The sequence below is a fragment of the Saccopteryx bilineata genome, chromosome 1, assembly GCF_036850765.1.
Source record: "Saccopteryx bilineata isolate mSacBil1 chromosome 1, mSacBil1_pri_phased_curated, whole genome shotgun sequence".
Lineage (NCBI taxonomy): Eukaryota > Metazoa > Chordata > Mammalia > Chiroptera > Emballonuridae > Saccopteryx > Saccopteryx bilineata.
The window spans coordinates 393,637,923-393,888,526 of record NC_089490.1 but is presented as its reverse complement, the minus strand read 5'-3'; the positions used below and the strand labels follow the sequence as shown (position 1 = coordinate 393,888,526).

General features: G+C 43.5%; 7 protein-coding genes and 2 pseudogenes across 19 annotated transcripts; 2 read left to right on the top strand and 7 right to left on the bottom strand.

Moving 5' to 3' along the window:
- Positions 1 to 16,753: 16,753 nt before the first annotated feature.
- On the top strand, positions 16,754 to 17,716 carry LOC136320862 (olfactory receptor 5A1-like). Its single transcript, XM_066254000.1, is given in 1 exon segment — positions 16,754 to 17,716. A coding segment is annotated over 1 exon segment (963 nt).
- Positions 17,717 to 32,637: 14,921 nt separating this feature from the next.
- On the top strand, positions 32,638 to 35,208 carry MPEG1 (macrophage expressed 1). Its single transcript, XM_066251607.1, has one exon. It carries the CDS (start codon positions 32,969 to 32,971, stop codon positions 35,120 to 35,122), a length of 2,154 nt encoding a protein of 717 aa, XP_066107704.1. The 5' UTR covers positions 32,638 to 32,968; the 3' UTR covers positions 35,123 to 35,208.
- Positions 35,209 to 39,722: 4,514 nt separating this feature from the next.
- On the bottom strand, positions 39,723 to 68,814 carry DTX4 (deltex E3 ubiquitin ligase 4). The gene is made up of 9 exons (XM_066251606.1): positions 68,582 to 68,814; positions 59,870 to 60,593; positions 53,668 to 53,729; positions 53,051 to 53,212; positions 51,149 to 51,210; positions 50,064 to 50,216; positions 47,735 to 47,896; positions 43,595 to 43,684; positions 39,723 to 41,927 (listed from the first exon to the last, which is right to left on the bottom strand). The coding sequence occupies exons 1-9, from the start codon at positions 68,790 to 68,792 to the stop codon at positions 41,694 to 41,696; spliced, it is 1,860 nt and encodes a 619-aa protein (XP_066107703.1). The 5' UTR covers positions 68,793 to 68,814; the 3' UTR covers positions 39,723 to 41,693.
- Positions 68,815 to 94,106: 25,292 nt separating this feature from the next.
- LOC136318756 (serine protease FAM111A-like) lies at positions 94,107 to 106,163 on the bottom strand. 8 transcript variants are annotated; one of them, XM_066251600.1, is made up of 8 exons: positions 105,802 to 106,163; positions 104,387 to 104,520; positions 102,932 to 103,094; positions 102,649 to 102,840; positions 101,373 to 101,430; positions 100,365 to 100,490; positions 99,882 to 99,999; positions 94,107 to 97,139 (listed from the first exon to the last, which is right to left on the bottom strand). In XM_066251600.1, the coding sequence occupies exons 7-8, from the start codon at positions 99,960 to 99,962 to the stop codon at positions 95,409 to 95,411; spliced, it is 1,812 nt and encodes a 603-aa protein (XP_066107697.1). In that variant the 5' UTR covers positions 99,963 to 99,999; positions 100,365 to 100,490; positions 101,373 to 101,430; positions 102,649 to 102,840; positions 102,932 to 103,094; positions 104,387 to 104,520; positions 105,802 to 106,163; the 3' UTR covers positions 94,107 to 95,408. The 8 variants fall into 8 exon arrangements, with proteins under 8 accessions (XP_066107697.1, XP_066107698.1, XP_066107695.1 ...); XM_066251601.1 differs by having other exon boundaries at positions 104,387 to 104,505; XM_066251598.1 differs by having other exon boundaries at positions 104,387 to 104,448.
- A 2,815-nt stretch (positions 106,164 to 108,978) lies between these two features.
- On the bottom strand, positions 108,979 to 118,917 carry LOC136318755 (serine protease FAM111A-like). 3 transcript variants are annotated; one of them, XM_066251594.1, is made up of 5 exons: positions 118,768 to 118,917; positions 117,831 to 117,860; positions 114,904 to 115,034; positions 114,423 to 114,540; positions 108,980 to 111,836 (listed from the first exon to the last, which is right to left on the bottom strand). In XM_066251594.1, exons 4-5 carry the CDS (start codon positions 114,501 to 114,503, stop codon positions 109,983 to 109,985), a joined length of 1,935 nt encoding a protein of 644 aa, XP_066107691.1. In that variant the 5' UTR covers positions 114,504 to 114,540; positions 114,904 to 115,034; positions 117,831 to 117,860; positions 118,768 to 118,917; the 3' UTR covers positions 108,980 to 109,982. The 3 variants fall into 3 exon arrangements, with proteins under 3 accessions (XP_066107693.1, XP_066107691.1, XP_066107692.1); XM_066251595.1 differs by having other exon boundaries at positions 118,794 to 118,913; XM_066251596.1 differs by lacking the exons at positions 114,904 to 115,034; positions 118,768 to 118,917 and having other exon boundaries at positions 108,979 to 111,836; positions 117,831 to 117,842.
- A 2,447-nt stretch (positions 118,918 to 121,364) lies between these two features.
- LOC136318753 (serine protease FAM111B-like) lies at positions 121,365 to 190,427 on the bottom strand. 3 transcript variants are annotated; one of them, XM_066251590.1, is made up of 5 exons: positions 190,323 to 190,427; positions 189,694 to 189,851; positions 188,836 to 188,885; positions 126,137 to 126,293; positions 121,365 to 124,638 (listed from the first exon to the last, which is right to left on the bottom strand). In XM_066251590.1, exons 4-5 carry the CDS (start codon positions 126,215 to 126,217, stop codon positions 122,509 to 122,511), a joined length of 2,211 nt encoding a protein of 736 aa, XP_066107687.1. In that variant the 5' UTR covers positions 126,218 to 126,293; positions 188,836 to 188,885; positions 189,694 to 189,851; positions 190,323 to 190,427; the 3' UTR covers positions 121,365 to 122,508. The 3 variants fall into 3 exon arrangements, 2 of the variants coding, with proteins under 2 accessions (XP_066107687.1, XP_066107688.1); XR_010728117.1 differs by lacking the exons at positions 121,365 to 124,638; positions 126,137 to 126,293 and adding exons at positions 186,150 to 186,306; positions 187,802 to 187,958; XM_066251591.1 differs by lacking the exons at positions 188,836 to 188,885; positions 189,694 to 189,851; positions 190,323 to 190,427 and having other exon boundaries at positions 126,137 to 126,331.
- LOC136318754 (serine protease FAM111A-like) lies at positions 169,175 to 219,658 on the bottom strand. Of its 2 annotated transcripts, none has more exons than XM_066251592.1 (5): positions 180,369 to 180,499; positions 179,412 to 179,441; positions 176,488 to 176,618; positions 176,007 to 176,124; positions 169,175 to 173,079 (listed from the first exon to the last, which is right to left on the bottom strand). In XM_066251592.1, exons 4-5 carry the CDS (start codon positions 176,085 to 176,087, stop codon positions 171,202 to 171,204), a joined length of 1,959 nt encoding a protein of 652 aa, XP_066107689.1. In that variant the 5' UTR covers positions 176,088 to 176,124; positions 176,488 to 176,618; positions 179,412 to 179,441; positions 180,369 to 180,499; the 3' UTR covers positions 169,175 to 171,201. The 2 variants fall into 2 exon arrangements, with proteins under 2 accessions (XP_066107689.1, XP_066107690.1); XM_066251593.1 differs by lacking the exons at positions 169,175 to 173,079; positions 176,007 to 176,124; positions 176,488 to 176,618; positions 179,412 to 179,441; positions 180,369 to 180,499 and adding exons at positions 199,498 to 203,954; positions 207,121 to 207,235; positions 207,602 to 207,732; positions 218,302 to 218,331; positions 219,362 to 219,658.
- LOC136327289 (serine protease FAM111B-like) lies at positions 184,117 to 186,152 on the bottom strand (annotated as a pseudogene).
- A 5,605-nt stretch (positions 219,659 to 225,263) lies between the features above and the next one.
- LOC136320861 (serine protease FAM111B-like) lies at positions 225,264 to 231,057 on the bottom strand (annotated as a pseudogene).
- Positions 231,058 to 250,604: the final 19,547 nt, after the last annotated feature.

Sequence of the window (250,604 nt, the reverse complement as noted above, 5' to 3'; positions counted from 1 at the left end):
ACAGAAATAGTAAATGATAATGAATAGTAGAGTGGATAAGTTGTCATATAATGGAATAATACACAAGAAAAAACAAATGAGAAAAGATGCACACATAGCAACATGAAAGAAGAAAAGATAATATTTAGGTAAAAAAGGCAGACACAAAGAAATAATACATACTAAAGACTTCCATTTATATGATTTCATTTATTTATATTTTTAATGCTGTTATTTAGCTTACTTTATTTTTTATTTTTTGATTACAGTTGATATTCAGTATTAATTTATATTAGTTTTAGGTGTACAGCATAGAGGTTAGACAATTATATCATTTATGAAGTGATCTCCCTGATAATTAAGATTCCATTTATTTAATATACATAATGAAAAATTTGTGTTGAGTATAAATATGTAGTAAAATTAAGAAAAACAAGAACATGATTTTTAACAAAGTCATGATAGCAGTTTTCTTTCAATGGAGGGGAGTATGATAAGGAAGAGGCTCATTGTCAATGTTCCGTTTCTTGACTTGGGTGTTTGCTTTAAAAATATTTTTTAAAAAATTACAAAGTAATATCAGAGGAATGGCAGTGTCAGTGATCTCCTTGGTCTCTTCCCTTGAAATTTTAACAATTTTAGTAGCTATAACTCAACAAAGGATTCCCAGTTCAACATACAAGTATGCCTGTGGGATCTACACATCAAAACAATTAAAGGTAGGCAAGAGAGAACAAATAGGGGAGGTGGAAAAAAGGGAGTAGAACTGGGATGAGCCAAAGACACAATCCTGAAGCTGAGAGGTCACAGCAGGGTTCAGCCCAAAGAGGGGAGAAACCCGGTTGTGACTAGGTTTCCCCTCTGCCTGGAGGAGCAGACAGATTCATTGAGCACTTCTACAGATGTGAACAACAGGAGGAGCAGCTGAGTGTAGGGACCTGGGCAGAATACAGCACTGAACACTGCTGTGGCTGTCCTTTGGCTAGCATTCCAGGTGGAGAAACAAAGTCCCACAGTGACCTAGCTTCCAAGACCGAACCTCCCTTCACCATTGGCTGCTGGTTGAGGAGTGCAGCAGCCATATTCTTGAGAACTAATTCTACAGAATCACTATTTTCTTCAGCAAAACTGGTGGTACTCTGTGACTGGTCTCTAGTCAGGGCAAAGGGGAGACCATACAGAGGTACAGGGTCACCATTACTGGGAGAACAAATCAAAGGCAGTGGCCAGTTCCCCTAACAGTGGTGGGCAAACTCATTAGTCAACAGAACCCAATATCAACAGTACAACAATTGAAATATCTTTTGAGAGCCAAAATTTTTAAACTTAAACTATATAGATAGGTACATTCCTTACTGAGGTAGCGCCCACACGTGGTATTATATGGAAGAGCCACACTCAAGGGGCCAAAGAGCCACAGTTTGCCAACCAGGGCCCTAGCAAACCCCACACCCCAGCGTCCTGGTGGGGGTTAGCACAGAAATTTCACAGAGCTAAAAACCTGTGATTCAGAATCACCAACTGGAAAATAATAGACATATTAATAGCAGTTTTCTAGAAAAGAGCCACTCATACAGATCCCTAGACAAAGGAGAATAGAATTACATGAATAACCAAAGTAGCAAGGCAGCTTAGAAAGAAAATGAAAAATCGAGTGATGTCACAGAAATGGCGCCGTGAGCAGCGCGTCCGACAGATCTCCCCAAAATCACAACAAATTTATCAACTAGAAACAGAAAAATTTATCCTCGGAGCATTCCGGAGTTCCACACAAACTGAAAGCGAAAGGATTGTTATCACTTGAATCTGAGAGACGAGGGTGTGGAGGAAGCTAACTACCACAGGGACGTTCATTCAAGCCGCGGAGGGAGTGCGCCTGTGGTGAGTCGGCCCACACTCGGGAGCGGCGAGCAGCCGCTGGGGCGCGGTTGCAGAGCGAGCACCGCCCACACTCGGGAGCAGCAAGCAGCCGCCGGCGCGCGCCCGGTCCGGTTGCAGAGCGAGCACTGCTAACGTTCCCAGCGGCCCGCGCACTGCGAGTGAGAGTCCCCAGCCACCTGTGCCCGGAGCACCCCATTCGCGCGCGTGCCCTGGGAATCCCACACGCCCAGAGTGCCCTACTGGCCCGCACACCCAGGGTGCCCCATTATCCTGCGCCCGGTGCGCCCCAGCCGCCAGCGGCGGGGCAAGCGGGAGAGGCGCCAGAGCGGTCTTCCCTACTTGGGAGATCCTCTCCGTGGGCGGGGCACCTCACCCAGCCATTCAAGCTAACAATCAAGCGTTGGGGAAGGGGCGCGCAGGCAGCCTGAAATACCTTCGGGAGCACAGCTGTGGACCCAATCACTGAAATTAGCTTAACCCATGAAATCTGCGCACCCATGGGGCTCTAATTGATAAGATCTCTCTCAGTTCAGCAATCCAAGACAAGAGGCGTGATATTTTTTAGTGCCTCTCGCTAAAGGGGCGGGGGCAACTTCTGATTGATAGAGCCTCCATATTCAGGGATAAATGCTAACAAAAGGGACTTGGCAGATAATAAGATCTATACTACACTAGTCGCAAGCAGAGACTAGTGCCTCTTCTACCCAGCCAAAACAGGCTACAAAGTGTGGAAAGCCTGGGTTGAGTGGTTCAACTGAATGCTAGGAGCTGAACAGTCACCTTGACAACAATTGACTCCCACCCCCGCCTGATTACACTGGAGGCTCTGACTGCCAGAGCCTTTCCCAAAGCCTTGCGCTGAGTGGGGATAGAGTGGGGATTTCCTAGCTCTTTGAGCCTCTTACTCCCCAGGCAGAAGCAGTAGCAGCCTTATAGCTGGATTACCAGGCTGCTAATTCAGGAAGGGGGGACTAGGAAAGAGACTCCAGGAAAGCAAACTCTCTCATCGTTGGACCCTGCAAACGCCAACAAGCCTTGACTACCAGCAAGACTAAAGCCAATTATATGACATTGCCATAGAATCCCATCAACTGCAAATCCCTACCTAAGTGTGACACAGGGGCAGTGCCTGGGGTACAGAGTCACCGACCAGGAAGAGGGAGAGAAAAGAAAAAGGAAGAAGTTAGCCTCTCAAAATCAAGAAAAATCCACAGACTTTACAACTTGTTCCACTAATTTTTTTTTTGTTGTTGTTTGTTTCTTCTATCTTATTGCCTTTATTATTATTATTTCTATTTCCTCCACCTCGGTCCTTTTATTCTCTGCCCATCTTATGCTTCCCTTTTCTTGAACTACACTACCCATGAGTGTTACATTTTATTTCTTTTCTTCATCCTCACCCTCCTTTAAGGTTATACTCCAAAACACTTAACTCTCATTCTCTCCTCTTTTGTTTTTTTTTTTTTTGCTTTATTTTGTTTTTTTCTCTTCCTTTTTTTCCTTCCTTCGTTTTTCTCTTTTTCTTATTTTTTCCTTTATATTCATTTTTTCTTTTCTCGTTTTACTTTTCCTCCCATTTAATCCTCAATCATGAACAAATTAGTTAATTTGGGACTCAAGGGTTTTTTTTGGTTTTATTTTTCTTTTTTGCTTTTGTTTTTGTTTTTTGTTTGTTTGTTTTTGTGGCATTTTGGGTACTTTTTACATTGATTTTTAACTCATTAGCATTCCTCCCAACCCAAGGTCTCCATTGTATTTAGTCTTCACTCCACTTAATACAACAGATTTTTACTTATTATTTTTATTTTTTTCTTCTTTATTATTCTTTTTTTCTCCTTTTTTCTGGTTCCCTCTTATCCCTCTCATTATATCTCTTAGTCGACCATCACTTACAAGCAAATCATCTTATGCTTGTCTAAGATTTTCTTCCTTTTTTTTTTTTTTTTGCATTTAGTAGGTCTCTACTCCCTTTTTTTGCCCCTTGAACTCTTCACCCCAAATCAGGCCCTCCATTATAGGCAGTTTTTGTTCCATTTAGCATAATATAATTCACAGGTCATCACGATATTTCCCTGAGGAGGGGAGAGGAGGGAAAAAGAAGAAAGAAAAAAGGTGGAAATAATAAATTATTACTGTTTTTTTTGTGGGGTGTTTTACCTTTTTTTTTTTTTTACTTTTTACTCTTTATTAATTCTAATTAGTGCTATCAACAAGATCACCCTCAGATGCCAATAAGAAAGAGGAAATCGAATATTATGGATACAAAAGAAAGAGAGGTAACACAAATAGATGTGGAAAAATCTATGGAGAAAAGACTTAACATATTGGAAGCCTTGGAGCTAAATGACAGAGAATTTAAAATAGAAATCTTAAAAATACTCAGAGATATACAAGAAAACACAGAAAGGCAATTTAAGGAGATCAGAAAACAACTCAATGAACACAAAGAATATATTACCAAGGAAATTGAAACTATAAAAACAAATCAAACAGAAGTGAAAAACTCAATTCATGAGCTGAAAAATGAGGTAACAAACTTAGCTAACAGAACAGCCCAGATAGAAGATAGGATTAGTGAAATAGAAGACAAACAACTTGAGGCACAACAGAGAGAAGAAGAAAGAGACTCAAAAATAATAAAAAACAAGAAAGCCCTACAGGAATTGTCTGACTCCATCAGAAAGAATAACATAAGAATAATAGGTATATCAGAGGGAGAAGAGAGAGAAAATGGAATGGAGAATATACTCAAACAAATAATAGATGAGAACTTCCCAAGCCTGTGGAAGGAACTAAAGCCTCAAATTCAAGAAGCAAACAGAACACCGAGTTTTCTTAACCCCAACAAACCCACTCCAAGGCACATCATAATAAAGATGACACAAACCAATGACAAAGAAAAAATTCTCAAGGCAGCCAGGGAAAAGAAGAGTACAACATATAAAGGAAGGCCTATTAGATTATCATCAGATTTCTCAACAGAAACTCTACAAGCTAGAAGAGAGTGGACCCCAATATTTAAAGCCCTGAAAGAGAGGAACTTTCAGCCAAGAATACTATACCCATCAAAGCTATCCTTCAAGTATGAAGGAGATATAAAAACATTCACAAATACAGAAAAGATGAGAGAATTTATCAGCAGAAAGCCCCCACTCCAGGAAATACTAAAGGGGGTTTTCCAACCAGATTCAAAGAACAAAAGAAAACAACACCACAAGTAACAGCTCCACCAAGAACACAATAAAACCAAACTTAAACTGTGACAACAAAGGAAAAAAAGGGGGGAGAGGATGGAGATTAATGGTAGCAAAGGATGATGAAGTGCAGAAATACTCATAAGATAGGGTACTACAATGAATATGGTAGGTACCCTTTTCATTACTTAATGGTAACCACCCTTGAAAAAACCACCACAAAAACACTTGACTTAAAAAAGGTAGCAAGAGAGGAAAGAAGTATGGAACACAAACAAACAAAAACAAATGATAGAAAAACAAAAGAGAAGAATCAAACAAGATACAAAACTAACAGAAAGCAATTTATAAAATGGCAGTAGGGAACCCACAAGTGTCAATAATTACACTAAATGTAAATGGATTAAACTTACCAATAAAAAGACACAGAGTAGCAGAATGGATTAAAAAAGAAAATCCAACTATATGCTGCCTACAAGAAACACATCTAAGCAACAAGGATAAAAACAAATTCAAAGTGAAAGGCTGGAAAACAATACTCCAAGAAAACAACACCCAAAAAAAAGCAGGCATAAGAATACTCATATCTAATAATGCTGACTACAAGACAGAAAAAGTACTCAGAGACAAAAATAGTCATTTCATAATGATTAAGGGGAAGTTGAATCAAGAAGACATAACAATCCTTAATATATATGCACCAAACCAAGGAGCACCAAAATATATAAGACAGCTACTTATTGACCTTAAAAGAAAAACTAACAAAAATACAATCATACTTGGAGACCTCAATACACCGCTGACGGCTCTAGATCAGTCATCCAAACAGAGAATCAATAAAGATATAGTGGCCTTAAATGAAATACTAGAACACCTGGATATGATAGACATCTACAGGACACTTCATCCCAAAGCGACAGAGTATACATTTTTCTCTAGTGTACATGAAACATTCTCAAGAATTGACCATATGTTGGGCCACAAAGACAATATCAGCAAATTTAGAAAAATTGAAATTGTACCAAGCATATTTTCTGATCATAAAGCCTTGAAACTAGAATTCAACTGCAAAAAAGAGGGGGGAAAACCCACAAAAATGTGGAAACTAAACAACATACTTCTAAAAAATCTTTATAAAACAACTTACTATAGTTAAATCCATCTCTTTATTTATACTTTGGTTGCTCCACTACCGCACACCATGAAAGCTGGAACACCCACTAGTAGGCGGTAGGGACCAGGTTGACTACCACTGATCTAGAGAGGGTTCATAACTTGTCAGTCCCTTTTATTTTTGGATGAAGTTAAGAGAAGTCTGAGAAAATTCCTCTTTGAACTAAGCAACATGTTCTTTCCAACTAACTTCAACCTATTACTTCTCATCTGCAAAAGAGACGTTACAGCCTCCTCCCTCTCTACCTCATAAGATGCAAAATAAAGGTGACATTTTGGTTGAAGACGTGGGTAGGGCTAAAGGACTCCAGTCTCCTCCCTTATCCTGTTCAGGAGGAAGACAGTAAGCAGAGAACTCAGTTACGTGTGTGCGGACTTCTGACCTACAGAACTGTGAGATGCTATGTCTGTTGCTTGATGCTGCTAAATATGTGCTTATTTGTTAGGAAGCAACCGGAAACTAATAGTCTCAGGGAATGTTTTAATTTGCTTCTCTGTGAAATGACCCACTTCTGAGCTCTTGCGGTTGATATCCTGATAAAGCTATTATTTTTTTAAAGTTCTATTGTAGAAGAGTTGTCCTGTTTGATTCAGGGAACAGTTACTAGCATCTGTTTGATGCCAGGCATTGGGATAAAGATGGATAAGAAATTAAAACCCTATAAGATCTCAAAAGGAAATAATACAAATAGATACATAACTATCGTTTGAGTCACAAAGTTATGGAAGCCATGAGGGAATAACAAATGTAAACTATGAGAGTTCAGAAGAAGGAGAAATCACATTCAGTTGAGGGTGTCAAGAAAGGTTATGTTGGGGTAGCTGTGAGGAATATGATAGGGAATCACCAGGAGGCTCAGGAAGGATTTTATGCCGCAGTAAATGTCTTTGTAGAGACCACATTTATATAGCTGATTCCATCAGCAACCTAAGTCTGGGAATTGCACTGGAAAAAGATGAAAACAGTGAGGGATGGTAGGAACATTTCAAGCCAGGGTGATGGATCATGAGCTTGGGAGGGCCTGAGGAGCAAGAAGTCACCAAGAATAGATGCATTGGGTTGCACAGTAAGAAACCAGAAAGTTATAGTAAAGGTAAATTTTAGAGTTTGGGATTTTATTTTATTTATTTAATTTTTTGTGACAGAGACAGAGTCAGAGAGAGGGACAGATAGGGACAGACAGGAAGGGGGAGAGATGAGAAGCATCTATTCTTCGTTGCAGCACCTTAGTTGTTCATTGACTACTTTCTCACATATGCCTTGATGGTGAGGGGGGGGGACTACAGCAGACTGAGTGACCCCTTTCTTGAGCCAGCAACCTTGGGCTCAAGCTGGTGAGCCTTGCTCAAACCAGATGAGCTCGTGCTCAAGCTGGCAGCTTGGGGTCTCAAACCTGGCTTCTCTGCATCCCAGTCCGATGCTCTATCCACTGTGCCACCGCCTAGTCAGGTATAGTGTTTGAGATTTTAAAATTAAAGTTTCCCATTATAGTGAGATCTGGGTGGGCTGACAAATCATGTGACTGGGTGGCAGAGGTTTAAAGTTAGTGGAGCTATAGAGGTCAAGACATTGTGCCACTAGGAGATTTGGAGGGGCATGAACCCTGAAACCATTTGATTTATCTTTCTGGTTGCTCCTAAACATTCAGGACTAAATATATGTTGACTTTGGAAGCATAGAGAAGAGTGAAATAATCACAATGAGGTGAAGTTCATCCAGAAATATTTCCTGTATTATTGAGCTTGGAACCTGGTCTTGAAGAGAGGAAATACCATTCCCAGCCATGTGTGGTTTCTCTTAAGCAGATTGCCCCAAGTCACTGGTGAACAACTTGAGAAGAGTGATGTCTTGAGACCTTTAAACAAGATATAATATGGACAGTGCGCAGAGGGAATCCGTTGGCTCCTCACTCATCTTTCCATCTGCCACATCTGATAGAATTTCAAGACAAATTTTATATTTTCAAGATGAGTTAATAATTCAGTAAAATAAACAGATACTTGATAATCCATAGTTGTCTTCTCTTTTCTTCCTCTCTTCCTTCCTCACACTATCAACATCCACATGGAATGTTGTGTCTCCTCTTCATCTGGCTTTTTATAGCCTCTCATAGACAAGGCCTTTTCCACCATCTGGGATCCAGCTGGATAGCCCTCTCCAGTGAATATTTATCACTCTAACTTCCTGCCTCCAACCACAGCTGTCTCTTCTCCTTGGAACTGAGCCCTGCTGACAAAAAGCTACTCTTAAGATCAAGCAAGTTGAGGGTAGTTGTACATTTCCCAAGTCACATCAGCTCTGGATCATTTTCGGGTCTGTTTTTTTTTCTTTTCTTTTTTTTTTGGGGGGGGGTCTGTTTTAAAGGACAACTTAGTGTTGCACATGAGTTAATTTGATGCAGGATTCCCAATGGCTCCATGCTTGTTAGTGTTCTTGGTCACAGAAGGGCTTCTGTAGGAAAGGCTTGGAGAAGGCTCTCTCAGCAGGGCAGCAGTGAGGTCTCCCTGAAGAGGTTCTATTTGCCTTTCCCATCACCCCAAACAGGATGGAAGGAATTGTCTCTTTAAAGAATAAACAATGGGAACTCTATGTGGAGCGTCACCTCTGCCCAGCACATGTGGTTTGAGCAACTCTTTTCTAGGTTTTATCATGCTGGTTTATAAATCTAATCTAAGACTGAATAAATTTCAGGGAACACCATCTTCATTTCCCCTGGATTCAGAAAAATCAACTTTTATTAAGACATTTTCAATGAACTAAAAACAATAATTTACAATACAAAGACAGACAAGGACAACTTTAAGCAATAATATGAAGTCCTCTAACTTTGTCCTCTCTGCCACCCCTTCCCATTTATGCCCCTCCCTTCCTGATCTGGGTTCCTGTGTTCCCTGTTACCACTTGCCTCTGTGTTCTCATGCAGCCTTCCTTTGTCTCTGGTGATTGGAGGCCAAGGCTTACTTAAACTCTGGTTCTGCCAATGACTAGTAGTGATCTGGTGAACGCCATGACCGATAACCTCTGCTTCAGAGCATCCCCTCCATGGCCTTGACTTCAGTCTCCAAACCTGTTCCAATTTTCCCAGTCTTGAGAATTCTTTCACCTGACATTGCCCAGATGCTATACGTACTTGTCCATTTCCTTCTCTTCCTTCACTGCTAAACTGGCATCTCACTTTCTTCAGTAGCCCCCACTGGGTACCACCCCAAATACCCTATCTGGGATTAATGGGGTATTGAAACTGTGCTGGGAAGATTACACTTTCCTTCCTTCTTGCCACATGCAGTGGCCTTTTGTTCATGTCTTTTTTCTTTTCTTCTTTGATTTCCATGCCATGTTCATCAAGTATCACTGGGTGGTGATGGCTTTAAGGATCAAGATAAGGAATTTGGATGTCATCAGGCTATTAATGAACAAAAAGAAACAAATGAGTATTCTTGAGCCAGGAACAGTGTAATTGGATCTATGCCTTAGGGAAGTTCATCTACATGTTAAGGAGGAAGGATTGAACTGGAGAGACTCTGAAGGCATGAACAATTAAGTTAGAACTGCCTAACAAAAAGGAGCTAGGGTGGAGATGTAGGAGGCCTCACTGATTCTACTGATGATGTTTTATATTCTGTAAATATGAAAGGAATAGAGAGTCCTTGCTGAAATTTTGTTTTGAGGAGAAGGGAGGGAGAGAGGGAGGAAAGGAGAGGGACAGGAATTAAAAAAACACACCACAGTCTTCCAGCAGTCTATGCTTACATTCTTCACCCTACAATAAGGAACAAGAAATGAGAGGTTTGTCTTGTTTTTGTTATTTTTTTAAAATCTCTCAAAGACTAATTACATGCAAATGATGGCACTGGCCATGGTGACCTTTTCTCCAATACCAAACCTTAGAGAGACCTAAGAGTACAGGCATAAGGCCAAGAGCTGGTAATTTGGGGAAGAGGTATAATACTAGCTTCACAGTGGGAGATTATGGCCCTGGTAGAAGAGAAGTTGGTGGGGTTTGGAAATGAAAAAGGAAAACTGCAGATTTTTCTCATGTGGAGACAAGTTGGAGAGCAGCCAACATCAACAGGGTGTGGCCGCCATCTTTCTCAAATCCTTGAAAGAAGCCACAGTGTCCTGTGGGTTTGCACAGTGCCCACTCTCTTCTGTTCCTTGCATGTCCCTCCCTAAGACACACAAATAGACTTCAAGTCTTTCCAAGTTGGATATTTGATAAATCATAAACAACATACGTATATGAAAGAAATCTGGCCTTGATCAAACAGCAAAGGATTTTCTTTTAAACTCCCTGCACATTGATCTTTTGAAAAATAAGGTCTGTCAAGTGATTCTCCTCCTCCCCCCATTGCAACCCATTTTTAATATCCTTATGAGTGGCAGTCTCTTCTCTTCTCTTCTCTTTGCCTTTATTTCACAGAATCATAGAATTTTAGCATTTTAAGGAACCTATAAGGTCAACTAATTCAGACGCTTTTTGTTAGTCTATTTCTTTTACCCCCCCTCCCATTTTATTGAGCTATAAATGACATATAACATTGGGCTGGTTTCAGGTATACCAAATAATGATTTGATATATGTATATATTGTGAAGTAATCCCCACAATAGTTTTAGTTAACATCCATCACCTCACATAGATACAATTTTTTTCTTGTGATGACAATTTTTAAGATCTACTTTTTAGGCAACCTTAAAATATTCAATACATTATCATTAACTATAGTCATCATGCTGTACATTACTTCCTCAGGATTAGTTATCTTATAGCTGCAAGTTTGTACCTTTTGATCAGCATCATCCATTTCCCCCGCTCTCCACCGCCTGCCCCTGGCAACCTCCAATCTATTTTCCATTTCTGTGAGTTATTTTATTTAGTATTTGTGGATTCTACATATGAGTGAGATCATCACTGTCAAGTGGACTATCTTCTCCTTACTGCCAGTGATGAAGAATTTACTCCTTTCCAGAACATTCATTCTACCTTTAGACTGTTCTATTGTTTTCCTACAATAATCTCCTTCTGTCCCTCTATTCTTCTTTCTCTCCCTCTCTTTTCCTCTCTCTTTTACACCTTTAGTCTTAGTTTCAACTCATGGAGTCATTCAGAAGATATTCTTACACTGAAGAGATTCTGTAAGTATCCAGTGATTTACAAAAGCAATTGCTGTTAATAAAAAAATAAATAAGCAAAGGTAATTGCTGATGATGAAATGGTTACATATTTTATAGCTAAAAGTAACTCTTGGCTTTCACTGCCTTTAGGGATATCTTATTGGAAACAGACCAGGGACCAATAATGTTGTGGAAGCATGGCCAAGGGAAATCAACTCCACCCAACCAAAGCTGGCATCTTCTTCACCACCGAGCCCAGGCATCAAGCCAAGTTGGCAGTTGGTGCTCCCTGGGACATGTCATACCCCACAACCTAAAGAGACCCAATGATACCTAAAAGAGAACTAACCTTCCTTTAAAGTCTCATTAAGTCCTTCCCTTAGTGGTAAATTAAAAATCACTACATCCAAATTTTATTTCTCTCCTTGGCTAAGACCAGTGCTCCAGGTGCCAAAGAGGTGAGCTTTGCTCCAAGCTTCAGGTATTAGCCATTTGACTGAGACCCAGAGCTTAAGGAGTTGTAGGTGAGTCTGCTCTTTGTCCTCCCTTAGAAATGGTTACTGGTGAACTCTAGAATCATATAATGGGTGAGTTAAACCCTTGCAGGAGGGGATGGTTTAACAGAAAAGACACTGACATTCTCTCTCCCAACTGCTCAGTTTTAACCAGAAGATCTGGACTCAACTTGATATTCTGGATTCTGCAAAAGATTAAACAAAATATTCCATTATTTACAAATGGAAAGAAAGAAGGAGGGACTGTGGATTAGAAAGCACTAACCTAAGCTAATCTATTGTATAGACAGAAGATGAGAGTGGTAAGATTCAGAAAGGCAAATAATTTTTCCCAAGGTCACACAGTGAAAGGTATGAGGAACAGGGGTTAGACTAACATTTTTATTTCAGCTTTCAGGCTTATGCTTTGCATGCTATTCTAGACCTAGGAATGTGTGCATGTGTGAGTATGTCTGCAATTTAAAAAAGAATTACTAGTCTCCTTAGTTCCTTTCTAGTTGCCGTTGAGATTCCACATTTTAGAGCAGGGTAAAGCAGAAGGAGCTACTCCTGGAGAATGAGATACAGGTCCTGATTTCACCTCTTGTCCCAACCAAATGTACAAACCTTCACTCTCTCTTGTTTGGCTTTAGTTTTATTATCTATAATGGGGGAAAGTCTAGGTTAACTGGTTTCTACCTCTGGTATCCTATTTCATTATTTTAAGTATATCTTAGAATTTCCTGAATGTCCTTGCAGTATTTAAAATAGAGAATGTCTGGTGGTCTTGGGATTAGGGCAAACATATAGTGTCTATATAGTAAATATTTTATAATGCTATATTTATCCAGTCACCAAATAATGACTGGGCACCTATAATATACCTAGCATTGTAACAGATGAGGAGAAAGAATGGATGAAAGAGGAAAACACCTATTTTTTCCTACAGACTAGTCCTCCTAAGTTTTCTTTATTGTACCCTACAAAGACATCTGAACAGCAATTATCCCCTGTAGATCAAACAGATCATTTGAGAACTACCATATTAAAACTTCATCCCTTTTCGCCTTGGTGGATAGCTTTGTTAAAATGTAAATGGAGCTGCCCAGGTTGCGAAGAAGGAAACTCTTTGCACAGTGATTTTAAGCATTTAGGTTCCAGTCTCATCCAGTCCATTGGGATGCAGAGTCATATCTATTGCAGTCACACCTAGAATACAGGCTTGTGGATTGCCCAGCCCTATGGCCACATTTTTTTCTAGCATTCAAGAAAGAGAGCAGGCTCTGATATCAAAGAATCGAGGGTTATTTAAATTTTGGCTTAGTCACTTAATAACTCCTTGAGTTGTCATGACTTCAGTGAGCTGCTGTTCTGACATATGTGTCTTTTGGAATTGTAAACTGAACTTATTCAGCAAATATTATGCGATGTCTACTATGTGCCGGACACTGAAGTTATCATGCTTTCCCTTACTTTATAGTCAAGAATACAGACAGAACAAGTCAGCAAACAAAAGAAAATACAGAGTTTGGTGTTATGAAATAAACCAACGTGTTGCTATAAATATTGGAGATAACGTAAGTAAGGGATATTGTTATCATGTACAAGTACACGCCTCCTGCGTTTAGGCAGCCGGTGCAATGGAGAGCAGACCTTGGATTAAGGATGAAGAAACCTGGGTTCAAATCCTGACAGTGCTGATTATTTAAGTAATAAAATATTTCTTTTTTCACTTCAAAATTTGATGCAAGTTATTTGGCTTAATTCTCATAAACTTGGAAGTAGTCTTATTATTGTTTCTTTTTTTTTTCAGTTGAGGGAAATCAGAAAAAACTTAAGAGTGATGTGAAAGCTTGACCAAGGCCACACAGCTAGTGAGTAGCAGTGTACTGATTAGAGGTGGGCTCTGTCTGACTTCAGAGCCCTGCTTTGGATGACTGCAAGTAAGCTAATGAATGTGAGATCCTGCAAAAATGCTGTGAAATTAAGTGATGAGAGTTCTCAGACCATACACACACACACACACACACACACTACATTCATATACTCTATATCAGGCGTCCCCAAACTATGGCCCACAGGCTGCATGAGATCCCCTGAGGCCATTTATCCAGCCCTCTGCAGCACTTCCGGAAGGGGCACCTCTTTCACTGGTGGTCAGTGAGAGGAGCACTGTATGCGGCGACCCTCCAATGGTTTGAGGGACAGTGAACTGGCCCCCTCTGTAAAAAGTTTGGGGACCCCTGCTATATCAACATATGTAATTTCTGTATACTCTATTTCTATATATATAGAAACTATATATGGAAACAGTGTATGACATACATTACATTTATGAATTCATATATTACATCTTTATCAACAGGTAATTAAGGTTAAAATAACCAGGTTATCAATAATCATAAAATAAATGATAATCAGCTTTTTATCACATTCTTCAAATATAATAGACTAGCTATAACAGACTCTTGGGGTAGCAAGAGAAAAGAATTATGATGTATCTTGCTAAAATATGCCTTGGATGATAACTGTACATGTGAACAGTGAAGTGGGGTGAGGGGTCTGGCCATGTATACTGTAGTTTTTCTTCTGAATGACTGGTGCTGTGACATCTTAGGGGAACAATTGTTTCTAAGTTGACCTGTCTCAATGAAATAATCAAAGGTTTTTTTCTTGGCCTTTGCAGCAACTTTCTAACCTTCCTTCTCAGTCCTTGCTCTCCCATCCATCTTTTACACGGCTTCTACACTGCCACATTGCTTTCCGTTATATTGTTAAACCCATGTTTACAAAGATGCAAATAAAATTTAAAAAACAAAAACAAAACTTACATGTTTCCACTCTTGTCCACAGGAGAAAGGTAAACTCTCTAACATGATAATCATTTAACAAATATTTATTGAGCACCTACAATGTGCCAGACACTGGTCAAGGTGCATGGGATACTTTAATAAACAAAGGAGACAAAAATTCCTACTGATCCTGGTCTTCATTGAACTCACATCCTCATGGAGGGAGACAGATAATCAATAATCAATACACCAGTTTTTATATGCAATGGTAGAAGGTGATAAGCACTATCAAAAGAACAGGGCAGGGTAAATGGGGGTCAAAGTCTAGAAGTGGAGAGAAGGTTAAAATTAAATATGAATAAGCACACACACATATGTAATTGTGTATACAGCAAGTGCAATTATATACATATAAACAGTTAAACAAATGTTCTTGTCATCTCTGCTTTTGGAGATTTTTTATAATTTGCCCAACCTCCCACGGTCTCTCAAAGTTGGATTTCTGTTATCTTCTCTTAACACTGTTTACCCTGTGCTCCCACCATAATGACATGTTTGAGGTTCCTCAAACACTATGCTCTCCTAAGCTTTTTACACCTTAATCTAAAGCTCTCTCAACTAACCACCTTCCAACCCTCTCACACACCAAACTTTCACCTTGGTTCCCCCCTGCTCATTGTTGGGATCCTCTTCTAACACCTTTTCTTGGAAGCCTCTATCGGCTACGTCCAGGATCCAAGGTGCCCTATCTGCTGTGCTGTGATGTCTCTCCTTCCTGTCTGGCCTGTGCATTATGAAGAATATCTTGAACTTAACAGTAATGTTTTGTTACTTTTGACATCATTCACATGTAGTTCTATAAATACATGCTGTAAGGTGTTTGATCAGTTGATAATATTTGTGCAAATTGAGCATTAGCATTCCACAGTGTTGATTTTTTCTACTTCTTTCTTTAATCTTTAAAGGGGATGCCAGTCTCTAACACTCTGAGTGCTTCACTCTACTGCTTTTAAAAGAAAGAATATCTTGACCCCATACAGAATAAACTATGATGATAAGAAACACAAAATTGTCTCTTTGGGCATTTAAATTCTTGACATATATATTTTTTTAATTTTGTAATCTCACCTTCTTTTTTTTTTTTTTTTAGATCTCATTTATTATTTTAGAGAAGGAAAGAGAAAGAAAGAAGGGGGAGGAGCAGGAAGCATCAACTCCCATATGTGCCTTGCCTGTTCAAAGCCCAGGGCTTTGAACAGGTGACCTCACTGTTCCAGGTCGATGGTTTATCCACTGCGCCACCCCCTGTCAGGCACATATTTATTTTCTTAAAGAAACAACAGCATACCTAGGGTAAATCCAAGAGGCTCGATAAGTTCATCTCAATACCTGGAGCAACCGAAAAGAAAAGGCAGGAGTATTTAGTCCATGTACTATTACGAGCTTCCTTTGGTAAAGTAGTGACATTGGCAGTGAAGGTAAGGATCTTGATAATGCATATATGGCAGTCTATTCCTTGGCGTGTCACCTTTCCATAAAGAAATGCAGGCCCTGGCCGGTTGGCTCAGTGGTAGAGCGTCGGCCTGGCATGCAGGAGTCCCGGGTTCGATTCCTGGCCAGGGTACACAGGGGAAGCGCCCATCTGCTTCTTCTCCACCCCTCCCCCTCTCCTTCCTTTCTGTCTCTCTCTTCCCCTCCTGCAGCCAAGGCTCCATTGGAAAAAAGTTGGCCCGGGTGCTGAGGATGGCTCTGTGGCCTCTGCCTCAGGCGCTAGAATGGCTCTGGTTGTAGCAGAGCAATGCCCAGATGGGCAGAGCATCACCCCCTGGTGGGCATGCTGGGTGGGTCCTGGTCGGGCGCATGCGGGAGTCTGTCTGACTGCCTCCCCATTTCCAACTTCAGAAAAATACAAAAAAAAAAAAAAAAAAAGAAAAAGAAAAAGGAAATGCATCCGGTAAGGGTGACCACAGACTCCAAGAAAGACCCATAAATGTTGGAGAAGGAATTGTGCTTCAGATAGAGGTAGGACATTTACCTTCCAGTCTGTTCTGCCTCAGGGAGCTCAGGATTCCATGACAGAATGACATGGTTTCTTCCCCTGGATTTTCACAGCAGAAAGAAGATATATGGCCATGGGAAGGAATGGCAGCGTGATGACCAGTTTCATTCTCTTGGGCTTTTCAGAGCATCCAGAGCTGCAGGTTTTCCTCTTTGTGTTGTTCCTGGAGATCTACTTCATGATTCTGGCTTTGAACCTGGGTCTCATTGTCCTGATCAGGATGGAGCCGCACCTCCACACCCCCATGTATTTCTTCCTTGGGAACTTGTCCTTTGTTGATATCTCGCACACCACCTCTGTAACCCCTAAGATGCTCTGTGACTTCTTCAAGAAGCAGAAGACCATCTCCTTTGTGGGTTGTGCTGCTCAGTTTTTCTTTTTCATTGGGATGGGAGCCACTCAGTGCTGTCTCCTGGCAGCCATGGCATATGACCGGTATGCTGCCATTGCCAAACCTCTGCTCTACTCAACCCTCATGTCACCCATCGTCTGTGTGGGGATGGCCACTGCAGCGTACACTGGAGGACTTCTCACTGGATTGGTTGAAACCAGTTCCATATTCCAGCTCCGTTTCTGTGGGCCGCAAGTCATTAACCACTTTTTCTGTGACCTGCCATCCCTGCTGGTCTTGTCTTGTTCTAGTCACTTCCTTAGCCAGGTAGTGAACTTTATTGTTGTGTGTGCAGTTGGTGGGACATCAGCTCTTATTGTTCTGGTATCCTATGGCTACATCACTACTGCTGTTATGAAGATCCATTCAACCTGAGGGCGGAAGAAGGCTTTCAACACCTGTGCCTCTCATCTGACCACAGTGATTCTCTTCTATGGCTCTGGTCTCTTCTCATATCTCCATTCTAGTGCTGGATACTCATGGGACCAAGATAAAATGCTGTCCATGTTCTATACAGTTGTGATTCCCATGCTGAACCCTTTCATATATAGTTTGCGAAACAAGGAGATCAAAGATGCATTGAAAAAACTTAAGGAGAGGAAGAAGCAGATGTCTTTTATGTGCTTATTAGTTCCTTGAGTTAAAAAAATATCAAGTTTTGCTATATATAAATAGGCATAATAAGTGACTCATCAAATCTGAATAACAAGTTAAAGAAGCTATTTCAATTAAGACCCCCAACCTACATGTCTACTGTATAATAAGGCTCAACAGAAGTTTGTTTTCTTCCCTTTACTTTTCTTGTCGTGAATTTTATTTTTAGATTTGGTCATCTGTAACAGAAAATAAATCTTCTTTTCCATGACATCCCTTAGCTTGATGGCATCAGGCGGTGGGTCCAGGATACCATGCCTTAGAGCCAACTGGGGCATGGCGCTAGCACCACAGCATTCGATAGAAACCTTTTTACAATATAACAGTGCTCATATCAGTGTATTCACTACGTGAGACAAACGGTATGTTTTCCTTGTCACGAATTCCTACTTATTCAAGGGTTGATACTGCAGGAAGGCTGACTGGATTAAAAACCTGAAAACCCTAACTGAATTGGGTTCAGTAATGGTTACTCAGAGCCAGGAGAGAATGCAGTACACGTAAACCATGTCGGAAAAGAGCCAAGGATCATACCTCTGGGACCATAAAATCCCCGGGGGCCAGAAACAGGAGCCAAACCCAGCAGATCCAAAGTTGTAAAGTCACAGAGAGCAAAGAGCTGAGGTAAAAGCAAGTGAGAGACCTAGAATATAGAGGACTAAAAGGTTAGTTGTCATGACTGAACCCCCCAGTGACTGAGTGGGACCACCTGGCTTAAGGAACAGGGTAAAGAAAGAGATGTTTTCCCCTCGAAGCTCTGATTCCATATCTTCTTTCCAGGCCAGTTCTCACTCTTGGCCTTGTAGGATTACTGGACTCACTTATTCTCTTCAGCCCATCCCCAACATACTTCCACTTCATGTGCTAGAGTTGGATTCTGCCTCCTGTATCCCTGGGATTTGAGCCCCATCTGTTCCATGATTCCGACATCCTTTCTTTCATCTTCTTGCATTATCTCAGAGGGCCATGAGCTGAGAAAAGGGCGTGATCTGAGACAGGACGACCAAGCTGTTAGAGTTCACAGCAGAGTTGAATGTGAATTTTAAAATGTCTAACTCTTGTATAAGATGGCTTTTGAGTAAAGGACACACATTTCTGAAGTTCTGCTCCTTTAATGTGTAACATAAATCCCGGTGATGGTGACAGCCATCCCTAAGTCATGTCAACGTTGGCTACCACTGTTCTGCCTCAGTCCTTCAATTCACGCTGTTACTTGGTTTATGCTCTGACCACTTGGCTAAGAGTTACTGCAGTGTGTTCCCATGACATCCTCTATGTCATCTATCAGCCCTTATGAAACTTTATACTGGACATTTTTTTCTTGTATAATTATCTGTCTTCTCCCCAAGTTGTTAACCTTCTTGTCTGTATTCAGAATAAAGAAATCATCAGGTGTGCTGTAGTCTCTGGTGAAGGAAAACAGTCAGGAATGGCAGTGTATCAAGATATTGGCATCAGGGAGATACAAGAAGGGGGATGGTGTGTTAAAGCCTGGACTGAGCCAGATAAGAGGATTTAGCACACAACATTGTATCATCAGCTTTCACAGCGAATTCTTTGTGCTGGGGAACTCAGCTCTGGAACAACTGCCTTCTTATCAACAGTTCTTCCATATTTGTTCCACTGACCTTGTGATTGCATCACTGAACATGGCAACATAAGTCTTTCTACGTTGGCTGCTGAGAACTTTTGAGTACAATTTGTGACCCATCTGTGGCGAGAATTTAGGTCACTCTGGCATGTGCTTTGGTCTCATTCCTGGCTCTAGTTCGTATCTCTACTTTTTTCTTTTCAGCATTCTTTGAGTCTTTTATCTTGTACTTGTTAAATATATCTTTGCAAGCAGCTTGCTCCAGCATTTTGGAGCAAAGTAGAATATACAGAGGACTAAGAGTTTGCTTTACCTGCCAAGTTGGTGCATGAGAAAGGGAATTTGTCATGATTTCTTTTAGTCATCCAGGTCTTTTGGGTCACACCCATCTCCTAATCTGGAGACATCCTAAACTTCTTCCTCATTGTTCTCCCAATTCCCTCTCAATCTCTTCCTCTGTCTCTTTCTCTCTCAGGGAGAACTGCCCTGACCCCTGGTCCAAGCTGAGACCCACCCGTATGATCTCTTAGCACCCTGTACTTCCCTCTCCATGCAGTGCCTCATTGGTCAGTGTCCACCCATTAGACTCTGACCTCCTTGACAAACCAGGTGGTGCCTGACACGTAGTATTTCCACAGCAAATTTATGTGAGAACATTAACCATCTGACTATACTTCAGAAAGTATTTAGAGTTATCAGGGACCTCCTAGTGACGAGTCTGTTCCACTCCCCTCTTCTCACAAAGACTAGAAGCTCTGAGCGGTGACACAATTTGCTAATGACTCACAACTGCTTAATGGAGGCACCCCTCTCCAGACCAGCAATCTTTCTGTGTAGTACACAACCGCTGGCCGGTGGCCTGTCAACGAATTATCCAAAAGGAGGTGAAAGGCTCCATGAGGCTGAATGCCGCGTGGTCTTCACAGATTAGCAAATGTGACTTCCTGTTTTCAGGGAAATCGGGCTGAGTTAGCTCTGTCTCATGACTTGAACGGCGAGGGAAAGATTCACCTTCTCATCATAATTGCAAGGCTTCAATGGGAAGAAACTAGATTTTGGGTTGTGTTCTGGGGGGACCCAGGGGTCCACACAGGCCTCCTCCAAGGGCCAAACCAGGGCAGCTCCTTTTTGTGTTTTTATATCTTAGTTTCCAATGCAAGCTTGCATTTGAAAATAAAGGTTCCACTGCTAAAATTAGGTTTATGATCTATACATTTGTTGGCCAGAAAAAATATATTATGCTCACTTTGTTAAAGATGGCGCTGCCCACATGGAAGCTTGTCACCCAGGTGATGATATTAGTTGCCCTTCTTGCTTGGGATGGGCGTGATTATGTAAATATGTGTTGGGGGAGGGCTTTCACACCAAAAGTTTTTAAAAGGAGAGATCACATTGTTCCAGTGAAGAGTGATTACGTTCTAGGAGGGGCCCATGCTGTAGGAGAGCAGAGAAAGGCCACGTGGAGGGGAGGAGAGGCAGCCAAGATGGCGAATGCTGAAGGAGAAGCCAGTTTGTGAAGAGAAAAGGAGATGGAGAACAAAGGAGAATGAGGCTAGTGAGCTAGAAACTTTGATTCTAGGAAACTCGGATAAGTCAGTAGCTTTGTGAGCACTGAATGAGTGGATTTTGGAGCCCAGTGTGTGTTTTTACTTGCCCACCAGGTGCAAGCTAGGATTAAAGCTAATGGCTCACCAGTTCTTGGCTCCATTGTTTTATTACCATCTGTCCGAATCAAATGCGAACCTGCATTAGCCAGGTGGCTGTGATGGTGGCCGTGGCTACTGGCTTTACAACATTTAATAAAATCCTCTAATTTTGTGAATGAGAAAATGAAAAGTCCAGAGAAAAGAAGCAGTTTTGCGGGAAAGTGATGAGGTCAGGACTCAGACTCTGTCTTCACTGTGCAACTTTTTCTCCACACTCACACATATACATATATACACACACAAAAAGACATGCAGAGTACACACACACACACACACACACACCATAGATGTGAAGGGGAAAGAGTGAACTGCTTCTTGGTCACTTCCTACTGCGAGTCCAGCCAATCTGGACCTTTCTGCACCCAGGACCTCGGCTCTCTTCATCTTGCCTTCTCTCCATCTCTGCGCCCTGACCAGCTAGCTGCTCCCTCCCTCTCCTTGCTCTCAGGAGAAGTCCTGTTCTCCACCTTTTCCTGGAGTGCAAGGGGAGAGAAAGGCAGGCCCACTGGAGCCTGAGCGCCCCCTGTGGGAAGAAAGCTGTTACCTCTGGAAGAAGGCTTCCAGACTTCAGCGAAGGTGTTCTTTCCCTGGGGGAGAGGGTGTGACCGGAGGAAAGAGTGGTTCTCAAGGTCCTGATACCACAGGACACATGCAGATGCTCACTCTGGCTACGAAAATGTTAACTGTGAGAAATAACCAGAACAAGAGACAACTTGGCTGGTTGAGGGGACGCACGGAAGACACTCCTCCCCTGTAGAGATGGACAGACACAGATTTCTCTGAGCACATAGATTCGAGCTCAAAACCAAGAAAGGGGCCTCTTTGTGTGCCAGAGAGCGAGCGAGCTCAGAACCAGCACAGTGAGCAGGAGCTGAAGCCCCATGGCTAAGAGGCTTTCTGAGCCAGACATCGACTCCATCATAATGTACCAGAGCTTCAGGGGCTTTGGCAGGTGATCCAGGCCACCAGTCATGTCCGGTGCTCACGGGGGGCTGGGACTGTCCTGGGAGACAAGAGGGGCTGTCTCAGTCACCATATACAGGTGAGAAAAACTCCACTCGCTCACTTGTGGAAAATGGCTAGGAGGAGGTTTGCCATCTTCCAAGGGCTCTCAGAAGCCCAGTCCTGTGTTCACACGGGTGTGAGGTTTTAATTGACGTGGATGCCAAAGCAAGAATCAGCATCAACACTGGTCCTGTAGCAGCACACGGCCTCAGCAGAGACAAATTGAGGATTACTTTGGAACAATAACTGCACAAACCAGAGCAAAGCAGCTTCCCACAGCCAGCCCCAGTGAAAAGGGAACCCAGGAGTCATAAATTACAAACCACTCAGGGTCACCGAGAGGAAGTAGCAGCAGGCGCAGCAGCGGGGAAACAGGCATGCCTTGTGACCCATGTACAATAGAATAGAATAGTCTTCAATTTTTTCAGTAAGAGACCCCAGCCATAAGTTTCTAGGTTGCAGTTGGATTGAGGACACACGGAACATGCATTATGCAGATGTTGGAAAGGATCCCAGCGAAGCCTCTTATCTTACAGATGGGGAAACAGAGACTCAGAGAGGGGAAGTGATTTGTCTGAGGTCACCTGCAGGTTAATGGCAGAATGAGGAATAGAATCCAAGTTTCCAGAATTCTAGCCCTGTGCTACCGTTACTGTCCTGGGCTGCCCTCATTTCCCGAAGTAGAAATTAAAGCCTGGTTTCCAGAGAGGACCAGGATGAGAGGGACAATAAGGCCAACTCAGGACCCGGGAAATCCCAGAACCAAGGCCTTGGTTCTCATTAGCGAAGCTCAGCTTTGGCTCTCTGTTAACAAGGATTTTTTAAAAAAACCCTTCCTATTTTCTTTTTACATTATGCTGACCTATTTCTCTTTTCTAGTCTTCCCCTACTTTCCTTTGTCCTTCTCTTGGCAGTCAGCATGATGGAAATATCATCAGAATCCAGTTCTGATTGGATGGAGAAACAATTTGTCAGACAGTGACAAGGCAGTTTAGGTGTGTGATAGTCCCTCCTTCCTCCCAGTCAAGCCCCGCCTGCACGCCCTGTAGGAGGATTAAGAGGGACAGCGACTGGGCACCTGAGGTCAGCCTCACTAACTGCAGGTCATTGGCAGGGATGGGGACCAAGGTGGGTCTGGAATGGGTATACCAGGTCAAAAGGGATTAAGGCAGAAGCTCTTTGGCACAGAGGAGAGGTCCTCTGGGCTCTTACCAGTTAAGTCATTTATAATGGAAGACACAAGGCTCTCACCATCTCAGATTCACCCAGGATGCAACGTAGTTCAGAAAACCAAACTAGTTTATAATACGAAGTACAGAGGGCGCAAGCTGGACCCAGAGTAAGTGCTCAAAAATGTTGAAACAAGATTTCTATAATATTGTTGTTTCGGCCTGAGTGATCATTCCCAACCAGTCATGGCCTGATTTTCTAGGGACATGTCTGAGAAGTATTGTCAGCCTTGTCTGCTTTATTCAAGAACAACAAGTATTGATTGAGCATTTGCTATGTACCAGCTCCTGCACTAGACTCTGATAATACAATGATGAACCAAAAGACACACTCTCTTCCCATCAGGAGCTTACAGTGTAAGAGGGAGGAGAACCAAATAAAAAGTCCATTAAAGTGGCGAGGGACGCCCCTGAGCACATAAGAGGGACTTTATAGTATTAATGCTCCCCATCAGTTCATGTTTCATCGGGAGGCACGCCGCCAGGGTGAGAAATGTAAGGCAGATAAGGCAGGGAAGGAGACCAGACACATGCAGGGGGTAGCTACTGAGCAGGTGGCAGCTTAAGGAGGATCACAGGCAGTTGTCTGGTCATGCAGATGTCTTCAGACGGACCACAGGAACCCTCTGGTCCTCAAAGCAGTTCACTGCAGGGAGAAAGGAAGAGCCAGTGTCGCCAGATCCCTCATTCTCTCTCCTCTTTAACCCATCCACGTTCACGGGAGTGTGGAATTGAGCCCTCTGTGCGTCTGGGTTGCGTTGTCCAGCTCCTCCGACCAGCTACTGGAGAAGCCATTTCCCACCGGGGGCCCAATGCTTCCTCTGAGCTCAGAGGTGAGGGAGGAGCTGGAGTCTCCCTGTGTTCAACACTGCTTAGGCTTTTCAGATAAAATATAAGACACTCAGTTAAATCTGAGTTGTTTTTTTTTTTTTTCATTTTTCTGAAGCTGGAAACAGGGAGAGACAGTCAGACAGACTCCCGCATGCGCCCGACCGGGATCCACCCGGCACGCCCACCAGGGGCGACGCTCTGCCCACCAGGGGGCGATGCTCTGCCCATCCTGGGTGTCGCCATGTTGCGACCAGAGCCACTCTAGCGCCTGAGGCAGAGGCCACAGAGCCATCCCCAGCGCCCGGGCCATCTTTGCTTCAATGGAGCCTTGGCTGCAGGAGGGGAAGAGAGAGACAGAGAGGAAAGCACGGCGGAGGGGTGGAGAAGCAAATGGGCGCTTCTCCTGTGTGCCCTGGCCGGGAATCGAACCCGGGTCCTCCGCACGCTAGGCCGATGCTCTACAGCTGAGCCAACCGGCCAGGGCAAATCTGAGTTTTTGATAACCAGTGACTGCTCTTCTTAGTACAAGTATGCCCCAAATCCAGAGGTGGGAAAAAGTAGACTTATGGTTGTGAGTACATAAAACACAGAGTTTATTCTTTTATTATTATTTATTTGTGTTTTTTCATACAAATAACTGTAGACCTACTTTTGCCCACCCCTGTATTGCTTGGGATATATATATATATATATATATATATATATACACACACACACACACTAAAAATTATTTGTTTTAACAAAAACTCACAGATACTGACAACAGTGTGGTGGTTTCCAGAGGGAAGGGTAGGTGGGTGCAGTAAAGGGTAAAGGGTAGCAAATTATGGTGACAGATGATTTGACTTTGGATAGTGGGCACACAGTGCAATATATGGAGAATGAATCATAGATTTGTACACTTGAAACCTGTATAATCTGCCTGACCTGTGGTGGCGCAGTGAATAAAGCGTTGACCTGGAAATGCTGAGGTCGCCGGTTCAAAACCCTGGGCTTGCCTGGTCAAGGCACATATGGGAGTTGATGCTTCCAGCTTCTCCCCCCTCCTCTCTTTCTCCCTCTCTCTCTCCTCTCTAAAAATGAATAAATAAAATAAAATATTAAAAAAAAGAATCCTGTATAATCTTATTAACCAATGTCACTCCAATAAGTGTAATTTAAAAAATATGAGAAAAAAAAAAAGAACCAGGAAAAAATTTTGTTGTTTATATGAAATTTGAGTTGACTCGGACATCCTGTATCGGTATTTGCGGAATCTAGCAGCCTTCCTCTGGTTGAGCCTGGGCACGGAGCTTTGGGGCAGGTGGAGACTGTGAACCCAGATCTCTTCTTTGGGGAGGCCAAGTGGTCTGAGAAGTGAGGGGATGGGGGATGACTGGTAAACCCTCATTTCTCTCTTTCCCAACCCCTTGTAAATGCTACGCTGCTATTCCACCTTTTGTCTCTATAAATTTGCTTATTCTATGTACCACTTATAAGTGGAATCATATAATATTTGTCCTTTTGTATGTGTCCAGCTCCAATTTGACAAGCCTCAGATAGCTGACACAAAATGATTTCTGGTACGTGTATTCTTGTCCACTTCAAGTATAAACTGGGTGCTCCTTCTAAAGGTAATGTCTGGTCCTGTTGTTCCCATCACCTTGGGATCTGGAGGTCTCTGCCAGTGACTCTTCCAGAATCTTAGTAATAGAGTTCTAAGATTGTAAGTTTCTTACATTTATTTATTTAATCTTTTCAAAAAATAGTTATTGACCATCTAAGTTTTCTAAGAATCAGAACTGACCATAGAGAGGAGGTAGGGAGCCACCCTGCCCTGGAGGAATCCAGGCGCAGGTTGGATGAGCGCTTTGTAAGACTGTATGGGAGGCCCCGGCTGGTTGGCTCAGTGCTAGAGTGTTGGCCTGGCGTGTGGATGTCCCGGGTTCAATTCCCAGCTGGGGCACACAGGAGAAGCACCCATCTGCTTCTTCACCATTCCCCCTCTCCTTTCTCTCTATCTCTCTCTTCCCCTCCCGCAGTCAAGGTTCCATGAGAGCAAAGTTAGCCCGAGCGCTGAGGACAGCTCCATGGCTTCTGCCTCAGGTGCTAGAATGGATCCAGTTGCAGTGCAGCAATGCTTCAGATGGACAGAGCATCGCCCCCTAGTGGGTATGCCAAGTGGATCCAGGTCGGGCGCATGCGGGAGTCTGTTTGTCTGCCACTCCCAACCCCATCCCCGTTTCTCACTTTGGAAAAAAAAAGACTGTATTGAAGCAGGCTCAAATGTGAGCTGAGAGGGTCCTTTCCAGTCATGGGATTCTATAATTCTATGAATCTAACTTGGGGATCAGTGAACTATATATCCTGGACAAGATCAAGTCCTGATATTTTTATAAACAAATATTTATTGGAACAGAGCTATACCCACATGTTTAAATATCATTGACTTTTGTACTACAGTGGCAGAGCTGAGTGGTTACAATAGACACCATACAGTTTCAAAACCTAAAATATTGATTAGCTAGGCATTTAAAGAAAAAGTTTTCAACCTCATTCTAGAAAGACTCCTAGGATGGATTCTTTGATGAAGCAACCAGCCACTTCTAATTTACCTGTGTCATTAACCCAGATGGTAGGTATTTCTATCAGATTGCTTTCTTTAAAGAGATGTGTGTCTTTGTTTAGGACATCACCAAAATATATTCAGGCGGTCTCTCTCAATCCCTGTGGCTTCCCATGCTGTCGAGTGGATGACCAGGGGAAAGCCAAGCTCCTGAGCTGCGCTAGCACGCCTTTGCTCACATTCTCATTCTGTAAGGACTGAACCACAGTCAGCCTGAAGACGGCAGCAACAAGCTCAGCAAAGCTGCGAGCAGACACATACGCTGATCTCCTTCCTGGTTGTATAGAGCTCTACTTGGATGATGTCAGTCGGTCCTCTTAACAGCTTCATCGATAACATCGAGGCCGATGCTGCTGTTTGTGTGTCACAGTTGCGAACATGGAGACTTAAGGAGACTCCAGAACTTGCCCAGCGTCACTGGTGGAGCCCGGATGTTGCCTGTATTTAAATTCTGAAACCTCTATTTTACATTCATGTTTATCGGTCTCATTGTTGAAACATTTTGTGTGACAATACAAAACAGAACAAATTCTAGAAACCAGACAGACCCATAACTCAATCCATGTTCTTAATTTCATATTCTAATCACAGACAAAATAGTACAAACAATAAGAATATTTCTGTGGAGAACCCAAAGTTCCCAGTTACTCATAATTCTCAAAGATTCATCTCATCTAACTTCTTTCTTTCTTTCTTTCTTTCTTTCTTTCTTTCTTTCTTTCTTTCTTTCTTTCTTTCTTTCTTCCCTCCCTCCCTCCCTCCCTCCCTCCCTCCCTCCCTCCCTCCCTTCCTTCCTTCCTTCCTTCCTTCCTTCCTTCCTTCCTTCCTTCCACCTATTTATAATTATTTCAGGTAGAAATAAAAATGGTGATACATTTTACTTTGTCTCTGCTCAAAGTCCATCTGAAGATCCTGTGGTAAAAGAGGAAAAAACTGTTAGTTTGGTTTTGTGTTACTCAATAATGAAACAAATATAGAAATATGTAATATGCCAGCAGTTAGCCCAGAGAAGTCAGATGCCACCCAGTTGCTTCTTTTGCTCAAATCATCTTCCAAGAGGAAGTTTCATAACAGGAAAGACAGAGAGAGACTGAGCAGCGAAGACATCAGAGAAATCTCAGCACGTGCCCAGCCCTGTTGTGTGTGGAGCCCCCACGACAAGCTGCTTTCAGCGGAAGGAAAGCACAAGAGGCGCTCTCCATACTGGGCTGGTGTCATTACGAAATCCAAAGGCAGACAGGGAGGAGGTTGGTCCTAACTGAACAGTCTCTATGGGGCTCGGTGTGGGTGTAGGGGTCTCTCTGAGAGCTTACTCAGACAACCAGACTCTTAAAGGAGCATTAAATTTGACACTGGGTACTTCAAAATGGCACTTACTAGGGGTGCCTGACAAATAACAGATGCCCAGTAAGTATTTATTGAGTGGGTGGATGAAATAGACTTCCACTAGGATGTCCAGGAGAACTGTGCTGAGCATACCAAGGCAGCACAGAGCTCAGTGGAAATGGAAGGTGTGATTGATTAGTGATGTCTGCCATGATGTAGAAGTGGTGTCCTAAAGGAAGGAGACTTGACTTTGGATGGTGGGCACACAACGCCATATACAGATGATATAGCATAGAACTGTACATTCAAACCTATGTAATCTTATAGCCGATGCTACCTCAAGAAATTTAATTTAAAAATTAAAAAAGAAATTAAATTTGAACCCTGGTGGGGGTGGGGCGGGGGGAGATTACGTCTTTGTCACATCAGAATTTCCTTCTTTGGTACAGTGAAAGTATCACTTCCAATCTCAGCCTTATATCCTCTAAACCTAAATATGGAAATCGCCAAGAGAAAAGAGAGCAGAAGGAAAGAGTTGATGAAGAGAAAAGAACTTAAAAAATTGGGAGGGCAAAGTGTTAGTAGAGAAAAAATAAATAAAGCCAATGGCTGAAGGCTGCCAAATTCTGGTTTTAGCTTTAATGGGCATATGCAGAATTTCACATGGGCCTTCTGTTTTTACCCACAAGATTAATTGGAGTCAAGAAACCACTCTGTTCTTATTCATGTGGTCAGGACACAAACAATTCTGATGGGAAGAGCAGTCTTTGAAGGGAAGAAGCTGACAAAGCAACTCTGAAAACATTGGAATAGGAATCATCAGTTCAGAAAAGAAAACATTGTCACTCTGTTGACGGATACACCTCCTAGATTTTCTGGAAGCAAGCTTATTCCAGAATCTATAAAAGAGTTCTGTGATCCACTTAGCAATCATTTGTCAGTTTTCAGACTAGTTTCCTAGATTCCTGCTAAAACATAGCCAGGACCCCCCTCCCCCCAGCCTTCCCCCACACAGCATTTCAGACCGCAGGTGAAATACAGAAGTAGGAAACATCTGGACCAGCGCCAAGCCCCCACAGGACTGAACCTCAGACCTAAATCATGGCACGGCTCTGCATGAGAGGGTGCTGGAAGGTTGCACGCGCTCAAACTAAGAAAGAAAGCAGACATGGGACTTCCCTCTGGCCTCCTGTTGGAGGAAGTGAAATTGCTCTTCTGAAACACAGATGGATACCTTTTGTAGAAATGTTGGCTTTTTCTTTTAGAGACCAAAGTCTGCTTTTTAGACAGGGGCCCTTGAGTGTGGCCATCTGGAGAGTTTGTGGGATTGCACGTGCACTTCAGTACAAGGAGAAAGTAGAGGAATTTGCTGGTGAGCAGAATAAAGCTAGAAAGAAGTGGGTGTGACACAGCGGTCAAACTCGTGGTTGCTTCCTCACCCTTGACCATTGTGAGCAGCAGTGCCCGCTGCTGGCATGCAAATTTCAGTTGAACTGAAATTCGCATTATTTGTACTTCTCTTTTCATTGTTTCCCTGGGGACTGAAAAGAGAACTTTCGTGAGCACCACAATCAAGGAGTCATATAGGCTCTGGCCCATTTCAGGTAAATGGAAATTCCAGAAATAAGTTCTTTCATTTTTTAAATTTCATTTTTATTTGTTGGTTATTTTACTGAGTACAAAAGTAATGATGGCTCAGTACCCATCCCTGAGTTTGGTATTTGGTAGGTGCTCAATAAAAAATTGTCAAATGATCAAAGACATGCTCATTGTTGAAAACTCATAAAATACAGAAAAGTAAGAGGAAAACATTTAAATAATAGAACTATAAGTCAAAATTAATTTTGGACTCTAATGAAGAATAAAAAGCATATTTTTGAAGGAGTTGCAGCCTGGGAGACACCGATTCAGATAGCAATCTAAATTGTGTTCCACTGAGACAAAGGAGAGGCAAAGGTCCTGTGGTTGTTGATTATGTCATTTTATGTAAATGAGGTATCCAAATCACACAGTTTTGATTGGTCTAAATTGTGCAGTTTTGATTAGTCAGTATAGATGCAAATGACTTGCATAGTTCTGATTGGATGAGGCATGTCTCAGTCTATTGATAGAGAGGTAAAATCAACGCTTCACTGCAGTGGTTGACTCAGATAGTGTAAACAAACAGGGTATAGTGTGGGAGGCCAAAGGTCCAGTCTGAGGTTCTTCCTGGTATACACAGTGATGAGCCCCTGTCAGTAAATGGCCCCTAGACTCCATTATGCATAAAATTGGAACCCTTGGTTGACCATGGGGAGTCCACCTCAGCAGATAAATCTGGCCTTGAGGGTCACATAAAATGATTCTTTCTTCTCAGGGGCCACAAAAACCTACAAACTATATATAACACTGTCAACAGGTTATTGTATATCCTTCTAGTTTTCTTTATTTATATATAGTTGAAAGCATGTTGAATGTGTATCATGCTTTTTTTCACTGCATATTACAGCATAAGAATTTCTTCTGTTTTTAAAATTGTTTGAATATTAACTATGATGGTTATGGAATATTTTGTCATATAGATGCAAAGTAATTTTACTCTTATTGGTTCTTTTAGCTATTTTCAATTTTTCGATATTCATCTTACTTATATTCTTTTTGCAGAAGACTGAAGTCTCAACAGGATTTATTAAAGGGAAAATAAAGAGCAGGAAATTGTTAGCATGTCTTCAAAACTGTATAACTGAGCGTTTTCTGGTTCTGATGAATTAACCCCGAAACAGTTTGAAGAAAACGTATGGATATTCAACAGAATTATTGGAAGTACTAAAGCGTATTTAACTCTAACTTTTCTAATACTTGGATTATTCTACTCAGCTATAAAGTCAGAACTGCTTTGTAAGTTAACCAGGACATTGTGTGCAGAGGCTTGCTTCTCTAGCCAGATATGTACTGAACACAGGGTCACAAATTAACCATTCTTGGGTGTAAGTGAGTTTCCTGAGGCATGGTAACTCAGGCATGAATAGACCCAGAATGTCTATTTCTGGTTTTCAGAACACAATACATTCATTATTTTAATAAAATCTAGTGAAGCTCATCTTGTGAAAGTCAGCAACTGGCCCCGTACTTTCTGAGAACTATCAGTTGCATCCGTGGCAATCTGAGGCAGTTTGATTCCTGGAAACAGTCTTCCCAGGATGCACCCAGGTGACAGTGTAGCCAATACTTACAAATGGAAACATCACCTTTTTCAACCTCAGCACTGCATCCGGTTCATGGACTGATTTGGGGAGCCATGAGAGTGCACTGGGAAGTCTGTTCACTCCTCTGGTTTCCATGGCTACCACTCAGTATACTAAGATGTGCCCTAGTTGTCCCAAAGAGTCGACAGAGCTGGGCTTGTTAGTTAATCCTGGTACTAGATCAGTGAGGCTGGAAACACTATTCTAAATTATGGGGTCTAATGTCCTAGCATTAGTACACTAAAGAAAATTTGTGAAGTTAGCTTCTAATGATATAACAAGTGAATTGTTGCTTTTATTTAAAACAATAAGTAATGAAGAGCCACATTCTTTTTTTTTTTTTTGTATTTTTCTGAAGCTGGAAACGGGGAGGTAGTCAGACAGACTGCCGCATGCGCCCGACCGGGATCCACCCGGCACGCCCACCAGGGGGCGATGCTCTGCCCACCCAGGGCATCGCTCTGTCATGACCAGAGCCACTCTAGCGCCTGGGGCAGAGGCCAAGGAGCCATCCCCAGTGCCCAGGCCATTTTTTGCTCCAATGGAGCCTCGGCTGCGGGAGGGGAAGAGAGAGACAGAGAGAAAGGAGAGGGAGAGGGGTGGAGAAGCAAATGGGCACCTCTCCTATGTGCCCTGGCTGGGAATCGAACCCGGGACTTCCGCACGCCAGGCCGACGCTCTACCACTGAGCCAACCGGCCAGGGCCAAGAGCCACATTCTTTATTGTGCACCTATACTGATTACACTGCTCTTGACAGTGGAATGACAGTTATAACAGCAGGTACCAGGTTATTGCCAGCTACACACACACACACACACACACACTGTGTAAGTATGTATACACATATATTCTTTGGCCACTGTTTTCTTTTGCTAAATCAAACTCTAGATTCTAGTGTGGATTTTCTCTTTGTTCCAACATTTCTGTCTGAAAAGAAACAAATACAGTATGGGAACCCATCACCTTCACTTTGAATGCTGAGGACAATATGGACTGGAGTTCCCAGTGTATAGCAAGTGGAATCCTCTTTGGATCCCTTCAATGCCCCCCCGCCCCCCCAAGATAACATGATTCCCAAAGCTGGGACTATTCAGGCTTAGCACCAGGAAACTCTACAGAACTTGTGGCCAAGATTTTCACTCCTTTCTTCTGTGGGACAGCCTTCACCCTCATGTGAACAGGAAACCCGGGCCTTGGCCTGGACCCACCTCTAGCCTAGGAACGGTGGAGGCAGGCTGTCTCAGCCAGAGTGATGCCGCCATTCACCTCTGCATTTACAGTGTGAAGAAGCTAGTATTGGCCTTCCAGAAGGAACAACCAGGAAATATTTACTACGTCAAGAGAGTGAATAGAAAGCAAAACCAATGCAGACCGTGCGTGTGGAGGAAACCGTAAGGCAGGTGGTGGCACGTCTTCTGAGTGCCCTGCTGTGGCAGCGAGCCCAGCAAGGGGCAGCAGGAGGCAGGTAAGACAGTGCACTGTTCGGGATATCTAGCACACCGAGATTGCTGCAAAGTCCCAATGAACCACGGTGTTCCAGTAGACTCTCGTTTCCCTACTTTGCAGTTAGACTCGCCTAAAGAGGAACTGGTGGCTTTAGGAGAACTGTTGATTTTTTTTTTATTGTTTCAGCAACTGCTTTCTTTGCCGTCGGTTCAGTTTGCACTGAGCTCGCTGGCTGCTGTGTAGGGCTGGGTTGTGGCCGGGGCTGTCTGAACCATGAGCCGCTTAGGGGTTTCGCTCCTCCTCTGGGCAGTGGCGGCCTGGGCTAAAGTGGACAGGCCTCTGGGAGAGACACACGAGGCTGGGTTTCAGAAGTGCAAGGATGCCTTGAAACTCCCTGTTCTGGAAGTCTTGCCTGGAGGGGGCTGGGATAATCTGCGGAATGTGGACATGGGGCGGGTGATGGACTTGACTTACAGCAACTGCAGGACCACGGAGGACGGGCAGTACATCCTTCCCGATGAAATCTTCACCATCCCCCAGAAACAGAGCAACCTGGAGATGAACTCGGAGATCCTGGAGTCCTGGGCGAACTACCAGAGCAGCACCTCCTTCTCCATCAACACGGAGCTCTCCCTTTTCTCCAAAGTCAATGGCAAGTTCTCCGCGGAGTTCCAGAGGATGAAGACCCTTCAAGTGAAGGACCAGGCTGTGACCACTCAGGTTCAGGTTAGAAACTTGATCTACACAGTCAAAATCAACCCCGTCTCAGAACTAAACTTGGGGTTTAGGAAGTTGCTCCTGGACATCTCTGACCGTCTGGAGAACAACCAGACACGGATGGCCACCTACTTGGCCGAGCTCCTGGTCCTCAACTACGGCACCCATGTCATCACCAGCGTGGACGCGGGGGCTGTCCTCATCCAGGAGGACCACATCCGGTCCTCCTTCCTCCAGGACAGCCAGAGCAGCCGCAGCGCCGTGACCGCCTCTGCCGGAGCTGCCTTCCTCAACATCGTGAACTTCAAGTTGGAGGAGAACTACACCTCCCAGAATGCCTTCGCCAAGGCCTACCTCTCAAACCGGACCAACTCCAGGGTGCAAAGCATGGGCGGGGTTCCTTTTTACCCAGGCATCACGCTCCAGACCTGGCAGCAGGGCATCGGCAACCACCTGGTGGCCATAGACCGCGCTGGCCTGCCCCTGCACTTCTTCATCAACCCTGACATGCTGCCCGACTTGCCGGGGCCGTTGGTGAAGAAGTTGTCCAAGACGGTGGAAGCTGCTGTGAGACGCTACTATGCCTTCAACACCTACCCCGGATGCACGGATCTCAACTCGCCCAACTTCAACTTTCAGGCCAACACCGACGACGGCTCTTGCGAGGGGAAAATGACCAACTTCACCTTTGGTGGGGTTTATCAGGAGTGCACCCAGCTGTCAGGGAGCGAGGCTGTCCTCGTCTGCCAACACTTGGAGCAGAAGAATCCTCTCACTGGCGATTTCTCCTGCCCCTCTGGCTACTCCCCCATCCACCTGCTCACCCAGACCCACGAGGAAGGTTACAATGGCCTGGAGTGTGCAAGGAAGTGCACCCTCTTTGTCTTCTGCAAGACGGTGTGTGAAGATGTGTTCCGAGTGGCAAAGGCTGAATTTAAGGCTTTTTGGTGTGTGGCCAGTGACCAAGTACCAGAAAACTCAGGACTGCTCTTCGGGGGCCTGTTCAGTGGTAAAAGCATTAACCCTCTGACAAATGCACAGTCGTGCCCCGCGGGCTATTTCCAGTTACGACTCTTTGAAAGCCTCAAGGTATGTGCCTCTCAGGACTATGAGTTGGGATATAGGTTTTCGGTCCCCTTCGGTGGGTTCTTTAGCTGTGCAGTTGGGAACCCCTTGGTGGATTCTGCCATATCCAGAGACTTAGGGGCACCTGCCCTGAAAAAATGTCCCGGGGGCTTCAGCCAACACCTAGCCGTCATCAGTGACGGGTGCCAAGTGTCCTACTGTGTCAAGTCAGGGCTCTTTACAGGGGGGTCTCTGCCCCCTGCCAGGCTCCCGCCTTATACCCGGCCACCCCTCATGAGTCAGGCTGCCACCAACACTGTCATAGTGACTAATACGGAGACTTCAAGTTCCTGGATCAAAGACTTCCAGACCAACCAGTGGAGGCTGGGCGAGCCGCTGGAGCTGCGCAGGACCATGAAGGTCATCCGTGGGAACCGCAGCGGTCTGTCGGGGGGAGAAGCTGCCGGGGTCACGGTGGGGGTCACCACTGTGCTGGCAGTGCTCATCGCCCTGGTCATCTATCGCACCCGGAGGTACAAGAGGAGCGGATACCAGAAAATGGAGGGCGAGAGGCAGAGTCTGGCTCCCGGCACAGTGGAGACCAGAGACCCCCCTGACCAAGAGCAGGAGCAGTGCTCAGCCTAAATCTCTCCCGGGAAACTCTTTCATTTCCGGGCAGAGCATCCAGCCTGTGTTTCCTTCTTTCTATTAAAGTGGCAAATGCAACCGAACACAGGTATAACTTTGTGACTTCTTTAGTTCTTTGGGCCAGGAAATTAATAGAGTTACATAGATGAGTTTGGGGTGGGGGCTGGGGAGAAGTTGTGTGACTTTTTAAGCAAAAGTCATCCTACGTATTAAAACATAAAGTGGCTTTCTTTTTCCTGCGTGCACCGTTCATTATTTTCACCTGAATGCATAAGGGTAAAAAGAGAGGCGAAAGAAATGTTGACACTTGAATTTGGACATGATGCATTTAATCTGAGGTTGGCTGTGGTTTCCAATTTATGAGCTATAAGAATTTCTGCCTTGAAAATAATGAAGAAAAAAAGAAATCTGCCTTTAAGTTGGTTACCCTCCAACTATTTTGTTTTATAAAAGCTGCCTCCGTTCCCGGAGGCTGACGGAGCCCCCAGAAGACACAGAGCCCCGTTTGGCCACAGCTGTTCAGCTTTGGGGGTTCCGTGTCATCTCTTCTGAGTCATTTCAACACCATCCGAACAGGAAAATGTTGCTTAAGCCAAACCCAGGTTTTCCAACTTCCCCACAGTTTTAGACTTCCTTAGACCAGACCACCCTTGGTCTTTGGACTAGTTCACAGTCCTCAGAAAAATATTTTAACTTATAAACCTCTATTAGGATGGCAAGGGGGATGCACACTTTGTAGAAAAAGAGTAGGTGAAACAAGGATAATAACTGGAAAAGAGCCTGGTGCTGAGGGGAAATTGGAATTCTTATCCACAACTACCTCCCTGGATTCCTTCTCTTAGCTCGTCATGAACGGGGCAAAGAAAAGAGCACAGGTTTGGGTAAATCACGTATTATAGTTTCCTGGTCTGTGTTACCGAAGTGCAACCCCTTCCTCTCCCATGAGGGGCCCTTCCCCTTCCTGACTCCTGTCACACACACCCCCCCCCCACCCCACGCACAGCATATTCTAACAGGAAGTCTGCATTTTTCTGGGGATGGGAGCCAAGGAATAAAGCAAGACAATGTAAGCCTACACTTCAGTTTTACATCCTCCTGGAAACCCAAACAGAACAGACACCACCTATGTACCCTACCTTAATTTTTCCAGCAGAAAGGGGGCTCGCGTGATCAAATGCATGCTTTCAAATGAAACAAAAAACACATCCAACACCTTTTGTGACATATTGCTTTCAGCTCCTGGTTGACTTGGCAGGGGCACCTGACAGGATGCATGACTGTCACCCAGCACTTGAAGTTTCACCCAGTTTTAATATCAATCACTAGCCCTGGCCGGTTGCTCAGTGGTTAGAACATCAGCCCAGCATATGGACATCCCTGGTTGGATTTCCTGTCAGGGCACACAGGAGAAGCAACCAACTGTTTTTCTCCCTTTCTCCCATTTCTCACTCTCTTGCCCTCCCACAGCTAGTGGCTCGATTGGTTCAAGTGTGGTTCTAGGTGCTGAGGATAGATCCATTAGAACGCTCCAGACCCAGGCTTTAAAAATAGCTCAATACTCGAGCATTGGCCCTAGACAGGGTTGCTGGGTGGATCCTAGTCAGGGCACTTGTGGGAGTCTGCCTCACTATCTCCTTAAACAAAAAACACAAAAAACCAATCTCGCCTAATTGTAATAATCAGGGTAAACCTATGAATGTCCTTCTTAAACATTTATTTATTTGTTTGTTTGTTTATTTATTTGTTTTTCTGAAGCAAGAAGCGGGGAGGCAGAGAGACAGACTTCCGCTTGCATCCGACAAGGATCCACCCAGCAAGTCCACTAGGGGGGCAATGTTCTGTCCATTTAGGGTGTTGCTCTGTTGCAACCGGAGTCATTCTAGTGCCTGAGGTGGAAGCAGTGGAGCCATCCTTGGCACCTGGGTCAACTTTGCTCCAATGGAGCCTTGGCTGCGGGAGGGGAAGAGAGAGATAGAGAGGAAGGAGAGGGGGAGGGGTGGAGAAGCAGATGGGCGCTTCTCCTGTGTGCCCTGACCAGGAATTGAACCCTGGACTTTCACACGCTAGGCTGACACTTTACCACTGAGCCAACCAGCCAGGGCCCTTCCCTAAACATTTAAAAAAGTTATATATTTCTCACCAAATCAATTGTCATTAGTGAGTGATGTTCTCTGAGGGATAATTTGTCTTTCCCTGGTTCACATTCACAATCAAGAGTTTAGGTTCACAATAGGTCCTCCTTCTGAGGAGCTGGGAGTGTCCCAGCCTGTGGGACAGCTGGAAGGAGGGGCTTCCCTCTCCTCCCTCTGTGAGGAGGAGAAGGGAATGAAGGAGGTGGAGCCCCACTTTCCCGACTGCTCAGCTGGGGACACCAGTTTCTACCACCCCCTTCACTTAACCCTGCCTCTTAGGCATGAAAATGTTCCTCTAAACCTCGGGGTGTTTTGTGGGGTAAGTTTCAGCTGAGCTAACCACCGTTCTGCAAATACGGACTTTCCCATGAATTCTTAGAATATTACTGAGTCAGAGTGAGAGCAGAGCAGTAGGCTTCCAGGTTTTTAATGCACTGGCTACCCGTGGACATGAAAAACCTCACCAACTTGTATTTTGGCTAACAACACTGCACATGAATATGCATTAAAATATGTACTTAAGGATCACTGTCCAACTGTTCACCTGGAGGAAACGGGAATAGGGGACTTCATGGTGTATTATACTTTCCTCAAGTTCTTGCCCAGGGTCGGAGCCCCCCAGGGAGGGCTCCCAGCCCTGCTCTCCTGGCTGGTGAGCTCAGGCTGGGTCTGTGGGAAGGCCAGTCCAGCTGTCGAGAAAAGCATAGTCCGTGGACTCTCAGAATTGGAGACACAGTTGGGGAACAAAGGTTGCTTTCCACTTGCATTTTATTTTTTGTGTCCTCATTCACATCAGGATGATTGATACTAAACATTTACTTGAGAAAAGAACAGTTTGTGAACTATTGAAACACACACTTTAGTGCGGCCAGGCAAAGGGAACTTTAAAAGAAGTGGACATTCATGGTTTTTAAGATCTTTTCCCCACAGGTTCATTTACTTGTTTCCCCTGTCATGTGGTCTGTTTTCTTTAGAGGAACCAAAAGTCAAGCCAGGTCTTTTGGTCAAATGTGTGGGTGGAAAAGATGTGAAAAGCAAATAGAGGAAAGGGACGCCCTCCCACCCCACTCACTGGAAGGGACTGTAGTTGCTTCTAGGTTCAGGGAAGTACCCCAACTCGTTCGTGGATAGGTGCCCTGAGCTACAGAAAGCAGAAGGTCGACAAGGATTTGTGGTTGTTCACTTGCCATTTATTATTCTGCACATACACCTCATGAGCACCAGGTGGCGATGTCCCCTCACAGAGCAATACCGACAACTTCAAAACACACCAGTCACAAAGATTTACAGGAGGACATTCACCTGCCCTCTCCCAGAAACCCACCCCCACTCAAATGCCAGTGATCACAGACAAGGAAAGGGGACAGGGCCCTTTCATGTACCACATGGGGCCTCCTCCCAATCTTCTCATGCACACAACAGTGCAATACCAAGACGAGTACTTTTGACCAAGTCTAAAACCACAGAGGAAAGTGATGAAAACATGAAGACACACACAATCACATATACACAATTAATCTTTAAGGGATGAGCATCTGGCAGGGTGTGTCACCCCCGGAGACTCAGGAAGGGAGGAAGCGGGCTGCTGGTGTGAGGACGAGGAGAGGAAAGGCGTGGGAGTGCCTGCATGGGCCAGGGGGCTCAGCAGGGCTCCGGTGGGGAAACTCCCGTGTCAGAGTGGTGGACGCGCAGGGCCATTCCTGGCAGGGTTCTCACTGAACCCAGGGCTGTACCTTTCCAAGTTGGCTCAAGAGAAAGGGCAAAGGAATGCCACCCGCCTTGCTTGGCACAGTGTTAGAAGGAAAATTTACGATTCCTTAGGCCCAGAATGTCCCACAAAAAGATGAGAATGAGGTAGCCCCTACTGAGCATCCTCAGAGAGGAAAAGAAATGGGGCACAGACACAGTCAGCACCCCGGGTGGTGGGGGGAAAGCTCGAAGGTATGAAGACTTACTCTTAAAGTGGTATTGCCCCTGGCATACAGCCTGCCTGGTACACTCTCTGGGTCCCCTTTCCCACCCACACCGTCCTCTGCCTGATGCAGGAAGCCCATTTCTCCCCACTTCCCATTGCCAGTTGTCAAAGCATGCCTTATTTCTTCCCCGCCTCCACTGCACAGTTGTGCTTCTCCCCACGGACCCTCTGTCTAACTCCTCATCGCTGTGGGTGACAAGCCCAGCAAATACTGGGCAAGGGTGCCACAGGCGGAGATGGCAGTGGCCTACGATGAGGTCTCGAGGGAATTCTGGGGTGTGGTAGCCTGGCTAGGGTGTGGGCGTGGCATTAAACACTGCAGGGATGTCTCTTCTGTTGAGTTCGGATGTTGCTTTCCCGAACAACAGGACATTGCTCTGTGGTGTGGTCAACTCAGGACCGGCCTCCTGGTTTGCTGGTGAGATAAATGGCTGCCGGCTGATGGGAGAGACTGGAACCAAGATGGCGGACGCAATTTTTCCTGTCAGAGCTCCCTCTTCTGGAGCCGGTTAATGTCCTTTCAGCCATTTGGAAAATGCGTAAAGGCACAGCACCAGCATGTCCCCAGGAACTGGGTGATACTCAGGTAAATCCACTGGTCACACAAACATCAAAACAGCTGCAGGCTTAACAGCAAACAGCGCCAAAGCCGACTCTCAGGAAAGCCTGGTTTCTGGTTCTAATTTAAGTACCATTTTTGAAGGTTCTTTAGTTTTGATTTTTCTAGCATCAAAACCTTCCCAATATTATGAAATATATATGCATATATATACGTCAAACCCCCAAAACATGAGGTATATAAATTCAAATTAGTATCCAGAGGAACTTCCCCCAAACATATAGTTCAAAGAACCCACTTTCAGAGGGGGAATTGGGTTTCCCTTCATGATCCCCCTTCTCCCCTCCGTGACCCCCATGACCCCTAGTTCATTCCTTAACAGGAGCCAAAGGCAAGAGGAATGTTGGGGAGGACGTCAGCAGGGCCTTGGAGCACAACCCAGACGCAGGTTGGACTAGACCGTAAGACGGTTCTAAGCCTGTAATAGACGAGGGAGACGAAGGACCCAGCACCACCCCTGGGCTCCAGGGAACAAATCTGCATGGACACGGATTGAAGCCCTCAGAGAAACAAGGCTGGATGGAGACTGGGTCAGATCCAATCGCAGAAGAGCTAGCAGAAGGAGTCAGCCCAGCCCTCACGTCACACATCTCCCCACACAGTTCTGACACTCCAGCAGGGCCCACGTTTACAGTGGGATGAGTTGGCACAGGGTGAGAGAAGTGAAGGGGTCACAGTCTGGCTGGCTGGTCCCCATCAGAACTGGGGCTGGACATCTTGCAGAACAAACTGTGAGGACGTGATGGGACTCTCCGCCAACTTGGCCCAGTGGTGTGCACACGTGCGCGCGCACACACGCACACACACGCACACACGCGCGCACACACATGCGCACACGCGCGCACACGCGCACACACGCACGCACACGCACACACGCACGCACACACATGCGCACACACGCGCACACGCGCACACACACGCACACACACGCGCACACACACACGCACGCACGCAGATGGCACAGAGCCCAGCACAGGCCCTACTTACAGTGACCTGATGAAACTCATGGAACCTTTTGAGCTGGTCTGGGATGAGTTGGGAACAAGGCTATGGGCTGCTCTCCCTGAGCACAGTTCAGATGCTAAATGGGATACAAGCTCTGGTCTGATCAGAGAGTGGCCGGAAACATCTTGGGGTGCCACCCAGAGGAATCCCAGAGCCCATCCATCTGCATGAGAGAAGCAGATGCCTCTTTGGACAGGTCAGTGGTGTGAGGAGGAAGGAGGGCCCAGAGAAGCTGAGGGCTCTTCTGAGAGCTGAGTGTGCTCCCAGAGGCCTTTGCCTCCCTGACCCTCTTGGCAAGAAGTGCTTCCTCGCTCTCTACCAAGGCATTGATTTTTGATGTCACAGCGGTTTAGCGGTTCACCCCTGTGTCCCCCAACCTTGCACAGTGAGAGCTCCTCGCCTCCAGGGGAGGAAGGAAAAGCGAAAATTCCACTTTTAGAAGTGGAAGCAGCAAGAAGCCAGCTGAGGCAATGAACCTCAGGCTTCACAAGGCCAGGATATGGAGTGCTCAGGCACCGTCCGTATCCTAAGTGTGCTGACCGTGCCCCCACTTAAGGGGGTGAGGGGCGGTGTCCTTGCCTACCCAGCACCAAAAACTCCATGGGAACAGAGCAGGGATGGCCCTCATCCCATGTCTCTTTTGTGATGGATGAGGTTTATGAATGATGTCCCCTTATTCAATCTGGCTCCCCCTTGTGGCTGGGAGGTATGGGAAAGGACACAGGACAGGAGAAGAGATAAGGGAGTTGGGAGGGCATGGTACCAACCTCTACCTGGACTCTCTCCAATTCCTGACCTGTGGCCCCCACAACTCCTTTCCTCAAAGCCCCTTCCAGCTCAGTCCTTCTCCTGGGCAGTGCTGTCCTCAGAAATGCCCTGGGCAGCCAGCTCAGCCAGCACATTATCCAGGTAATTGGCATCTGGGTAGCCGTGGCCGGTGAGATTGGAGCCAAACTCTGTCTTGTGGTGGACCTCGTTCCAGATGACGGTGTCCGACTCACCCGTCGTGCTGGAGGTACCGATGGCAAAAATGAGGCGGCGATCCCAGGCCACCAGCAGCAGCTTCAGAACCTACCCGAGGAAAGGCAGGAGGAGACCACAGTCAGACATTCAGTGTGGGCCAGAGGCGATCCTGGGGATGGCAGAGAGTCCAGCCAAGGGCCCTCCCCTTCCTGCATCAGGACGCCTTCAGGGGCACAGGGAAGGGAAACTTGGGATGTGGAGCCAGGCACCTGCAGGTAAGTCCTGGCTCTTTCACTGCCCAACTGTGTGACCTTGGACAAGGTAGATCACCTCGCTGAGACTTAATTTCCTGATTTATAAAATGGCACTGATATGATCTGCTTCTAAAGGCTGTGAGCCGTTTAGCAGGTGCTACGTGAAAAGTATTTTAACAGTAGTGCCCGGAACACACTATTCCACAGATGTTAGCTGCAACATCATAACTACACTTTAAAGGTTAGGACCTAGGAGTTCGAGGCCCTTCTCATCTGAGATCTTCTGAAGTCCGCCAACACCACTGCCACCGGAATGTGCTCGTAATTTACCCACAGCTAAAGTTGGGGAATATCTCTCCAACGACACGATTGAAGCGCTTTGACTTCTGCAAGGCCGTTTCATATGTATTTGTTCATCTGGCCCTCACAACCTCACTCTGAGTGAGGCCTGGCAGGGGCTATTATAGTCTCTATTTTACAGGTGAGGCCCAGAGAGGTGTTAGGGCTTGTGGAATGTTCTGATTCAGCTAAAATTTTAAAAATAAATCTTTGTTGTTGAGCAAGGCAAATGCCTAAAGCCCTGTCCTGCGTGAAGAAGGCACCTGAAAAAAGGCATTGGGTTCAAAACCAAGTGACCGTAAACATGGTACGGGCCGGAGGTAGGGAATCACAACAGCTGTGAGGATAGCAGCAGACGTTACAACTCGGGCTCTCACCCGCCTCCAAGCAGTGCTTCTCAGGCTTGGCTGCGCTCCCGGGCCACCTGGGGTCTTGTCAAAATGAAGTAGGTCCTAAGGTTCTGAATTTCTATCAAGCTTATAGACCAGGGGTCCCCAAACTATGGCTCGCTGGCTGCATGCGGCCCCCTGAGGCCATTTATCCGGCCTCCGCCGCACGTCCGGAAGGGGCACCTCTTTCACTGATGGTCAGTGAGAGGAACATAGTTCCCATTGAAATACTGGTCAGTTTGTTGATTTAAATTTACTTATTCTTTATTTTAAATATTGTATTTGTTCCCGTTTTGTTTTTTTACTTTAAAATAAGATATGTGCAGTGTGCATAGGGATTTGTTCATAGTTTTTTTTTTTTTCTAGTCCGGCCTTCCAACGGTCTGAGGGACAGTGAACTGGCCCCCTGTGTAAAAAGTTTGGGGACCCCTGTTATAGACACTGCCACTGGAGTCGCTACCAGGACCAGCTCTTAAGCAGCAAAGTCCTAAGGGAAGGGTTCTAAACAGAGGAAATGGTGCCAGGCATTTCCAGGAGAGGGAAAAGCCAAACCCTGGCCACCATCATACAAAAAAACCCCAAAATCCTAATCATAGCCACCCTTCCCTGTGGTTGACTCAGCCACGACCTCCTAATCATAGCCACCCTTCCCTGTGGTTGACTCAGCCACGACCTTGTTACCACATGCACCTGGAGCTGAGAGAGACCCAGTTCTCTTTCCCTCTTTGCAGCATAGGAAGTGAAACTTGGGTCCCTAACACAGGAGTTAGTAACCTGACACCCCTGCTCTTACTTTTCTCCCTTTCTCGCTGTCTGGAAGGTAACAGTGTCGCGGGAAGCCACGGGCGCTGAAACTCTTCCCAGGATTCGGGTGTTCTGGCCCCTGAAAGCAAAGAAAGAGAACAAAGGGCGTTTTTCAACACGGCTCTGTTGAGGGGATGCAGGCTCTGACGAAAGGAAATAACGAAGACAATACGGATGGCCGCAGAGTCTAACCAGGGAACAGACCCCAAATGCAGCAGGAGGGGAGCCCGCAGGCCTGGTCTGGGATCCGAGCAGCAGCCTCCCAGCTGGGTCAGCCGGAGCCCCCTCTTGGGGCCTTGGCTTTCCACCCACTCAACAGGACGGATGTAGAATTCTCATCTCGGGCGTCTGTCATGAATGCTAAGTGCGCGTGGCGCCCGCTTGCACACTAATAGCTGAGTGAATGTTAGCGTCACCACCATCATCCACTCTGCCCAAGGTCTGTTTGACGAAAGGGGAATACCGCAGCCCTCGGAGGTGAAACGGCGTCCACAGTGTTAATGGCCTCGTCCAAGCGTGAGCTCGGGGTTTCTGAGGCACACTCCGGGCCTCTGCCCTGCACACCACTCGGAGTAAGCCAGGCCCTCTGAGCCCGGAGCCGGGGCCCCGTGCTTAGAGCTCTCTGAATGAGTCGTGTGGATGTTCTCCTCTGTCCTCAGGGTTTTCTTGTTTAACAGTACAGCTTGGGAAATTCACGACTAGAAATCGAACATTTCAACTGTTGTCGCCACTATTAAGCAGTCTCAGGCCAGTGGGTGGGAAAGAAATGGAAGCAGAATTTAGCCAGAAACCAGGCTTCCCAGGCAGGGTCCAGAATGGGTCCACATATCCCTTTGAGAAATTCCTGAAAAGTGACGGATTTTTGCCGGGTGACATTTTTTTTCCCCCTATGTACAAAAGTTTGTCTATCGTTTCTGAGTATCAGTGACCATCTCAGCACCTGTAAAACCTGTTTTAAAATCCCTTCTTGATGAACAGAATACAACGTTAAGGCTCCATGCCCGTCCTGGCATCAGCCCCCGCCCCCGCACAGATGATTGGGAAATGCGTCCTGGCTGAATAAATGAATGAACGAGTGAACATAGGGAAGAAAGACAAAACTGCAAAAAACCAAATTTTTCCTTTAATTATGGACAATGATTCCAGATGATTTAAAATTTTGGGGCTCTGGCTGGTTGGCTCAGTGGTAGAGCATTGGTACGTAGTGTGGATGTCCCAGGTTGACTCCTGGTCAGGGCACTCAGGAGAAGTGACTATCTGCTTCTCTACCCCTCCCCTCCACCTCTTTCTTTCTCTCTTTCCCTCCTGCAGCCATGGTTCAGTTGGTTCAAGGACACCATCTCTGATGCTGTGGCCTCTGTCTCAGGCACTAAAAATAGCTTGGTTAGAAGCATGGGCCCCAGATGGGCAGAGCATTGGCCCTAGACAGGGGTTGCTGGGTAGATCACTGCTTGGGGTGCATGTGGGAGTCTGTCTCTCTATCTCCCTCCTCTCACTTGGAAAAGAAGAAAAAACAATTCTGGGATTAATTCATTTTTTTCAATAGCGTGGTTCAAGATCACCTGTGACTTTGTAGACAGAATGGCATGTAACTGTAGCGGGGTCACAGGGACGGGAATGCTCCTGCCCAGCCAGAAGCGCAGCAGTGTCTTCCCGGAGATGCAGGCCAGAATGTCCCGAATTTCATATTCACATGAAATCACGCCACATTCACGACATGCCCATGGCCACAGCTGTGTCTAAGCCAGGTTGTCTTAGTGAAGGGCCTGTTCCCACCACATCTCTGCCTGCCCCTCTCCTGCTTGGGACCTTCCCCGTTTGTGCTGGTGGCACAGACGGCCGCCTGGCGCTGACCCAGAAAGGCTGCGTGCTCCTGGCGCACTGCTAAGTGAAGCAGTCACGACTCAGCCTCAGAGTGTCTCCCGGGGGAGGGGACTGTTCTCTGCAGTGAAGGCCGAGCTTAAAGGTCTCGGCTTCTTACAGAGGCTCCAGCTTCCACGAGCTGAGAAAGAGCAATGAAATCATGACCTTAACCGGGGAAGGCCCCGAATGAGACACTTCCCTTCAACACCCCCACCTTCTCCTCTGCGACTCTGCTGTCTCCTCTTACTGAAATCTCTCTTCCCTGTGTCTTCATCTCTTTCCAGACCCCTGGCAACTGAACTGCCCTGCACAAGAACGCCTCCCCCTCCCGGTCAGCCAGACACAAGCCCTCCTCCTACCTCAGTGAGGATGGTGACCAGGCGGTGAGCCTCGGGCTGCTGTGTCCAATGCCACAATATGCACACACGGACGCCAGGTCCCAACCTCACAAAACCTTTGCATATTAGGTCCCTGGATGCACAGCTCAGGGAACTGACTCAGGAAGGTCAAGTGGGTGGTCAAAGTCCCCAGCTCGTGAGGACCAACCAGGAACGGAAGCTGCCCCCAGCATGTTCTTGCTCTGGGGCTTAGTGGTGTTACGGTTACTTTTCTCGCTGACAAGTAGGTAAGTCTCTTGAAGAAGGAACCATGTTTTTTTATTCAATTCACAACAGGCTATCCCATCTCCCCATCTTATTTCTTCCATGTCACTTATCACTATTTGGAAGTCCCTTGTTTATCTATCTGTTTACTTTATTGTCTCCTTTCTCCTACTAGAATAGGGACTGCAGGGGAGCAAGGACTGTGTCCGTCTTGCTCACCATTGTGTCTCTTAGTATCAAACATGCCAGGTCCACAATCCACATGCAAACGTTTGCTAAATGAAAGAAAAGAAAATGCTAAGGGAAAGGAGGAGAGGGAAAGAGAGGGTGAACTGATAAATATTTACTAAAGAAATGAATCCAGTAAGCACCCGAGAGCATTTAGAAAACGTTTTGATGTGTGATGAAGGAAGGCGTCCGTATTTGGTGCCAGTTAAATTCAATTTGTTCTTTAGGACTGTCTTTCAAAGAATCAAAAGAGGAAAGAAAATGCTCGCAAAAATCAGAGCCAAGGAATAGCTATCAAATTACAAATGCTAATACCATTTGACAAGGAAATTCCACTTCTAGAAAATTATTCTACAGGCACACTCACATGCATACAAGGTTATTCATTACAGCATTATTTGTTGTAGCAAAAGATTGGACGCAATCCATGTGCCCATCAAGTGGGAGACAGCTGAATATGAATTACGGTAGCTTTATACAATGGATTATTACGCAGAGCTAAGAAAGAAAATGAGGAAGCTCTCTCCAGGCGGACATGGAAAGATATACAGGCTATATTGTTAATTGAAAAATGCAGAGTGCATGCAGAACAATATGTCTAATATGTCACACTTTGTGTAAAGATGGGAGGAGTGGCTGCGGCCTTTGTTGCGTGGGCACAAAGAATCTGGGAAAGAGACAAAAGAAGTAAAGAACAATGGTGGACAGTGGGGGAGGGGAGGCTGGGTGGATAGGCGGGGGCGAGTGTGGGAAGGAGACTTTTCAGGGCATAACATTGTTGTTGGCAGCCTGGGCCCCTGTAACAAAATGCCACAAACCGGGTTGGCTTTTAAACAACAGAAATTCATTTCTCACAGCTCTGGAGGCTGGGGAGTCCAAGATCAAGGTGCTGGCAGATTCAGTGTCTGGGTGAGGCTCTGCCACCCGACTTGTTTGGTTTCTTCACAAGTTCACAGCTGGACGAGAATTCGCTTCAGGACGAATCAATCGTACCTTGAGTCTCACCTGTCTCTGACCGAGGTGATGCTTAGAGGAGACTTTGGACTTACACTTCAAAGTTGATGCTGGAATGAGTTAGGTCTTCTGGGTTTGTTGGGATGGATTAAATGTATTCAAGAAGGACATGGCTTTTGGGAGGGCAGGTATAGAATGCTATAGACTAAAAGTCTGTGTCCCCTCAAAACTGATATGTTGAAACCTAATCTCCCACACAACGGTATTAGGAGGTGGGGGGTCTTTGGTAAGTGATTAGATTAGGAGAGTGAAGTTCTCATGAATGTGATTAGTGGTCTTATGAGAAAGACCCAGAGAGCTCCCTCTCCCCTTCCATCATGTGAGGACACAGCCAGACGGCCGTCTCTGAACCGGGGAGCGGGCAGCACCTTGGTCTCGGACTTCCCAGCGACAGGCCAGGCCGCAGTGGAGGGCGGGCTCACCTGAATGCCCGGTGGGATGCTGTAGATGATCCGGATGGTTTTGCAGTCCGGATGGCCAGGCAGGGAGTGCGGGATGAGGTGGTACTCCATCTTCCCCGGAGGCTGGGTGCCTGTTTTCACCCCGTAAATGGTCTTACAGGTTGGACACTGTAAGCTGCCGTCCTGAGGAGAAGAGTGCAGAACAACCAGATTGGGAAGCAGTTCTGGTGATGACGTCCCCACCCAATTCCAAAAGATACCGGAGATACAGGGTCTGGGGGGAGGGAGAAAATGCACCCAAATGAGCAACAGCCTGTAGCCGCCCTCCCCTGCCCCCGTACTGGGCCCTTTCTGCTTTCCGCACGGTAACAGGAGGTAAATGACACAAACAGCCCCGCACTCCATGCTGAGCGACATGTACGGGCCCTGTGCCTGAGCTGCCGACCAGGCTGAGCACCACCCCTCGGGGCTCTGCAGGGGGTGCCGCGGGGGGGGGGGGGCACTCTGGCTGCAGTGATGGGTGGGGTCACTGTTCACAGCCGGGCCTGGTGAGGGGTGGCCGAGACGGGAGGGAGAAGAGCCTGGACAGTGAGTTCTATTCCCAGCCTCTCAAGAAGAGAGGGGATGGGAAGAAGGAAGGCGTGTGTGCCCAGGGAGCAACGTGTGTAAAAATGCTGTCGCACAGCTGGGACCAAAGCTCTCCGGGACACCCGTGCCTCCTCCGGAAAGCGGGGATCCTCTGCAAAGCTATTTCGGGACATTTCAGTTCAAGCTCTACTCATTTAAAGGCGCAGCTTGTATTCGGGGCAGTTGCTCCATGTGACTGAGGAATGGGAACCCTAGGCCCGGGGTCAGGAAGCCAGGGTTCCACTCTCTGCTGTGGCCCCAGCCTGCTTCAGGACCTGGGCTGATCACTCCGTTCCCTCTGGGCCCTCTTCTCTTCTCTTTTGTGTGAAGAAGATTAATTAAAGAAATGCTTCAACGTATCCATGCCAAGGAGAATACAGGATAGTGTCTAAAGAAACATTTTTAAAATACCAACCATGGAAATAAATATGAAGAGGTACTAGAGTATTCTTCAATACAGTCATCAAAAAAGGAACGAATGAGAAACCCCTTTAAACCCAAAGCCACCTCTGAAAATGTAACGTCCCACTGCAACCATTTACTTCAGGGTCAGGAAGCTGAGTGTGGGATTTGGATACACAATGTCCCCCCGAAGAGTGAGCAGCGTTTCCTAAGACACTACAAAGACCCCCAGCACTTTGGAGAATTCAACCATGGCATTACATAAAGATGAAAGGAAAAGATTATAGCCTTAATAATACAAAGGAGGTGTCCGTTTGAACGATAATGGTAACAGCACCCTACAAAGTAGCTATTGTTTTGTCTCCATCTTCCAGATGGAAAATGAAATCTCCGAGTTGAAAATCTCGCCAGGTCAGTCAGCTGCAGAGCCAGGGTTCACTCCTGGGGCAGCTGCCTCTCTTGCCTTCTCCTTTTTTTCTACAGCAAGAGAAGCACACAGCAGCACCCCCAAAGCCAGGAAAGGCTTTGGACGAGGAAGAGGCTGGAGGAGATGAGGGAAATTTTAGATTCTGATGCAATCCAAGCTGAACCCGGAGAAATGAGTACAGTTTGAATTCATGGTGGGGGTGGGAGATAAAGGTTATTCCAGATGCAGGAAGGAACATAAGAAAAGCTGGGATATTGTAAGGAGAGAGTTATCCTCCAAGGACATTCCCAGAGTCCCGGAGGCCAGCGCTAACGGGGACTACCACACCACGTCAGTAACGGACGAGAGGAACGTCCCAGCCTCCCCCCTCTGGCAGGGGGGTCTTACGGGATTACTAGGTAGACCTTGGAAACAGCCCCAAGGCCTTTGAAGGGGCTAGCAAGGGTGTTTTGAAAATGTCCACAGAAAATGAACTGTGACTGAAAATCACCAGTCTTAGAGAAGGAAGGATGATTGGGAAGCCCACCTATGTCAGTATGAATGAACGCTCACCATGGGCCCAGTGCGGTGATGAGAACTCCTTCTCCCTCATCGAGGGAGCCCACTTCACCCAGCAATGGGCCATGATAATGGACCACTCCCTTCAATACCCTCAGGGACAGACGTCTATACCTCTCTGACCACTGTGCCTAGTGCAGAGGCTGGGGGACTGGGTAACATAACCCAAAGGGAAGATAAAGGTAGATTTTGCCACATGGTAATTTTGTGTAATTTATTCCCCGGGATACCTTTATGACCCTACGTCACCCGGGCGCAACTCCCATGGGGACGCCAGGCTCTTGCTCGGTCAGGGCCCTGGGTGGGAGGTGGTGGCAGCCCCACACCGGCACTCACCTTATTGCCGTTGTTGTACATGGCGACCAGGCAGTAGATGTGGTAGATATGGCCGCACCGGGCCAGCCTTCCCACCAGGTCAGGCTTGACTGTCGGCTGTGGGCCCTTGTAACCCGAGGGGGCCGTGAGGCGCTCCATACAGATGGTGCAGTCCTGGGGCGGCAGGGGACAGAGCAGAGAGGCCGTCAGGGCCACCCTGCGCGGGAGGTTGGCATATCTCCATGCCGGTCCCGAATGGTCGGCGGTCAGGGGAGCTGTCACTGCTCCTCTGCTAGCAAGCCCACAAACCAGGGTGTCCGTGCCTCTGGGACTCTTAATATAGTTCTGTCTTGCTTTCTACAACAGAAGATTTCCTGAAATAATTCCTGGTGTCAGCACATGTAAACTTGGTCTGGCGAACAAAATTACAGTCTTCCTCAGGGCTGTGACAAGGCACCACCCTTCCTCGGTGTCCTTCAGGGGCCTGTGAACGAGGCACGCACTTGCTGACAGACCCACTGATAAGCTCTGGTTAAGCCGAACTTTTGTAAAGGAATTAAAATTCTAGTATACCAGAGGGACTGCTATCGAAACGGACCCACAACTGGATTGCTGCATCTCGGCCCTGTTGCCGTTAGCGCCTGGGTAGCTCTTTGCTGCAGGAGCTGTCCCGGTCATCGAGCGCTGGAGGGTGTTTAACAGCAGCCCTGACCTCCACCGTCTACATGCCAGTAACATGCCCGCTGCCCCCAGAGTTGGCCAAAGCCGCCTCCGGTGGAGAACCCCTGATCTGCCTCCAGCCCGTTTTAAGGTCAGTTCCCACTGTTTGTCATTCTGTTTTTCTTCAAGTCAGACAGCCATGTTCAGGTAAGTTTAGAGTCGATCAGCTCTTTGCTGATGGTGGGAGGTGAGCGAGGTTAGCCACATTGGGGGACCCCCAACCTTGGAGCCCAGGTGGGCACCTGCTCCGACCAGCCCTGTACCTGTCAGGACTTAGAAAGCAGCCCGGGGCCGCAGGCATTGTGGGAATCTCCGGCAGAGGAAGGGCTGGTGGGTGTCGGTGGGCGGGGAGATGGCGAGTCCCGCCCCGCACCCCCGGCACTCACCTCATCGGGCGGGTGCCGCACTTTCTGCAGGTACTTCTTCAGCACTTCTTCTGGGGTTTTCCCTGTGAAGACAGGATGATCAGTGTGCCACTGAGACTGAGCCGAGGGACCTCACAGCCTGGCCCAGCTGGGCGTACCAGAGAGGAGCCTTATCAGCCAGGCCTAAAGCAAGAAAGGGGAGGGATTCATTCTGCAATAGGATGTAAAGAACTTGAAAGGGACTCAGGGGAGAGAAGAGGCAGAGAGGTGGTCTGAGGAGGTGGGAGGTGGTCCCGCCTGCCTTTACCTCCTGTATCACCTCCTGACATCTCCCTGTCTATCTGCAACAAACGCACGTTTTAATGAGAAAGACGGAGTGGGTTTCTCTCCCACACAACCCAAGAGCCTGGACCTGCGCAGATGATGTGATCAGATAGCAGAAATTAAAGCGCCCTGTATAATGTTGCAGGCTTGAAAACAACAACAACAAAACATTAGGTAAGGCTTATCACATCTATTTTACAGTGTGCCAAGTACTGTCTCCATCGATCGTGTGGCGTCAAAGTGCTATTATTTTCATGGGAAACCCGGAAGTTATGATCCCGGCTCCGGGGCCGCCTTCCCTGGCTGTCAACAGTGCGGTCACCGCCAGCAGAGGCGGCCCCTCCGCGGGGAAAGGCTGCGGTTCGGAGAAGCATCCTGACTGGTGCGGTGGTTCCGGAATGTCTCGGGGGACTGGACGCCTTGGAGGCAGCCTCGCCTGAAGGCAGGGAATGAGATGCTGCGGCCTCACAAGCAGGCACGGAAGGAATAAAGGATCAGTGTCTCCTCGGGGGGACTCTTTTAACATCTCTGAGCTTCCGTTTCTTACTTATAAAACGGGGGAGAGCAATAGCACCTACTCTAAGAGGAGTGTGGACGATTAGATGAGCTAACGGAGGTGCGGTCCTCTTAGCACGTTGCCAGCTAGGGATCCGGCATGAGCTATTAATAATTACAGGAAGAGTGGGAAAGTGCAAAATCCTGTCAGTTCCCATCAGATTATGAGCAAGGCATTCGAGTTCATTTAAGCAGAGAAATTCTAATAGATGGGAAAAGTAGGACAAAGGTTTGAGGAAGTGGATCAGGCAACAGCCCGAAGCTGGACGCTGGCCCTTCCTTCCCACTGTCTTGCTTCTCTTACAACAATTCAACTTCCATTAACGGAGAGCCCGTGACTCGCCGGGCCCCGGGCAAAGCGCAACGTACATTTGATCAAACTGAAATTTCAAAACATGTTTGCAAGGTGGGGGCTTCAGGGTGACGGTCGACACATTTAGCTACCAGTGCCGGTGACCAGGAAGACCGTCCACAGGGCTGAGTCAGGGCCCTTGGGGCAAGCAAAGTACTGAGCCCTTAGTTGTGGGCTTGTGGGATCCTGAAAAGGGTTCAAGGGGCCAGAGAGCATCTGGATGCCTAAGAAGGACAGCAAACAGGCTTCTTGCCAGTTGCCACGGGTGCATCCCAGGGCGCGCCTGCTGGACGCTGGTTGTGATTGCTCTCACCCCCTGGTAAAGGTGGGGAAACCAAGACCCTCTGAGGTTACGACTTGCCAGTGACAAAGTTGGGAGGTGACCCCAGTCTGTTTTGATTCCAATGCCAAGGTGACCTTTCACTCTACCATACTTGATTTGTGTCACGCTTCATGTTTTTATGTGTTTCTATAATTTTGCACTGCACTGTTATATTTCTTAAGGATGTCTCCGTCCGAGCCCTGCACCGCGCACTGTGGTATAATCAGCAGAACAGGTGCGAGGTAGGCCCGCTTAGCCGACACAGAAATTAAGGCACAGAGTGGGCAACCCTCAGTGATGGAGGCAGAGCCAGGGCCGGGAGCCAAATCTTTGGAGTCTCAGTCCCCCCATAAGATAAGGAGGCGGATACCTTTCTTGGCTTGTTTTTTGGTGGTCTTGCGGCTTGTGTTGGAAACCCCTGGGATGGATTTTATTTCGCTCTTGCTGACCGGGGGTGGGTGGAGGACCAGCTTCGGTGGCCTGGTGAGACATACAGGCAGCCCCGCGGCGCTCATCAGGATCCCGGTGATGCCTGGAAGGGCAGAGTGTGCGCCAGGGAGGACTGGAGTGTTGGCTCCCCCACACCCCTCCACGCCTCCCTGCCAGGCAACCTCCTCTCCTCTCCTCTCCTCTCCTCTCCTCTCCTCTCCTCTCCTCTCCTCTCCTCTCCTCTCCTCTCCTCTCCTCTCCTCTCCTCTCCTCTCCTCTCCTTCCCTCCCCTCCCCTCCCCTCCCCTCTCCACAGAGTTCCCAGAACTCAGGGATTCTCCACCCGCCCCCTGCTTTCCCCAGAAACCCACCCATTCTCCCATCTTCAAGGGCACGTGTTGCTTTTAGCAATCAGTTCTCCCCACGCTCTTTGTGCTCCTCCAACCCCGACCCCTACAGTCCCCGTTTGTTCTAATGAACATCCGAGTTTCCTCTCTTTTATGAATAAGTGCTCACTGGACTTTCTACCTTCAGCAAGGCCGTCCACAGTTTCTCTTACCGGCCAGGGCAGGGTTGACAGGACTAGACCCATTCAGGTTCTTCACTGGGACAGTGGGGACCCTGTGGAAGGAAAGAGCAAGTGGATTATGGTTCTGACAAGTGGGACAAAATGAGCCAGGGTTGGAACCTCAACATTTCACCTGCTGAACGAAGTGATCCCCTTTCCTACAGAAATGAATCACCCCTGCTAAAGGCGCAGCCGAGTTCTTAGCACCCCAGCCGCAGCTGGAGGGAAGGTTTCTGAAACTAAGACCGCGTCATTCCTGCATGCAGAGCCTCACGTCCCACAGTGGTTCCTCAGTTCACACGAAGTCACAGCCAGGCCTGCACAGCCCTGTTCTGCCCACGCTCTCCACCCCAATCCTCCCCTCTCTGTTCTCCCCGTATCATTCACCTCTTAGTTCTAGCTGCTCTTCCTACACGGGCGTGCACCAGGCACATCCTGCCTCGGAGCCTTTGCGTGTCTGTTCCCTGTGCCTGAAATGCTCTTCCACCAGATATATTCCTGATTCCTTCCTTCAACTTTCTTACTTTCTCAGGGAGGTTACGGAGACCGTCTTATATAATTCTCTACCCACATACCTCTCCTACCTTGGGACCCCCAAAGCCTCTTACATTCTTATATTTTTTTCTTTTTCTTACCCGTGGAACTTAGAATCTTTTAAAGTAAGTTAGTGCATATTATCTCCCATTCTAGAATCTAAGCTCTCCAAGAGCAAACATTTTTTGTCCATTTTGTCAGAAGCCTGACACGAGTAGGCCCTCCATGAATATTTTCTGAAGGAATGACAATCGGAAAAACAAGGTCGCCCCGGGCCGGACCTCAGAGTCACCCAAGAAGCTTTGAAGGAGCCAGAGCTCGGGCACGCGCCGGGGCGCAAGGACTTGGTCCCTCCGCGCGCCCGCGGAGAGGGTGCGGATGCAGCCAAGCCCAGGCCGACATTTGGAAACCATTGCTCCCACAGCTGTCACTTCTCCTCTTCCCTGAGAAATATAAATATCAGGCAAAGCCTCCTCCTCTCTCGGTCCCTCTCCCAGCAGCTCAGGCCAAGCTGGAGAGGAGACGGCACAGCTGCCTGGGAAAGACGAGGCCTCCCACAGCGGCCTCTCGAAAACTAGAGGACACATGGGGCTGGCTCTTGCGCCATCACCGCCCCCAGGCTTCCACAGCTGGGCTTGGAGGGTGATGTGGGCCCGGAGATGCCACCGGCCTGGGTCACAGCTGGCGGCAGGAGCCAGGCAGCCTGAGAAGCCTGCAGTTCTGCTCTGGGGGTAGGTGGTGTTGGGAAAGCAGGAGGAGGAGGAAGTGCATGTTGGTTGGTGTGCTAATTTTGTTTATTATTTCTTTGTCTATTCGTATTGGGCCAGGGACACCGCAGTGAACAAAACAGCCCCTGAGCCTTCATCCATGTGTTATAATCACTAACGTGCACAGAGCCCGCCTCCTACCCAGCACATCCTCACCACTCATGATATACAAATCATCCAACCCTCCCAGCAACCTCTGCAAGAGGTGCTATTACTATCAGCCCTGCTTTTACTGGGCAGGGAAGCTGAGGCACAGAGAGGTTAAGCAAGCTTGATGAAGATCACACAGCTAAGGATTTGAACGCAGGGAATCGGGCTCCAGCGCCCCCTGGTTTAGCCGCTCACGATGCTGTGCACTTACCCTGTGTCACCCTGTCACCCCACGCTGCAGTCAGAGAACATGAAGCTCAGAGAGTGAAGGAATAAACTCACATCGAAGAGGCCGCAGGACTGGGATGGACCTCAAGGCTGAGCAGTGGATCTGTCTGTCCCCCACGTGCTTCCGGGGTGCTTCCCCAGCTATGCTGAGTCTTCCAGGGGCCCTGTCTCTTCCCAGGGACCATGACACGTGTACCAGGGTTGTGAGAAGGATGTGGAAACAACAGATGTGGGAGTGTTTGTGTCTCAGCAGGCCACCAAAGGCTACTTTCCTCTGAAATTGTCCCCAAGATAAATCAAACCCAGATGGGGGGGGGGAGGGGAATTAAAAACAAGGAAAAGTAGTCCAAGAAAGAGGCACGGAGTAGATTCTGGGCTCTGTGACGCGCCCCACGGGGCCAGGCATGTATGGTAGACGGAGAATCAGGAAAACTGTGTTCGAATCCCAATCCTGCCAGTAGCACCTCACAAAGTCAGTTACCTTTTCTGAGCCTCAGTTTCCTTCTCTGTAAACCAGGGAGGGTCCGGGGTGAGAAGATGTTAGGGAGACTTCTTGACAATTTCCCACTCCAGCCACTAAGAACCAGGTGGCAGGCCTGACCTGTGGTGGCGCGGTGGATAAAGCGTCGACCCAGAAATGCTGAGGTCGCCGGTTCGAAACCCTGGGCTTGCCTGGTCAACGCACATATAGGAGTTGATGCTTCCTGCTCCTCCCCTCTTCTCTCTCTATCTCTCTCTCTCCCTCTCTCTCTCCTTTCTAAAATGAATAAACAAAATAAAAATAAAATTTTATATATATAAAAAAAAGAACCAGGTGGCAGCTTGAGCCGGGGTGCTCCACCCACAGCTCAGACGCCTCCTGAGGGAGCTCCACCTGGAGGACGGGCCTCCTGCTCTCCGCCAGGGGGCAGCCTGCCTCTCAGCCCTTTACCTGCCTGACCCCTTAACCACTCCAAGGCTCCCCCACTCCCACTGATAAGCAGCTGTGATCTGGGTGACAAAAGCCACTTTTGTTCCCACAAACCGGACTGGCAGGTTTCCACACCCAATCTGCTTCACCAGGAACTATTCCAACCTGCAGGGCACACCCTCATGGCAGCACAAGAACTCGGGGGTGGGGCAAGGTCTGCAGAGAGGAAGGGTCCGCAGGTGGCGCTGGGTGCTCCTGTGGAGACTACACGGGAGGTGGGCATCCCTGCTACGCCAGGAAAGGGACAGCATGGCGGAAGAGCTTGTCACTAGGTTCTGGGTGTCACTGGGGCTTGGGAAAAAAGGGGATATTTGTTTATGAAACACAGAAAGGTGTGGAGGAAAGAGCCCCTTCTCCCTAACAAGGGGACAGGAAGTCCGCCTCCCAGTCCAGCTGTGCAGAGACATGTGACTTGTGGAGGGCCACGCAGCCTCTTTGCATTTGTTGACTGCATCCGAGTTAACCAGGCACCCTCCCTACATCTCTGTCCTGTGGGCTCCCAGTGAGCATGGAGGATCTAGAGCAAATACTTTGTAAATAGCCGAGCCCTACGCAATTTACATTTTTGTTTCCCAACTGTAAGAGGAAGCTGGGTTTGATACAGTCTTCTGCTGTAATAGCCCAATTTTCTCAGATTCTTGAAGACATCAAGTGTTGAAGTGTCAAGCCCGGTGCTAGACAGTACTTAGGATTGCTGAGTCAGCAACAACTGGCCACCCCTCCCCCACTGGTTAAAATGAGAACCACAGAGACTGGCCATGTAGTCCACACCCGTCACTTGGGGCCCCAGCCCCGTGAGCCTGAGCCCTCCTTGTAGAAACCAGCAGCTGGAATGACAGGTGTACTTCCACACCCTCCAAGCCATTCAGCTCAGCCAAAGCTGTCGGTCTAACCACTTGTTGGCCAGTCAGAAGACACCCACTCTATCCCTACTGTGTTGGGCTGATCTCAGTTATGGAAAGTACAAGTTTTAATTTCTGTCATTAAAATATAGAACTAAGAAGAGAGAACAGCTGGCAAGGTGGCCGGGGAGGAGCGTCGCAGGTGGGAGAACAGCTGTGCAGATACCATGGTGAGAAGCAGTGTTTTCCTTGGGAGTCATGAACCAACCCAGGAACCCCTGGGCAGAACAATGGTCTTGTCTCTCTGGCAACCGTGGCCTCACTGGAGATAGAGAAGCCTCCATTCTGGAGAATCGGGCCAGAGGAGCCACTCGTGCCCTCCCCTGTCCAGCCCCCCTCTCTCTTCTCTTTAGAAGCCCCCTGCTTGTGTCTCTGAATAATTCACAGGGTCTTTTGTTCCCCCCAGACCCTTCTCCCTGTCCCACCTCTCCCACCCTCCCTGGTCTTCCTTTTCTCCGTGGGAAAGTTGCCTGAAGAGGTCATGGGCAGCGGGAGGAGGGGGCGGGGCCGTGGACGACAGAAGGTCGATGGCAATGCCAGACAAAGGGAATAAACACGCCAATTAAATGGCCAAGAAAGACGGGAGCAGAAGATGGTAGTGGGGGTGAGGGAGGTGGTAAGAGGTGAAAAGAAAAGGGCTGGAAGACAGGGAGGGGCCGCCCTCGTCAGGAAAACAGAGCAGAGCAAAAACAACTTGTTTCTATAGCCTTTTGCAAGCCTCACTGCCGGCCCGCCAGCCTGTTCTCTTGCTCCACTCGACTGGCTGGCAGAGGGAATGAAGCTCAGAGATAAAGGGCTGCCGATCCCCTCGTTGGGATTTAAAGCGATCTGGGGCTCCCTTTCCCTCCTTACGGCATGGGGTCACTTGGCATTTGTCTAGGCCGCTCGGCTTTGACTTCCGCGGGACAACTACATAGCGCATATTCAGTAGATGCCTGTGAAGAACTGTAACAACAATAGCAGCTAATTCTGACCGAACTCTTATTATATATCAAATATTGTGCTAAATCGATACAACAGATTATTTCATTTAATGCTCCTGACAATCCTATAAGGAAGGAGTTATTCGTACCCCCATTTTATAGACCAGCAAGTTGAAGACAGAGCCAGGAACTTGGGTTCAAGCCTAGGCAGTCGGGTTCTTACACATACCAGTAACCCTGCCGACCTCCGCCAGAGGCCCCGGATGCTGCTGTGCGACAGTGTAGAGAGATGGAGCAGAGGCACAGTTTAGGGGCCCAGTCCCCTCTCCCAAACACTTCTGCCCACTCAGAGGGACCCGTGTGAAAATCCCCTGCATCTGACCAGCACAGGCCCATTTGTAAATTGCTTTCACATCAATGAGAAGCTGTCCTGGAGCAAAAAAGCAGTGGACTGGGAGACCAGAACCGAGGCTCACCCACCTCCCCACTCCGGAGCACACAAGCTGCGTGGGTTCCGTGGGGAGTCAGTTCTGAGCTAAGTGCCATGCCTGACAGCTGCATCAGAGGGCGAGGGGCTGGGGTAGTGCTGGGGAGTGCACCTGCTCACCTGTTCAGGGGTGCACCCCCTCACAGGAGGTCTTCAGCGTAACCCCCATTTCATACCGAGGAGACTGGACCTTGCAAAGCTTCTAATCTCTATGAGCAGGGACCACCCTCTGGCAGCCTGAATTTCACACCCAGGTGTCCAACCTAACTCTAAACCCTCCCCTCCCCACTGTCCAGGACTCCTGGGTTGCAGGCAGGGGAGGGGACCTCTGGAGAAAAGGAAGACTGGGTGGCTCTGAGGGGCCAGTCTTAGAGGAAACCAGGAGCTGGCAGGTGAAGCTTCAGGCACCGCGTGGACCCAGGTCTCCCCCATTTCTGAGCGAGCAGACCAAGTTCATAAAAGGCAATCATCACAGAACATGCAACATCACCAGCTTGTCACAGGAGTAACTGAGACAATGCGGGAAATGTGTCCAGCACGTGGTGAGTACTCGCTAATACGGGCTGTTATTGCAATCTGAAGGGACCCTTCCAGTTGCCAGAGAGACCAGAGGGACGGAACAGACCCTCATTTGGCTCCTACTGTATGCCAGGCACCGTGGTGCGTGCTGGACAGGGAGGGGCACCTCAGAATCAGAACGAGTCTGGCTCTGACGTCAGGCATCAAGAGTGCAAATCCTGGTCTTTGCCGAGGATTAGCTATGTGCCCTTGAGCACATGAACTTGTAGTTTCTGCATGTGTAAGATGGGATCATATGCCTACTTCACAGAGTTGCTCTGAAGGATTAAAGAAAAGCCCCCAAACTGGAATGTGCTGGGAGTGTAATTAAGGCCCACTGTCACTGGGCTTGTTGGTGGCCCTTAGCCCTCACACAGCCCTGCCCTGAGTAGGACTGCCAGCATTTCCCGAGCAGGGAGTTAGGGCTCTGATGTTGGGACTGCCCCATCACAGGGCTGGGAAGAGGCCACGTCTCAGTCAGAAGCCAGAGCTCAGCCCCTAAAGGCTGAAGCCCCTTCATCCACCGCAGTGTCCTGCCTCCCACCTGCAGCCAGGAGGTGGGACAGGATGACAGGGAGCTTCAGTCCTGGCAGCCCCTCCTCCAGCTCTGAGGGATGGCCGTCACGTGCCAGGTCTGATGCTCAAGGCTCAGGGGCGACCATGCGAACACCTACCCAGAGGCGATGAGCACCCGGGACTGGGCGATGGCCAGCCGCTGCAGGTTGGTCCGATTCAAGGTCGCCAGGGCCACCCTTCCCGTCTTGCTGTTGGCTCCCGGGGGGCTGGCAGGAGAGCCCGCCATCACCCTTGCCGGCATGCCAGGGGCCTGGCGCTGGACCGGCTGCGACGGGGCGGCCTTCACCGGGCCTCGGATGCTGCCCATGCTGTCCAGTGGCTTGGCCCCCGGGCCTGGTGCTGGGGGCACCTTGACCGCTCCGGATGGGGCCACGTTCTTGCGGGCGGCAGGGGGCTGCAGGGGACCAGTGCTTCCGCTGACCACGGCCGCCTTGACGCTCATCACCAGGACGCACTGCGGGCAGGAGCAGGGCGGGCCGGGGGGCGAGGCGGCCGACCCGGGGCTGGCCGGCCAGGACTGGGCCTTGGGCAGGGTGCCGGTGACCATGGGGTAGATGAGATCCAGGCGCCGGCGCACGCGGCGCTGGCGCTGGGTCTGCCGGTTGATCTGGCCCATGGTGCTGAAGTCAATGACGTAGCTGAAGCCGATGGAAGTGAGGTCGATCCAGGGCTGCTGCTTCTCGTAGGCGTGCTGGATGGTGATGCCCACTTCCATGTCGTAGGGCGTCCAAGAGCCGTTGTCGTTCTCCCACTCCCACACCACGCCCTTCCCGGGGGCGGAGGACGGGTCATAGTAGTTACGGCGGACTGGGCGGAGGGTCCCTGCCACAGGGGGATGGAAGAGACAGTCGGGGTCAGCAAGCAATGAATCTGAGTTGTGTTTCGTTAATAGGCAAACATTAAATGAGTCCTACTGTGTGCCAGGCACTAGGCTGCCTGTTGGGGTGTCAGCTTGAGTGAGACTCATCCCTGACTTTTAGGGGTCTGCAGTCACACACTGGTGAAAATAGGCAAGCCACAAGGGAAAGACGTGGGAGGCGGTGCTGGTTACCAGCAGGAGCGCCTCCTGGCGTGCAGTGGGGACACTTTGGTCTGCAGCCAAGTGTGTGCACTTACTAGCTAAAACAGACCCCCCCCCTTCCACCCAGCCTCCTTTCCTCCTGGGAGAAACAGGATGTTAACTCCTTGACTGAATTTTTGTGAAAGTTAATTGTGACTCATTCACTCAACAGAGACACATTTGTAATCTGCCAGGTTCTGGGTTTCTTTTTGCCCTAAGGCAGATAGGGCCCTTGGCACACAGTAGGTGCTCATAAATATATCATATCCCATCTCTCCTCCTCCTCTAAGGTTAGGAAGGAAAAGAACACAGGGCCATGGAAATGCAGAGGGGGCTCTGCCTCCAGCTAGGAAGGAGGCCCAGACGGTGGCCCCTTAGCTGGCTGGTGACTGTGGGAAGAGAAAGGAAGATCATGTGGACGGCACTCTCTCAAATTTCCCAGCACTAAATCTTGTGTCAACATCAACAATAATGGCCATAAGAACAATTTTCTATTTATCCCAGGTCTCTTGTTCAAGAAGCTCAAACCCTCCTAAAAATGTCATCTTAACTGTTACAATCTTGCTGGGAGTGGGAAGTAGGGCCTAGGCCAGGGTCATTGCCGGGGACAGACCAGCACAAATGAGCCTGTAGGACCAGAAGGGAATACTAAGCCTGTAACTGTTGCCTCTCTCTCCCCTACTCACCCCAAACCTGAATTCAGATCCAACTAGGGCTCATTTTATGGGTAGCATCATCCAGGCTGAAGGTGCCCAGCTCGGGGCAGCATGGGGAAGCTGGGGAGAGCTTTGGGGTGGCTGGAATTGCCAAATCTGTCATCTTGAGTCCTAGCCACCAAAGTGGTGGGAAAAGGCTCCCCTTCTCCGGCCTCTTGACCCAGCCTTCCTCCAACCCAGAGGGAGACACCAGGACTGGGGACAGAATCCCATTCAGGAGGGGGGGGAGAAGAAAAGGAACAATGGCTATTCAAGACTTTGCCAGGGTCATAACCCGTCCCCCACCCCATCTCCAAGCCCCTTAATGACCCAAAACATCAACATTCAGAAGCAGAAGGGAGAGGCAGAACAATCCCCTATTCAGCAGCAGCAGGACCTCTGTAGAGGGAGTGTGGGGGGGAGCTAGCAGGACAGGAGGAAGGGGCCAGCAGTAGCCCCTGGTTTGCCTCCATTTCCTTCCTGAGCCGCCAGCTCCCTGCGGAACAAAGAGCACAGGCTTTGCATCCAATAGCAGAGGTCCCGCCCCTTCCAGCTGTGTGATTAAACCTCAGTTTACTCATCTATTTGGGACCCAGGGAAGCTACTTCAGAAGGTGAATTTGAAATGAAGGAATGAATATTAAGCACTGAAATAACACCTGTTACATGGCAAGCACACCATAACAGCTGGTGATTGTCATCGTAATTTCTTTTCTATTATGTGTCTAAGCAGGGTGGAGGAGTGGAGGGGAGAGTTTAGTTCAGGTGAGCGCTGTGTGTGTGTGTGGGGGGGGGGAGTAGGAGAAAGAGAAGGTTTATATATAAGCCATATTTGTGCAATCTTTATTGTTTAGAAAGCACCGTCACTTATCCCAGCCCATGTAATCTTCGTGGTAACTTTATGAAACATCTTTCAGAGATGCGGAAATCAAGTTTAGGAGACTTAAAGGGCACTACTTTCTGTTTTCTCCAGGGTAGAGGGACAATGTACTTGACCAGTTCACACCGATGTGTTTACGAGGCGTTTCTGACAGCCGTGCTGCCCGTCCCAGAACTGCTGGAGACCAGGCCCCGGCTCTCACACATCTTTCCGGGTCTGTCCTCCTCTGGGCTTTATTTCCTCCGTTCCTGACATACGGATGCCCCTTTCATCCTCACGGGTTCCCTCCGAGGTGCGGGACTTCCTCCTCTACTGTTCATCGGTTCCTTCTACTGAAATGACCTCCTTTGCCTTTTTTGTCCTATTGAAATTCTCCTGACCGTTCAAGTCCTATGCCATCTGCCATCTATTTCTTAAAAGGCTCTCCCAGTGCAGGCCCCACCCTCGGGAAGTCTGGGTGCCCAGGATCTGGGCACTTTTCATGCTGGCACCTTAAGTGGAAGCATAGACGTCACACGGGAGGTCTGTGCTTTCTAGTGCCTGCTGTAGTGTCTGGCCACAGAGTGCTGTACTGATTGACGACTTCTGGCTACATCGGCATTTCATCATTTATTTCAGATGCTGAGTACCCACGAGCTGCTGTGAGGAATGCCAAGACGTAGGCACTCCTCAGGTAGCTCACAGTCTCACACCATGACTATTCAAGAGGCGGGAGAGCCACAGGAAGGGTGCCAACCAAATGCATGCTGGCAGAACGTCTGACCACATCCCCACTGTGCTGAAATCCTTTCCACGACCTCTCCTGAGATTGCGGTCCCCTCCACCCACCAACGTCACACTAAGACACTCTACTCCGCCCCGATTTCTGCCACCTCAGCCTCCTTCAGTCTCTGTCCGCTGCCACACTCCTCCAGGCCCTTTCACAGTTGCTGGTCCCCAGCCCCCTCAACTCTCTGGCAACCCTCTTCACTGTTCATCCTTCAGCTCTCCTCTGGGCTGCCCAGACCGGGTCAAGTTCCCATTCCTACTTTCCTTATAGCATTTATCTCCATGTGCAACTACACAGACATTTTTGTGATTAAGTTGATGAATGTCTGTCTCCCTCCATAAGACTTCCAACCTCATAAGAATGGGCACCCCAGCCTTTGCTCAGGGCTGTATCTCCCGTGCCGGCAATGTCCCGGGGGCTTGATAATATCAGTTAAATATTAAATAAGGTTATCATCATTTGGAGAACATTTCATGAAATGGATGACAGCATAAGACCTGAATGATCAGGAGAATTTAAGTCAAAATGACAAAGGAGGGCATTTCAGTAGAAGAGGCCTTGCCAATAGCCGAGGGGGTGTGTCAGAGAACTCCGAGGGGGCTTCTGAGGGTAAAAGGGTGTCTGGTTGTCGGGTATAGAGGAAAATACAAGGCACAGAGAAAGAGAAACCTGGAAAGGCATGTGCAAGCCAGGGCGTAGGTGCTGGGGACCACCAGGCTGCAACGGGTTTTACTGTAGGCAATGAGGGGCCAGTGAAGTTTGTGACACAGAGAAGTGACAAGATGGAGCTCCTCTGTTCATCAGTTCTAAGTGAGAAATAATGAGGATGCTGGCGGTGAAAATGAAAAGGTGACAGGCTGGAGGGACCCTACAGAGAGGAAATGGGAGGGACTTGATCATGAGGACAAGCATGCTTTTCAAGAGAGGTCACAAGATCACCTGCTTCAGCATCTCCCGGGGTACAATGCCCTCCAGCCCTGGGGGTCAGTGTCCAGGGGCCAGGCCTGGGAATCTGCATGTGAACAAGCAGCCTGAGTTTTCATCATGCACACTGAAGTTTCAACTGCTGGGCCCATGGTCTACGTGCCTGTGTGTGCCGGGCACCCGAATAAGACTCTGAAGGTCAGAGTGCACCAGAGAACCCTGAGGCTCTGAGCATGGACAAGGGGTACAATGGTGGCACTAGTAGCAGGCAGAGGGGTGTCAAGAGGAAGAGCTGGGTGCGGAAGGGAAAAATACTGAGTTCAGTTCAGTCTTAGCAGGTAAATGACAGGCAGGAGGCAGACCTCAGAACCCAAGTCTGGAACAAGAGAGATGGTGGGATTCAGTTCTCTGATCATTGTCGGAGTCCACTCTGTCTGAAATGGGCTAATCCTGGACCTCTCTGTAATCACGACCAGGAACTAGACGATCTGAGGAAATCTACCTGATCCTAAGGTGCAGTGACCCAAGAGAAAGGCTCTAATGGAATAGTGATCACGGATGTTCCCAGACAAAGGAGGAAGAAAGAGAAAGAAAATCAGTTTTTCTTGGCAACTCAGACACCTGCACCCCAGAGCACCTGAGATTTTTCTGCTTCCGGGAAATGGGAGACAACATTTTCTAAGAATGGCCTGAGGTCTCTCAGACATTTCACCCACATCCATGTAACACTGTGTTATAGCCTCTGCTGTGTCCCCAAATCCCAGCAACACTCACCCTTACTAGAATGTTCCACGAGGACAAAAACTTAGGTGTGTGTTATTGCTACACCCCACATGCTTGGGACAGTGCCTACAGGAAGCAGATGCTCCACACGTGTTCGCTGCATGAAGGCGTAGAGCACGGAGCCTGTGATTTGGAACCTTAGTTCCAAATCTTAGCTGCTGTGGACCAACTGTAAACCTTTGAACAACTTAATCTCTTTCAACTTGCTTTCTCTGCTGTAAATTTGAACAAGTCTTTCATAAGGTTTCTGAGAGAATTAAACAAGATAACGATACAATGCGCATGGGGCATCCTCTATATTGTAACTGTCATGTGGTCGTCATGACCTCTGCCCCCTCCATTCCTGTGCTCACAGAGGATGGAGGGTATGGGGGGGTGGCTATAAATCAGGTCTGCCAAACCCTTAAGCTCTCTCCATCTGACCCTCTCACCACATTAAAGACATAAAAGATGCCACAGTTGCATAGAACACTCTGAGCTAGAAGGATCCCTCCCTCACACCATGCCGCTTCTAAGTAGCATCATCAATGGAAGGGGCCAAGCCCATTCACATGCTCATCTGCATGATCACGAGAAGGGAGCCAGAGGGAATCTCAAGGCTGTTCTTTATTTTGCAGAGGAAAGTGAGGCCTGAGCAGTTAAGGCACTTGCTCAAGGTCACATTTTAAGCCAGTGAGCCTGGGGTGAGGACTTGAGTCACGTCTACCCCCCCCCCCCCAGCTGGGTCTTCCCTCCTTCTGCTGCCTGGACCCTGGAGACAGCAGCAACTAGGTGCACTGGAAGACCCCCTGGGAAAGTAATGCTGAAGTACAGAGCTCCAGTCACTGTCCTACAACAAGAGAGAGGCATCACATGGCAAGGTGAATGACTGCGGGTGGAGAGGACCCAAATGACGCTTTTGGAAGCCAACAGCCAGTTGCCTCTCTCTCGCCCCATCTCTTCCCTTCTTCCAGGTTCCCTAGCCCCAAATGCTTAGAGGAGCCCAGCATAGAATGCAGATAAGCTCAGACTCTGAGGCTGTCTGGGGAGGAAGGGTCCAGGGCCAACACAGGCCGCAGAGGGTGTCGGCAACCTCCTAGCCATCTCCCTGGAGACGGGCTGGATGAGGCTGGAGCCCAGAGAAGCTGAGAGTGAGCACTCCCTTGGCAGCAGGGCAGGCTACTTCTGAAAAACACAAAACAGAAAACACAAAAACAAAAACAAAACTAAAAACAAAGCTTCCATGTCAGGAAATGTCCCCACATAGAGAGGCCAACGAGAAAAGAGAGGACTCGCCTCTACACAGGGGACTTCCAGCTCTCCTTTGTTTATGGGGGTGTTTCTGGTTCCCAGCTTCAAGCTCTGGCTATGGGGATGGTGAGGAATTTAATTAAACATTGCCAGGGCTTGGCCGAGGTTGCCTGGGAGCCAGTGGCTTAAAGTTCTCCGCTGTGAGAGCCTTATCAATGAGCATTACTGAGAGGAACTGTGTGTGTGTGTGTGTGTGTGTGTGTGTGTGTGTGTGTTGGTGGAGAATGGAGAGGAGGGAGCTCCAAGTCCAGAAACCCAGAGATCCTATTCTACTTTGACAAGTTCTCAGCAGACCCAGCATTCCTGGGAATTCAGCCCAGCGCCTCCAGCACCCGGAGCAGGGCCTGGCACTGAGGAGCCAGACAATGTGAAACACACCCTGAGGCAGTTTTTAAAATGATCAAAACCCAGCTCTCTGCCTCGGGTCTAAAGTCTGCTGGTCCCCAGCCACTCTTCCCTGATGACAGGCTGCACAGCCTTGGGCTAAACTGACCAGAGTGTAGTGGTCAGCCGTCCTCAGGGAAGAGTGACCAGACCGTCCGTGGGAGGTAGCTCTGTCCTTCCGCCCAACATTCCCCAGAGCTTCACTTCTGTAGGCAGGGCCCTTCAGGCCACGACCCTTCCTAGGTGCCATGTCCCTAAACACTCATTAAACTTTCTCCTTTCCCAAATGGGGAACAAGGGCTGGGACCTTTATGTCACCAAGGTGGTTCTCCATATGCTGCAGAGATTTAGTTTCAAACAGAAAAGCCCGCACCCGCCTGCCTATTTGTTTAGAGCAGGACTGGCATTCCCTGTCAGGTGTCTGACGCTGGTCTTCCAGGTCCCATCTCCATGGCTCAGGGGTCCCCTCCTCTAGGCACACATCCCTGCCTCCAATCGGATTCCTCTGTCCTGACCTCCACGACCTCTATCCACATTGCACAATTCTGTTCTCTCCCTCTTCCTCACTTATTCCTCTTTCTCAGTCTCCCAACACCCTTACTCCCCCCCCCCTCTCAGCCCTCTGGGTCCACCTCTCTTCCTTTCCCACCAGGGTTTATAGACCCCCCCTACGCCTGCAGATGGGGGCACTTCTGGAAGCCGTTCCCCAGAAAACTTGCCTCACTCAGCTAGTGTCTGCAAAGTCTTTGGCAAAGAGGTTTTTGGGAGTCACGACTAAAAAAGGGGACAGGGGTGGAAAGATACCCCTTTCCCATGACAATCCTAATTAGCACACAGGATATGGAGGCTTTCCAAGGAAGCTGCGATGCCCCGCACCAACAGCTGTTCCCTAGCCTTCTGGGACTGTCCCAGCCATTCTCTCCAGCCCTCCTCCCCACACCTGCCTCTCCAGGCTCCTCTTCGCACTCTTGGGAAATCCTGACCAGAATTCCAGAAACAGACTTGGCCCCAAGTCATCAGTAAGCCTGGCCACTCTGCGCCAAGCAGAGCTCTGACCTGCCCCTCCCGCCAAGGACCCGCCACCCTGCCCGCCCCGTTGCCTCTGTTTCTGGCTCTGACGTGGGAGGGCTGGTCAGCTGGCAAGTGGGATTGTGGTGGCCGCCGTGGCAACCAGCTTCTTATGAGAAGATAGGAGTTTAGTGGAGAGGGAGGCCAGAGTGTCCCTCATAGGTGACCGTCTCAGGAGGAGGTTCGGGGGGCAGTTTCTCCTCAGGAATCCGCCTCCTCCCGCTAGGCGGACAAAGGGAGCGGAGCGGCGTCGCTGCCCGGCATTCCAGAGCCCGGGCCCTCCCCCCGCGCTCCAGCTGCTCCGGCCTGTTGCTTCGGCACTCGGAGTGCACGCGCCGCCGCGCCCGTCAGCGCCGCAGCATCCAGGGCGCTCCGTGCCCCGGAATCCCCAACTCCGGTCTCGCCTCCCACGGAGCCCAGCCCTTCGCGTTCGAGACTCCCGCTTAGAGCCTCGGGGAATCCCTGCTCCCTTCCCCCAGTTCCCACACCCAGCACCCCGCGGTGGGAAGTCACCCCACACGGGAGGGGCAGGGGCAGCAGGGTGGGCGATGAGGAGGCATGTGGCAGGCCCAGGGGTGCCTGGGGCAAAGCAGGGTCAGCCCCTGCGTGAGCGAGAGGAGTAGGGGCCCTTGGCGAGAGGCTGGGATTGCTGGTGGGCGGGCTGGCACGAGAACTTAACCTGGCCCACCAAGCGCTTAAAATGGGGCGTGAAAGAGGAGTTGTTAGGGGCTAGGGTGCAGCTAGGTTTGCAAACCAGAACACTGACTCATGGCATGGGGGTTTACTGCAGAGGGACCTTAAGAGGATCACGGGGAGGAAGCGCCCCCTCCACGACCGTCTCTGGGTGACACGACAACACGGAGGTGCCGGGGGGATAGGCCCCGGTGGGCGCACGCGGCGGGAGATCTCGGGCCAGGGAGGGAGGTGGGCGCGGGCCGGGCAGGGGCGGCTGGCTTACCGGTGTCCTGGCGGAACTGGTTCATGGACTGCAGGTCGATGATGTAGGGCGCGAGCCGGCTGTCCACCTGGCCCAACACCACGCTGCCCCCGGCGCGGGGGCCGGCGCGGACCACCGCCTCGATGTGGTGGCTCACGGCGGGGCTGTAGGGACGCCAGCGGCCGTGCTCGTTCAGCCATTCCCAGACGACCACCGCCGAGGCCAGGAGCATGGCGAGCCCGGGGCTGCGGCGGCGGCGGCGCTGCGCCGTCCCTCTCCCGGGCTCGGCGCGGCCGCTCTCCTCCGCTTCCTCCTGCGCCGCAGCCTCGCGGCCTCGACCGCGCCCCCCGCTCCGCGCCCCGCCGCCCCGGGCAGCCTCAGCTCCGGCCCATGGGCCGCTCCCCAGCGGCGCATCCACCGGGGCCCGGACACCAGGGCCGCCCGGCTCCGACCGCGCGCTGCCACAGGGGCCCGCCGCTGCCGCCGCTGCTGCCGCTGCTCCCCGGGGTTGGGTGGCTTCATGCAAATGTCCGGCTCGCTGCGAACAGGCCCCCGCCTCGCAAAGCCACCCGGCGGGCGCGCCGCCGGAGCCCCGGCAGCGGCGAGCTGGACCTGACAGCGAGGCGATGACCGAGCTCCTGCACCAGTTGCGCCTCGGGCTCTGCAGTCGCCCGGGTGGGATCTCGCGGCGCGCTGGCGCTCGGATGGCACGCTGCGCCCCCTCCCGCTCCCCCCTTTGGCCGCACGATGTGCTGTCGCCGCCTGGGCTAGAGCTCCCCCTCCCTGTGGCTCAGCTCAGTTGCTTCCAGAATGAATCGCTCCTCCCAGGCCCGGCACTAAGGCAAATCTGCGCCTGCGGGGGTTACCCCAGTCCCTAGACGCCGAAAACCGACCCGCCATGACACGGCCCTGGGACTGCAGCTGTCGCCCGGTTGCAACTTTGCTGCCTCGTTCCCAGGAATGGAATTTTCTTCTTTTCTCTCTTTTTTAATGCAACGTGATTGCTGTCCAGAGTGCGAGCTCTGAGACACGAAGTATCTCGGGTCTCACGCACACCCCCGCACACTCGCAGTCGCACACACGCGCGCTCACACCCCCACGCCCTTCTTGTTCGGGGTGGTATTACCTCATCTTCGCTCGCATCCTCAGCTGTCCGTCAAGGATGCAGAGGCACGCCCCCTGGCTACTCAAGCGGGTGCCTTGGAGCTCACTCGCCCCCTGCTGGATCAAGGCGATGCTTGCCGGCCAATGGTCACACACAAGTTGTGGCTCAAATCAGAACTCTGCTAAGACTCAGTCCAAAGGGATGCAGCAGTTTGGTGAACTGTAGATTTACATGCTTTTAATAGGACTGATACCATGTACCTTCCCCTCCACCCCGTCTATGGTAACATCTTACAAAACTGTAACTACAAAACTGTATTACATCACTACCAATATTGACACAACCAAGATACAGAGTAGTTACAATATTGCTGCTTTATTGAAATAATATAATTGGATCATATAGTATACCCTATATGTTATTAAATTATTTATATATAATATGTTATATACTATATCTTATGCATTATGTAATATAAGAAATGTATATTATACAATATACTTTTTGTACAAATGTGTATGCAATATAGTTTCTATCACCACAAGCACCCATAATGTTGCTTTTTATAACCACAGCCAATCCTCCCTACTACCGTCCTGTCCTGTCCGTAACCCCTGGCCATCACTAGTACGTATGTTCTGCATGTCTGTACTTTTGTCAATTCAAGAATGTTGTGTGAATGGAATCATAGTGTATGTAATCTCCTGTGCTGGTACATTTGCCACAGTTGAGAAACCAATATTGCCTGACCTGTGGTGGCACAGTGGATAAAGCATTGACCTGAAACACTGAGGTCCCCTGTTCAAAATCCCAGGCTTGCCTGCTCAAGACACATATGGGAGTTGATGCTTCCTGCTCCTCCCTCTCTTCTTTCTCTCTCCTCTCTCTAAAATGAATAAATAAATTTAAAAAGAAGCCAAGATAGACACATTATCATTAACTAAAGTCCATATTTTACATTAGGATTTACTCTTGGCATTGTACTTTCTATGGGTTTTGACACGGACTCCACAAAACTCAGGTCATGGTATCTCATTGCTTCTTTAAACTTGTGGTTTTCTAATGACATATGACATCGAGCATTTTTTCACCTGGTTATTTGCTATCTGTCTTCAAAGAAATATCTGTTAAGGTCTTTGGGCCATCTTTTTAGCGAGAAAAAAATACACACGGACAGGGACAGAAATGAAATGCAGCATCATAGTTGTTCATTGACTGCTTTCTCTTATGTGCCTTGTCCAGGGGGCTACAGCAGAGCGAGTGACCTCTTACTTATGCCAGCAACCTTGGACTGAAGCCAGGGACCTTGGGCTTCAAGCCAGCCACCCTTGGGTTCAAGCCAGCAGCCATGGGGTCATGTCTATGATCCCACACTCAAGCTGCTCAAGCTGGCAACCCTGCACTCAAACTGGCAACCTCGGGGTTTTGAAAGTGGGTCTTCAGCACCCCAGGTCAATGCTCTATCCATTGAGCCATGGCATGGCCCATCTTTTTAATTGGAGTGTTTGTTTTTTTACTGTTGAATCTTAAAATTTCTTTGTATATTTTATTTTTTATTTATTTATTTTTAAATTTTTTATTTATTCATTTTAGAGAGGAGAGGGAGAGACAGAGAGAGAGAGAGAGAGAGAGAGAGAGGAGAGACAGAGAGAGAGAGAAGGGGGGAGGAGCTGGAAGCATCAACTCCCACATGTGCCTTGACCAGGCAAGCCCAGGGTTTTGAACTGGCGACCTCAGCATTTCCAGGTCGACGCTTTATCCACTGCGCCACCACAGGTCAGGCTCTTTGTATGTTTTAAATAACAGTCTTTGGTCATATGTCTTTCACAAACATTTTATCTCAATCTATGGCTTATCTCTTTATTTATCCCCCCCCCAAGAATGGGTGCTTGCCCCATCTGGCTTGCTGCAGATGTCATAGGGCCCAGGGGTGGTAAGAAGTGCCTCAGAGTCCCAGTGCTCGACTCCCAGGGACTTCCTTCAGCCTGCTGGACTTCCCAGCACTCACCTCCGCACCATGTGGTGATGAGTCTTCTCCCCCTTAACAGTGTCTTTCACAGAGCAGACATTTTAATTATAAGTACAACATAACAATTTTTTATTTCATGGATTAAATAATTCTGTGTTGGATCTAAGAAGACATCACCAAATCCAAGGTTACCTACATTTTCCTTTGCTAGCTTCTAGCAGTTTTATAGTTTTGTGTTTTACATTTAGGTCTACAATCTATTTTGAGTTGATTTTTGTGAAAGGTGTAAAGTCTGTGTCTAGATTCATTTTGGAGATGTTCGGTTGTTGTAGCCACATTTGTGGAAAAGACTGTTTTTGCTTTGGCTGTATTGTTTTGTTCCTTTGTCAAAGGCCATTTGAGTACATTAATAAGGAGCTTTATTTCTGGGTGCTGTCTTCTGTTCCGCTGGTTTACTAGTCTATTCTTTCACCAACACCACACAGTCTTGATTACTGCAGAGTTACTGTAACCCTTGAAATTCAATAATGGCAGTTCTTTAACTTCTTTCTTCTCCTTCAATATTATCTTGGAAATTCTGGGTCTTTTGCCTTTCCTTTATAAACTTTAGTATTAGTTTGTCAATATCCACAAGATTTATTGTTGGGATTTTGATTGACATTATGTTGTTTATAGATCAAGTTGGGAAGAACTGACCACATGACAACATTGACTTTTCCTCTATTTGTACATAGACTGTCTCCCCATTTATTTAGATTTTTCTCTCATTCTTTTCATCAGCATTTTCACCATATATGTCTTCTATTTATTTTGTTAGATTTATGTCTAAATATTTTTCTTTGGGTGGTGGTAAAGTAAATGGTATTGTGTTTTAAATTTCAAACTCTAATTGTCCATTGCTGGTATATAAAAAAGCAATGAACTTTTGTATAGTAACTCTGTATCTTGCAAATTTTTTATAGTTGATTATTAGTTCCAGGAGGTTTTTTTGTTGATTCTTTGAGATTTCCTTCATAATACAGAGACCATCATGTCATCTGTGAACAAAAATAGTTTTCTTTCTTTCCAATTAATATATCTTTTATTTCCTTTTTTTATGATACTCTCTAGGACTTCCAGTATGATGTTACATATGAGTGATGACAGCAGACATCCTTGCCTTGTTTCTGATTTTACCAAGAGAGCACTTAGTTTCTCGCCATGAAGTATGATATTAGCTGTAGAGTTTTTTTGATGATGTTCTTTGTCTACTTGAGAAAATTCACTTCCTAGTTTGCTGGAAGTTTTTATAAACAGGTGTTGGATTCTTGTCAAATGCTTTTCCTGCATCTACTGATATGATCATATGGCTTTTTTTTTCTTTTGCCTGTTGATATGTTGGATTGTATCAACACATTTTTAAATGTTGAATCAGCATTGTGTACCTGAAATAAATCCTCCTTCTATGCTGATTTTCATCTGTATCCTTTTATCATAATAAACCAGAACCATGACTATAACAGTCTTATGAGTTCTATGACTTTTGTTTTAATCAATTATTGAACCTGGAGGCTGTCTTAGGGACTTTCTCAACTTCTACCCTGTAACTGTCTTAGCCAGCAGGGAGCTCAGGAGTTAAAATGGCCAATCAGAGATGCCGCACGTTTTCTCTTTTCCATGTAACCTAACAGAGTCTCAGGTTTGAGGAAGAAGGATGGGAACGCCTTTGCAGGGATGCACCCCACACATTCCTATGACTCAGTTGTGATCTTTTGTTCTTCCTGTACTCAATCTGGGTGCATCACCTCCATATTACAAAAGACAGTTTTTGACCACATCTGATGTTATGACTTGGTAAATCCTTTCTGTTTTTTTCTTTCAAAATTTTATTTATTGATTTTAGAGAGAGAGGAAGAGAAAGAGAATGAGACAGAAACATCAATCTGTTCCTGTATGTGCCCTGACAGGGGATCAAAACCACAACCTTTATGTGACAGGACGATGCTCTAATAAACTGAGCTAGCCAGCAGGGCTGACTTGACAAATCTAATAGAACCCACCACATACTGGGGAGTTCTGGATGCAAAGTCATTTGAAGTCTCAAGGTCAGGTCCTCCATATTTACTGGGCCAATAACACACCAGAAGCTGTCATTCAAAAAGCATGCATTTCCACTGCAGATGGGATAGTCATACTTCAGAACCCCAGTAGACTGCACTGTGATTCTTCTGCTTGGGCTTGCCATAAACTCCACATGGTACCTTTTCCCCCATCCGATGCATCTAAAACGGTAAGGTCACTTAGCCTGCATGTCCAAGAAGCAGCACTGTTTTCACCGTAGCCAGGATCTTCTTCAGATTCCTTTCTAAAGCAAAACTTCATTTACAGCTGGAAGCCTACTGGGTTACCCTATAAATGGGCCGAAGCAGTATATCCAGGTGTGGAATATATTATCTACAGAAACCAAAGAGGCAATGTGCTTTCTTCTTCATAGTGGGGTATGCAAGATTCAATGCTTTAGCTTTCACTTTGGATGAGAAGTCTTGGTCATATTCCTGATTTAGTAGGACTCTGATTCTTCAGAGGGTTTATTTCCCATTACACTGGGAAGCAAAAATTTTTGTTGCATCCACAAAAACACTTGTTTGTACTTGAGTGTGCTGATCTCAAATCTGACATTAGTTTTTCTCTGTAAGCTACAGATGTTTTGCAATTCAAGATATTAGGTTTTCATCTTGTAAAATTTTCAACATTTAGTTTAACATAATGAAGTAGAATGTCTTCTTGGGCATCATCTTTGTATTTATATAATGCAGTAAATCAGTAAATACACTAATACACAAAAAATATGATCACATCAGAATTTGTCTACAATTTTGAAATAGAACATATTAAAACACTTATTTTAATCATAAAATTTGCGCAAAACTTATTTAAATTCTATTCAGGCAAAAAATTGCGTTTGTAGCTCTTACATTTGTGTACTTCTTGAGGACAATCTCGTTTGATGCTCCAGCAGAAGTCTGCCATCATATTTCTGTCCCCATCGCCCCTGATAATGCTCTTTCATCGTGTTCAGATCATGATGAAAGTGTTTTCCCTGCTCATCACTAACAGCTCCAAGATTTTCAGGAAACTTATCAAGGTGACTGTTCAGGAAGTGAATCTTTTTTTTTAATCTCATTTTTATTAATTTTAATGCAGTGACATTGATAAATCAGGGTACATATGTTACGAGAAAACATCTCCAGATTATTTTGACATTTGATTATGCTGCATACCCCTCACCAAAAGTCAAATTGTATTCTATCACCTTCTGTCTGGTTTTCTTTGTGTCCCTCCCCTCCCCCTACCCCCTCCCTCTCCTTCCTCGCCCCCTCCCCACCCCTCCACCACACCCCTTGTTACCATCACATTCTTGTCCATGTCTCTGAGTCTCATTTTTATGTCCCATCTATGTATGGGTTCATATAGTTCTTACTTTTTTCTGATTTACTTATTTCACTCTATATAATATTATCAAGGTCCATCCATGTTATTGTAAATGTTACAATGTCATCATTTCTTATGGCTGAGTAGTATTCCATAGTGTGTGTGTGTGTGTGTGTGTGTGTGTGTATACACTCGTCCTCTGACGGACACTTGGGCTGTTTCCAGATCTTCACTATTGTGAACAATTCTGCCATAAACATGGGGGTGCATTTCTCCTTCTGGAATAGTTCTATGGTGTTCTTGGGGTATATTCCTAAAAGTGGGATAGCTGGGTCAAAAGGCAGTTCAATTTTCAATTTTTTGAGGAATTCCATACTGTTTTCCACAGAGGCTGCACCAGACTGCATTCCCACAAGCAGTGCAGAGGGTTCCCTTTTCTCCACATCCTCTCCAGCACTTATTCTGTGTTGTTTTGTTGATGAGCGCCATTCTGACTGGTGTGAGGTGATATCTCATTGTGGTTTTAATTTGCATTTCTCTAATGATTAGTGACGTTGAGCATTTTTTCATATGCCTATTGGCCATCTGTATGTCCTCTTTGGAGAAGTGTCTATTCATTTCTTTTGCCCATTTTTTGATTGGATTGTTTGTCTTTCTGGTGTTAAGATTTACAAGTTCTTTATAAATTTTGGTTATTAACCCCTTATCAGACGTACTGTCAACTATGTTCTCCCATTGTGTGATTTGTCTTTTTATTCTGTTCTTATTGTCTTTAGCTGTGCAAAAGCTTTTTAGTTTGATATAGTCCCATTTGTTTATCCTGTCTTTTATTTCACTTGCCTGTGGAGATAAATCAGCAAATCAGCCCGTGGAGATAAAAATCAGCTGTGAGAGATGTCAGAGAGCTTACTGCCCATGTTTTCTGCTAAGATGCTTATGGTTTCACACCTTACATTTAAGTCTTTTATCCATTTTGAGTTTATTTTCGTGAATGCTGTAAGTTGGTGGTCCAGTTTCATTTTTTTTGCAGGTTGCTGTCCAATTTTCCCAACACCATTTATTAAAGAGGCTGTCTTTACTCCATTGTATGCTCTTACCTCCTTTGTCAAATATCAGTTGTCCATAGAGCTGTGGGTTTATTTCTGAGTTCTCCGTTCTATTTCATTGATGGATGTGCCTGTTCTTATGCCAGTACGAGGCTGTTTGAATACAATGGCCTTGTACTATAGCTTGATATCAGGAAGTGTGATACCTCCCCTTTATTCTTCTTTTTTAAGATTGCTGAGGCGATTTGTGTTCTCTTTTGGTTCCATATAAATTTTTGGAATATGTGATCTATATCTTTAAAGTATGTCATTGGTATTTTAATTGGTATTGCATTGAATTTATAAACTGCTTTGGGTAATATAGACATTTTAATGATGTTTATTATTCCTAACCATGAGCATGGTATATGCCTCCACTTGTTTGTATATTCCTTGATTTCTTTTATCAATGTTTTATAATATTCTGAGTACAAGTCTTTAGTCTCCTTGGTTAAATGTACTGCTAGGTACTTTCTTTTTTGGTTGTAATTGTGAAGGAGATTGTTTCCTTAATTTCTCTTTCTGACTGTTCATTGTTGGTGTATAAAAATGCCTCTGATTTCTGAGTATTAATTTTATATCCTGCCACTTTTCTAAATTCATTTATCAAGTCCAGTAGTTTTTTGACTGAGACTTTAGGGCTTTCTATCTACAATATCATATCATCTGCAAATAATAACAGCTTTACTTCTTCTTTTCCAACTTGAATGCCTTCATTTCTTCTTCTTGTCTGATAGCTGTGGCTAGGACTTCCAGGACTATGTTGAATAAGAGTGGTGAAAGGGGGCAAACCTGCTTTGCTCCTGATCTTAAGGGGATTGCTTTTAATTTTTGCCCATTGAGTATGATGTTGGCTGTGGGTTTGTCATGGATGGCTTTTATCATGTTGAAGTATGTTCCCTGTATTCTCACTTTGTTGAGAGTTTGTATCATGAATGGGTGCTGGATTTTATCAAATGCTTTTTCTGCATCTATTGAAATTATCATGTGGTTTTTCTCCTTCCTTTTGTTTATGTGATGAATCATATTGATTGATTTGCAAATATTGTACCAGCCTTGCCTCCCCAGAATAAATTCCACTTGATCATGGTATATGATTTTTTGCATATATTGTTAGATCCGGTTTGCTAATATTTTGTTGAGGATTTTAGCATCTGTATTCATCAGGGATATTGGCCTGTAGTTTTCTTTCTTTGTGCTGTCTTTTCCTGGTTTTGGAATAAGAATTATGCTCGCCTCATAAAAGGAGTTTGGAAGTCTTCCTTCCTCTTGAATTTTTTGAAATAGCTTGAGAAGGATAGGACTTAGTTCTTTTTTGAATATTTGGTAGAATTCACTTGTGAAGCCATCTGGCCCAGGGCTTTTCTTTGTTGGGAGGTTTTTGATAACTGTTTTGATCTCATTTGGTGTAATCGGTCTGTTTAGGTTTTCTGATTCTTCCAGATTGATTTTAGGAATATTGTATGTTTCAAGGAATTTGTCCATTTCATCTAGGTTGTCTAGTTTTTTGGCATACAGTTCTTCATAGTATTTTCTTACAATATTTTGTATTTCTGTTGTGTCAGTTGTTATTTCTCCACTCTCATTTCTAATTTATTTGAGTCCTCTTTCTTTTTTTCTTGGTGAGTCTAGTTAACGTCTCATCTATCTTGTTTACCTTTTCAAAGAATCAGCTCTTAGTTTCATTGATCCTCTGTATTGTTCCTTTAGCCTCTATGTCATTTATTTCTGCTTTGATCTTTATTATTTCCGTCCTTCTATTACATATGGGCTTTACTTGCAGTTCTTTTTCTAGTTCTTTTAGATGTAAGGTTCAGTTGTTTATTTGAGCTTTTTCTAGCTTGTGCTTTAGTGCTATGAACTTCCGTCTCAGTACTGCTTTCGCTGTGTCCCATAAATTTTGAGTTGTTGTATGCTTATTATAATTCGTTTCTAGAATTTTTTTTATTTCTTTTTTGATCTCATTTTTAATCCATTTGTTATTTAACCACATTCTATTTAATTTCCATGTGTTTGAGAATTTTTGAGTTTTTCTGTTGTGGTGAATTTCTAGTTTAATGTCATTGTAATCAGGGAAAGTGCTTGCTATTATTTCAATTTTTTAAATTTGTTGAGACCACTTTTGTGCCCTAACATGTGGTCTATCCTAGAGAATGTAGCATGAGCACTTGAAAAGAATGTATATTCTGCTGCTTTAGGGTGAAAGGGTCTGAAGATGTCTATTAAATTGAGTTGATATAGTGTGTTCTTTAAGTCTGCTGTTTCTTTGTTAATTTTCTTTCTTGAGGATCTATCTAGTGATGTTAGTGGGGTATTAAAATCTCCTACTATTATAGTATTGCTGTTGATCTCACCCTTTATATCCATCAAAGTCTGCTTTATATATTTAGGTGCTCCTATATTAGGTGTGTAGACATTTATAATAGTGATATCTTCCTGTTGGATTGCTCCCTTTATCATTATGTAGTGGCCTTCTTTATCTCTTACTACATTCTTTGTTTTAAAGTCCAATTTGTTTGATATAAGTATTGCCACCTAGCTTTTTTTTTCATTTCCATTTGCATGAAATGTTTTTTTCCTATCCTTTTACCTTCAGTCTATGTGCATCTTTTGTTTTAAGGTATGTCTCCTTTAGACAGCACATTTATGGGTCCTGTTTTCTAATTCATTCAGCTACCCTATGTCTTTTGATTGGATCATTTAATCCATTTACATTTAAGGTTATTATTGATATGTAGTTGTTTATTGCCATTTTATTCTTTAAAGCTGTATTCCTTTTGCTATATTCTTTTCCCACTTTGATCTTTTATACCATGCCCTTTAACATTTCCTGAAGCATAGGTTTGGTTGTAATAAATTCCTTGAGTTCTTTTTGTCTGAAAAGCTTCTTATTTCTTCTTCAATTTTAAATGATAGCCTTGCTGGATAAAGAAGTCTTGGTTGTAGGTTCTTGTTCTGCATTACTTTGAATATTTCTTGCCATTCCCTTCTGGCCTCAAGTGTTTCTGTTGAGAAGTCTGATGCCATCCTTATGGGGGCTCCTTTGTAGGTGATAACCTCTATTTCTCTAGCAGCTTTTAATATTTTCTCTTTATCACTTAGCTTTGGTATTTTAATTATGATGTGTCTTGGTGTAGGTTTCATTTGGTTTCTCTTTAGTGGAGTTCTCTGTGGTTCTTGAACTTGTGAGAGTTTCTATTGCATTAATTTAGGGAAGTTTTCAGCTATGATATAGTTGAACAAAGTCTCTATTCCTTGTTCTTTCTCTTCTTCTTCAGGAACCCCTATGATGCGGATGTTATTTCTCTTTATGTTGTCACAGAGCTCTCTAAGAGTTTCCTCAGACTTTTTGAGTCTCTTCTTTTTTCTTCTCTGCTTTCTTGCCTTTGTTTCAGTTGTCTTCCAATTCACTGATTCGATCCTCAGCTCTATCCATCCTGTTTTTAATTCCTTTTATTGTGGTCTCATTTCTGATATTGTATTTGTCATCTCCGACTGATGCTTTTTTAATATTTCAATATCCTTTTTTATACTTGCTATTTCTTTTTTTAGGTGTTCGTGATGACCATCCATTGTTGTTCTAAGATCCCTAAGCATCCTTACAATCTTTATTTTGAACTCTGCACCTGGAAGTTTGATTATTTCCATATCACTAAGTTCATCTCCTGAAGGTTGCTCTTGTGGTTTCATTTGGATTGCACTTTTTTGTCTTCTCATTAAGTCTGTGTGTTTTGTTTGTAGAGCTGGTTGAGTCTAGGCTTGGTGTTGTCTGCCTCTAGTTTTCACTTGTGTTATTTCTAGGTCTTCTTGGGTTGGTGTCAGCTATTATTTGTAGTCCACTTTCAGATTTGGGCTGCTTTGAAGTCTTGATTTGTTTGTTTTCTTAACAGGTGATTGTCTTGTTTGCTGATCTCAGCAAGGGGCTTATTTGAAACTGTATCCAGGAATGCAGTGGGTGTGACCTGAGGCTCTGAAGTCCTCTTCTCCCAGCTAATCTCTCTGGGGGCAGATTGCTTTCTCAGCTTCAGTAGGAGGAGGTGTATCTCAGATCTCCATGGAGACCTGATTTACTGCTCCTCCTACCCACTTCTTGTTTTCAGCTGTGTCTTATTGTACTGATTGGAGCTGGAGAGATGTCTGGAGATCTGTGACCTGGAAGTACTATTGTGTTTTGCTTTGTGGGAGGATCAGCCCCTCCCCTAGTTATGGCTGCTTCTAGCACTGAATGTGTCAGCTTTTCAGGTCCTCCCCTGCATTCCTCTCCCCCTCACCATTTGACTCTCTCTCTCTCCTTTGTTTTTGGAAGACAAGTGGGCCTCTTCAACACACCTCATTCCCTGGTCACCAGGCAAGTGGTTGTGAGCTGTATTTACTGCTCTTTTCCTTGGAGTAAGATCCCTTCTGGGCTCCCAGCCTAACCCCCCCTTCTGTTACTGTAAGCAGGGGCAATTCAGGCTCTGCCTACCAGGTTTGTTGTGGCTTCTTCTTTGCTACCTGGTTTTTGAGAGCTTTTCTTGTAATCCAGAGTTGGTTTTTCACACTGATTGTTCATAAATTGGTTTATAATCCAGTTTGGCTGGTGTGAGCTGGGAGTCTGTATGTCTGCCTACTCCGCTGCCATCTTCAAGTCCCAGGAAGTGAATCTTAAGGCTCATGTTACATCCAATGTTGTGGAAAGCCAAGAGCATCCTTTGAACAAGAAGTTCTTAGTATTCTGCTTTTTTTTGTTGCCAAGGAAGTTCTTTGTAACTGCTATAATAGACTGCCATGCTGCTTTCTCCTCCTTTTCATCTTCCTGGCAAATTCTTCATTACATAAGAGGGTTCGAATTTGAGGTCCATCAAATACACCTGCTTTTATCTTCTCAAAAGACAAGGCAGAAAAAACAGAAATAATATGTGGAAAGCATTCACTTTCTCTATTTAGAGCCTGAACAAAGTGCTTCATTAATCCAAGTTTGATGTGAATTGGGGAAAAAAATTATCCTGTCTCAGTTAACTAGTTTGCATCCCCACCTCCAGAGCTTCATGTTTCGGCCACTCCTTCTGTGTCCAGTGTTTCTCCCGAGCTTGGCTGTCCCACAAACATAGAAAACAAAGATACTTCATGAAACCTCTCTGTTGTCCTAGCAGGTAATTTACCATTTTAAGATCCACACAAATGATCCAGTTATGCTCCTCATCCTTCAGAAAGTCGAGGACAATTTTTATATCATTATTAATCTTCTCGCAGATTAGTTGAATAACCAATTGGAACCACTGCATAAATAATACCATTGGGTAGGAGAACACATTTCAGACTCCATTTAGAGCTGTCAAGAAATAGCCGCCAAAACCTGAAGATGGCAGTAGAGTAGGGAGACACACAGACTCCCAACTCACACCACCAAACTGAATTACAAACTAATTTATGAACAATCAGCGTGAAAAACCAACTATGGACTACAAGAACAGCTCTCAAAAACCAGGGAGCAAAGAAGAAGCCGCAAAAAACCTGGTAGGCAGAGCCTGAATCGCCCCTACTTACAGGAACAGAAGGGGAGGGTGAGGCTGAGAGCCCAGAAGGAATCCCACTCCAAGGAAAAGAGCAGTAAATACAGCTCACAGCCACTTGCCTGGTGACTAGGGAATGAGGTGTGTTGAAAGGGCCCACTTTCCTTTTCCCAAAAGGAAAGGGGGGGGGATAGAGACAGATGATGAGAAGGAGAGCAATGCAGGGGACAACCTGAAAAGCTGACTCATTCAGTGCTGGAGGCGGCCATAGCTGGGGGAGGGGCTGATCCTTCCACAAAACAAAAGTCAAAATACTTCCAGGTCACAGATCTCCAGACATCTCTCCAGCTCCAATCAGCGCAACAAGACACAGCTGAAAACAAGAAGTGGGTAGGAGGAGCAGTAAATCAGGTCTCCATGGAGATCTGAGATACACCTCCTCCTACTGAAGCTGAGAAAGCAATCTGCCCCCAGAGAGATTAGCTGGGAGAAGAGGACTTCAGAGCCTCAGGTCACACCCACTGTATTCCTGGATACAGTTTCAAATAAGCCCCTTGCTGAGATCAGCAAACAAGACAATCACCTGTTAAGAAAACAAACAAATCAAGACTTCAAAGCAGCCCAAATCTGAAAGTGGACTACAAATAATAGCTGACACCAACCCAAGAAGACCTAGAAATAACACAAGTGAAAACTAGAGGCAGACAACACCAAGCCTAGACTCAACCAGCTCTACAAACAAAACACCCAAACAGACAGATATATTGAGAAGAAAGAGAAGTGCAGTCCAATTGAAATCACAAGAGAAACATCCAGGAAATGAACTGAGTGATATGGAATAACCAAACTTCCAGATGCTGAGTTCAAAATAAAGATTGTAAGGATGCTTAGGGATCTTAGAACAACAATGGATGGTCATCATGAACACCTAAATAAAGAAATAGCAAGTATAAAAAAGGATATTGAAATATTAAAAAAGCATCAGTCGGAGATGACAAATACAATATCAGAAATGAGACCACAATGGAAGGAATTAAAAACAGGATGGATAGAGCTGAGGATCAAATCAGTGAGTTGGAGGACAACTGAAATGAAGGCATGACAGCAGAGAAAAAAAAGAAAAGAGACTCAAAAAGTCTGAGGAAACTTTTAGAGAGCTCTGTGACAACATAAAGAGAAATAACATCCACATTATAGGGGTTCCTGAAGAAGAAGAGAAAGAACAAGGAATAGAGACTTTGTTCAATCATATCATAGCCGAAAACTTCCCTAAATTAATGCAGTAGAAACTCTCACAAGTTCAAGAAACACAGAGAACGCCATTGAAGAGAAACCCAAAGAAACCTACACCAAGACACATCATAATTAAAATACCAAAGCTAAGTGATGAAGAGAAAATATTAAAAGCTGCTAGAGAAATAAAGGTTATCACCTACAAAGGAGCCCCCATAAGGATGACATCAGACTTCTCAACAGAAACACTTGAGGCCAGAAGGGAATGGCAAGAGATATTCAAAGTAATGCAGAACAAGAACCTACAACCAAGACTACTTTATCCAGCAAAGCTATTCTTTAAAATTGAAGGAGAAATAAAAGTTTTCCAGACAAAAAAAACCTCAAGGAATTTATTACAACCAAACCAATGCTGCAGGAAATGTTAAGGGGCATGGTATAAAAGATCAAAGTGGGAAAAGAATATAGCAAAAGAGGAATACAGCTTTAAAGAATAAAATGGCAATAAACAACTACATATCAATAATAACCTTAAATGTAAATGGATTAAATGATGCAATCAAAAGACATAGGGTAGCTGCATGGATAAGAAAACAGGACCCGTACATATGCTTTCTACAACAGACACACCTTAAAACAAAAGATGCACATAGACTGAAGGTAAAAGGATGGAAAAAAAACATTTCATGCAAATGGAAATGAAAAAAAGCTGGGCAGCAATACTTATATCAGACAAAATGGTGTTTAAAACAAAGAATATAGTAAGAGATAAAGAAGGCCACTACATAATGATAAAGGGAGCAATCCAACAGGAAGATATCACTATTATAAATGTCTACACACCTAATATAGGAGCACCTAAATATATAAAGCAGACTTTGATGGATATAAAGGGTGAGATCAACAGCAGTACTATAATAGTAGGAGATTTTAATACCCCACTAACATCACTAGATAGATCCTCAAGAAAGAAAATTAACAAAGAAACAGCAGATTTAAAGGACACACTATATAAACTCAATTTAATAGATATCTTCAGACCCTTTCACCCTAAAGCAGCAGAATATACATTCTTTTCAAGTGCTCATGGTACATTCTCTAGGATAGACCACATGTTAGGGCACAAAAGTGGTTTCAACAAATTTAAAAGATTGAAAAAATACCAAGCAGTTTCTCTGATCACAATGGCATGAAACTAGAAATTCACCACAACAGAAAAGCTCAAAAATTCTCAAACACATGGATGCTAAATAGCAGGTTGTTAAATAATGATTGGATTAAGAATGAGAACAAAGAAGAAATTAAAAAATTCTTAGAAATGAATGATATTTAGCATACAACATCTCAAAATTTATGGGACACAGTGAAAGCAGTACTGAGAGGGAAGTTCATAGCACTACAGGCACACTCTAAGAAGCCAGAAAAAGCCTGACCAGGTGGTGGCGCAGTGGATAGAGTGTCGGACTGGGATGCAGAGGATCCAGGTTTGAGACCCCGAGGTCGCCAACTTGAGCGTGGGCTCATCTGCTTTGAGGGAAAACCCACCAGCTTGAATCCAAGGTTGCTGGCTCCAGGAGGGGTTACTCGGTCTGCTGAAGGCCCACGGTCAAGGCACATATGAGAAAGCAATCAATGAACAACTAAGGTGTTGCAACGCGCAACGAAAAACTAACGATTGATGCTTCTCATCTCTCTCCATTCCTGTCTGTCTGTCCCTGTCTATCCCTCTCTCTGACTCACTCTCTGTCTCTGTAAAATAAAAAAATGAACAACTAAAGTGAAAAAAAGCCAGAAAAAGCTCAAATAAACAACTTACCCCTGCATTTTAAAGAACTAGAAAGAGAATAGCAAGTAAAGCCCAAATGTAGTAGAAGGAAGGAAATAATAAAGATCAGAGCAGAAATAAATGACATAGAGGCTAAAGGAACAATACAGAGGATCAATGAAACTAGGAGCTGGTTCTTTGAAAAGGTAAACAAGAGCAATGAGACGTTAACTAGGCTCACCAAGAAAAAAGGAGAGAGGACTCAAATAAATAAAATTAGAAATGAGAGTGGAGAAATAACAACTGACACAACAGAAATACAAAATATTGTAAGAAAATACTATGAAGAACTGTATGCCAAAAAAACTAGACAACCTAGATGAAATGGACAAATTCCTTGAAACATACAGTCTTCCTAAAATCAATCCGGAAGAATCAGAAAACCTAAACAGATTGATTATACCAAATGAGATCAAAACAGTTGTCAAAAACCTCCCAACAAAGAAAAGTCCTGGGCCAGATGGCTTCACAAGTGAATTCTACCAAATATTCAAAGAAGAACTAACTCCTATCCTTCTCAAGCTATTTCAAAAAATTCAAGAGGAAGGAAGACTTCCAAACTCCTTTTATGAGGCAGCAAAATTCTGATTTCAAAACCACGCAAAGACAACACAAAGAAAGAAAATTATAGGCCAATATCCCTGATGAATATAGATGTTAAAACCTTCAGGAAAATATTAGCAAACCAGATCAAACAATATATGGAAAAAATCATACATCATGATCAAGTGGGATTTATTTTGGGGAGGCAAGGCTGGTACAATATTTGCAAATCAATCAATATGATTCATCACATAAACAAAAGGAAGGAGAAAAACCACATGATAATTTCAATAGATGCAGAAAAGCATTTGATAAAATCCAGCACCCATTCATGATATAAACTCTCAACAAAGTGAGAATACAGGGAACATACTTCAACATGATAAAAGCCATCTATGACAAACCCACAGCCAACATCATACTCAATGGGCAAAAATTAAAAGCAATCCCCTTACGATGAGGAACAAGGCAGGGGTGCCCCCTTTCACCACTCTATTCAACATAGTCCTGGAAGTCCTAGCCACAGCAGTCAGACAAGAAGAAGAAATAAAAGGCATTCAAGTTGGAAAAGAAGAAATAAAACTATCATTATTTGCAGATGGTATGATATTGTATACAGAAAACCCTAAAGTCTCAGTCAAAATACTACTGGACCTGATAAATGAATTCAGCAATGTGGCAGCATATAAAATTAATACTCAGGAGTCAGAGGCATTTTTATACACAAGCAACAAACAGTCAGAAGAACTTAAGGAAACAATCCCCTTCACTGTTATAACCGAAAAAATAAAGTACCTAGCAGTACATTTAACCAAGGAGACTAAAGACTTGTACTTGGAAAATTATAAAGCATTGATAAAAGAAACCAAGGAATATAAAAACAAGTGGAGGCATATACCATGCTCATGGTTAGGAATAATAAACATCATTAAAATGTCTATATTACCCAAAGCAGTTTATAAATTCAATGCAATACCAATTAAAATACCAATGACATACTTTAAAGATATAGATCACATATTCCAAAAATTTATATGGAACCAAAAGAGAACACAAATCGCCTCAGCAATCTTAAAAAAGAAGAATAAAGGGGGAGGTATCACACTTCCTGATATCAAGTTATACTACAAGGCCATTGTATTCAAAACAGCCTGGTACTGGCATAAGAACAGGCACATAGATCAATGGAACAGAATGGAGAACCCAGAAATAAACCCACAGCTCTATGGACAACTGATATTTGACAAAGGAGGTAAGAGCATACAATGGAGTAAAGACAGCCTCTTTAATAAATGGTGTTGGGAAAATTGGACAGCAACCTGCAAAAAAAATGAAACTGGACCACCAACTTACAGCATTCACGAAAATAAACTCAAAATGGATAAAAGACTTAAATGTAAGGTGTGAAACCATAAGCATCTTAGCAGAAAACATGGGCAGTAAGCTCTCTGACATCTCTCACAGCTGATTTTTATCTCCACGGGCTGATTTGCTGATTTATCTCCATGGGCAAGTGAAATAAAAGACAGGATAAACAAATGGGACTATATCAAACTAAAAAGCTTTTGCACAGCTAAAGACAATAAGAACAGAATAAAAAGACAAATCACACAATGGGAGAACATAATTGACAGTATGTCTGATAAGGGGTTAATAACCAAAATTTATAAAGAACTTGTAAATCTTAACACCAGAAAGAGAAACAATCCAATCAAAAAATGGGCAAAAGAAATGAATAGACACTTCTCCAAAGAGGACATACAGATGGCCAATAGGCATATGAAAAAATGCTCAACGTCACTAATCATTAGAGAAATGCAAATTAAAACCACAATGAGATATCACCTCACACCAGTCAGAATGACGCTCATCAACAAAACAACACAAAATAAGTGCTGGCGAGGATGTGGAGAAAAGGGAACCCTCCTGCACTGCTGATGGGAGTGCAGACTGGTGCAGCCTCTGTGGAAAACAGTATGGAGATTCCTTAAAAAATTGAAAATTGAACTGCCTTTTGACCCAGCTATCCCACTTTTAGGAATATACCCCAAGAACACTATAGAACTGTTCCAGAAGGAGAAATGCACCCCCATGTTTATGGCAGAATTGTTCACAATAGTGAAGATCTGGAAACAGCCCAAGTGTCCATTAGAGGACGAGTAGATTAAAAAGCTTTGGTACATAAATACTATGAAATACTACTCAGCCATAAGAAATGATGACATCGGAACATTTACAATAACATGGTTGGACCTTGATAACATTATATAGAGTGAAATAAGTAAATCAGAAAAAAGTAAGAACTATATGAACCCATACATGGATGGGACATAAAAATAGTCTCAGAGACATGGACAAGAATGTGATGGTAACAGGGGGTGGAGTGGGGGGTGGTTGGGGAGGGGGCGAGGAAGGAGAGGGAGGTGGTAGGGGGAGGGAGGGGCACAAAAAAACCAGATAGAAGGTGATGGAAGATAATTACTTTGGGTGAGGGGTATGCAACATAATCAAATGTCAAAATAATCTGGGGATAGTTTCTCTTAACATGTATACTCTGATTTATCAATATTACTGCATTAAAATTAATAAAAATAAGATAGTGAAAGAAAAGAAATAGCCATCATTCTGTTAGACTGTAAGTGGTAACACCTAGCTGGCTGAGAAGACTACTGATATCATGACACTAAACAAAGTGTTTGTCTTTGGGAAAAAAAGTCCACAAAAATTTGTTCACACTTCCTGAAATGGGATACTTTAGCTTACTGGTGAAGTGAATTCTTTTCTTGAAGCCTGGAGGCTAATAACTCAGCTGCTTTTTTGGATAGGCCCAAATCTCTTACTAAGTCATTCAATTCGGGTTGGCTAAACTGCTGAGGGGTTAATGACTGCTTGGCATCAGAAGAAGACCCTTCAGAATCTATAACCATTTCCTCATGCATCTTATCAAAATACACTTGATCACCATGTTCACTTTCTTCATCCTTAGAAGAAATAAAACCATTGAAAAGTGGAACCGGGAGTGTCTCAGAGTGTGGGATAGGTCTTATTGCTGTAGGAATATTTGGATATGCGATCATATGCTGTTTTTTCTTGCCGATGCTCTTTGTAAGGATCAGACAGAAATAACAGTCACTGCTGTGGTCTTTAGGTTCATGCCAAACCATGGGAATACCAAAAGGCATTCCTTTCTGCTTTCCTTTTGTCCAGTCATGAAGCATTTCCTCATAATTATGACACACAATATGAGGAGCCCAATTCTTGTCTTGATCGCCAAGGGGAACTTGAAAATAGGCAATATATGCACATGCCACAAATGATGAAATATTGCACCTTTGACGTTGAAGTGTGTAACAGCTACATATATAACAGAAGGTGTCAGGACTATTCTTACATTTATGTCTACTTGAAGAAGCCATGATTCAATCTTAAAACAAAATTATTTTATCAGATAATAATTTTTTACATTTAAAAACAACTATAATTATGTAAAAGTGATGTTTGTAAAACATTAATTGTGTTGTGGTTATGTTCAATCCAAGAATCGTTGCCCTTTAACTCCAATTTAAAAATCAATGCATGCCATTAACTGTAACAAAAATTGCATAAAAACTGGAGCATGCACCAAAAAAACAGATTTCAGATTTGGAATCAGTGATGTAGAAGTATATAGAAACAGTTCTAAAACCTCATGCAACAGAAAACGAAAAAAAAAAAAGTTCCCCAGTGTTATCTGAAATGCGTGTGATGCATGATCTTAAAATTGTTGGCGACTTCTTGCTCATCTGACCTGATTGCATGATATCATTGATAGAGTGGATTGAGGGGTAGTCCACAGGAAGTACAAATAGACCAGACTTTTCCTAACTATACCATAACAAAGGAAGAGAATGTTAACATAGTCTTGAGACTAAAATAAAAAATATGTACTATTGTCTACTCCATCCATGTTTGTTGAACTGGCTAGGATCCCCTTTCCTGATCATGACAGAAAAGAACACATTCATCCAATCAATGGCCACACACAACACCATGTACCCGAGGCAGTGAGAATCTGCTACCACATCTGGCACAGTGGCAGCAATTGGACCTACAACTTGGTTTGACTCTGTGGTGGTCACTGCCATTTTCTAATACTACTCAGGTCTGCAGGGGCCAACTGATAAGCAATACGCACATATGACAGAGACTATCATTTCTGTACTCCTTAAATTGTCATGGATTGCTTTACTGATCAAGCCCCACTATATCCCCACGCTACCGTAGTGAGTCAGTGAAAAACGGAATAGAGTTTCCTGAAGAACTATCATCCTGACAAGATAAAAATTGGAGTTTGTGGTTGGATAAGGGAGATGGTGCTAATAAACATCCCAAGATCTCAGTTGGGACCCATGGAGGGCTAAACTCTAGAAGTGGAAACATCAGAGATTGACAGAGCCTTATCATTCTATAATCACTTTCAAGTCACTTTTGTCCCTGATTTTGTTAGGATGATCTTATTTCACTCTCTCTTCCAGCAGAGAGGTGACTCCTTCCTGGATAAAAACAACAAAATCCAGATGATAAAGTAGGAAATAAAGTTTCTCCAAGAAGGGCAACTTCCATTTCTTCATGTAAAATCTAAGACAATGCGAAGGCCAGGCTGGCTGATCTGAGTATACACATTATTTGCATTTTACTACCAACGCGTTTTGAATCCTTCCTTGTTATTCAATGAGTCTGAGTTGAACCTCTGCCCCAAAGGGATGCCAGATGGAACAGACCAACTTGTGTAGCCCTGTTTCAACATACAACAGTTGAACAACAGGTTAATAATGGCAACAGGTTAATAATGGCTGCTTTCGTTTAGAAGGGGCACACTGGGGCTGCATCCAGCAGGTGGCAGTGTTTTACCAGGAAATGATCTCTGAGTTCCTGGTGGCCTTTCAGTCTTTAAATCAAGCTGAATGTCCCTTTCTTCTTTTGGGATTCTTTTTTTTTTTTTTTTTTTTTTTATATATATAATTTTATTTTTTTAATGGGGTGACATCAATAAATCAGGATACATATATTCAAAGATAACAAGTCCAGGTTATCTTGTCGTTCAATTATGTTGCATACCCACCACCCAAAGTCAGATTGTCCTCCGTCACCCTCTATCTTGTTCTCTCTGTGCCCCTCCCCCTCCCCCCTTTCCCTCACTCATTCCCCCCTCCCCCCCGTAACCACCACACTCTTATCAATGTCTCTTAGTTTCACTAATATGTCCCACCTACGTATGGAATTATACAGTTCCTGTTTTTTTCTGATTTACTTATTTCGCTTCGTATCATGTTATCAAGATCCCACCATTTTGCTGTAAATGTTCCGATGTCATCATTTCTTATGGCTGAGTAGTATTCCATAGTGTATATGTGCCACATCTTCTTTATCCAGTCATCTATTGATGGGCTTTTTGGTTGTTTCCATGTCCTGGCCACTGTGAACAATGCTGCAATAAACATGGGGCTGCATGTGTCTTTATGTATCAATGTTTCTGAGTTTTGGGGATATATACCCAGTAGAGGAATTGCTGGGTCATAAGGTAGTTCTATTTTCAGTTTTTTGAGGAACCACCATACTTTATTCCAAAATGGTTGTACTACTTTACATTCCCACCAACAGTGGATGAGGGTTCCTTTTTCTCCACAGCCTCTCCAACATTTGCTATTACCTGACTTGCTAATAACAGCTAATCGAACAGGTGTGAGGTGGTATCTCATTGCCGTTTTGATTTGCATTTCTCTAATAGCTAAAGAAGATGAGCATCTTTTCATATATCTGTTGGCCATTTGTATTTCTTCCTGGGAGAAGTGTCTATTCATATCCTCTTCTCATTTTTTTATTGGATTGTTTGTTTGTTTGTTGTTGAGTTTTATGAGTTCTTTGTATATTTTGGATATTAAGCCCTTATCTATATTATTTCTGCTGGAATATTCAGAGGAGACAGAGAAATGGCTTGGGAGCAACTGGTATGTTCTACACGAAGCAGTTCCTGAAAAGCAGGATCTCCTTTGGCTGAGCGGTTGTAGGGATTGAACATACTGATTCCACAACAGTACCTTGAGCCCATCCAAAGGCTTTCTCTTTCTTTCCACCTCAAATCTTGCCTAGATCCCACCTATAGAATTAGGGTGCATTTTCTCCTAGAGGAGCACACTGCAAATTATAGATTCTCTCCAGGAGCCCAGGGAAGTTCGGGGTGATGGAAACAGGCTAACTAAGGGTGACAAAGTGGAGTAGTAAAAACTTGTCAGTCTTTTTCCTGCCCTTGTCCTGTTGTTCCAGGGTCAGCACCTAAGCACAGTGTGTTGTTCCTCTGTCATGAACCTCTCAGTGTCTGGTGAGCACGCAGGCCCAGGGAACCCTGCGTGCTGCACGCCCACTGCCTCAGCTCCAGCCCACAGCTCTCAGCGTCTCTGGCCACTGCTGGGCCCAGAACCTTTCCCTCTCATGGGTTTGGGGGCCTGAAATGATCCGGGATGAGTGCGATTCCTTTCCTTCCACATCCACACCAAGTGTATGTGGCCTTCGGACCCATTGGGGGACAAGGAGATTTCAGCTCCATCTCTATCTTTCTTCAAATGCACCTGAGGTTTTGGTCAAAGGGGAAAAAAAATCAGGGGATTTGAGAGGAGGGAGACAAGAGTGACTACACACTTTTATTTTCAGTTTTGAGCGGCTCTGGTGCTTTGGGTTCAACCAAATGTATTCTGATGTTTTCATTCACTCAAAGCTTATCAACAGTAATTGCTTCATTTTTTAGTAAAAGCTAACCAACTAACAAGATCGGCTGGTGAAAACGTGCAGGTGCTGGGGGAGTGTGGCCCTGGACAGGGCGTGGAAGCTCTGTGCCCTTCCCATTCACCTTGCTCTGGTGACATCTCATTCTTGGGCGCCCAAACGCCGGTACCTGTTCAGATTCTCACACCTTCCTTTGCAGGGGGAGCTTGGGACAGGTTAGAAGTTTAGTTGAGGAAATAAAGGGCCTGGGGAGACCTGGGGGCTGGCAAACAAGTGACAAGGTTGGCTCCTGCGGCTAAGAGTAGCGACCTACATGAGGCACTGGCTTTGAAGTGGGTTCGGCCTGGAGGGACACTGATGGGCTTCTTGGTGTGCTTTCTCCTCTTCTCTTTGGACCAGCACCGCAACTTCCCATCTCAGGGTTCTTTAGATCTTCATGTCATTCTCTCCCTCTCTCTCTCTTTTTTACCCTACACAGCCTTCTTCTTGGTGTGGGTCAAACCTCCCTCTTCTTTTCCTTATGAGGTTACAAGTCATTGGATGTAGGGCCCAGCCAAAATCCAAATGATCTCATCTACATAACTTTAACTTAATTACATCTGCGCAGACCCTATCTCCAAGAAAGTCAAATTCAAGTTCATAGATACCGGCAGCTAGAACTTCCATATATGTTTTTCTGGGGGACACAAATATAGAGTGTTTTGGAAAAGAAACAAGGTTATCAATGAGGAATAAAAGGCTAAATTTAATGCTTTTTTTGAGCTCATCTGGAATTCCCATGTGGGAAAAATGCAGAGACAAAAGAGATAGGCAGCAGAAAGATCAAAGTAAACAGAAAGAAAATGGCTTTTTGTTTTTCCTGTGTTGAATTTTAGCCTGGTGTTTTTTTTTGTTTGTTTGTTTTTTTACTTGATACTTCTCTGTCAGTATATTTCATCTGAACAATAAACACCTGGGGATAGTTTTATAAAATTATTACTATTGACTTTGTTTTTTTGTAGAGAGAAAAGAGAGAAAGAGGAGGAGGAAGCATCAACTCATAATAATAGTAGTTGCTTCTTGTATGTGCCTTGACTGGGCAATCCCAGGGTTTTGAACCAGTGACCTCAGTGTTCCAGGTCAATCCTTTATCCACTGTGTCGCCACAGGTCAGGTTAGAATTTTTTTATAGCATAATTTATTTTCAGGAAATTGTAAGTATGCAGATGACTTGCAGCTAGTAATCAGTTAAACTTGTGACATACACTTTATGGTAAAAACTGCATTACCACCTCACTAATAATTTATGATTGTTTACATGTTTGTGTATTGTGTGTGTGTATGTGTGCTGGTTACATGGCAACACCACTTCTTCATAAAATTGAGAACTGTTTCTCCCCAGAATCCTTGTGTTATGAGTCAGTATTTGCCAATGAGAAAAACTTACAATAAACTTGAAAGGTGAAAAAGAAATGGGAGGCACTATTTCTTGAATCATCATGGCAGTCAGGCAGGATTGTGTAATATCTACACAAGTACTCACTTGTATGTTGCATCTGATATAGCAATTTTGCAACCTCTCTATTTGTACTTCACCAGCATGGTGACAAGAGGCGCAAGAGTCTCAGATGTCCCCACATCAATCTGCCACTTCTCCCCCCTCCCAATGCTTTGGCTGACTTCCTCTGGCTGCAGTCTGAAAAACACTGTCTTCCCCTGCTTATCCCACACCGATCTAACCCTTAATTCCTGATTAAATACCTCATTATTATAATCTTGATAGTGACTTTATTCTCCTAACAGAACATAGACTGATACCATAACTATAAATACATATACTGCATCGTACAAGGCAGGCCCAATTCAAGAATAAATTTCCTAATACCTGAAGAATATCATGCATTTCAACAGTATTAATATGGCCAAAATCTCAAAAAAAAGTGACAATACTTAATGCTGGTGAGGATGTGAATCAATGTGAGCTATCCTTCATTGTTGGTGGGAGTGTCAGATGGTATCACCACGTCAGAAGTTCAACAGATACAAACTTAAACAGTTTTACCATACAATCCAGTAATCTTCCTTCTTGGTATTAACCTAATTGAATTGAAAACATATATTCATGCAAAAATTTGTACACAAATTCTTCTAGTGGCTTTATTTTTTCTTTTGAAATTAAATTTAATGGGGTGACACTGATCAATAAGAGTACATAGGTTTCAGGTGAACATCCCTATAGCATTTTAACTGTTATGTTGTGTACCCATCATAACATTTCCATCATTTTCCATCATCGTATATGTGTCCCTCTTTACTCCCCCACCCCATCCCCTCCCCCAGGTAACCACTCCACTTTTATCTATGCAGCTTTATTTATAATCACCAAAACCCAGTAGCAATCAAGACAGCTTTCAAAAGGTGAGTGAATAAACAAATTGTGGCATATCCACATAATAGAATATTATTCGGTGATAAAAAGAAATGAGCTATCAGACCCTGAAAAGGCACAGAGGAACTTCAGCTACATACTGCTAAGTGAAAGAAGTCCATCTGAAAAAGCTTGTATTACATGATTCCACTTACATGACATTCTGGAAAAAGCAAAACTGTAAAGACAATGAAAAGATCAGTGGTCACCAGAGGTTCAGGGGAGAGGGGAGGGGTAAGTCGGTGAAGGCCAGGGGGAAAGGTGCTGACCACAGTAACCACAGGAAGGAGTCTATGACTGAAGGCAAAGGAAATTGGACACAAACACGGTACTCTACTCAACAAAGTTAATTTTTTGTTCTGGTAACATGTGGACAATTATGATACCATTACATATGTATACGGGAATTTAACAATTCAGTAAACAGGTGGAGTGTGGTAGGAGCCCAGTTTCTCACTGCTGGAGAGTTCACAGATGAGCATGGGGGAGGCTGAAAGGACCCATGGGTGAATGGATTGGAGTAGCAAACATCAGTAAGAAATGTTGATCATACATCCATACAGTTTCATACAGATGTATGGAACTCTGTGTATATACACGAGTCAGGATAACACACATGTTTCTTTGTTCTGTCAGCTGAGAGGACTGAAAGAAATGACATTTACTGCCCAGATCTTGGTTTGTAGTGTGATTCTCCACTAACAGTAACCAGGGCTCTGTGAAGAAATGGCTGACCACGGACAAAGGCAGGAAATGAACCAGAGGGGCCTGGAAGCACCATGAAGAACTGGGACTCAAGGAAGTGCTCAAAAAAAGAACATAAAAAGGGAAAAGGACAAAGAACTAGTTTCTTCATGTGCTTAGAAAATGTGTGGTGCAAAAAAATTGATCAATAATAATTATTAACATTGACAAAATTAATCATTTTGGAATTTAGAAGACAATCATCTTTGCCTATAGAATAACACTCCATAGGTATTTCTCTTAAAGTTCGGAAATAGACCAAATTCTCACTATCCTCAATTGTCGTCACTCATCATTTCTATATCCGGTGAAGGTATGCCTAATTCTTCACACCATGGTCCATGATTTTGTTGAAGATCATGACAGATGGAATCCATAGTACAACCAAACTCAATGAGACTGGAAAGTCCTTCTTGGTACTGGTAAGTGAAGCCAGCAGCATGCATGGCCACCAAAGAACCTTTTGAATCAAACACTGGGGAGCCAGAAGACCCAAAGTAAAAACTGGTGTTGTAGGTAGTCACATCAGGCCTGGGAATATTTTCCTGGAAACTTTTTTGACTGAACATGGGGACAAAATGATTGTAACCCTCTGCTTTTCTAGCCTGCAGATGTTCTTGAACTTTCTCTAGTCGTTGACCCAGAGGGATTACAGCACAAGTATCAGTAGACTTGGACTCTCCATCTGGATGGCCGATAATATATATCAACCCATTCAGTGGCACAGGACCAACTCTATTATATAGTCCCAAAGGTACTTGTTGTCCATTTTCCTTCAGTTTCAGAACAGCATAATCAAGACTTTTATCATATATATCAAACCAAGGTTCAATGGAGAAGAAGTTCTCTACTTTTTCTGGACTGTCTTCATAATCAAATGTCACCCTTGCACATTTAGCAATTATGTCTGCCCACTCCGCAACTGGCTCTATTCCTTCTCCCACAATGTCACTTATTACATGATGACAGGTGAAAATGTACAGCCCTCTAAAAACAAAGCAGGTGGCAGAACCCCTATTTCCATTGTTGTCCCACGATATGTACCCAACTGAGTCACTGAGGTGAGAAAGAAGTTTGTGCATTTTAACTAAAGTAGAGTTTTTTATCAGTTTCCCAAAGTCTGTTTTATGCAATTGAAATAATGTTTTCCCTTTTTTTCCTTTCATTTGTTCCTTGAAGCTTTTTCTAATTTTTTCAGTTTCTCCTTTCAAACTAGGGCACTTGGCCACAATATCTTTCCAAGTGCTTCTTTCTTCTAACTCAGAATTCTGAGTGCCAGCTGCCCTAGAGTCCATGCTTTCCTTAACTATTAATATAATATGGAAGGACTTGCCCTCTAAGTCATCAACTCTCTGTGTGCACTCTGTACCGATGCCCTCAATTTCATCGAGTTTCCAATCATGTTTCTCCAGCACGGGAAGAAATCGGCCGTCCTTGCATATTGCATCCTTGACAGTTTCTCCTTTGAAAGCGTAGACGCAGAGCATGCATCCTTCTTTGTGAAGTTCCCCACATTTGACGATCCTTTTTCTCTTCTTCTCAATTGCGCGGATAAAAAATTTGACACAGTCAGTAGATGCCTTGTCATGCCGGCCAAATATCTGGTTCTCTTCTTTCTGCTTACTTTTACTCCGGGCAAATGTAACTGCCAGGTGGCAGTTATCAGGAAAACAACAGAGGGGCATTCCAAGGTTTACGTAGCCTTTGATGCCTTCTACACCCCGCACCAGCATCTCTCTGCCCAGCCGGGCCTCTCTCTCTTTTCTGACAGCCTGGAGAGTGTCCAGTGCCTCGGACAAGCTATCTCTCCCACTGTGTGAGAGCCTGTGTTTCATTTCTTGGTTTTCCTTGAGGTTTACATCCACGGTAATGTAGAGTACCTTATTTTGAGATACAGCCTGGTCTTTGGGTCCTTGAGCCTGATTATTAGTTATATCTTTTATGCCTTTTCTGGTGCCTGTCTTCTTTTGAGGAATAGTGGAATTATTCTCTTGCTCTTTATTAATCTAAAAAGACATGTTAAAGACTGTAAAATTACAAGTATAGTGCTTATCTTTTGTTTTTCTGTTTATTATGCAATTCACTAAATTACTTTTATTTTTTTAATAGGTGAGGGGAGGGAAGATAGTAAGGCAGACTCCTGCATGGCCCCGACAGGGATCCACCTCTTGACCCCATCTAGGGCTGATGTGCTAATCATCTGAGCTATTTTTAGCACCTGAGGTTGACACGTTTGGACAAACTGAGCTATGTTCAATGCCCAGGGACATGCTCAAACCAACTGAGCCACTGACTTGAGAAGGGAAAGAAGGGGGAGAGTCAGGGGAGTAAAAGCAGATGGTCACTTCACCTGTATGCCCTGACTAGAAATCAAACCCAGGGCATCAATACACCAGGCCTACACTCTACCCATTGAGCCACTGGCCGGCGCCTACAAAATTTGTGGAGGAAACTCAGAATCAATCTCCAAAGGCTTGATGAACAGAATTAAATCAGAGTTTGAATTGGGAGCCCAAATGTAGGCTGAGTTTTCTGTGCCATCAGTTAGATAAGCTTTTCATACTGCTAGCCAGGTGCATTTTCCTGAGAAATATGAGTAAACAACTGTTTTCTAGGTGCATGAAAAACAGAGCTGCTTAAAAGTCTGCTAGCCTCTCACAGTGCTCTCTCGGGTCTGGTTTACTAACCTCAGCTGTACGGTTTTACTTTTTCTGACCACAAGGATGGACTGCATCCAAAATTTGTTTTTAAAGCAACAAACTCAGCAAGAATAAGGTACCGTGGCTTATTATTGGGCATTAAATGCTAAATAAAACCATTATCAGTTAACTAATTGTTTGGTCATAATCATATAGTTATTTCTAATAATAAAAACCTGATTCACCTAGCATCTTTCATGCAAAGAACTCAATTTATTTCTTCTATTACATCAATTAATTCCAAACCCTATGAGGTGAAGAGCAACAAATAAACACTCTTTGTCCTTTTGATGAAGAAGCTGAGGCAAAAAAGGATTTTCCTATGACTGCCTTTCTTAGGGTTACATAATAACCAATTCATTGAGTATCAGAGCTCCAGTACTTAGTCTAACATTTCCCCCCATTAGATTACATATTCTTTTCTTGTAAATTTTATATCCATTTTTAAGAGGCATTATCTTAAGAGATGGGGGGAGGAATTACATAATGAGGCTTAATCAAATAGCAGAAATTCAATAAAAAAAACGAGAGCATCTGAGTCCTATGTCTAAAAGATACGTTTCTGCCAAGTCATATTCATCATGGAAAGGGTGGCAACAGGTGTCACTTGCTGGTAATGAGAAGAACAACACCAGGACTGTTGTGAAGATTAAGTGTAACATCATGTGTGATGATGGCTACAATGACTGGTACATTAGTACATTAACTTACACTTTCCTTCTTTATAATGAAACTAATATTCTAGATAAAAAAAAGAGAAACAAGGTAATACAAATTTATTCTGGGGATACATTACATACAAACTGTCAAAGAGTATCCCTTCAGTCTAATGCTGTTAGAAACATCCTTGTCACAGAGTTCAGGGACCACTATTATGGATTTCCAACTATTGAAAGGATTCTTGGGCAGATATAGACCCTTTACAAAAGGGGGCCCTGAGGTCCTACATGGTTATTAGCTTGCACTGCCCTAGAATGGGGCAGGGAAAAGCAGAACTAGTCTTGGCTTGGCTTTTCTGCAGACTTGGATGTTCTAGTTGGAATCGGAACAAGAAAAGTTAAAGGCTTTCAAGTTGTTGCATTCGGAAATGCCCACCATCTCTCAACTTCTTTCTTAATAAATTCAAGGAGCATTTTAAACTGAGGAAAGGATTCAAAGGTTTGATAGAAGGAGCCCCAACATAATGTCAGTAAACTTAAGTCCCAGTCTTCATTCCACTACGGCCTTAAACAACTATTCATTTTTCTTTCCTTATGAACAAATTAAGAATAAAAAAATTCTCCCTGCCTGTCTCATAAGCTTATAATAAGAATCAATATTTTGCCTGACCAGGCGGTGGCACAGTGGATAGAGCGTCAGACTGGGATGCAGAGGACCCAGGTTCAAGACCCCAAGGTTGCTAGCTTGAGCGCGGGCTCATCTGGTTTGAGCAAGGCTCACCAGCTTGAACCCAAGGTCACTGGCAAGTGGTTACTCAGTCCGCTGAAGGCCCGCGGTCAAGGCACATATGAGAACGCAATCAATGAACAACTAAGGTGTCGCAACGAAAATCTAATGATTGATGCTTCTCATCTCTCTCCATTCCTGTCTGTCTGTCCCTATCTATCCCTCTGTCATTTAAAAAAAAAAAGAATCAATATTTTAAAAACTGTTTTATAAATTGTAAAGCCCTAAATGAATGTATTATTGTTATCAAACAGATGAGCCATATTTGTGTGGTATATATTTTCAACCTGTGAAATAAATATTAAATTTGTTTTTATTCCATATTTTACTGTAATACATTATATTTGATTTTTATTGTTATCAGAAAGTGCTCAAATAGAATTTTGTTAAAGGCTGCTTTGAGATGGCTGAGATTTTTATGAAAACTCTTCCTCACCACCACCCCTCAAACTGGAAAGTATAAAATAAATGAGAAGGATTGAAACTTATTTAATATTCCTGACAGTCAATGAGGTAGTTTCTTGCCAGGAGACTATGAAACTCAGTGTCAAGGATGCTAAGTCTAATAATGATATATTCTGTAAATGGCACTTGCAAACATACCTGATGAAAATAGTCCTCAATTTTCCTATTTTTCTTTGATTCGAATGGGACCCTCTGTGACTTGCGTTTCTTAGAGCTCATGATGGCTTGAAGATGAGTAGGCAGTTCAGCTGAAAGACTAAGAAGGTTCAAGTTAGAGCAGTATCTTCAGAGCTACCACTCATTGCACAGAGGGTAAGACAAACGGGGACCCGTACCCCACCTTACCCTTCGGCTTCAGCCTCGCTCTTCTCAGAGACATGAACCTAGAAAGTAGACCATTTATCCCCCAACTAAAACCACCCCAATAATATAAGCTCCCCTTGGTAGAGATCTATACTGAGTACTCTACAAAAATTGTCTCTAGTTGCCAATGCCCCAGGGTACCATGTAAAATAGGTATATCTGCGTTTGCAGGGGGGAAAGTATAACTAGAGAAGGTAGGTGACCTCCCAAGGCCACGGTTACAAGGCAGAAATGGAGTTCAAAGGCAGGTGTAAATACCTTGGAGAAGGGTTTGCAGTGGGAGAATTCAAGTGTATGTTCTAGTTACACCGATGCTTAAATCTGGCTTCCACTTAACTGGAGATGGCACGGGGGTGGTGTAATCACAGGACAATGGACAGGAAACTAACGCAGAAACAAAATAAACATACAGTGAGACTTTTCCTGAGAAAATAGAAAGGATAGTTGCTGCTTTAGTTTTTTATTTGCTTATTTAAAGAGGTGTTTCCCCTCTCCTTTTCCTCTGAGGTCTCCCCAAAGGAGAAGGAACAATGTAAATAAGAGTCAAATCTTCTGTAGTGATAATCACCCCCAGAATGGAAACCATGGAAGGGCAGCCGCTGTGTCTTCAGTATCTCACCATCTATCCCAATGCCTGTGCCATGGCAAGTTCTCAGGAAAGATACATTTACATATTCAGTGAATGAATGGAGCATGCATATGGCACTCTACGTACTGTTCCACATGCTTTTCATAAATTACCACAGATAATTCTTACAACTCTGAGATACGTGTGATTAGTCCCATTTTACTGGTAAAGAACTTGAACACTCAGAGATGAAGCTATTTCCTGAAGATCACACAGCCCCAGAGAATACACTTTTGATGACTCTTTATTAAGAATATTTTCAGGTAAAAAAAAAAAGAAAGGATAGATCTCCATAAATCTATCATATAGGATGAATAATTGCTCTTTTTTGGGTCATCTTTTCATTTTACTAGGTTGGGTCATAGGTTAGGGCACATCTTGGCAGTGACAGTGTGTAATTGTACAGTAAGTAGAACAAAAAAATGAATGCTTCTCTCTCCACCTTCCCCTCTCCATCTCTCTAAAAATCAATTAATGAAAAGATTACACACTATACTGAATGTGAAGTTATTAGAACAGTGCCTGGTACATAACAGATTGCCCAATAAATATTACTTCTGTTAGAATTATCATTATCAATATACTAACCATAGGGAGACTTTAACACAAGAGACTGTGGGGAAACAAAAATGAGGTACCTGTAATTGAGGAGCTGGGCTATGTTGTATAAGGTCCTCGAAAGCAGGAAGTTATTGCCTAACAATGAAGAGAATTTGGGGGTTCAGTGTCTGCTGCTGCTGACTCATCTAATGGACTTTGAGAGAGAACCCAGTTGCTTTTAGGGGAGATTACATACATGGACCAAAAAATGTAAAGTGGGCAGAAACCAACGTGAGTCTGGCGTCCACTGGAACGACCTTGAGCAACCTCAGCGGAGAGGGGCAAAAGGTTGGAAATTACCCCGCGTCCCTTCCCCACCGTGGTTTCCAGCATCCAGACTAACCCCCACTTACATCAAAATGTGAAGTGTCCTTAGCTATCCTACCCTCAGCCCTGCTTTACAGCTGGAGAAGTCAAGGCTCTGCTGACCTAGTTCCCTGGCGCTATGTCTTCCAGTAAAGAGAAAAGGAGGTACAGCCGGTTTGGGCCATGTCTACCCCACTCAAGGGCTTCTCTTTGGAATTCAAATCCCTCCTCATCTTTCTTCTCTCTGTCTCTCTCAGCTCTATATCCCGCCCCCCATCTCTACTTCCCTCTCCCTCCGACTTCCAGTCTGCTCCTTTCTCTCTCCCCCTCTTTGATTTCTCTCCCTCCCTCTCTATTCCTCTCTCTCCCCTTCTCCCTCAGTTCAACCCTCTCTCCTCCTTCCCATCTCCCTCCCTCCCCTGCCCCTTATCGCTCAGTCTAGCACTGGGCCCGGCGGGGAGGGCAGGGGTCTGACCACAGCTGACCAGGCCTCCATCCAGCCCACCACCACGCTCCCCAGCACACCGGAGTGACAAGAAACCACTGAAATAAAAGCTGTGCACCCTCGGCCGCACGGGGGCGGCCCCTTCTGCACCCAGCCCCACAGACTCCCGAGCACTACCCACTCAGCGGGACACCCCAGCGCCCCGCGCTCACCCACTCCACGGCGCACCTCGCTCCGCCACCAACACCCGGGTCGTATCTAGAGCCCAACCGAGGTCGGTTCCTGCTGAAGCTGCGCAGAGCCCCGGAGAGCCCGCCCAAGTTAGCTCCGACCTGCCCAGAGGCGGCGGCGCTGAGATTTGGATCACCGGTCTTTGCAGGGGGAGGGCTATTTCCACTTCCAAGTTCACCTGGCTCCTCCTGACTAAGCCCCCCCACACCACCGCGACCCCCTCCACCGGGCCCCAGCCCCATCTCCTTGGGTTCTTGGCTTCTTTAGGCACCTGGGGAATCAGGAGCAGGGTGGGGTATTCCATGCTGTGTTGCTTTCAGAAAGTCACGAACCTGAAACAAGCTTCCGAACTCCTATTCCCCAGGGCAGCTTGAGAAACAGGCGCACGGAGCCTGTGAGCCTGTGCCTGTTGTTTTGACCGTCCCTTTTACAGATCTACAAGTGATGAGAATCCGGACACGTTGTATGCACTATGGCCAATAAGGCAGATTTTCGCCAAGCTTAAGAGCTTTTAAAATTATGACCTGATAATAAAAAAAGATCCGTAAAAAGCTTTCTTTCTTCCCAGGGGCCAAATAAACTCAGCACTTGGTGTTCAACCTAATGAGAACTCACCCTCCCCCACCTTGAGCTCTGAGGGCTCCAGAGCCAAGGCTGACAGGATCTCAGAACTGCCTCTGAGTTGAGGATGTTGGGCTGTGGCAGCAGAAACTGCCTCGTTTCTTCTGGGGTCTCCAACAATGGCAGATGCTGGCTCCACAAAGATCACCAAAACAACCTGGTGACGAGATAACGCCAAGTTTAGTGCTAACTGAGGTCACGGAGAGCAATAACTTGACAGAAATTTGGTAGCGTCTCAAGGGGTGGGGCGGGCAAGGTTCGGTTATTTATTGAGATTCTGAAGTCTGGTTTATGCTGGGTCTTTAATGTGGGGGATGGCTAGGATAGGGTAAGCACCGAGTAACAGTTTAGGGCTGGTGGCTACAATAAGGCAGGCATTCAAGGAGTCTTGGGCTGTAAATGGTACTTTGATGTTTTCTATTGAAGAGCAGTTGGGTCTTTGAGGAAGTTATCAGAATAAGCAATGAGGATATTTGCAAGTTTCATGTGCCTGGGCAAAAGTGTCCTGGAATGGGAAATTTATTTTGCTGACAACAGTGGACTAGTAGGTCACAGGAATGAAGTTAGCAAGCTATGTAAACATAAATGGCTTCATTTCTCTCAATGGTGAACGTGCCTGAGGACACAATCGACATTGGTAACTTGAGTATTTTATCCTGGAACAAAGATCATTCAGAAAAACACATTTTAAGTGATATGCGTTACTGTTTAGAAAACCTTACTGTTTGCAAACAAAATCTGTAAAACAATTCATCACAGGTAGGTTGATCTTAGTAAACACTTTCCTGAAGTTAACGTAGATGCATCCAGCTTTCACATGCCCCACCCTGGGCTCTGCAAAATACTACACATCTCAGCCCTGGCCGGCTAGCTCAGTGGTAGAGCTTCAGCCTGCTTGTGGATGTCCTGGGTTCAATTGTCGGCCAAGGCACACAGGAGAAGTGCCCATCTGCTTCTCCACCCTTCCCCTTCTCCTTTCTCTCTATCTCTCTCCCCCTTCCCCCCCTCCCCCCAAGGCTCCATTGGAGAAAAGTTGGCCTGGGCGCTGAGGATGGCTCTGTGGCCTCCACCTCAGGTGCTAGAATGGCTCTTGTTGCAGCCAAGCAATGCCACAGATGGGCAGAGCATCGCCCCCTGGTGGACATGCCAGGTGGATCCCTGTGGGGTGTATGTGGGAGTCTGTCTCTCTGCCTCCCTGCTTCTCCAGGAAAAAAAAAAGCACATCTCTTTCTTTACTCTGTTCTTTTTACGCTTCCAGGGACAGTCTCCCTCCCCCTTCAGGAACAACAGTATCCAGGTGTACAGTTTTTCCCTACTTTCTCTCCCCCATCCTGAGGTTTTTCTTCATCTTGCTCTTCTGGTGAATTTTCTCAAAGCCACAGGTCAGCTCCTGGACCAAAGGGGTAATTCACCTAAGAGGAGGGTCCATTCCAACCCACAGTCACTCACCTACTTTGGGGATTTCCCGGGAATCTTTCCCTCCAGTCAGGAATTCTGCATTCTAGGGAGAGCTGGAAAACTTTATAGGGTGAGCATGGACCAATCACATGGCAAGTGGATGAAAAATCCTGTGGGTAGGGGGCCTGGGGGGTCAGGGTGGGTGGAGGTTGAGAGTGAGCAGGAATGCTAGGCGAGTGGCTGAGATCCGTAGTAGGGGGGCCAGTGAGGAGGAGGCCTCAGCTCTTGGTACACAAAGCCAGTTGAGAAAGTAGGGGGGAGGTAGGGGTGGAAACTTGGTTTCTGGGTGCCTGGCAGTCCCCTCCTGGAGATCGAGGCAAAGGGAGGAGGCACTGAGGCAGCAGCGGCTGTCTGCAGCCAAGCACCTGCTCTACTGCACAGAAGACGCTGCAGCTCGGTGGCTGGGTGGCAGTGGGTTAGGGTGACAAGGGGCAGCTTTCCCAGTAGAGGGGACAGGCCTCCAGACTATGACAATCAGGAAGAAGTAGCGAATGCTGGCAGAGTGAACGATTCTCTAAATGTTCATCTATATGTGCAGAAGTTTACCACTTGGAAAAAGAACAGGACATGGGGCCCGGGGATATGCATCTCAAGCCTGACATTCAAAACACTCAGCTGGCTCTCTAATAGACAGCCATTTCCTAGGACAGTGTCTGCAGGTCAAAGCTGAAACATGTTGATAGGAGTATAAGCATCTTCAGCACCCTCCCCCCATGAAATTAACCAAGCTTGCTATATAATCAAAATAAACAGAAGCAGAAAAACATGGCCCACGTGAGGAGAGCAATCAACAGACAGAATCAGACCCAGAAGAGACAGCTATGCCAGAACTAGTAGACAAGAACATTAAAGCAAGTATGACCCTGGATTTCTGGCCAAATAAAGTGACAGTGACCAGACTTAATCCTCTTATCAAAACACAAAACAAGACAAAAGGGCAAAATTTATGAAACCATGGTTTCAAGGGACTGGATATGACACAGTCACAGACAGACACAAATGAAACGTTCCCTCTGGGGTACTTGCGGTGGCTCCCCTCAGGTGGTCTACTGAGAAGGGCCAGGGCAGCAATGGCGGAAACTAACCAAGTGCTGGAAAGAATCCTCCCTTCCCTCAAACAACAACAACAAAACAATTTGTCTTTCCTCAAACCTTCTCTCTACACCCTAACTGGGCATCCCAGTTTCCTCACTTGCAAGTTAATGAGCTTGTGTCCGTGAATTACCCACTGTGGACTTGTGACCACGGGAGGGACAGGGCCCCACCCTCCAAGAGCACCATTCAGACCTCTGGAGTGAAGTCATGGAATCTGCACTATTAACATACACCCCCACCCCAGCCCCCAGCTGCTCCCAGCCCCTGCAAGAACTCCAGGTCCCACCCCAGTGCAGAAAAGAGCCACTCACAGAAGCCGAGAGTCCGTCCTGACCCAGCCGGACCGCCAACTGGGAGTGGCAGGCACTGCCGAAATGGCGCCCAGCAGGCTGTCGCCGGGTCCTTCCCGCCTGTCTGGACTTGAAAATCCTGCTCTCCAGAGGCCCCGATTATGGCCAATAGGCGGCGAGGTTGGGGCTGTCACGGGGAGTGGCGGGCCGGGACTGGCAGGCTCTCACGGGGAGTGGCCGGATCCCGGACACGCCCGCCCAGCCGCCCTGGGCACCGTGACCGTCCCGCTGCGCCCCAGCGTCCACTCGCTCGCGCTCTCGGTCCACAGCCAGCTTTCGTCTTCCGGGACAAACTTTGAGCAATGTTGTCTCTCCATTCCTTCACAAGCCCCTCGGGTCCACTGTGTCGAGTGTGGAGGGGAGCGAGCGTGGGGCGGGTGTAGGAGGAGCCGGCGACCCGCGCTAGGCGGAGCTAATCGCGCGCGGGTGGAGCGGGGCGGAAAGCGCACAGGCGTCGGGATCTGCGGGTCCGACAGCCGGTCACAGCGACCTCTGGTGCAGAGCTGAAGGTTGTCAGTTGTCGTTGCCCTTCAGGGACTGCACTCATCTAACCTATTTCCTTTTTATTATTATTTTTTTTAATTAAGTGAGAGGAAGGAGGCAGGCACAGACTGTTGCTAGTGCCCCAACCTGGATCCACCGGCAAGCCCCCTATGGCAGGGGTCCCCAAACTATGGCCCCGCGGGCCACGTGCGGACCACGTGCGGCCCCCTGAGGCCATTTATCAGGCCCCTGCCGCACTTCTGGAAGAGGCACCTCTTTCATTGGTGGTCAGTGAGAGGAGCATAGTTCCCATTTAAATACTGGTCTGTTTGTTGATTTAAATTTACTTGTTCTTTATTTTAAATATTGTATTTGTTCCCGTTTTGTTTTTTTTTTACTTTAAAATAAGATATGTGCAGTGTGCATAGGGATTTGTTCATAGTTTTTTTTTATAGTCCGGCCTTCCAATGGTCTGAGGGACAGTGAACTGGCACCCTGTGTAAAAAGTTTGGGGACCCCTGCCCTATGGGATGATGCTCTACCAATCTGAGGTGGAGGCTATGGAGAGAGAGAGAGAGAGAGACAGAGACAGAGAACCAGATAGGCGCTTCTCCTGTGTGCCCTGACCGACAGTTGAACCCCAGGACTTCCACAACACGGGGCCAGGGCTAACCTCTGTTTCCTAATTGAATACCTTATCTTTGTAACATTTATGGTGGTTTATTATCCTGATATAATATAAACTGATACCATAACTATACATACATATACTACATCATACAAAGCAACCTCAATTTCATAAAGAAATCTCATAATACCCTGAAGAATACCATGCGTTTCACCAGAATTAATAGGTCCAATATCCAAAAAAGTGACAATACCCAAAGCTGGTGAGGATGTGAATCAATACAAACTCTCCTTCATTGCTCGTGGGAATGGTAGATCCGCATTGGAAGACAGTTTGGCAGAGACTTGAGAAGTCAAACATAACTTTACCATACAATTCAGTAATCACCCTCCTTGGTCTTTATTCAACCGAATTCAAAACATGTTCACGCAAAAATTTGTATACAAATGCTTATAGCAACTTTATTTATAATCATCAAAAACTAGAAGCCATTAAAAGGTCTTTCAACAGATGAACAATTAAATCAACTGTGGTATAACCGTGTAATGAATATTATTTAGTGATAAAAGGAAATGAGATATTAAACCCTGAAAAGACACAGAGGAATTTCAATTGCATGTTGCTAAATGAAAGAATTCCATCTGAAAAGCTATATACTACATGATTCTACTTATATGACAGTCTGGAATAAAGAAAAGTATAAAGACAGTGAAACGATCAGTGGTCACCAGAGGTTCAGGGGAGAGGGGAAGTGTAAGTAGGTGAAACCCAGGAAAATTTTAGTGTGCTTAAACTATTCCATATAATGTTGTAATGGTAGATACATCACATTGTGCACATAAGACATACAGAATTTTTACATGAACAATGATCCTTAATGTATGCAATTAAAAAAATCCCTTAGCTAGTCAGAAGATCAAAGAATCAAAGGCAAGCTGTGACCCGACAGTGTGACCATGTTGTAAATGCATGGAGCAAACACACTGAAGGGGCAGGGATAGGTGCTGACCACAGTAACTCTAGGAAGGAGTCTAAGAATGAAGGCAAAAGAAATTGGACACAAACACTGCACTCCAGTTCACAGTTATTTCTTGTTCTGCCCCACGCGAACAATTATAATACTGCTGTATGTGTATACTGGAACTTAACTCAGTAAACAGGTGGGAGATGGTAGGAGCCCAGTTTCTCACTGTTGGGAGAGTTCACAGATGAGCATGGGGGAGGCTGACCTTACCCATGCGGGAATGGGTTGGAGTAGGAAACATCAGTAAGAACCATTTATCATACAGATGTGTGTAACGATGTATGTATACATGAGTTAGTATAATACACACATATTTCTTTGTTGTCAGCTGAGAGGACCTGAAAGAAAAGACACCTACTGCCCGGATCTTGGTTTGTAATATGATTCTCCACTAAGACTAGCCAGAGTTCCTTGGAGAAATAGCTGACTCGAGTACAAAGGCAGGGAATTTACCAGAGGGGCCTGGAAGCACCATGAAAAACCAGGAGTTAAGGAAGTGCTAAAAACAAAAAGAAAGAAAGAAAAAAAACCCCAAGCATAACGTATAATGGAGGAATGTCAGAGGAGACACAATAACCAAGTGGAAGGGTATTGGAACAATTGAAGCAACACAATAAAGTGCTGTTGGATCATAACCCCGAGTGTAAGTGTATCCATGATGCTGTTCCAATGTACACAAGTGGGAGGGAAGAGACAAGTCTCCCATGCAGCTTGATTCCAAATAGCTTCTGTAGGGATTTCAGGAGTACCTTCATACGGAAGGGGACCATAACTCCCAACTCCTTCAGTATGTGGCATGCACAGACTTCCTTCCTAAGAGTATTTAATAGGAAAGCGGGGAGAATTTAACTTTACTGTAGAGAAACCTGGAAAACACTACTTAAGCCAGGCGATCAAGACCAACCCCAAGTCATACATCACATTGACAGTCTATACTCTGTACCTTTGATAGATATTGAAAATGGCACTTTGCCTCCCTGACCTTCCCTTTAAAACCCACAAGCCCAATCTAACATTACAAAAATATCACATTCCAATAGAAGAGCATGCTACAAAACACCTGATCAGTGCTCTTCCTGTTAGTCATCAAGAACAAGAAGAGTCTGACAAACGGTTACAGCCAAGAAGATCCTAAAGATACATAACAACCAAATGTATTGTGGTATATTGGATGGGATCCCGGAACAGAAAAGGGACATTTTTTCAAACTAGGGAAATAAAGTACTATAGTCTTAAGATATCCTCCTTTCCTGATAGCCTATAAATTCATGAAGAGTGGATACTACTCTCTGAATTTCAAGACAACTATATCTTCACAATTTAGTATTATTAGGATTTTGGAAATTCTAAAGGGATTTATTTGGGATGATATTTAAGTGAGTATTTAGCACCTTAGTTAAGATGAACAGAAGCCCTAGTTTTGCAATTGATTGACCCACATATTTTCTAAGCACTTAACTTTCTTTGTGCCAGACATTGAGAATACCGAGGTGACCAAGTCTTGGATCATGCCTTCAAGCAGCTGAACTTAGGGCAAGATGTGAAAAATGAAAAAAATATAGGAAAACAAAAAGAAATGATTACATTACTTCTAGTGTCCTAAACCTAATTATCACTTAATCTTATCCTTCAACTTACTTGATTTTAAAATCAAAATATTAATCCACCTCATAGAGTTGTTATAACTAGTTTCTTCATGTGCTTAGAAAAAAAAATGCAGCTCTGGCTGTATAGCTAGTTGGTTAGAGCATTGTTCCAAAGCACGGAGGTTGCCGGTTTGATCCCCGGTCAGGGCACACACAGGAACAGCTCAATGGTCCCCTCTCTCTCTCTGTCTCTGTCTCTCTCTCTCTCTTTCAATAAAGGAAAAATTCTAAAAAATGCATGGTGCTTAGGAAATGGTCAGAAATATTAATTATTATTACTGAGGAAATGAATCATTTTGGAATTTAGAAAATTGCCATTATTACCTATAGAATACCACTCCACAGGTAATTCTTCTAAAGCTCACAAAGAGACTGAATTCTCAGTGTCCTTGACCCCATCACTCACCATTTCTACATCCTGATGAGTTGTGAATACCTCTTCATATAATGCTCTGTGGTTTTGTTGAATATCATGGAGGATGGAATACATAGAACACCCAAACTCAATGATACTGGAAATTCCGCTTTGGTAATCATAAGTGAAGCCAGCAGCATGCATGGCCACCAATGAACCCTTTGAATCAAACACTGGGGAGCCAGAAGACCCAAAGTAAAAACTGGTGTCATAGGTAATAACATCAGGACTGGGAGCCATTTCCAGGAAACTTCTTTGTGTGTACATGTGAATATAGCGCATATAGTCATAATGACCCTCAGCCACTCTAGCCTGCAGATGTTCCTGGTATCTCTCTACTCTCTGACTCTGAGGGATTACAGCACAAGCATCGATAGACTTGGCCTCTCTATCTGGATGGCCAATAATATATATCAACCCATTCAGTGGCACAGGACCAACTCTATTATATAATCCCAAAGGTACATGTTGTCCATTTTCTTTCAGTTTTAGAACAGCATAATCAAGAGTTACATCAGATATATCAAAACAAGGTTCAATGAAAAAATAGTTTTCATTGTTTTCTAGGCTGTCTTCATAACCAAATGTCACCCTTGCACATTTAGCAATTATGTCTGCCCACTGACTTGGCTCTATTCCTTCTCCCACAATGGCACTTATTACATGTCGACAAGTGAAAATGTACAACCCTTTATAAACAAAACAGGTGCCAGTACCTCTATTTCCATTGTTGTCCCATGCTATGTACCCAACTGAGTCACTGAGATGAGAAAGAAGTTTCACTGTTTTAACCTGAGTAGAGTTTTTTGTCAGTTTCCCAAAGTTTGTTTTATGCAACTGAAATATTGTTGTCCTTCTTCTTCCTTTCATTGCTTCCTTGAAGTTTTTTCTAATTTTTTCAATTTCGTTTTTCAAAATAGGGTACTGGGGCACAATATCTTTCCAGCTGTTTCTTCTCTCCAACTCAGAATTCTGAGTGGCTGCCAAGTCAAAACGCCGAGTGGCAGCCAAGCCAAAACTCTGAGTGGCTGCCATATCAAATTTCTGAGTGGCCACCAAATCAAAATTCTGAGTGCCAGCTGCCCCAGAGCCCATCCTCTTCCCAACCTCAACCTGGAAGAACTTGCCCTCTAAGTCATCAACTCGCTGTGTGCTTTCTACAACACAGGCCAGGTTTTCAATGAGTTTCCAGTCATAGTCCTCCAGCACAGAAAGAAATCTGCCGTCCTTGTATATTGCGTCCTTGATGGTTTCTCCTTTGAAAGCGTAGACACAGAGTTTGCACCCTTGTTTGTGAAGCTCCCCACATTTGATGATCCTTTTTCCCTTCTTCTCAGTTGCATGGATCAAAAATTTGACACAGTCAGTAGATGCTTTGTCATGCCGGCCAAATATCTGGTTCTCTTCTTTCTGTTCACTTTTACTCCGGGTGAATGTAATTTCCAGGTGGCAGTCATCAGGAAAGCAACAGAGGGGCATTCCAAGGTTTATGTAGCCTTCGATTCCTTCTACACCCCGCACCAGCATCTCTCTGCCCAGCTGAGCCTCTCTCTCTTTTCTGACAGCCTGGAGAGTGTCCAGTGCCTCGGACAAGCTATCCCTCCCACTGTGTGAGATCCTGTGTTTCATTTTTTGGTGTTTCCTGTGGTACACATCCAAGGTAATGTAGAGCACCTTATTTTGGGATACAGCCTGGTCTTTGGGTCCTTGAGCCTGGGTGTGAGGTGTAAGTCGTGGACTTCCTTTGAAGTCTGTGTTCATTTGAGGAATATCGGAATTATCCTGTGGTTCTTTATTGATCTAAAAGGAAATGTTAAAGACTGTAAAAGAGGAATGCAGCCCTTGTCTTTTGTTTCTCTCTTTAGTATGCAATTCACAAAATTTCTATAGGAAACTCGCAACCGGTTTCCAAAGGCCCAGTGAATAGGAATACATCAGAGTTTGAGTTGGGAGCCAAAATAGAAACTGTTTCCTGTCCCATCCATTAGAAGTTTTTAATACTGTTAGACTGGCACCCTCTCCTGAGATGAAAGATACAACTGTTTTCTAAGTGTATCAAAAACAAAGCCGCTTAGAAGTCTGCCAGGGCTCTCACAGAGCTCTCTCAGGTCTGGTACTAACGTCAGCTGTACAGTTGTATTTTTTCTGACCACAGTGACGAATTGCACCGAGTGGTGGAATTCAGCTTGTTTGCACGGGTTCAGCAGAACTACCTAATTTTTGGTTGAGTCAGCTAACTGGTTGTTAAAATGGCATTTATTATCAAGGGTCTATCTAAGGTGGGGGCCGGGGCAGTCATCCAATGTGAAAATCACAAATTTTCATTCCTGACTCTTTTTTAACGTTCTTCTGAGCAACAGCGTATTTTAAGCTCCCGTAGTCATGTTCTTTCTGTCCACAGGTGAAAGAAATTGTGAGGATGACAGTCAAGAAGCAATATGCAAATATCTTAAATAACAGTTTCATTGTTTTTTATCAGGTATTATTTAATATTTTTTCATTAATATTTTAAAACTCATATCATAAACTACTTTTGTGAACCTCTTTGATTGCTCTTATATAAGTATTAAGTACACAAAATAATAAACTACCTTTCAGTATGTTGGCTTTTTAATAATTAAAATGGGCATTAGAGCAGAGAACTGGTTGTTAAATTATTTGAGTCCCACCACTGCTTGCTCCTAAAATTTGTTGTTAAACCACCAAACTTAGGAAGTATAAAGTACCATGGTTAATTATTGGGCATTATGTGGTAAACAAAACCGTTATCAGTTAACTAATTATTTGGTCAAAATCATACACTTATTTCCAATAAAAAGACCTGATTCACCCAGCATCTAGTGTGCAAAATACCCAAATTAGTTCCTCTTTTATATCAATTAGTTCCAAACCCTATGGAATAAAGCAGAATATTTTGTCCTCTTGATGAAGAAATGGAAAGGTTAGATGAGGCACAGAAAGGTTTTCCTGTAAGTACCTTTCTTAGGGTCGCATAATAACCAATTAATGAAGTGACTCTCAGTGCTCCAATAGTTAGTCTAACATTTTTTCCTTAGACAACATTTTTTTTTTTTGGTAAATTTTATATCCATTTTTCAGAGGCATTATCTTTAAAGCCAGAAATGGGGGAGGAGAGGGGAATTACACAAGGAAGATTAATCAAAGAGCAGATATTCAATAAAAAATGAAGAACATCTGCTGCCTATGTCTCAAAGGTACATTTTTGACAAGTCACATTCACCCTGGCATGGGTGACAACAGGTGCCACTTGCTTGTAATGGGAATAACAATACCAGGATTGTTGTAAAGATGAAGTGTAACATCGTGTGTGAATGTGTGAAAATGCTTTGTATATTAGTAGGTTAACTTATCCTTTCTTTCCTTATAATGGAGGTAATATTGTAGATAAAGAAAAAGGAACAAGAGGTAATATACATTTATTCTGAGCACACATGCAAACTGTCAAAGAGCATCTCTTCAGCCTGATGCTGTTAGAAACATCCTTGTCACAGAGCCCAGGGACCACTATGATGGATTTCCAACTATTGAAAGGATTCTTGGGCAGATATCTTCACTTTCAAAAGTGAAACTTGGGCCTACATGGTTTCTAGCTTGCACTCCCCTAGAATGGGGCAGACAGAACAGAACTAGCCTTGGCACGGTTACTCTGCAGACTTGGATGTTCTAGTAGGAATCAGAATAAAGGAAGAGTTAAAGGCTTCTAAGTTGCATTCTCAAATGCACACCGTCTCTGAGCCTTTTTCTTAGTAAATTCAAGGAGCGCTGTAGACTCAGGAAAGGATACGAGGGTTCAATATGATAACAGAGCCCAGTTAGTAGAAGGAACCCTCACTTACTCTCAGCAAACTTAAGTCTAAGTATTCATTCCACTACTGCCTTAAGAAACAACTCACTTCTTTCCACTCCTTATAAATAAATTAAGAATAAGAAAATCCCCCCTGCCTGCCTAATAAGCTTATAGAAAGAATCAATATTTTAAAACTGTTTTATAAATTGTAAAGTGCTAGACAAATGTATTATTGTTATCAAACAGTCGAGTGGTATATATTTTCAAGTTGTGAAATAACATTAATTTGTTTTGATTCTATATTTTTTGTAATACATTATTTCTGATTTTTGTTGTTGTTCAGGAGGTGTTACAATAGCTTTTTGTTACAGTCTTTGAGATGGCTGAGATTTTTATGAAAACTCTTCCTCACCGCCATCCCTCAAAATGGAAAGTATAAAATGAATGAGAAAGATAGTAACTTATTTAATATTCCCTATATTCAATGAGGTAGTTTCTTGGCAGGAAGGCTATGGAAACCTGTGTCAGGTCTACTAAGTCTAATACTGATATTCTGTAAATGGCACTTACAAACATACCTGAGGAAAATACTGCTCAATTTTCATATTTTTCTTTGAATTGAATGGGACCTTCTGTGACTTGGGGTTCGTAGAGCTCATGATGGCTTGAAGATGAGTAGGCAGTTCAGCTGAAAGACTAAAAAAGTTCAAATTAGAGCAGTATGTTCTGATCTACAACTCATTGCACAGAGGGTAAGACAAACAGGGACCCATACCCCACCTTACTTTTGGCTGCAGCCTTGCCCTTCTCAGAGATGTGAACCCAGCAAGTAGACATTCATCTTCCAACTATAACCACCCCAATAATAATATCTACCCTTGATAGAGGATTATACTGAATAAGTTACAAACTTTATCTCTAACTTCCAATGCCCTAGGGTACCACACAAAATAGGTATACCTGTTTTTGCAGGTGGGAAAAAATAACTAGAGGAGGTAGGTGACCTCCCAAAGCCAGAGCTACAAGGCAGAGACAAAATTTATAGGCAGGTGTAAATACCTTTTAGTTGGTTTTGCAGTTGGAGAATTCAAATGTGTGTTCTAGTTACACTGATGTTCAAATCTTGCATCTGCCTAGTTGGAGATGACACAGGGATGGTGTAATCACAGGTCAATGGGTCAGAAAAGAACCTTAAAGACAAACCTACAGTGAGCATTTTATTTATTGATAGTTGCTGCTTTACATTTTTTTTTTTGTTTTTTAGCAAGAGTGATAGAGAGGGACAGACAGGCACAAAGGGATAGAGATGAGAAGCATCAACTCATTGTGGAGGCACCTGAGTTGTTCATTAATTGCCTTCTTATGACCGAAGGGCTCCAGCTGAGCCACTGACCCCTTGATCAAGCTAATGATGTTGGGCTTCAAGCCAGTGACCATGTGGTAATGTGTATGATCCCATGCTCAAGCTGGTGACCCTGTGTTCAAGCTGGTGAGCCTGTGCTCAACCTGGACACTTTGGAGTTTGAAACCTATGTCCTCAGTGTCTCAGGTCGACGCTGTAATCCACTGCATCACCATCTGCTCAGGCTGCTGTAGCTTTTGTTTGTTTAAAGAGGTATTTTCCCCCCTCTCTCTTTTTTCTGATGCATCCCCAGAAGAGTATGAACAACGAAAGTAAAAGAGTCAAATCTTCTGGAGTGATAATCACCACCAGAGTAGAATCCATGGAAGGACAGAAGCAGCCCGTCTTCAGTATCTCACCATCTATCACAGTGCCTTTCCCATGGCAAGTTCTCAATAAAGATCCATTTATATTTTCAAAGAATAAATGGAATATGCATGTAGCACACTACATATTGTTTTACATGCTTTTCATAACTACCACAGATAATTCTTACAACTCTGTGAGATAAGTTAGTCCCATTTTATTGGTAGAGAACTTGAACACCCAGAGAGATTAAGCTGTTTACTGAAGATCACATAGCCCCAGAGAGTATACTTTTGATGACTCTTTATTATGAATATTTTCAGATTACAAAAACTGAGACAGAATAGAACCTCCATATATCTGTCCTATAGGGTGAATAATTGCTCTATTTTTGGCACATCTTTTTATTTTACTAGATAATTTTACAGTTAGAAACATCATGACTTTTCAACCCTAATTATAACTTTCTATCTCTTAAAATTTAGGACTTTTTCTTACAAAATCACAATACTAATTTTTATCAGACCAAGATCCAATTGAGTTACATAAATTGTCTTTAATTATGACACATTTTAAGTTTCTTTTATTCTAGAAAAGAACCTTGATTTGTTGAAGAGAATAGAAAAATTTTCTGGTTTGCTTATTCATGTTGCTTCTTAATTTATGCTCTAGCCCCTGGAGTTCTTGTCAAGTGGAACTTATCTAAAGACTGCTTTAAAGAAAAGGTGGTACATATATAGGATGGGTTATTACTCAGTCATAAAAAATGAAATCTTCTCATTTGTGACAACACGGATGAAGCTAGAGGGTATTACGCTAAGTGCAACAAATCAGACAGAGGAAGACAAATGCGTATGATTTCATTTATATGTGGAATTAAAAGAACAAAAGAAACAAATGAACAAACAGAAAGAGACTCATAGATAGAAAGAACAGACTGATGCTTGCCAGATTGCACAGTGGGGGGGGGGGTTGGGGGTTAAGGAATAAAGGTGACGGGATTAAAAAGTGTAATTGGTATTTACAGACTAGTCATGGGGATGTAAAGTACCGCATAGAAAATCTAGTCACTAATGTTGTGAACTATGTATAGTGCCTGGTGAGTCTTTGTCTTATCTGGGGATCACATTGTAAGGTATAAGATTGTCTAACCACTATGATGTATCCCTGAAAAGAATATGAAATAATATTAAATGAAACTGTAACTGAAAAAAACATTAAAAAGCATGAATAACTAGCTTCTAATTTAGCTGTTTCTTAACTATGCTAATAAATACGGTATTAAAATTTTGAGACAAAAAGAAACCTATGGAGACTATGCCCAGTCTCTTCGCATTGCACTCCGCAGCAGGAGCCCTGGCTCCTCACTCACTGCTGCTCAGCTGCTCAGGAAACTCACTTCAGCCTCTCCCAGCCTTAGGCAGCCATGTGTTCTTTCCTTCCTTTCTTTTCTTTTTTGTTTGCTTTGAACATTTATTACTTTCATTTTAAATATCATTTATTTATTTGTAAGTTTACATAATTTTAAACTAATGGCTATACATTACAACTAGTTCTCAAAATTTATGGAAATTTGGCCACTGGCTTTCACAAGTGGTTGGGCTCCTCCTCCTACACATCACAGTTTCCACCACACATACTGTTTCCACCACACATCACTGTTTCTAACCACAAAGGAAAGGTTTCTAAACTTGAAATATTGAAACCAGAACAAAGTAAAAAAATGAAATGTAAACAACAGAAAATGAATTGATTGCCTTTTTGCAAGGCAATTTGACAATACATATTGAAATACAAGACTGACCAATTCTTTTCTGTTTATTCATTTATGAAGCTAATTTACTGAAAACCTATTATGTGCCAAGGACTTTTTTTATTTATATTTTTAATTGAATTTATTGGTTCATAAAATTACATGGGTTTCATGTGTACATTTCACTCGAGGATCTCTCAGCCTTAGTTTTCTATTTGTAAATGGAGGCGATGATTCTAAATGAGATAATGAAAATGAACGTGCTAGGGGAATGTTGATTTTTGTAAGACCACTTGAGTTCAAATCTCAGGTTACCATTTACTAGCTGCTTGGCCTTGGGCATATTCATGAATACTCTGCCTCATTCCCCAGTCTTCCTGGATGGGAGCAGTTGTGAAATTAGCCTTCACTGTTTGATGATTGCAGACTATACTGAATGTGAAGTTGTTAGAACAGTGCCTGGCACATAACAGGTTGCCCATTAATTATTACTTCTGTTAGAATTACCATTCTCAATATACTTACCCCCGGGAGGCTCTTTAATCAGCAGAGACCCTGGGGAAACAAAAATGAGGTACCTGTAATTGAGGAGCTGGGCTATGTTGTATAAGGTCCTCGAAAGCGGGAAGTTATTGCCCAACAATGAAGAGAATTTGGGGTTCACTGCTGCCGATTCATCTTACAGACTTTGAGAGAGAGCCCAGTTGCTCTCAGGGGAGATTACATACATGGACCGAAAAAGAATGTAAACTGGGCAGAAACCAAAGTGAGTCTGGCGTCCACTGGAACGACCTTGAGCAACCACAGCGGAGAGGGGCAAAAGGTTGGAAATTACCCCGTGTCCCTTCTCCAACGTGGTTTCCAGCATCCAGACTGACCCACATTACATCAAATGTGAAGTGTGCTTAGCTATCCTACCTGCAGCCCTGCTTTACAGCTGGAGAAGTCAAAGCTGTGCTGACCTAGTTCCCTGGCGCTATGTTCCCTCCTGTAAAGAGAAAAGGAGGTACAGCCAGTTTGGGCCATGTCTACCCCACCCAAGGGCTTCCTCTGGGGATTCAACTCCCTCCTCAACTCTCTTACCTCTCTCTACAGCTCTCTCTCTCCTCTCCAACCCCACTTCCCTCTCCCCCTGGTTCTTCCTCTGTCTTGGCCATTCTCTCTTCCCCTGGCATCCTTTCCTCTCTGTCTCCTCCTCCCTCAGCTCTCTCTCTCCCCCTCCTCCTCCCTTCTCACTCAGCTCTCTGGCTCTGGGATCTCCTCTTAAAGCTGAGCCAGGCGGTAGAGGGCAGGGATCTGATACACTGCTGACCCTAGGCCTCCATCAAACCCAGCACCGCGCTCCCCCAGCACACAGGAGTGCCAAGAAGCAGCCACTGCAATAAAACCTGTGCTCTCTAGGCCCACAGGTGGGCAGGAGCACCCACCAGCCCTGCACAGCACCCCAGCTTTCCATGCTCACCCACTCCGGGATGCACCTCGCCTCACCACCAGCACCAGGAACTCCAGAGCCCAACCTAGGTCGGTTCTTGTTGGACCTGCGCAGATAGCTGGCCCTGAAGTGCGACCACGTTCACTTCGGTCAGCCGGACCGCTGGCAAGTGGGGCTGAGTGAGATCGGAAATGATTTCCTGTCTCTGGGGAAAGTTTCGTTTTCACAGAAACAGGGCTCTTCCTGCTTAAGCCTCTCCACCTCCGCTCCTCTGCCTCCGCCCTTCTGCCTCTGTAATTCTTCCCCATCACTCACTGTCAGCTCCTTTAGCTCTTGCCTTTTCTGGACTCCTAGGGAAGCTGGAGCCAGTGAAGTATTCTGTGCTGTGTTGGTTTCAGAAAGTCCCACCAGCCTGAAACTACCTTTTCAATTTCTTTTTTTTTTTTTTTTTTGTATTTTTTCGAAGCTGGAAACGAGGAGAGACAGTCGGACAGACTACCGCATGGGCCCGACCAGGATCCACCGGGCACGCCCACCAGGGGGCGACGCTCTGCCCGCCAGGGGGCGATGCTCTGCCCCTCCGGGCCTCGCTCTGTCGCGACCAGAGCCACTCTAGCGCCTGGGGCAGGGACCAAGGAGCCATCCCCAGAGCCCATCCATCTTTGCTCCAATGGAGCCTGGCTGCAGGAGGGATAGAGAGAGACAGAGAGGAAGGAGAGCGGGAGGGGTGGAGAAGCAGATGGACGCTTCTCCTATGTGCCCTGGCCGGGAATCGAACCCGGGACCCCTGCACGCCAGGCCGACGCTCTACCACTGAGCCAAAGAGCCAGGGCCCTTTTTCAATTTCCCTATTTTTATTTCCCAGGGAAGCTTGAGAAAGAGACTCAGGGGAGCTTATTGCTGTTTTCTTGAGCATTTCTTTCTTTTACACAAGAAGTGACAAGAAGAGAGATACATTGTATACATGAAAGTGCCAATAAGGCAGATTTTCATCCAGCATAAAAGGGCTTTTAAACTTATGTTCAGATAATAATAGAAAGATCTTTAAAAAGCCTTTTTGGGGGGGGTGCTGTGCAGAATGGCCCAGAACCGACAGAGGCTGCTCCGGATCCCGCAGGGGGTTGGTTCATACCCTGTGCATCACTGACCTCCAGGGAACCAAATGGTCTCAGGAAACACACAAGCTCCTGCGGAGGGCTCTAGTGAGACTCGAGGATGCCAATTTCACCTCCCCACTTCCCCGCAGGCAGAAAGGCCTCCATGACCCTGGGGCTGAGGCACATCGGTCTCCACAGCAGGAGGAAGAGGCCAGCAGAGGCGCTCCTGCTGTCCTGGTCCTGATGGAGACTCCAGAGTCAGGCAGCTTCCAACAGGGGACCGGAAACCTGCTTTGCAAGCGGCTTGAGAACCACTGTTTAAGAACCTGAGCAGAAAAACAGGTCTTCAGTATTGGCTGCTGTGTGTGAACAGTTGGTCTAAGAGGGAAAGATTATATTTGATCAATGATGATGGTGACAATGTTGTTTTGCATGTAACTCACTGACAAATAGGCGTTTACTTGAAAGTTGGTGTAGTGGAATAATTGGGAAAGCTTTTCCTAACTGAATCAAATGCAGCTATACACTAAGAACAGTCAGTGCTCCGACTTCCGGTGCTAGGTGGGTTTGCAGAGAGCAAATAGTAAGAGCATAATTGTAATTGTAGTATAAAAAAAGTTAAAAAATTGGTAGTCTTCTCAAATACCTGTTATTCCCTAAATCTTCCTCCAGTGGTACAGAACGTAGAGGATGAAGTATTGTAGGAGGGGAAGTGCCAATTGTCTTCTCTTCACAGGCACTGTAGACGCTAACACGTCAGGAGGAGCAGTGTGCCGTAGAGAACGGTGCTGTGGAGATTGTCTGTCATCTATGGGGACAGAGAAGGTGCCCTGGAATGGAAGCTACCTGAAGGAGCGCTGCATACACCACTGGCACGAAGCCCATTACAGGGCACAGCACGGGCATAGTGAGGTGCCTGGATACCCCTGAAGGTGCTAACGAGCTCTGAGCCAAATGTGGCCAACACTCCAATCTCTACACGCTCACTAAGGTGTAGTTGGCAGGAGATGGGGCAGGACAGAAATGACGTGCAAATGTCTCAAGGTAGAGGAATCTGAGTTACCTGCAGAATCTTCATTGTAAATTATCCTGACTTATTTAGCCCTTGGCTTTCTTGACTCTGAACGTGAAAGGGTAGGAATGGAGATGAAGCAAGTCACTGCTTCCCGCTGCCAGAGAAGGGAGAACTGGAAGACAGGAATGAATGTCTGGGATTTTCCATTGGCATTTGCAAGAGGTGCTGATGTCACACACAGGTGACATACAAGGGAAACAATTAAGATTACCAGGGAATTTTGGGGTTTAGAGGAACAATCCAACTTTCCCCCTGAACTCTAAAAGTGTATTACTTTGTCATTATCTTGTTAGGTGGAGAACAAGAATCACTTCACTGGTTATGACTATGGGGTGTAGGTACCAGCCTAGGCTTTAGGACGACAAATACCAAATATTTTGTATGTGTATAAGGAAGCTAGGTATTTTAAGTGAGGCTTGAGATTGTTTCAAATTAAGAAAGAAAGCCAATGGGGGGAAAAACAGTATTTAGTTGCTCTCTAATGTGTATAATATACATCCACACAATTCTTTAAAAGTTATCTAATTAAGATAGTATATTCATTACAATAAGGGGTTGATATCCAAAATATATAATATAGAGAACTCACAAAGCTCAGCAACAAACAAGCAAACAATACAATTAAAAAATGGGGGGAAAATGGGTAGAGGGCCTAAACAGACACTTTTCCCAAAAAGACATATTAAATGGCCAACAAATATATGAAAGATGCTCGTCTTCACTAGCTATTCAACAACTGCAAATCAAAACTACAACGAGATACCACCTCACGCCTGTTAGATTGGCTATTATCAACAAGACAGATAATAACAAGTGTTGGAGAGGCTGTGGAGAAAATGGAGCCCTCATTCATGCTGGTGGGAATGTAAAGGCAGTACATCCATTATGTAGAAGACAGTACAGTGGTTCCTCAAAAATGAAGAGGAAAAGTTCCATATGACCCAGCAATCCCTCTACTGGGTATCTACCCCCAAAACTGGAAAATACTGTTATATAAGGACACATGCAGCCCCTTGTTCATCACAGCAGTATCCACAGTGGTCAAAACATGGAAACAACCAAAGTGTCTCTCGACAGAGGATTGGATAAAGAAGTGGTACATATAAACATTGGCATACTACTAAGCCATAAGAAACGATGACATAGTGACATTTACAACATGGATGGTCCTTGAAAACATTATACTGAGGGAAATAAGCAAATCATAAAAAGCTAAGATAGGTATGACTTCACACATAGGTGGGATATAAAACTGAAACTCATGGACATAAATAAAATTGAAGTGGTTACTAGGAGGAAAGGGATGTGGGAGAGGGGGATGGAGGGGGGTGGTGGGAAGGGCATAATGAGGGATAAATATAAAGTGACAGGAAATGATTTGACTTTGAGTGATGGGTATAGAACATATTCAACAGTTCAAATGCTACAGAAATATTTACTTAAAGCCTATATACACTTTTGATCAAGGTCATGGTATTAAAGATAATTTTGTAAATAAAATTTAAAGATAAAAAAGATAATGCATTCATTATACTTTAATTGAGCAGCCCAGATACTCTAAGTTATTAGAGTGTTTTCATGAAAACCACATCCCCTTTTCTAATGTTCCATGGGTTCCATCTGAGAATGTTGAAGTAACGAGTCTTGTTTGTTATTTTTCTCTTGAATGATGGTCTCCTTTTTCTCTTCGCTTAACAATTGATACAAAGCACCATCTTTCTGTTTAAGATCAAAAAGAATTAAATCCATTGAATAGCCAAATTCAATAATGGCATATTGCTTACGCCCGCGAATATAAAAGTGTCCGAAGGAGTGCATAGCAACCACGCTGCCAGACGCATCAAATACTGGGGAACCAGAGGCCCCACTGGAAAAACAGGTGTCATAAGTAAGTGTGTCAGTGCTCCAAGCCTCTTGTGAGAAACTTCTTGGGGTAAACAGAGAGACGGTTTCGTAAGTGGCAGCATTCTGCTCAAACACCACAGGTTGCTGATGTTCTGCGTACCTCTCCAAACGTTCCTTTAAAGAAATTACAACACACTCATCTATTTCCTTGACCTGGCCATCTGGGTGACCAATTAAACAAAGTACACCCCTAGTTGGAAGAGTGGAAACATGTCTAAATAAGCCTGGAGGAAATCCATTTCCATTATTTCTTAGTTTTAAAATGGCATAATCGAGAGCTCCATCAGACACTTCACACCATGGCTCTATGGAAAACCATTCCTCAGCAGGAGGGCGAAACGTTTTATAAGTGAATGTTACCGTTGCACATTTGCTTATTATATCCGGCCACAGATGTGGATTTGTGCCTTCTCCCACTATCATGAGTACAACATGTCGACAGGTGAAAATATAACCGTGATTGAAGACAAAGCAAGTAGCACTGCCTGTGTTTCCATTACTGTTCCAAGAGATGAACCCAACCGAATTACTAAGATGAGTACGAAGTTCGCAAGTTGCAACTGAAGTAGAAGTTTTAGTCTCTTTTGCAAAGTACTCTTTGTATATGTTGAATTGTTGAAATGGTGGCAGTTGGGTTCTCCTCTGTTCTTCCCGAAAATAATTTCTCATCCAAAGTGCATCTTCACTAAAATGCAGATATTTCTGCATTATTATTTTGTCCAATATTTTGCAACTCTTTAAGCAGCATTTGGTTGCTTCTGTTTGAATATCCCGATGAAGAGCACTCTCTATCAGCAGTGGGGGCCTTGGCCGGTTCCGTAAGTATCCTTTCCCGTGTTTTCTGCTGCGATCGTAATGATTTTTAATTTCGCGCTTTGTGCGGCGTTTTTTGCCTTCAATATCATGCCCTAGCCTCTGAGGTGGGAGAGCGTTTCCTAGGTTTTGTTCCACATCTTCAGCCTCTCCATCTCTCTCTGGTTCGTGGTCCCGGATCTGAGATGGATCTGAGATCGGGTCCTGGGGACCCATTTCACCAGTGACATTTCCACTGTCCTGTTCAGTTTTCTTGTGGGTACGTTTTCTGGGAGATGAACTTTTAGAAATGTCCAATTCTAAGACTTTTCCAGACACTTCCTCCACCGGGGACTGTTTCCCATGAACGTTCTTATAATTTTCAATGAGTTTCCACTCAAGTTCGTCCAGGTCAGGCCGAAATCGGCCGTCGTCGCACAGGGCTTCTTTGACAGTCTCACCCTTCATGGCGTAGATACACAGTGTCCGGCCCTTTTCATGAAGTTCGCTGATCTTAACAATCCTCTTTATCGTCTTCCCAACAGCCACGACGTGAAAAAGAATGATTTCTTTGTTGGGATTTTCACAGTGTCGCAATATCTGACCTTCTTCCGTGTTCTTCTTTATTTGGCCAAGTGATATTTTAAGGTGAGACCCTGTTGGTAGGCACTTGAGAGGCATTCCTAAATTTATATAGCCTTCTACTGTTTTCTCTTCCAAGACAAGAATGTCCTTATTATAAGGATTCTTCATTCTTTCCCTGAAAATGTCATTAGCTCTCAGAGCTGAGTAGATACTCTCATTAGGTCTACCGTGTGCTGTAAACACACTATGGCCTGATTTTCTGGACCTTTCATTGAAAGTAAAGGTGAAAAAATGTTTTTCACTGTTACTGCTACTTGGGTTCTGAGATTTAAGGGATGCTCTACCCCCACTGACTCCACATTTAAGTTTAATGGCGCTGGTACCCTCGCTTATGTCAGAAGAACGGTCAACTGGTGCGTCAGGACACATCTGCTTCACCAAAGTACCCTTAAGAAAGGAAAGACGAAACTTTCAATAACAATCACCCTTAATAATAATGTTTCATATTCTTGTAATTAGAAAACTAGTAGAAATTATAGATAAAATTTAGATAATATGATGGATAACGAATAACGGAGAAAAATGTCGATCATTAGCCCATCATTAGAGATAACCTTCTGCATTTTTTTTTGTTTCTAAGATTTGCTAGGCAGATATAAATCTGATATTGCTTAAGTTATACTATGCTGCCTAAGCCTATTTTTCCCTAAGCCATCCTCCAGTGCTTTCACATATCATTAGACAACCTTGGAAAACACAACTTGATGGGCCATATGATATTTCGGTGTACAATAATTTTTAATCTATTTTGCTACTGCTGGAAATTTAGAGGGTTTCCAATATTTTACTACTGGAATGTGACAAACATTTCTACATGTATACACTTCTGTCTGCCCATCTGATTATTCCCCTAGCCCAGATTCCCAGCAGAGGAAATACTGAGACTAAGATTACAAATGCCCTTCTCAGCAATTCTGCTGCCACGCTGCTTCCCAGAAAAGTCGCTTGGATTCACCGCCCTGTTCAATGAGATCAACTCTATGCTTGACTCTCTAAAGCATTTCACTATTATTATTTTAAATGTGTGCCAACTGATAGACAAAATCATCTAATTTTAAAACTGTGTTTAAACCTGCATTTTTTCACTTAGTAAAGCTGGTCATATCTAATACATTTTTGGACATTTGAGACATCACATTTCAAAAGTTCTTACTAAACATCTTGTTTAGTTCCTATTCTGTATGTGGTTTCAACAGCATTAAGGAAATATAATCAAATGCTTGCTAAATCACAGGATTGGCTAGATATATAACAGAGTTATGGACTCCAATACAAACAAGTATACATAGTCATACACAATAAGTAGTTCCTCTTGGCACTGAGATCACTTGTGTCTATCTTGATTTAGCATGGCCATTTTGCCAGTGCTAATTAGGAACTGGGCTCTGTTAGCCTGGGTTCAAAATTCATGCTCTGAAGTCCATTACTTCTGGACTTTCAGAAAGTCAGTTTTTGGTTCGGTTTCTTCATTTGTAAAAGAAGGATGGTGATAAGATCTAGTGGAGTGTTGTGTTAAATGTTAAAACTGAGACACTACATAGGAATTAACAAGGATAACTCCAGGTACATAGTAATTTCTCAGTAAATACTAGCTCTGCTATTATTTATGACTGGTTATATTTCCAGTGATATTAAGTGTCTTCACTGTTGATTAGTCACCTTGTCTAACAAGGCATTTTTTGTACTGTCCCCCCGCCCCGACCCCTTACACATTATCATTTCATGTTTCACAAGCACTTATGTGGATGATATCACCAAATGCATTTGGAACAACAAAGGAAGGGGTTATAATAGCCATTCTTTATAAACTATCCCCTGCCAGGACTCTAATGTAGCACTATGGCTAGAGTGAGTTCCAGCCAAGAGGTGTCAAGTGCAGACATACCTTTGAAACTTCAGGTCTGGTACTTTGGTCATTTTCGGTAGCCCTGAGTGACTGGTTCTCTTCACGTTCCACAGGATTCATGATGAGTTCCAAGGAAATATAACTCACTTCCACTACTGGCCCAGGCGAAGAAACAGGGATTGGGTTTATCCTCCCACTTCAAATGAATAAAACAAGACCAAACAAGATATACAAAATGACAGCTTTCAAACACTGGACATCAGGAAGCTCAGAACCATGTTCTCTGATCCCTGAGAGAGGGAAGTCAATGGGGTAAGCCCTTAGGACATCTAGCTCATGGCCTGGGAGAGTTTCTGCGCCACATGTCAAGGAAGGGAAACACAACAGTGCCTGGCACTTTCCTTGAGTTGAGAAGACAAGCTGAGAGTGGTGGGAGACCAAGGTGGGGGGCAGAGCACTGGAGAGAGGAGAGCGGCACCCACACAGGGAGGTGGAGAGTCAGAGGCCTGTGGCGGGCACCCCTAGACAATTCAGCTAAGTCCCCTTTGGTGAGTGACAGTGATGAAACCACCGGAAACTGGGGGAGGAACAAGCCCCTGTTCCCGAAAAGGTAAGTCGGAACAATTCTGAGGCTCATACAGAGCTGAGAAGTTTCTCGGCCCGAAAGTCAAACAAGAAAACTTCACAATTTACGAGCTCTAAGGCAGAGCATTCGGGAAGGTGCTGTCTCCACAGCGGAACAAAACACTCCACGAAAGGCTGCTCTGGGGCACCCAACAAACTTGGAAAGTAAGACTTGCAGGGATACAACTGTTTCCAAGGTCAGTAACTGCACAGGAACGAAGTTGAAGCATGCTGATAGGAATATAAGTATCTCTAGCACTTCCCCTCCAATAAGAAATTAACCAAGTTGTTATTCAATCAAAAGTGATTTGGCATAAAAAATGGCAGGAAAATATGGCCCATGATGAGTGTCATCAATGAACAGAAACAGAACCAGCAGTGACACCTATGACAGAAGTAGTAGACAAGAACATTAAAGCAGATATTTCCTTGGATTGAAGGCCAAATGGACTGACAGGGACCAAATTTATCCTACTGTCTGAAAAGAAAACAAGAGAAAAAGCGAAACATTTATGAAAGTGTGGTTGGCAAGGAACCTATCATGCATCTGGAGGGGTCATGCATGACATGCTCCCTATGACTACTGCAGGTGACTTCCAGGAGACAGTCAAGGTCAAGGTGCAAGAGGGGCAGCAAGGTGGAGTGGGCTGGAATTTTGATAGGGGAACCCAAACGTTAGAAAGTTGGCTTCAATAGTAGGGTTTTAGTTTTAATAAATAGGAGATTATATTATATAAGGGATTAAATTGCAATAATTTCTTATAAGGGCTCAATCACAAAATTTCCTGCAATGAGTTAAGGCAGTGCAGATACTAGAAGCTTAGTTCACACACCTTCATCTTAACTTTGTTGCCTAAGAAATACAGAGAGTTCTCTTGCAGAAAGTTCCCAGAGGCGCCAGATCCTGGCTGCTCTGGAGCAACACCAGGGACAGCAGATAGACCTGTGCCAGTGTCAGAAGAACATTCTGGGGGGGCATCCTTGCAACTGGACTGCACCTCCTGCATATTGTTACCTGACTAACTGCACAAACATTTTCTTTTGATCCTTACACGATTATTAACAGCCCTTGAACCCTATAAAAACCACATGCACCAGAGAGTGGTAAGGCAGTTCTTTTAGACAGGAGTCCCCTGCCTTCTCAAGTTGCTGCAATTTAAATTAAAGATGATCCTATACCTACTCAGTCCCTGTCTCTCATGAAATAGTAAAAAAACAAACAAACAAAAAAAAACTGACAGACAACACAACACAACAGAAAACCCTCCTTGTTCCGGTAACAATACCTGTTCTGAGGAGACAGAGCTGAGAGACCAAGATGGCAGGAGTTCAGGAGTTCACAGGACACAGAGAGAACGCTGGGGTACTTGCGGTGGCTCCTCTCAGGTGTTCCGTTGGGAAGGGACAGGGCAGCAATGGTGAACACTAATTGCTGCCAGGGCAGGAAATAACCCCCTCAATCCCAAACAGCATCAACAACAAAACAATTAGAAGGTGTCTTCCTGAAAACTTCTCTCTACACCCTACCTGGGCATCTCAGTTTCCTCACTGGCGAATTAAGGAGCTGGACTCTGATTAAACTTTGCATGTGTCTGTGAATTATCTCCTGTGGATTTAGACCAAGCAAGGTACAGTACAGGGCCCCAACCTTCAAGATCACTATTCAGAACCTCTGGAGTGCGTTGGCCGGTTGGCTCAGTGGTAGAGCGTCGGCCTGGCCTGCCGAAGTCCCGAGTTCGATTCCCGGCCAGGGCACACAGGAGAGGCGCCCATCTGCTTCTCCACCCCTCCTCCCTCTCCTTCCTCTCTCTCTCTCTCTTTCCCTCCCGCAGCCAAGGCTCCTTTGGAGCAAAAGATGGCCCGGGCACTGGGGAAGGCTCCTTGGCCTCTGCCCCAGGCGCTAGAGTGGCTATGGTCGCGACAGCGTGAGGCCCTGGATGGGGCAGAGCATCGCCCCCTGGTGGGCGTGCGGGGTGGATCCCGGTCGGGCGCATGCAGGAGTCTGTCTGACTGCCTCCCAGTTTCCAGCTTCAGAAAAAATCCAAAAGAGAAAAAAAAAAAAAAAAAAAAGAACCTCTGGAGTACAGTCATGGAATTTGCACTATTAACATACAACTCCACCCCAGCCCCCAGCTGCTCAGGGCCCGATTGGAACAGCTGCCTAGACTGTCTCTAGGTGCCTTTCTAGGTGTAAAACTCTTGACCTTTGAAAGTAGGAAATGGGAAAAGGGTGCCCGCAATTAGAAGCTGCTTCTCCCTCCTTCGCATCTCCAAACCTCCTTTCTAATTACCCCCTTAGAACTCCAGGTCCGATTCAAATGCAGAGGAGCCACTTACCCAAGCGCAGAGTCTGACCCAACCGAGCCGGTCACCGACGAACCAGGAGTGGCAGGAGCTGCAGAAATGGCGCTCAGCGGGCTATCCCGGGGACGTTCCTGCCAAGTTCAGGAGCGGAAAAAATCCCGCTCTCCAAAAGTGGCACCGTTTCTCGCCAATAGACGGCGAGGTTGCGGCCGTGGGAGGAAAGGACTGGTGGGCTGGCGATGGGAAGGCGGGGTCCGGGAACACACCCGCCCAGTCCTAGCGGGTTCAGAGGTCCCGCCGCATTCCGATCGTGCAGGCGCTGAGGTACTCGGTCCAGGGCCACCTTCCGCCCTCTCGACCAATCGTGGATCCGAACCCTTTCCCTGCCAGCTCGATTTTGGTCCGCAGTGTGAGGAGCAGGGCCGGGGCGGTCGTGGGAGGAGCTGCGGAGCCGCGCTTTCCTGGGGCTGTGATAGCGCCGCGGGATCCAGGGTTGCGGGGCAAACAATGCGTCACCGCGGCCTCGGGTGCCAAGCGCGCGGTCGTCTCCGCTCTTCAGCCGCTGCGACGTGGGGCGGGACTAGCACCGCGGGCCAGACACTGCGGCCGCTGCGGGAAACCGGCCACACCGGCCACACCTGGCAGGTCCGGATTCCGCGGGCATCATTTCGTGCCATGCACTTCACCAGCTCCCAGGGGACCAAATGGCCCCCATGAGGGCAGCAAGCAGCCCGCTCCTGCGGTGGGGTCTAGTGAGACTAGGTGACTCCCATTTCACCTCCTCCCTGCAGGCAGATAGATGAGCTTATTTGTTCAAGGGGCTGGGGCACATCAGACCCCGCCGAGTCGGAGGAAGAGGCCAGCACCCGCACTCCTGGTGTCCAGGACGCAGGCCACTAGATGTGGAACTTGACAGTCCTGATGGGGGACTTCGGAGTCAGGCATCTCCCAACCGATGGTCTTGAGAAAACATCTTACTGTTTAAGAACCCGAATAGGAGCGGATGCCTTCAGTACTGGGTGCTGTGTGAGAACAGCTGGTCAGAGGGGGACATGATACCTGGTAGGTGATGTTGGTGACAAGCCTTTTCCTAACTCACTGAAAAATACATGTTCACCTGAAAGTTGATGGTAATGATGGGCTAATGGGAAAGCTTTTCCTGATTTGACTTTGAGTAAACTATACTCTGAGAATAGTCAGTGCTTCAATGGCATGTGCTGGGTGGGGTTGGCAGAGAGCAAACTTTAAAGGCACACGTGTAAATGTATTATGAAGAAAATTAGAAAAACACTTAGTATCACCAAACCATGTTTTTTTCTTGTCATTGTAAATGTCATTAGGTCCAGGTGACTAACCATCATGTGTACTGAGGTGAAGAACAAACTATTGTAGCAGGACACTTGTTGATTCTCTTTTCTTTGTAGAATCTAGAGAAGTTACAAAGTAATGAAAGAAGAAATGAAGGGAACAGAGGGCTCCCTGATACTCCTGGGCTTTTGATCTGAGCAGCAAAAATATAAAGTGTCTGTGAACTGATATCGGGAAATCTGAGGGAAGGGCTGGTGAGTGTGCTATGGCTGATGTATATGTGTGCACGCACACACACACGCACGCATGTGTATCAGTGATTCTGCCTGTGATGTGTTGACTTTAGGGCTTCATGAAGCAGTCACTGTCTGAAAGCTCTGGCTTGTCCCCCGACTCCCATGGCCTGGCTGTAGTATTTGCTGCATTCCCACCTCTCCCAACCACGTGAGTGTTCTTTACCAGTTTAGGGAGTTGACAACAGTAGAGCTGCCCTCCACCCATCACATGGACAAAATATATTCTTGTCGCATTTATAATAAAATGCAGATACTTACTGCATACAGCCAACAAGGTGCCTAGTTCCAAGAGAATGTGCAACTGTGGCCTTTTCACGGTAAACGCCGTGTCCTCGGAGGTGTTGAACAATTTCAAGTGCGCCACATAAACATCGGGTGAAGGTTTGGTTTCCTTGGTGGCTCCACAGAGTCCTTGAACCCTTTCCCTACCCTGTCACTAACACTAAGTAGTGGTGGGTTTGCATCAGAGCTCTCAGAACGCAGCCACGACGACTCCCCTCCTCGGTACCTGTAGTCCCGACCCAGGCAGCTCTAGACAGTGGTTTTCTCTGTGAGGGTCAGCTTTATACTTAGTACAGAAATGGAAGATGCCACCTCAAATGGTATCTCGCTAGTTCTTCCAAGAGACTGACTGGTAATGAAGACGGAGTGGAAGCATCCGCCATTAGCCCACATTACAACATCACCAACAGTAATTTATGATTGTAAACATGTTTATGTAGTGTGTATGTGTGTGTGTGTTTGTATGTTACGTGTGCCGGTTACATAGCAACACTACTTCATTATAAAGCTGAGAACTATTTTTTATGCAAATCTCTGTGTGTGTTATGGCTTAGCATTTGTCAAAGAGAAGAATTTATAAGAAACTTGGAGCTTGACCTGTACTGGTGCGGTGGATAAAGCATTGACCTAGAGTGCTGGGGTCCCAGGTTCGAAGCCTGGGGCTTGCCTAGACAAGGCAGTTGCGAGAGGCAACTATGAGTTGATGCTTCCTGTGCCTCATCCCCCTCCCTATTTCTCTCTTGCTCTTGCTTCCTGTTTCTCTCCTTTCCTAAAGTCAATAAATAAAATTCTAAAAATATAAAAAATAAGAGACTTGTAATGCGAAAAAGAAGTGGGAGGCATTATTTCTTGAAGGATCATGGCAGTCAGGCAGGACCGTGTAATATCTATACAAGTTCCCACTTGTAGTGTTGTAAAGTACCATTCCGCTAGGTTTACGTTCAGACACCAAGTCCAAATTAATTTTTAAGGAGTTTTATTAAAAGGAGGAGATTTCTTAATAAGCTGGCTGAACATGACAAACACAGGGTATATCTGACCCAAATCGTGCCGTGTCCAACATAACTTTGAGGCTCGTTATACATACTGGATCACACAGGTTGGCGGGAAAAGGAGGAGGAGGAGAAGATGACACAATCATTAACAAGCTTATAATATTTGTCTATAGGATTTATTTTTTTTTATTATTATTTTTTTTGCATTTATCTGAAGTTGGAAACGGAGAGACGGTAAGACTCCTACATGTGCCCCACCGGGATCCACCGGCACGCCTACCATGGGGCGACGCTCTGCCCATCCTGGGTGTCACCATGTTGCGACCAGAGCCACTCTAGCACCTGAGGCAGAGGCCACAGAGCCATCCCCAGCGCCCGGGCCATCTTTGCTCCAATGGAGCCTTGGCTGCGGGCGGGGAAGGGAGAGACAGAGAGGAAGGCGCTGCGGAAGGGTGGAGAAGCAAATGGGCGCTTCTCCTGTGTGCCCTGGCCGGGAATCGAACCCCGGTCCTCCGCACGCTAGGCCTACGCTCTACCGCTGAGCCAACCGGCCAGGGCCTGTCTATAGGATTTATTAAAAAACATTCTTACATATTAAAACTTATAAGTTAACACAATAGCGAAAAATGTTTTATATATTAAAAGACATTCCCAGATCTTTTAGTGTTCATTTGCCATGCCTTTGTCTACAGGTATATTCCTTACAGGTGTGGAGGAAGGGAGGGAATCCAAGTCTCCTTTCCCCTCTTCATTTACAATACAATGCTATCCGCCATCCTGACCTGGTCTAAATCACATACAAGTATAAAAAGATCATAGTTACAAAATCTCTCTGTATGCTTAGCCTAAATTATAAAATGCCCTTTAAGCTTCCTAGTAAAAGGGGGTTTCCTGCACAGTATGTCTCTGCAAGCCAGGAAACTCCCACATTCCTCTCCCTTCATTCTCTACAGAAAGGAGCAGGCAAGAAACCTTTTTCTCCTAAATATTAATATCAATTTTTCCTTTCTTTGGTTCCTTACCACAGTCTCCACTGGTTCTATATCCTGAGTCAAATCTTTGACTTAATTTAACAAGGTGCAAGAGGCTGTTGTGTAGGACTATTAGCCTATAACATGTGACAGATATTTAATAGACAGACTTGATATTTTCATTAGTAGTAATACAGTCTACTGAAGAAATAAAATGTTATTGATTAATTTTTTATAACCTGTATAAATTTTCTGCAACTTATATAACATTAACTGGCTCTTATAACAACTTTTTTTCTTTTTTTTCAAAAATATTTTTATACTCTATATTTTTTATTATTAAAACTATACAATTCCTTTTTAGTCAGAACTCTTAATTTAAAAAATCTTGACCTTAAGTGACAACCAAGCTGGCTGCTGGAGAACAGCAGGCTGCCAAAGGCATGCCAGGAGCAGGGGTGGCACTGCCAGAAGTCTTGGTTGCCCACGCGCCCACTGGTGCTCCTGCCACGGGGTGTGAGCGGCTGAATGCCGAAGTGCTGGGCCAGCAGCTTCTATATCCAGAAGGGCATGAAGCATGCCCAGAAGAGTAGCACACTGCCCAAGATGAGGTGCAGCACTCTGGGGTTGGGCCGCCGCTGCGTCTGTGGGAAGGAGGCCCGCTGCGACAGTCAGTGATCCCAGGCTAAGTGCACGCAGAGCAGTCCAATGACCATGCCAGGTTCCACAATGCTGGTCCCAAAGAGCAGTGTCAGGTAGGCATGGGAGGTGCTTTGGCTCTTGGCCGGCAGGCAGAGGCTTTGTGTTTCCTGTGGACCAGCTGGATAGCCAGCATTATGGGCAGTACCAGTAGCAGTGCCAGCAGCCACATGTCAAATTCCATAGACGTACCTGGAAGCTGAGATTTGCCGGAAAGAAGCAGCAAGTTTGGGTTAGTTCACAGCCACAGGTGGGGAGGAGGGACCTTCACTGCTCAGTGCAAATGCTAAGGGAGGCTTGCTGCCTCACGCTGGACTTGAGGCTGGGGTGTGTTGTGACAGGGGCATCTGTGGTTGACAAGCTTGTCCTCGGTCACCGTGCAGCAGGTCGAGCTCCCGCAACTGCACTTCTGCAAAGCTTCACCTTGCGCTGTACTGAGCAAAACAGGGCCGAGCTCTACAACCTGGTCCTGGTCATTGCCGCCGCTGTGTCCAGCTGTCAGTCAGAAATACGCCGAGGCCCTGCTTCCATGCCGGATTGAAAAGGAGACAGGATTGAAGAGAAGACAGTGCTGTTGGTGCTGGAAGGGCAAGAGGGGTACAAAAGTTAAAGTTTCCTTTATGATTTGATTCATGCGTTCTACCTGCCCTGAACTTTTGGGGCCTATAGGCACAATGTAATTTTAAATTAGTTTCCGATTAATATTGAGTTCCTTTCCTACTAGCTGTGAGATTTTGGATACAAAGCAAGAATTTCATATAGCAATTTCTTAACAACTGTGATTGTGGTCTCATTTTTAGTAGGAGAAACGTCTACCTACTTGTCAATTACTTCTATTTCTAAATGTTTACCTGGGAAAGTTGCTCTCTCCCTGTTTCTTTTTATATTTTCTCTACTTAGTATTTATTTGGGCACAAGCTAAACACTTGGATATTATGCCTTCTGTAATAGATTCTAAGTCTGGCTTTTCCAATTGTCCCTTTCCTTCTGGCAAAATCTTTTTTAATTGGTCGCAAATAAACCTTTGGCAATAAGGCTTTTAGTAAAGTTACTAAAATTTTCTAAAAATCCCACTGGTTTTAAGAAGCATCTTCAGCTGTTTGGTTTTTCTTGAGTTTTTAGGGAGTCTCTTTTTCCTGGTGTCCAGGTCAGTGGATGAAAGCCACAAGCATTGTTGGGGTGAGGGTTTGAGCCTCACCTTTGTTAATTCTTAAGCATTCTTTATTTTATTTTATTTTTTTTAATTTTAATAATTTTATTTTTTTAATGGGTGACATCAATAAATCAGGATACATATGTTCAAAGATAACATGTCCAGGTTATCTTGTTGTTCAATTATGTTGCATACCCATCACCCAAAGTCAGATTGTCCTCTGTCACCTTCTATCTAGTTTTCTTTGTGCCCCTCCCCCTCCCCCTTTCCCTCTCCCTCTCCCCCCTCCCCCCGTAACCACTACACTCTTATCAATGTCTCTTAGTCTCACTTTTATGTCCCACCTACGTATGGAATAATGCAGTTTCTGGGTTTTTCTGATTTACTTATTTCGCTTCGTAGAATGTTATAAAGATCCCACCATTTTGCTGTAAATGATCCGATGTCATCATTTCTTATGGCTGAGTAGTATTCCATAGTGTATATGTGCCACATCTTCTTTATCCAGTCATCTATTGACGGGCTTTTTGGTTGTTTCCATGTCCTGGCCACTGTGAACAATGCTGTAATGAACATGGGGCTGCATGTGTCTTTACGGATCAATGTTTCTGAGTTTTGGGGGTATATACCCAGTAGAGGGATTGCTGGGTCATAAGGTAGTTCTATATTCAGTTTTTTGAGGAACCACCATACTTTCTTCCGTAATGGTTGTACTACTTTACATTCCCACCAACAGTGTATGAGGGTTCCTTTTCCTCCACAGCCTCTCCAACATTTGCTATTACCTGTCTTGTTAGTAGTAGCTAATCTAACAGGTGTGAGTTCGTATCTCATTGCCGTTTTGATTTGCATTTCTCTAATAACTAAAGAAGATGAGCATCTTTTCATATATCTGTTGGCCATTTGTATTTCTTCCTGGGAGAAGTGTCTGTTCATGTCCTCTTCCCATTTTTTTATTGGATTGTTTGTTTGTTGTTGAGTTTTATGAGTTCTTTGTATATTTTGGATATTAGGCCCTTATCTGAGCTGTTGCTTGAAAATATCATTTCCCATTTAGTTGGCTATCTGTTTATTTTGTTATCAGTTTCTCTTGCTGAGCAAAAACTTCTTAGTCTGATGTAGTCCCATTCATTAATTTTTGCCTTTGCAGTCAAATTCATAAAATGCTCTTTAAAACCCAGGTCCATGAGTTTAGTACCTATGTCTTCTTCTATGTACTTAATTGTTTCAGGTCTTATGTTTAGATCTTTGATCCATTTTGAGTTAACTTTAGTACAGGGGGACAAACTATAGTCCAGTTTCATTCTTTTGCATGTGGCTTTCCAGTTTTCCCAGCACCATTTATTGAAGAGGCTTTCTTTTCTCCATTGTGTGTTGTTGGCCCCTTTATCAAAAATTATTTGAGTATATATATGTGGTTTCATTTCTGGGTTTTCTATTCTGTTCCGTTGGTCTGAGTGTCTATTTTTCTGCCAATAGCATGCCGTTTATTTTTTTTCCTGTATTTTTCTGAAGCCGGAAACGGGGAGAGACAGTCAGACAGACTCCCGCATGTGCACGACTGAGATCCACCCAGCACGCCCACCAGGGGGCGACGCTCTGCCCCTCTGGGGCGTCTCTCTGTTGCGACCAGAGCCACTCTAGCGCCTGGGGCAGAGGCCGAGGAGCCACCCCCTGCGCCCGGGCCATCTTTGCTCCAGTGGAGCCTCAGCTGCGGGAGGGGAAGAGTGAGACAGAGAGGAAGGAGAGGGGGAGGGGTGGAGAAGCAGATGGGCGCTACTCCTGTGTGCTCTGGCCGGGAATCGAACCCAGGACTTCTGCATGCCAGGCCGACGCTCTACCACTGAGCCAACGGGCCAGGGCCACCATGCTGTTTTGATTGTTGGGGCCCTATAATATAATTTGAAATCAGGTATTGTAAAGCCCCCAGCTTCATTCCTTTTCTTTAGGATTGCTTTGGCTATTCGGGGTTTTTTATAGTTCCATATAAATCTGATGATTTTTTGCTCCATTTCTTGAAAAAATGTCATTGGAATTTTGACGGGAATTGCATTAAATTTGTATATTGCTTTGGGTAATATGGCCATCTTGATATTATTTATTTTCCTAACCAAGAACGAGGAATATTCTTCCATCTCATTATATCTTTTTCGTTTTCCTTTAACAATGGTTTATAGTTTTCATTATATAAGTCCTTTACATTCTTTGTTATGTTTATTCCTAGGTATTTTTGTTGTTGTTGCAATCCTGAAGGGGATTATTCTTTTGAGTTCGTTCTCAAATGTTTCATTTTGGCATATAGAAAGGCTATTGACTTCTGTATGTTAATTTTGTATCCTGCGATCTTACTGTATTGGCTTATTGTTTCTAGTAGTCTTTTTGTGGATTCTTTGGGGTTTTCGATGTGTAGGATCATATCATCTACAAAAAGTGATACCTTTACTTCTTCTTTTCCGATGTGGATGCCTTTTATTTCTTTGTCTTGTCTGATTGCTCTGGCTAGAACCTCTAGTACCACATTAAATAAGAGTGGAGAGAGTGGACAACCCTGTCTTGTTCCTGATTTAAGGGGGAAAGCCTTCAGTTTTGTGCCATTTAATATGATGTTAGCTGATGGTTTATCATATATGGCCTTTATCATGTTGAGATATTTTCCTTCTATACCCATTTTGTTGAGAGTCTTAAGCATAAAATTGTGTTGTATTTTATCGAAAGCCTTTTCTGCGTCTATTGGTAAGATCATGTGGTTTTTGTTCTTTGTTTTGTTGATATGGTGTATTACGTTAACCGTTTTACGTATGTTGAACCATCCTTGAGGTTCTGGGATGAATCCCACTTGATCATGATGTGTTATTTTTTAATATGTTGTTGTATTCGATTTGCTAGTATTTTGTTTAGTATTTTAGCATCTGTATTCATTAGAGATATTGGTCTGTAGTTTTCTTTTTTTTGTGCCATCTTTGCCTGGTTTTGGTATGAGGGTTATGTTGGCCTCATAAAATGTGTTTGGAAGTATTGCTTCTTCAATTTTTTGGAAGACTTTCAGTAGAATAGGAACCAAATCTTCTTTATAGGTCTGATAAAATTCGCTGGTATAGCCGTCTGGGCCTGGACTTTTATTTTTGGGGAGGTTTTTTATGTTTTTTTTCTATTCCTCTCTACTAGTAGGTCTGTTTAGGCTTTCTGCTTCTTCTTGACTCAGTCTAGGATGGTTGTATTGTTCTAGGAATTTATCCATTTCTTCTAGGTTGTTGCATTTAGTGGCATAAAGTTTTTCATAGTATTCTACAATAATTCTTTGTATATCTACTGTGTCCGTGGTGATTTCTCCTCTTTCATTTTTGATTTTGTTTATATGAGTTCTTTCTGTTTTTTCCTTGGTAAGTCTTGCCAAGGATTTGTCCATTTTGTTGATCTTTTCAAAGAACCAGCTCCTTGTTCTATTAATTTTTTCTATAGTTTTTCTGTTCTCTATTTCATTTATTTCTGCTCTGATTTTTATTATCTCCTTTCTTCGGCTGGTTTTGGGTTGTCTTTGTTCTTCTTTTTCTAGTTCCTTAAGGTGTGAAGTTAAGTGGTTCACTTGGGCTCTCTCTTGTTTGTTCATATATGCCTGAAGTGATATGAACTTCCCTCTTATCACTCACTGCTTTTGCTGCATCCCATAGATTCTGATATGTCGTATTGTCATTTTCATTTGTCTGTATATATCTTTTGATCTCTGAACTGATTTCTTCTTTGACCCATTCATTTTTTAACAGTATGTTGTTTAGTTTCCACATTTTTGTGAGATTTTTTTTCTCTTTTTTGCAGTTGAATTCTAGTTTCGAGGCTTTATGATCAGAAAATATGCTTGGTACAACTTCAATTTTTCTGAATTTGCTGATGTTGTTTTTGTGGCCCAACATATGGTCATTCTTGAGAATGATCCACGTACACTGGAGAAAAATGTATACTCAGTCACTTTGGGATGAAATGTCCTGTAGATGTCTATCATATCCAGGCGCTCTAGTGTTTTGTTTAAGGCCACTATATCTTTGTTGATTCTTTGTTTGGATGACCGATCTAGAGCCGTCAGCGGTGTATTGAGGTCTCCAAGTATGATTGTATTTTTGTCAGTTTTTGTTTTACGGTGAATAAGTAGCTGTCTTATATATTTTGGTGCTCCTTGGTTTGTTGCATATATATTAAGAATTGTTATGTGTTCTTGATTCAGTGTCCCCTTAGCCATTATGAAATGGCCATTTTTGTCTCTGAGTACTTTTGCTGTCTTGTAATCAGCATTATCAGATATGAGTATTGCTACGCCTGCTTTTTTTTGGATGTTATTTGCTTGGAGTATTGTTTTTCAGCCTTTTCCTTTGAATTTATTTTTATCCTTGTTACTTAGATGAGTTTCTTGTAGGCAGCATACAGTTGGATTTTGTTTTTTAATCCATTCTGCTACTCCGTGCCTTTTAATTGGTGAGTTTAATCCGTTTACATTTAGTGTAAATATTGACACTTGTGAGTTCCCTATTGCCATTTTATAGATTGCTTTCTGTTAGTTTTGTGTCTTGTTTGATCCTTCTCTTTCATATTTCTATCTTTTGTTTTTATTTGGTTATATTCCATACATGTTTCCTCTGTTGCTATCTTTTTAAAATCTTGTGCTTCTGTGGTGGTTTTTTCAATGGTGGTTACCTTTAAGTAATGAAAAGGGTTCCTACCCTGTTCATTGTAGTGCACTATTTTGTGAGTAATTTTGCACTCCATCGTCCTTTGCTACTGTTAATGTCCATCCTCTCCTCCCCCTTTGTTTTTGTTGTTGTCACAGTTTAAATTTGGTTTTATTGTGTTCTTCTTGGAGCTTTTACTTGTGGCTTTGTTTTTTTGTTTTTTGTTCTTTGTATCTGATTGGAGAACCCCCTTTAGTAATTCCTGGAGTGGGGGTTTTCTGGTGATAAATTCCCTCATATTTTCTGTATCTGTGAATGTTTTTATTTCTCCTTCATATTTGAAGGATAGCTTTGATGGGTATAGTATTCGTGTCTGAAAGTTCTTCTCTTTCTGGACTTTAAATATTGGGGTCCACTCTTCTAGCTTGTAGAGTTTCTGTTGAGAAATCTGATGATAATCTAATGGGCCTTCCTTTATATGTTGTATTCTTCTTTTCCCTGGCTGCCTTGAGAATTTTTTCTTTGCCGTTGGTTTGTGCCAATTTCATGATGATAGGCCTTGGAGTAGGTTTGTTGGGGTTAAGAAAACTCAGAGTTCTGTTTGCTTCTTGAATTTGAGGCTTTAGTTCTTTCCACAGGCTTTGGAAGTTCTCATCTATTATTTGTTTGAGTATGTTCTCCATTCCATTTTCTCTCTCTTCTCCCTCTGATATACCTTTTATTCTTATGTTATTCTTTTTCTGGAGTCATATAAATCCTGGAAGGCTATGTCATTTTTTAAAAAATTTTTGATTCTCTTTCTTTTTCTCTCTGTTGTGCCTCAAGTTGCTTGTGTTCTATTTCACTAATCCTGCCTTCTATCTGGCCTGTTCTATTAGCTAAGCTTGTTATCTCGTTTTTCAGCTCATGTATTGAGTTTTTCATCTCTGTTTGATTTGTTTTTATAGTTTCAATTTCCTTGGAAATATATTCTTTGTGTTCATTGAGTTGTTTTCTGAGCTCCTTAAATTGCCTTTCTGTGTTTTCTTGTATATCTCTGAGTATTTTTAGGATTTCTATTTTAAATCCTCTGTCGTTTAACTCCAAGGTTTCCAATATATTAAATTTTTTCTCCATAGATTTTTCCTCATGTATCTGTGTTACCTCTCTTTCTTTTGTATCCATGATATTCGATTTTCTCTCCCTTAATGTCATCTGAGGATGGTTTTGTTGATAGTATTAATGAGATTTAATAAAGAATAAAAATTAAAAAAAAATCGAAGAGTTTTTTTTAAAATTAATAATTAAATAAAGAAAAATAAAATAAAATAAAAAATAAAAAAGGGAAATTATTCTCCCCCCCTTTTTTCCTCTCCTCTCCTTTTCCCCTCTTTCTTGAGAAAATCTTGTGGTGAACTGTGAATTATATTGTTCTAAATAGAACAAACAATGCTTGTACTGGAAGGCCTGAATTGGGGAGAAGTAATAGAGGGGCAAAAAAATCCCCCAGAAAAAGTCAGTGGTAGAGCGTCGGCCTGGCATGCAGAAGTCCTGGGTTTGATTCTCGGCCAGGGCACACAGGAGTAGCGCCCATCTGCTTCTCCACCCCTCCCCCTCTCCTTCCTCTCTGTCTATCTCTTTCCCTCCCGCAGCGAGGCTCCATTGGAGCAAAGATGGCCCGGGCGCTGGGGATGGCTCCATGGCCTCTGCCCCAGGAGCTAGAGTGGCTCTGGTCGCAACAGAGCCATGCCCCAGAGGGGCATAGTGGCGCCCCCTGGTGGGCAGAGCGTCGCCCCCTGGTGGGTGTGCCAGGTGGATCCAGGTCGGGCGCATGCGGGAGTCTGTCTGACTGTCTCTCCTTGTTTCCAGCTTCAGAAAAAAAAAGAGTTATGATGAGAGAAATAAGAAGGAAACAGGAAAATGGGGCGACAAATGAAAAAATTGCTATTGTATTTAGTGGAACATGAACTAGATAACATGGAGAGCCAGGGATGGGAGCACTGCTAGTGAGTTAAAAAGGTGAAGTAAAAACAGCCCCAAATGCCACAAACATAAGTTTGAGTCCCAGATAAGATAATTTGTTCGTTATTGAGGTTTGAATGTGAGGAAACGTAAAGGAAAAGGAAGAAACTAATATAGAGGGAGAAAAGAAAGAGAGAAAGAGAAAGAAAGAGGGAACCACTAAAAGAAGAAAAAAGGAAAAAGAGAGAGAGAGTTAAGGGTTTTGGAGTGCAACCCTCATAGAGAGAAAGGAAGAGGAAAGAAAAGATAATGGGAGATGTAACACTTATGGGTAATGTAGTTCAAGGAGAGGAGAGAGTAAGACCGGCAGAGAGTTAAACGTCCAACTTGGTGGAGGAAAAAAAAAATCAAGAACGAAGATAAGAGAAACAAACGAACAAATATAATAAATTGGAATAGGTTATAAAGTCTGCGGATTATTCTTGATTTTGAGAGTTTATCTTCTTCCTTTTTCTTTTCTCTCCCTCTTCCTAGTCGGTGACTCTGTGCCCTGGGTTCTGCGTCTTTGGCACGCTCAGGTAGAGGTTTGCAGTTGATAAGTCTCTATGGCGATGTCATGTATTGTGCTTCAGTCTCGCTGGCAGTCGAGGCTCATTAGCATTTATAGGCTCTGACAGTGCGAGAGTCTGTATTCCTGGAGCCTCTCTCCTAGTCTTTCCTTCCTGAATTAGTAGCCTGATAATCCAGCTATGGGGTTGCTGCTGCCTCTGCCTGGATAGTAAGAAGCTCAAAGAGCTGGCAACTCCCCACTCTATTCCCACTCAGCACAGGGCTCTGGGTAAGGCTCAGTCAATTAGAGCTGCTAGCATAATCAAGCGGGCTTGCACCCACTCAGAGACCTCTGGCTCTGCCACTCTGTCCGGTAACACGGGCCGGCACCCACTCCTGGGGTGCTTGGAGGAAACTCTCGCTCACTATCTGTGCACAGACCAGGGTATCAGACCGGAAGTCTCACACTCTGAGTGAAACCCCCGCCCGCATGGAAAACTTCCAGCGGTGGAATTGGCTCTCGCTCCCTCGCCGTGCATGGCTTTTTCAGGGCACTGGGGAGGCCTGGAGATTCCGCTTTTGGCCCACACAAAGGCCCCTGATTCTGCCCCTCTGTGGGATAACACGGGCGCGCACTGCTGAGGCACTCGGAAGAATCTCTCGCCCACTCTGCGCGCGCCGACTAGGAGATCGGGGAACATGGCTGCCCCACTTGTCTTTCTTTGTCTGGGTTTGGCGTAAGTGTTAGCTTGTATTGACTGGGTTGCCACAGGAACAGTTTTTCCTCAGCTTGGATCTCCGTGCCACAGCCTGGTTCGGGCATTTGTGCCGCGGCCTGGATCTATTCACCCCCTTTGCCCGCCTTAGTTTCTATATTCTCAGTTCCCAGTGAAAGCAGCCCTGTTTAGGTTAGGGAGGAAAGCGGAGCACATCTTACTCCTTATTTCCTTCGGGGTTTGATTATATATTTAGCCAATTTTTCACTCGACCATACCTTTGGGTGTATTGCGAAACATCTGCAGGCTCCAAGGATAGGTTTTTCTGTTTCTGGTTGACGATCTTGTTGAGTTTGGGGGAGATTTATCGGTATCGCTTCCTACCGCGCCATTACGCTGACACCATCCAAGCTTTCTCTTTATGGCCCCTTTTGACTGTGCCTGTCTTAGGTCGTTCCTTCTTTCAGTAATCTTACCTGTCGTTGACCAGCCAGCCATCTTGGGAGCCAGACAGAATTATGTGATTGAGGAAGGAGCAATGTCCCTTCCAAAATGCTTAGTTATGTTCATTTATTAATTTTTAGCAGCTGATGGTACTACCCTTTTAAAATTTATAATACATTTCCATTTTAATTTCTACAGATGATTGCTATGTAAAGGCTAAGTTGACTGCCTCAGTATCTTTTCTGATCCTGCCTAACAGAAATTGGTGGTAAGTGTCCAAAACCTTCCTCACTAGCTTGGTTGTTAGAATTTTATTCAAGACAGGCAACGAGAAACATTTTCTTGAGGTGATCTCGATTGTCTAACGGTCCTGTTAGAGTTTGAGGCTTCCCGGATAAAGGGAATTTTGAGCTTTCTAGTTCTATAGGTCACTTGAGAAAAAAGGATTTAAATTATTTCCTATCATATTTATGTCTTACATTTTAATGATTTAGTTGTAATTACCCACTGAAATGATTAATATTTCATAAAATAATCCTTATGTTCTACTTAATCATAAATTCCTTTTACATTCTAAGAAAGCGTACCTTATTTATGCTGTAATTTTATGAACCTTAACATAGACTGTCTAAAAAGCTCAAGAGAAAGAGATTTCTGTTTACTTCTTTTAGCCGTTTTAATTTGGGTTCAAAATTTAAATGTTTTTTTATTACTACAATTTGTTATTTATTTCCTATTATTTTTCTTTTTACTTATTATGTTGAGAATTCTACTGTTAAGCCAATCAATAGTAATATTTGTCATTCTGGGTTTAGTGACCTAATGTTGGAACATATTGCTTCAAAAATCATAATGAACTAAACATCACAAAAAAAGACATTATTAATAATTATTATATATTTCCTAATATTTATTTTTTTTGTATTTTTCTGAAGCTGGAAATGGGGAGAGACAGTCAGACAGACTCCCGCATGCGCCCGACCGGGATCGACCCGGCTCGCCCACAGGGGCGACGCTGTGCCCACCAGGGGACGATGCTCTGCCCATCTGGGGCGTCACTCTGCCGAACCAGAGTCACTTCAGCGCCTGGGGCAGAGGCCAAGGAGCCATCCGCAGCGCCCGGGCCATCTTTGCTCCAATGGAACCTTGGCTGCGGGAGGGGAAGAGAGAGACAGAGAGGAAGGAGGGGGGGTGGAGAAGCAAATGGGCGCTTCTCCTATGTGCCCTGGCCGGGAATCGAACCTGGGTTCCCCACACTCCAGGCTGACGCTCTACCACTGAGCCAACCGGCCAGGGCCTATTTCCTAATATTTAAATTAAGATTTCAACATTATAGGGCTATGAATTAGCAAATAAAAGAATTAACAAAAGACTTTTGAAATAATACTACATTTTTACCATAGAAAATATTTTTTCACAACTTTTCACACACCAGTGGAGGACAATTAGCTACTACTCCTAACCCAGTGGTCCGCAAACTCATTACTTAACAGAGCCAACAGTATAACAATTGAAATTTCTTTTTTTTTTTTTTTTTTTATAATTTTATTTTTTTAATGGGGTGACATCAATAAATCAGGATACATATATTCAAAGATAACAAGTCCAGGTTATCTTGTCGTTCAATTATGTTGCATACCCACCACCCAAAGTCAGATTGTCCTCTGTCACCTTCTATCTTGTTTTCTTTGTGCCCCTCCCACCCCCTATCCCTCTTCCATTCCCCCCTCCCCCCCGTAACCACCACACTCTTATCAATGTCTCTTAGCTTCACTATTATGTCCCACCTACGTATGGAATAATACAGTTCCTGTTTTTTTCTGATTTACTTATTTCGCTTCGTATCATGTTATCAAGATCCCACCATTTTGCTGTAAATGTTCCGATGTCATCATTTCTTATGGCTGAGTAGTATTCCATAGTGTATATGTGCCACATCTTCTTTATCCAGTCATCTATTGATGGGCTTTTTGGTTGTTTCCATGTCCTGGCCACTGTGAACAATGCTGCAATAAACATGGGGCTGCATGTGTCTTTACGTATCAATGTTTCTGAGTTTTGGGGATATATACCCAGTAGAGGGATTGCTGGGTCATAAGGTAGTTCTATTTTCAGTTTTTTGAGGAACCACCATACTTTCTTCCATAATGGTTGTACTACTTTACATTCCCACCAACAGTGGATGAGGGTTCCTTTTTCTCCACAGCCTCTCCAACATTTGCTATTACCTGACTTGCTAATAACAGCTAATCGAACAGGTGTGAGGTGGTATCTCATTGCCGTTTTGATTTGCATTTCTCTAATAGCTAAAGAAGATGAGCATCTTTTCATATATCTGTTGGCCATTTGTATTTCTTCCTGGGAGAAGTGTCTATTCATATCCTCTTCCCATTTTTTTATTGGATTGTTTGTTTGTTGTTGAGTTTTATGAGTTCTTTGTATATTTTGGATATTAGGCCCTTATCTGAGCTGTTGTTTGAAAATATCATTTCCCATTTAGTTGGCTTTCTGTTTATTTTGTTATCAGTTTCCCTTGCTGAGCAAAAACTTCTTAGTCTGATGTAGTCCCATTCATTAATTTTTGCCTTCACTTCTCTTGCCATTGGAGTCAAATTCATAAAATGCTCTTTAAAACCCAGGTCCATGAGTTGAGTACCTATGTCTTCTTCTATGTACTTAATTGTTTCAGGTCTTATGTTTAGATCTTTGATCCATTTTGAGTTAATTTTTGTACAGAGGGAGAGACTGTAGTCCAGTTTCATTCTTTTGCATGTGGCTTTCCAGTTTTCCCAGCACCATTTATTGAAGAGGCTTTCTTTTCTCCATTGTGTGTTGTTGGCCCCTTTATCAAAAATTATTTGACTATATATATGTGGTTTTATTTCTGGACTTTCTATTCTGTTCCATTGGTCTGAGTGTCTATTTTTCTGCCAATACCATGCTGTTTTGATTGTTGTGGCCCTATAATAGAGTTTGAAGTCAGGTATTGTTATGCCCCCAGCTTCATTCTTTTTCTTTAGGATTGCTTTGGCTATTCGGGGTTTTTTATAGTTCCATATAAATCTGATGAGTTTTTGCTCTATTTCTTTAAAAAATGTCATTGGAATTTTGATGGGAATTGCATTAAATTTGTATATTGCTTTGGGTAATATAGCCATCTTGATTATATTTATTCTTCCTAGCCAAGAACAAGGTATATTCTTCCATCTCATTATATCTTTTTCGATTTCCCTTAACAATGGTTTATAGTTTTCATTATATAAGTCCTTTACATTCTTTGTTATGTTTATTCCTAAGTATTTTATTTTTTTTGTTGCAATCGTGAAGGGGATTATTCTTTTGAGTTCCTTCTCAGTTGTTTCATTGTTGGCATATAGAAAGGCTATTGACTTCTGTATGTTAATTTTGTATCCTGCGACCTTACTGTATTGGCTTATTGTTTCTAGTAGTCTTTTTGTGGATTCTTTGGGGTTTTCGATGTATAGGATCATATCATCTGCAAAAAGTGATACCTTTACTTCTTCTTTTCCGATATGGATGCCTTTTATTTCTTTGTCTTGTCTGATTGCTCTGGCTAGAACCTCTAGTACCACATTAAATAAGAGTGGAGAGAGTGGACAACCCTGTCTTGTTCCTGATTTAAGGGGGAAAGCCTTCAGTTTAGTGCCATTTAATATGATGTTAGCTGATGGTTTATCATATATGGCCTTTATCATGTTGAGATATTTTCCTTCTATACCCATTTTGTTGAGAGTCTTAAACATAAAATTGTGTTGTATTTTATCAAAAGCCTTTTCTGCGTCTATTGATAAGATCATGTGGTTTTTGTTCTTTGTTTTGTTGATATGGTGTATTACATTAACCGTTTTACGTATGTTGAACCATCCTTGAGATTCTGGGATGAATCCCACTTGATCATGATGTATTATTTTTTTAATATGTTGTTGTATTCGATTTGCTAGTATTTTGTTTAGTATTTTAGCATCTGTATTCATTAGAGATATTGGTCTGTAGTTTTCTTTTTTTGTGCCATCCTTGCCTGGTTTTGGTATGAGGGTTATGTTGGCCTCATAAAATGTGTTTGGAAGTATTGCTTCTTCTTCAATTTTTTGGAAGACTTTGAGTAGAATAGGAACCAAGTCTTCTTTGAATGTTTGATAAAATTCACTGGTATAGCCGTCAGGGCCTGGACTTTTATTTTTGGGGAGGTTTTTAATGGTTTTTTCTATTTCTTCTCTACTGATAGGTCTGTTTAGGCTTTCTGCTTCTTCTTGACTCAGTCTAGGAAGGTTGTATTGTTCTAGGAATTTATCCATTTCTTCTAGGTTGTTGAATTTAGTGGCATAAAGTTTTTCATAGTATTCTACAATAATTCTTTGTATATCTACGGTGTCCGTGGTGATTTCTCCTCTTTCATTTTGGATTTTGTTTATATGAGTTCTTTCTCTTTTTTCCTTGGTAAGTCTTGCCAAGGGTTTGTCAATTTTGTTGATCTTTTCAACGAACCAGCTCCTTGTTCTATTAATTTTTTCTATAGTTTTTCTGTTCTCTAATTCATTTATTTCTGCTCTGATTTTTATTATCTCCTTTCTTCGGCTGGTTTTGGGTTGTCTTTGTTCTTCTTTTTCTAGTTCCTTAAGGTGGGAAGTTAAGTGGTTCACTTGGGCTCTCTCTTGTTTGTTCATATATGCCTGAAGTGATATGAACTTCCCTCTTATCACTGCTTTTGCTGCATCCCATAGATTCTGATATGTCGTATTGTCATTTTCATTAGTCTGTATATATCTTTTGATCTCTGCACTTATTTCTTCTTTGACCCATTCATTTTTTAAAAGTATGTTGTTTAGTTTCCACATTTTTGTGGGATTTTTTTCCTCTTTTTTGCAGTTGAATTCTAGTTTCAAGGCTTTATGATCAGAAAATATGCTTGGTACAACTTCAATTTTTCTGAATTTGCTGATATTGTTTTTGTGGCCCAACATATGGTCAATTCTTGAGAATGATCCATGTACACTGGAGAAAAATGTATACTCAGTCCCTTTGGGATGAAATGTCCTGTAGATGTCTATCATATCCAGGTGCTCTAGTGTTTTGTTTAAGGCCACTATGTCTTTGTTGATTCTCTGTTTGGATGACCGATCTAGAGCCGTCAGCGGTGTATTGAGGTCTCCAAGTATGATTGTATTTTTGTCAGTTTTTGTTTTAAGATCAATAAGTAGCTGTCTTATATATTTTGGTGCTCCTTGGTTTGGTGCATATATATTAAGAATTGTTATGTCTTCTTGATTCAGTGTCCCCTTAGCCATTATGAAATGGCCATTTTTGTCTCTGAGTACTTTTCCTTTCTTGTAGTCCGCATTATCCGATATGAGTATTGCTACACCTGCTTTTTTTTGGATGTTATTTGCTTGGAGTATTGTTTTCCAGCCTTTCACTTTGAATTTGTTTTTATCCTTGTTACTTAGATGAGTTTCCTGTAGACAGCATACAGTTGGATTTTCTTTTTTAATCCATTCTGCTACTCTGTGCCTTTTTATTGGTGAGTTTAATCCGTTTACATTTAGTGTAATTATTGATACTTGTGAGTTCCCTATTGCCATTTTATATCTTGCTTTCTGTTAGTTTTGTGTCTTGTTTGATCCTTCTCTTTCGTTTTTCTATCTTTTGTTTTTATTTGGTTGTATTCCATACATCTTTCCTCTGTTGCTATCTTTTTTATCTCATGTGCTTTTGTGGTGGTTTTTTCAATGGTGGTTACCTTTGAGTAATGAAAAGGGTCCCTACCCTGTTCATTGTAGCGAACTATTTTGTGAGTACTTTTGCACTCCATCGTCCTTTGCTACTGTTAATCTCCATCTTCTCCCCCTCTTTCTTTTTGTTGTTGTCACAGTTTAAATTTGGTTTTATTGTGTTCTTCTTGGAGCTTTTACTTGTGGCTCTGTTTTTTTTTTTGTTCTTTGTATCTGATTGGAGAACCCCCTTTAGTAATTCCTGGAGTGGGGGTATTCTGATCATAAATTCCCTCATCTTTTCTGTATCTGTGAATGTTTTTATTTCTCCTTCGTATTTGAAGGATAGCTTTGATGGGTATAGTATTCGTGGCTGAAAGTTCCTCTCTTTCAGGACTTTAAATATTGGGGTCCACTCTCTTCTAGCTTGTAGAGTTTCTGCTGAGAAATCTGATGATAATCTAATGGGCCTTCCTTTATATGTTTTATTCTTCTTTTCCCTGGCTGCCTTGAGAATTTTTTCTTTGCTGTTGGTTTGTGTCAATTTCATTATGATATGCCTTGGAGTAGGTTTGTTGGGGTTAAGAAAACTTAGAGTTCTGTTTGCTTCTTGAACTTGAGGCTTTAGTTCTTTCCACAGGCTTGGGAAATTCTCATCAATTATTTGTTTAAGTATGTTCTCCATTCCATTTTCTCTCTCTTCTCCCTCTGATATACCTATTATTCTTATATTATTCTTTTTGATGGAGTCAGATAATTCTTGTAGGGCTATCTCATTTTTTTTAATTTTTGAGTCTCTTTCTTCTTCTCTCTGTTGTGCCTCAAGTTGCTTGTCTTTTATTTCACTAATCCTCTCTTCTATCTGACCTGTTCTATTAGCTAAGCTTGTTACTTCATTTTTCAGCTCATGAATTGAGTTTTTCATCTCTGTTTGATTTGTTTTTATAGTTTCAATTTCCTTGGACATATATTCTTTGTGTTCATGGAGTTGTTTTCTGAGCTCCCTATATTGCCTTTCTGTGTTTTCTTGTATATCTCGGAGGATTTTTAGGATTTCTATCTTGAATTCTCTGTCATTTAGCTCCAAGGTTTCCAATATATTAAATTTTTTCTCCATAGATTTCTCCTCATGTATCTGTGTTACCTCTCTTTCTTTTGTATCCATGATATTCGATTTTCTCTTCCTTAATGGCATCTGAGGGTGGTTTTGTTGATAGTATTAATGAGATTTAATAAAGAATAAAAAGTTAAAAAAAATAAAAAATAACAAATCGAAAAGAGTTGTTTTTTTTAAAAAAAATTAATAATGAAATAAAGAAAAATAAAATAAAATAAAAATTTTTTAAAAAAGGAAATTATTCCCCCCCTCTTTTTTTCCTCTCCTCTCCTCTCCCCTCTTTCTTGAGAAAATCTTGTGGTGGGCTGTGAGTTATAACAAACAATGCCTGTGATGGAGGGCCTGAATTGGGGAAAAGTAATAAAGGGGCAAAAAAGAGAGAAAGAAAAAAAAAAAAAAAAAAAAGGAAAAAAAAAAAAGAAAAAAGAAAAAAAAAGAGCGTATGGACCCACAAAAAGCAAATAAGGAAAAAATTTGGGTCAAGAATAAAATGATTTGCTTTTAGGTGTTGGTTTTCTAAGAGTTATGATGAGAGGAATAAGAGGAAAATGGAAAAACGGGGGGACAAATTAAAAACTTACTATTGTATTTAGTGGAACAAGAACTAGATAATATGGAGAGCCAGGGATGGGAGCACTGCTAGTGAGTTAAAAAGGTGAAGTAAAAACCCCCCAAAATGCCACAAACATAGGTTTGAGTCCCAGATAAGATAATTTGTTTGTTATTGAGGTTTGAATGAGAGGAGATGTAAAGGAGAAAGGAAGAAACTAATATAGAGGGAGAAAAGAAAGAGAGAGAGAGAAAAAAAGAGGTAACCACTAAAAGAAGAAAAAAGAAAGGAGAGAGAGAGAGAGAGTTAAGGGTTTTGGAGTGCAACCCTCATAGAGAGAAAGGAAGAGAAGAGAAATGATAATGGGAGATGTAACACTTATGGGTAGTGTAGTTCAAGGAGAGGAGAGAGTAAGACTGGTAGAGAGTTAATCGGCCAAATTGGAGGAGGAAAAAAAAGTCTCAAGAATGAAGATAAGAGAAACAAACGAACAAATATAATAAAATGGGATAGGTTATAAAGTCTGCAGATTATTCTTGATTTTGAGAGGTTATCTTCTTGCTTTTTCTTTTCTCTCCCTCTTCCTGGTCGGTGACTCTGTACCCCGGGTTCTGCCCCTTTGGCACGCTCAGGTAGAGGTTTGCAGTTGATAAGTCTCTATGGCAATGTCATGTATTGTGCTTTATTCTCGTTGGGAGTCGAGGCTCATTAGCATTTATAGGCTCCGACAGTGAGAGAGTCCGTTTTCCTGGAGCCTTTCTCCTAGTCTTTCCTTCCTCAATTAGTAGCCTGATAGTCCAGGTATGGGGTTGCTGCTGCCTCTGCCTGGATAGTAAGAGGCTCAAATTGCTGGCAACTCCCCACTCTATTTCCACTCAGCACAGGGCTCTGGGTAAGGCTCAGTCAGTCAGAGCTGCTAGCATAATCAGGCGGGCTTTCCACCCACTCGAAGACCTCTGGCTCTGCCACTCTATCTGGTAACACAAGCGGGCGCCCACTTCCGGGGCGCTTGGAGGAAACTCTCACTCACTGTCTGCAACCAGGATATCCGGCCAGCAGTCTCACGCTCTGAGTGAAACCCCCAACCGCAGGGAAAAGTTGCAGCGTTGGAATTGAGTCTCGCTCCGTCCCCGTGTGCGGCTTTTGCAAGGCGCTGGGGCGGCCCGAGATTCCGCTTTGGCCCACACAAAGGCCCCTGACTCTGCCCCTCTGTGCGATAACACGGGCGCGCACTGCCGAGGCACTCGGAGGAATCGCTCACTCCTTATCTGCGTGCGTGAACCAGGATATGAGGCCGGCCGCTGTTCCCTCTGAGTGAAACAGCCTCCAGCACGGAAAATCTCCACCGTTGGGATTAGTTCTCACTCCCTCCCGTGCGTGGCTTTCCCAGGGCGCTGAGGCTGCCCAGAGACTCTGCCCTCAGCCCACAGAAAGGCTTCTGACCCTGCCTCTCCGTGGGGCAACACGGGCACCCACTTCCGCGGCTTAGGAAGAAATCTCTCTTCCACTAACTGCGCACCGACCAGGAGACCGGGTAAAATGGCCGCTCTGCTTGTCTTTCTTTCTTTGGGTTTGGCGCGAGTGTTAGCTTGTATTGCCCGGGTTGCCACAGGATCAGATTTTCCTCGGCTTGGATCTGTGTGCCACAGCCTGGTTCGGCCGTTTGTGCCGCGGCGGCCTGGATCTATTCACCCCCTTTGCCCGCCTCAGTTTCTATATTCACAGTTACCAGAGAAAGACGCCCTGTTTAGGTTAGTGAGGAAGGCGGAGCATTTCTTACTCCCTATTTCCTTCGGGGTTTGGTTATATATTTAGCCAATTTTTCACTCAATCATACCTTTGGGTGTATTGTGAAGAATCTGGAAGCTCCAAGTATAGGTTTTTCTGTTTCTGGTTGAAGATCTTGTTGAGTTTTGGGGGAGATTTATCGGTATCGCTTCCTACTCCGCCATTACTCTGACGTCATCTCTGAAATTTCTTTTGAGAGCCAAATCTTTAAACTTAAACTAGATAGGTAAGCACATTCCTTATTGAGGTAGCACCCGCACATGGTATTTTGTGGGAGAACTACATTCAAAGGGCCAAAAAGCCGCATGTGGTTTGCAAGCCGCAGTTTATCGACCAGGGTTTCAATGGAGGGCCTGTGTGACTTTCAAGTCTTAGGGGAGGGGGAAGGGAAGAGGCAGCTGGAGGGCCTGTCCCTGACAATCCCATTTCCCATTATTACTTATTCTCTTTCTTGTAGCTGTAATTCATTTAAAGAAACTGGTAATGAAGTCCACAGTATGGATTGTTATTTTCTAAACATTTCCACCTGGCCCTTCTTGCACAACCTGAGGTGGGCTGAACCCCAGCCTGGCCATGTGCCGGGGCAGTGGTGGTGCTGGGGCTTGGATCTCGGTGCTCGGCCAGCTGCCCTCCGACCGCCTCCTGCTCGAGTGTGCCTGCAGAGGGTGGCGGAAACAGGAATGTGTGTGAAGGAGGAGCAGGCCTGCGCTCGCCTCTCTGCGGCCGCGCTCTTACCTTGTCGTTCCACACACTGTGCATCCCAGCTTGGCTTCTTACTTTTCTCTCACCTAAATCGCTCACTTGCTGCCCTTTTCTTCCAGAGGGTGGAGAATCACTTTTCAGTGCGTATTCCCCAGCCTTTTCCTTATTGCAATATGCACACTGATTCTTTCCTAGCAGAGTCTTAATTCTTTCGCTCGAATCCCCTTTTTCTCCTAGATCCAAATCTGGCCAGACTGGGAAGACATAGTGCCCTTTCTGTATCGAGCATGCTTTTAGCCACTGTGGCAGATTCACTGTTAAATTTAGCCACTGATCAATGTATGGGAACTGGTCAGGCTGGCCTGGATTCTCAGTTATGATGTTCCAGAGTGCCTTTAGCAATCGGGGATTAAAAGTTCCAGCCAATGGCCATCCAACCCCAAAGGTGGGCCATTCTGATTCACAGAGAGTGTGAAGTCATTTTTTTGACCATTTAATTTCATACCTATAGTTGTCACCATAGGCTTCTTGAAAGTGCTCTAGGAGTCAACCTAAGGGGGTCTTTGGTGTACTGGGCCCTCCTCCCATATTTAATAGCTAGGGCCTCCAATTTACAAAATTGAAATTGTCCAGAAGAATGCAGGAATTAGCATACCAATAAAAGCAAGAAAGATAAGACAGATGATAATTAGTACTCAGAATAAAGGCTGTTTGACTATGGAGGTGTCAATTTTTACATAAGATAAGAGATAGGAGCCAACAGAAAAGAATAATTTTTTCAGGGGAGAAGTCAGACAGAGTGCACTGAAACCAGAGATCTTGGATCCAAGAAGAGAGATTTTAGTGGGTCCAGGGAGAGAGGCCCAAACCATGATATGTCACGAGACATTTCTTGGACAAACAAAGAGAATCTACAGTACTGACAATTTACTATTTAAGAATCTATAATACTATGAGTTTTACTAGTTTTGTAATTTGAGGACGCTGGCACAGAGCCGCTAGCTCATATGAGGTTTACGAATTTCCCTTCACTTTTGACCTCGGGTTTTAAGCGAGAAATTTACAGTTTTTGCATGCAAGAACTTAATTCAGGCCTTAAAAACAGACATATTTAGACATTAAACAAAGACTTCACATACACAAATGACAAATCAAGAAATTTAAATGAGCATGCTTTACTTATTCTAATTAAAATTATACTAGAGATTTTCCTGACAAACAAAGAGATAAAACAGACAATTTACTATGTAGGCACACAGCTTAATAGACAAAGGAAGGGGTTCCCCTGTTAGGGGCCTCTCAGGTGCTTGCTCAGCCGTATCCCTGGGAGGGCTAATGCTCAGTCACCAGAAATCCCTTCTCACACGAATCACTCAGGGGTTTTAGATAGAAACAATAAATGCAAAGAGTGAGATATGACAAACAGAAAGGTGTCCCTGGAAGTCTGAGGCAGGACTGATTAACCTGTTTAACTCAGTCCCCGCTGATACCTTCCTAGAGCTTGAACAAATGTCTCCACTAATGTCTTTTTCTGAGAGCACAACTAGATGTCGCTGGAAGTCCGAGGCAGAACCTGGTCCCCACTAATTGTCTTCCTAGAGTACAATCAGATGCATTTCAGAAAAACTCGAGGCAGGGCCCAAAACTCCCCACTGACGTCTCGATCTTGGAGAGCCTACTGCAAGAGTGAGACCGGGTCCAGTCCTCTATGCAATAGTCCAAATTGATTAGTCCCAAACAGAAAAGCTAGAATTCAGAGAAGAAAAGCTGGAATTCAGTAAAGCAAAAGAGTTACTTTATCTACCTCCTCGATTTCTCTGCCAAATTGTCGAATTTGGGAATTGGGGGCATCTGAAGAATTGTTGTTCAACCCCACAGGAAAACAGGGAGCCTTGGAAGTTTCAAGTGGTGCCTCTCCTCGAGATCTCAGCAGGGTCAGGCAATATTGTGAAGAGAACAGCTGATCCAGGTGTGTCTACCCGGTGACATGGAACACCGGATCCTGGACGAGCCCCTAAATGTTGTAAAGTACCGTTCCACCAGGTATACGTAAAGACAGCAAGTCCAAATGAATTTTTAAGGAGTTTTATTAAAAGGAAGAGATTTATTAATCAGCCGGCTGAATATCACAAAGATGGGTTATATCTGACTCAAATCATGCTGTGTCCAATATAGCTTTGAGGCTGGTTATATATACTGGATCACACACAGGTTGGTGGGAAAAGGAGGAGGAGGGGAAGATGACGCAATCATTAACAAGCTTATAATATTTGTCTATAGGATTTATAAAAAACCTTCTTATATATTAAAACTTATACGGTAACTCAATAGCGAAAATTGTTGTTTTATATATTAAAAGACATTCCCAAATCTTATAGTGTTCATTTGCCATCCCTTTGTCTAGAGGTATATACATTGATTACATGTTTTCAGGATGGAGCTGGAGCTTACATGGAGTCAGAGGATAAGTGTTTGTGAATGGCTCAATAAAGAAAGAAAGAGGGGAGAGGAAAGGGCTTGCTTAATCTCTCTATTCTTTCCTTTCCTCTGCACCTGTCTAGGTGTTTACCTTCTTCCTTACAGGTGTGGAGGAAGGGAGGGAATCCCAGTCTCCTTTCCCCTCTTCATTTACAATACAATGCTATCTGCCATCCTGACCTGGTCTAAATCACATACAAGTATAAAAAATCATATTTACAAATCTCTCTGTATGCTTAGCCTAAATTATAAAATGCCCTTTAAGCTTCCTAGTAAAAGGGGGTTTCCTGCACAGTATGTCTCTGCAAGCCAGGAAACTCCCACATTGCTCTCTCTTCATTCTCTACAGAAAGGAGGAGGCAAGAAACCTAAATCTTTCTCCTAACATACTCATATCAATTTTCACATTCTTTGGTACCTTATCACATTAGGTAGCATCTGACGTAGCAAATTTGCAACTTCTCTGTAAGTTATGACTTCATCATCATGGTGACGAAGGTGAGACAGTCTCAGACTTTCTATCAATTGGCGATTCTCTTCCCTACGAATGCTTTCTCTGACATGCTCTGGCTGCAGCATTACAGATCTTCTCTTTCCCTGCTTGTCCCACACTCATCTAACTTCTGTTTCCTTTTTTAAAAAAATTCCGTGAGGCCCTGGCCGGTTGGCTCAGTGGTAGAGCATCGGCCTGGCGTGCAGAAGTCCCGGGTTCGATTCCCGGCCACGGCACATGGGAGAAGAGCCCATCTGCTTCTCCAACCCTCCCCCTCTCCTTCCACTCTGTCTCTCTTCCCCTCCCACAGCCGAGGCTCCATTGGAGCAAAGATGGCCCAGGCGCTGGGGATGGCTCTGTGGCCTCTGCCTCAGGCGCTGGAGTGGCTCTGGTCGCAACAGAGCGACGCCCGGAGGGGCAGAGCATTGCCCCCTGGTGGGCAGAACGTCGCCCCCTGGTGGCATGCCGGGTGGATCTCGGTCTGGCTCATGCGGGATTCTCTGACTGCCTCTCCCCATTTCCAGCTTCAGAAAAATACAAAAATACAAAAAAAAAAAAATTCACTGAGAGGAGGGGAGGCAGAACAGACTCCTGCATGCACCCTGATTGGGATCAACCAGCAAGCTCCCAATGGGATGATGCTGTGCCCATCTGGGGCCCTGATCTGTTGCTCAGCTAACGAGCTTTCCTTAAAACCTGACGCAGAGGCCACAGAGCCATCTCCAGCACCCAAGAGCAAATTGCTCCAATCGAGCCATAGCTGCAGGAACAGAAAGAGTGAGAGAGAGGGCGCATGTGCACGTGTGCATGCATGCACAAGAGAGAAGCAGATAGGTGCTTCTCTTGTGTACCCCGACAGGGAATCAAACCCCAGGACTTCCACACACCAGGCCAGCAGTCTGCCACTGAGCCAACCGGCCAGGGCTAACCTGTGGTTCCTAATTGAATACCTTATCTTTGTAATATTTATAGTGGTTTTATTTCCTGAAATAATATAAACTCATACCAGAACTATATATACATATACTAGATCATACAAATAACCTCAATTTCGTAAATAAATCCCATAGCACCCTGAAGAATATCAGGCCTTTCACCAGTATTAATAGGTCCTTAATGAAAAAAAGTGACACTCCCCAGTGTTCGTGAGGATGTGAATCAATACGAACTCTCCTTCATTGCCGGGGGGGAAATGGTACAGCCACATTGGAAGACAGTTTGGCAGATACTTGAGAAGTTAAATATAACTTTACCATAGAATTCAGTAATCACCCTCCTTGGTTTTTATCCAACCAAATTAAAAACATATGTTCATGCAAAAATTTGTACACAAATATTTATAGCAGCTTTATTTATAATCATCGCAAAGTAGAAGCCATTAAAGTGTCTTTCAACAGGTAAATGATAAAATCGACTGTGGAGTACTCATATAATGAATATTATTCAGTGATAAAAAGAAATGCAGAATTAAACTATGAAAAGACACAGAGTAATTTCAATTGCATGTTGCTAAATGAAAGAAGTCCATATAGCTGAAAACTCTATACTACATGACTCCACTTATATGACAGTCTGGAAAAAACGAAATTATAAAGACAGTGAAAAGATCAGTGGTCACCAGAGGTTCAAGGGAGAGGGGAGGGATAAGTAGGTGAAACCCAGGAAAATTTTAGGTTGGTTAAACGATAAGTCACATTGTGCACATAAGACATAAAGAATTTTTAGCATGAACTATGGTCCTTAATGTATGCAATTAAAAAAATCACTTAACTAGTCAAAGGATTAAAGAATAGAATGCAAGCTGTGACCTGACAATGTGACCATGTTGTAAATGCATGGAGCAAACACACTGAAGGGGAGGGATAGGTGCTGACCACAGTAACTCTAGGAAGGAGTCTAAGAAGGAAGGCAAAAGAAACTGGACATAAACACTTCAGTTCACAAAGTTATTTCTTGTTCTGGTACATGCGGACAATTATGATACTGCTATATGTGTATATGGGAATTTAACAATTCAGTAAACAGGTGGGGGATGGAAGGAGCCCAGTTTCTCACTGTTGGAGAGTTCACAGGTGAGCATGGGGGAGGCTGACCTTACCCATGCGGGAACGGATTGGAGGAGGAAACATCAGTAAGAATTTACTTATGATAAACACACACATTTATCATACAGGTGTGTGTAACTATGTATATATACATGCGTTAGTGTAATACACACATTGTTCCGAGGCACAGAAGTTGCTGGTTTGATCCCCAGTCAGGGCCCACACATGAACAGCTCAATGATCCTCTCTCTCTTTCTCTGTTTTTCTTTCTCTCCCTTCTTCTCTTGCTGAAATTAATAAAGGAAAATTTTTTTAAAATGCAAGGTGCTTAGGAAATGGCACACAAAGCAGGTTGAGAAAGTGGGGGGTTAGGGGTGGAAACTTGGTTTCTGGGTGCCCGGCAGTCCCCTCATGGAGATCAAGGCAAAGGGAGGAGGCACTGAGGCAGCAGTGGCTGTCTGCAGCCAAGCACCTGCTCTACTGCACAGAAGACGCTGCAGCTCGGTGGTTGGGTGGCAGTGGGTTAGGGTGACTCCGGCACTTTCCAAGGGGCAGCTTTCCCAGTAGAGGGGACAGGTCTCCAGACTATGACAATCAGGAAGAAGTGGCGAATGCTGGCAGAGTGAACGATTCTCTAAATGTTCATCTATATGTGCAGAAGTTTACCACTTGGAAAAAGAACAGGACATGGGGCCCAGGAATATGCATCTCAAGTCTGACATTCAAAACAGTCAATTGGCTAATAGACAGTCATTTCTTAGGACAGTGTCTGCACGAGGTCAAAGCTGAAATATGTTGATAGGAGTATAAGCATCTCCAGCACCTCACCCCCAGATATGAAATTAACTAAGCTTGCTATATAATTAAAATAAACAGAAGCGGAAAAATATGACCCACGTGAGGAGAGCAATCAATGGACAGAATCAGTCCCAGAAGAGACACCTATGACAGAACTAGTAGACAAGAACATTAAAGCAAGTATGACCTTGGATTTCTGGCCAAATAGAGGGACAGTGACTGGACTTATCCTCCTATCAAAACACAACACTAGAGAAACTGGGCAAAATTTATGAAACCATGGTTTCAAGGGACTGGACATGGCACAGTCACAGATGTAAGGACCAAGAGAAGATCAGAAAATAAGCAGGGCACTAATGGAACAGGGAACTTAAGGGTTACAGGCAGGTCCTGCTCCTGTTCTGTTAGGAATAACATGCCCAAGGTCGTTCAAGAAGCAGAGACAGATAGGGACCCTGTGAGGCTGAGAGAAAAAAAAAGAGAAAAAGAAAAGACAAACGTTTGCATTCTGTTGGTTAAAAGACCCTTATCAGAAGTTTATGTTTGGAATTCGCCAATGAGCTAGACCCCAGCCCCTGTTGCTATGCTATGTGCAGCCCCCTTAGCAAATAGATTACCGCCACATCTGCTTCTGTATTATGCTTGCTTGCTTAGCTTATAAAAAGATTTAGCTGTGAGCGCTAGGTGTGATTGCCATCTGCAGCTTCTTGTGAGCACAGTATCTCTGGACACCTAGGGAATTTGCCCCTGCACAGGTAAAACTGGCCAATAAAGTTACATCTATACTCCTGAAAGTCTCCGACATTTGTTCTTGTACCCAGTGGATGTTACATCTCTGGGGGCTCGCCCGGGATTTCCCTTGGTGGAGTTTTTGGTCGGAGTCCGGAGGGACAGCTCGAGCTGAGTAAGTACTCTTTGAGGATCCTCATCTGGTTTTGTTTTTGAGCTCCGGAGCATATAAACCTGAGGTAGTAGGTGGGATGTCGCTGGTAACCTACCCAGGGCTTTCAGAAAGGGACGCCATTTTCTGAAAGGAATTGTTAACTCTAGGAGTTAACATTAGAAGTGACCAGTCACATTAGGAATTTCTGCACCGCGCTGCGCTGCGTTTTGTCTGTGTGCGAATGCCTGAATTGAGTGCGAGACAATCTTTTACTCTAGCCTTTTTGCTTATTGGTTGGGGTATTTTGATAATTGTTTTGTTAATTCTTGAACGTTTAGAAGCAAACAAAGTGGGATACAGAAGAATGGGACAACAAGAGTCTGTACCCGGTTCTCCACTTGAGTGCCTGCTAAACAACTTTTCTGATTTTCAGAAAAGAGCCCAGAGGTACCGAGGGCCACCTCCAGACCAAGAGACCCTCTGGACCTTGAGTCAGTTAGAATGGCCCGCCTTCAATGTAGGGTGGCCCACTGAGGGAACTTTTGATTTTCCTATTGTGTTTGCTGTCTGAGATATTATCTACCAGGTGCCCCATCCAGACCAATATTTGTATATAGATGTGTGGGTTGATATTGCCACAGAGAAGCCAGGGTATATCAGAAAGTAAATAAAGAATGGCAAGAGAGAGAGAAGGGCAGTATGTGTTACTGCAAGTAACCAGAGGGCAGGGAAAGGCAGTAGGAAGGAAAAGGAGAAGACCAATTCCCCGGTATGGTCCATTGTACCGTCATCTAGAATTTACCCTGTCTTGCCTGAACCACTGGAGGATCCCTTAGACCCAGTAAATTTCCCTCCTCCCTATCGGTGGCAGGGAGAACCTGATTCCATGCAGCAGGATGTGAGTGGATTTTTGAGTCCACCACACATCCGAGGAGGGGCGATATATTCGCCTTCTCCTGCAGGAGACGCCACCATCTTGCCTTTGTCTTCTCCTGCAGGAGACGCCGCCATCTTGCCTTTGTCTTCTCCTGCAGGAGACGCCGCCATCTTGCCTTTGTCTCATTCTGCAGGAGACGCCGCCATCTTGCCTTTGTCTCCTTCTGCAGGAGACGCCACCATCTTGCCTTTGTCTCCTTCTGCAGGAGGCGCCGCCATTTTGTCTCCTTCTCCTGCAAAAAGTGCCAAGGGGAGCGTGGCCATTTTACCGCTCCAGGAAGCGCCTCCAGCACCAGATGCTGGTACACGAGCGCTCCCTTGCTTCATCTATGTGCCTTTTTTCCACCAGTGATTTGTACAATTGGAAGCAGGAAAATCCTCCTTTTTCTGAGAAACCGCAGGGACTAATATCTTTGCTTGAGACAGTTTTTAGGACCCACCAGCCAACGTGGGATGACTGCAAACAGGTCTTACAAACTCTTTTTACTACAGAAGAAAGAAATAGAATAATGAGAGAAGCAGAAAAGGCAGTTTTAGAGGACGGGGGAACGAATGGGGAAGTCGAAAATGTCCTTCCCAAACAGCCCCCAACCTGGGACCCGAATACCTCAGGGGGAAGGGAAGCACTCTTCCAGTATCGCCGGGCTCTATTGTGGGGTTTAAAAGCAGCAGCCAGGAGACCCACTAATTTCAGTAAGATAAGTGAGGTTATCCAGGGAAGGGAAGAATCCCCCGCCGCGTTTTTAGAGTGGCTAATGGAGGCCTACCGGGTTTATACCCCTATAGATCCAGAAGCTGAGGAGAATTGCAGGTTAGTAAATATAGCTTTTGTGACGCAAGCTGCAACAGACATTAGGAAAAAGCTTCAAAAATTAGAAAAATTTGAAGGGAAAAATAAAAGTGAGCTAACTGAAATAGCTCAGAAAGTATATATAAATAGGGATGACTCAGAACTAGGGAGAGCAGCTGTCAAGATCCTCATTGCAGCTCATAAGTCAGAGAAGAAGGGAAAAGGAGAGCAGCAAAAAGGCAAAGAGGAAGGTCAACCACGGAAGCAAATAGGCAAGGACCAGTGTGCCTATTGCAAGGAGAAAGGACACTGGAGGAGAGATTGCCCTAAGTTACGGGTTAACAGTCAGAAGCTAAAGCAAGATCAGATCCAGAGGTCTTGCTCCAAACCTTAGACTGATGGGGCCAGGGCTCCATTTCTGTCGGCTCCCAGGAGCCCATGGTCACCTTAACAGTTGAAGGAAAGCCAATAGACTTCCTAGTTGACACGGGAGCCACCTATTCAGTTTTAAAGAAGCCACAAAGACACATACAAAAAAAAAAACTACAAAAATAATAGGGGTAATGGGAAAAGCAGTAGCTTATCCACGGACCACCGCAAGAATCACAAATTTAGGCAGAGGCACTATTACTCACTCATTTCTAGTCATTCCAGATTGTCCTTATCCTCTCATGGGCCGAGATCTCTTGCAGAAACTTCAAGCCACGATAACCTTTAAGCAAGAGGACAGCAGTTCCCAGGAGGGAAAGGAAAAAGTCAGTCTCGAGGTAACGGTACCCATATCTGAAGAATACTTGATGGCAGTCCTACAGGAAGGTAAGGACGAAGTCATTGGGGTGCCAGAGGAAATACGGGAAAAGGTGCCAGGGGTGTGGGCAGAAACCAACCCACCAGGCTTAGCCACTCATCAGCCACCTGTCATAGTGCGGTTGCTGAGCACTGCTAACCCCGTGCGAGTAAGGCAATATCCCATACCAGTACGAGCTAAGCAGGGCATAGCACAGCATCTGAAGCACTTACTAGCGGCGGGTATCCTCCGGGAATGCCAGTCAGCCTGGAACACACCTTTGCTCCCAGTTCAGAAGCCTGGGACCCAGGACTATCGCCTGGTGCAAGATCTGCGAGAAGTAAATGTCCGGGTAGAGACTATTCACCCAACGGTGCCAAATTCCTACACTTTGCTAAGTTCGTTACCCCCTACTTGTACATATTATTCAGTACTGGATTTGAAGGATGCTTTCTTTTGCATTCTATTGGCCCCCAAGAGCCAGGAAATATTTGCTTTTGAATGGAATAATCTGGAAAATGGACTAGTGGGACAGTATACATGAACCAGGCTTCCTCAAGGGTTTAAGAATTCTCCCACTATCTTTAATGAAGTTTTGTGTAAGGACTTGCAGGGGTTTCGAGCTGCCCACCCTTTAACTATGTTGCTTCAATATGCAGATGACCTCCTCATCGCTGCAGCAGAAGAAGAGCAATGTAAGACGGCCACCTTAGACCTACTCCAGAATCTCCAGCAGATGGGGTATCGAGTCTCTGCCAAGAAGGCCCAGATTGTCACCCAAACTGTAAGTTACTTGGGATATAACTTACAAGGGGGACAAAGGACATTATCCAGTCAAAGGATTCAAACTGTGTTGCAGATCCCAGAACCCACTAACAAAAGGCAAGTGCGGGAATTTCTGGGAGCAGTAGGATATTGCAGACTCTGGATATTAGGATTTGCAGAGCTAGCCAGGCGCCTCCACAAATTGACGCGGGGCAAAGAAGAACAGTTTATTTGGACAGACAAGGAAAGGAAGGCTTTCCAGGCACTGAAGGAGGCCCTAGTAGCTGCCCCAGCATTGGCCCTACCAGATATGGCCAAACCTTTCCAGTTATACATTGCTGAAAAGGGAGGGGTAGCCTTGGGAATTCTCAGCCAAGAGCTTGGGCCATGGAAGAGGCCTGTAGCATACCTATCCAGGAAGCTAGACCCCATAGCGTCTGGCTGGCCAACCTGTTTGAGGGCACTTGCTGCTACCTCAATCCTAGTTAAGGAGGCCAACAAACTGACATTGGGTCAGGACATCCAGGTTATTGGAGAACACTATCTAAAACAAATGCTGCGTGCCCTACCAGATAGGTGGCTTTCCAATGCCCGATTGACACAGTATCAAGCACAGTTATTGAATCCCCCAGCAGTAAGTTCTTGAAGACGGCAGTCTTAAATCCTGCCACCTTGCTACCGTTGCCAGACCCATCAGTGGTCCATGACTGCAGACAGATATTGGACACTGTCACAGGGGCCAGACCTGACCTCAGGGACCAGGCCTATGAGAAGGCAGACCTCACGCTGTTCACTGATGGAAGCAGTTATGTCCGAGATGGACAAAGATATGCAGGAGCAGCCGTAACTACCCAGGACAGTGTCTTATGGCAGAGGGCATTACCAAAAGGTACATCTGCACAGCGAGCAGAGCTAATTGGACTTACAAAGGCCCTCCAGATAGCTGAGGGCAAAGTGGCCAACATTTACACGGACAGCAGATACGCCTTTGCCACTACTCACATTCACGGTGCCATTTACAAAGAAAGAGGCTTGCTAATGGCAGGGGGAAAAGAAATTAAAAATAAGACTGAGATCTTAGCCTTGCTTGATGCCATTTGGCTTCCCTCTAAAATAGCCATAATTCATGCAAAGGACATCAAAAGGGGGACTCTCCAATTGTTCAAGGAAATCATTTTGCTGACATCGCGGCCAGAGAAGCTGCAAAAGAAGGAACTGCAGACATTCTACCACTCTTGCCTCAACCCTTGCTGCCTCCAAACCCTAAGTATACTCCTGAGGAAGAGCAGGAGGGAAAGCAATTAGGGGGTAAAAGAAATAGGCAGGGGTAGATAGAACTTCCTGACACCAGACTCTACCTACCCCAAGGAATAATAGAATAAATTGCAAAGAAAATCCATGCAAGTTCCCACTTAGGGCAAAATAAGATAGAACAACTAATTAAGAAGTACTATGGGGGACCTCAGATTAGAAATATAGTACAATCTATAGTTTCTAGATGTAAGGCTTGTGCTAAGGTCAATGCTATAAACAAGAAGCTTCCCCCTTTAGTTAGATATAGGGGAAAGTACCCAGGAGAGCTATGGGAAATAGATTTCCCAGAAATGACTCCAACAAAGGCAGGATTTAAGTATCTACTTGTGCTAATAGATACTTTTACAGGATGGACAGAAGCCTTTCCCACCAAAGGTGAAACTGCTTCCACAGTTTGCAAGAACCTGCTAAAAGAAATCATCCCTAGATATGGAATTCCCATAGCCATAGGATCTGACAATGGACCAGCTTTCATCTCTAAGATTTCCCAGGAATTAGCTATGAGGCTAGGAATTGATTGGAAATTGCATTGTATTTACAACCTCAGAGTTCAGGACAAATAGAAAGAATGAATAGGACATTAAAGAAAACTCTAAGTTAAGAGAGGAGACTGGCAAAAACTGGGTAGAGTTACTCCCTTTTGCCCTGTTCCGGGTTAGATGTACACCTAACACTAATAAATGGACCCCCTATGAGCTTATGTTTGGACAACCCGTTCCACTGGTTCCCCAGCTCACCAGAGAGGAAATAGAGATGTCTAATCATAATTTCCTCAAGTCCCTACAGGCATTGCAGCAGATTGGGAGAGAAGTAAGGGAGCTGCGAGAACAGAGGACTGCAGCATTAGAAGACAACGCCCAGAGGCTGTCGCCACCGGACCCTGGACAGTGGGTTTGGGTCCTTAACCACCGTCGAGGGAACCTAGAGTCGCGGTGGCAAGGACCATTCCAGGTATTGCTCAGCACCCCTTCTGCAGTCCGGGTAGTAGAAAAGCCCTATTGAATCCATCTCTCCCACGTGAAACCAGCCCAACCACCTGACGCAGGATCCTGGAGATGGCAAGTCAAGCAGACCCCTGGAGAGCCTTTAAAGCTCACCTTCTCCTCCACTTAGGACTAATGACTTTCTGTATTTTACCCAGTAGGGAACTAGAATTAAATGAATGGGTATTGATTAGAATAGCAGATAGCATTACAATAGCACAAAACAATACATGGGGCAACCAAGTAACTTTTAGTGTAAATTTTTCAAAGTTTTTTGGTGATGAATTCTGTGACTCTCCCGCAGCACACAGGTCTGTAAAGTGGACGCCTCGGGTACCTTTAGGTTTACCAGAATGGGAGAATATTAAAGTGTTAGCAAATAGATTAAAGGATAGGAAGTTAGATGAAGAGGATAACCCAGGTTGGTATGCCTCTATGTTCAGAACTTCCCCTTGGTTCACTACTCTTATATCTACAACTACTGGGCCATTACTGATACTTTTGTTAGTTCTCACTGTTGGGCCTATAGTTCTTAATAAACTCCTTGCATTTATAAAGGAAAGAATTGAAACTGTAAAGGTAATGGTCCTATCTCAACCTACTTATACCATTCTTCCCACTGATGAAGAATCAAGGGTTTGATTTATGCCCTAACAGGAGTAGGGAATGTAAGGACCAAGAGAAGATCAGAAAATAAGCAGGGCACTAATGGAACAGGGAACTTAAGGGTTACAGGCAGGTTCTGCTCCTGTTCTGTTAGGAATAACATGCCCAAGGTCGTTCAAGAAGCAGAGACAGATAGGGACCCTGTGAGGCTGAGAGAAAAAAAAAGAGAAAAAGAAGACAAACGTTTGCATTCTATTGGTTAAAAGACCCTTATCAGAAGTTTATGTTTGGAATTCGCCAATGAGCTAGACTCCAGCCCCTGTTGCTATGCTATGTGCAGCCCCCTTAGCAAATAGATTACTGCCACATCTGCTTCTGTATATGCTTGCTTACTTAGCTTATAAAAAGATTTAGCTGTGAGCGCTAGGTGCGATTCCCATCTGCAGCTTCTTGTGAGCACAGTGTCTCCGGACACCTCAGGAATTTGCCCCTGCGCAGGTAAAACTGGCCAATAAAGTTACATCTATACTCCTGAAAGTCTCCGACATTTGTTCTTGTACCCGGTGGATGTTACAACAGACAGACACAAATGAATCGTTCCCTGTGGTTACTGGGGTGACTGCCTGGAGACGTCCAGGACACCGGCCAGGAGCGCAGCAAGGCAGAGCAGGTGGAATTCCTGTTCTGAGGAGTCAGAGCTGAGAGACCAGGGTGACAGGAGTTCACAGGGCACAGAGAACGCTGGGGTACTTGCGGTGGCTCCCCTCAGGAGGTCTGCTGAGAAGGGCCAGGGCAGCAATGGCGGCAGCTAACCAAGTGCTGGAAAGAACCCTCTCTTCCCTCAAACAACAACAACAAAACAATTAGAGGGTGTCTTTCCTCAAACCTTCTCTCTACACCCTAACTGGGCATCCCAGTTTCCTCACTTGCAAGTTAATGAGCTTGGCTCACGTTAAACTTTCCTTGTGTCCGTGAATTACGCGCTGTGGACTTGTGACCACGGGAGGGACAGGGCCCCACCCTCCAAGAGCACCATTCAGACCTCTGGAGTGAAGTCATGGAATCTGCACTATTAACATACACCCCCACCCCAGCCCCCAGCTGCTCCCAGCCCCTGCAAGAACTCCAGGTCTCACTCCAATGCGGAAAAGAGCCACTCACAGAAGTCAAGAGTCCGTCCTGACCCAGCCGGACCGCCAACCGGGAGTGGCAGGCACTGCCGAAATGGCGCCCAGCAGGCTGTCGCCGGGTCCTTCCCGCCTGTCTGGACTTGAGAATCCCGCTCTCCAGAGGCCCCGCTTCTGGCCAATAGGCGGCGAGGTTGGGGCTGTCACGGGGAGTGGCGGGCCGGGACTGACGGGCTGTCACGGGGAGTGGCGGGATCCCGGACACGCCCGCCCAGCCGCCCTGGGCACCGTGACCGTCCCGCTGCGCCCCAGCGTCCACTCGCTCGCGCTCTCGGTCCACAGCCAGCTTTCGTCTTCCGGGACAAACTTTGAGCAATGTTGTCTCTCCATTCCTTCACAAGTCCCTCGGGTCCACTGTGTCAAGTGTGGAGAAAAGCGAGCGCGGGGCAGTGTAGGAGGAGCCGGCGACCCGCGCTATCGCGGGGCTAATCGCGCGCGGGTGGAGCGGGGCAGAAAGAGCGCAGGCGTCGTGGTCTGAGGGTCCGACAGCCGGTCACAGCGACCCCTGGTGCAGAGCTCAAGAATGTCAGTTGTCGTTGCCCTTCAGCTGCTACACTCCTCTAACCTATTTCCTTTTTTTTTTTTTTAAATTAAGTGAGAGGAGGGAGGCAGGCACAGACTGTTGCTAGTTCCCCAACCTGGACCCACCGGCAAGCCCCCTATGGAATGAGGCTCTACTAATATGAGGTGGAGGCGAGAGAGAGAGAGAGAGAGAGAGAGAGAGAGAAGCAGATAGGCGCTTCTCCTGTGTGCCTTGATCGGGAGTTGAACATCAGATTTGCAAAATATGGGGCCAGCAGTCCGCCACTGACCCAACCAGCCAGAGCTAAACTTTGTTTCCTAATTGAATACCTTATTTTTGTAACATTTATAGTGGTTTATTATCCTGATATATTATAAGCTGATACCATAACTATACATACATATACTACATCATACAAAGCAACCTCAATTTCATAAAGAAATCTCATAATACCCTGAAGAATACCATGCGTTTCACCAGTATTAATAGGTCCAAAATCCAAAAAAGTGACAATACCCAAAGCTGGTGAGGATGTGAATCAATACGAACTCTTCTTCATTGCTGGTGGGAATGGTACAGCCACACTGGAAGACAGTTTGGCAGAGACTTGAGAAGTCAAACATAACTTTACCATACAATTCAGTAATCACTCTCCTTGGTCTTTATCCAACCGAATTGAAAACATGTTCACGCAAAAATTTGTATAGAAATGCTTATAGCAACTTTATTTATAATCATCCAAAACTAGAATACATTAAAAGGTCTTTCAAAAGATGAACAATAAAATCAACTGTGGTATAACCATGTAATGAATATTATTTAGTGATAAAAAGAAATGAGATATTAAACCCTGAAAAGACACAGAGGAATTTCAATTGCATGTTGCTAAATGAAAGAAGGCCATCTGGAAAGCTATATACTACATGATTCCACTTATATGACAGTCTGGAAAAAACAAAACTATAAAGACAGTGAAACGATCAGTGGTCACCAGAGGTTCAGGGGAGAGGGGAAGCGTAAGTAGGTGAAACCCAGGAAAATTTTAGTGTGATTAAACAATTCTATATAATGTTGTAATTGTAGATACATCACATTGTGCACATAAGACATACAGAATTTTTACATGAACAATGATCCTTAATGTATGGAATTAAAAAAATCGCCCTGGCCGGTTCGCTCAGTGGTAGAACGTCGGCCTGGCATGCAGAAGTCCCGGGTTCAATATCCGGCCAGGGCACACAGGAGAAGCGCCCATCTGCTTCTCCACCCCTCCCCCTCTCCTTCCTCTCTGTCTCTCTCTTCCCCTCCCGCAGCGAGGCTCCACTGGAGCAAAGATGGCCCGGGCACTGTGGATGGCCCCTCGGCCTCTGCCCCAGGCGCTAGAGTGGCTCTGGTCGCAACAGACAGAGCGAGGCCCCGGAGGGGCAGAGCATTGCCCCCTGGTGGACAAAGCGTCGCCCCCTGGTGGGAGTGCCGGTTGGATCCCGGTCAGGCGCATGCGGGAGTCTGTCTGACTGTCTCTCCCCGTTTCCGGCTTCAGGAAAAAAAAAAATCACTTAGCTAGTCAGAGGATCAAAGAATCGAACGCAAGCTGTGACCCGACAGTGTGACCATGTTGTAAATGCATGGAGCAAACACACTGAAGGGGCAGGGAAAAGGTGCTGACCTCAGTAACTCTAGGAAGGAGTCTAAGAATGAAGGCAAAAGAAATTGGACACAAACATTGCACTCCAGTTCACAGTTATTTCTTGTTCTGCCCCACGCGAACAATTATGATACTGCTATATGTGTATACTGGAACTTAACAATTCAGTAAACAGGTGGGGGATGGTAGGAGCCCAGTTTCTCACTGTTGGAGAGTTCACAGATGAGCATGGGGGAGGCTGACCTTACCCATGCGGGAATGGGTTGGAGTAGGAAACATCAGTAAGAACCATTTATCATACAGATGTGTGTAACGATGTATATATACATGAGTTAGTATAATACACACATATTTCTTTGTTGTCAGCTGAGAGGACCTGAAAGAAAAGACACCTACTGCCAGGATCTTGGTTTGTAATATGATTCTCCACTGAGACTAGCCAGAGTTCCTTGGAGAAATAGCTGACTCGAGTACAAAGGCAGGGAATTTACCAGAGGGGCCTGGAAGCACCATGAAAAACCAGGAGTTAAGGAAGTGCTAAAAACAAAAAGAAAGAAAGAAAAAAACCCCAAGCATAACGTATAATGGAGGAATGTCAGAGGAGACACAATAACCAAGTGGAAGGGTATTGGAACAATTGAAGCAACACAATAAAGTGCTGTTGGATCATAACCCCGAGTGTAAGTGTATCCATGATGCTGTTCCAATGTACACAAGTGGGAGGGAAGAGACAAGTCTCCCATGCAGCTTGATTCCAAATAGCTTCTGTAGGGATTTCAGGAGTACCTTCATACGGAAGGGGACCATAACTCCCAACTCCTTCAGTATGTGGCATGCACAGACTTCCTTCCTAAGAGTATTTAATAGGAAAGCGGGGAGAATTTAACTTTACTGTAGAGAAACCTGGAAAACACTACTTTAGCCAGGCGATCAAGACCAACCCCAAGTCATACATCACATTGACAGTCTATACTCTGTACCTTTGATAGATATTGAAAATGGCACTTTGCCTCCCTGACCTTCCCTTTAAAACCCACAAGCCCACTCTAACATTACAAAAATATCACATTCCAATAGAAGAGCATGCTACAAAACACCTGATCAGTGCTCTTCCTGTTAGTCATCAAGAACAAGAAGAGTCTGACAAACGGTTACAGCCAAGAAGATCCTAAAGATACATAACAACCAAATGTATTGTGGTATATTGGATGGGATCCCGGAACAGAAAAGGGACATTTTTTCAAACTAGGGAAATAAAGTACTATAGTCTTAAGATATCCTCCTTTCCTGATAGCCTATAAATTCATGAAGAGTGGATACTACTCTCTGAATTTCAAGACAACTATATCTTCACAATTTAGTATTATTAGGATTTTGGAAATTCTAAAGGGATTTATTTGGGATGATATTTAAGTGAGTATTTAGCACCTTAGTTAAGATGAACAGAAGCCCTAGTTTTGCAATTGATTGACCCACATATTTTCTAAGCACTTAACTTTCTTTGTGCCAGACATTGAGAATACCGAGGTGACCAAGTCTTGGATCCTGCCTTCAAGTTACTGAATGTAGGGCAAGATGTGAAAAATGAAAAAAATATAGGAAAACAAAAAGAAATGATTACATTACTTCTAGTGTCCTAAACCTAATTATCACTTAATCTTATCCTTCAACTTACTTGATTTTAAAATCAAAATATTAATCCACCTCATAGAGTTGTTATAACTAGTTTCTTCATGTGCTTAGAAAAAAAAATGCAGCTCTGGCTGTATAGCTAGTTGGTTAGAGCATTGTTCCAAAGCACGGAGGTTGCCGGTTTGATCCCCGGTCAGGGCACACACAGGAACAGCTCAATGGTCCCCTCTCTCTCTCTGTCTCTGTCTCTCTCTCTCTCTTTCAATAAAGGAAAAATTTTAAAAAAATGCATGGTGCTTAGGAAATGGTCAGAAATATTAATTATTATTACTGAGGAAATGAATCATTTTGGAATTTAGAAAATTGCCATTATTACCTATAGAATACCACTCCACAGGTAATTCTTCTAAAGCTCACAAAGAGACTGAATTCTCAGTGTCCTTGACCCCATCACTCACCATTTCTACATCCTGATGAGTTGTGAATACCTCTTCATATAACGCTCTGTGGTTTTGTTGAATATCATGGAGGATGGAATACATAGAACACCCAAACTCAATGATACTGGAAATTCCGCTTTGGTAATCATAAGTGAAGCCAGCAGCATGCATGGCCACCAATGAACCCTTTGAATCAAACACTGGGGAGCCAGAAGACCCAAAGTAAAAACTGGTGTCATAGGTAATCACATCAGGACTGGGAGCCATTTCCAGGAAACTTCTTTGTGTGTGCATGTGAATATAGCGCATATAGTCATAATGACCCTCAGCCACTCTAGCCTGCAGATGTTCCTGGTATCTCTCTACTCTCTGACTCTGAGGGATTACAGCACAAGCATCGATAGACTTGGCCTCTCTATCTGGATGGCCAATAATATATATCAACCCATTCAGTGGCACAGGACCAACTCTATTATATAGTCCCAAAGGTACATGTTGTCCATTTTCTTTCAGTTTTAGAACAGCATAATCAAGAGTTACATCAGATATATCAAAACAAGGTTCAATGAAAAAATAGTTTTCATTGTTTTCTAGGCTGTCTTCATAACCAAATGTCACCCTTGCACATTTAGCAATTATGTCTGCCCACTGACTTGGCTCTATTCCTTCTCCCACAATGGCACTTATTACATGTCGACAAGTGAAAATGTACAGCCCTTTATAAACAAAACAGGTGCCAGTACCTCTATTTCCATTGTTGTCCCATGCTATGTACCCAACTGAGTCACTGAGATGAGAAAGAAGTTTCACTGTTTTAACCTGAGTAGAGTTTTTTGTCAGTTTCCCAAAGTTTGTTTTATGCAACTGAAATATTGTTGTCCTTCTTCTTCCTTTCATTGCTTCCTTGAAGTTTTTTCTAATTTTTTCAATTTCGTTTTTCAAAATAGGGTACTGGGGCACAATATCTTTCCAGCTGTTTCTTCTCTCCAACTCAGAATTCTGAGTGGCTGCCAAGTCAAAACGCCGAGTGGCAGCCAAGCCAAAACTCTGAGTGGCTGCCATATCAAATTTCTGAGCGGCCACCAAATCAAAATTCTGAGTGGCTACCAAATCAAAATTCTGAGTGCCAGCTGCCCCAGAGCCCATCCTCTTCCCAACCTCAACCTGGAAGAACTTGCCCTCTAAGTCATCAACTCGCTGTGTGCTTTCTACAACACAGGCCAGGTTTTCAATGAGTTTCCAGTCATAGTCCTCCAGCACAGAAAGAAATCTGCCGTCCTTGTATATTGCGTCCTTGATGGTTTCTCCTTTGAAAGCGTAGACACAGAGTTTGCACCCTTGTTTGTCAAGCTCCCCACATTTGACGATCCTTTTTCCCTTCTTCCCAGTTGCATGGATCAAAAATTTGACACAGTCAGTAGATGCTTTGTCATGCCGGCCAAATATCTGGTTCTCTTCTTTCTGTTCACTTTTACTCCGGGCGAATGTAATTTCCAGGTGGCAGTCATCAGGAAAGCAACAGAGGGGCATTCCAAGGTTTATGTAGCCTTCGATTCCTTCTACACCCCGCACCAGCATCTCTCTGCCCAGCTGAGCCTCTCTCTCTTTTCTGACAGCCTGGAGAGTGTCCAGTGCCTCGGACAAGCTATCCCTCCCACTGTGTGAGATCCTGTGTTTCATTTTTTGGTGTTTCCTGTGGTACACATCCAAGGTAATGTAGAGCACCTTATTTTGGGATACAGCCTGGTCTTTGGGTCCTTGAGCCTGGGTGTGAGGTGTAAGTCGTGGACTTCCTTTGAAGTCTGTGTTCATTTGAGGAATATCGGAATTATCCTGTGGTTCTTTCTTGATCTAAAAGGAAATGTTAAAGACTGTAAAAGAGGAATGCAGCCCTTGTCTTTTGTTTCTCTCTTTAGTATGCAATTCACAAAATTTCTATAGGAAACTCGCAACCGGTTTCCAAAGGCCCAGTGAATAGGAATACATCAGAGTTTGAAGCCAAAATAGAAACTGTTTCCTGTCCCATCCATTAGAAGTTTTTAATACTGTTAGACTGGTGCCCACTCCTGAGAGGAAAGATACAACTGTTTTCTAAGTGTATCAAAAACAAAGCCGCTTAGAAGTCTGCCAGGGCTCTCACAGAGCTCTCTCAGGTCTGGTACTAACGTCAGCTGTACAGTTGTATTTTTTCTGACCACAGTGACGAATTGCACCGAGTGGTGGAATTCAGCTTGTTTGCACTGGTTCAGCTGAACTACCTAATTTTTGGTTGAGTCGGCTAACTGGTTGTTAAAATGGAATTTTTCATCAAGGGTCTGTCTAAGGTGGGGGCCGGGGCAGTCACCCAATGTGAAAATCACAAATTTTCATTCCTGACTCTTTTTTAATGTTCTTCTGAGCAACAGCGTATTTTAAGCTCCCGTAGTCATGTTCATTCCGTCCACAGGTGAAAGAAATTGTGAGGATGACAGTCAAGAAGCAATATGCAAATATCTTAAATAACAGTTTCATTGTTTTTTATCAGGTATTATTTAATATTTTTTCATTAATATTTTAAAACTCATATCATAAACTACTTTTGTGAACCTCTTTGATTGCTCTTATATAAGTATTAAGTACACAAAATAATAAACTACCTTTCAGTATGTTGGCTTTTTAATAATTAAAATGGGCATTAGAGCAGAGAACTGGTTGTTAAATTATTTGAGTCCCACCACTGCTTCCTCCTAAAATTTGTTGTTAAACCACCAAACTTAGGAAGTATAAAGTACCATGGTTAATTATTGGGCATTATGTGGTAAACAAAACCGTTATCAGTTAACTAATTATTTGGTTAAAATCATACACTTATTTCCAATAAAAAGACCTGATTCACCCAGCATCTAGTGTGCAAAATACCCAAATTAGTTCCTCTATTATATCAATTAGTTCCAAAACCTATGGAATAAAGCAGAATATTTTTTTTTTCTTTTTTTTTTTCTTTTTATTTTTTTATTATAATTTTATTTTTTTAATGGGGTGACATCAATAAATCAGGATACATATATTCAAAGATAACAAGTCCAGGTTATCTTGTCGTTCAATTATGTTGCATACCCACCACCCAAAGTCAGATTATCCTCTGTCACCTTCTATCTTGTTTTCTTTGTGCCCCTCCCACCCCCTATCCCTCTCCCATTCCCCCCTCCCCCCCGGAACCACCACACTCTTATCAATGTCTCTTAGTTTCACTATTATGTCCCACCTACGTATGGAATAATACAGTTCCTGTTTTTTTCTGATTTACTTATTTCAAAGCAGAATATTTTGTCCTCTTGATGAAGAAATGGAAAGGTTAGATGAGGCACAGAAAGGTTTTCCTGTAAGTACCTTTCTTAGGGTCGCATAATAACCAATTAATGAAGTGACTCTCAGTGCTCCAATAGTTAGTCTAACATTTTTTCCTTAGACAACATTTTTTTTTTTTGGTAAATTTTATATCCATTTTTCAGAGGCATTATCTTTAAAGCCAGAAATGGGGGAGGAGAGGGGAATTACACAAGGAAGATTAATCAAAGAGCAGATATTCAATAAAAAATGAAGAACATCTGCTGCCTATGTCTCAAAGGTACATTTTTGACAAGTCACATTCACCCTGGCATGGGTGACAACAGGTGCCACTTGCTTGTAATGGGAATAACAATACCAGGATTGTTGTAAAGATGAAGTGTAACATCGTGTGTGAATGTGTGAAAATGCTTTGTATATTAGTAGGTTAACTTATCCTTTCTTTCCTTATAATGGAGGTAATATTGTAGATAAAGAAAAAGGAACAAGAGGTAATATACATTTATTCTGAGCACACATGCAAACTGTCAAAGAGCATCTCTTCAGCCTGATGCTGTTAGAAACATCCTTGTCACAGAGCCCAGGGACCACTATGATGGATTTCCAACTATTGAAAGGATTCTTGGGCAGATATCTTCACTTTCAAAAGTGAAACTTGGGCCTACATGGTTTCTAGCTTGCACTGCCCTAGAATGGGGCAGACAGAACAGAACTAGCCTTGGCACGGTTACTCTGCAGACTTGGATGTTCTAGTAGGAATCAGAATAAAGGAAGAGTTAAAGGCTTCTAAGTTGCATTCTCAAATGCTCACCGTCTCTGAGCCTTTTTCTTAGTAAATTCAAGGAGCGCTGTAGACTCAGGAAAGGATACGAGGGTTCAATATGATAACAGAGCCCAGTTAGTAGAAGGAACCCTCACTTACTCTCAGCAAACTTAAGTCTAAGTATTCATTCCACTACTGCCTTAAGAAACAACTCACTTCTTTCCACTCCTTATAAATAAATTAAGAATAAGAAAATCCCCCCTGCCTGCCTAATAAGCTTATAGAAAGAATCAATATTTTAAAACTGTTTTATAAATTGTAAAGTGCTAGACAAATGTATTATTGTTATCAAACAGTCGAGTGGTATATATTTTCAAGTTGTGAAATAACATTAATTTGTTTTGATTCTATATTTTTTGTAATACATTATTTCTGATTTTTGTTGTTGTTCAGGAGGTGTTATAATAGCTTTTTGTTACAGTCTTTGAGATGGCTGAGATTTTTATGAAAACTCTTCCTCACCGCCATCCCTCAAAATGGAAAGTATAAAATGAATGAGAAAGATTGTAACTTATTTAATATTCCCTATATTCAATGAGGTAGTTTCTTGGCAGGAAGGCTATGGAACCCTGTGTCAGGTCTACTAAGTCTAATACTGATATTCTGTAAATGGCACTTACAAACATACCTGAGGAAAATACTGCTCAATTTTCATATTTTTCTTTGAATTGAATGGGACCTTCTGTGACTTGGGGTTCGTAGAGCTCATGATGGCTTGAAGATGAGTAGGCAGTTCAGCTGAAAGACTAAAAAAGTTCAAATTAGAGCAGTATGTTCTGATCTACAACTCATTGCACAGAGGGTAAGACAAACAGGGACCCATACCCCACCTTACTTTTGGCTGCAGCCTTGCCCTTCTCAGAGATGTGAACCCAGCAAGTAGACATTCATCTTCCAACTATAACCACCCCAATAATAATATCTACCCTTGATAGAGGATTATACTGAATAAGTTACAAACTTTATCTCTAACTTCTAATGCCCTAGGGTACCACACAAAATAGGTATACCTGTTTTTGCAGGTGGGAAAAAATAACTAGAGGAGGTAGGTGACCTCCCAAAGCCAGAGCTACAAGGCAGAGACAAAATTTATAGGCAGGTGTAAATACCTTTTAGTTGGTTTTGCAGTTGGAGAATTCAAATGTGTGTTCTAGTTACACTGATGTTCAAATCTTGCATCTGCCTAGTTGGAGATGACACAGGGATGGTGTAATCACAGGTCAACGGGTCAGAAAAGAACCTTAAAGACAAACCTACAGTGAGCATTTTATTTATTGATAGTTGCTGCTTTACATTTTTCTTTTTTTGTTTTTTAGCAAGAGTGATAGAGAGGGACAGACAGGCACAAAGGGATAGAGATGAGAAGCATCAACTCATTGTGGAGGCACCTGAGTTGTTCATTAATTGCCTTCTTATGACCGAAGGGCTCCAGCTGAGCCACTGACCCCTTGATCAAGCTAATGATGTTGGGCTTCAAGCCAGTGACCATGTGGTAATGTGTATGATCTCATGCTCAAGCTGGTGACCCTGTGTTCAAGCTGGTGAGCCTGTGCTCCACCTGCACACTTTGGAGTTTGAAACCTATGTCCTCAGTGTCTCAGGTCGATGCTGTAATCCACTGCATCACCATCTGCTCAGGCTGCTGTAGCTTTTGTTTGTTTAAAGAGGTATTTTCCCCCCTCTCTCTTTTTTCTGATGCCTCCCCAGAAGAGTATGAACAATGTAAGTAAAAGAGTCAAATCTTCTGGAGTGATAATCACCACCAGAGTGGAATCCATGGAAGGACAGCAGCAGCCCGTCTTCAGTATCTCATCATCTATCACAGTGCCTTTCCCATGGCAAGTTCTCAATAAAGATCCATTTATATTTTCAAAGAATAAATGGAATATGCATATAGCACACTACATGCTGTTTTACATGCTTTTCATAACTACCACAGATAATTCTTACAACTCTGTGAGATAGGTTAGTCCCATTTTATTGGTAGAGAACTTGAACACCCAGAGAGATTAAGCTATTTACTGAAGATCACATAGCCCCAGAGAGTACACTTTTGATGACTCTTTATTATGAATATTTTCAGATTACAAAAAATGAGACAGAATAGAGCCTCCATATATCTGTCCTATAGGGTGAATAATTGCTCTTTTTTTTGGCACATCTTTTTATTTTACTAGATAATTTTACAGTTAGAAACATCATGACTTTTCAACCCTAATTATAACTTTCCATCTCTTAAAATTTAGGACTTTTTCTTACAAAATCACAATACTAATTTTTATCAGACCAAGATCTAATTGAGTTACATAAATTGTCTTTAATTATGACACATTTTAAGTTTCTTTTATTCTAGAAAAAAACCTTGATTTGTTGAAGAGAATAGAAAAGTTTCCTGGTTTGCTTATTCATGTTGCTTCTTAATTTATGCTCTAGCCCCTGGAGTTCTTGTCAAGTGGAATTCATCTAAAGACTGCTTTAAAGAAGAGGTGGTACTTATATAGGATGGATTATTACTCTGTTATAAAAAATGAAATCTTCTCATTTGTTACAACATGGATGAACCTAGAGGGTATTACGCTAAGTGCAACAAATCAGACAGCAGAAGACAAATACATATGATTTCATTTATATGTGGAATTTAAAGAACAAAAAAACAAATGAACGAAACAGAAAGAGACTCATAGATAGAAAGAACAGACTGATGCTTGCCAGATTGCACAGTGGGGGGGGGTTGGGGGTTAAGGAATAAAGGTGACGGGATTAAAAAGTGTAATTGGTCTTTACAGACTAGTCATGGGGATGTAAAGTACCGCATAGAAAATCTAGTCACTAATGTTGTGAACTATGTATAGTGCCTGGTGAGTCTTAGGCTTATCTGGGGATCACTTTGTAAGGTATAAGATTGTCTAACCACTATGATGTATCCCTGAAAAGAATATGAAATAATATTAAATGAAACTGTAACTGAAAAAAACATTAAAAAGCATGAATAACTAGCTTCTAATTTAGCTGTTTCTTAACTATGCTAATAAATACGGTATTAAAATTTTGAGACAAAAAGAAACCTATGGAGACTATGCCCAGTCTCTTCGCATTGCACTCCGCAGCAGGAGCCCTGGCTCCTCACTCACTGCTGCTCAGCTGCTCAGGAAACTCACTTCAGCCTCTCCCAGCCTTAGGCAGCCATGTGTTCTTTCCTTCCTTTTTTTCTTTATTGTTTGCTTTGAACATTTATTACTTTCATTTTAAATATCATTTATTTATTTGTAAGTTTACATAATTTTAAACTAATGGTTATACTTTACAACTAGTTCTCAAAATTTATGGAAATTTGGCCACTGGCTTTCACAAGTCTTTGGGCTCCTCCTCCTACAAATCACTGTTTCCACCACTCATCACTGTTTCTAACCACAAGGGAAAGGTTTGGAAACATGAGATTTTGAAACCAGAACAAAGTTAAAAAATGAAATGTAAATAACAGAAAATGGATTGATTGCCCTTTTGGAAGGCAATTTGACAATACATATTGAAATACAAGACTGAACAAATTCTTTGACCAAGCCATTTCCGATTATTCATTCATGAAGATAATTTACTGAAAACCTATTATGTGCCAGGGACTTCTTTTTTTATTTATATTTTAATTGAATTTATTGGTTCATAAAATTACATAGGTTTTATGTGTACATTTCACTCGAGGATCTCTCAGCCTTAGTTTTCTATTTGTAAATGGAGGCGATGATTCTAAATGAGATAATGAAAATGAACGTGCTAGGGGAAGGTTGATTTTTGTAAGACCACTTGAGTTCAAATCTCAGGTTACCATTTACTAGCTGCTTGGCCTTGGGCATATTAATGAATACTCTGCCTCATTCCTCAGTCCTCCTGGATGGGAGCAGTTGTGAAATCAGCCTTCACTGTTTGATGATTGCAGACTATATTGAATGTGAAGTTGTTAGAACAGTGCCTGGCACACAACAGGTTGCCCAGTAATTATTACTTCTGTTAGAATTATCATTATCAATATACTTACCACTGAGAGGCTTTTTAATCAGCAGAGACCCTGGAGAAACAAAAACGAGGTACTTGTAATTGAGGAGCTGGGCTATGTTGTATAAGGTCCTCGAAAGCAGGAAGTTATTGCCCAACAATGAAGAGAATTTGGGGATTCACTGCTGCTGACTCATCTTACAGACTTTGAGAGAGAACCCAGTTGCTATCAGGGGAGATTAGATTATACACATGGACCGAAAAAGAATGTAAAGTGGGCAGAAACCAAAGTGGGTCTGGCGTCCACTGGAACGACCTTGAGCAACCACAGCGGAGAGGGGCAAAAGGTTGGAAATTATGCCGTGTCCTTCCCCACCGTGGTTTCCAGCATCCAGACTGACCCACATTACATCAAATGTGAAGTGTCCTTAGCCATCCTACCCCCAGCCCTGCTTTACAGCTGGAGAAGTCAAGGATCTGCTGACCTAGTTCCCTGGTGCTATGTCCTCCTGTAAAGAGAAAAAGAGGTACAGCCAGTTTGGTCCATGTCTACCCCACCCAAGGGCTTCCTCTGGGGATTCATCTCCCTCCTCACCTCTCTTACCTCTCTCTCATCTCTCTCTTTCCCCTCCATCCCCACTTCCTTCTCCCCTGGCTCTTCCACTGTCTTCTCCCTTCTCTCTTCCCCTGGCATCCTTTCCTCTCTCTCTCCTCCTCCCTCAGCTCTTTCTCTCCCCCTCCTCCTCCCTTCTCACTCAGCTCTCTGGCTCTGGGATCTCCTCTTAGAGCTGAGCCAGGCGGTAGAGGGCAGGGATCTGATCACTGCTGACCCTAGGCTTCCATTAAGCCCAGCATCGCGCTCTCCCAGCACACAGGAATGCCAAGAAGCAGCCACTGCAATAAAACCTGTGCTCTCTAGGCCCACAGGTGGGCAGGAGCACCCACCAGCCCTGCAGAGCACCCCAGCCTTCCATGCTCACCCATTCGGGGTGCACCTCACCTCACCACCAGCACCAGGAACTCCAGAGCCCAACCTAGGTCAGTTCTTGTTGGACTTGCGCAGATAGCTGGCCCTGAAGTGTGACCACGTTCACTTCGGTCAGCCGGACCGCTGGCAAGTGGGGCTGAGTGAGATCGGAAATGATTTCCTGTCTCTGAGGAAAGTTTCGTTTTCACAGAAACAGGGCTCTTCCTGCTGAAGCCTGTCCACCTCCGCCCCTCTGCCTCCACCCCGCCCCTCCCTAATTCTTCCCCATCACCCACTGTCAGCTCCTTTAGCTCTTGGCTTTTCTGGACTCCTAGGGAAGCTGGAGCCAGTGAAGTATTCTGTGCTGTGTTGGTTTCAGAAAGTCCCACCAGCCTGAAACTACCTTTTTAATTTCTTTATTTTTATTCCCCAGGGAAGCTTGAGAAACAGACTCAGGGGAGCCTATTGCTGTTTTCTTGACCATTTCTTTCTTTTACACAAGAACAAGTGATGAGAGACACATTGTATGCATGAAAGTGCCAATAAGGCAGATTTTCATCAAGCATAAAAGGGGTTTTAATCTTTAAAAAGCCTTTTTTTTTTTTTTGGTGCTGCTGTGGACTGGGCGGCAGGGTGACAGCGGTGTGGTGAACATCCTGTTCCAAACCTGATGGCCGCTGTGCAGAATGGCCCAGAACCGACAGAGGCTGCTCTGGATCCCGCGGGGGTTGGTTCATACCCTGTGCATCACTGACCTCCAGGGAACCGAATGGTCTCAGGAAAGTCACAAGCTCCTGCGGAGGGCTCTAGTGAGACTCGGGGATGCCAATTTCCCCTCCCCACTTCCCCGCAGGCAGAAGAGCCTCCATGACCCTGGGGCTGAGGCACATCGGTCTCCACAGCAGGAGGAAGAGGCCAGCAGAGGCGCTCCTGCTGCCCTGGTCCTGATGGACACTCCAGAGTCAGGCAGCTTCCAACAGAGGATGGCAAACCTGCTTTGCAAGCGGCTTGAGAACCACTGTTTAAGAACCTGAGCAGAAAAGCATGTCTTCAGTATTGGCTGCTGTGTGTGAACAGTTGGTCTAAGACGGAAAGATTATATTTGATCAATGATGATGGTGACAATGTTGTTTTGCATGTAACTCACTGACAAATAGGCGTTTACTTGAAAGTTGGTGTAGTGGAATAATTGGGAAAGCTTTTCCTAACTGAATCGAATGCAAACTATACACTAAGAACAGTCAATGCTTCGACTGCCGGTGCTAGGTGGGTTTGCAGAGAGCAAATATTAAGAGCATAATTGTAATAGTACTATAAAAAAAGTTTAAAAATTGGTAGTTTTATCAAATACCTGTTATTCCCTAAATCTTCCTCCAGTGGTACAGAACGTAGAGGATGAATTATTGTAGGAGGGGAAGTGCCGAATGTCTTCTCTTCACAGGCACTGTAGACGCTAACAAGTCAGGAGGAGCAGTGTGTCGCAGAGAATGATGATGTGGAGATTGTCTGTCATCTCTGGGGACAGAGAAGGTGCCCTGGAATGGAAGCTACCTGAAGGAGCGCTGCATACGCCATTGGCACGAAGCCCATTACAGGGCACAGCATGGGCATAGCGAGGTGCCTGGATACCCTTGAAGGTGCTAAGGAGCCCTGAGCCAAATGTGGCCAACACTCCAATCTCTACACGCTCATTCTAAGGTGTAGTTGGCAGGAGATGGGGCAGAACAGAAATGACATGCAAATGTCTCAAGTTAGAGGAATCTGAGTTTCCTGCAGAATCATCATTGCGGATTACACTGACTCATTTAGCTCTTGGCTTTCTTGACTCTGAACATGAAAGGGCAGGAATGGAGACCAGGCAAGTCACTGCTTCCCGCTGCCAGAGAAGCGAGAACTGGAAGACAGGAATGAATGTCTGGGATTTTCCATTGGCTTTTGCAAGAGGTGCTGATGTCACACACAGGTGACATACAAGGGAAGCAATTAAGTTTACCAGGGAATTTGCGGGTTTAGAGGAACAATCCAACTTTCCCCCTTAACTCTAAAAGTGTATTATTTTGTTATTATCTTGTTAGGTGGAGAACAAGAATCACTTCACCAGTTATGACTATGGGGTGAAGGTACCTGCCTAGGCTTTAGGATGACAAATACCAAATATTTTGTATGTGTATAAGGAAGCTAGGTATTTTAAGTGAGGCTTGTTTCAAATTAAGAAAGCCAAAGGGGGAAAAAAAACGATATTTAATTGCTCTCTAATGTGTATAATATACGTTGGCTCAGTGGTAGAGCGTCGGCCTGGCATGCGGGATTCCCAGGTTCGATTCCCAGCCAGGGCACACAGGAGAAGCACCCATCTGCTTCTCCACCCTTCCCCCTCTCCTTCCTCTCTGTCTATCTCTTCCCCTCCCGCAGCCAAGACTCCATTGGAGCAAAGTTTGCCGGGGCACTGAGGATGGCTCTGTGGCCTCTGCCTCAGGTGCTAGAATGGCTCTGATTATGGCAGAGCGAAGCCCCAAGATGGGCAGAACATTGCCCCCTGGTGGGTATGCTGGGTGGATCCCGGCCGGGCGCATGTGGGAGTCTATCTGACTGCCTCCCCGTTTCCAACTTCGGAAAGATAAAAAAAACAAAAAAGTTTTCTAATTAAGATAGTATATTCATTACAATAAGGGGTTGATATCCAAAATATATAATATAAAGTACTCACAAAGCTCAGCAACAAAGAAGCAAACAATCCAATTAAAAAATAAGGAGAGGGCCTGAAAAGACACTTTTCCCAAGAGGACATATAAACAGCCAACAAATATATGAAAGATGCTCATCTTCACTAGCTATTCGAGAAATGCAAATCAAAACTACAATGAGATACCACCTCACGCCTGTTAGATTGGCTATTATCAACAAGACATAATAACAAGTGTTGGAGAGGCTGTGGAGAAAATGGAGCCCTCATTCATGCCGGTGGGAATGTAAAGCAGTACATCCATTATGTAGAAGACAGTACGGTGGTTCCTCAAAAATAAAGAAGAAAAGTTCCATATGACCCAGCAATCCCTCTACATATTTATTATACATATTTATTATACTATACATTTTTAAATAAAATATGTATTTCCGATGGCTTTAGGTGACCCCTGTGTTTTGGTCATTCTACCCCCGCCGGGATCGTGAACCACAGGTTGAGAACCACTGCTTTACTGGGTATCTACCCCCAAAACTGGAAAATACTGTTATATAAGGACACATGCAGCCCCATGTTCATCACAGCATTATCCACAGTGGCCAAGACATGGAAACAACCAAAGTGTCTCTCGACAGAGGATTGGATAAAGAAGTGGTACATATAAACAATGACATACTACTAAGCCATAAGAAACGATGACAGAGTGACACTTACAACATGGATGGTCCTTGAAAACATTATACTGAGGGAAATAAGCAAATCATAAAAAGCTAAAATAGGTATGATTTCACACATAGGTGGGATATAAAACTGAGACTCAGGGACATAGATAAAATTGAAGTGGTTACTAGGAGGAAAGGGATGTGGGAGAGGGGGAACGAGGGTGGTGGTGGGAAGGGCATAATGAGGGACAAATATAAAGTGATAGGAAATGATTTGACTTTGAGTGATGGGTATACAACATATTCAACAGTTCAAGTGCTACAGAAATATTTACTTGAAACCTATATACACTTTTGATCAAGGTCATGGTATTAAAGATAATTTTGTAAATAAAATTTAAAGATAAAAACTTAATGCATTCATTATACTTTAATGGAGCAGCCCAGATACTCTAAATTATTAGAGTGTTTTTATGAAAACCGCATCCCTTTTTCTAATGTTTCATGGGTTCCATCTGAGGATGTTGAAGTAATGAGTCTTGTTTGTTATTTTTCTCTTGAATGATGGTCTCCTCTTTCTCTTCGCTTAACAATTTATACAAAGTATCATCTTTCTGTTTAAGATCAAAAAGAATTAAATCCATTGAATAGCCAAATTCAATAATGGCATATTTCTTACGCCCGCGAATATACAAGTGTCCGAAGGAGTGCATAGCAACCACTCTGCCAAACGCATCAAATACTGGGGAACCAGAGGCCCCACTGGCAAAACAGGTGTCATAAGTAAGTGTGTCAGTGCTCCAAGCCTCTTGTGAGAAACTTCTTGGGGTAAACAGAGAGACGGTTTCGTAAGTGGCAGCATTCTGTTCAAACACAACATGTTGCTGATGTTCTGCGTACCTCTCCAAACGTTCCTTTAAAGAAATTACAACACACTCATCTATTTCCTTGACCTGGCCATCTGGGTGACCAACTAAACAAAGTACACCACTAGGTGGCAGAGAGGAAACATGTCTAAATAAGCCTGGAGGAAATCCATTTCCATTATCTCTTAGTTTTAAAATGGCATAATCGAGAGCTCCATCAGACACTTCACACCATGGCTTGATGGAAAACCATTCCTCAGCAGGAGGGCGAAACGTTTTATAAGTGAATGTTACCTTTGCATATTTGCTTATTATATCCGGCCACAAACGTGGATTTGTGCCTTCTCCCACTATCATGAGTACAACATGTCGACAGGTGAAAATATAACCGTGATTGAAGACAAAGCAAGTAGCATTGCCTGTGTTTCCATTACTGTTCCAAGAGATGAACCCAACCGAATTACTGAGTACAAAGTTCATAGGTTGCAACTGAAGTAGAATTTTTAGGCGCTTTTGCAAAGCACTCTTTGTATATCTTGAATTGTTTAAATGGTGGCAGTTGGGTTCTCTTCTGTTCTTCTCGAAAATAGTTTCTCATCCAAAGTACATCTTCACTAAAATGCGGATATTTCTGCATTATTATTTTGTCCAATATTTTGTAATTCTTTAACAAGTGTTTGGTTGCGTCTGTTTGAATATCCCGATGAAGAGCATTCTCTATCAGCAGTTAGGGCCTTGGCCGATTCCGTGAGTATCATTTCCTGTGTTTTCTGCTGAGATCGTAATGATTTTTAATTTCGCATTTTGTGCGGTATTTTATACTTTCAATATCATGCCCTAGCCTCCGAGGTGGGAGAACATTCTCTAGATTTCGTTCCACATCTTCAGCCCCTCCGTCTCTGGTTCTTGGTCTTGGATCTGAGATGGATCTGAGATGGCATCAGGTCCTGGGGACCCATTTCACCAGTGACATTTCCACTGTCCTGTTCAGTTTTCTCGTGGGTACATTTTCTGACAGATGGACTTTCATAAATGTCCAATTCTAAGACTTTTCCAGACACTTCCTCCACCGGGGACTGTTTCCCATGAATGTTCTTATAATTTTCAATGAGTTTCCACTCAAGTTCGTCAGGTCAGGCCGAAATCGGCCGTCGTCGCACAGGGCTTCTTTGACAGTCTCGCCCTTCATGGTGTAGATACACAGTGTCCGGCCCTTTTCATGAAGTTCCCTGATCTTAACAATCCTCTTTATCGTCTTCCCAACAGCCACGACGTGAAAAAGAATGATTTCTTTGTTGGGATTTTCACATTGGCGCAATATCTGACCTTCTTTCGTGTTCTTCTTTGTTTGGTCAAGTGATATTTTAAGGTGAGACCCTATTGGTAGGCACTTGATAGGCATTTCTAAATTTATATAGCCTTCTACTGTTTTCTCTTCCAAGACAAGAATGTACTTATTATAAGGATTCTTCATTCTTTCTCTGAAAATGTCATTAGCTCTCAGAGCTGAGTAGATATTCTCATTAGGTTTACAGTGTGCTGTAAACACTCTACTGCCTGATTTTCTGGAGCTTTCATTAAGTAAACTTGAAAAAATGTTCTCCATTGGTGCTGGCATTTGGGTTCTGACTTTTATGAGATGCTTCACCGCCACTGAATTCTTGTTTAATTTTAATGTCTCTGTTACTCTCGCTTATGTGAGATGGAGCATTCTCACATGGAACAGGTATGCTGGAACATGTCTGCTTCAAGACAGTATCCTTAATAAAGGAAAGATGAAATTTTCAATAAGAACCACCCTTAATAATAATGTGTCATGTTTTTATAATTGAAAAACTAGTGGATATTATGAATAAAAATTAGATAATATGACAGATAATGAATAATGGAGAAAAATGCTCATTATTTTTCATCACCAGAGATAACCTTCTACTCTTTTTTTTTGGTTCTACGATTTTATATACAGATGTAAATCTTATGTTGCTTAAATTATACTACACCGTCTAAGACTGTGTTTTTCACTAAGCCATCAGCAGTGCTTTCACATGTCATTAGACAACCTTGGGAAATGCAGCTTGATGAGCTATATGATATTTCTGTGGACAATAATTTTAATTCATTTTTCTACAGTTGAATATTTAGATTTAAAAAAAATGTTTTACTACTCAGATGTGACAAACATTTCTACATGTATACACTTCTGTCTGCCCATCTGATTATTCCCCTAGCCCAGATTCCCAGCAGAGGAAATACTGAGACTAAGATTACAAATGCCATTCACAGCAATTCTACTGCCAAGCTGCTTCCCAGAAAAATCACGTAGATTCACGCCCCTATCCAATGAGATCAACTCTATGCTTGACTCTCTAAAGCATTTCAGAATTATTATTTTAAATGTTTGCCAATTGAGAGATAAAATGTCATCTAATTCAACTGTGTTTAAAATCTGCATTTGCTCACTTACTAGTAAAACTGGACATTTTTTTTTTGGACATTTGAAACATCACATTTCAAAAATTCTCATTAAACATCTGTTCAATTTCCATTCTATACATGGTTTCAACAGCACTAAGGATGTGTAATTAAATGCTTGCTAAATCACAGGATTGGCTAGATATAAAACAAATATACGTATTCCAATACAAACAAATACACATAGTCATACACAATATTAGTGTCCTCTTGGCACTGAGATCACTTGTGTCTATCTCGATTTAGCATGGCCATTTTGCCTATCTTTGAGTGAAAGAGTGTGCCTGTCAGTAACTGGGCTCTGATTGCCTGGGTTCAAAATCCTTGTTCTGAAGTCCATTCCTTTTGTGACTTTCAGAAAACTAAGTTTTGGTTTCTTCATTTGTAAAAGAAAGATGATGATAATATCAACTGCAGAGTGTTGTATTAAATGTTAAATGAGATAATCTATAGTAAGTGAAAGCATAACTCCAGGTATATAATAATTTCTCAGTAAATATCAGATCGGTTGTTTTTTACATCTGCCTAGATTTCCAATGATAGCAAGTGTCTACACTGTTGATTAGTCCCTTTGTCTAACAAGACATTTTTTGCATGGTTAATTTATACACTATCATTTCATGTTTCACAAGCACTTATGTGGATGATATCACCAAATGTATTTGGAACAACAAAGGAAGGGGTTATAATAGCCATTCTTTATAAACTATCCCCTGCCAGGACTCTAATGTAGCACTATGGCTAGAGTGAGTTCCAGCGAAGAGGTGTCAAGTGCAGACATACCTTTGAAACTTCAGGTCTGGTACTTTGGTCATTTTCAGTAGCCCTGAGTGACTGGTTCTCTCCACGTTCCACAGAATTCATGATGAGTTCCAAGAGAATGTAAGTCACTTCCACTACTGGCCCAGGTGGAGAAACAGGGGTTGGGTTTATCCTCCCACTTCAAATGAGTAAAACAAGACAAAACAAGATATACGAAATGACAGCTTTCAAACACTGGACATCAGGCAGCTCAGAACCATGTTCTCTGATCCCTGAGAGAGGGAAGTCAACAGGATAAGCCCTAAGGCCATCTAGCTCATAGCCTGGGAGAGTTTCTGGGCCACATGTCAAGGAGGGGAAACACAACAGAGCCTGGCACTTTCCTTGAGCTGGGAAGACAAGCTGAGAGTGGTGGGAGTCCAAGGTGGTTCGAATTTGGGGGGCAGAGCACTGGAGAGAGGAGAGCGGCACCCACACAGGGAGGTGGAGAGTCGGAGGCCTGCGGTGGGCACTCCTAGACACTTCAGCTAAGTCCCTTTCAGTGACTGACAGTAATGAAACCACCGGAAACCAGGGGAAGAACTAGCCCCCGATCCCCAAAAGGTAAGATAGAACAATTCTGAGGTTCATACAGAGCTGACAATAGTTTCTGGGCCTGAAAGTCAAACAAGAACACTTCACAATTTACGAGCTATCAGGTAGAGCGATCGGGAAGGTGCTGTCTCCACAGCAGGTCAAAACCAGCCGTCCACCAGAGGCTGCCCTGGTGCCACCCAACAAACTTGGAAAGTAAGACTTGCAGGGATACAACTGTTTCCAAGGTCAGTAACTGCACAGGAACGAAGTTGAAGCATGCTGAAAGGAATATAAGTATCTCCAGCACTTCTCCCTCCCATAAGAAATTAACCAAGCTTGTTATCCAATCAAAAGTGATTTGGCATAAAAAAGTGGCAGGAAAATATGGTCCATGGTGAGTGTCATCAATGAACAGAAACAGAACCAGCAGTGACACCTATGACAGACGTAGTAGACAAGAACATTAAAGCAGATATTACCTTGGATTGAAGGCCAAATGGACGGACAGGGACCAAGTTTATCCTACTGTCTGAAAAGAAAATAAGAGAAAAAGGGAAACATTTATGAAACCGTGGTTGGCACGGAACTGGACCACATGCATTTGGAGGAGTCACGCATGACATGCTCCCTATGGCTACTGCGGGTGACTTCCGGGAGACAGTCCAGGTCAAGGTGTAAGAGGGGGCAGCAAGGTGGAGTGGGCTGGAATTTTGATAGGGGAACCCAAACGTTAGAAATCTGGCTCCAGTGATAGTAGGTTTTTAGTTTTAATAAATAGGGGATTATATTATATAAGGGACTAAATTGCAATAATTTCTTATAAGGGCTCAGTCACAGAATTTCCTGCTATGAGTTAAGGCAGTGTAGATAACTAGAAGCTTAGTTTGCAAACCTTCATCTTAACTTTGTTGCCTAAGAAATACAGAGAGTTCTCCTGCAGAAAGTTCCCAGAGGCACCAGATCCTGGCTACTCTGGAGCAACACCAGGGACAGCAGATGGACCTGTGCCAGTGTCAGAAGAACATTCTGGGGGGGGGGCATCCTTGCAACCAGACTGCACCTCCTGCACATTGTTACCTGACTAACAGCACAATCATTTTATTTTTCCCCTTACACCATTATTAACAGCCCCTGAACCCTATAAAAATCACCAGCAGCAGAGAGTGGTAAGGCAGTTCTTTTAGACAGGATTCCGTGCCTTCTCAAGTTGCTGCAATTTAAATTAAAGATGCTCTTATACCTACTCAGCCCGTCTCTCATGAAATAGTAAAAAATAATAAATAAATAAAAATGACAGACAACACAACACAAAACTCTGCTTGTTCTGGTAACAATACCTGTTCTGAGGAGACAGAGCTGAGAGACCAAGGCGGCAGGAGTTCACAGGACACAGAGAGAACGCTGGGGTACTTGCGGTGGCTCCCCTCAGGTGTTCCGCTGAGAAGGGACAGGGCAGCAATGGTGAACACTAACTAAGGGCAGGAAAGAACCCCCTCTACCCCAAACAGCAACAATAACAACAAAACAATTAGAAGGTGTCTTCCTGAAAACTTCTCTCCACACCCTACCTGGGCATCTCAGTTTCCTCATTTGCAAATTAAGGACCTTGACTCTGATTAAACTTGACATGTGTTTGTGAATTACCTCCTGTGGATGTTGAACAAGCATGGTAGAGTACAGGGTCCCACCCTCCAAGATCACTATTCAGAACCTCTGGAGTGCAGTCATGGAATTTGCACTATTAACATACACCCCCACCCCAGCCCCCAGCTGCTCAGGGCGCGCGAGTGGAACAGCTGCCTAGACTTTCTCCAGGCGCCTTTCTAGTAGGGACCTTTGAAAGTAGGGAACGCGAAGAGGGTGCTGGCAATTAGAAGTTGCTTCTCCCCCTTTCCCATTCCCAAACCTGCATGCTAATCACTCCCTAAGAATTCCAGGTCCGATCAAATGCAGAAGAGCCACTTACCGAAGCGCAGAGTCTGACCCAACCGAGCCGGTCACCGACGAACCGGGAGTGGCAGGAGCTGCAGAAATGGCGCTCAGCGGGCTATCCCGGGGACGTTCCTGCCAAGTCCACGAGCGGAAAGTCCCGCTCTCCAAAAGTGGCACCGCTTCTCGCCAATAGACGGCGAGGTTGCGGCCGTGGGAGGAAAGGACTGGTGGGCTGGCGACGGGAAGGCGGGGTCCGGGAACACACCCGCCCAGTCCTAGCGGGTTCGAAGGTCCCGCCGCGTCCCACTCGTGCAGGCGCTCCTGCACTCGGTCCAGGGCCACTTTCAGCCTTCCCGGCCTAGCGTGGATCCCAACCTCTTCCCCGACTGCCCGAGTCCCTGTCGCAGTGTGACTAGCAGGGGCGGTTGTGGGAGGAGCCGCAGGGCCGCGCTTTCCTGGGGCTGTGATCGCGGCGGCGCGCTGGGTTGCGGGGCAAACAACGCGTCACCGCGGCCTCGGGTGCCGAGCACGCGGTCGTCTCCACCCTTCAGCCGCTGCGACGTGCGTGGGACCAGCACCCCAGGCCAGACACTGCGGCCGCTGCGGATAACCGGCCACACCTGGCAGGTCCGGATCCCGCCGGCGTTGACCAGTGCCATGCGATTTGTCAGCTTCCAGGGGACCAAATGGCCCCCAAGAGGGCAGCAAGCGCCCGCTCCTGCGGTGGGGTCTAGTGAGACTGGGTGACTCCCATTTCACCTCCTCCCTGCAGGCGGATGGATGAGCTTATTTGTTCAAGGGGCTGGTGCACACCGGACTCTGCCAAGTCCAAGGAAGAGGCCAGCACCCGCACTCCTGGTGTCCAGGACGCAGGCCACTAGATGTGGAACTTGACAGTCCTGATGGGGGACTTCGAAGTCAGGCATCTCCCAACCCATGATCTGAGAAAACATCTGTTTAAGATCCCGAATAGGAGCGGATGCCTTCAGTACTGGGTGCTGTGTGAGAACAGCTGGTCAGAGGGGGACATGATACCTGGTAGGTGATGTTGGTGACAAGCCTTTTTGTAACTCACTGAAAAATACATGTTCACTTAAAAATAGATGGTAATGGTGGGCTAATGGGAGAGCTTTCCCGGATTTGACTTTGAGTAAACTATACTCTGAGAATAGTCAGTGCTTCAGTTGCAGGTGCTGGATGGGGTTGGAGAGAGCAAACTTTAAGAGCACACGTGTAAATGTATTATGAAGAAAGTGAGAAGTGTCACCAAACCATGTTTTTTCTTGTCATCCTAAATTGGTACAGGTAACTAGTACCAACATGTGTACTGAGGTGAAGAACAAACTATTGTAGCAGGGCACTTGTTGATTCTCTTTTCTTGGTAGAATCTGGAGAAGTTACAAAGTTATGAAAGAAGAAATGAAAGAAACAGAGGGCTCCTTAATACTCTTGGGCTTTTGATTTGAGCAGCAAAAATATGAAGTGTCGCCTGACCAGGCGGTGGCGCAGTGGATAGAGCGTCCGACTGGGATGCAGAGGACCCAGGTTCGAGACCCTGTGGTCGCCAGCTTGAGCGCCGGCTCATCTGGTTTAAGCAAAAAAAGCCCACCAGCTTGAACCTAAGGTCGCTGGCTCCAGCAAAGGGTTACTCAGTCTGCTGAAGGCCCGCGGTCAAGGCACATATGAGAAAGCAATCAATGAACAACTAAGGTGTCGCAAAGTTCAATGAAAAACTAATGATTGATGTTTCTCATCTCTCCGTTCCTGTCTGTCTGTCTCTGTCTATCCCTCTCTCTGACTCTCTCTCTGTCTCTGTAAAATAAATAAATAAATAAATAAATAAAAATATAAAGTGTCTGTTAACTGATATCGGGAAATCTGAGGGAAGGGCTGCTGAGTGTGCTACGGCTGATGTATGTGTGTGCACGCACACACACACGCACGCATGCGTATCAGTGATTCTGCCTGTGATGTGTTGACTTCCAGGGCTTCCTGAAGCAGTCACTGTCTGAAAGCTCTGGCTTGTCCCCCGACTCCCATGGCCTGGCTGTAGTATTTGCTGCATTCCCACCTCTCCCAACCACGTGAGTGTTCTTTACCAGTTTAGGGAGTTGACAACAGTAGAGCTGCCCTCCACCTGTCACTTGGACAAAATGTATTCTTGTCGCATTTATAATAAAATGCAGATACTTACTGCATACAGCCAACAAGGTGCCTAGTTCCAAGGGAATGTGCAACTGTAGCCTTTTCAGGGTAAACACCGGGTCCTCGGAGGTGTTGAACAATTTCAAGTGCGCCACATAAACATCGGGTGAAGGTTTGGTTTCCTTGGTGGCTCCACAGAGTCCTTGAACCCTTCCTACCCTGTCACTAACACTAAGTCGTGGTGGGTTTGCATCAGAGCTCTCAGAACGCAGCCACGACGACTCCCCTCCTCGGTACCTGTAGTCCCGACCCAGGCAGCTCTAGACAGTGGTTTTCTCTGTGAGGGTCAGCTTTATACTTAATACAGAAATGGAAGATGCCACCTCAAATGGTATCTCGCTAATTATCCCAAGAGACTGACTGGTAATGAGACGGAGTGGAAGCATCCGCCATTAGCCAGGCTCAGGGAGCCAGGAAACCCTGGGATGAGCAGAAAGGTCGAGTTGGCTGGGATGCCATCGCAAATGGACCAAAGTGGTCCAGTAGGAGCTAAAGATATACATGTTACTTTTCAAATGGGAATCTGAGAGGCAAAGCCGTTGTTTTCCTTAAGTTCTGCAGAACTGTTTTTCCTTTTCCTTTTCACTTCACTTCAAATGTACTTCTCAGTATGTCTGGCCAAGATCGTTATCACCATGAGTCCAGACTTCCCTCTCACTTTTTGGTCTGTGTTCTCTCCTCCGATGATCAGTGTCTGTCTCTTCATGACCCTCCCTGGGCTTCCATCCCTAAGGGCTGCTGAGGCATCCCTCTCCTTCATTCCTTATGTTCCAGCTGAAGTGGATTACCATCTCTTGTTCTGCATGTGGAAGGAAAATTATTGACACACACACACACATGCTAAAGTTTGAAATTATGGTCAGTTCTCACAGTGCGTTCACTGTGACTTAAAAAGCTGAACCCTGTTTGAGAGAGGATTAAGATGGGGTCTCTAAACTTCCAGCAACCTTAGCTTAGGGGCAGTCCTTGCCGGGGTCTAGCCCCGGGGGGGATCCAGGGGTTCCACAGGAGGAGACGGTGTCGGCGAAATCGAGTGAGAGAGCCAGATTCTTTTCTTTCTCTTTATTCTCTGGTTAGCATTTACTGCCAGGCATCTCTGCCAAATGCTAGTATAGCTCCCTTTTTATACACACACACTGAGTTACAATTACATGGTGTTAATCATTGCTTCTGTTTCACTATGTTTACATGTTTCCAGATAACAGTTAATTTATATCTATAAATTACAAACCAGGTAGCAAATCATTCAAAGTACAAAATAACTTGAATAGCGATAACAACATTGGTAAAAACTTTTAAAGTATTAGTACTAATAGTTAACTAACTTTACTGCTGTTGTGAGTTAAGGGGCAGAGAGAGATTAGCAGACGAAATCATTAAGGACTAACAATGGACCACCGCTTGCTTAGGTAAATGGCTTTGAGTTTATGCAGTGTCCTACTTTTTCTCACAAGATTCTAAAAGGCTTGCCTATAAAGAAATTGACATAACATTAAGAGTAGCTTTCTTTATCCAGTCTTCTATTGAAGGGCTTTTTGGTTGTTTCCATGTCTTGGCCACTGTGAACAGTGCTGCAATGAACATGGGGCTACATGTGTCTTCACGTATCAATGTTTCTGAGGTTTTGGGGTATATACCCAGTAGAGGGATTGCTGGGTCATAAGGTAGTTCTATTTTCAGTTTTTTGAGGAACCACCATACTTTCCTCCATAATGGTTGTACTACTTTACAGTCCCACCAACAGTGAATGAGGGTTCCTTTTTCTCCACAGCCTCTCCAACATTTGCTATTACCCGTCTTGTTGATAATAGCTAATCTAACAGGGGTGAGGTGGTATCTCATTGTAGTTTTGATTTGCATTTCTCTAATAACTAATGAATCTGAGCATCTTTTCATATATCTGTTGGCCATTTGTATCTCTTCCTGGGAGAAGTGTCAGGGGTGGGGGGAGGGAGGACATGGGAGGGAGGGAGGGAGAGAGTTAGGGGGAGGGGGAGGGGCACAGAGAACTAGATAGAGGGTGGCGGAGGACAATCTGACTTTGGGTGAGGGGTATGCAACATAATTTAATGACAAAATAACCTAGACATGTTTTCTTTGAATATATGTACCCTGATTTATTAATGTCATCCCATTACCATTAATAAAAATTTATTTTTTTTTTAAAAAAAAGAGTAGCTTTCACCCAAAGATATACAGAGTGTACTTGCAAGATAGCCTAGCAACATAAGACATTAACTGTTATTACTTCTATGGATTCCCCTACATTTTTCTCATTATCAAAAAATCTTGGGAAGTATTTACTCATGCGAACATCTCACTGAGAAAGCCCAGTAACTGCCTTTAGTCAAAAGACAATTCTCTTAGTAAAACATTATTTTCTTGCCGATTGCGCTCTCATCCTAGGCCACACAATGGGCCATTCTACTATACCTTACCTAAGATACTATTGTCTAGTCAAATATTACTTATTTATTATATTTAAACACTAGTTAAGTTCTGACTCTATTCTTCTCAGAGTGTACCACTATCTGCAGATAAAATAAGCAAGAAGAAAGGAATGTTTCTTTACTCTATCACATGAAAAGGCTAGGGAGGAAAAATGTTGAATTAAGTGAAGGCTGAAAGGTGCTCTGTGCACAGCCACTGCCTTCTACCCATTCACAAGTCACAATCTATTCTTTCTAACATGATTAAGAAGAAATTCTCCTACAAACTTAACCCTTTACGAGGGATATCATAGCCAGCCTCTTATGTCTATGAGTCCAGTTCAAGGGGCTTACAGGCTTTTCTGTGGAACTCACACCCTCTGTCTCATTTCCAAAGAAATTACTACGAATCTACAGGGAAAGCACGGTACTATTATCCCTGTGCTATAAATAATAGCACACACCCAGAAAAGGGGGGATATAAGGCCAGATTAATTCAAAAAGTCAAAGGGGGAAGTATCGTTGTGTCTCTCCTTTGGGTGACTTCGTCAACCCGAAGCCATTGGTCTTCTCTGCTATAACTTTGTCAATCAGCAGTTTTTGATCTTCTTCTGCTGTGACCTTGTCAGCCAGCTGTTGTGGGTCTTCTTCTGCTGTGACCTTGTCAGCCAGCAGTTGTTGAACGGCTACCGACAAGTCCTGAATCCTCAGTAGCCAAACTTTCCCAGACAGACCCCTCTTAGGAAGGAACAAACCCAATCCCCAGACTTCAGAGGCTCCAAGAAGGAGGCCGCACAGTACCCAAGGTTTGTTCCCTCCAATAAAGGCAATATCCACATCCACTGTCTCCCATGTGGATGTGGCCTGGGGTCAGGATGCAGGGGAGCTGGGTGGTTTCCCTCTGGGCTCACACAGTGGGACTCAGAAACCCTGGGGCCACATATGCCTCTTCCAACTGTAAGGATGACTCAGAAGTCACATGGGCAGCACTCAGGACAAAGCAAATGGCCCTGAGATCAGACTCTCTCCCAGAATTCCCTTATCCGTTGACTTCTTTTTCCAAAGTGCCTTATTTTATCAAGGACTTCTTAGAGGCAAATGTGCCTTATAGAGTTTAAGGGGGCTGCAGGTGTTTCAGGTTCTGGGTCCTGGAGTTGGATAAACACTTGAGTTCAACCTCTGATCCTTCTAGAGTGGTGTTTGGTGGTTGGCTCATTTCTATCTCATTTGATCTTCACGGTCAGCCCCCAAAACTCATCTGCTTTCTATTCACTTCCTGTTTCACAGATTAGGAATACAGGTAAATAAATTGTGCAAGGGAAGTCCTTGGGTGAATTAACTCATATCAGATGCCAAATCCCCAACTCCTTTATTGTGCCAAGGCTGTCTTTGCAGTGTTTCCATACATGCAGGCTCAGTGAGTCACCCACCCCCACACCCAGCCATCCTTCCACTCACCCATTCATTTGTTCATAAGGAAGCTCTCTCTGCAAGGCATGGGTCTAGTTGCTGTCAAAAATACAAAAGAATAGGGTCTCTGTTGTAAAGTAGATGTCACTAAAACGATATACATGGGATATTGCTACCTATTTTATTTCAGATAGGACTTGGTCGGAAAGTACAGACAGGATGACATGTACCTCTGTCTGTCAAAAGAGCCCTGCTTTAGGCAGTAGGGATCTCTGAACTTTTCATCTCCCACACCTACAATTTTTAACAAATTGAGAATGCAACCACTATGATCTTATTTAAATTATATTTTTGTTTTCAAATTCACATATTGTCAGGAACATTTCATTTTTCATTTTTGTGTTAAAAATACAAATGGAGGCCCTGGCCGGTTGGCTTAGCGGTAGAGCGTCGGCCTAGCGTGCGGAGGACCCGGGTTCGATTCCCGGCCAGGGCACATAGGAGAAGCGCCCATTTGCTTCTCCACCCCTCCGCCGCGCCTTCCTCTCTGTCTCTCTCTTCCCCTCCCGCAGCCAAGGCTCCATTGGAGCAAAGATGGCCCGGGCGCTGGGGATGGCTCTGTGGCCTCTGCCCCAGGCGCTAGAGTGGCTCTGGTCGCAACATGGCGACACCCAGGAGGGTCGCAACATGGCGACGCCCAGGATGGGCAGAGCATCGCCCCCTGGTGGACAGAGCGTCGCCCCTGGTGGGCGTGCCGGGTGGATCCCGGTCGGGCGCATGCGGGAGTCTGTCTGACTGTCTCTCCCTGTTTCCAGCTTCAGAAAAATGCAAAAAAAAAAAAAAAAAAAAAAGGAAAAATACAAATGGAGTTTCAAGTATTCTCTTGGTATGCCCCAGGGATCCTCTTGGGCACTTCCTGCAGGGCCTCCTCAGTCTGGGACCCTCCACTACAGGGCTGTGCCTGCCTCTGTTTCTCTGTATTCGGGTCTCTGTCAAGTAACAGGTTTACAGTGAGGTCTTCCTGAGCACTTTCTGTAACATGCTACCCTCTCCCCTGTTGTCTTCTTCCGTCCTCTTCTCCTAATTTATGTGTCATACTATATTTTAATGTATAGTAAAATGCAATTATTGGTTTAGTTTTTGTCTTATTAGTATCAGTAAGCCTGAAATGGGGCAGGGAGTTGTCTTCAAGAGTGATGTCTGCGAGAGGAAAGCAATAGAGCCCACAGGGTTGTGGGTGGAAGGGGAACACTGGCCTAGTTCCGAGGGCCGGAGCATGGCGATAATGGCAGCTAGGACTCAGACATCCATTTTGTTTTTGGGTGGGGGACAACAATAAGGAAATGAATGTTTTGGAAAAGAAGCAAAGTACGAATGAGAAAGAGAGGTCATGCTGCATGTTTTTGTAGGCTCATGTGGAATTCTCATGTGAAACATAAAGGCAGAGAAGAGGTGGGTGGTAGTAAAATCAAAAGGAAACCGAAAGAAACTTTTCTATCTTCCTTGTGACAAATTTTAGCCTGATTATTTTTACTTGATACTTCTCTGTGTCAAAATATTTCTTCTAAACAAAAAGCACCTGGTGATAGAATAACGTTATAGCATAGTTTATTTCCAGATGGTGAGTGTGCAGATGACTCAAAGTAATCAGTCAAAGTTGTGACATACACTTTATGATAAAACCACATTACAATGTCACCAACAGTAATTTGTGATTGTAGACATGTTTATGTAGTGTGTGTGTGTGTGTGTGTGTGTATGTTTTGTGTGCTGGTTACATAGCAACACTACTTTTTTATAAAGCTGAGAACTATTTTTCCCCCGCAAATCCCTGTGTGTGTTATGGCTTAGCATTTGTCAAAGAGAAGAATTCATAAGAAATTTGGAGCTTGACCTGTGCTGCTGCAGTGGATAAAGCGTTGACCTGGAGTGCTGGGGTCACAGGTGCCCAGACAAGGCACATGCGAGAAACAACTATGAGTTGATGCTTCCTGTGCCTTGTTCCCCTCTCTATTTATCTCTGATTCTTGCTCTTTGTCTCTCTCCTCTCTCTAAAGTCAATAAATAAAATCTAAATAAGAGATTTGGAGAGTGAAAAAGAAGTAGTAGGCATTATTTCTTGAAAGATCATGGCAGTCAGGCAGGAACATATAATATCTACACAAGTTCCCACTTGTAGGTTGCATCTGATGTAGCAAATTTGCAACTTCTCTGTAAGTTATGACTTCATTATCATGGTGACCGGTGAGACAGTGTCGACTTCCCATCAATCAGTGACTTCTCTTCCCCTACCAATGCTTTCTCTGACATCCTCTGGCTAGAGCTTTATAGATCCTCTCTTCCACTGCTTGTCCCACAGTCATCTAATCTCTGTTGCCTTTTTCTTTTTAATTCAGTGAGAGGAGGGAAGGAAGAACAGACTCCTGCATGCAACCTGATTGGGATCCACCAGCAAATCCCCTTTGGGATGATGCTGTGCCCATCTGGGGCCTTGCTCTGTTGCTCAGCAACTGAACTTTCCTTAGCACCTGAGGCAGAGGCCATGGAGCCATCCCCAGCACCCAAGACCAACTTTCTCCAATCGAGCCATGGCTGCAGGAGGCAAAAGAGAGAAAGAGAGAAAGAGAGAAAGAGAGAGAGAAGCAGATAGGCGCTTCTCTTTTATGCTTTGACCGGGAATGGAACCCCAGGACTTCTATAAACCTGGCCAGCAGTCTCAACTGAGCCAACCGGCCAGGGCTAACCTCTGTTTCTTAATTGAATACCTTATCTTTGTAGTATTTATAGTTGTTTATTATCCTGAAATAATATAAACTGATACCATAACTATATACACATATACCAGATCATACACAGCAACTTCAGTTTCATAAATAAAGCCCATAGTACCCTGAAGAATATCATGCCTTTCACCAGTATTAATAGGTCCAAAATCCAAAAAAGTGAAAAAACCCAATGCTGGTGAGGATGTGAATCAATACGAACTCTCCTTCATTGCTGGTGGGAATGGTACAGCCACATTGGAAGACAGTTTGGCAGATACTTGAGAAGTTAAACATAACTTTACCATACAATTCTGTAATCAACTACCTTGGTATTTATCCAACCGAATTAAAAATATATGTTCATGCAAAAATTTGTACACAAATGCTTATAGCAGCTTTATTTATAATCATCAAAAACTAGAAGCTATTAAAAGGTTTTTCAACAGGTAAACGATAAAATCAACTGTGGTATATCCATATAGTGAATATTATTCAGTGATAAAAAGAAATGCAATATTAAACCCTGAAAGACACAGAGGAATTTCAATTGCATGTTGCTAAATGAAGGAAGGCCATCTGGAAAGCTATATACTACATGATTCCACGTATATGACATTCTGGAAAAAAGAAAAGTATAAATACAATGAAAAGATCAGTGGTCACCAGAGGTTCAGGAGAGAGGGGAGGGGAAAGTAGGTGAAACCCAGGAAAATTTTAGGGTGGTTAAACAATTCCATATAATGTTGTAATGGTAGATACATCACATTGTGCACATAATAGATACAGAATTTTTAGCATGACCAATTATCCTTAATGTATGCAATTAAAAAAATCACTTAGCTAGTCAAAGTTTCTAAGAATAGAACGCAAGCTGTGACCCGACAGTGTGACCATGTTGTAAATGCATGGAGCAAACACACTGAAGGGGCGGGGATAGGTGCTGACCACAGTAACTATGAAAGGAGTCTAAGAATGAAGGCAAAAGAAATTGGACACAAACACTGCACTCCAGTTCACAAAGTTATTTCTTGTTCTGGCCCATGCGAACAATTATGATACTGCTATATGTGTATACAGGAATTTAACAATTCGGTAAACAGGTGGGGGATGGTAGGAGCCCAGTTTCTCACTGTTGGAGAGTTCACAGATGAGCATGGGGGAGGCAGAAATGACCCATGCGGGAATGGGTTGGAGTAGGAAACATCAGTAAGAACCATTTATCATACAGATGTGTGTAACGATGTATGTATACATGAGTTAGTATAATACACACATATTTCTTTGTTGTCAGCTGAGAGGACCTGAAAGAAAAGACACCTACTGCCAGGATCTTGGTTTGTAATATGATTCTCCACTGAGACTAGCCAGAGTTCCTTGGAGAAACAGCTGACTCGAGTACAAAGGCAGGGAATTTACCAGAGGGGCCTGGAAGCACCATGAAAAACCAGGAGTTAAGGAAGTGCTAAAAACAAAAAGAAAGAAAGAAAAAAACCCCAAGCATAACATACTAATGGAGGAATGTCAGAGGAGACACAATAACCAAGTGGAAGGGTATTGGAACAATTGAAGCAACACAATAAAGTGCTGTTGGATCATAACCCCGAGTATAAGTGTATCCATGATGCTGTTCCAATGTACACAAGTGGGAGGGAAGAGACAAGTCTCCCATGCAGCTTGATTCCAAATAGCTTCTGTAGGGATTTCAGGAGTACCTTCATAAGGAAAGGGGACCATAACTCCCAACTCCTTCAGTATGTGGCGTGCACAGACTTCCTTCCTAAGAGTATTTAATAGGAAAGCGGGGAGAATTTAACTTTACTGTAGAGAAACCTGGAAAACACTACTTTAGCCAGGCGATCAAGACCAACCCCAAGTCATACATCACATTGACAGTGTATACCTTTGATAGATATTGAAAATGGCACTTTGCTTCCCTGACCTTCCCTTTAAAACCCACAAGCCCACTCTAACATTACAAAAATATCACATTCCAATAGAAGAGCATGCTACAAAACACCTGATCAGTGCTCTTCCTGTTAGTCATCAAGAACAAGAAAAGTCTGACAAATGGTCACAGCCAAGAAGATCCTAAAGAAACATAACAACCAAATGTATTGTGGTATATTGGATGGGATCCTAGAACAGGAAAAGGACATTTTTTTCAAACTAGGGAAATAAAGTACTATAGTCTTAAGATATCCTCCTTTCCTGATAGCCTATAAATTCATGAAGAGTGGATACTACTCTCTGAATTTCAAGACAACTATATGTACACAAATTAGTATTATTAGGATTTTGGAAATTCTGAAAGGATTGATTCGGGATGATTTTTAACTGAGCATTTAGCACCTTAGTTAAGATGAACAGAAGCCCTAGTTTTGCAATTGATTGACCCACATATTTTCTAAGCACTTAACTTTCTTTGTTCCAGACATTGAGAATACCGAGGTGACCAAGTCTTGGATCATGCCTTCAAGCAGCTGAACTTAGGGCAAGATGTGAAAAATGAAAAAATAAAATAAAAAAATAAAAAGAAATGGTTACTCTACCTCTAGTGTCCTAAACCTAATTATCACTTAATATTATCCTTCAATTTACTTGATTTTAAAATAAAAATATTAATCCATCTCATAGAGTTGTTACAACTAATTTCTTCATGTGTTTTGAAAAAAAAAATGCAGCTCTGGCTGTATAGCTAGTTGGTTAGAGCATTGTTCCGAAGCACAGAGGTTGCCGATTTGATCCCAGGTCAGGACACACACAGGAACAGCTCAATGGTGCTCTCTCTCTCTCTCTCTGTCTCTCTCTTTCTCTCTCTTTCGCTCTCTCAATAAAGGAAAAAATTTTAAAAAATGCATGGTGCTTACGAAACGGTCAGTAATATTAATTATTATTACTGAGGAAATGAATCATTTTGGAATTTAGAAAATTGCCATCATTACCTATAGAATACCACTCCACAGGTAATTCTTCTAAAGCTCACAAAGAGACTGAATTCTCAGTGTCCTTGACCCCATCACTCACCATTTCTACATCCTGATGAGTTGTGAATACTTCTTCATATAACGCTCTGTGGTTTTGTTGAATATCATGGAGGATGGAATACATAGAACACCCAAACTCAATGATACTGGAAATTCCGCTTTGGTAATCATAAGTGAAGCCAGCAGCATGCATGGCCACCAATGAACCCTTTGAATCAAACACTGGGGAGCCAGAAGACCCAAAGTAAAAACTGGTGTCATAGGTAATCACATCAGGACTGGGAGCCATTTCCAGGAAACTTCTTTGTGTGTACATGTGAATATACCGCATATAGTCATAATGACCCTCGGTCACTCTATCCTGCAGATGTTCCTGGTATCTCTCTACTCTCTGACTCTGAGGGATTACAGCACAAGCATCGGTAGACTTGGCCTCTCCATCTGGATGGCCAATAATATATATCAACCCATTCAGTGGCACAGGACCAACTCTATTATATAATCCCAAAGGTACTTGTTGTCCATTTTCTTTCAGTTTCAGAACAGCATAATCAAGAGTTATATCAGATATATCAAAACAAGGTTCAATGAAAAAATAGTTTTCATTGTTTTCTAGGCTGTCTTCATAACCAAATGTCACCCTTGCACATTTAGCAATTACGTCTGCCCACTGACTTGGCTCTATTCCTTCTCCCACAATGTCACTTATTACATGTCGACAAGTGAAAATGTACAGCCCTTTAAAAACAAAGCAGGTGGCAGTACCTCTATTTCCATTGTTGTCCCATGATATGTACCCAACTGAGTCACTGAGATGAGAAAGAAGTTTCACTGTTTTAACCTGAGTAGAGTTTTTTGTCAGTTTCCCAAAGTTTGTTTTATGCAACTGAAATATTGTTTTCCCTCTTTTTCTTTTCATTGATTCCTTGAAGTTTTTTCTAATGTTTTCAGTTTCGTTTTTCAAAATAGGGTACAGGGGCACAATATCTTCCCAGCTGTTTCTTCCCACCAACTCAGAATTCTGAGTGGCAGCCAAGTCAAAACGCTGAGTGGCAGCCAAGCCAAAACTCTGAGTGGCTACCAAATCAAAACTCTGAGTGGCCGCCATATCAAATTTCTGAGTGGCTACCAAATCAGAATTCTGAGTGCCAGCTGCCCCAGAGCCCATCCTTTTCCCAACCTCAACCTGGAAGAACTTGCCCTCTAAGTCATCAACTCGCTGCGTGCTTTCTACAACAGAGTCCAGGTTTTCAATGAGTTTCCAATCATGGTCCTCCAGGATGGAAAGAAATCTGCCGTCCTTGTATATTGCGTCCTTGATGGTTTCTCCTTTGAAAGCATAGACGCAGAGTTTGCACCCTTGTTTGTGAAGTTCCCCACATTTGACGATCCTTTTTCCCTTCTTCTCAGTTGCGTGGATCAAAAATTTGACACAGTCCATAGATGACCTGTCATGCCGGCCAAATATCTGGTTCTCTTCTTTCTGCTCACATTTACTCCGGGCGAATGTAATTGCCAGGTGGCAATCATCAGGAAAACAACAGAGGGGCATTCGAAGGTTTACGTAGCCTTCGATTCCTTCTACACCCCGCACCAGCATCTCTCTGCCCCGCCTAGCCTCTCTCTCTTTTCTGACAGCCTGGAGAGTGTGCAGTGCCTCAGACAAGCTATCCCTCCCACTGTGTGAAAGCCTGTGTTTCATTTTTTGGTTTTTCCTGTAGTACACATCCAAGGTAATGTAGAGCACCTTATTTTGGGATACAGCCTGGCCTTTGGGTCCTTGAGCCTGGGTGTGAGTTATAAGTCGTGGACTTCCTTTGAGGTCTGTCTTCATTTGAGGAATATCGGAATTATCCTGTGGTTCTTTCTTGATCTAAAAGGAAATGTTAAAGACTGTAAAAGAGGAATGCAGCTCATGTGTTTTGTTTCTCTCTTTAGTATGCAAATCACAATATTTCTATAGGAAACTCAGAACCCGTTTCCTAAGGCCCAGTGAATAGGAATACATCAGAGTTTGAAGCCAAAATAGAAAATGTTTCCTGTCCCATCCATTAGAAGTTTTTAATACTGTTAGACTGGTGCCCTCTGCTGAGAGGAAAGAGACAACTGTTTTTTAGGTGCATCAAAAACAAAGCTGCTTAAAAGTCTGCCAGCCCTCTCACAGTGCTCTCTCAGGTCTGGTACTAACGTCAGCTGTACAGTTTTATTTTTTCTGACCACAGTGACGAATTGCACCCAGTGGTGGAATTCACCTTGTTTGCACGGGTTCAGCAGAACTGATACCTAATTTTTGGTTGAGTTCGGCTAACTGGTTGTTAAAATGACACTTGTCATCAAGGTTCTATGTAAGGTGGGGGCCTGGGCAGTCGCCCAATGTGGAAATCACAAATTTACATTCCTCATTCTTTTTTAACGTTCTTCTGCGCAACAGTGTATTTTAAGCTCCCGTAGTCATGTCCATTCCGTCCACAAGTGAAAGAAATTGTAAGTGAGGATGACAGTCAAGAAGCAATATGCAAATATATTAAATAACAGTTTCATTGTTTTTGTCACGTATTATTTAATATTTTTTATTAATATTTTAATACTCTTTCTTATACCATAAACTACTCTTGTGTACCTCTTTGATTTCTTTTATTTAAGTATTAAGTGCACAAAATAATAAACTACCTTTCAGTATGTTGGTTTTTTTATAATTAAAATGGGCATTAGGGCAGAGAACTGCTTGTTAAATTATTTGAGTCCCACCACTGATCGCTCCAAAAATATGTTGTTAAAGCACCAAACTCAGGAAGTATAAAGTATCATGGTTAATTATTGGGTATTAAGTGGTAAAACCGTTATCAGTTAACTAATTATTTTGTCAAAATCATACATTTATTTCCAATAAAATGCTCTGATTCACCCAGCATCTAGTATGCAAAATACCCAAATTAATTCCTCTATTGCATCAATTAATTCCAAACCCTATGGAAAGAAGCAGAACATTTTGTCCTCTTGATGAAGAAACAGAAAGGTTAGACGAGGCACAGAAAGGTTTTCCTGTATGTACCTTTCTTAGGATCACATAATAACCAATTAATGAAGTGACTCTCAGTGCTCCAATAGTTAGTCTAACAGTTTTTCCTTAGACAACATATTCTTTTTTGTAAATTTTATATCCATTTTTAAGAGGCATTATCTTTAAAGCCAGGAGTGGGGGAAAAGAGGGGAATTACACAAGGAAGATTAATCAAAGAGCAGATATTCAATAAAAAATTAAGAACATCTGCTGCCTATGTCTCAAAGGTACATTTTTGACAAGTCACATTCATCCTGGCATGGGTGACAACAGGTGTCACTTTCTTATAATGGGAATAATGATACCAGGATTGTTGTAAAGATGAAGTGTAACATCATGTGTGAATGTGTGATAATGCTTTGTATATTAGTAGGATAACTTATCCTTTCTTTCTTTATAATGGAGGTAATATTGTAGATAAAGAAAAAGGAACAGGAGGTAATATCCATTTATTCTGGGGATACATTACATGCAAACTGTCAAAGAGCATCTCTTCAGCCTGATGCTGTTAGAAACATCCTTGTCACAGAGCCCAGGGACCACTATGATGGATTTCCAACTATTGAAAGGATTCTTGGGCAGATATAGACACTTTCAAAAGTGAGACTTGGGCCTACATGGTTTTTTTGCTTGCACTGCCCTAGAATGGGGCAGAGAAAACAGAACTAGTCTTGGCTCGCTTTTTCTGCAGACTTGGATGTTCTAGTTGGAATCAGAATAAAGGAAGAGTTAAAGGGTTCTAAGTTGCATTCTCAAATGCACACCATCTTTGAACCTTTTTCTTAGTAAATTCAAGGAGCACTGTAGACTCAGGAAGGGATACATGTGGGTGGAGCACAGAGCACATTCCTAGCAGCTGTGGCTGTTCCAATGCTGTGAGAATACTCTAGCTCCCAGAAGTCTCCCGGGCATACCCAGGAAGGAAGCTTGACCGCTATAAGGAAGTGACTTTGCGCCAACCACACAGCTCCCTAATATTTTCAGCCACTGGCTTTGAGGAACACATTGTAACACCCTATAGGCTGAACCCATCTATATAAGCTTGTGTACTTCCTGAATAAAGTGGATCTGTGTCACTGAACCTGGTCCCCGGAGTTGGGTCTTTGCATCTCAGTCGTCCTCACACCAGGCAGAACTTGTCCACAGATATGAGGGTTCGATATTATAACAGAGCCCAGTTAGTAGAAGGAGCCCCCACTTACTGTCAAAAACTTAAGTCTAAGTGTTCATTCCACTACTGCCTTAAGAAACAACTCACTTCTTTCCGTTCCTTATAAATAAATTAAGAATAAGAAAATCCTCCCTGCCTGCCTAATAAGCTTATAGAAAGAATCAATATTTTACAACTGTTTTATAAATTGTAAAGTGCTACACAAATGTATTATTGTTATCAAACAGGTGAGTGGTATATATTTTCAAGTTGTAAAATAACATTAATTATTTATTTATTTATTCATTTTTAGAGAGGAGAGAGAGAGGGTGAGAGAGAGATAGAGGGTGAGAGAGAGAGGGTGAGAGAGAGAGAGGGTGAGGGGAGAGACAGAGAGAGAGAGAGAAGGGGGGAAGAGCTGGAAGCATCAACTCCCATATGTGCCTTGACCAGGCAAGCCCAGGGTTTTGAACCGGCGACCTCAGCATTTCCAGGTCGACGCTTTATACACTGCGCCACCACAGGTCAGGCCTAATTTTGTTTTGATTCCATATTTTTTGTAATACATTATTTCTGATTTTTGTTGTTGTTCAGGAGGTGTTATAATAGCTTTTTGTTACAGGCTTTGAGATGGCTGAGATTTTTATGAAAACTCTTCCTCACCGCCACCCCTCAAAATGGAAAGTATAAAATGAATGAGAAAGATTGTAACTTATTTAATATTCCCTATATTCAATGAGGTAATTTCTTGGCAGGAAGGCTATGGAACCCTGTGTCAGATCTAGTAAGTCTAAACTGATATTCTGTAAATGGCACTTACGAACATACCTGAGGAAAATATTGGTCATTTTTCATATTATTTATTGTGTCAAAGGAGATCTGTGACTTGGGATTCGTAGAGTTCATGATGGCTTGAAGATGAGTAGGCAGTTCAGCTGAAAGACTAAAAAAGTTCAAGTGAGAGCAGTATATTCTGATCTACCACTCATTGCACAGAGGGTAAGACAAATGGGGACCCGTACCCCACCTTACCCTTTGGCTGCAGCCTTGCCCTTCTCAGAGATGTGAACCCAGCAAGTAGACATTCATCTTCCAACTATAACCACCCCAATAATAAAATCTACCCTTGATAGAGGATTATACTGAATAACTTACAGAATTTATCTCTAACTGCCAATGCCCTGGGGTACCACACAAAATAGGTATACCAGTTTTTGCAGGTGGAAAAAAATATAACTAGAGGACGTAGGTGACCTCCCAAAGCCAGAGCTACAAGGCAGAGACAAAATTCAAAAGCAAGTGTAAATACCTTGGAGTTGGTTTTGCAGTTGGAGAATTCAAATGTGTGTTCTAGTTACACTGATGTTAAAATCTTGCGTCTGCCTAGTTGGAGATGACACAGGGATGGTGTAATCACAGGTCAATGGGTCGGAAAAGAACCTTAAAGACAAACCTACAGTGAGCATTGTATTTAGTTGCTGCTTTACATTTTTCTTTTTTTGTTTTTTAGCAAGAGTGATAGAGAAGGACAGACAGGCACAAAGGGAGAGAGATGAGAAGCATCAACTCATTGTGGAGGCATCTTAGTTGTTCATTGATTGTCTTCTCATATCTGCCTTGACCAAGGGGCTCAAGCTGAGCCACTAACCCCTTGATCAAGCTAATGATGTTGGGCTTCAAGCCAGTGACCATGTGGTAATATGTATGATCCCATGCTCAAGCTGGTGACCTTGTGTTCAAGCCAGTGAGCCTGTGCTCAACCTGGACACCTCAGAGTTTGAAACCTATGTCCTCAGTGTCTCAGGTCGACGCTGTATCCACTGCATCACCATCTGCTCAGGCTGCTGTAGTTTTTATTTGTTTAAAGAGGTATTTTCTCCTCTCTCTTTTTTCTGATGCCTCCCCAGAAGAGTATGAACAATGTAAGTAAAAGAGTCAAATGTTCTGGAGTGATAATCACCACCAGAATGGAAACCATGGAAGGACTGCAGCAACCTGTCTTCAGTATCTCACCATCTATCACAGTGCCTTTCCCATGGCAAGTTCTCAATAAAGATCCATTTATATTTTCAAAGAATAAATGGAATATGCATATAGCACATTACATACTGTTTTACATGCTTTTCATAAACTACCACAGATAATTCTTACAACTCCTTGAGATAGGTCAGTCCCATTTTATTGGTAGAGAACTTGAACATCCAGAGAGATTTATCTATTTACTGAAGATCACATAGCCCCAAGAGTACATTTTTGATGACTCTTTCCTATGACTATTTTCAGATTAAAAAAAGCAAGAGAGAATAGAACTTCTATGTATCTGTCCTATAAGGTGAATAATCGCTCTTTTTTGGCACATCTTTTTATTTTACTAGATAATTTTACAGTTAGAGACAACATGAGTTTTCAACCCTAATTATAACTTTCCCTCTCTTAAAATTTAGGACTTTTTCTTACAAAATCACAATACTAATTTTTATCAGACCAAGATCTAATTGAGTTACATAAGTTGTATTTAATTTTGACACATTTTAAGTTTCTTTTATTCTAGAAAAAACCTTGATTTGTTGAAGAGAATAGAAAAGTTTCCTGGTTTGCTTATTCATGTTGTTTCTGAATTTATGCTCTAGCCCCTGGAGTTCTTGTCAAGTAGAACTTATTTAAAGACTGCTTTAAAGAAGAGGTGGTACTTATATAGGATGGGTTATTACTCAGCCATAAAAAAAATGAAATCTTTGCATTTGTGACAACACAAATGAACCTAGAGGGTATTACTCTAAGTGCAACAAATCAGACAGAGGAAGACAAATGCCATGTGATTTCATTTATATGTGGAATTTAAAGAACAAAAGAAACAAATGAAGGATGACGTCAGAGTAATGGCGGGGTACGAAGCGATAACGATAAATCTCCCCCAAAACTCAACAAGATCTTCAACCAGAAACAGAAAAACCTATACTTGGAGCTTCCAGATGCTTCGCAATACACCCAAAGGTATGATTGAGTGAAAAATTGGCTAAATATATAACCAAACCCCGAAGGAAATAGGGAGTAAGAAATGCTCCGCCTTCCTCACTAACCTAAACAGGGCGGCTTTCTCTGGTAACTGTGATTATAGAAACTGAGGCGGGCAAAGGGGGTGAATAGATCCAGGCTGCGACACAAATGGCTGAACCAGGCTGTGGCACGGAGATCCAAGCCGAGGAAAATCTGATCCTGTGGCAACCCGGGCAAAACAAGCTAACACTCGCGCCAAACCCAAACAAAGACAGACAAGCGGAGCGGCCATTTTACCGGGTCTCCTGGTCGGTGCGCAGTTAGTGGGCGAGAAATTCTTCCTAGGCCCCGAGAGTGGGTGCCCGTGTTGCCCCATGGAGAGGCAGGGTCAGAGGCCTTTCTGTGGGCAGAGGGCAGAGTCTCTGGGCAGCCCTGGGAAAGCCACGCACGGGAGGGAGTGAGAGCTAATTCCAACGGTGGAGATTGTCCGTGCCGGAGGGTGTTTCACTCAGAGGGAAACGCGGCCGGCCTCATATCCTGGTTTGCGCATGCAGATAAGGAGTGAGCGATTCCTCCGAGTGCCTCGGCAGTGCGCACCCGTGTTATCGCACAGAGGGGCAGAGTCAGGGGCCTTTGTGTGGGCCAAAGCGGAATCTCGGGCCGCCCCAGCACCTTGCAAAAGCCGCGCACGGGGACGGAGCGAGACTCAATTCCAACGCTGCAACTTTTCCCTGCGGTTGGGGGTTTCACTCAGAGCGTGAGACTGCTGGCCGGATATCCTGGTCGCTTGTGTTACCGGACAGAGTGGCAGAGCCAGAGGTCTTTGAGTGGGCGGAAAGCCCGCCTGATTATGCTAGCAGCTCTGACTGACTGAGCCTTACCCAGAGCCCTGTGCTGAGTGGAAATAAGAGTGGGGAGTTGCCAGCTCTTTGAGCCTCTTACTATCCAGGCAGAGGCAGCAGCAACCCCATAGCTGGATTATCAGGCTACTAATTGAGGAAGGAAAGACTAGGAGAAAGGCTCCAGGAACACGGACTCTCTCACTGTCGGAGCCTATAAATGCTAATGAGCTTCGACTGCCAACGAGACTAAAGCACAATACATGACATTGCCATAGAGACTTATCAACTGCAAACCTCTACCTGAGCGTGCCAAAGGGGCAGAACCCGGGGTACAGAGTCACCGACCAGGAAGAGGGAGAGAAAAGAAAAAGCAAGAAGATAACCTCTCAAAATCAAGAATAATCTGCAGACTTTATAACCTATCCCATTTTATTATATTTGTTCGTTTGTTTCTCTTATCTTCATTCTTGATACTTTTTTTTCCTCCTCCAATTTGGCCGATTAACTCTCTACCAGTCTTACTCTCTCCTCTCCTTGAACTACACTACCCATAAGTGTTACATCTCCCATTATCTTTTCTCTTCTCTTCCTTTCTCTCTATGAGGGTTGCACTCCAAAACCCTTAACTCTCTCTCTCTCCTTTCTTTTTTCTTCTTTTAGTGGTTCCCTCTTTTTTTCTCTCTCTCTCTTTCTTTTCTCCCTCTATATTAGTTTCTTCCTTTCTCCTTTACATCTCCTCTCATTCAAACCTCAATAACAAACAAATTATCTTATCTGGGACTCAAACTTATGTTTGTGGCATTTTGGGGTTTTTTTACTTCACCTTTTTAACTCACTAGCAGTGCTCCCATCCCTGGCTCTCCATATTATCTAGTTCTTTTTCCACTAAATACAATAGTAATTTTTTAATTTGTCCCCCCATTTTTCTGTTTTCCTCTTATTCCTCTCATCATAACTCTTAGACAACCAACACCTAAAAGCAAATCATTTTATTCTTGACCCAAATTTTTTCCTTATTTGCTTTTTGTGGGTCCATACGCTCTTTTTTTTTCTTTTTTCTTTTTTTGCCCCTTTATTACTTTTCCCCAATTCAGGCCCTCCATCACAGGCATTGTTTGTTATAATTCACAGTCCACCACAAGATTTTCTCAAGAAAGAGGGGAGAGGAGAGGAGAGGAAAAAAGGAGGGGGGGGAATAATTTCCTTTTTTTAAAAAATTTTTATTTTATTTTATTTTTCTTTATTTCATTATTAATTTTTTTTAAAAAAACAACTTTTCGATTTTTTATTTTTTTTATTATTTTTTTTAACTTTTTATTCTTTATTAAATCTCATTAATACTATCAACAAAACCACCCTCAGATGCCATTAAGGAAGAGAAAATCGAATATCATGGATACAAAAGAAAGAGAGGTAACACAGCTAGATGAGGAAAAATCTATGGAGAAAAAATTTAATATATTGGAAACCTTGGAGCTAAATGACAGAGAATTCAAGATAGAAATCCTAAAAATCCTCCGAGATATACAAGAAAACACAGAAAGGCAATTTAGGGAGCTCAGAAAACAACTCAATGAACATAAAGAATATATGTCCAAGGAAATTGAAACTATAAAAACAAATCAAACAGAGATGAAAAACTCAATTCACGAGCTGAAAAACGAAGTAACAAGCTTAGCTAATAGAACAGGTCAGATAGAAGAGAGGATTAGTGAAATAGAAGACAAGCAACTTGAGGCACAACAGAGAGAAGAAGAAAGAGACTCAAAAATTAAAAAAAATGAGATAGCCCTACAAGAATTATCTGACTCCATCAAAAAGAATAACATAAGAATAATAGGTATATCAGAGGAAGAAGAGAGAGAAAATGGAATGGAGAACATACTCAAACAAATAATAGGTGAGAACTTCCCAAGCCTGTGGAAAGAACTAAAGCCTCAAGTTCAAGAAGCAAACAGAACTCCAAGTTTTCTTAACCCCAACAAACCTACTCCAAGGCATATCATAATGAAATTGACACAAGCCAACAGCAAAGAAAAAATTCTCAAGGCAGCCAGGGAAAAGAAGAATACAACATATAAAGGAAGGCCCATTAGATTATCATCAGATTTCTCAGCAGAAACTCTACAAGCTAGAAGAGAGTGGACCCCAATATTTAAAGTCCTGAAAGAGAGGAACTTTCAGCCACGAATACTATACCCATCAAAGCTATCCTTTAAATATGAAGGAGAAATAAAAACATTCACAGATACAGAAAAGATGAGGGAATTTATCATCAGAAAACCCCCACTCCAGGAATTACTAAAGGGGGTTCTCCAATCAGATACAAAGAACAAAAAAAAAAACAGAGCCACAAGTAAAAGCTCCAAGAAGAACACAATAAAACCAAATTTAAACTGTGACAACAACAAAAAGAAAGAGGGGGAGAAGATGGAGATTAACAGTAGCAAAGGACGATGGAGTGCAAAAGTACTCACAAAATAGTTCGCTACAATGAACAGGGTAGGGACCCTTTTCATTACTCAAAGGTAACCACCATTGAAAAAACCACCACAGAAGCACATGAGATAAAAAAGATAGCAACAGAGGAAAGATGTATGGAATACAACCAAATAAAAACAAAAGATAGAAAAACGAAAGAGAAGGATCAAACAAGACACAAAACTAACAGAAAGCAAGATATAAAATGGCAATAGGGAACTCACAAGTATCAATAATTACACTAAATGTAAACGGATTAAACTCACCAATAAAAAGGCACAGAGTAGCAGAATGGATTAAAAAAGAAAATCCAACTGTATGCTGCCTACAGGAAACTCATCTAAGTAACAAGGATAAAAACAAATTCAAAGTGAAAGGCTGGAAAACAATACTCCAAGCAAATAACATCCAAAAAAAAGCAGGTGTAGCAATACTCATATCGGATAATGCTGACTACAAGACAGGAAAAGTACTCAGAGACAAAAATGGCCATTTCATAATGGCTAAGAGGACACTGAATCAAGAAGACATAACAATTCTTAATATATATGCACCAAACCAAGGAGCACCAAAATATATAAGACAGCTACTTATTGATCTTAAAACAAAAACTGACAAAAATACAATCATACTTGGAGACCTCAATACACCACTGACGGCTCTAGATCGGTCATCCAAACAGAGAATCAACAAAGACTTAGTGGCCTTAAACAAAACACTAGAGCACCTGGATATGATAGACATCTACAGGACATTTCATCCCAAAGTGACTGAGTATACATTTTTCTCCAGTGTACATGGATCATTCTCAAGAATTGACCATATGTTGGGCCACAAAAACAACATCAGCAAATTCAGAAAAATTGAAGTTGTACCAAGCATATTTTCTGATCATAAAGCCTTGAAACTAGAATTCAACTGCAAAAAAGAGGAAAAAAATCCCACAAAAATGTGGAAACTAAACAACATACTTTTAAAAAATGAATGGGTCAAAGAAGAAATAAGTGCAGAGATAAAAAGATATATACAGACTAATGAAAATGACAATACGACATATCAGAATCTATGGGATGCAGCAAAAGCAGTGATAAGAGGGAAGTTCATATCACTTCAGGCATATATGAACAAACAGGAGAGAGCCCAAGTGAACCACTTAACTTCCCACCTTAAGGAACTAGAAAAAGAAGAACAAAGACAACCCAAAACCAGCCGAAGAAAGGAGATAATAAAAATCAGAGCAGAAATAAATGAATTAGAGAACAGAAAAACTATAGAAAAAATTAATAGAACAAGGAGCTGGTTCTTTGAAAAGATCAACAAAATTGACAAACTCTTGGCAAGACTTACCAAGGAAAAAAGAGAAAGAACTCATATAAACAAAATCCAAAAGGAAAGAGGAGAAATCACCACGGACACCGTAGATATACAAAGAATTATTGTAGAATACTATGAAGAACTTTATGCCACTAAATTCAACAACCTAGAAGAAATGGATAAATTCCTAGAAAAATACAACCTTCCTAGATTGAGTCAAGAAGAAGCAGAAAGCCTAAACAGACCTATCAGTAGAGAAGAAATAGAAAAAACTATTAAAAACCTCCCCAAAAATAAAAGTCCAGGCCCTGACGGCTATACCAACGAATTTTATCAAACATTCAAAGAAGACTTGGTTCCTATTCTACTCAAAGTCTTCCAAAAAATTGAAGAAGAAGCAATACTTCCAAACACATTTTATGAGGCCAACATAACCCTCATACCAAAACCAGGCAAGGATGGCACAAAAAAAGAAAACTACAGACCAATATCTCTAATGAATACAGATGCTAAAATACTAAACAAAATACTAGCAAATCGAATACAACAACATATTAAAAAAATAATACATCATGATCAAGTGGGATTCATCCCAGAATCTCAAGGATGGTTCAACATACGTAAAACGGTTAATGTAATACACCATATCAACAAAACAAAGAACAAAAACCACATGATCTTATCAATAGACGCAGAAAAGGCTTTCGATAAAATACAACACAATTTTATGTTTAAGACTCTCAACAAAATGGGTATAGAAGGAAAATATCTCAACATGATAAAGGCCATATATGATAAACCATCAGCTAACATCATATTAAATGGCACTAAACTGAAGGCTTTTCCCCTTAAATCAGGAACAAGACAGGGTTGTCCACTCTCTCCACTCTTATTTAATGTGGTACTAGAGGTTCTCGCCACAGCAATCAGACAAGACAAAGAAATAAAAGGCATCCATATCGGAAAAGAAGAAGTAAAGGTATCACTTTTTGCAGATGATATGATCCTATACATCGAAAACCCCAAAGAATCCACAAAAAGACTACTAGAAACAATAAGCCAATACAGTAAGGTCGCAGGATACAAAATTAACATACAGAAGTCAATAGCCTTTCTATATGCCAACAATGAAACAACTGAGAAGGAACTCAAAAGAATAATCCCCTTCACGATTGCAACAAAAAAAATAAAATACTTAGGAATAAACATAACAAAGAATGTAAAGGACTTATATAATGAAAACTATAAACCATTGTTAAGGGAAATCGAAAAAGATATAATGAGATGGAAGAATATACCTTGTTCTTGGCTAGGAAGAATAAATATAATCAAGATGGCTATATTACCCAAAGCAATATACAAATTTAATGCAATTCCCATCAAAATTCCAATGACATTTTTTAAAGAAATAGAGCAAAAAATCATCAGATTTATATGGAACTATAAAAACCCCGAATAGCCAAAGCAATCCTAAAGAAAAAGAATGAAGCTGGGGGCATAACAATACCTGACTTCAAACTCTATTATAGGGCCACGACAATCAAAACAGCATGGTATTGGCAGAAAAATAGACACTCAGACCAATGGAACAGAATAGAAAGTCCAGAAATAAAACCACATATATATAGTCAAATAATTTTTGATAAAGGGGCCAACAACACACAATGGAGAAAAGAAAGCCTCTTCAATAAATGGTGCTGGGAAAACTGGAAAGCCACATGCAAAAGAATGAAACTGGACTACAGTCTCTCCCCCTGTACAAAAATTAATGCAAAATGGATCAAAGATCTAAACATAAGACCTGAAACAATTAAGTACATAGAAGAAGACATAGGTACTCAACTCATGGACCTGGGTTTTAAAGAGCATTTTATGAATTTGACTCCAATGGCAAGAGAAGTGAAGGCAAAAATTAATGAATGGGACTACATCAGACTAAGAAGTTTTTGCTCAGCAAGAGAAACTGATAACAAAATAAACAGAAAGCCAACTAAATGGGAAATGATTTTTTCAAACAACAGCTCAGATAAGGGCCTAATATCCAAAATATACAAAGAACTCATAAAACTCAACAACAAACAAACAAACAATCCAATAAAAAAATGGGAAGAGGTTATGAATAGACACTTCTCGCAGGAAGAAATACAAATGGCCAACAGATATGTGAAAAGATGCTCATCTTCTTTAGCTATTAGAGAAATGCAAATCAAAACGGCAATGAGATACCACCTCACACCTGTTCGATTAGCTGTTATTAGCAAGTCAGGTAATAGCAAATGTTGGAGAGGCTGTGGAGAAAAGGAACCCTCATACACTGTTGGTGGGAATGTAAAGTAGTACAACCATTATGGAAGAAAGTATGGTGGTTCCTCAAAAAACTGCAAATAGAACTACCTTATGACCCAGCAATCCCTCTACTGGGTATATATCCCAAAAACTCAGAAACATTGATACGTAAAGACACATGCAGCCCCATGTTTATTGCAGCATTGTTCACAGTGGCCAGGACATGGAAACAACCAAAAAGCCCATCAATAGATGACTGGATAAAGAAGATGTGGCACATATACACTATGGAATACTACTCAGCCATAAGAAATGATGACATCGGAACATTTACAGCAAAATGGTGGGATCTTGATAACATGATACGAAGCGAAATTAGTAAATCAGAAAAAAACAGGAACTGTATTATTCCATACGTAGGTGGGACATAATAGTGAAACTAAGAGACATTGATAAGAGTGTGGTGGTTACGGGGGGGGAGGGGGGAATGGGAGAGGGAAAGGGGGTGGGGAGGGGAACAAAGAAAACAAGATAGAAGGTGACAGAGGACAATCTGACTTTGGGTGGTGGGTATGCAACATAATTGAACAACAAGATAACCTGGACTTGTTATCTTTGAATATATGTATCCTGATTTATTGATGTCACCCCATTAAAAAAATAAAATTATTAAAAAAAAAAATAAGTCAGACGGAAAAAAAAAAGAAACAAATGAATGAAACAGAAAGAGACTCATAGATAGAAAGAACAGACTGATGCTTGCCAGATTTATGGAGGTGGGGGGGTGGTTTGAGTAGAAAAGGTGAAAGGATTAAAAAGTGCAATTGGTCTTTACAGACTAGTCATGGGGATGTAAAGTACTGCATAGAAAATCTAGTCACTAATGTTGTGATAACTATGTATAGTGCCTGGTGAGTCTTAGGCTTATCTGGGGATCACTTTGTAAGGAATAAGGTTGTCTAACCACTATGATGTATTTCTGAAAATAATACGAAATAATATTAAATGTAAACTGTAACTGAAAAAAAAATGAAAAGCATGAATAACCAGCTTCTCAGTTAGCTGTTTCTTAACTATGCTAATAAATAGCATTTTAAAATTTTGAGACAAAAAGAAACCTATGGAGACTATGCCCAGTCTCTTCGCATTGCACTCCGCAGCAGGAGCCCTGGCTCCTCACTCACTGCTGCTCAGCTGCTCAGGAAACTCACTTCAGCCTCTCCCAGCCTTAGGCAGCCATGTGTTCTTTTCTTTCTTTCTTTTCTTTATTGTTTGCTTTGAACATTTATTACTTTTATTTTAAATATCATTTATTTATTTGTAAGTTTACGTAATTTTAAACTAATGGTTATACTTTACAACTAGTTCTCAAAATTTATGGAAATTTGGCCACTGGCTTTCACAAGTGGTTGGTCTCTTCCTCCTACACATCACTGTTTGCACCACACATCACTGTTTCTAACCACAAGGGAAAGGTTTGGAAACATGAAATTTTGAAACCAGAAAAAAGTTAAAAAATGAAATGTAAATAACAGAAAATGGATCGATTGCCCTGGTAGAAGGCAATTTGACAATACATATTGAAATACAAGACTGAACCAATTCTTTGACCAAGACATTTCTCTTTCATTCATTAATTAAACAAATTTACTGAAAACCTATTATGTGCCAGGGACTTCTTTTTTTATTTATATTTTTAATTGCATTTATTGGTTCATAAAATTACTTAGGTTTCAGGTGTACAATTCACTTGAGAATCTCTCAACCTTAGTTTTCCATTTGTAAATGGAGGCAATGATTCTAAATGAGATAATGTATATGAACGTGCTAGGGGAATGTTGATTTTTGTAAGACCACTTGAGTTCAAATCTCAGGTTACCATTTACTAGCTGCTTGGCCTTGGGCATATTCATGAATACTCTGCCTCATTCTCCAGTCCTCCTGGATGGGAGTAGTTGTGAAATCAGCCTTCACTGTTTGATGATTGCAGACTATACTGAATGTGAAGTTATTAGAACAGTGCCTGGCACATAACAGGTTGCCCAGTAATTATTACTTCTGTTAGAATTATCATTCTCAATATACTTACCACTGGGAGGCTTTTTAATCAGCAGAGACCCTGGGGAAACAAAAATGAGGTACCTGTAATTGAGGAGCTGGGCTATGTTGTACAAGGTCCTCGAAAGCAGGAAGTTATTGCACAACAATGAAGAGAATTTGGGGGTTCACTGCTGCCGACTCATCTTACAGACTTTGAGAGAGAGCCCAGTTGCTTTCAGGGGAGATTATACACATGGACCAAAAAAGAATGTAAAGTGGGCAGAAACCAAAGTGGGTCTGGCGTCCACTGGAACGACCTTGAGCAACCACAGCGGAGAGGGGCAAAAGGTTGGAAATTACCCCGCGTCCCTTCCCCACCATGGTTTCCAGCATCCAGACTGACCCACATTACATCGAAATGTGAAGTGTCCTTAGCTATCCTACCCCCAGCCCTGCTTTACAGCTGGAGAAGTCAAGGCTCTGCTGACCTAGTTCCCTGGTGCTATATCCTCCTGTAAAGAGAAAAGGAGGTACAGCCAGTTTGGTCCATTTCCAGACCACCCAGGGGCCTCTTTTTGGAATTCATATCCCCCCTCATCTTTCTTTTTCTCTCTCTCAGCTCTCTTTCCCCTCCATCCCACTTCCCTCTCCCCCTGACTCTTCCACTGTCTTCTCCCTTCTCTCTTCCCCTGGCATCCTTTCCTCTCTGTCTCCTCCTCCCTCAGCTCTCTCTCCCCTCCATCCCACTTCCCTCTCCCCTTGGCTCTTCCACTGTCTTCTCCCTTCTCTCTTCCCCTGGCATCCTTTCCTCTCTGTCTCCTCATCCCTCAGCTCTCTCTCCACCCCCCCTCCTCCCTTCTCCCTCAGCTCTCTGGCTCTGGGATCTCCTCTTAAAGCTGAGCCAGGTGGTAGAGGGCAGGGATCTGATCACTGCTGACCCTAGGCCTCCATCAAGCCCAGCATCGCGCTCCCCCAGCACACAGGAATGCCAAGAAGCAGCCACTGAAATAAAACCTGTGCTCTCTAGGCCCACAGGTGGGCAGGAGCACCCACCAGCCCTGCAGAGCACCCCAGCCTTCCATGCTCACCCACTCCGGGGTGCACCTCACCTCACCACCAGCACCAGGAACTTCAGAGCCCAACGTAGGTCGGTTCTTGTTGGACCTGCGCAGATAGCTGGCCACAATGCGACCACGTTCACTTGGGTCAGCCGGACCGCTGGCAAGTAGGGCTGAGATCTGAAATGATTTCTTGTCTTTGGGGAAAGTTTTGCTTTCAGAGAAACAGGGCTCTTCCTGCTTAAGCCTCTCCACCTCCGCCCCTCTGCCTCCCTAATTCTTCCACATCACCCACTGTCAGCTCCTTTAGCTCTTGGCTTTTTTGGACTCCTAGGGAAGCTGGAGCCAGTGAAGTATTCTGTGCTGTGTTGGTTTCAGAAAGTCCCACCAGCCTGAAACAACCTTTTTAATTTCTTTATTTTCCAGGATGCTTGAGAAAGAGACTCAGGGGAGCCTATTGCTGTTCTCTTGACCACTTCCTTTACACAAGTACAAGTGATAAGAAGAGAGATACATTGTATGCAGCATTGTCAATAAGGCAAATTTTCATCAAGCATAAAAGGGCTTTTAAATTTTTGTTTAGATAATAATAGAAAGATCTTTATAAAGCTTTTTAAAAAAATAATTATTGTGTTGACATGGTTTCAATTGTCCTACTCAATATAACTCTCTCAACACACAGCTTCCTGCCCTACCACACCCCATGCAAACTTTCTTTCCACCCTCATTTCCACTCCAACCTGCCCATTGTCCCCATCTCCCCGCCCCCCTACTTCCACCCTCCTTTCCCTCTGGCTATTGCTACCCTGTTGCTTGTATATATGTGCTATGTATATATGGTTTTTTTTGTTGTTGTTTTTTTGTATTTTTTTCTGAAGTTGGAAACAGGAGGCAGACAGACTCCACCTGGCATGCCCACCAGGGGGCAATGCTCTGCCCATCTGGGGCGTTGCTCTGTTGCAACCAGAGCCATTCTAGTGCCTGAGGCAGAGGCCATGGAGCCATCCTCAGCGCCTGGGCCAACTTTGCTCCAATGGAGCCTTGGTTGCGGGAGGGGAAGAGAGAGACAGAGAGGAAGGAGAGGGGGAGGGGTGGAGAAGCAGATGGGCGCATCTCCTGTGTGCCCTGGCCAGGAATCGAACCCAGGATTCCTGCACACCAGGCTGATGCTGTACCACTGAGCCAACTGGCCAGGGCCTATATATGGTTTTGACTAATCGCTTCATCTTTGAACTCGTCATCTCCTCCCCTTTTTCTCTGACAGCTGTCCATTCATTTTCTCTGACCCTTTGTTCCTATTTAGTCCTCAGTTTATTGTGTTCATTAGATTCCACATATAAGTGAGAGCATATGATATTTGTCTTTCTCTGGCTTTACTTCACTTAATATAATAATCTCTAGGTCTATCTGAGCCCTCTCAAAAGGTAAGATTTCATTCTTTTTTATGGTCGTGTAGTACTCCATGTGTAAATGTGCTACAGCTTTTTTATCCACTTGTCTACTGATGAACACTTGGGCTGAGCCAGTCACTTCTCGCTGGAGGCAGCAGCCTTGGGCTCAAGTCAGAGACAATGGAGTCATGTCTGTGATCCCACGTTCAAGACAGAATCCCATGCTCAAGCCGGATGTGTCAGCAATCAAGCCGTTGATCTTGGAGTTTCTAACCTGGGTCCTCAGCGTCCCAGGCCAATGTGCTATCCACTGCGCCACTGTGTGATCAAGCTTTTTTTCAATTTCTTTTAATAATGCTTTGTACTTTTTAGTATATAAGTCCTACACTACTTTTGTTTAGCTTATTTCTAGGTATTTTATTGTTGTTCTTGCAATTCTAAAAGGGATTATTTTAATACAATTTTTGAGGTTTCACTGTTGGCATACAGAAAGCCAGTAGATTTTCTATATTGATTTTGTATCCTGTGACTTTACTGAATTTGTTCATTATTTCTAACAGTTGGATATGCGCAGCTGTGATATATGCAGTTTCTGGATGTTGTTTTTAAGAGAAAGAGGCGTACTCTCTTTTTGCATATATTTTCTTTCCTCTTCCCCTGGTTGAGGCTTAGCTGGGAGGTCAGCAGCCATCTTGGGCCAGGTCACATGTTCAGGATTGTGGAGTAACCAGATTGAAGAAACCTAATACATCGGCACCCTAGAATTACCATAACCACAGAAGACTGCACGCTTAGACTATGAAGTTATAATTAAGCTATTTTAAACTACTTTGTTTTTGAAGTTCAACAGTTGTATCTATGTCCTTTCTGATAGACAACTGCTTCCAAAACCAATAAGTGGACAAAAGAACAAACCTGAGACATGTTGATAAGAATATATGCTTTCCCAGCATCCCTCAAAATTTGCAATTAACCAAATGTGCTATTCAATAAAAAGTGATCAGGCATAAAAAGAAACAGGAAAATATGGCCAATAATGAGAAGAGTAATCCATGACCAGAAACAGGCCTGGAAGAGACACTCATGACAGAACCAGTAGATAAGAACATTAAAGCAGATATTATCTTTAATTACAGGTCAAATGGAGTGACAGGGCCTGAATGTCCCCTCTCATTTTCATGTAAAAATAAACAAAATATGGACTCAATTTATGACACTGTGGTTGGCAAGGAACTGGACATCTTGCAGTTAGGGACAGTCACAAGTGAAACGTTCCCTGTGGTGACCGGAGGTGACTGCCTGGAGACGGTCCAGGCCACGTGCAAGGAGGGCAGCAAGGCAGAGCTGGTGGGATTCCTGTTCTGAGGAGACAGAGCTGAGAGTCCAAGGCAACAGGAGTTCACAGGGCACAGAGAGAACACTGGGGTACTTACGGTGGTTCCCCTCAGGTGTTCCACTGAGAAGGGCCAGGGCAGCAAGGGTGGAAACTATGTTTGGGCAGGAAAGAACACCCCCTCCCCCAACAAAAGGGCAAAGAAGAAGAACAACAAATCTTTTAGAGGGTGACTTTCCTCAAAACATCTCCCTACAGCCCACCTAGGCATCTCAATTTCCTTATTTGCAACCTAAGGAGCTTTGTTCAGATTAAACTTTGATTGCGCCTGTGAATTACCTCCTGTGGACTGTGACCAAGGAAGGTACAAGGAGCTGCCCTCCAAGATCACCCTTCAGTACCTCTGGAGTGAAGTCAGGGAATTTGCACTATAACTTACGCCCCCACCCCAGCCCCCAGCTGCTCACGTCCTGTCGGTGGGAACAACTGCCTAGATCAGGGGTCCCCAAACTATGGCCCACGGGCCACATGCGGCCCCCTGAGGCCATTTATCCGGCCCCCGCCGCACTTCCGGAAGGGGCACCTCTTTCATTGGTGGTCAGTGAGAGGAGCACATTGACCATCTCATTAGCCAAAAGCAGGTCCATAGTTCCCATTGAAATACTGGTCAGTTTGTTGATTTAAATTTACTTGTTCTTTATCTTAAATATTGTATTTGTTCCTGTTTTTTTTTTTTTGTTTTTTTTTTTTACTTTAAAATAAGATATGTGCAGTATGCATAGGGATTTGTTCATAGTTTTTTTTATAGTCCGGCCCTCTAACGGTCTGAGGGACAGTGAACTGGCCCCCTGTGTAAAAAGTTTGGGGACCCCTGGCCTAGATTGTCTCCAAGTGTCTTTCCAGGAGTAAAAGTCTTGACCTTTGAGGGTAGGGGGCACGAAGAGTGTGCCCACAATGCAAAGCTGCCTTTCCTTTTTGCCCCCTAGCACCCTAACCTTTATGTCAATCACCCCCTAAGACCTCCAGGCCCTACTCAAATGCAGAAGAACCTTTCACAGGAGAGGAGAATCTGACCCAACCACGCTGTTGACCACCCAACTGCAAACGATAGGAGTTTCGACAGTGGCGCTCAGCGGGCTGTCCCTGGAAGGTCTGTCGGATGTATAAAATCCCGCTCTCCTGATGGGGCATCGCTTCTGGCCAATGGAGGGAGAGGTGAGGGCCAACAAGGTGCGAGGCAGGAAAGGATTGGCTGACTGGCCGGTGACAAGGCGAGGTCTGGGGTCTTGGCCATCCAGTTTCCCTAGTGATCCCGAGGCTCTCTGAGTGTCACCCATCCACTGGCTCGCACACTGGGTCCATGGCCAGCTTCCGCCTCCCCGCCAAACATTGATCAGTCGTGTCCCTCCATCCCTCTCCCGCCTTTCCGGTTCCGTTGTTGTCGAAGGAGTGGAAGGAGGGGAGACTGGTGTGGGAGGAACCGGGGGACCTACATTATCTTAGGACTCTGAATGCACGTAAACGGCGTGGAGCAGGCACTGCACGGACATCTGGGCTTGTGGGGCTAACAGCCCATCACCGTCACTCAGTCCTGAGTGCTTCGTGGAGAAGCTATCCTTAAACGGCTGCGGGCTGGGAGGCAGGGCGACAATGGTGGGGCGAACATCCCGTGCCAGACCTGGCGGCTGCTGTGCAGAATGGCCCAGCACCGACAGAGGCTGGTCCGGATCCCGCAGAGGTTGGCTCATACCCTGCGCTTCACTGGGGGCCTGGAATGGGCCCAGAACAGACACAAGCAGCCCACTCCTGCGGAGGGCTAGAGTGAGACTTGGGGATGCCAATTTCACCTCCCCCCTTCCCCGCAGGCAGAAGAGCCACCATGACCCTGGGGCTGAGGCACATCGGTCTCCACAGCAGGAGGAAGAGGCCAGCAGAGGCGCTCCTGCTGCCCTGGTCCTGATGGAGAACCCAGAGTCAGGCAGCTTCCAACAGGGGACCGGAAACCTGCTTTGCAAGCGGCTTGAGAACCACTGTTTAAGAACCTGAGCAGAAAAACAGGTCTTCAGTATTGGCTGCTGTGTGTGTGAACAGTTGGTCAATAGGGGGAGATTGTAACTGGTAGGTGATGACGGTGACAAGTCCTTTTGTATATAACTCTCTATAACTCACCGAAAATTAGGTGTCCACATGAAAATTATTGGTTTATTGGAATGACTGGGAAAGCTTTTTCTAACTGGGCCCAATTCAAACTATACACTAAGAACACAGTCACTGCTTCAACTGCAGGTGCTGGGTGGGGTTTGCAGAGAGGAAAATTTGAGAATAATTGTAAAAATAGTATGAAAAAAGTAAAAAAAACAAAAGGAAACAAAACCCTGGTAGTTTTTTCAAATATCTGTTATTCCTTAAACCTTTCTCCAGCGGTAGAGCCGACTGGGACCAACACAGTGTACGTACACACAGAGGTGGAGAATGGATTACTGTAGGAGGGGAAGTGCCGAATGTCTTCTCTTCACAGGCACTGTAGACGCTAACACGTCAGGAGGAGCAGTGTGCCGTAGAGAACGGTGCTGTGGAGATTGTCTGTCATCTCTGGGGACAGAGAAGGTGCCCTGGAATGGAAGCTACCTGAAGGAGCGCTGCATACGCCATTGGCATGAAGTCCATTACAGGGCACAGCACGGGCATAGTGAGGTGCCTGGATACCCCTGAAGGTGCTAACGAGCCCTGAGCCAAATGTGGCCAACACTCCAATCTCTATACGCTCACTTTCTAGGGTTTAGTTTGCAGAAGATGGGGTAGGACAGAAATGACATGCAAATGTCTCAAGTTAGAGGAATCTGAGTTGCCTGCAGAACCATCATTGCGAATTACACTGACTCATTTAGCTCTTGGCTTTCTTGACTCTGAACATGAAAGGGTAGGAATGGAGACCAAGCAAGTCACTGCTTCCCGCTGCCAGAGAAGGGAGAACTGGAAGACAAGAATGAATGTCTGGGATTTTCCATTGGCTTTTGCAAAAGGTGCTGATGTCACACACAGGTGATATACAAGGGAAGCAGTTAAGATTACCAGGGAATTTGGGCGTTTAGAGGAACAATGCATCATTTCCCTGTAACTCTAAAGGTGTAATATTTCATCATTATCATGTTAGGCAAAGACAAGAATCACTTCACCAGTTATGACTATGGGGTGTCGGCACCAGCCTAGGCTTTAGGATGACAAATACCACATCCTTTGTATGTGTATAAGAAAGCTCAGTATTTTAAGTGAGGTTTGAGATTGTTTTAAATTAAGAAAGAAAGCCAATGGGGGAAAAAACCCAGCATTTATTTGAGCTCTAATATACATGTATATGCACATCCACACAATTCTGAAAGTTTTCTAATTAAGATAGCATATTTATTATCCTCTAAGGGAGCAGCCCCAGATACTCTAAATTATTGACATATTTTCATGAAAACAGCATCCCTTTTTCTAATGTTCCATGGGTTCTATCTGAGGATGTTGAAGTGATGACTCTAGTTTGTTATTTTTCTCTTGGTTGAGGGTTTCATTTTTCTCTTCGGTTAACAATTTATATAAGATCTCATTTTTCTCTTTAACATCACAAAGAATTGACTCCATGGAATAGCCATATTCAATAAGGGCATGTATTTTACCTCCACGTTCATAAAAGTCCCCGAAGGAGTGCATAGCAACCACTCTGCCAGATGTGGTTAACAGTGGGGAGCCAGAGGAACCACTTGAAAAACAAGTATCATATGTAAGCATGTCAGAGCTCCTTGCTACTCGTGGGAAACTTCTTGGGGTAAACATAGAGACAGCATCGTAAATGGCAGCATGCGGTCCGAACACTTCACGTTGCTGATTCTCTGCGTACTTCTCCAAACGTTCCTTTCAAGAGATTACAATACACTCATCTATTTCCTTGACCTGGCCATCTGGATGACCAATTAAACAAACCAAACCACTAGGGGGCAGAGGGGAAATATGTCCAAATAGGCCTGGAGGAAATCCATTTCCATTTTCTTTTAGTTTTAGAATGGCATAATCTAGAATGCCATCAGACACTTCACACCATGGCTCTACGGAAAACCATTCTTCAGCAGGAGGGTGAAATGCTTTATAAGTGAAAGTTACCTTCGCACATTTGCTTATTCTATCTGGCCACAGACTTGGTTCTGTGTCTCCTCCAACCATGATGTGCACAACATGTCCACAGGTGAAAATGTAACCATACCTGAACATAAAGCAAGTAGCTTTGCCTGTTTTTCCATTATTGTTCCAAAAGATGACCCCAACCGAATTACTAAGATGAATATGAAGTTCATAGGTTGCAACTGAAATAGAGTTTTTAGTCAGTTTTGCAAAGCATTTTTTATATATGTTGAATTGTCTAAATGGTGGCAGTTGGGTTTTCCTCTGCTCTTCCTGAAAATAATTTCTCATCCAAAGGGCATCTTTCCTAAAATTTGGATATTGCTGCATTATTACTTCTTCTAACTTTTTGTAATTCTTTAGCCAGAGATCAGTTGCCTTTGTCCGGGAATCCTGATTAAGAGCAGTCTCCATTACCAGTCGGGGCCTTGGCCGTTTCCTGTTGAGATGGTAATAATTTTTAATTATGAAAATTGTGCGGCGTCTTTTGCCTTCAATATCATGTCCTAGCCTCCGAGGTGGGAGAACATTCTCTAGGTTTCGTTCCACATCGTCAGCCCCTCCGTCTCTCTCTGGTTCGTGGTCCTGGATCTGAGATGGCATCGGGTCCTGGGGACCCATTTCACCAGTGACATTTCCACTGTTCTGTTCAGTTTTCTTATGGGTACATTTTTTGACAGATGGATTTTTATAAATGTCCAATTCTAAGACTTTTCCAGACACTTCCTCCACCGTAGACTGTTTCCCATGACTGTTCTTATGTTTTTCCATGAATTCCCACTCAAATTCGTCCAGGTCAGACCGCAATCAGCCGTCGTTGCACAGGGCTTCTTTGAGAGTCTCACCCTTCATGGCATAGATACAAAGGAAATGTCCCTTTTTATGAAGTTCCCTGATCTTAACAATCTTCTTTATTGTCTTCCCAACAGCCACGAGGCGAAAAAGAATGATTTCGTTGTTGGGATTTTCACATTCGCGTAATATCTGACCATCTCCCTTATCCCTCTTTGTTTTGCCAAGTGATATTTTAAGTTTAGACCCTGCAGGAAGGCACTTGAGAGGCATTCCTAAATTTATATAGCCTTTTATTGTTTTCTCTTCCCAGACAAGAATGTTCTTATTATAAGGATTCTTCACTCTTTCCCTGAAAATGTCATTAGCTCTCAGAGCTGAGTAGATACTCTCATTGGGTTTACCGTGTCCTGTAAACTTTATATTGTCTGATTTCAAAGTAAACTTGAAAAAATGTTCTCCATTGGTGCTGGCATTTGGGTTCTGACTTTTATGAGATGCTTCACCGCCACTGAATTCTTGTTTAATTTTAATGTCTCTGTTACTCTCGCTTATGTGAGATGGAGCATTCTCACATGGAACAGGTATGCTGGAACATGTCTGCTTCAAGACAGTATCCTTAATAAAGGAAAGATGAAATTTTCAATAAGAACCACCCTTAATAATAATGTGTCATGTTTTTATAATTGAAAAACTAGTGGATATTATGAATAAAAATTAGATAATATGACAGATAATGAATAATGGAGAAAAATGCTCATTATTTTTCATCACCAGAGATAACCTTCTACTCTTTTTTTTTGGTTCTACGATTTTATATACAGATGTAAATCTTATGTTGCTTAAATTATACTACACCGTCTAAGACTGTGTTTTTCACTAAGCCATCAGCAGTGCTTTCACATGTCATTAGACAACCTTGGGAAATGCAGCTTGATGAGCTATATGATATTTCTGTGGACAATAATTTTAATTCATTTTTCTACAGTTGAATATTTAGATTTAAAAAAAATGTTTTACTACTCAGATGTGACAAACATTTCTACATGTATACACTTCTGTCTGCCCATCTGATTATTCCCCTAGCCCAGATTCCCAGCAGAGGAAATACTGAGACTAAGATTACAAATGCCATTCACAGCAATTCTACTGCCAAGCTGCTTCCCAGAAAAATCACGTGGATTCACGCCCCTGTCCAATGAGATCAACTCTATGCTTGACTCTCTAAAGCATTTCAGAATTATTATTTTAAATGTTTGCCAATTGAGAGATAAAATGTCATCTAATTCAACTGTGTTTAAAATCTGCATTTGCTCACTTACTAGTAAAACTGGACATTTTTTTTTTGGACATTTGAAACATCACATTTCAAAAATTCTCATTAAACATCTGTTCAATTTCCATTCTATACATGGTTTCAACAGCACTAAGGATGTGTAATTAAATGCTTGCTAAATCACAGGATTGGCTAGATATAAAACAAATATACGTATTCCAATACAAACAAATACACATAGTCATACACAATATTAGTGTCCTCTTGGCACTGAGATCACTTGTGTCTATCTCGATTTAGCATGGCCATTTTGCCTATCTTTGAGTGAAAGAGTGTGCCTGTCAGTAACTGGGCTCTGATTGCCTGGGTTCAAAATCCTTGTTCTGAAGTCCATTCCTTTTGTGACTTTCAGAAAACTGAGTTTTGGTTTCTTCATTTGTAAAAGAAAGATGATGATAATATCAACTGCAGAGTGTTGTATTAAATGTTAAATGAGATAATCTATAGTAAGTGAAAGCATAACTCCAGGTATATAATAATTTCTCAGTAAATATCAGATCGGTTGTTTTTTACATCTGCCTAGATTTCCAATGATAGCAAGTGTCTACACTGTTGATTAGTCCCTTTGTCTAACAAGACATTTTTTGCATGGTTAATTTATACACTATCATTTCATGTTATACAGCACTTATGTCATTGATGTCACTAAATGTATCTGGAACAATACAAGTAGTGTTATAACTGCCATTCTTCATGAACTCCCCCGTCCCAGGACCCTAATGTAGCACTATGGCTAGAGTGCCGTTCCAGCCAAGAGGTGTCAAGTGCAGACATACCTTTGAAACTTCAGGTCTGGTACTTTGGTCATTTTCAGTAGCCCTGAGTGACTGGTTCTCTCCATGTTCCACAGGATTCATGATGAGTTCCAAGGGAATATAACTCTCTTCCACTACTGACCAAGATGGAGAAACAGAGATTGGGGTAATCTTCTCACTTCAAATGAGTAAAACAATACAGAACAAGATAAATGAAATCACAACATTCAAACACTGGACATCAGGCAGCTCAGAACCATGTTCTCTGATCCCTGAGAGAGGGAAGTCAATGGGGTAAGCCCTAAGGACATCTAGCTCATGGCCTGGAAGAGTTTCTGGGCCACATGTCAGGGAGGGGAAACACAACAGAGCCTGGCACTTTCCTTGAGCTGAGAAGACAAGCTGAGAGTGGTGGGAGACCAAGGTGGTTCGAGTTTGGGGGGCAGAGCACTGGAGAGAGGAGAGCGGCACCCACACAAGGAGGTGGAGAGCTGCAGGCCTGTGGTGGGCACCCCTAGATACTTCAGCTAAGTCCCTTTCAGTGAGTGACAGTGATAAAACCACTGGAAACCGGGGTAAGAACTAGCCCCCGATCCCCAAAAGGTAAGAGAGAACAATTCTGAGGCTCATACAGAGCTGAGCATAGTTTCTGGGCCCGAAAGTCAAATGAGAAAACTTCACAATTTACGAGCTATCAGGCAGAGCGATCGGGAAGGTGCTGTCTCCACAGAGGGGCAAAACCAGCCCTCCACCAGAGGCTGCTCTGGGGCCACCCAACAAACTTGGAAAGTAAGACTTGCAGGGATATAACTGTTTCTAAGGACAGTAACTATGTACAAGAACAAAGCTGAAGCATGGTTATAAAAACATAAGCATCTCCAGCATCTCTCACCCTCAACAGAAAATTAACCAAGCTTGATATTCAATCAAAAATGATTGAACTTAAGAAGTGGCAGGAAAATATGGCCCATAGTGAGAAGAGCAATCAATGAACAGAAAAAGACCCAGAAGTGACACCTATGACAGAACGACCAGGAAAGAGAGCACTGGGAGTACTTGTGGTGACTCCCCTCAGGTGTTCAGCTGAGAAGGGACGGCAGCAATGGCGAAAACATGTAAGGGCAGGAAAGAACGCCCCCATCCTCTTCCAAACAACAACAAGAACAAAACAATTAGAGGGTGTCTTTCCTGAAACTCTGTCTCTCCACCCTAACTGGGCATCTCAGTTTCCTCGCTTTTAAATTAAGGAGCTTGGCTCAGATTAAACTTTGATCGTGTCTGTGCATTACACGTGGTAGGCTTGTGGCCAAGCAAGGTACAGGGCCCCGCCCTCCAAGATAACCATTCAGAACCTCTGGAGTGAAGTCATGGAATTTGCACTATTAACATACACCCCACCCCAGCCCCCAGCTGCTCAGGGCGTGAAAGTGGAACAGCTGCCTAGACTGTCTCCACGTGTCTTTCCAGGAGTAAAACTCGACTTTTGAAGTGGGGAGCGGGAAAGGGGTTCCCACAATGAGAAGGTGCCTTTCCTTCCTTCTTTCTCCCCCCAAATCTTCATGCCCCCTCCACCCCAAGAACTCCAGGTCCGATACAAATGTAAAAGAACCACTCACAGAAGCGGAGAGTCTGTCCCAACCGAGCCGGTGACCGCCTAACTGGGAGTGGCAGGAGCTGCAGAAATGACCCTTAGCGGGCCGTCCCGGGATCTGCCCAGCGGGGACTCGGAAAGTCCCGCTCTCCAGGCGGGGCACCGCTTCTGACTAATAGACGGCGAGGTTGCCGTCGTGGCGGGACAGGAGTGGAGGGCTGGCGAGTGGCCAGAAGGGATCCCGAACACTCCCTGCCCAGCCCTAGCGATCCCGATGGTCCCGCCACACCCCACGCGCTCATCCACTCCGTCCACGCCACCTTCCGCCTTCCCGGCCAAATCGCGGACCTCAGCCCCTTCCCTGAGCTGTCGCGGTGTGACGAGCAGGGCCCGGGCGGTGCGAGACGAGCCGCGGGGCCGCGCTTTCCTGGGGCTGTGATCGTGCCGCGGGATTCAGGGTTGCGAGGCAAACAACGCGTCACCGCGGCCCCGGGTGCCGAGCGCGCGGTCGTCTCCGCCCTTCAGCCGCTGCGACGTGGGCGGCTGCGGTGGGACCAGCACCCCGGGCCAGACACGGCGGCCGCTGCGGAGAACCGCCCTCACCTGGCAGGTGAAGCCGTCCGGATCCCGCCGGCGTCGGTCAGTGTGCCGTGCGCTTCACCAGCTTCCAGGGGACCAAATGGCCCCCAAGAGGGCAGCAAGCAGCCCGCTCCTGCGGTGGGGTCTAGTGAGACTTGGCGACTCCCCGCCTCTCCTGACCCTCCCTGGGCTTTCACCATTAAGTGCTGAATGAGCATCCCTCCCCTTTATTCCTTATCTTCTGTCTGGAGGGGATTAGCATCTTTTGTTCTACATGTGAAAAACAGAATTATTGACACACACACAGACATGCGCACACACATTATGTGAAAGTCTTGAAAGGATAGTCTGTTCTTCCATGAGTTCAGAGGGTTCACCTCACTCTGGCTTAGAAGCTGACCCCTTCTTAGAAGAGGACGGGGATTGGTCTCTAACCTTCTAGCAACCAGCTTAAGGGTTCCCATACAGACCCCTCAGGGGAGGGTAACACCTGCCATCCCCACACCTGGTCCCGTGTACTCCAGAGGCTCCAAGAAGGATGCTGCCAGCAGCCCTGGGGTTTTCTTTCTCTAACCAGAGTTCTTTCTCTAACTCATTTTGGTTTCATTTGATCTTCACAGTCAGCCCTTGAGTTAGCTATGACTTTTGCCTACATTTCAAAGATAAAGAAACAGAATATTTTGCACAAGGCCACAGGACTAGTTGGGGTAGGAGGCCAGAGTGTCCAGGAGGAGTTAAACCTTCAAGTCTCTCAGCTATTAGATCCCTGTCAGGAGACCTGGGGCTAATTCTCTCTCTTCTTGGGGGTCTTCATTCCCTAGTTGTAAATTAAAGTCTGTCCTTCCCATCCAATTTTGTTCAAGCTTATTACTTGGGTAGTTTTTGTTTGTTTTTAAAAGTCAGATTCTGGTAACTAACCCGTATACATTTAAGTTCAATAGGTGTGGGACGAGACCAGTAATCTGCATTCTTTCACAAGCAGAGGCATCCACTGTCCTGCCTGAGAAACAGATCAGGGCTTCACAGAGCTCAAGGTGCATCAGAATCCTCCGGCCAGCTTATTGAAAGGCAGTCCTGGGCTCTCTCTGCCAACAGACAGTCTGATCGGTGAGGCTAGATTGTAGCCGTGTAACTTGTATTTCTTAAGAGGTGATGTTAGTGTTGCTGGTGACCGTTTTTAATGCCAACTGTTAATTTCATTAGACAAAAACTAAGCACATTACAAATATTAAGTCATTTTATTCTCATCACAACCATGGGAGGCAGCTCCAATTATTCTCACTTCCAAGGAAACTGGCACTAGAAATGTCAAGCAACTGGCCTCAAGACACAGAGCTATTAGCAGGGTCAGGATTAAACCCAAGCAACCAGGCACGGTGACCTTAACTCCTAGGCATTACTTTCTCTTCTATTCCAAACAGCCTCTAAAACCCCAGTCCACTTCTTGGACTGTTCCCTTCCTGTCCTGCCCCCTGCTGCCCTCTGTGACCCTCAGCGCTTTGGCTTTCTTCTTGTGGTTTTAAGGATCGTCCTGACATTTATGAACAGAGCCCCTAAGACCTGTGTCCAGACATTGGTGGCAGTACTTACCCATAGTGGCAGAAACTCCTTCAGGCCTGATGGAGTTCTGAGCTCGGCCTGCAGATGTCGCTAGAGGATAAGTAAGCCTGGTGGAACTCGGAGACATGCAGATGAAGGGAGGGAACGCGTGAGGACTGACACTCACGATGGCCAATGGCAGGCAGCATGGTGTCTGTTTGCCCACTCTTGAATTCTCTGGTCCAGAGAGCTTCCCATTCCTTCGGGGGACTGCATTTGTGGTTTGGAATGAAGAGGTGGGTGGGGGAGATGCTGCATCACGTGCTCCTTGCAGGTGCACGATAGCCAAGGTTGCTATTGCTTATGTTAGTTTAGTTTAACCTTTACATATATATATATATATATATATATACACACACACACACACACACACACATATATATACATATATACCTATATACACACACACACATTTTATTTTTATTTTTTTTTATGGTTTATCCTTTTCTCAGTTAAGGCCCAGCTTATTTGTCTGTTTCTAGGCAAACTTATAACTTCATAATCGGGTTCTTGGAGTTTTTATAAAAGCCATGGTGGGGGTGGGACAAAACCAGCCTGGTACTTGTCATTTCCGGAGCTAGGTGGGGGTGAAGCGAGTAGAAGGAAAGAGAACTTGCGGGAAGTGCCCACCCAATGCCTGGCACTGTGCTCTGGCATTATTCATAGAATTGTCTCATTTCATTGACTTTCTGTTAATTCACTTCCTGTTTCACAGATTAGGAATAAAGGTAAATTGTGCAAGGGATGTCCTTGGGTGAATTAACTCATATCAGATGCCAAATCCCCAACTCCTTTATTGTGCCAAGGCTGTCTTTGCAGTGTTTCCATACATGCAGGTCCAGTGAGTCACCTACCCCCACACCCAGCCATCCTTCTACCCACCCACTTATCTGTTCATAACGCGGGCTCTCTCTGCAAGGCATGGGTCTAGTTGCTGTCAAAATACAAGAAGTTCACTCCCTCCTGGGAGTCTGCCTGTGCCTTTCCTTTCTTCCTTCTTCCTTCTCCTCTTCTTCCGCCTCCCCCCCTCAAAGGCATGTGTCTTCTAAACTCGAAGGGTCCTCACCAGACCTGCAACCAGTGAGCAGTGGACAGTCATAGCTTGTCCCAGGCTAATTCCCAAACCTGTCGCTCAGGTCGCTTCTACTCTGACCTCCTTCCTGCAAGGCCAATAACTTCTTTCTTTACTTGGTGTTGAAAGAGAAGAAAAAGTAAAATGAATTCTACTGTAAAGTAGAGAAGATTAAAAGATTATACTCATGATATTATTACTTATTTCCCCCCCAGATAATATGATGAGGAATGAAGATACAGACATGGACATTAATCTACTCTTACCTGTCAAATGACCAATCTCTGAACTTTTCATTTCCCACCTCTAGAGTTTTTAACAAATTGAGCATTCATTCCGTATTTTCCTATTTGAATTATATATTTTTCTTTTAAAATCAATATAATAAATATCAGACACATTTCATTTCTTATTTTGAAGATAAAAATATAAATGGAGTATCCTTCGTTTGTTCCAGTGATCCTTTTGGGCACGTTCTGCAGGGCCTGGTCGGTCTGGGACACTTCTTCACCACTGGACTGTGCCTGATTCTGTCCCTTCTTTATTCAGATCTCTGTCAAATAACAGGTTTACAGTGAGGTCTTCCATGAGCACTTTCTGTAACATGTTACCCTCTCCCCCTCTGTCATCTTCAGTCCCCTTATTCAAAATTATTTTTTTCATACTACATTTCTTTTTTTTTCTTTTCTTTTATTTAGACAATTACTTTTAATGGGGTGAAATTGATCAATTAGAGTACATAGATTCTAAGAAAACATCTCCAGTTCATTTTGACATTTGATTATATTATATACCCATCACCCAAAGTCAAATTGTCTTCTGGTTACCTTCTATTTGGTTTTCTTTATGCTGCTCCCCTCCCTGACTCCCTCCATCTCCTCCCTTCCCCTACTTCTGGTAATCACTACACTCTTGTCCATGAGTCTCAATTTTGTGTCCCACCTATGTATGGAATCGTACAGTTCTTAGTTTTTTCTGATTTACTTATTTCAGTCATGTTATCAAGGTCTATCCATGTTATCATAAATGATCCTAAGTCATCATTTCTTATGGCTGAGTAGTATTCCATTGTATATATGTGCCATTGTATATATTTTTCTTTTTTCCTGAAGTTGGAAACAGGGAGGCAGTCAGACAGACTCCCTCATGAGCCCGACTGGGATCCACCCGGCATGCCCACCAGTGGGCGAAGCTCTACCCATCTGGGGCGTCGCTCTGTTGCAACTGGAGCCATTCTAGCGCCCTGGCTGAGGGAGGGGAAGAAAGAAATAGAGAGGAAGGAGAGGGGGAGGGGTGGAGAAGCAGATAGGCACTTCTCCTGTGTGCCTTGGCCAGGAATCGAACCTGGGACTCCTGCACACCAGGCCGATGCTCTACCACTGAGCCAATTGGCCAGGGCCCTGTGCCACATCTTCTTTATCCAGTCATCTATTGAAGGGCTTTTTGGTTGTTTTCATGTTTTAGCCACTGTAAACAATGCTGCAAAGAACATGGGGCTGCATGTGTCTTTACGTACCAATGTTTCTGAGTTTGGGGGGTATATACTCAGTAGAGGGATCGCTGGGTTATATGGTAGTTCTACTCTTAATTTTTCTCCACAGCCTCTCCAACACCTGTTATTACCTGTCTTGTTGATAATAGCTAATCTAACAGGCATGAGGTGGTAACTCATTGTAGTTTTGATTTGCATTTCTCTAATAGCTAATGAAGGTGAGCATCTTTTCATACATCTTTTGGTCATTTGTATTTCTTCCTGAGAGAAGTGTCTGTTGATGTCCTGTTTCCATTTTTTTATTGGATTCTTTGCTTGTTTTTTGTTGACTTTTATGAGTTCTTTATATATTTGGTATATTAGGCCCTTATCTGTGCTGTTGTTTGAAAATATCATCTCTCATTTACTTGGCTGTCTGTTTGTTTCGTTGTCAGTTTCTCTTGCTGCGCAAAAACTTCTTAGTCTAATGTAGTCCCATTCATTTATCTTTTCCTTCACTTCCCTTGCCTTTGGAGTCAAATTCATAAAATGCTCTTTATGGCCAAGGTCCATGAGTTTAGTACCTATGTTTTCTTCTATGTAATTTATTGTTTCGGGTCTTATATTTAGGTCTTTGATCCATTTTGAATTAATTTTAGTACAAGGGGACAAACTGTAGTCGAGTTTCATTCTTTTGCATGTGGCTTTCCAGTTTTCCTATTTATTGAAGAGGCTTTCTTTTCTCCTTTGTGTGTTGTTGGCCCCTTTATCAAAGATTATTTGACCATATATATTTGGTTTTATATCTGGACTTTCTATTCTGTTCCATTGGTCTGAGTGTCTATTTTTCTGCCAATACCATGTTGTTTTGATTATCGTGACTCTATAATATAATTTGAAGTCAGGTATTGTAATGCCCCCGGCTTCGTTCTTTTTCCTTACAATAACTTTGGCTATTTGGGTTTTTTTATAGTTCCATATAAACCTGATGATTTTTTGTTCCATTTCTTTAAAAAATGACATTGGAATTTTGATGGGAATTGCCTTAAATTTGTATATCGCTTTAGGTAATATGGTCATTTGACTATATTTATTCTTCCTATCCAAGAACAAGAAATATTTTCCCATTTCAATGTATCTTTTTCGATTTCCCTTAAGAATGATTTGAAGTTTTCATTATATAGGTTCTTTACATTCTTTGTTATGTTTATTCCTAGGTATTTTATTTTTTGTTGCAATCGTAAAAGGGATTATTTTTTTGAGTTCGTTTTCTGATGTTTCATTATTGGCATATAGGAAGGCAATAGACTTCTGTATATTAATTTTGTATCCTGTGACCTTACTGTATTGGTTTATTGTTTCTTATAGTCTTTTTGTGGAGTCTTTGGGATTTTCGATGTATAGGATCATATCATCTACAAGAAGTGCAATCTTTACTTCTTCTTTCCTAATATGAATGCCTTTTATTTCTTTCTCTTGTCTGATTGCTCTGGCTAGAACTTCCAGCAGTACGTTGAATAAGAGTGAAGAGAGTGGGCAGCCTTGTCTTATTCCTGATTTTAGAGGAAAAGTCCTCCATTTTATGCCATTTAATATGATGTTAGCTGATGGTTTGTCATAAGTAGCCTTTATTATGTTGAAATATTTTCTTTCTATAACCATTTTGTTGAGAGTTTTAAACATAAAATGATGTATTTTATCAAATGCCTTTTCTGCATCTATTTATTCATAGAATCATATGGTTTTGGTTCTTTGTTTAGTTGATATGGTGTATTACATTAACTGTTTTACATATGTTGAACCATCTTTGTGATTCTGGGATGAATTCCACTTGATCATGATGAATTGTTTGTTTGTTTTTTTATAATAATTTTATTTTTTTAATGGGTTGACATCAATAAATCAGGATACATATATTCAAAGATAACAAGTCCAGGTTATCTTGTCGTTCAATTATGTTGCATACCCATCACCCAAAGTCAGATTGTCCTCTGTCATCTTCTATCTAGTTTTCTTTGTGCCCCTCCCCCTCCCCCTTTCCCTCTCCCATTCCTCCCTCCCCCCCTTAACCACCACACTCATATCAATGTCTCTTAGTTTCACTTTTATGTCCCACCTACGTATGGAATAATGCAGTTCCTGGTTTTTTCTGATTTACTTATTTCGCTTCGTATCATGTTATCAAGATCCCACCATTTTGCTGTAAATGTTCCAATGTCATCATTTCTTATGGCTGAGTAGTATTCCATAGTGTATATGTGCCACATCTTCTTTATCCAGTCATCTATTGACGGGCTTTTTGGTTGTTTCCATGTCCTGGCCACTGTGAACAATGCTGCAATAAACATGGGGCTGTTTTTTTTAATGTGTTGTTGTATTTGATTTGCTAGTATTTTGTTTAGTATTTTAGCATCTGTATTCATTAGAGATATTGGCTTGGAGTTTTCTTTTTCTGTGTTGTCCTTTACAGGTTTTGGCATGAGGGTTACATTGGCCTCATAAAATGTATTTGGAAGTATTGCTTCTTCATATTTTTGGAAGACTTTGAGTAGAATAGGAACTAGTCTTCTTTGAATGTTTGATAGAATTCACTACTATAGCCGTCTGCCCCTGAAATTTTATTTTTTGGGAGGTTTTTGATAGTTGTTTCTATTTCCTCCCTGCTTATGGGTCTGTTTAGGCTTTCTGATTCTTCATGATTCAGTCTAGGAATATTGTATTGTTCAAAGAATTTATCCATTTCTTCTAGATTGTTAAATTTGGTGGCATATAGTTTTTCATAGTATTCTATAATAATTCTTTGTATATTTATGATATCTGTGTTGATATCTTCTCTTTCATTTTGGATTTTATTTATATGAGTCCTTTCTCTTTTTCCTTAGTGAGTCTTAACCAAGGGTTTATCAATTTTGTAGATCTTTTCAAAGAATCAGCTCCTTGTTTTATTGCTTTTTTCCATAGTTTTTCTGTTCTCTATTTCATTTATTTCTGCTTTGATTTTTATTGTTTCCTTTCTTCTGCTGGTTTTGGGTTGTTTTTGTTCTTTTTCTAGTTCCTTAAGATGTGATATTAAATTATGTAGTTGGGCGCTCTCTTCTTTGTTCATATAGGCCTATAGTGATATGAACTTCCCTCTTATTACTGCTTTTGCTGCATCGCATAGATTCTGATATGTTGTATTGTCATTTTCATTTGTCTGTATGTATCTTTTGATCTCTGCTTTTATTTCTTCTTTGACCCACTCATTTTTTAGAAGTATGTTGTTTAATTTTCACATTTTTGTGGGGTTGTTTACTTTTTTTTGCAGTTGGATTCTAGTTTCAAAGCTTTATGGTCAGAGAATATGCTTAGTATAATTTCAGTCTTTCTGAATTTGTGGGTATTAGTTTTGTGGCCCCACATATGTTCAATTCTTGAAAATGTCCCATGTACACTGCAGAAAAATTTATACTCTGGAGTTTTGGAGTGAAATGTCCTTTAGATGTCTATCATATCCAGTTGTTCTAGTGTTTTGTTTAAGGCCCATATTTCTTTATTGATTTTCTGTTTGGATGAACAATCTAGAGCTGTCAGTGGTGTATTGAGGTCTCCAGGTATGATTGTATTTTTGTTGGTTTTTAGTTTTAGATTAGTTAGTAGATGTCTTATATACTTTGGTGCTCCTTGGTTCAGTGCATATATATTAAGAAGTGTTATATCTTCTTGATTCAATGTCTCCTTTTTCATTATGAAATGACCATCTTTGTCTCTGATTACCTTTGCTGTCTTGTAGTCAGCATTGTTAGATATGAGTATGGCTACACCTGCTTTTCTTTAGATGTTATTCGCTTGGAGAATTGTTTTTCCAATCTTTCACTTTGAACTTGTTTTTATTCTTATAGCTTAGGTGTGTTTCTTGAAGGCAGCATACAGTTGGATTTTCTTTTTTGATCCATTCTGCTACTCTATGTATTTTTATTGATGAGTTCAATCCATTTACATTTAGTGTAATTATTGACACTTGAAGGTTTCCTATTGCCATTTAATATATTGATTTTTGATAGCTTTGTATCTTGTTTGGTTCTTCTCTTTTGTTTTTCTGTCATTTGTTTTTGTTTTGTTGAATTCCATACTTCTTTCCTCTGTTTCTTCATTTTTTAAGCCATGTGTTTCTGTAGTGGTTTTTTTAGAGGTGGTTACCATTGAGTAATAAAAAGGATATATATCATATTCATTGTACTACATTATCTCATGAGTGCTTCTGCACTCTATCTTCCTTTGCTACTGTTAATCTTTGTCCTCTCCCCTTTTTGTTTTTGTTGTCACAGATTAATCTTGTTTTTATTGTGATATTGATGGAACTTTTACTTATAGTTTTGTTTTGTTTTGTTCTTTGTATCTGGTTGAATAACCCCCTTTGGTATTTCCTGAAGTGAGGGTTTTCTGGTGATATATTCCCTCTTCTATGTCTGTGAATGTTTTCATTTCTCCTTCATATTTGAAGGGTAGTTTTGATGGATATATTATTCTTGGCTAGAAGTTCCTCTCTTTCAGTACTTTAAACATTGGGGTCATTCTCTTCTGGCTTGTAGAGTTTCTTCTGAGAAATCTGATGATAACCTAATGGGCCTTCCTTTATATGTTGTATTCTTCTTTTCCCTGACTGCCTTGAGGACTTTTTCTTTGTCACTGGTTTGTGATAATTTCATTATGATGTGCCTTGGAGTAGGTCTGTTTGGGTTAAGGTAACTTGGTGTTCTGTTTGCTTCTTGGATTCAAGGCTCTAATTCAGGGATAGTCAATCTTTTTATACCTACTGTCCACTTTTGTATTTCTGTTAGTAGTAAAATTTTTTAACGGCCCACTGGTTCCACAGTAATGGTGATTTATAAAGTAGGGAAATAACTTTACTTTATAAAATTTATAAAGCAGAGTTACAGCAAGTTAAAGCATATAATAGTAATTACTTACCAAGTATTTTATGCCGAATTTTTGCTAAGTTTGGCAGAATAAATCTTTATAAAACAACTTTCTGTAGTTAAATCTATCTTTTTATTTATACTTTGGTTGCTCCACTACCACCCACCATGAAAACTGGATCGCCCACTAGTGGATGGTAGGGACCAGGTTGACTACCAGTGCTCTAATTCTTTCCACAGGCTTGGGAAGTTCTTTTCTATTATTTCTTTGAATATGGTCTCCATTCCACTTTTGCTCTCTTCTCTTTCCTATATACCCATTATTCTTATGTTGCTCTTTCTGTTGGGGTCAGACAATTCTTGTAGGGCTTTCTCATTTTTTTAAATTTATGAGTCTCTCTCCTCTTCTCTCTGTATTATCTCTAGTTGCTTATCTTCTATGTCACTAATTCTCTCTTCTATCTGGCCTGTTCTATTAGCTAAGTTTGTTACCTTGTTATTCAGTTCATGTATTGAGTTTTTCATCTCTGTTTCATTTCTTTTCATAGTTTTAATTTCCTTGGTGATGTATTCTTTTTTGTTCATTGAATTGTTTTTTGAGCTCTCTAAATTGCCTTTTTGTGCTTTCTTTATTTCCCTGAGTATTTTCAGGATTTCAATCTTTAATTCTCTGTCATTTAACTCCAAGGTTTTCAAGCAATTGAAATATTTTTCTAGAGATTTTTCATCATCTATATGAGCTACATCTTTGTCTTTTGCATCCATGATATTTTATTTCTTTTTCTTTAATGGCATTTGAAAGTGGTATTGTTAATTACACTAAATAGAGATAATTAAAACAATAAGATAAAAGTTGAAAAAATACATTGAAAAAATGAAAATTCTATTATGATATATGGAATAAAAACTACATAGAATGTGGGAAAATGACAGATAAAAGTGAAGTAAAAAACACAATGCCACAAAGAAAAATATGAATCAGAATAAAATAATTTGTTGATAAATGATCAAATGAGAGAAATGGCAAAAGAGAAAAAAAGAGAAAAGAAGAAAAAAAGAAAAAAAGAAAAAACTGGTTAAGGTTTTTGAAATGTAACCCTCATAAAAAAAAACAAGAATGAAAAATGTAACACCTATGGATAATGAAATTCAAAATGAAAAAGACAAAATAAGATGGAAAGAAGATGAAATGACCAAAGTGGAAAAAAAAAAAGATTAAAAAAATGAAAAAAAGTTATAAAAAATGTAATTTTTTTCTGGTTTTGAGAGGTAGCTTTTTTTTCTTTTTTTCCTGTTTTCGGCAAGTGGCACTGTACTACAGGTTTTGCTTCGGTGACATTCTTGAGTAATGATTTGCTGATGTTTCTCTATGGTGATGATGTGGGCTGGGCCTCAGTCCTGTTGGTAGATGGGGCTTGTTAGGAGGGTTTGCAGGCTCTGACAATGGGACAGTCAGTTAGTTTTCCAGGTGCCTCTCCTCATGTCTCTCTCTCCTGAGCTAGCAGTCTGGGGACTTAGCTGTTAAATTGCTCCAGTCACTGCTTGCAAAGCAAAACGCTCTAAGAGCAGCCAAGTCCTTTTTCCAGCACCACTCAAAGCACAGTTCTGGTTAAGGCTGTGCCAACCAGAGCCGCCAGTGAAAGCAGACAGGGCAGAGAGCCAATTGCTGATCAGGTGCCTTTCTAAGGGCCCCCGGGCATGTCTAGTATGCTTCAGTTCTCTGTGGATCTAATCTCCACAGGCTTTTCTCCCCTGTGCCTTGTTTGAAAGCCCACAGCCCAGCCCTCATGATTTTTGCAGTGCACTTGGAGGTCTACTCCACAGGAATATACTTTGTGACCTATATCAGCTCACAGAGGCACTCTGCCCAGACAGGTCCAGGCCTAGCGATTCCTGACCTTGTGTGCTTCCCATGCTGTTGGTTGTGGAACCAGGACTACACAAAAGTGCTGGCTATAGCCCATGCAGAAGTCCACTGCTGACAATCTTGGGCCTAGCTCCTCTGCCTGTGAACATGCCAGAGGAGCCAGGTGGAGCCACTCACATACCACCCACAATTGTGGACCGGGAGCACACAAAGCTCAATGCTGCTCTGGTGCTCACTTCTGCAGGCAACCAGCCCTGCAACCTCTGTTGGAATTTGCTGCCTATGTTAGCCTCATGTCCACAATCTCAGGCCATTCCAGCACGCTCTCTCCTCTGCTTGATCATTTGCCCTCTGTCCCAAATCCTCCATTTTTCTCGGTTCCAGGTGAAAGCGGCCCTTCCTCAGATCAGTGAGGAAAGTGAAATACTCTGTTCTCTGTCTTATTTCCTTCAGAGTGGATTATATATTCAGCCACCTTTTGCCCAATCATACCTTTGTCTGGTGTGTATATATTTCAGATGCTCCTGAGATTGTTTCTTTGTCTTTAGTTGTTGAGTTTGTTGAAATTTCAGGGAGAGATATTGGGTGCACCCCTCATGGTGTCATTTCTCTCTGTGTAGTTTTTCCCATACTACATTTCATTGTTTGGTAAATGTGATTATTGGTTTTGTTTTTGTCTTCTAGCATTAGAATGTAAGCTGTAAGAGATATAGGGAAGAGTCTGTGAGAGGAAAGCAATAAAGCCCAAAGGGTTGGTGATGCAGGGAGAAAGGCTTGCACAGCTTCTCCTGATATCCCCTGGTGATGGGCAGTGGGTGCGGAGCAGATGGAAGATGAGTCATGCTTCTCTTGGGCTACTACATTCTTCCAATCCAGAATCACCCAGACCTTCCTTCTCCTCTAGCTATCTGCTTTCTCTTCCTCTTCTCTCTGTCTTTTAGTGAGTAATAAACCATTTTCAGACCCTACCACAACAGGTAGCAAAGATCAAGTTCTGATATGCAGGGCTTTCCTGTCAAGATGGCGGTATAGGTCAACATGGTACTTGAATACTCGCACAACAACATGAAAAGTACAACTAAACTACACAACGACTGTCATTCTGAACAACCTAAACTCTAGCTGAATGAAAGTCCTACAACTAGGGAACTAAAAAAACCACATCGAGACTGGCGAAAAGGGTGGAGACAAGGAAGGGCTGATCTCACATTCACATGTGGCAGTTTAAAATTGGAAGGGATAGCTCAGCTATGGAAATTTCCCCTGAGGAACATGGGGTCTCAGCCTCAGACCGGGGGTCCCAGGCCAAGTTTCCAGAAGCAGGAAGAGAAGTCTCCATAACTTCTGGCTGTAAAAACCAACAGGGATTGTGACTGAGTGAGACAGAGAGCTGTAAGAATGCCATACATCTTCTCTTTAGGGCCTGCACATGGACTTACTTGAGCTCACTCCCTCTGAGTTCCCTCACTGTGGCAACAGCTTGAAAGGAACCAGGAACATATGGAAGGTAGGGGCTGGATTGATCAACATTAAGGCATGACCTGGGGTTGGGGGTTGCAGCTTTCTGCCAGACAAAAGTGCTGACAGAAGCCATTGTTCTTTTTTCTGAGAACTGCCTCCCTCTACCCAGTGTGATCAAGCAGGTACCATATCTGAGTTTCCATCAAACTGGCTCACACTGTTCATCTCACCCAGGTGATTCTCTGAGACTCTACCCCACCAAACTTGTGGGCCCACCTAAGCCATTTTCAGTGGCTTTGCATACAAATAATCCGTGTTAGCTTATGCTTCAGACTTTCCTAAAATCGCTCAAACAAGCAGCATCTGGCCTCTGCATACCCCATGCCTCCTGCTAACTGGCCCCTGGCCTGGCACTATTGGAGACCAGCTTTGGTTAATAGCTTGGTCTCTCCTGGGCACCTCCAAGCTCAGCATAAGTAGCAGCCATCCGCACATTGCTCAATAGCTTGTGTGGGTGGGCTCCCAGCAGGGCACAGGCAGTGGCTGACCTTACACTTCTTGGGAGGTCTCAAAGCCAGTGTACCCAGTGGACAGTTTCAGATCATGTGGGAGTACAACCCTATCACCTCCATGAGCAGGACACTTAAGGGGCAGACTCAATGAATACCAAAGTCCCCCTGAATGAAGTCCTGCTCTGTAGGGTTGACTTCTATACTGCAGCTCCTCTGAAGTTGTCCCAGCTTGTTCTCTAAGGTTATCAGCCTGGGAGTCAATCCCTTTCAGTGACATCAGAAATTGAGGCTCAGTTACAACAGGACAATGCAAACAGCCCACACAGGGCACAACTATAGTGCCCAGATCGGGTGACTGGGAGACCATGCCACTAGTTCGTATAAGACACCTACTGCACAAGGCCCCTCTACTATGTCTGGGAGATGTAGCAGTATTACCTAATAAAGAAAAACAAACACAGGGAGCCTAATAAATACAAACAAACACAGGGGAGCAGCAGCAGAAAATGTGAAGACCAAAAAAATATGTCCCAAATTAAAGAATGAGAGATATCTCCAGAAAAACAACTAAACAAAATGGAGGTACGTGCTCTACCAGATGCAGAGTTCAAAAATTGCTCAAGGAACTTAGTGAAAACTTCAAGGAAGCAATAATGAGCATAAAAAAGACATAAAATTATAAAAAAGAACTAGTCAGAAATTAAGAATACACTTATTGATATGAAGAATAAGTTATAGGGAATCAACAGTAGAAGTAGATCAAGCCAAGAATCAAATCATTGATTTGAATATAAGGAAGCCAGAAATACCCAATTAGAATAGCAAAAGGAAAAAAGAATCCAGAGAGATAAAGATAATGTAAGGAGTCCCTGGGACAACTTCAGGTGGACCAACATTTGCAGAAGGGGATGTCAGAAAGGGAAGAGAGAGAGAGCGAGCAAGAAATAGAAAACTTGTTTGAAAAAAAATGACAGAAAACTTCCTTCACCTGGTGAAGGAACTAGACATACAAGTCCAGGAAGCAGAGAGAGTCCCAAAGAATATGAATTCGAAGAAGCTTTCACCATGACACATTATAATTAAGTGCAAACATTTAAAGACAAGGAGAGAATCTTAAAAGCAGCAAAAGAAAGCACTTTTTACCTAGAAGGGAGCTTCCATAGACTGTCAGCTGATTTCTAAACAGAAACTTTTCAGGCCAGAAGGGAGTGGCAAGAAAAGTGATAAAACAAAAAGCCCTACAATTAAGATTACTCTAACCAGCAAAGCTATCATTTAGAATCAAAAGACATATAAAGAGCTTCTCAGACAAGAAAAAGCTAAAAGAATTTATTACCACCAAACCAGTATTATATGACATGCTAAAGGTTCTGCTTTAAGACTAAGAAAAAAAATATGAACAATAATATGGCAATGAGTACATATCTATCAACAATTGAATTTAAAAAAACAAAATAAACAATTGAGCAGAACAGAAACAGACTCACAGATATAGAGAACATTTTGATGGTTGTCAGATGGCAGAGAGTTGGAAAAATGGGTGAAGAAGGTGAAGGAATTAAAAGTACAAATTGGTTGTTACAGAACAGTCATGGGATCTGAAGTACAACCTAAGTATAGGCAATGACATTCTAATAACTATGTACAGTGTTAGATAAGTAAATTTATCAACATGATTACTTAGTAAGTTATATAATGTCTAAATAATCAATGGGTTGTACACCTGAAACTAATATAATTCTGTATGTCAACAGTAATAGAAAAATTAAAAAATGATTTTAATAAAGCTTCAGTATGCAAAGATCTCCAGTAAGACTCAGTTGTTGTTCAGAGAAAGATGCCACCCTCTGACTCAACACCTTCTCATTTAAGTTATTTGTGGGGTTGTAGAAAGTGCCTTAGCTAGGAGCCAGAAGACCTAATCTTCATACGTGGATTTACATCCAGAGAAAGGAGTGACTGGGATGGTGGAACACCTCGTCCCTACACTAACCAGCTTCCTTCCTATACACAGGAGCCATGGGCCCTAAGAACGGGCCCTGGATTGTACTTTTTACCAAACTGCATCCTGAACTCCTAGTAAGTGGGGGATCTTGCTTGGTTTCAAGTGTCTGTGTCACATAAGGAGAACATCCTGAGAAACCTACACAGGGAAGTGTAGGTTTACAATATAGTATAGAGATATATTATATAATTTATTAACTATGGGCCCCAGCTGCACTGAGTATGAGAACCAGTCACACAACCCTGATGATCTAAGGTGACCAGCAAGGTCTAAAGTTGAGTGTGCAGATATGCCCTAGTTTCTCTGTTCCAAGATGGTGCACACCCACACCAACCTGGCACCAAGCATCCAAGTGTATTCCTTGCTGTGACTGGGCCTGGAAGCTCACCTAGGCCACTGCAGCCCTCCTGATGAGATAACATATCCTCTGCCAGGATTTTAGTAGAGTCAATATTTCTTTTTAAAAACTTTATTTTTGATTAAACAAAGTATACTTTTAAAAGGAAAGAAAGCATACACAGGGAAAAGAAACTAATCTCACTTCAATCTCTAGACACTTAATCTTTCCAGAGAAAATCCGTGAGTCTAAAGGCATGTCATATAGCTATACTGGATAGTCCTGAGTGAGTGGACATCACTCATTCATTAGGTCTTCAGGAGTCAGAACCAACTTAATAACGGCATATACCAACAACATATAAGCATTAACTCCTTTTCAATACATTTTTTCAGCAACTGAGCAGTCCAGTGTTTGTGCATAAAATTGGCTGATCTGGCCTAAACTGAAGTTTTACCTCAGAGTGGGCAGAGACTTGATTGTGGTGGTGTATACCCCGTACAGTGTGCAGATGATGTGTTGTAGAATTGTGCACTTGAAACCCATATAATTTTGTTAAGCAGTGTCACCTCAATAAATTTAATAAAAAGGAAAAAAATAATTTTACCTCAGATATAGTTTTCATAAATAATTTTTAGGAGGCCAGTGAGCATGCTCAAAAGGGGATTCAGAAAAGCCCTACAACACATGAGTTTGGGGCAAAGGGAGGTAAAAATTTGGACTAAATTTAGATGAGTTCAGAGGCCAAAGAGGATAACAGTGTGTGTGTGTGTGTGTGTGTGTGTGTGTGTGTGTGTGTGTGTGTGTGTGTGTTGTTTTGGGGGAAGGGGGCAGGTTGGTAGCTAGAGATGTACCATAATCTCCAGGTCTTGGAGAAGACCCTTGGGAAGACAAACTTTTTTGAAAGTTGGTGACCTAACTGGTATTTAAATATTTTTATGATCACTTCTGGGTATCCTTGTTAAGTTGATATAAATCTCACTCCGGGGTACACTGGCTACTCTTCCCATGGTGACATGGCAAGGCTTGGCTGCCAAGAACTTCCACTGAACTGTCCCTAATTATTCCCTATGGAAATAAGAGCTCCTTCAGGGTAAGAAAGAAAAAAACTGTTGCTTTAACTTATTGTCTCTTTTCAGTGCCCTTACAAAGGCACAAGAAGTTCACCTTCAGAAATAAAAGATATTTATTGAACATTTTCCCTTATGAATACAAATATGAAAACTCTGAATAAAATATTCAGTAGTAAAGGAAGAGAGTAGTAGATGTGAACAAAATAGAATTTATTTTCAGAAGGCAAGAATGATTTCGAATCAGGTTTTTCAGTGTAGACATACTGCTTGAATGCATCAATTGCCTAAAGAAAATAAAAAAATGAAATAAAAATACTTTAAACATGTGAGGACAGATAAAATGTAATTCTAAATGTGAATTGCTAAAGTCATCTCATTAAAATCAGGAATGGGATAAGAATGGAAATATTACTGTTGTTTGTTGGTGTTATTTTCTTAGGTTCTATTGTAAAATAAGGCAAGAAACTAAAAAACAGATATAAATATGAGAAAAAGTAAATTATCTTTGTCTATTACAATATCATATATTTACAAAATCCAAGAGGCTTTGACAAACAAAAAAATAACCACATAAACATCAAGATTTTAAAGAATCTTGTGGCATGTTTGGAATTTAGAACACAATAAAAACATAGCAAAGTAGTAATACTCAGAAATGGAAAAGAAGAATAATTTCACCTACAGTAGTGACAAATTACTTAAAATACCTAAGGAAAGTTTAATGGAAAGTCATTTGGCTTACCCCCAAAAAACCACTAAAATTTTACCAAATAGCATATAGCAGGAACTGAGCAATAAGATACATCATGTTTTCCAATGAAAAATTTAGTACTAAGTGAAATAAGTCAGTCAGAAAAAGACAAGTATCACATGACTTCACTCATATGTGGAATCTAATGAGAAAATAAAATAGCAAACAAACTGGAGACAGACTCAAAGAGAGCAGAGTGACAGCTGTTGGCGGCAGGGGCTTGGTGAGGAGGGAGGAGGGATTGAGCAAAAAAGGATGAAAAAGAGAGAGAGAAAAACTCATGAACACTGACAATGTGGTGATTGCTGGCGGGGGAGGCAAAGGAAGGTATGGGGTGATAAACGGTGATAGACATGTGACTTGGGGTGGTGAACACTCAATGCAGTCAGTATACAGATGATGTGCTATAGAATTGTGCACCCGAAACCTGTATAATTTTGTTAACCAGTGTAACCCCAATAAATTCAGTAAAAAAGAAAAGATTTAGTATCATGAAAATATTAATCCTCCCACAATTGATTTTAAAAGTTAATTCGGTTCCAATCACAACTGCAACAGATATTGGGGTAGTTGAAGGAAAACTAGAAAACATAGTTTAAGTTCATACAGCTCATAAGTCCTTTAGAACAATAAGAAGGAAAAAAAAAACCCAATAGTGGAGGGAGATTTTCTTTATGTGATTTTGAAACTTACCATATAACCACAGAAATGTCATAAGACTAGAAACAGATACAGACATACATATAAAAACATATAAATATGCACTATATGACATAAGAGATACTTAAGTTTCTTTTTCTTTTTTTATTTCTTTTTCATTCAGTGAGAAGAGGGGAGGTAGAGACAGACTCCTTTATGCATCCCGGCAGAGATCCACACTCAGAAAGCTGACCAGGGCGTGATGTTCTGCCAATGTGGGGCATTGCTCTGTTGCTCAGCAACCGAGGTCTTCTTAGCACCTCAGTCAGAGGCCATGGAGCCAACCTCAGTGGAAGAGAGAGAGAGAGAGAGAGAGAGAGAGAGAGAGAAGTGAGAAGGGCAGGGGTGGAGATGCAGATGAGTGCTTTTCCTGTGTGCTTTGACCAGGAATTGAACCTGGGACATCCACACGCCAGGCTGCTACTCTACAACTGAGCCAACTGGCCAGGGCCAAGGGATATTTAAGTTTCAATGAAAGGACTCATTTAATAAATAGTACCAGTATAATTGGCTAGCCATGTAAAAAAAGTTAGAAGAGAGTCTTAAAAATATATTCTAAATGAAATAAAAATTGAAATGTAAAAAGTAAAAATTAACCTACTGTAAGAAAAAATAAGAAAATTTTTATATAACATTGGAATAAGAAGTATCTTAACTAGAAAAAGAGAACTCAGAAGTCACAGTGAAAAAGAACATATTTGATTCCAGGAAAATTAAAAACTTTTGCACATCAAACTCTCCATCTATTGGCATTACACTTATCAGGGTGATCACTTCATAAGTTATATAAATGTCTAATTACTATGTCATGCATCTGAACCAAACATAATATCATGTTAATTGTAATTTAAGAAATAAAACAAATGTAAAAAGCTAATGTATAAAATAAAAATAATTATAAATTAGGAAATAAATTTTTTAGCATACACTTTAAGTATTTATATCCCTAATAGTAAAAATATTCTTACAGGATTTTAATAATGACACAGAAACACAGTGTAAAAATGATCAAAGAATATAAACAGATGATTAAGTATAATAGAAACCCTAAATGACTGATAAACATATGAAAATATGTTCAAACTCATTAGTCAGAGAAATCCAGATAAAGTCTATAATAAAATGCTATTTTTCATCCATGAGTTTAGTATCAATTAAGAAGAGGGACGGCCCTGGCTAGGGATGTCCCTGGCTAAAAGGTGCAGTGGATAAAACATTGTCCTGGCACACTGAGGTTGTGGATTTGATCCCCAGTCAGGGCACATATGAGAAGCAGTCTATGAGTGCACAACTAAATGGAACATTTAGGTGGAACAAAGGGTTGATGCTTTTCTCTCTCTTTCTTTTTCATCAATGGAAAAATTAAAAGAAGAAGAAAAAGAAGAAAGAAGAAGAAGAAAGAGGAAGAAGAAGAGAAGGAGGAGGAGGAGGAGAAGGAGAAGGAAAAGGAGAAGAAGAAGAAGAAGAAGAAGAAGAAGAAGAAGAAGAAGAAGAAGAAGAAGAAGAAGAAGAAGAAGAAGAAGAAAAAGAAGAAAAAGAAGATGAAGAAGAAGATCATCCAGCTAGTGACAGTGTGGGGAAACAGTTCTTTCATTTACATTAGTGCAGTTT

Excerpts from the sequence above, each read along its gene's own strand:
- MPEG1 (XM_066251607.1), top strand. The coding sequence starts at position 32,969 with ATGAGCCGCTTAGGGGTTTCGCTCCTCCTCTGGGCAGTGGCGGCCTGG.
- DTX4 (XM_066251606.1), bottom strand. The coding sequence starts at position 68,792 with ATGCTCCTGGCCTCGGCGGTGGTCGTCTGGGAATGGCTGAACGAGCAC. Across the intron at positions 51,211-53,050 it reads CAAAAAACAAGCCAAGAAAG|GGAAAACCCCAGAAGAAGTG; the intron begins GTATCCGCCTCC and ends CTGTCTTCACAG. Across the intron at positions 47,897-50,063 it reads TGTACAACAACGGCAATAAG|GACGGCAGCTTACAGTGTCC; the intron begins GTGAGTGCCGGT and ends TCTTCTCCTCAG.
- LOC136318756 (XM_066251600.1), bottom strand. The coding sequence starts at position 99,962 with ATGAGCTCTAAGAAACGCAAGTCACAGAGGGTCCCATTCGAATCAAAG. Across the intron at positions 97,140-99,881 it reads TTGAGGACTATTTTCATCAG|ATTAATAAAGAGCAAGAGAA; the intron begins GTATGTTTGCAA and ends ATGTCTTTTTAG.
- LOC136318755 (XM_066251594.1), bottom strand. The coding sequence starts at position 114,503 with ATGAGCTCTACGAACCCCAAGTCACAGAAGGTCCCATTCAATTCAAAG. Across the intron at positions 111,837-114,422 it reads TTGAGCAGTATTTTCCTCAG|ATCAATAAAGAACCACAGGA; the intron begins GTATGTTTGTAA and ends ATTTCCTTTTAG.
- LOC136318753 (XM_066251590.1), bottom strand. The coding sequence starts at position 126,217 with ATGAATCCTGTGGAACGTGAAGAGAACCAGTCACTCAGGGCTACCGAA. Across the intron at positions 124,639-126,136 it reads CCAGACCTGAAGTTTCAAAG|GGTACTTTGGTGAAGCAGAT; the intron begins GTATGTCTGCAC and ends TCCTTTCTTAAG.
- LOC136318754 (XM_066251592.1), bottom strand. The coding sequence starts at position 176,087 with ATGAGCTCTACGAACCCCAAGTCACAGAAGGTCCCATTCAATTCAAAG. Across the intron at positions 173,080-176,006 it reads TTGAGCAGTATTTTCCTCAG|ATCAAGAAAGAACCACAGGA; the intron begins GTATGTTTGTAA and ends ATTTCCTTTTAG.